The following is a 286657-nucleotide window of genomic DNA, read 5'->3' on the forward strand; positions in this document are numbered from 1 at the left end:
GAGCGCCCCAAACCCCCACGTTTTGGGACCGCGTTTTGTCGTTCAAAGCAGCTCAAGCAGATGGGGAGGGCTGTGCCCGGCCGTGGGACACCCCCGGGGGTCCCCAAGCCCCGCGGCCAGGACGTTTGGTGGCCCGACCTTGGCTGGTTGCAGAAGGATTTATAAAACGCCATTTCTAGTTGCCGCCGGTGCCAGCCTTAAAAGGAGGGGAACGGCATCGCTGCCTTGGTGCACAGGCCCGGCATTCCAAAATGGGAGCGAAACGGCCTTTGGCTTTGCCAGAGTTGGCAGAAAGGGTGTGAAACTAAATACCAGCATATGAAAACGTGTACCTCGAGCGTACCGGTGTACAAAAATGCCACCATTGTAAGGTGTCTAGGTGGAGCTGGAGCACTGCTGTCACCAGAGCTTTGAACTCCCTTGCTAAAAAATGCAAAAAATAGCATTCTCTTTATTTGGCTGAAGATCTGTGGGGCACAGAAAGTCACGTCTGCTGTGCTCGCTATAATGTAATTATTTAAGTGTATGTGTAGGCTAACCTGCAATAACTCTCCATGTTCTCATCAAAATGAAATCTGACTTTGAAATGTAATTTTCATCTCCCTCATTGGCAGGAGGGAAACTGCGTTCCCTATCACAGACTTCCCATCACATGGGACTATACAAGCACTGTTAGTGTGGCTACACGTGAAAGGCTGTGCATTATTTTGGAGCCATTCTGATACTCACAGTGTTAAAGTGAGCCAGCAATATTATTTACAGGTCACAGCATTTCAGTGGTAAATCCAGCCAATACCACTCTGGGGAGCTAATGTTAATCAGCTGATGTTGCTGGAACAACCTCAGAAAAAAATGATAGCTGGGCTTTAGATTGTGATCCTTTAAAAGCACCTCTGTTCCTGAAATTGCTGTATTCTGTGTAAAGAAAGAGTGGCCGTGTACTTCCACCTGTGAGCTTGGCAGTTTTGCAGCAAAATACTTTGAAAATGCAATTGGTTTGGATCGCAGGTACATAAAACCCTCTTGCGAAGCAAGGAAACACTTTGATAAAATGCCAAAATGCCAGAGCTTTCACACAGATCAGAGTTTACCGCTTCTGTTAGCGCAGCAGCATACATACTTTTAGTTAAATATTAAAAGCAACCAATAAGTAGTTGGCCACAGTCTTTCCATGAACAATTTCTTCATTTCCAAATGTGGCTGGTAAACTATTTGATGCTTCTACTCGAGCTGCAGTTCAAAATGTCATTGAATTGCTGAAGCATGCAACAGCATCTTGCTTGTTTCACAAAACAATAACACAGGTCAGTAGACCTGTCCCTCAGGTGCAATTCTTTATTTGCTCTAGCTGATTGCTGTTTTGCTGAATTGCAAACCCTTCCAGAGCTCTGGTGGGGGACAAAATAGTGGCTGTGCCCAGGCTCAGCTCAAGTCCCTGAGCACAGGGCAGTCAGCAGAGCATCAGGGCAATCCCCAAATTAACCCCTGTGATTTACCAGGCGCATGATGAAGGTGTGTGGCACAGGGTCTGGAGAGAGCTGAATGCTCCAGGGGAACAAGGCAAACTGCACTTACCGTGTCTGTTCCACAGCTTGCTAATGGAAGAGATTTGTTACCAGTACTAGTTCCCAAATCCTATTTTATTTTTTTACTAAAGTGGCTACAGGACATTTTCTGCTGTTAAAATAAATGCTATTGTGTGCTCCTACTATATGAACTGGGCACTTGGGCTCTTTGGAGGGAGGGAAATAAGGTTGAAGGGTATGTTCCCACAATAAAATATCAGGTTTTTATCATTAGGTGAAAGGCCACTTGTGCAAATCCTCTGGACCTTCAACTGTGAAATAGCATACAAGTCTAATACTTTGTATTTAGTTAAAAAAGAAAAGGAAGAGTGCTGGGATTTGGCCCGTGAAGATCAATTTAGAACACTGGAGGGATGAGTTTGGCACAAAGAGATGATAGTTCATCATGGGTAAGTAAAGAGATATTTGTGATATTTGCTGGGCTTTTTCCTTCTTTATTAGACCTACGGGAGTTGTTCAGTGGCTGTCAAAAGCATTGTTTATACTAAGTCTTGGGAAGCTATGTCTTGTCTGGCAATACAGGATCATAAAATGTAAAGAGTTAGATTAATGGACGTCTATATTTAAAAAAAATCAACAACTAGTTGTTTTCTTTCTTTCTGAAGATATTTCTTTCTTAGATGAATGTATCAGAGTTGCCTTTACTTCTGGCTGGCTTGTAATACCAAGTATTTCCAATTCCTGTAAACGTTTAAAACTGTTATGGATTTGATAGCGGTTTGACAACAGTGTTATTTATGTTGATCTAATTTACTTTTGGGGGACTGTCATAGACTGGTGTGTGAAGAATTACGATTTAAAAATTGATAGAATTCAAGCGTTGTTAAGGAGGGTAAATAAATGTCCGTTCACGAAATTTGCCAAAGCCTGTAGTAAGTGGTGGAAATCCTCAAACTTAACGCTGGTGTGACACTTTACTTTGAAGGGTTCTCATTGCCTGCAGGGTGTCCTCTATATTGTAGCCACATTTCTCCTTCACAGTGACTTCAGCACAGCTTTGGCTAGATGGGTGCGAGTCAAAAGCAGGCAGCCTCTCAGGTTTTGTTTAAGAGAATAGCTGTACCTCTGGGGAAGCTGCAGTAACGATGACCATATAGCGAAACGTGGGAGATGCAAATGCAGGGAATGGGCGATGCCTCCTGGGGATCTTATAGGTGGGCAGCTACCACCTGAAATAGTAGATTTAGAGATGAGATAGAAGTGTCTGAAGGTATGGTTATACAAGACGGTTGGGTGAGATGCTGGTGTGCTGAGGGTGGCAGGAGACGTGGGTCCGGCAGCGCCTTCCTCACCCACAGAGGTGGAGGATGCTCGGGGCTCACACCCTGTTTTCACAGCTGGCACAGCTGGGGGGACCGGGGAGGGTGAGGTTAAGAGGCTGCTAACAAAGTGACTGCTTCAGACGGACTGCTTTGTGGCTTCATGGTAACTAAATGAATTCTTTAGATGGTCTGCGCTGTGGTTTCATAAAATCTGGAGGCTCCGGATGGTTCCAGAGGAGGAGGTTGGTAAAATCGGGCCCCGGTACCCACGGCTTGGCCAGGCTGTGACCGGCGTGACGGCTTCTCTGCGTGCTGCAGCCGTGGTGACCACCGTGAGTCACTGCCTGCACGGGGCTGAGGCACCCGATGTGGTTAAATACATCTATATGGGATTAGGGGGATAAGAAAAGCTCTCATACATATAGCACGCTAATGAGCCTCTGCTTTACTCTTGTATTTAATTGGAAAACCAGTCTAGCATGTACATAACACCTCCCAAAATGAGCTACCGATACTGAAGAAGCACAAGGGGAGAATCCATTTAACTTCTGGCTGGATGACATGTATCTCAATTTGTTAAGGATTAGTGACTTTTGGCAACAATCAGCAGTGGGCTTGGTTGTTTCCAGAAGCCTTACTGCAGGGGGTTGCATATACTACCTTGGAGGAGAAAAATTTCCTTCTGTAGTAAACTCAGTTCTAGACTCCCTACTGAAGTAAGGGAAGAAATAACAGAGGCAAGAGAGAATGAGCCTCTTGATGGAAGTTATAACCAGCAAGGGTTTATGGTGAAGTTACCTTTATAGGCTGATAGACCATTTGATAATGTGCCTTATAAAGTGGTATTGAAGAGACAGTTCTGCACGGATTTATAGAAAGGATGAAGGACTATTAAAGGAGGTCAGTAATATTTCTTCACTATGATGTCAAAGGGGTGAGGTTAAGTCAAATCACCTGTAATATAATTAAGGATGTGGAAGGGAAAGATAATTACGCTATCAGATGACACAGCTCGGTGGGGATCCCACAAACCCAACGCGAGCTTGTGAGTCAGGCAGGGGAGAAGCGATACGGACGGACAGGGCAGGGAGCTGACGATCTGCTCTGAAAAACCCCAGCCGTGCCTGCCGGCCATCAGCTGCGGGCACAACCAGTCCTTGGGAAAGAGAAACCTGGCCCGAGTGGTGCAGGGGCAAGCAGGAGGTTAGATACCGGTGTGTGCAGTATCGGCAGCCGAGGAAGCTCGGGAATTTCGGGCTGTGCACCCCTGCGACCCGTGCGCCGGGAGGGGAAAGCCTTCCTCCGGAGAGCGGCTGCGCGGCACCCGGACCGTGCCGTCGGCATCGCAGGCACCGCGATACCGGTGAACTTCAGAGTTTAGGGGGAGCCTCGCCCAAAAGATAAGTGAGAGAGAGAAACGAGGAACATTTCCAGGAGTTAATATTTAATTTGGCTGAGCCGGTATGGGCAGGAATGTGATATTGCTCTGAAAGAACAGGGAGGTTGTGAAAAGCAGGAGAGGAGTTATGCTGGCTGTTTGCCAGGCAGCGGGATGGTAACGGGTAGAATTGAAAAAGAAAATTAAATAAAGCACTAGCCCTGAAAATCTTCAGAAAAGGTCCGTGGTGGTATATTGCACAGTGGAAGGATGGCCTGGAGGAAGGAGAGCAGTGTCATCGGCAGGGACCTGCTGGCGTAAAGCTGCACAAAGCTCCGGGAAACCTGTTGGGAAGTGACAGCACATGCTTCCTTTTATCAAAAGGGGATAAACTTTTTTCATTCCTAAAAATCTATGACTGCTATATTAGGCATCTGCATTTGTCTCATGTGAACAAGTCTTAAGTGGCTGCATTGTCAAGGAGTCTGTCCTTTGAGAGGTTGGCATTGGCAGAGTTGTTGCAGTAACAAACTCATATTCCTCAGGAAATAATAAACACTTCAGTCTGGTGAGCCACTCCTTAAAGTCCTTGGGATCTAGGAGAAATGAAATTAGTTTTGAATCTTAGGGGGGGGGAAATGGCATGTTGAAGGGCTGTAGCGTACTCAGACTGAAGAACTTCGTTATTCCCATGGCATGGAATGAGATTTTGAAAGTAATGACAAACAGCAAAGCTGTTAGTGACAATTAACTCTGTCATAGGTCTTATACCAGTATTTGATACTGAAGAAAAGAAAAGGTATTGCAGTAAACAGAAGGTCAGGATAAGGGATGAACCGGTAACCTTGCCGGTCAGTAACTTGGCATTAATGGAGCACTGTATATTGCTCCTGATAGGAAATGAGAATGTTTCTGGTTCCAGATTCACAAATCAAGTCAATTAGAAGGCAAAATAAAGATATTCTCCTGTATTAAGACTGAAATGCATGGGAGCATGGCTGGCTTGCCTATTTTAAATGCCATGCTTATGCTGGCATGTGTCCAGGGAGCAAAGTAGTCTTGAGTATAAACAGACTGTAAGAATCAGCTGTTTGGAGGATTTGTCAGCCTGTTCTCCAAAGCACTTGCAGGCTCACTTTTAAAACTATTCTTTTGTTTGGATACATTCAGTAAAAAAAAAAAAAAAGCAGCACAAAGGCCTTTAATAGCTATCAGTATTGTTTGGGATTTAATTTCTGAAAGGAAAAAATGCAAAATACAGAAGCCAAATAAGTATCAGTCATTTTACCTGGTGTACTGCCCATCTTCTATATTCAGGAATTACAGGTTTTACATCCTTGCTCCTGCTCCTCCTTATGGCTGGACTCTATCTTAAAGGTCTCTTCCAACCTAAATGATTCTACGATTATATATCAGGTGGAGCTCAGGGAAATGGAGGTGCTCCCACTGCTGCCCATCGACACCAGAGCCCACGTGCTCATGGTGTAACTCATGGCCAGCGCACGTCTGCGCTTGACTTATGCAATTTCTCATGGAAAATTGGAAAGTTGCCTAAACAACACAAAAAGGTACAAGAGAGTCTTTTGCAGCCCCAGTCTATTATCACAAATTACACTGGGTTTTAATATAAAAATATTAGGATCCTGCTACTAGTTCCCATATCATGGAAGAGACCTTTGTTTCCAATACGGATCTGTTCGATGTGATACACAGCAGGAAGGCAAAGCTGTTATCTCCAAACACTGGGAGGAAAATGAGGAGAGAGGATACTTTATCTCCTAACTAGGGAAAGGAGAGATTGTCCATATGTTTCCCACGTTTCCTCTGATTCAGATAACACTTTACAATTTAGTCAAAGTGTCCTCATTCTTTTCAAACAAAACAGAATGCTCCTGCCCCTGAAAACTTTTAAAATCATTATTTTTCAAAATAGACCCAAAGACCTGACCAAAACTCAGAAAAATAATGAAAGGTGTCTGGCCAGACAAATGTCAGCTGTAGTAAGAAAGTATTAAATCTACTGATGTATTCGAAACAGAAAATCCTTCAATACAGAAAAAGAAAACAGCACCATAGGATCAGTTCTGTTCTGATGGAAACGGCCTGCATTTCTCCTTTTTCACTGGGGAAAAAAAGTAGAACTCGGGAAGTTCCAAACAGATTTTTATCTATTTTTTCCCCTTGGTTTTATATTTTACTAGATCATCATTTGAACATGTAACTTCAGCTTAATATATTAGCTTCCTCTTTTTTTTTTCCCTGTTGTCAATCATCATCATTCCTATCCCACAGATAAAAAAACAGATTTAATTGCACAGCTTTTGTACACAGCGTGGTGTCAGGGATCCTCTCCTCCTCTCCCTCCCTTGCTATTGCGTCTTGTCAGCGCACGTGCTTTCCAGACGGCTTCAGCTGCTCCTTATCTGAGCAGATAAAGCATGGGTCACTCTTATTTCATCCTTAATGGGGGCAAGCAATTTTTTCCCGTATTTAAAGACGGTCTTTTCTCTCACCTGCCCGATGGCATCGGCAGGCTGGTGTGTCCCTTGCGCATTCTGGATGACCCCGCAGCGTCTGTGCCCTAAGCGGCACTGCTCCTCGTTTCGGGTCCGAGGTGCCAGGACCGGGTCTGTCTGTAGGGAAACAGGAGCTGGGGAGCACTGGGGTTCCCTGGGAGCCGCTTCTGCGGGCACTGACTCCGGGGTGGCACCGAGCCCATCCCGCAGGACCACGGAGCGGGGCAGCCTCCCGGCCCTGGGATGGCACACCCGCCCCCGGCCAACCCAGAGGGGCTTCTGGGCTTTGGTAAGGGCTCCCAGCTTGGTAAAAAAATTTAGAACAGAAATTGAATCCCACGTTGGTGCTCCCCAAAGGGAGCTGGCTTTAAAGTCTCCCAGGTGGGGATGAGCAGCGTCAGCTCCTGGCACCACTAAAATTTGGAGAAGACACGCGATGCAGGTTATCACTCGGATTTCCAGCAATGTCCAGGTCTGCCCCATCTCTTTTGGAAGTGAAACATTTAACTGTCTCCTTAATTTTTAGTGACTGCTGTATGAAAATCATATTAGAAATCTCATTTTTACAGTAGAAAGTATTTTAATCATGATCCTATTTTCTTTTTCTAGAAAGAGACTAATTTGGGCATTTTGCGGTTCCCAGGTGTACTCCAAATTTTGTTCCCGTTGGCAAAAGGTTTATGAAAGCTTTACCATCTCGTCAAAAGCACAGGAACGGGTGTCATAAAATGCAAGGGGTCTCTAGGGCAATGGAAGCATTAGTTTTAATGTCATAGCCCTTCTCTGCCAACGTTGTGAAAGGAGAAAGGAAGAAATGAAAATGGAAATTAGCCTGCTGCCGTTAACAGAGAGTAACATGTACAAAACCAGAGTGAAGTTTGTTTTCAAAGGACATTAGCACAAATACAGCTTGTATTGTGGGGTCGGGATCACATAGTGTATAAACATTTTTGTGCTGAGCAATCCTGTTTTTTTTAACTCTGTGATGGAAATATCAGTGATGGAAATGCCACTTGGTGAGATGTATGCTGGTGCGGCTGTATGCCAGAATACCAGTAAGAGAGAGAACTTTGTATAGTTTGTTTCTGCTCAGCCCCACTGTTGCGGTTTAACCCCAGCCAGAAACTAAGCACCACGCAGCCGCTCGCTCACTTCCCCCCCCGACACCCAGTGGGTTGGGGGAGAGAATCAGGGAAAAAGTAAAACTCGTGGGTTGAGATAAGAACAGTTTAATAGAACGGAAAGGAAGAAAATAATAATGATAACAATAACAATAATAAAGTTACAATAATAATAAAAGGATTGGAATATACAAACCAAGTGATGCACAATGCAGTTGCTCACCACTTGCTGACCGATGCCCAGTCAGTTCCCGAGCAGCAATTCCCCCCAGCCCCACTCCCCCCAGTTTATATACTGGGCATGACTTAACATGGTATGGAATATCCCTTTGGCCAGCTGGGGTCAGCTGTCCTGGCTGTCCCCCCTCCCAACTTCTCAGGCCCCTCCAGCCTTCTTGCTGGCTGGGCATGAGAAGCTGAAAAATCCTTGACTTAGTACAAACGCTACTTAGCAACAACTGAAACCATCAGAGTGTTGTCAACATTCTTCTCATCCTAAAGCCAAAACATAGCACTATAGCAGCTACTAGAAAGAAAATTAACTCTCTCCCAGCCGAAACCAGGATACCCACATATGCCATTACTGAAGCAGACACAGTGGGTGCCCAGCTCATTTATCAAAGAGCGAGCCAGCTTGGGAAGATGTTGGCCAGTTTTATAAACTCCCTCACAATAGAGCCCTGATATTTTTAGGGGGTTATATATAGCACAAAGGGCTGCATGACTTCCTCGTTCCTTTTAGCCAAGAAATTTGCAGAGCTCTCACTGAAGTTGGGAGGTTTATAAATGTGGTTTGTGACAGCAGAGGTTGGCGCGACTTTGTGAGTCCCCAGGAACGGAGCGGCTCTAGGGAAGTGCCAGGCTATAGGTTGGCTGTGCAAAGGTTGCTTTTCCCTGTTGGCATTACTAACCATTTTCAATGGGGTTTACAAAGACTTTTTTTTTTTTCTGTGTCAGTGGGACTTCTGTGCAGAGCTACCTGAGGCTTTTAAAAACTGGCTGCATCCCCGCTGACTTTAGCACAGTTTCCCTGGAGAATTACTTTGTTTTAGCTCTCGTTACTTCTCGGCTACGCTGTTCTCTTTCAGGTCCTGTTCCGTTGAATAGTGAATGTCCTAATTGGGAAATAGCGTATCTGCGAGTGATATGCAAGTGTATGTGCCAGTTACAGCCTTCCTAACATACGAATGCTATGAAGTACATAGATGGTATTTCTTACATTTCTGCTTCTTGCTCAAATGTTTTTTTTAACAGAGAACAGGTATTAAGGAGAGTTATTTCCACCCAAAAAAGCAGAAGTTCTCTGTAAAAAAAACCCTCGTTGTAAACTTGCAGCCTTTCAGCCTTATAGAGGATATTTGGGTTCTGAAGAACAGTTTGCTTTATGAATTTTTCATCTGTTCTACTGCCACTATAATTTGCATAATTATGAAATCGTATTATTGACTCAAAAAATGAAGTAATGTAGGGCTGTTTACAACCCACGAGCAGTCATACACCATGGTTTTGCCAGCAGTTACCGCAACAGCTGTTGAACTGGACATTTGTTTGACTCTTTGCCTCCGCAGACAGCAGTGGGTGGTAATGTTGGGACTGGCTCGCCGGGAGGCTGGAGAGCAGCTTACCGCTCCCCTGCACCCGCTGCCAGCACCGAGAGGCTCGGCAGAGCTCCTCTTCCTCAGCCAGGCTTTTCTTTCAGGCTTTGACCCGAGACCTGCCGGTCTCCCAGCTTCTCAGTAAATCTTCAGGTCGTGTTTGCCCACTTGTCCAACACCCAGATTCTCTTTTGATGTGGCATCCCAAATAGAATTATAAATACAATAACGATCTGTAACAACAAACAATACCGGACCCCCCCAAAATCACAATACGTGTTCAGCCGTGTAATGGCAGTGTCGGTTTATGGCTCTCCGTGGCGCTGGGGGGTGAGGCGCTCCCCCAGAAGGATGGCTGTGGGAGGGAAGGAGCCGAAGCTCACCCAGGGGGTGTTATCCCAAATCGCTTCCCCCGTCCCGCGCAGCCCGCAGCACCGCGTGCTCCATGCAAGGGGTTCTTTGGAGCTTTGTCACATGAATTACTAACAGAACATCTCGGCGCATTTACGTTCTCAAACCAAAAGCCCGAGTCACGGCAAACCCCCGGAGCGCCGGGCGCGGGGACGCAGCGGTGGCTTTGCCTCTGCCGCGCGGCACGAGCCCTGGGCACGGACGTCTGCCCTCGGGACGGCACGCGTGGGCCCGGCACAGCCCCGGGAGCAGACGCACTCACGGTCCTCTCTGAAGGTCCTTCCTCCGCAGGGTCAGCAATTGCTAATGACATTTGCAGGGAAAGAAAGCATTTTGCTGGGCTCTTCCGCTTTTGCATACTGTTTTGCTCTCTGGCATCGTGTTCCCGTGTTTGCGATACAGGCATCTCCACAGCAACAAGTCACACGCAGGGCTATGACTTCAGCCGGGGAACATGCAGAAAGCGCTGATGAGCTGTCAAGCAGCAAAGGCGTTGTTCCAGCACGGGTGCAAGAGGCAGACGGCGACGCTGCGCTTGGGCTCTGGCTGTCCTCCTCCTGGTGAGCCCCCGCTGGAGGTAATTGAGGCTCAAGAGAGAAGAAAACCCTTCCGAAGGAACTCGTTATTTTCATATCTGCAGAATAAGGCCTAAGAAAGACCTCAGGCTTTGGACAACTCTTTAGGAGTAATAATAATAAGAAAGGAAAAAAGCTAGGCAGAAAGCCTTGTCATCTGACCTACCACCATAAATCTCTGTAAGCAGTCTGCTGTTGATGACACTTCAGCTCCATGCAAAAGAAACACAGCAAAGCAAATAACAGTCTGAGCAAAAATGTGCCAACAAGTTCATCTTTAATCAGTAATTAACAAACAGTTTTACTCATTCATCAGAGTGTGAAGACTTCCCCAGCTGCGTATCTGACACTGCAGGGAAAATGTACTGGCCCTGTTCTAAACATTTTATAAGCCCATGTATTAGTATCACATTAAAGTGAATTACCTGAAGAGCCAAGAAGAGGTGATGTTTGCTAACACGCTATGCCCAGCAGTGCAAGAACTGGATGACAAATGAGAAAATCCCTTTGTCGTCTTAGCTGTGATTTTTCAGACCAGAACAGGACCCCTTTCCAGGGATGCCTCCGTGCCAAGGGAGACCTCGAGGGCATGTTGGACTCCTGTGCAGGCAGCTGACACCCATGGAAAACGTTATCTGTTATATCTCTGTGGCTGCAATTTCTGGGTACCTTTCACCCTCATTGGAGGTTCTACTCTGACCAGGCTGCTGAACCTCTGAAAAGCCCTGACGACTGACCAGTGTGCCTGTGCTTTGCCTGGAAAAAGGCTTCTGGATGGGAAAAGTGGAGCTCCCTCATGCATGGTATCCATATCCTCGCAAAAATGCACCAAATTCTACACTAGGAATAGGTATTTCTTAGAAGACTGTTCCAAGATCTTAGTAAAATCAAATCAGCTCATTTTCATTCTGCAGTTTATGTGTATTTTTTTATTTATTAGCAATTGAAATCAAGACTCAAGATTTGGATCTTTGCAACATGCTGGATGTGGCTTTACATTTGAACTCTCCATTGGGGAAAGATTGCTGATTACCAAAAGGGAAGAAGTACTTTTTGCTGGAGAAGGTAAGTCCATTTTTCCTACTCTGTTTACTATGTTAATTACATCAGTTGATTAAACTAACGATGCAAACCCCAGAAGCGAAAGATTTTACGCTTGCAACTGACGAAAATAAGGTTTGCCCTGTGCCTCGCAGGGCATGCGGTAACACGGAACGTGCTCTTATGCTACATCGTCCTGGTAGATTTGGGGTAGCTGCGATGCTTTTGAAGAGATAAGAAAAACAAGATTTTAAATGGGATAGTTCTTTGATTAAAAAGCCTTACGTTGCTGAAAAATTGCATAAGCCCATTCAGGCGCACCAGGCCATTTTCAACTCTCTCAGTTGCTTACCTGTGTCTGGTGGCTCAAGAACAGCAGTAACACTTATGAGGCTTTTATCTTGTGGGAAGCACTTTGCCGGTTGAATATACGTCCCGAGATTGCACACACGCCGCCTTCTAGCGTTGGCCTGAAGCACCCCTGCCTTCGCAGGGTGCCGGTGTACGTGGTGCGGGCACCGGCACCCGCGCCTGCGGGCACCCGCCGCGTGCCGGCAGAGCTCGCCGCTTTGCCGCGCGCGTTGCGAACCCTCGCCCCGCGACGAGGCGCGGCGGGTAGCGCTGCCGCGTGAAAAGCAGCACGCGATGGCCGGCAGCACCCCGAAGGGCAGGGAGGCTGGCGCGCCACGAGTCGCTTCTTTCTAACCGAGATGTGCCATTAGAGGAGCCCAGTGGGTCAGAATATAGAAATCGTTTATCTCCTCGGGGATACCGCGTGCAGGACAGACGGCGTTTCTCCCCATGGCTCCTTAGCGGTGCCTTCTCTCTCCCTGGCTCCCCCTGCCAGCCCTGTTCCCGCGCTTGTCTTCAACAGCTTGAATGTTTTACACCAGTAATTTTCAATTATAAAATATAACCTACACAGTGTAGATTTCCTTAATCTTTTTCATTGTAAAACCTAGGAACACATGTGAAGTTTGTGGGCTTAGACTTCAACCCCCCAAACAAGCAGTAGCTGTGTAAATACGTCATTTAAAAATCCGCTGCTTAGTAGATGTCTGTAGTATGAGTTCCCTTAAATAGTTAATGCATTTTAATGTACTACATATGAAAGAGCAATTAACACTTAAAGACTAAACGTGTTCCTCGCCGCAGTTGCTGCAGATTAAAGCCTTGCACGTGATAACGGCAGTATCTGATCTCACCCAGTGGCATGCCTCACCTTAAACAATCCTAACACAATTTAACAGCGTCCATACCAGGGGTTTTGCCAACCTAGTTAAATCACTTTCTAACAGAACAAGAGCTGTCTTTGTGGGCGGGTGTCCGTGTCCTGCCCTGCCCCGGCCAGGAGAAGAGCCTGACAGCGTCTGGGTGCAGCGCGGGACGACGTCGCTCCTGACACACACCCGTGAACCACAGCTGCCCTGCAAAACACCTCTCTGTGAGTCATTAACAAACATTTCCCAGGGTTGGCTGCGTGAAGGTGTGTTTTGTTAATAGCTGTTGTTTGGGCTTTAACGTGGAAAAAGCCTGGTTTGTAAATCGCGTCCTAATTTGCAGGTATAAAGGTGACACATGCTGTTGTATAAGGTGCCAAAGTATCAAACCTGGAGCATCCTGCTGCCTGAAAGACAGCTCTTGGTGCTTCATCCTGTAGGAATTAGTAGTTAAGTCCCTCCACCTGCAAAACAGATGTAAGCATAGTACAGTAAATATTTTGTGCTAAACGTTCAACCTGTTTCTGTTATTTCCCAGCAACGGATCCTCGAGAGGTGCTGTCTGCAATGCTCTGCTCTTTGAAAGAGTCAAGCCAGCAACAAGAGCTTAAAATCCTTCAGACAAGGGGGACCTTGGGGGCTGCTGCCGAGGGAGAGGCGTGAGGGTCAGCGCTGCCCCACGGCGAGAAGCCTTCCCTCCAGCCGGCCTGCGGTGCAGAAGGCTGGCAGCGGTTACAAAAGGGAGCCCAGACACGGGTGCGACTTCTCCTGTCCCCGGCGTGCGGGGCTGGCAAGGGGCAATTGCTCCGCACCGCTCCTGCCTGTCCCTGCCGCCTTCTGCCTCCTCGCCTCGGGCTTCAGCGGTGCCCGTGTAAATGGCCGGGTCTGGAGAGACTCCGTTCCACTAAGGGCAGCTCCTGCAGCCACCTCGGCGAGGAAGCCGCGCAGATGAAGATGCGTCCTCCCCGGTCCCTGGCGCAGCCGCCTCTGCTGCCGGCGCTGCGCCGTGCTGGGGCCGAGCAGCGGGGCTGTGCACCGCTCTGCCAGCGCGCGGGCTCTGGGTTGGCAGGGACGTGCCACGAGAGGGGCGAGTAACTCTCGCGCAGCTCTTCTGTTAACGCACGCGACATCCCGTAGGGCGAGGTGGTGAACCCTTGTGCACCAAAGCACGACAGTAGTAGAGGGGTGGAAAGAAATCACGAGAAATCCTGTCCGTCATTACTGCTAGTGTTGGCTGCGGCATCCCTCTGCCGCGGTTTCCAGGCTGCTTTTCGCTGCAGGCTGCACCTCCAGCGCACCCTGGAAGCACTTCTTGGGAAAACAGGCGGCTTTGCGAGCCCAGGTCTCACGCACCCACGCCCTGCCGGCGCGCAGCCCTCCGGTACCGCGTGCGGAAAGGGGCTTAAACAAGCCGAGAGGAAGCCAGACAGCGTTTCCGCTGCAGCGGTGCCCGCGCTGCTGCTCCCCAGCTGCCACCCACGCAGCCCTCCCGCCCGCTGCAATCCCCACCGCGGGCAGCCGGCCCCTGCCGAGGCGCTGCCGCGGCCTGGGAGCCGCTCTGCCGATTTACGAAGGCCGGCGGTGAGCGGCGAAGCTGCGGGGGATGATGCGTTTCCCTCCCTGGGTTGAGCAAGGGACGTTTCTAGCAAGATCCGCAGCGCGCGGCGAGCTCTCGCTCGGCGGGACTTTGGGCGGAAGGGATGTTGCTCGTGCGGGAAGCCTGGAGATGGCAGTGGCGGCAGCAGAAATAACAAAAATGGGTCTAAACACCTCTGGTCGGTGAAGCCGGCCGTGCTGCGGGCGCTGCCAGCCCTGTGCCGCCGGCGGCAGCGGCGGTGCCGGCCGGGCGGCCGTTATCTGCGGCTCGCAGCAGGAAGGGAGCCCCGGGGACACCGCCCCAACCATCGCCCCCTTTCCAGGGACCGCGGCGATGGCCTTGTCGGGTGGGCCGAGCCCGTCACCCCCCCCCCGCCAGATGCCAATGGGCAGATTAACGGGTCGCAGCGGAGACGTCCTCAACCGGTGCGTTTCAAAACACGCCTTTGTGCCCGAGACGCAAGCTTCCCCGGCAGTGAGCCATGCTGCGACTCAAGATGTGGCCACGATGCAAAAGTACTTCCCCTTGCGTCTCTTTTTTTTATTAGCCTGAAACTAATTTTTGCTTCTTTAAGGAAATAAATATATATGCAAACCACAGTCTGTTGCCGTGGTTACTGCTGTATGCTACTGCAAATAGCTTATTTCACATCCTTAGCCCTATAGGGTTTGGGAAGCGTGATTCTTCTGGCCTTTCACCGTTTCCCCCCTCGCTAGGCCACCATCCCGCTGTTGCAAAAAAAGCATGTTGTAATAACCCCTGCGTGCTGCCGGAGGAGGCGGTGGCTGCGCTGCCAGAGCGCTGCAGCACGCTCCGACGCACCCCGCGCCAGAGACCCCCCAGGTAAGAATTGTGCTTTTTACCCCACTTTGTGGCCCTTGCCGGCCCCGTGCAAATTTGCAACAGAATAGCGTACAGTTGTTTAGTGGGTTACTGTAAGTTGTTCAGAAAGCTAAACTGTTTTATTACATCTGCATTTCATTGCGCCTACTTTGGCATATAGGTCTTGCGATCTTGAGATAAGTTAGGGAAGATTCAAATAACGTGTTAAAGAAATGAGCGCTAAATGTAAGATGCTGTTATGCAAAGTTTAAGTAACAAAACCCTGCAGTTCTGAAGCGTATTAGAAGTAGCAGTCGGATTTCAAAGCAGAGCCTTCGTGGCGCTTGCCGGGGGCACAGCGGGACCCCCCTGGTGTGGAGCTCCTCCGGGACGCTGAGCGAGCACCGACCCGCTCCCAGGAACACGCGGGACAAACCCGGCGCGGGAGCTGGGCCCCGCAGCGCCGGCGGGTCCTTCTTTCTCTTTTCTCCTGGTTTTACTATCATTTTGTCAGTTAATCTCCTGTGCTGCTTACTCCGCTGGAAAAGTTGAGAGAAAGATTTTCACGTGCTTGCAAGAGCCCCATGGGTTGGCTGAACAGTTTGTTCTGTGCTGTTGGTGGAGCGGAGACAGGGCTGGATGCCTGCGCCGAGGCACCACCGCCATAGCTGTGCCGCGATTTGGGTGCGTTTCTCAACGGGGGCCGAGCGCGGCTCCCCCCGCACGGGGGTCCCCCCCCAGCCCTGGGCGAGGCGGGTGGGTGCCCGTCCCCGGAGCATCGCTCCCCGGCCCCGCTCCGGCTCCCCGGGAGCCGTTGGTAAAGCCCACAAGAAATTAAAATGACATTACTCCGCTGAGAGTGAGCCCTCAGCTTCCTGCCGCGACAGACGCTGCTGACGGCGAACGTCCCGCCGGTTTTCTGTGATTAAACGCGGTGTTGGGTCGCAGGCAGGGCCCGCCTGGAGCGAGCACCCGTGCTGCTCCCCGTAGAGGTTAGAGTGGACCCCGGCACTGCCGGCTGGGCTCCAGCACAAACTGAAGAGCAATAAGGAAATCATCTTACAGAAAGCGCAAAAGACGTAGCATATATAATAATTATTTGCTGCGAAATTAGCCGTGTGGATTTTGCTCATTTATGTGCTTGTAGACTAGTAGAGATTTTAAGTATTTTATCACTTCTAACAAAAATATTATCACTTAATAGTTGCAGGAGGCTTTAAAATAAAAGGACAATGCAGCGGAAGAGCCAAGTCTGAAATTTGTATGTTATCTTTACTAAAATGCACATGCAAATAATATGATTAAAACAGGAAAAAAAATATTTTAGCACTGTAGTGTGAAAGTGATGGCCTCCATGTTGCTGTGAAGCAGAAGCGGAAGTTCGTTACCGCAGAAGTTGCACCGTGCTAGAAGAGATGTAACGATTGCTTTCTTTATCGGGAAGACTGAACTTTAATGTCAGACCTTTTTGGGGAACTTGAATTTTGTGAGTGCTGAACAAATAAGAGCATAATGAAGCAAATAGCTTCTCCAGGATCGTAATTGTGTTTAGTCTGTGTTTGAACTAACTTGCATATCTGCCTTTAATAAAGGCCAGGAAAAAAGGAAAAGTAGAGTACAAGGGTTTTTTGGTGACTTTTGTATTGCAGCTATTTAGTACGATAAAATGAAGCCACAAGCCATACTTCAAGCTAGATGGATTTGCACTGTGATTTCTACTTATCTGTTTAAGGCAGGGGTACAGCAGCACCCCGTACCCCTTGCGGGCAGGAGTTCTGCGGTCGGTCTGCAGCGAAGAGCAGCCCGGTGCTGCTGCCGTCAGCGTGCGGATCTCTTAATGCAGTTACCATTTAAGTGCTCTGTTACTGCACAGACTAAGGAGAGAAGCTTTGCTTTCGGGTGCACAGCTGAAGTGCCTGTGCAGCTGGGCTCTTAACTGACTTTCTTTTGTGCTGTGTCTTTAGCAAAAGATTCCCGTTTGATTTGCGATCTTACTCAAGCAGGAGTTGGGGTTTGAAGTGAAGTGCTGGTGCAAGTTGAGCTGGAGGCTTTGGTCCTCACCGGCTGCGTGCACATGGGTTTGTGCACCTCCAGTCATCTATGCCTGACCGCCTATAGGCACCGGGCCCCTATAGGGACCCTGAGGCTGCGGGGGGGGGCAGCAGGCTGCCAGGGTGGCTGCTTTGATGGAGTAACGATTGAAAGATGGTTGCTGAGTTGGTGCTTAAAGTAGCCGTGGTTCCTGCGTCACAGGTTACCTTCCCCTGTCCATACTGAATGTCTGAAGAAACCAGTCTCTGAAGGAGGGCTAGAAATGATCTATAAGGCATCCATAATACAAGTTTCTTAATTCTGCAGGCTTATGTCATCTCTCAGAGTATTTATCACATTTGTAGTGACAAAGAGAAAATTTAAATATATTTTCACTTTATGTCCCTAATGCCATGCCTGTTACAGCATGCCCTATCGCTCAGTCTTCCCTTCAAACTTTTACCTTCAGATCACTTTGAAGTAGGACCTGAAGTGGGAAGTGCTTTTATTCTGCCTGAGGCGCAGTTGTGAAGAGGATGCCAAGAGCCATCCTCACGTAGGGCAGCCAGGACACGTTGGTGTCCCACCGCTGTGCTTGCGGGGCTTCTGCCAGCCTCGGCTGGGTCATCGCTGGCCCTGCAGCCTTCCTCGCCGGGGTTTCGGAGGGAAGGGCAAGCAACCGTTGCACAATTTTCAGAGGTCAGGCTCTTGCTTCACTTGAGCCAGGCCTGCATTAGCTCAGCCAAGAGAGTTCCTCTTTTTTGCTCCAGTTGTAATAACACATAGTGACTCTAAAACATAAAAAGTCTCTCAAAATACTTTCTCTGTACACAACAGGTCTCTCTTTTCCCTTGTCTCCTAATTTATGTCTTTTTGTTTGAATGACATAAGAAGCTAAGTGTACAATGACATATTTCCTTATCCTCCTCTGCTGGAAGATAATTAGTCCATTGTCTTGATTGGTATCCCAGATGGTGATCATTATCATTATCGGATGATAATCTGGGAGACCCCTGGATCTGAGACTTCCTTACACTTTCCTCTTTACCATGCCCTGCCCGGACATCTTGTTACTGCAGAGCTTGCGCTTGGCGTATGTGCTCTAGGGTTTAATCCCCTGTAACCTACATAAACCTACGTGAAACAGAATACATTCACCTTATAGGATATAGTGAGAAATGACATCACAGGCGCACAGGGCATAAACCCCAACGATAAGGCAAACCGGAGCTGTACCGTGTCAGAGCAGGGATGTGTTTGAGCGGGGTTCCCAGCAGGACCAGCACCAGAACCGCCGGGCAGTGGCCGCTCTCCGGCAGGGCTGGGACCGGAGGCTGGCAGGGCTGCTGCCGTCGCGGGCAGCAAGTACCAAACCCAGCAGGCAGATCGCCGCGTGCTGTCACATGAAAATGGACTCAACGGGAAAATGAAACTAAAAAAGTCGAATTACCAGCACAACCAAATAATGGCTGTGGAGCTGGGCCCTTTAGACCGGGGGTGGAGGGGGCTGGGTAGGGAGCTGCCATTCCAGCTGTGCAGCTGTGAGCATCTCGTGCCCACGTCCCCGCTCTGCTGCCGCTGCCGAGGCAGGACAAGGAGGCACAGTTTAGACACCGGTTATTTTTTAAAGCTAGCTCTGGGTATAGAAAAGATCATTTGTGCGGACACTGGTCTACTGAAGTTATTTAAGAGAAATCTGGGCAGTGAGGAGTTTGTACAGAAAACTTTGTGACCAGAACAACTGCTTTGAAAATGCCCAGCGTACTGATGTAAGCGTACAGAGAGGAAACAGCCTCACGTATTTCTTTGTGATAGAACAGAAACAGGAAGAGCAACAATGATCCATTACAATATTCCTTCCCAGAGACTATCAAGGCGTGTGCAAGCAATGCTGAAGTTATCCGAGTGGTACATCTGTACCACTGCTGCTTTGTAGAATGACAGGCAAACTCATGTAAGTCAGGCAAATACAAAAATAAGATGGGATACCAATTGTCATGAATTTTTTACTGATCTGGATTAACCTTCTTTGAAACACAAGTGTAAATTCATGGCATTTTTTCCTGAAAGAAAAATGAGTGTTTCTTTACAACCTTTCAGTCTCCAGCTCCTATAAAAAGGCCAAAAAAGATAAACAGCAAATACCAGAAAGCTCTCCCAGTCAGTGGCGTGCCTTCACTTCCTCAGGCACTCAGTGCTCCAGGATGCTCCCCGAGGCTGCTCCGTCCGGGCAGCTCCCGAGGAGGGATGCTCAGGGCATCCCGTGTCTCTCCACGGGCTCAGAAGTGCTGTGCAGTCTGTTGCAGGGTGTGATTAGAGCACACAAAAAGAAAAGTCAATTATATTAATGCTAGGCTGTATAACAGAACAAAAAGCCTTAAGATGGAAACAGCTGGAGTTCTTGAGCAGGTAATATTATTTGTCTCCCAAGGTAAAGTGAGGAATTATTCATTAAAACTGAAAAGCACTTTATCACCTCATTTCACAAAACAACTCTTTGCTTGGTTCAGCCCCCAGTACGGATCAGGGAAAAAGGCAAATTTAAAGGCAAATTTCTTCTAGTCTCCAAGCCTAATAAATTTCAAAGCAAACAGCAAAGTGGTTTGGCTTATTCCGTTACAGATTGAAGGATGTGGCGGATGTAATTCTGAGTGATCATTTGAAATTTCAGGAGTCAGCAGAAGCTCAGTATCTATAAATGAATAAAAGTAGCATGCAATTGCAGTGGAGATGCCACTTTAGTTCTGATTTTTTTCATTTGTAAGGTAAAAAATAAACGTATTCTGGAACAACTGGGTATGAGTAACAAGTGATGCTCAGAATTATAAACACACATTACAAGATTTGGGGGAAAAGACAAGCACGAGAGGGAGAAGATGGAAAGACAAAGTTCTAGCATAACTACAACCCCCAGTGTCTTTGGTAGAAGAAATAAAGTTGGAACAAGGTGTCTGTGTTGATAGAGATGTTTAACACAAGCAAGTTACACTCCTGATACTGGCGATAAACCCTTTGTGTTCCTCCTTGTCTTCTCTGATGTCGATGTGCCTTGTAGTTTCCTTGTAGTCTGCTATTCATGTTGACTGGGGATGAACACCAGCCTTGCAGGTTAAAAAACACGTGGCGTGAGAGCCCCAGTCTGCGGAAACAGAGAGAGGCTGAAACTAAACCATGTCTGAAAATGGGAGCCTGCTCGGGGGGAGGGAGACGGTGTGTTTATTTTCCAGCAGCAGGGCACCCCTGCACGACCGCTGCTTGTCACAGCATCCAGCCCCGAGTGCTGCTGGAGCCACCGTGTGCTTCCAGGTGAGAGAACCCCGGTCAGTAGTAACGAATAGAAGGGATCGGAATTCAGAATAAAGTCACCAAGGAGCACAAGGTGTAAAGGACAGAGGCGTTTGGGGTGTCTGGTGTTTCCACGCAAAAGGAGGTGAGCAGGGAGAGAGATGTGGGGCATGGGCCATCCCAAGCAGCACGTGCACCAGAGCATTAAATGAGCCCCTTCGGTGAAGTGTCCGTGCTGGACTGCGGCACTGGCCTGAGGTGTTAGGGAGCTGGAAGGAAGATCAGACCGGATTTGAAAACTTAACCACGGAAAAGCCTTCTATAGTTTTTTGTGTTTTAATTTCTGAAGCGGGTGGTACCCAGCTCCTTGCAGCGGCCCTGAACCCCTTCCCTCGCCGCACATGCCCCCGCGCTGCAGTCCTTGCCGGTGAAGGACCAATGCATGACAACCACGGGACTTCAGAAAAAATTGCCTCCTTGTAGACATGATGATGATGTCTTTTTGGCATGGTGCAGATTATGCTGGCAGCAGAACTTGTTTATAGGATTCACACTCTTTCTCTCCATGAACACTCATTTATTTGATGGCTCTTAATTTTCACAACCCAAGTGAGGAGAAAGCTCTATGGAGGTGGAGCTGTGAGCATTTGACACGTCCATTTTATAATGCTTTCCAAACCTAAGAGCGGTTAAAGCCTCTGTGGAAGGTGGTTGTGGTAACCGTCATCCCTGCGGAGAGGCGGGAGCGCAGCGCTGGCGGCCAGCGGCCGTGGGCAGCCGCGCTGGTCATCCGGCAACCTGCCGCCGAGAGACCTGCACGCCGGGGGCCGGGCGTCAGCCTGGGCTTCGGCACCCGTGGGAGCTGCTCGGGCAGAGCCTGCGCCGAGGGGAAGAAGGGATTTCCTTGTCTTGACTAATTGGCCTACCGTTACATTTAGTAACAGGGACCAGGGAGGAACAGAAACTGTTGGAGGGCACACCATAAGGTAACAGTTCTCTGAATTGTTCCCTATGGAAGAAAACAGAAATTGAAATTAAAAGTTTAAGGGAAAAGAGAGTAACTGAGGGGTTTTTTTGAAAATGTATGTGTATATGCATTGAAATATACTCAGCCTTATCAATAAACAGTTGCTTCATATGATCTAATACGTGGGAAAAAATACTAAGCGAAAGGTCTCCTGGAATCAGTGCAAATATTTGTAGGGTTTGGGTGTGAGTTTGGCTAAGACACGACTGCTGCCTTGATATCACAAGACAAAGTCAGAGAAACCTGCCACTGATTTTATTAAAATGGTAAAATATAGAGAACTGAAAAACACAGTTTTCAAAGGCACGGGACTCTTTTATGGCAAAAGCCAAAAAAAAAAAAAAAAAGACTTAACAATGTAAGAGGTATATTGTGAGCCTCAGGGATGGAACAGACTGCACACTGTAAAAGAGAAGTATAGATCAAAAAGAGTAAACCTCGGCAGGGTCAGAGGAAGAAAGAGCTAGAAGAGGGACCACAAAAGGTCACTTAATCCATTCCCTCGCCCCAGGCAGGATGGAGTGTACCTAAATCACTCCTCGAGACGAGCGTCTCACCTTGATTTAGTACCCTTGTCAGTCCTTTTTTTTCCCCTCTAAGTCCAGCCTGACTCTCTCTCCCTGCAGTTTAATGCCATCTTCTTGTCCTCGCCACCATAAATACAGAGACAAGATTGTTCCCTGCTCTTTATAGTGTCCTTAAATCTTGGAAGATCACTGCCGTGCTTCCTCCAGTCGTGGCATCGGCAGGGTGTTTCCAGTTCTTTCCATTGTTTTGTCCCCACTGCCGCCCCTGGAGCTCCGGTCCTGCTTCCCGCGGCCCGGTGGGCTGACACCGGTGGGCCCGGACCCTGCGTGTCCCCCAGCACCCCCCCGCCGGCAGCCTGCCTGCCTCCCTGCGTATTTAGGTGTACGTCCTTCTCTTTTTCTGTCCCTTAGGTTAGTGCCAAGTCAGTTTGCCGAGATCCCTTCCGGCGCGGCCCTCGAGGCGAGCGTCCCGCGAGCGACGCGTCGATGTTGCGTCTGACCGCTCGCCGTTACCGCAGCTCCTCTTCCCACGCCGCTCCCCTCGGTGTCGCCGGCGTGGCGGTGCCGACGCCTGCCCGCGCGACGCTCGGCAGAGCAGAACCGGGGCCGCGCGGGCGCGACCGCGCCGTCGGCAACGCGCTTTCTTTGCCAAGAAAGGGCGGGAAAGGGGACGGGAGCGCGGCCTTTTTTGCCTGCTCTGGGAAGAAGATCAGCACTACGGCCTCACGAGGGGAAAAGCGTTTTGGGGGGGCGGGGGGCTGTCTGGAAAAACCAGTACGGTAATGGGGAAGGCAGCCTGAGCCCGCTGGCGGCGACGGCCCCGCGGCGCAGGCCGGGCTGTTTTGCAGGAGACGTTTTCCACTCGCTTCCCTCCCTCCCTCCCCCCGCTCTGCCTATTTTTTTTTTTTTTTTTTCTTCTTTCCTCCGAAACCGGAGGCGGCGGCGGGGCCGGGCACGTGTGCTGGGGCTCGGGCACCGTGACTCATGAGGCGCCGGGCCGCTCCGCCGCGGGGAGGATGAAGGAGGCGAGTCCCCGGGGAAGGGCAGCCTACGACGCCTCCGCTCTTCACCTTTTCCTGGGTTCTGCGGCGCCCGGATCCCGGAGGCTGCGCCCGGCTTAGGTAAGCGCGACCGGGCCGGGGCTGGGCCCGGCCTCCCCGCGGGGCCGTGGCCGGGGCCCGGTCTCCTCCCGGGGCCCGGGGCTGCCGGCAGGGCCGCGGCCGGGGCGCGCTTCCGGGCGGGGCGGGGGCGGCGGCGGAAGCCGGGGCCGGCGCGGGGAGCCCGGGCCGCCGCCGCCGCCGCCTCCCTCTCCCTCTCCCTCCTCCCTCCCTCCCTCTCTCCGCCCGCCCCGCCGGCGGCGCTGTCAGCATGCGCCCCTGACTGGGCCGGGCCGCCGCGGCCGCCACCGCCGTCCCCGGGCAGGGCCGCCGTCCGCCCGCCCGCTCCGCGAGCATGCCCCTGAGGTGAGTGCCGCCGGCGGCTGCAGGTGCCCGGGGGGGGGCCGCTACCCCGGCCCGGCCCGGTGCGTGGCTGCGGCGGGGCCCGCGGGCGGCGGCCTGCCAGGGGCGGCGGCCCGCCAGGGGCGGCGGCTCCGCTCGGCTCGGCGCGGCGCGGCGCGGCGCGGGGGGCGAGAGGCCGTGCTCCGCCGGCGGGGGGGTCCGGGAGCGGCGGCCCGCGCCTGCCCGGGCGTCCCTTGCTGGGGGAGGCCGGCCGTGGGAGCCGGCCACGCGTGACTCCTCCCGGGAGGCGGGAGCCCTTGCCGGCCGTGCGGGGCAGGTGCGGGGCCGAGCGGCCTCTCCCCGGGGGGGAGGGAGAGCCCCGGGGGGCGGCAGGGCCGGGGGTGTCCGCGGGAGAAGGCGGCGGGCTGCCCCCCCCCGGGGTGGGCCGGCCTCCTGGAAACGCGGGTGCTCCAAAGCAGCACCGTGGTTTAGGTTGGATTTTTAAAGACGACGGTAACTTCGAAGGGACGTCGCCCGTCTGGGTGCGCGCACGTGGCGGTGTCGGGGAAAAATCCCGCCTTGATAAGGCGCTCGCTGTGCTGCCCGCATCTTTGGGAGCTTCTGGATTAACCGGGTGGAAATAGAGCGTTGGGGCTTGGGGTGGGTTTTTTTAGAGAGAGTTCTTGAATTCAGAACTTTGTTTTGCATCTAGTTGCTGCAAACAAACCAGTTTGTTAAGATGTTAGTATAGCGGGAGAGAAAGACGCAGGGATGTTGTCTGTGTGAAATAGTTATTTTAGAAGAATACATGATTATTTCTTTTAGAAAGAAATTATTTCTTTTGGTGATTTTTTTTGAGGGGGGAACTATGCTGCAAAACGTGGCAGCAGCAGCTGGACACAGGTGACAAAGAAGCAGAGAGAGTGAAACTGAGCAGGTTTAACAAAGGGATGTAATGGACAGGAGAGAGCTATGTACATAATGAATAATAACGTTGAATAAATAACTGGACTATATCTTCTTTAGCACTACGGAGAAGAGGTTCTAATGGAACAACAACATGTTCCAAAGTGACAAGAAAGTAATTTGCATAATGAGTAATTAACCGATGGTACTTATTACTGCAGGGGAAGTTTGAGGGTGAGAGTCTGAGGTTGGGCAGTTGGAAGCTGGGATAGATCGCAGGTGCCCGCTGGGGCTGTCTGCTTGTGTTTGGTACTGACCCTTGCCAGACCTGCTGACATAAAACAGTATTACGACAATTTCAAGTAGATAAAAGAGAAATAAATTAAAGGCTTGGCATCCCCAGTTTCACTGAAAAGGGTGACAGGACTGCTGTCTGTGGAAGGTTGGGACGTACCAGTGCAGAAACCCGAGGTGTCAGGAGTCTCTCTGCTTGCAGGGCGGTGCTGGGAGCGCTGTCCCTGGGTTTTCTAGGGAGCGGAGCACCCCGACAGTCCGTCTGGAGGGGACAGGGACGCTGGGCGCGCGCTGAGCTGAGCTCTGCAGTTGCAGCATGTGCTTTTGCAATTTAAATTTTGCAAGGCCTGTGTCACTGCTTTCCTCAGCTCCTGTCGGATCAGGTGTAGGCTAGGAGGTTGTAAAATGGAATTGGACTTCCCTGGATTTAAAGGCTGGGCTTCTGAGCTACAAAACTTCTTCAGGCTTAGTTGAAACAAAAGGTGATTAAATAGAAAAGCGATGGCGATGACTAAACATTCAAAGTTTCATAACCAGTTAGTCTTCAGACTTGAGAATATTTTGAAAACTTATTACTCTGTAGGCTGTATGTATGAATTAACAGTAATTGTGGAGCCTGCCTAGTTTTAGGTGACACGTATAAGTACAGGATTGTGCAGTTGTTATTTACTCGGGCTACTGAGGAAAGATACACAGGCAACAGATTTCTTAGTCTGATACACGAGGAAGAAGTTGACAGGGCGTATTTATTGTCTCATTTCCTCAAAACCATCATTAGATTAAATTCATTTTGAATGGCAGGCAAGGGTCTGAGTCCAAGGATGCTTTGTTGTACTACGAGGCAGTTGAATCGGTGGGCAAAATTGGGGCATTATGCGAGCAATTTGTAATTCACTGGTGTCAGCAAGCAGTGCCAAAACTGTCCTGTGAGAACTCCCCTCAGCTGCAGCAGAGGGTATGGTTTCCATACATCCACCACACAGTGCTGGCGTTCCCTGCGGTGGGAACAGCCTGGCTTTGTGATTTCTTTTCATTTACCCACAAAATCCTCCTTTATGCTCGTTGTCTTAGAAGTGTTGTGAAGCACCGCTGTGCCACGTGCCGCCTAGGCACGAGCTTCGTGTTTTTCTGGGCTGAAAGCTGTATTGCAAACACGGGAAATCGCCAGTTCAGATGTATCTGACAGCTGCCTACAGCTCGGACCCTCCTAGGCAGATGCCTGACTCGCGTTCTTTACCCTCGTGACAGAAGACATTAGAGTTTTAGATCTGGTAGATTAACAAGGTAATGGATAGTACCTATCTTCAGGAGTATCAACAAAACAGTTTAATTAGTGGAAGCAGAGAACTTTAATTTAAAATTTCTCTGGTATATTATTATCTAATTGCAGAAGTAATCAGAATTGTAATGCAGCATAGCCTTTACTGAAAGGTTTTTCTGTAGGCAGTCAGGGCCAAGAGGTTACTCTTCTGCTGACTCGCTGCTGTCACGGTGCGGTGTTGTGGGGGCTTTCAGCCCAGTTCATCCTGGTGAGACTGAGGAGATCACGAAAGCATAATCCTAAGCAAGATGCTGGAACAGGGGTTTGGTAGGGTGCCGTGCAGGATCCTGGATTACCTCTCCATCCCAGCAGCCGCAGCACGGACGCCTCGGAAAAGCTGGGTGTGTGGGTAAGGCTCTGTGCTGGGCTGTGGTCAGCGAGGGGCGTGCAGCCCTCTGCTGCTGCCTGGGGGGGGGCACGTAAAAATTTCAGGGTTTTTTGCTGATTTTTCTTTAGACTGGAAGTGCTCTTAGTTCGTTCTGCTTTGGGAGGTTCAACAATATAATCAGAAGTAAATTGGTGTGAATCAAGCCGCTTCAAACCTTAAATGTAGACGTTCATTTTCCATTTTGGAGAAAGGTTAATTTTGTTTTGCGTTACTCCACCTCTTGAATTCTACTACTTTGTTGCTTTACTAAGTCTCAGATGCTGTTCATCATTGTCTAGTATTATTAGGTAACAGTTACTGAGTTTATCTATATTCCGCTTCCTATAGCGAGGCCAAGGATTGAATAAACTAACATTTTTAGACACCTCCGTGACAAATACCACACACTGACAAGCATTTGAAAGTAGCAGGTGCTGCTGTTGCTTTCTTTTAAAACCTGTTTTGCATGGAGGTTTCTGGTGCTTGTCCAGTTTGCATGTCTCAGGAGCACCGAAGGTGCTACTTTCCAAAATTTCATAAGCAGGGAAGATACTATTGAAAAGAATCTGTAATGTCATTCACTGCAGTCTGTCCTCCAAGCGGTTTTGAGCGGACTGGTAAACGTACTGTCCTGTGGCCTTTGCAGGGTGTCCCAGCTGCATCGCTTTGCATCCCAGCGTCTGGTGTGAATCTGACTTCCCTGAACTTAGAGCCCATGTATATTGGAAACCTGGAGAATAAATCTGAAGTACAGGAGATGGTGATGCATCACACCAAACAGCTGAAACAAACATTAAATAGTCAAAAGGGTGTTGCTCCACAGGGCCATTATTTTGGTTGCCCAGAGGAGGCAGACTGTTAAAGCTGCATGGTTTTTACAGTACTGTCCAGAACGGCTTATGTGGCCACAGTAAAGGTTCTTGTATGTGTGGTGTAGATGAAGATCTCGTGGCCAGTTCGGATTAAAATAATACACTTTCCTCTCTGTTTTTATTTCCTTTAAGTACTGCTTTTATTCTGCTGCTTCAGATTGAATGCAGAGGTGGTAAGGACACAGGAATGCCTGTAATTAGAAGGATGAGCCTTAGCACCTCTTGATGCCCAGAATAGGGAGGGCGTGATTGCTACTTAGGAGCTGCATGTATAAACTGCGAAAGTAGTTTTTCTAACAGCGCTAACCCCGAGGAAGTCACACGTGTTGGATTATAAAAGACGCCTTGCAGTAACTATGCATTACTTTCAAAGGCTTAATATGTGTTTTCCTTTGCCTTGTGCACATTTTAAATGCAAATGCTATGAAGAGATGATTTTGCTGTTAACAAAGACCAGCTCATTAAAACAAAACAAAAAAAGTTCTGTTCCCTTTTGTTGTCATATTTTTATGATTTTTGTCCATGACGAGGATGACTTCTGTAACTATGAATATTTATCAAAAAATTGCTGCAACTAACTCTTGTCCAGAAGGAATTTTACTGTGGCTGTATTTTTCTATATTTTTATGACTGTTTTCCAGTATGAACAAGGAAGGACACTCATATCAGTGGTCAGGTGTTGCCTGAAATAAGCTGGTTTTGTGCTGTGGTTCATTTGTAAGCGGTGGCAGAATAACCCTGCACACAAATGTGCAGGTGCTGCCAGAGGGCTCAGAGATCTGCCGGAGTGCGAGCAAAGCTTGTGTGTGTAGATCCAGCATTTTGGCTAATGTGCTTTATACACCTAACAGCTGTCAGGTGTGGAATGGGGCTGGGTGTGATCGCTTCCCTAGGGACTCCTATGTGCAAATCTGTCCTGCTATTTCCAGCCCAGTGGAGGGGTGGCAGGGGGACCCGAGGCAGGCAGAGGCTCCAGGGCTTTCCTTTGCCTGCATACGTGGTGGTCTCCACTATTTGTGTTCCTTGGGGATTAGAGCAGTTGCCTATGATTATTTTATTTTATTTTATTTTATTAACAATTATATATTGTAAACTTAGTTTCCCAAGTAATGCAGTAAAGTAAACAACATTTCCTTCCTACTACCCCATAATTATTTACTGGAAGGGTAAACACGTGAATAGTTTTTTCTTGCTATCCTCGGTGACATTTGGAAACTGTTCTGCCGTGAATATGTGCAATTGTAATTCCCATTAGTGTCAATGAGAGTTCACAGCAATTAACAAGGAAAGAGAAGGGACTGTTAAAACTGTGGCACAGTTGTGATGAAACTTGAATACATCCCAAGATAAAAAAATACACATTTAATATAAAGAGCTGAGAGGTGAAGGTTTTGCATGTGGCATTTTAAAATGGAGCGTGGTGCCTGGTAAGGATGTTCAAGCAAGCAGTCGATGTCCCCCCTTCCCATTCTACCTTCAGCAGTTTGTGTAGGGTGATCGTCTTAGTCATTGCTTTGCTTGGAGAATAAAGCCAGTGACAAATGTTGTTCTACGCTGTTATGCACATTCAGAACCAGCACAGTAAATTTTCCTGCTCTGAAGCTGATGTGAAATTTCTTCCATAGCTTCAGTGGAAGCAACAGGAGAGCAGCATCAGCAGGGCTGAGCTGGTGCAGGTCGACACATGGGATGCTGCCTGCGCCCATCTGGCTCTTTGGTGACTGTGTGAGGGTTTGATGGATGCTGGCCTCAGGATGAAATCCAGCTATGTATCAGGAGAATTGCTTTTCCTCTGGGATCAATTTTTTGTTGTTTAAACATTTACTTGCTGTCAGCTACTACCCTGTGAAATAGTCCATGTTTCAAATTATGTGCATATACTGCATTGTTATAAAAGACTGTTTTTATCCAAAATATCTTGATTTTAGGTAGCTGGGAAAACTCACTTTTACTCTGCTGTAGAGAAAAAAAAGTCAAAGTTTGCAATAGATATAATCTGTCCTCACTGAAGTCTAACTTAAGTTCTCACTAAATGCAGCTTGAATTTTTAATGGGATAATTGCTATTTGGTATTAATTAGAAATATCAGCAGCAGTTTATAAGGTAAAAGTATAGTTCTGTCACTAGGTTGCTAAATAGTGGGCTGCAAGTTTATTTTCATTTGAATCTACAGATCGCACAGGAAAACTGAGGAAGCCAGGACTGAGTAAACCACAATTGGCTGTGAGTTTTGTGTAGCCAGATTATCATTTCCGTAAGCCAAGTATATAATCAGCATTAACCCAGCGTGGGGACACGGGCAGTGCTACTGCACAGCCCCCCATGTCCGTGTGTCCTTCTGCAGCCCCGCTACCTCCCAGAGCTGCCAGTCGCTGCTGGTGAGAAGTCTCGGAGAGAAACAACTTCCAGCCCTTATTTGAGCACTGTCAGAAAGCGTGCAGCTGCCGGTGTTGCTCTTAGGACCTTCTGCTTTTGGCAAATATGCCAAATACTCGTTTTCACAGAAAAATATTTTGGGACGTAAATATGCACGCTGTATATCGGTGGCTGAATTGGAATTAATTTCTGCACAATAAAAAGAAAATAAGTACTAGACAGGTTAAAATATGTCTAATTGTTTGACAGCTTGAAAACTGAGCTCTCACATAGCCCTCCATTGCTAGCCCAGCTGTACTGGACTCATTTTATCAATTCTTTCTTGGAATTTACAGGTGGCAGTTTAAACTTCTGTATAGAGTCCAGCTTTTCCTATTGGAAGCATACCTTACTGTCTGCCCTGAGGGAGAATGCTGCTGTAAAAGGAATTTTTTTTTCCCTTACGTACTTGTCAGTAACATTACATTCAGAGTTAGTTCTTACAGAAGTGCGTCAGTCTTGCTTGCAGTGGCACAGAAAAAAATTAACAGAGCATGCACTGAATTTTCCCCTTATCTCAGTATACCACATTTTATGTATCTTGTAGTGAGATGTTTTGTTTCTACGGTTTCAGACTTCGTGTTTCAGAAGATTAATAGACTTAGCAGCTCTGTTTGCTAAGCTTAGCGATGATAACAATGTAATAAGTCATGAGACGGTCACAGATCATCTGGCAAGGCAAAATATGCCTTGGGCTTGAACTTGGAGCAGGTATTACTCGGAGAGAAAAGTAAAATGTCGAAAGCATTATAAATAATTTGTCCTGGCTTTGGTGGCTCTAAGTCCAGGTTTGCCTGAAGACCCTGCTCAGGAAGCTCAGTTGATGGCATCTGCCTTCGCCCCTTCTACGTACCCACAGATGAGAGACAGCGTTTTTAAAGTACACGTATGGTAATTCATGCAGCAAGTGCAGAGCACAGGATGGTTCCTCTGGCTGCGCTCGGCCGCAGGTGCCCCTGGTGCGGGATGGAGGAGCGGAGAGCAGCGCGGTGCTGGACCCCAGGCTCCTGCCGCCCTTGCTGCCCGTGCCGCGTGGAGCGGCTCCGCACATTCCTGCGGCGCTGCTGGCTCCTGCGCAAGTGAGTCCGACTGCGAGCGGTGAGTAAGGACTTGGGAACCCAGAGCATGCTTGGGCTCTGGGCCCAATCCTGCTTCCAGAGAAGTTAATGGGAGTTTTTCCTTCTAAAAAAGGGAGAGCGATCAGTGCTGCTCAGCTGGGTCCCGCGAGGCCCTCGGCGCTCCTCTCCCGGGAGTCCTTTAAGCCCGAGCTCCCCGCTTTGCACGGGGAGGGGTGGTCCGTGGGTGCGCGGCCGAAGCCCACCGCGGGTCAGCCTGCAGCGGGGCGCGCGGGACGGGGGTGTGCTCCCGAGACCGCTTCAGCTCTGGCGTTGCAGTGACGTTGCCTCCGCTGCAGTGACACCTACACAGCGTTCGAGGAGATAAGCTCTTCTTATAAATTTAAGTAAATTGCTGTAGGAGGAAGTGAAGTTTGCTGCGTTAATTGGGTCTAGATATACCCGAGGTCTCGAGCCTTTAAACTGCGCTCCCCGCGGGCACCGTGGAGGAGCGTGCAGGCTCCCGGAGCTCGCTGAACCAGGCAGATGTGTCAGGTTTTCCGAGCAGGTTGCCAAGCTGAAGGCAGCAGTAATTAGGCCTGGATTCACCGTAGAAAAGACATGTCTCTGTGCGCGCAGGCGCCTGAGAGCCGGTGCTCCAACATCTGCCGAGTTTGCTCGCGGAGGTGCGGGTGGGATGGCGGCTGCTCTGGGGCTGGCTGTGCAGAACCACCCGCCCTTCCTCCTCCTCGCCGATCCCTGGGGGTCGGTGCTTGCCATCCCAACCGACACTGGCTATTTCGGTGTTGCTTTTGCCATCTGGTTTCCATGGAAGAAAGCTCCTGTCAACTGCACATGCTGATAAACACAGCATGATTTACTTCTGAGAAATAAACTCTAGTATTTTTTTCTGTGACTCTCTGAAGCTTGGAAAAAAAAAATATCCAAACAAAAAAATACTTCTTCCAGTGCTTGCAAGACTTTATTAGTGCCTGGGCAGCATTCTTGACTTTGTATGATCACTTTTGGTTTCCAGCGAAATCCTTTCCATATGTAATTTTTTACGGGAATCCTTCAGTGCTCAATGCATGGGCAAAACTGAAACTGACTTTCAGACTTCTTTCACAAGCAGTGAAAAATCAAAGGTAGTGAGTCCCTGATACTGATAATGTAACTATGTGCTTTTCAGCTTTTTGATGTGTAACAGTTAAAAGTGTTCTTCTGGGAGTGCAGCCACTTGCTGCTATGACTTAGCTTTGCAAACCACTTAGAAGAAAGTCCCTGGGAAAATATCTTGGATTTTACTGAGCTCCTGTATTTATGTGCAAATATATTCCATAAATAAATCTTTCATGATGTGATTTTTTCTGAAAAGTAGACACAGCTCTGTTCAATTCTTCTAGTTCAATACAGCTAATGGTGGCAACTGAAATATAAGTATTTGAACTGCTTTCACTCACTTTTCTGCATGACTGATAAAATTTTTGCTTTGGGTTTGTTTGGTTTGTTTTCTACAAGTTCTAAGCATTCTGTCTTTAATCACCATTTTTATAAAAATTGCTTTTTCTTAAATCTTTTCAGAACCTATTTTCCAAATATTCCATGTTTTTTGTATAAGACTAGAATTTTAAACTTTCATATTTGGTATTGTCCTGGTTTCGGCTGGGATAGAGCTAATTTTCTTTCTAGTAGCTGCTATAGTGCTATGTTTTGGCTTTAGGATGAGAATAATGTTGACAACACTCTGATGGTTTCAGTTGTAGCTAAGTAGTGTTTGTACTAAGTCAAGGATTTTTCAGCTTCTCGTGCCCAGCCAGCAAGAAGGCTGGAGGGGCCCGAGAAGTTGGGAGGGGGGACAGCCGGGACAGCTGACCCAAACTGGCCAAGGAATGTTCCATACCATGTGACATCATGCCCAGTATATAAACTGGGGGGAGTTGGCCCAGGGGCATTGCTGCTCAGGAGCTAACTGGGCATCGGTCAGCGAGTGGTGAGCAACTGCATTGTGCATCACTTCGTTTGTATATTCTAATCCTTTTATTATTATTGTAACTTTATTATTGTTATTATTATTTTCTTCCTTTCTGTCCTATTAAACTATTCATATCTCAACCAGTGAATTTTACTTTTTTTTTTTTTTTTTTTTCTCCAATTCCCCCATCCCACTGGGTGGGGGGAAGCGAGTGAGCGGCTGTGTGATGCTTAGTTACTGGCTGTGGTTAAACCACGACAAGTATTTTTAAATGGCTTTTAGAGGTAAGGATGAGAATACAAGTAAAACAAGCTTCTTCCAAAATTTCTTCCCTGTGTTGTTCAATTTGGGTAGCTTGCACAGGTACATTAATGAAAAAGTGGACACATCGAGGAGAGTTCAAGTAGAGGATAGAGAGCAATCTTCCATGTGATAAGTACTACGGGAAAGCAGGTAGACAGTGATGATAAATATTTTGGGTATTATGCAAGCTTCTATACTTGCCGCACAGTGCTGCGAGCATTAATTAGAATAGTGCTGTGGGGCTTGCAGGGGTCGGTGCGGGATCACTGGGGGTTCTCGTCCCTGAAGGTTGAGGAATGGCTCAGCTGTTGTGCTTGTGCGAGCTCCCCGAGCACGTGGGCTCGTGCCCTCGCCGTCTGCTTGGCAGGGGACCTCTGCTTCGGCTCTTCTCTAGGAAGAAAGTAGACAAGGAGCTGCAGAACTAGTGCTCGACATGTGAGTGGCACCGTTAGATGGGCTCAAGCACTTCTTTGTGTTGGGTTTTCACATAGCGTCATTCTTCAAGCTGTTATTTTGGGTTCTTTAAAAAAATAAGAAAGTTTAAAGTAACTCTAATAGCAGGGGTATAACCTGAGTGCTTTCGATACCTTTAAAAAATTGTCTAAAATTTTTGGTCCGCATCTGTGGTCCTTTGACATGTTAACATTGGTATTTTTATTCTGTTGTAGTAGGCATTTGGGGGAAAGTGATTCATTTTTACGCTGCATGAATATATAGAGGCCATTTCTTCTGCAAGAAGAATTAATGGGAATTTGAAGGTTATGTGTTCTGTGATTTGGCACTGGTTGAGCATAGAAAAGCTTGCCTACAGACTGAGCAAAAAGGACACAGCTCACTTCTTGCTCAAAAAGGAGACTGTGCTGGAGATCAGAGGGTGAGCCCTGTGTGCGGGGCTCTCCTAGAGCGGTGGGAAAGGCCGCTCCCTCGGCCTGACCGAAGCAGAACGGGCTGAGAGAGCGAGTCACAGGCAGGTGGTGTTGGTCCAAGAGTGATCCAGCAACTGTTACAACGTGAGACCACAGGGAATAGGAGGATGCAAGAGGATAACGAAGGGTCCGCATTCATTCTTCCTCAGAGACGTTCCTTGATTATTCTGTGGAAGATGGGAGCTCAGAAATAATTCAGATAGGTCAGCCGTGGAACAGCCATAAATAAAAACTTAGCAAGGTAGTGGGTTATGACCTGATCCATAACCCAGAAACAAAAATTATTCAAGATCTGACTGACCAAGCTGGAAACCCCCTGTAGCTGCCATTTGTGATGATGCAGAAGGAGGTGCTGCTGTGCTGGCTGCACCTTCTGCGCCAGGCTGCTGCTTGCTCTTTTTCTTTTTTTTAAAATACAAATTTATTAAGCTCAGATGGTAACAGCCTGTGGGTGATCTCATGTGCCCTTGTGTGTTACACCAACAGTGTCTCTGAAGCCGTTTTTGCTTGGTGGCCCCAGGAACGCCCCAGGACCCCGTGCCGGCAGCGGCTGGGGTTTCTGCTGCCGCGCTGTCTGCAGGGCTGCAGGCACGACAGCGTTGCAGCTCCTTCCCGTACGAGCACAGACCTTCTGGAAGGGCCTTCTGGGTGATGAGGTAACCAGAAACCTCTTTTTCATCCTCCCGTAAGTTCATCTTTATTACCCACAGCAAAAGGCTAAAAGCAAGCGAAAAGTTGTATGCAAGCATGTACTTAAGCAGCGTGACACCAGCTGGGTCATCTAGACATCGGGAAATCCATGAGCAAAATGAGTGTTAGCAAAATTCATCAGCAAACCCAGCTCTTGAGCAAGGAGGGGAGGAAAGCTAGCCTTAAACCCGGTGTGCGGTGCACACACTGGGAGGGCGTCCCCGTTAACTGCATCGCTGCCGTCTCGCAGACTGGGAACCGCCTTGCTCAGAAGTCCCTTCGTACTTCACCTCCGTCAGTCGTGGTGGTTCTTCTGGGTGAGATTTTGTGCAGAAGAAACTGTTCCAAACGGGCCATTAGTGGGTTGTTTTTCGTGATTATTGTTAGCTATGTAAATATCATGATTCAAGATGAACAAGGATAACAAATTATAGCAAATACTGATTAAAAAATGGTCTCAAAGACATTTTCACTTCTTTCCTAAAATAAAGCATAGTCATTCAGGTTTTGTTCCTTCTTTTTAATACTGGTGACTAATTTGGAGCTTTTCCCTGACACCTGAAGTCACATGTATTTATTTAGCTTGGGTGAGATTGTTCACGATGCAAAATTAATTGCATCAGTAGGTGTTTCTGTGCTGCTGAGCACTGTATGTGTAGTGATCTCCGTGAAGTCAAGGAAAGCGTCTCCTAAACTTGATTAGTTTTGCTGTATACTGAAGAATCATTTTGCTCTTATGTTAGTGTATAACAGTTATCTTGGGATACCTTGGATGGTGACAGAGTGTAGAGAGTTAAAAACCCCATTCTCTACAATTTCGATTCTTTCATAAATAACAAAAAGAAATTATTTTAGATTCATTGTATTTTCTGATAAGCAGTACAAGTTTTTATTATGCTGGAAGGATATGACTGATAAATATAAATTAAATGTAAGGCCAGAATGTATTAAACCAGAAAATACTCTATTTTGGATTTGAGATTCTTTGAGAAACAGAAGGCTTTGAACTGAAACGCAGTTGGCTTTATCTCCTATCTTGCAGCAGATGCTGGAGTAGTTTTCCAGCGCCGTCGTTGCCTTGTGATTCATGCTAACATTAACAGGAGTCAGGCAGTTACACCCGCGCACTAAGCTGGCATTGCCTTGCTGCTCTGGGTGTCCCCGGCACGGCAGTGCTGCGATTGTTGGAGACTGGGGTGATTTCGGAGGCGTGGGTCCCCCGGCCCTTTCTCGGAGGTGCTGTGCGGGGTGCTGCCCGGCCGTGCCGCGGTGCCGGCACGACGGTTGGCGCTGTCCGCAGCTCTCCTTCAGTCCCTGCCGCATCAGCGATCCCATCTTCACCCGTTCCCCTGTAATTTTCTCATTCTTGGAGAGAAGCATGTGATTGTCACAGCGTTGCCACAGCTCACCATTACCGAGCTGAAGTGACCAGGCCATCAAAACCTGAGTTCTAATTTTCTGTCGAAAGCGGAACTCTGTATAACGTCTTCCTCATTATCTGTACTCATGTCCCTTTTTGTTTGCCCTCAAGTCAGATGCAAGATGAAGCAATCCACGTAACTATAACTTCTGATTTGCCTCGCTAGGAGCATGCCCGTTTATGCAGCAGGCAGGCAGGGGTAAGGTGCCCCACGCTGAATTTTGCCGAAGACGCCCCAGTCCTCCCCGGCAGGTCCTGCTGCGGCGGTGCATCTCTCTGCAGGGTGAGCAGGGGTCCGTGGCGGTCCGGGGGAGTGGGACGGCGGGGTGTGACCCGAGTGGGGTGACATGCCGGCTCGGAGCAGGTGACATGAATGGCCTTTGCCGTTTCTGGTAATTTAAGTTCAGATTTAATCTCCCCGATTAATTTGACGTGTGCAAGGATGTGGTGGCTGTATCCGGGCTCCTAGTTCATAATTATTGACATAACAAAACGATTGTCATGTGAACAGGCAAGGACTTTGAAATCTGGAGTTTGGTGGCAGGGGCAAATGTGGAAGGGGGTGCCTGGACTGGGGCAGGTTAGTGAAGCTAAGCAGAGGAGCTTGCTGGCTGGAGCAAATGCTGTTAGTAAGAAATCAATAATAATGTTAGTACTGACCATGTATATGCCATAATCCATCAGGTGCTCACCAGAGTGGTCTCTCAGGACTCATTTTACCCACTGCTGGGATCCATTTCTGGGGAAGGAAAAAGCCACCCTTTGCAATCAGGGCCACGTGGCAGCTGCTTTAGGAAGGGAAGTGAAAAATGATACAGCTGATGGTAAAAACTGGGAGCCCTTCTAGAGGTAGCATGTAGATTTAATTTAGAACCTTAGCAGTAATGAGGTGCTGGTATTTTTTCACTTGCTATACAGTAGAGATTAAGGCACCCAACCTGCAAGAAGCTAGGCTGGGTGTCCGCTGCATCTCTTGTGAGTGAGAGCTCCTCCGGGTCACTTCTCCCTGAAACCTTCGGCATCAGCTGAATTTGATGTTGGACGGAAGCAGTTGCTTCCCTTGCTGAGTCATGGGCATCGCTTTTTTTGTAGTAGTTGTTATCACAGATGATGCTAATAATCATGTTTCGTATATATATAACATTTTATATGTATATATACAGACACATAGGGTTAGAAATCACCTGCCAATATGGGAGTGTTTTTCAGTGATGTGTAGCTATCTTTTTTGCGACCGTTACAAGTACCTCCCAGTTTTGAATCTCAGTTGTGGGACTCATCCTGAGGTTTGCCATGTGGCTGTGTTCTCAAGGAAAGCACCCAAAACCTGCCGCATGTGCGGCGGACTTTGTTAACGTTTGGCTGCATAATCGACAGGCACCTCCAGCCTGCTCCCACTGAAACAAGCAGGAGAAGTAACAGGAATTATAGTCACGTGTGCGTGATGCAGGAGAGAGTAGGAAACATTTTGCAGGTGAAATGTGCCTTTCTGGTGGCAGGGGACAGTGTGGGGCGAACGATTCGGAGTGACTGACCGGCCGGGTCAGCCCAGCTCACACACCCTGTGCTGCCCCAGATGAGCCGCTAGGTTTGCAAGAGGCTGATGCTGGTGTGATGCCGTTGACGTCGGTCATCTCGCTCCTCTCCGGCATCGCTTGGCTTATGTACTTTTGCAGTTAATCAGGCAAAATGTCTTTAATGTGCAAGGGTCTGATTAATAAATAGCTCTGTACTTTTTAGAAGGGTGCATGGTTGTTTAGTTATGGCCTCTGAAATGTCTTTGTATAGAAACTCAGTATTTAAAATGAATAGTCATTAGAACAAGCACGTAAGACTGATTTTAATAAAGGAGCTTCTGGTTATTTCAATTCAGTTTGTTTTCTTTTTTAGAAGAATTACTTCTCGGAGTTTTAAGTTAAATCACTAGATTACTGTTATTTTTAAAGATAAACAACAACTTTTTAGACTTGCATGGGAAATGTCACTTCTTTTACGGTTGAAACTCCCCTATGTCAGGATAATACAGAACTTCCTATTCCTAAAATATATTCTGTAATTGTTACAGTAAAGGAATTACAGTATGGATATATTTTTACTACCAGAAACAGTATCTGCAACTTCGGTGGTGTGGATGGATATGTTTATGCTTTGTAATACATAAATCAACAGCAAAATGGATTAAATGCAGGGTAGTCCTTCCTGCCATTTTCTGTCTCTGGCTTGCAAGTAGAAAGAGCAGAGTAATAGCTAGTATACACATTTCCTAGTCTAGAGACAGACACTGACCTTTCCCTATCTTAGTTTATAAATACCCATCCATCTAGTGCTGTCAGATAATGTGAAGTCTGCATGTCTCTGAAGTCCCAAATTTTGTAAAGAAATTGATATATACCACAGGTTATAAAAAAAGAAAAAATTCAGCAGGCATATTTCTTGACTTTGCAGGTTTTTTAAATTACAGTAATAGCGGTTAATTCATAACAGTCTACTCTTTAAAGGAAAGAAGGTTTATGGAATTTGCCATATAACTTTCTGACTTGAAAATAGCGTTACTCTAATTAATCTAAAGTAAGAAAGGATTGGGCTATGGGATTTGTACGTCCGTGCCATTAAGCTGTTGCTAGGAATTGGTTCACAGTTTGATTAGGGACGTAACTCTTGGAGAACTGATTTCAAGGAAATAACCTTATTTCTGCAGTAATGTGTGTGCAATTGGGGGCGCTCACTTTATGACATGTTGCCTCTTTTTTTGTTATTTATCCAGTTTTCCTGAACGGAGTACACTTGGATGTGTTAAATTCAGGTGTAATGTCACAGTTAGGTGTTTCTGCTAAAACGGTTTCAGAAACTGTGAAATATACTCTAGATAAAAACACATCTGATGAGGATCTGCCTAAGAAGCCCACTGAAGTCAGTGGGAGGTTGCACTGCCTTCCTAAGCAACTCTGTCAGAGCTAAAACAGTACAGAAATAACCTTTAAAACACTACTGCTAGTACTACTACTACTACTAAAACTATGTATATTATGCAAAATATCTGGGTCATAGAAATAGTGTTGGCAGTTTTTTTACAAATCCAGTGTGGGACTTGCTTAGTAGTTTGATGCTAATATGTGCTTGTAGTTTTACCAAGCTCTGTTTATGTCACAAATTGCTGGGCTGTGGGGGGCTGTGAAGGACGTCTCCAATGGCACAGTATCCGAGCTGGCTATTCTGTGCTGCTGCCTTTGCACTCTGCTTTTTCTTGATATATGTGAAAGTACAAAATTGAGAGAGGGGTCTTTTTGCTTTTACGTGTTGTCGTATGGGTGTAGTGAGTACAGTTCCTACAGAGCTAGAGTACAAGACCAATTTGGTTTGTTCAGCAGTAGTTGACTAAAGAATATTTTTCTTTAACCAATCCTTCAGTTATGTGGCCAAGATGTTAATTAGCTCATTGTTTCTGCTTAATTTTGTGATGGCACTATAATTATATCCCTCAGTTGTGCCATGAAGTAATTGCTGTAGCTTTTCCAAATTTTATGTTGAGATGTGTTATTGGTAAACTTCGAATTTGGCAGAGGTGTTTTGAAAATACTGTAAGGCAGTCAGTAATTCTTTTGTTTCTTTATTTAAAAGCCAGCCATTTGGCAATTTCAAGCTTTGAGACTGTACTGTCAATGTAAATAGAATATTGATTTTATTCCATTTCCTATCTCATTAGAGTCATTGTCATGAGGATGGATTCATGTTGTGTAATTATCTGTTCTTGCTGACAGTTCTCATGTCATTGAGACTGGTGTTTCCAGCTTCCACTTTCTCCGAGCATAAAAATAGCATTCTTCACTGCCATGTTCTTCTTTAGTGTCATAGCTTTTTGCCTGTCCAGCTTTATACATCTTTCTTTCTGAGAGTCATGTGTGAATTGAGATAGAGAAAACAGGAACGTCCAGCAAACCCGGTTACAGGAAGAGTGAAAACAATGGCTCCTTGGGAACAGTTCCCGGTGCAGTTGTTCAGATACCTTATTTTTGTGTCAAAGACTGTAACGAGGAGGAAAAACGTATCATTTACTTGGCTGTACAACATTTACTTTATAGCAGTAACGGGAAGTAATAAAAATTGAACATACTTAATCAGCACTGAGAAACCATCATCACATGGTCCTTTCTGTGTTAGTTTTACTTTCTTGGGCATTTTCAGATAACCTTTCAATTGATTTGTGAAGCTGTTTCTTAATCATTTTCATTGACCCAGCTCAGCAGACAACTAAGTCATCTCTCTTACCCTCTTAAGGAATGACTTCTCAGTGTTATTTCTCTCTTTTGTCTTTTCTGAGAATCACTTTTTAATTTGCTTTTCGGTCTTTTCAGCTTCATTTTCCTTGTATTCTCAATAATCAGTGAAGGCAAGGCTATGCTTTGTCCAAACCAGTGTTGCAGCAGTCCCACGACAAGTAGCAAATACTTTCAAATTTCAAAAGGTGAACTTCAAATACCAGCTGTGGATTAAGAACAGCCTTTAGTACTGAATGGCCTACTAGTGGAGTCTGGAAACTGTCAGCCCCCAAATAAATTTTAATTGAATTTAAAAAAGAAAAATAATAAAAATCAACTCAACCCCTTTCCTGTCCTGTCACGAGGCTTCCTCCCTCTGGATTTCTTGCAGCCTTTCCCAGCTTATCAGAGACAGCCCAAAGAGAGACATCACACACATCTGCTGGGTTTTTTTGCAGATAGTATCCTTTAGTATTTGAGGCTTATTGGGGACTCTTTATTGACTTAGAATATCATGAGAGAATTTCAAAGCGAGGGGAAAATAGTTTATGCAGGTAAAATAATTATAATTCTATGCTAATATCTTCCTTTATTTAGTGGAGATATTGAAGATATGCCTCTGGTCTGGAGTCAGTCTTTATTTTTGCTAGAAGGCTATTTTTAAAGCTGACATTTCTGTCTATGTTTTCGGGTAGATAACAAATTCTGACAAAACAATTTTTCTTCAGGTAACTGTAGAGACAAAATATACATCTAGCATTTCTTCACATTCAGAAGATTTACCTCGGAGGCAGCACAGCTCCTTGGAGTATTACTTTTCTTTTTGTAGCTGGCAGACTGAAGAATGAAGGGTGAAATTCAGCCTCGTTTAATGCAGTTACAGATATGTCACTGACCTCAACAGGAGCAGGATTTTGCTGCGCGTAAGTGGCTAGCCCGACTCCAAAATTATAAAGCTAGGAATAAAGCATAGCTTCCTGAGTTTTACCAGGAAGATTACTCCTTTCACTACATGTGAGCACAAAAGATACTTTTCATCTGTTTTCATTTTGTATGTTGCCTTCATGCTGTCTTTCTTTCCTCGTTAGGGGTGACTGCTCTTGTAATGAGAGTGAAATTAAATATCTTGTTTTGAAAATGTGGCCTTTAACTTGCTTTGGCTTTAGCATGTAAAATATATCAATTGCTGCTCTAACTCGTCTTGGTGTTTGGAAAAATCAATGCTTGGTATGGATTGTATACCAAACTGACTAACAAGAGAAAATCCCTGCTTAGAGCTGTTTCACAGCTTTGTTGTAGAGCTCTTAGTGCCTGCGTTGGCATCACCCTCTCCTGAGGGTCTCACGAGGAATAAATGTTCATAACAAAATAACACTCGAAAGTCATTGTTTTGTGCTGTGCAAGAGTGATGGTGGGAGGAAGCAGATACATCTATTAGCTCTGTCTGTGGAGGACAGAGTTGCAGTACACCTTGGCTGGAGGCCGGGTGATGTGTTTTAGGCTTCCGAAAGCTCTCTGACGTGAAGGGCAGTCCCGCAGGAGGCGGCTGGGGATGCCTGGAGCCCGTCCCACCGGGGCGCCCGGTTGGGCCCGCGGGCAGGCGGCATCGTCAGGTCCCGGCATGCTGTTCCGCACTTTGAAATCTCGTGGTGCTAACCCGTCGTGGCTGGGTAGCCTGGCGCAGGTGGGAGAACCAAACTCGTTTGCCTGAGCACTTGTTGGGGAACGAGTTTCCAAGCCCCAAGTCTCTGCTGTATCCCCAAGTGCTGATCAGTAGTGACTGCTGACACAGGATGACTTTGACTTTGGAGTTTTTTAGGCAGTTCAAGCAAATGAGTATCTGTGTTTACCAAGACGACACCTGGCTGTTAACTTGTGCTTGCAAGTAATTATGCACGGTTGTTTGTCTCCTGCTAGCAGGGATTAAAAATGTGGGCATGATTAGAAGCGTCCTTCCTGGCAAGGAAACCACGGTGCCTGTTATAATCTTGTTAGCTGTATTAGGTGTGCTTTACTTCTCCTGGAGTTTGTTCTTCTAGTCACTCAGTCCCTGGAAAAAGGTGCTTCGTAGATTTTCGCCGTGTACTGGGTTGCATCCGCGCTGACCAGCATCACTTCCCAAGATGCGTTTCTGATGGTGGTGTCAGTGAGGCTGCTTTGGGGGTGGTGGGAGACACGAAGGTTACGGAGCAGTGTCTTTAGAAGGACAGGGATGGGAACAGCCTTCCCCCCGAACGTGGGCGGGATGCTGCTGGGGGTTGCGGTGCTGGCAGAAGTCCCACGGTCCGTGTTGCCCGCGGGCTCCAGTAGGCGCTGCCGTGGGTGCCCCTCTGCTCCGTGCTCCAGGCTGCTCTTTTGAGATCTCCGTCCGGGCTGGGACAAGAGTTATTTATTTATAGATACTATATTTATTGTAGCGTTATATTTACGTGTGGCATTGGGCTTCTGTGGCAAAGCTGGGCAAGGGAAACTCGTCTCGAAGAAGCACCCGCTCCACCTTGGCATCTGAGGGGAAAAGGTTTACCTCTCGTTTCTAGATGTGAAACGCCTGGGTGTTTGGTTGGTTTTTTTTTAAGTCGTGATGTTTATCACGAAGGCGGTAGTTCACCTGCAGCCTGTTAACGGGAGGGGACAGACGGCGCGCCGAGCGATCCGTCTCTTCGGGAAGGGGCAGCCGCACACGGGCAGGCCCGTTACTTCCCGAGTTTTTCGGTGAGCACGGGCGCGGGGCAGCGTGCGGTGACCCCGACACGACGGCTGGCGAGGGACTGGGGTTCGGCGGGGCCGAGCGGGTCCCGTCCCGTCCCGCCAACGGGCGCCGTGCCGGCTCCGTCCCTCGGCAAGCACCGACGCCCGCCGGAGCGGAGCGGAGCGGAGGGGTCGCGCCGGCCGTGGGGCTGCCCGGCCCCGGCCGGTAGCCGCGGCACCTCGGAGGGGGCTCCGGTGAGGGGAGCCCGTCCCTGCGGGCCGCGGCGTGGGGGGGGGGGGGGGCTCGGCGGGGCGGGGCGGCGGCGGCGCGGGCGGGTCAGCGGACGGTACCATTCCCCGCGCCGCGCGTGGGCGCTGCTGCGGCGGCGCCGCCGCCGATCGCCGGCCGCCGCCGCCATGGTCCGTCCCCCTCGCTGCATGTCGGGTAGCGCCCGGGCCCACACGCTCGTCCTCCGGCGGCCGGGCGAGCCCCGTCGGGCGGGCGCGCTCGGCGCCCGGGGCAGCGCAGCCAGCGTCTGACAGGCGCGACCTTTCATAAGACGGCCCCCGCCATTGGCTTCCTGCCCGGGAATATCGCTGCAACGCTATCTGCGATTGGCTCGCTCCCGATCATGCCTGGCTCCGCACGGGGAAGCGGCCCCTCTCCTCGCAGCCCGGCGGCGGCTGGCGTGAGTGCCCTGCGCGGGGCGGCGGCGGCTCCGCGGGACACCCCCGAATGCCGCCCGCTGAACTGTAACGTGTCTCTTCTCTCTACAGGTTGGTACTAAGAAGTGCCTTTCCTGACGTCTCTGCTGCTTGGGACCGCTTCTAGAGCAGCCGCTGCTTTTTGCCTTGCTTGCTGCCAGCTAGACTGCGACGACAGCGCATCCGCCCGCCACCTCTAGCCAGACACCCCCGCTGCCACCCAAAACCGAGAGAAAGGCGCTGTCGGGCCTTGCCGTAGGCTGCTTTACTGTAAAAATAAAAGTTTGCTGAGAAGGTCAGATATCTTCTGCCCGAAAATCGAGGAGAGGAGGAGGAGGAGGAGGAAAAAAAATAAAAAATCCAGTCTCGATCGTTGCTCTAAACTGCTGCATCTGTCTATGCCAAACTAATCGATACCGATTGCACCACCAAACCCCGCTGCAAATTCAGCTGCGTGGAGAGATTACCTTTCAGACAACCTTACTGAAAGCGGCTTGGAAATCCCGTGTCAGAGGGTCTGCCACGTTTTCATGCTTGCATTGTGGGCTCCGGTTGGCACCCAGGATGGGTTACTGAGCGCACGAGGCTAGTCCCGGGCCACACTTTTTAACGTTCACCTTGCTGGTTAATCCTAGCGTTTCTCTGAGTACGAAACCTCTGTCGATTAACAGTGTCGCACTGTGAACTCCCGGTGGCACATCTTTTCCTTGAGATTGCGGCCACCCGCTTTTACACGTACTTTTAAAATAGGGAGCGGGGGAAAAAAAAAAGTATTCTGGAGGTGGCGCTTTCATCATTTCCAGTTTATCAGTTCAGCTACTCGTTTGTCCGTTTTATTGGAAATTTTAACTACCTGTAAAATCTAAAGATGGCTGTTAGTGTCACACCGATTCGGGACACAAAATGGCTAACGCTGGAAGTGTGTAGGGAGTTCCAAAGGGGGACTTGCTCACGACCAGACACGGAATGTAAATTTGCACACCCATCGAAAAGCTGCCAAGTTGAAAACGGACGCGTAATCGCCTGCTTTGATTCATTGAAAGTGAGTAAATATTATATTATTTTCAAGGATATACGGTTAACGAAAGAACCAGTTGTAGCCAGAGAAACCCTGCAGCCTGAAAGGGAGCATTCGCTGGCTGCCAGCAGTGGGATGTTTTGCTGCTTTTATTTTATTGATGCTTGTTGATTTGTTTTGCTGTTTTCCTCAGGGGAAGGATAGCAGGAATGAAGGGAAAACACGCCTGGCAGGGCTCAAGTCCTCCGATGTGGCTACGGTGATTGGTTCTTTGCCTCCAAATTATTCCCTGCCTGTAGCTGGCATAAAGGGCACTTCACGTAGAAAGAGCAAAGTCACTGTAAGGATTCTTTGTTTTTAATAGCACAAACCACGTAAGCAATATGAGGATTTGTTTCCATCTCGTAACTACCAGCGAGTGGTTGGTGTCTCTGGACAGCTGATGGTGAATCTTAGAGGAGTGTTTTCCTCCCTAGGTTATTTGGGTGTCTGTGAGCACCCTGCTTGTATTTCTGTGTTTGGGACTGCTGTGGTTGTCCTGTCTTTTTCACAAATGCACTTGCTTAAGGCAATGACAACGCTTAGCAGAAGGCAAGGTGCCTCTAGACATGCAAGCAGGGCTGTAGCAGAGAGGGTACAGCCTCACTGTGATTTTTAGGAGGCATATCCGAGTTAGGCACTGTAAATGTATGGCTGCTGTTTTACTGTAGCTGTAGTTTTAGTAATAGGTGTTAAACGTGTGGAACCCAGTGCCTTCCCTTCACTTTTTGTGAATTAAATAATCTTAATGTTTAAAATACCCCACAAAGAGAGCAGAATTAATTCAGTAGAGTCATAAAAAAAAAAATCAAAAGTTGGGATACAGAAATATGCCTGTCACATTTTCTGCAGTGTAATTTTTGTCTTCTTGGGACCAAATCCCGGGAAGTGGAGCAGAGCCCGAGTGCGTGGAGTTGGCTCATGGCAGAGACGTGCTCTGGGGAGGGAGTTGTAGCTGTAACCAGCTACTGCAGGTTGCTTGTGCAGCCAGGCCCCGATTGCAGTGGGAGCTGGGCAGGAAGTGGGTTTATAGCGGTTTTATATAAATTCTGCAACGTTCCTGAGTTTAAAAATGTGTCTTGTCTCAGGTCAGGGTAGAGGGTGAACCTTTAAAAAGCTCATGGGTCCAAAATACCCAGACCCACCACCCCCAGCCCTGTTTTAACTTACGGCAATGGGAATGTTTTTGTTTCTGTGTTGTTCAAATTTATTTGAAAATTATAGTGATTAAAATGCTTGGGGGAGGCGGGGGGGAAACTAGTTTTAAAAGGTAGAAATAAAATGTTTCTAAGCATTAAAAAAGTGTCGGAGTTAGGAGCGGTGCCAGGGGCCCCCAGCGCCGATGGGGAGTCCCGGTCCTGAAGCATCGCCCTGGGCGGAGGATCGGCCCAGCGCCTCTGCCCGCCGCGGCAACGAGCCCGCCCAGCGCTTCCTCTTCGCGGTGAGGCATGGCGTAGCGCGGCGAGGCATGGCGCGGGCCAGGACGCTGCGCCGCGGGCGCTGCTGGGGCCGCCCCGCCGGTGTGTCGTCGTCGTTGTGAGGCTGCGCGGCCTGACGTGGCGGGGACGGCAGCACGCCTGCCGGAAACGCGGGCCTGGCCTCGGAGACGTGAACCTGCCTCTGTGTGAGAGCGAAGGCGTAGTGCTGGTAAAACAGTACTGGCGGTATCGCCCGGGTTGATTTCCCACCGAACTGCCGTTGGGTCGCGTGGCGTGCTGCGGTCGCAGCGGCTTTACCCCGCCGGCCTTGCGCTTTTCAGAGCGAGGATCCGTCCGGAAAGGTTGGAACAAGACGCCAGAGTCAATTGGTCGTGAATCTCCGTCGCTATGGGTGGCATCACCTGGGTTCACATCATCAGAGTTCGACGTCCGTGGTCGTTGGAAGTGCCTTAAAACCTCGGTGCTGGACGAGGAGGCCAGCGGCGCTGGAGCCGGAGCGGCAGCGTGGGCTTGTGTCTGGATGAGAGGCGAAGCGCGGGCTGGCCAGCCGTCCCCATCCCTGGTGGCATGGCTGGCTCTTCTGTTGCCATCAGCAGGGCCCTTCCGTTTCCTTTTGTAATGAAGGAGATAATTATCACCTTCCTAAAGAGCTGCAAGGTCCGTGGGTAATAACTGTAGGGAACGTTGCAGCATTATTACATTGCTTCAAAATACAACAGAGTGGAACAGAGTCTTCTGCTGCCCATGTAAAGTCAACGCAGTAGCCAAGTTGTAAGCTGGGAAGGAATCTGCTGCTTAAAAATACACAGCTTACCAGATGTGTTTACTTGTGTTGACGCTAAAAGGTTTACTTGTGGCTGAGGTGCTGTGTGCTGGAGAGGCTCGGGGGGATCCGGCGGACCCCCTCGCTGCAGCGGGGGGAGCGGGGCCGGGTTGCGTTGCTGCCGCCGCCGGAGCCAGGAATGCTGCTCGCTGCGGAAGCGCGGTACTGCAACGTGGGCCTTACGCGGCCGTTTGTCAGCGGGCTCCTGAGCTCGTTTTGGTTTTTTTTTTCTTCTTTTTTTTAGTTAAATAGCTTGTGTAATATATGAAAATACCTTTGGTAAAGAGAAAATGGGATATATCCCTCCAGTGAATTCCCCGTTCAATCCACAGAGCAGAAAAGCAGTTGCTCAGTTTTGGTTTTGTTTCAGATCTTTGTCAATTTTTGTGTGGGCTAAGCTAAACAAGTTACTTTGTTATGGTTTCTGCAATAGGACAAACTTTAGGTGTTCTGCAAAAACAATTTAGGGACATGTAATACCAGATTTGTCTAGACCCTCTAAGGTCAGTTAATAGTTTACCAAAGAAAGGAGGAAAAAAAAAGATTTTTGGTTAGGACATTCAAAAGTAATTTTTAATATTTCAGTAACTCAGTGTGGATGTAATGTCCTTGCTCTTTGCTAAAATAGCAGTACACCTAAAAATTGACCTTATTATTAAATTAGTTGATTTCTTATAAATGTATGTAACAGTATTAACCAAACAGCTATTCTTGCATTGTCTCTTGGACATAAGACAGATGTTTAGTCACTGAGTTTTTCTTTACAAACTATGAATGCGTCTTTCACTCACAGTGCTCCCAAGAATTAGTGTCTCTTAGAAGAAATGCTGTATATTAGCTGACATCAGGCAGGTGTGCGTTAGTGCTGCAGAGAGCTGCAGCCCCTGATAGGAATACTTGCTCATGAGCTGGAGATGGCCGGTGTGCTCTGCTATATTTAGAACATAAACAGGCAAAGCAAATACTTTCTGAGGGGACCCCGTGAAATGGCAGTACCCTTCAGCTCTGCCCGGCCAGACTTTGGCCTCCGTCCCAGGTGTCCTCTGCGGGTGTTGAGCAGGGACGGAGTGCACGGAGCACACAGCCAGCCGCAAGCAAATACAGCTCATCTGGTCTGCTCGTAGGAGGTAAAAATAGATTTCAGAAGTGGAACTTTCAGCTTGTCAGCTTGGGTAAAATACTTTTTTTTTTTTTTTTTTTTTTTTTCCCCTTTTCCTTCTTTCTTTCTCTCTCTCCTCCCTGTGAAATGAAAGCAAAAAGTGTGTATGTAGGTCTGGAGCAAAAAAAGAGAGGGGCATCTACTCCCAAGAATCTCTCCTCCAGGTTGCGTTGCCACCCGCGGATACCGTCGTCGGCATTTGCAGGGGCTGTTTGTGGAACCGTGGCACTGCAGCGTTGATCTCTGGACACGTGTCATTTGTTGGGAAACATGTCCTGTGTGCGCACCTTGCGGGTTCTTTCTTAATTCTGGATTGGTAACAAACAGCAGTTGTTACACGTTAATTAGGAGCATGGGGAAGAAAAAGGAAGATGCATACATTTCTGTGACCTCAGCGAGGTAGTGCAAGGAAGAGGTCAGGACTGTGTCAATCAGAGCAGGATTTTATCATCCTGCTGTTGAATACCCTGCTTCATAATTAGTCCTAATGAAATCTGCAAGGCTGTCCTTAGGGTGGTGCATTAATCAAGATAAATGCATGTGGGATAATCTAGCCCTTAGATATTAGGAAGATAATTTTAAAACAGGAATGATTATGTAGTATATTCAAATTGTGCGCTTGAGTGGCTGAGTCAGCTCCAGCTCTGGTTCTGCGTTGTTTAAATGCCGTAGGATTTTTTTCCTAAATTTGGATGCCTAAAAGCCTCTTAAACTGTCTACAGCAAAAATAAGCTCTGGAGTTCCTAAATCGGGAAACCAGTTTGCAACAGAAATTACATTTTTAGCATAATTTTAAAACATTTTTCTTCATTTTTTTTTTGCTTGGAAAAATATGCCTAAGTAGAGTTCGTTTTTGAAATCACGTTAGCTTCATCAGATGTTCCGATAGATGAGTCATCTGACGTTTCCTGAAAACTGAGATAAAGATGTCTTAACAATGGGGAGTTGGATGTCAAATGCAAATCTTGTGGGAGGCTGCAGATGCGCTGAGGACACCCCGTCAGCCTGCCTGCAGCTTGTCTGTGCGCGCCGCATCCTTTGGCTGCTACATGGTCTTTCCTAGCTGCGTATTTTTGAAAGTATAAAACCAATGAGGATGAAAGTGGGGAAAGGGTGATGAGGACCCAGACTGTCTTTTCTGTACTGCTGCCTGGCTGTGGTCAGCGTTGCTGTTAGTCGGCACTTCACTGCAGTCAGTGGGCTTTCTACGGGCTGTGAGCTGTTGTGATCCAAAACATGCTGGTTCTAACTGATCTGAACTTCACATGATTTCAGTGGACTTGGTGAACACCGCAGGATTTGGTCTGAATCACAGTTTATCCCTTTGGAGCTAATGTTCACTACAGGCACTGCAACTTTCAAATACATTTTTTGCTCTCTTAAGTTATGCTCCTCCTAAGGCGGCTACTTCATGCTCGAGTTGGATGTCCCAATGAAGTGTAAAAGCTTTTCCCTACTCTTCCTTCAACAGCTGAAAAGTTTTGAACTTTCATATTTCTCTGCTTTTTTGAAATTCTAAGAAAAACCTAGAGACTAAAAGTTCAGGTCTTTTCACTGATGATGTCTGCGTTTGCAGCTCTGGTGCCTTGTGTCTAAGATCCACCAATACATAGTATGTTAGTATTTTATCTTCTGTTGTAGAAGTACTTTTTTTTTAAAAAAAAAAAGGAAACTCCTGAACTCGGTAAAGTGACATGCCACTTTTTATCAAGAAGCCTTAAAAATATATAAATGCATTATTATTGTTACAGATGAACTTGGTGAGCACCTTATTTCTACCACCTCAGAGATATAATTGTTAATTGTTCAAATCTCTCTACTTTGTCACTGCTTCAAAAAATAATGATTTTTGATTTGTCATTCCCCTCTGTGTTATACTTACCTAAGGGTGTAGAATAAGGACCTTACTTATTTTAACACAAAGAAAAGAAAATCATGGTAAGCGTATTTCACTGATAATGTGAGAGTGGCAGATTATTGGCTCTGTCTCTCCTTTAATTAAGGCAGAAGAAAAAAATCCAGAAACATAGTTACAGACCACTTTAGCAGGTGACTCTTCAGTAATTTTAACTTTGTGGTATATGGGCTCACTCGAGTGTGAGGCAAAAACAGCATTCAGGGTGCTCAGGGGCTGGGAGGCAGATGGACACACAGCTGATTCCAAGGAAACTGGTAAAGCAGTAACCCTTGGAAAAAAATGAAAATAAACAATGTTCAAATTCCTAAGATCTGATTTGTCATTTTTCTCCTCTTCAGCCTGTGCATCTGCCAGTAGGCTGAGCTCCAGAAGGGGAAGCAAAGGCAAAGTGGCAAATACATTGGGAAAATGGTGCAATTGTTAGGCTGAGTGGCAAATAGTCCATTAAAAACCCAAACAATCAAACCCATGCGTGTTCCTCTGTGGGAATATAAATGGCATTTTGAAGTCTTATCAGATATTCAGACAAGAAGGTTATGGCTCACTATAGTGTTTAGAGTTCATATTACAGTTTCAGCTCTACATCTGCAGGAAGAAATTTAAAAAACCCCTAAAATATTGCATTGCAGCATTTGCACTGTCATTTTTTTAGAGGCTGTACATAATAGAAACCAGCGTGGGTTTCTGTTACATACAGTCAGGAACTCTGCTGGGTACAGTCAAAATCAGTAAAATTCTGACCTAATTTTCAGGGAAAACTTAGAGAGGCATAAAATAAGAAAACCTCATGTCAAGAATATTCAGTCATTTGTCCCAAGTCTTCAGATGAGTGGTCAGAAGCAGCCTGTGAGGCCTTTCTCCTTCCCGGGATGACCCCAAGTCTCTGTTTTTCTAAATACAGATGCCTTGTTGCCAAGATTCACTCTTAAATTTGTTGGAAGCAACAGATTACATTCAAGAGTGAACAATCCCATCTGGTTTTTGAGTTTGGAGAAGAATTAATGTTTCTTTGTTGGGACTGCATAGCCTTGTTAACCCAACTGGATACCGTTTAGGAAATACTGCCCTGGTGCGGCTTAGAAGTCTGTGCTTCACATTGGGAATAACTCCTGTGTTGGAGCTGTGTCTAATGTCTGAGAATGAGACCTCTTCTCTAGGAGACTGCCCAAAGCTGAGGCAAGTCTGCAGCCCTCGGACCAATTCAGTCAGATTCAGAAAACCCTGTTAAGAGGAAAAAACAGCTTTGTTTTGGGGATGGTTAGTAATGGACACCTCTTTAATCGTCCCTCAGTTTTCTTGTGCTTCTTTCTGTGTCCTGTTGTTTTTTACTGTGGATTGGTGATGGGTGCATGGGGCCAGGCTCGTGGAGAGCCGAGTCCCTGCTCTCCCCGTTTTGCAGCGGCGGTTCTTGCCCTGGGAACCAGCTCCCGGCACCGTCCTGCCGTTGGTCAGGGTCCGGACTCAGGAGGGGGGCAGCAGGGCCCCGTGCTCAGGCACAGGCTTGTGGTAGAGAAGGGCTCAGTGAAGAGCAATTAAAACATATTCCTGTGTATCTTATGTCTTTCCTTTGCTTGGTGTCACTTTCAAAGGGAACAAAAGGGAGAAAGCAGAGTCCGATGCCGGCTGGAGCATCTTCAAGGCGGGAGCGCTGCTTGCAGCATCAGGTCAGCTCTCCCGTTTTGAGGACCAGGATCCCAGACAATGCGCAATTTCAGCAACACTAATTGCTTGATTTTGTCCACCGATTGCCTCGCTGTGTGTTTCCTCCCACTAGGCTTGTGTTACAATGCTTCTGGGAAATAAGAGGGAGATCTTTCTAGTCTTCAAAGGATCTGAAGCCACCTCACTGAGACTCTGTCTTGCTGGCTGTGGTAATTGGCCTGCTTGCTGGCAGCCTTAATCGTGAGGGACTGGACTTGTACAGGTGAACCTGCCTGCGAGCAGCACAGTGGCAGCTGGTCCCTGCTCTCCTGGCTGTGTGAGCCTCACGTGATGGCTGGGGGATCCAGGCTTTTAGTTTCTTTGTCCAGGGCTGCACAGCAGCACTTAAATTAGTCCCTGTATAAGATAACAGAAGAGATGCTTTTATTCTGGTCCAGAGTTCTGTCTTTTTCCTTCATTTGCACGGGGCCAGTAGAAGGATTACTGCTATTGAAATAAGATTTAAGTAAACACTGAATTGTCAGGTACTGAAACACTGATTATGCAAATAGGAAAACCTTTTTTGGGGCTCATGTTTTAATTTATTGAAATACTTATGACTTATCCCCTTCATTAGGGAATGTCTAATTAACTGATACAGAACACCTGTTGAGGTAGTTGGAAGCAACTCCAACATTTTGATCAAATAGAGGAAAATATTAACATCTGATGAAGTGGATTTTTAAAGAAGAGTAATAAATCCAGCTACTTCATCTGCAGGGTGTAGTGATGTTGGAGTGCTTCTCACCAGCAATGGCAAGCTGTGGGACGCAGCAGCCTCGCGAACTCCTGCTGCATTAGTAGCAGCAACGTAGGAGACTTCAAAGGACCGCTGCTTTACGTGATCCACCAGAAGCTGTTCTGGAAACTGGTCGTGTAGCCAGGCAATGCTGGTTTGAGCTCTGGGAGCACCAGCACATCTCTGGCGGGAGCTGCCCCTGCGCCGCCCCTGCAGGGTGAGGGTCTGGTAGGGTCGCGGGTCCCCCGGGTGTCTGTGCGCCCAGCCTGGAGCCGAGATCTGCTCCATTGCAGAGAAACGGAGCTGCGTTTCATGGGCACTGCCTCGAGAGGTGGTGTCCCTGCTTCGGAGTGAGTAGAGGCATTCCTGGACGTAGCAGATACCTTGGTGTCATAAACAGGATCTGTTTCCTCAGGTTGCATTTATTTTATATCCCAGTCACTGCATAAACTTCCCAGTTGATGAAAGTGCTAAGCTCAGCACCTTTTGCATCCCAGTGCACTCTGATTGCCAGCTCTCAACCCTGGAGATCCTGAAAAGTTCTCTTGCTTTTCAGAAATGGGATGCTGGGAGCAGTAGTGCTGCTCCGATGGGAAAATGCTGATACTTTAGAAGTTTGCTCAAAGGCTGCTGAAGAGCGGTGGTGCTTTAGCAGGAGGGTTTGAAGGGGCCGGCTAGGGTAGCGGGTTTGGATCCAGCTTGCATCTCGAGAGCACTTCAAGTCCTGTCAAGTTCCTGGAAAGACTCTCTTCGGCTCCAGATTCCTCTGGACCATTCCTAACTTGGCAAAATAGTACAGAGAGTTAGCAAAAAAGGAAGAGAGTACTGTTTGAAGAAAGGAGCAGTTTTTTGAGGAAACAAAGCTGTTTACTTTTTGTCGGCCTGATTTCACTGAATTTGAATGGGGTAGTTTCCAGGCTTAAATACAAACATAAATAGTTGTGAGATTGAGATGTAAATTTGAAAATAGGAATGGCAAAGTATGGAAATTGTCCTTCATGTGCGTGCATGCTGTTCATCCAAGCGTCCTTACGTGCCGAAGGGGCCTGAAGTGGCCAGCATAGAGAGGTTGCTGTGGGGACACGGGAGGTGGGTGGCTCTGAGGCCATCTCCGTTGGGGGAGATGCCTGTGGGACCAGTAGGAGCAAACGCTCTGTTGAACCTGAGATGGAACGTGGCAGTTCATGGCTGGGGCAGATTGTGGGCAAGAGTCAGCTCAGGTACAAGGGGGTCTGCAGTGTACCTGGGGAGCAGGATTGTTTGTTTGTGGACACGCTGAAAAAAACCACAATCCAGGAGCAGCCACACAAACCCAGGGTAGCTGCAGGTATAGTAGGTAACCACCACTACTAAAGGTAGGTAAAGGTCATTGTTTTCTGCTCTGCTTAAGTCTTTCCCATCTCCTGGTCACGGATTGAGTTGCTGTCCAAGGGAAGTACCCACCTGCTGAACTTCAGGAACAGCAGAAGCCCTGTGGCATTTTAGCCCCTAGCGATATTAATGCTTCTTCAATTTCCAGCTTTTCCAGTGTTTTTTTCCCTTTCCCTGTCCTTTCTTTAGATGTGCATTCTTTTAAAAAAAGTCCTGTCTTGAAACCATAAATACAAGCTGATCATAAACATTACTACGTGAAGATTGCAAGACGATACAAGAGGGAATTTTAACAAATTTGACCTGTCCGTGCCTTATACGTGCTGGAGAGAAATCCAAAGAATAACCATGTGTAAAACTGTGCAAGTGAGCAAGCAGAGTTCCATGATGAATTTGTAACAGTGGTTAGACTCTACGAGCACAGACTGATAATCCATTGCAGAAGTGAATTTCTTTATCCTGATGGATTCAGTCTAAAATCCTGTGCGATTTTGGTGCTAGTCTTTGATCCTGGGCAAGGGAGAGGCTGCACGGGTTTTCTCTTTCCATCCTTGACTAGCCCATGGAGAGGTTTCCACTTCACAGGAGCCTGGCAGATTTTTAGCTGCGTGTAGTAGTTAACATAGCAGTGTCAAGAACAGTGCACATTTCTTCTTCATTTCTTAAGATAGGAGCAAGAGTACGCATGTTTTAACTGAAATCTTTCGAAAATTCTGCCCTTCAAGCATAATTCAGCTGTCAGTGTGCAGCAGTTTTGAGCTGGGAGCGCGTTGTACAGCTAGAGACAGGGCAAGCTGAAGCTGGACTGGCTGCTGGCTCTTTGGTGACTTCCCATTTTTTACAGTGGAATTGGGGTTTAGAGCCAGCTTTTCATGGTAAATTGTGCCTGTAATTCAACTTTCTGGTGGTAGGGCATTTTCAAAAGGTCATTTGCATTAACATATCCTTGCTTGTCCAGTACCCTGGTAAAATCTTCCTGCAGTGAACTGAGTTAAGAGGCAGCTTGGATTTATGCAGTGATTGTAACTGAATAAAAATACAGGCAAGTTAGGAAAAACCCTGATTGGGCAAACTGAATGATTAAAGATTTCACACCCAAACTAGATGCTCCTCAGAGGAAACAGAAGAGTCAGTTCTTTTTATTTATTAGGTTGTTATTTATTCTTGTTGTTTATTGAACATTGAGGCTGCACCAGGTGGTTTATGGAGCAGAGCAAGATGCTTCCCTTGCACAAGGCATGGAGGTAATGGATGGATGGATACATGTGGATATATATTTATTTCAAAGTAAAGTACCTTAAAATGCAAAGTTCTTTTTGATAGTGGAGTTTGAGGAATTGTTTCATAGCAAAAAAAAGAAATTTGTGATTGAAATATTTCCAGTTGATGCTGGGGGGGGCTTGTGGTGAGCTTTGTCAGTCAGAGTAGTTTCTTACTTGCCCAAGCATTTGTTACACAGAAGTGAATGTGCATGGAGCTGCAAACTGGCAAAATGTACTTGCAGCAAAAGGGTGAGCACACTGTAACCTGAACTAAGTATTTTAATCTTTTTCTGTGTCTGGGCTGAACAGGAGGGAAAAGGGGATTTTTAGAACAGTAGTACCATGCAGCTTCAGTTAAAACTGGCTTTTTTAGAAATTATTATAAACACTCGAGAGCATGAGTTAAAAGAGTCTCCAGCCTGTAAAGTCAACTCAGCTTTTCATTGCATTGAAAGTAAAACTATCTCCACTTTCCTAATGGTACTAGCAAAGGTAGTATCAATATAGGATTGGACAATAGTTTAAAATATTGCTGGAAAAAGTGTTTAGAAATACTTAAATGTTTTTTTGCCCCCAGTAACTTACTTGTAACAACATTTGCAAGTTTTATTTTGTGCTTAGAAAACATTCTTCTTGTTAATTTCATTAATGTGCAAACAGAGCAGTGAACACACAGGTGTCATTTCTGTGCTCTCAGCTGTGAAAGTGTGGAATATATGGAGCAGTGTTTGTGCTGAGGGGAGATAAATTTGCAAGGAAGCTTACTGAACTCTTTAGGAAGAATAAACCTAAAGGCGTATAAAAATGTGATAATGTTGGTGAGAAATTCACTTTTCTGCATGCAATGTTAAATAAGCCTAATGGCAACAAATCAACTAAAGTATGTGTTAAATATAAGGAAACTGATGTGCTAAGCAAGGACCATTTTCAAAACATAGAAGAAGGTATTACTCAAAGGCTGAAATGAAGCCGGAGGGGGAGAGTGAGACAGAAGCGCAGCCGGTGCGACCCAGCGGCAGGATCTGTCAGCTGGCGTGCAGTGAAATAAACCCTCTGTATTATGGCCTCTGGACTTGGACTTGGCCCCTGATGTGGCCGCCAGCTGGACCCGTGCTTCCAGAGGTGGCCAGCGATTGCCTTGCTCTCAGGAGCAGTTGTGGCAGACCTCAGTCAGCCCATGTAAACGGATTTAAAAAAGATTTAAATGGCAACCCAGTAAGGTGCAGCACACTAAACTGGCCATTTACTAACACAGTGAGAGAACCTATCTGAAGCATCATGAGTAAAACTGAAAGAAGACAATTAGAAACACATGTAATCATATAATATTTTTTTTTTACATCAGCCATTTTCCTAGTGCCTGGAGTGAGAGAAGAATGGGTGCTACACATAAGTTGGAAAATAATACCAGCCATATAAATAGCCTTCATAATTTTTCAGAAATATCTAGATACGTACATGAGGGAGAAGGGTGCAGTGATTACGTATAACCCAAAATTTAAATGCCTGCACAGTGTGATGCAGCTGACTCTTGTTTGTGGTACAGCTACTTGTATCATTAAAATAAATGAATTGGCAAAGGTACGAATACCATTGTGAGAAGGCAGAAATACCAGCTTTTTGGCAACTGTATTCAGTTTATTAGATCATGGCTACTGTGTTTAAAGCTTTCCTGGAACATTACTTTCCTAAAGCCTGGAAATTGACTGCAATAAGCTTAAATTGTACACAGAGTCAAAGCCTGGTTTATATACTCTGCCTTCTTCAGAGGTCTTAGAGTGATTTCTGTTATCTTGCAATCACTTAGCTGCCCTCTTCAGTTAAATTTCAGTGGAGCAGGACCTTGCAGGCCTCTGCTCAGAGGTGAGTTAGAGTTCAGCCGGTTGGAGATGCTCGTAGCAGCTGGAGCGTGAGCTGTGGGTTCCTTGTCAGAGCCGACAACTGCCTTTTCCTATAGTTGGTACCACTAAAAGGCATAATTAAAGTAGCTGTAAATGATTAAGGTTTTTTATGTGCCTGGTTACTTTGAATAGAGATGAGTGTTCCAAAGTGCAAGTTGTATGCAGTGTTGCTCATTTTACTTTTTAAAAAAAGTTTTGAATCATGCAGATAATTAATGCAAATGACAATTTCAAAAATGCAGAAAAAACTGACTCGGGAATTGTTTCTCATTTGGTTTTAAAACCTCCTTGAAGTGCTGAGGTTTTATTTTGCTTGGTTTCTTTTTTAATTATCCACTGCAGGTATAAGTTTATATGGCTTCTTTATCTCGAAGTAAACAGCTCTTCGTAAGGAGAGGTGCCAGTTGTACTGGTTAAGGTCCAGAATACCAGAATTTCTGGCTGCTTGTTGTATATCACATTTCCTATTTGAACTACGGATGGCTTGATTTTATACTTAGGGGAAAAAAAAAAACCAGAAGGGAGAAATAGAAAGAAACTTAACTCAAATATCTTATACCAAAATGATCTGGAGCACACATATCATGAAGTGGTTGATCATAATTAACATTCATTTAACTATCATCATGTTAGTGACCCCACTTAGGACCTGGTCAGGAGCGTGGGTGGCAGGGTGGTTCATTTGTCCTTGTCACACAGGTTTGTTAGGGCAGTGCCACTCAGGTCGTGGGCTCTGTGTGCGCTTGGCACAGCACCATCATCCTGCAGGCGCTGAGCGAGCAGGGTACGTACCTGCTGGAGTGCCCTGGAGCCTGTGTTTGTTCAACTCTCTGGGGTAGCTCACCGGTTAAGTGTTTTTCAAGTACGTGATTGTAGACAGGATGGGAGCCATGAATATTTAGATGAACAGAATGTGTTACAAGTGGTTTCTTTAAAGTACTTCTTGAAATCAGAAGGGTTTTTTTAATCTCATTCTATTTGGTATATAAGAAACTCAACCAATTTTCCTAGGTCTGTCTGTTTTCATTTGCTTTAGCACATTAAAGGCATTTTTGCAGGAAGTTCTGTGAGGAGGGGGTTGGTTGGCTTGTTTTATTCAAGGCTGGAAGAACAAAGACGTTTGGGTGCTAAAATTTTTATGTAAATGGCCTTATCATAGCCAGCTGAGGAACTGGTACATTGCTAATGCCATTTTGCCTCATTTTTCACAGTAGATTTAGCCATAAGTGAAAGCAGATAGCGTCCACATGTGTTGGGTTTTGGAGGAGAGCTGGGGGATGGGAGGAGGAGCCGCTGTGGGGCTGAATGGGTCAGTGGAGCGGGCTGCACGCTGGTCCCTCACCCTTCTTTGTGCCCGTATTTTCGCTTCACGTCTTGGAGGGGAAAACCCGTTCGGACGGAGAGCTGCAGCTACCCGGACGGCTGCTGGCTCTGCCTGGTGGCAAGGGGTGGGTTGGACGTTCTCCGCCGGGCAGGGTGCTGGTCGGTGCTGGGCAGCCCCTGGTAATGGCAGGATGGGTCCCGCTGCCCCCCAAGGCGCCTTCGTCTCTGGGTTTTGTCTCGGCGGGGGCAGGAGCGTGGCGATCGCTAAACCCCGCTCCACGGCTCGGCCCCCGCCACGGCTGGGCTGCTGCAGAAACCGGGGCCCGGCTGCCGCGATGGTTGGCCCTGGGTGCGGGAGCCCGGCTGCGGCCGTGGGCAGGAACCGCGGGAGGCACGACCGCCTCTGCCGCGCCAGCCGCCTCACCGAAACCGCAGGCAGGCACCGGCGCGGCCGGGGGAGCGTCGCCTCCTCCGCGCTGGCCTACCCCTGCGCCGTGGTCGATCATGGCGCCCTTAGCTTCACAGCTTCACCCCCGTCTGGCGAGCGTGGCACAGGGCGGCTGCCTGCGGGCCGTGGTCCACACAGGAGAGCGGTCCCCGTGCTGCCGGGCTCCTCTCGGCCGCCGCACCGTGGCTGAGGCCCTGAGCGGAGAACGGGCCGCGGTGGCCGGGCTCAGCCGGCCCGCCTCGCCTCGGGGCTGAGCCCCGTCCCGGGGAAGGCGCTCGTAGGTGGCGTGGCTCAGGCCCTCGGCGAGAGGGCCTGATCAGTGCGCGCAGAAAGGGAGATCTTCAGAGGGAAGGAAGAAATAAAAGCAGTCAGAGGGGAAGAGGAGGCGATGACCACAGGCGTTCTCCAGTTTACGGAAATAATATGTGTAAGGAGATGATTAAATCTCTAACTAGAAAAGAAGACAAAGCAGAAGAAAGACAGATGTTAAAAGGAGAGACGGAAGACCGGAAAAAGGCATGAGCTTGCAGGAGGTCAGATGCTGTTATACCACCTGCGAGATACCGACGGAGAAAGGACTCGGTTTTAAAAGCGTGAGCAGACAGAAGGGGAAGAGAAAGAAAGTATAAAATGCAAGAGGCAGCGAGAACTAAACTGTTCGGGCAATGCGTTGGTTGGATGTAGCATACAGAAAGGCTCTTAAATTCCTTGAGAAAATGTGTTCATTCTCAGTTTCTGCCAGCTCTTTGCAAGACAGTTTTCTGTACCTAGTTCCAAGTGTGGCTACTGGTGTCATTTTAAATATATCTGAAGAGGAGACTAATACTTGTTGATGGATTTTTTTTTTAATATGGAGGAAAGTGCACCTAATTTTGCCTTGTTGGAAATTTTTAACATTTGACTTAAGCTGAGGCTGCCTCTTAACGTTTCAGGCCATTAGCTGAAGATACTTCTAATGTCTGTAACATGAAAATATTTTCACACCGTGTTTGTCACACGTTTGTTGTTTAGATGTTTCTGGTGATTTTAGATGTGTAAGTATCTAAGTGGTTAGACACTGAAAAAGTAGCTACAGTGGAAGTTTGAAGTTACTTGTAAAGCTTTCAACTAAGTGTTTTACTCTGTGCTCTACATACATGTGTATATACACATTGTATACTACGTGTATATATATGCTCAGTATGTACTATATATTATATAGCTCAGTATATACTGTATATTGTATATATGTCTGTATGTATGTGAACATCACAGATTAATGACAGAAAATAACACAAAGCAAGGTTCACTGAAGTCAGGTGAGAGACAGGAGGTGTAAATTTTTAGAGCTGTGTTGCTTTTGGGGTTTGTCGGGGCTGATCACTGTTGCAGGTTGCGAGGTGTGGGGAGCTAGCACAGCTCTCAGGAGATGCTCGGTTTCCATTTCCCCAGGGTGGCCACGCATGCCCCAGTGCTCCCAGTGCCACTGGGGCTGAGCTGCAAGGTGCCTCCCGGCCCTGCATACACAACATGGCTCTCTTATAATTTGTGTGCTAGCTTTATATCCAGGCAAGCGCTGCTTCAAATGTACTTGAAAGGATCATGAAATATAAGCAGATCTGTTATCATAATTGCTCTGAGGTTCCAGTGATGGGTTTGGATTCTGATGAAAGCGTTTGGCACCCAGGCACGGAGAGGCGTTGTCATTAGTTAATTAGCAGTGAGCAGACAGGCTTGTGGTACTTGGGAGTGGGTGCATGTGTGCACACACATCAGCAATAGTTATTTGTAATACCTGTGTTGTACATTAGCATAATGTAGATAGCAAGAAGTATTCCAACTGTTCATATGATTTACTGATCACAGCACATTGCTTTCTCTGGCTTTATATCTATCTATATCATGTATAGGTTTTTAAGTCGGGCTGTTTTTAAAAACTCTTTTGTACTTGCTTTCTTTTCGGTGTCGGTTGACGAGCATGCAGGAAACCAAAAGAGAACTCCCACCAGAACATGTGGGTGAAAGGCAGGGGAAGTACTCTCGTTATGTTTAACAGAAGCGGGGCTTTGGGGTAAGGATGGAGTTTTGTTCCCTCTAAAGACAAGAGGGAAACACCAAGTGGCCTGAGTAGGGTTAGACACCCGGTGACTCTATGGTTTTTTTCAGTGGTAAAGCTTAAAGACTTTGTAAAGTAGAGGAAATGCAACAGATGAACTATTTAATTTTTTTTTCTAAAACACCTGTCTTTAGATTGACAAAAGCTGTAAATAAAACTTTTACGGCAAAGTATTTGAAACATAACATTTTAGGAGAAGGAAAAGATTCACAAAAGCTAAGGCTTAGTCAGTGTTTTCCTTTCACCCCCCACTGTAAGACATCCCCTGCTTCTTTGAGTTGAGGCTGGGGAGAAGGCAGTGTCTCCGATAGGCTGGGACTGGGCTTGATGAGCACGGCTTGCCGGCAGCTCAGCAGAGATTTTGGCAGGATCGGCAGGTCCCCAAGACAGTCTCATTCCTGTGTCTGCGGCATTTGGAAAGCTGGTGGAAAGCTGATGGGGAGAAGAGTTTTTGCCCACTCCAGCCCTGCACAGCTGGGGTAGGTGCAGCACACTGCCGCATTCCCTTGTGCTTCCCCTCCGGAGCTGCTGACGCGGTCACTGCGCGTGGTGAGCAGGATGGGCCCGTGGTGGTCCGCAGCCGCACGGCGTGTCCGGGTGCTCCGGGGGTGTGAGTCGTGTCCCTGCGGTGAGGGCGGCCCACTGTAATTCGGAGTCAAACTCTGCTGGGGGTGACGCCGGGTGCTTAGGTCAGCACCCCAGTACAGCTCTCCCACTGGGTGGCTGTTTGGTGCTGGAGGTCTGCTGGACCAACAGACAAGTCTGCTGAAATAGCACTGAACTGACAACTGCATTATGGGTGGAAAACGCAGAGGTAGCGAGCCCCCTGCACTCCAGGTAAATCAGGGTAGTACTCAGACCAGCTTTTTGATCTCCCTGCTGTAAGGCCAGTCTCACCTTGCAGTCTGTCTCATGTACCTCCTGTTATTCACAGGGGGGAAAAAGACCCTGAAAGTAATTTGATTTTGATTTCTCTCTATGTTCTTCTCCCTTATTAACTGCACTAGTTTGAAAAATAGCTGAGCTTGGCATTAATCTATTTTATTTCACATGACAGTTTTTAAAAATGAAACTTTATGATGTAAATTACACTGTCAAAATTACTTTCTCGGTTTTACACTTTCTCTACCACTGATTCCAGAAGGGCTCTGGAGCTGAAACGTCCCTTTCCTGTCTGACTTTTTTCTGTCTCTGTGTGTCTGTGTTCTGGTAAAGTTACCGTTGGTTGTGGTGGGTTTCCTTGGTTTGTGCGTATGGACAGGTATTACTGCTGCATGTATTTTTGCAGTACATTGGTGGTTTGGTCTTAATAACTTTTGGAAAAGCAATATTTTCCTGATTTCGTTCCCCGCATACATTGCTTGAGACCGGAGAGAACTGCCATCAGTGTTTCGGAAGGTGCGACAGTGACACCTTTCTGACACCCAGCAGCCACCTCACGGTGTGAGCTGGCCGTGACGCTGTAGGGTGTTTCTGCTAAGATTTAGCAGGAGTGCACAACCCTTGGCCTCCAAAATGCTGCGTGACATGTTGCTGCTCGGTGTGGTGTTGGGCAGGCGGGCACATACTGGGACTCTTGCTGGGGACCGTAAATGGGGATTTCCCAGGGGGAGGGAGGTTGGCAGTTTGGGATGACAGGGAGTTGTTATCATCGTGATACACTCTTTGACCCTGCCTGTAGCAAGGAGATAAAGTGGCCATGGATCACTGGAGCAGCATGGTTAGACACCAGCAATTTTGTCCCATGTCTCTTGAATTCTTGGTCTTTCTATAGATTATTCCAGCAATTGCAGCAACTGGTGCCAGGTGGCTCCTCCAAGTTTTTTTTCAGGCTGCTGTGTTTTGTGTATTGACTTTGATTTTGTGTGTAAAAAGGAGCCTTCAGCAGCTGGAAAGGCCTTTTGTGAATTAAGAAACTTTGCTTTGTGCTTATACAAATTGAAAATTGCAGTTGCTAAAAATACACCCATATTTAATTTTTAAAATTTGGAAAGCATTGCTGGACTTTATTGTTGTCTGGAGTACAGCAAAAGGTCGCTTGTCCAGCACCATCCATAGTTGCTTCATTCTTTTCTCTCTGTTGTATTTAAATGACAAGTAGTTAAATATAACTAAGTGACTACTTAAGTTCTGTTTTGATCACCTGACAAATTACTCAGTTCAGCTTCTGCTCCTTAACTTGCTTTAAAAAATGTCAGCCCTCAGGAGCTGAGAAAGGCGGGGATTTCCAGTGGCGGTGGTATTGCTATGTCACTTCGAGTGCTCTGATGGTTGGGAGGTGCTTTACCTGCTGGAAGCTGGGACCTGTATTTCCAGGGAAAAACAGTGCTGAGCACTTGGTGGAGGACAGGGCCTCCCCTTAAAAATTCTTTTTAAGGGCCTGCCTAATACAAGTTCAGATACTGTTGTTAGGGCCGAGTCCAGGAGTGCATGAAGGCATCAGCAGTTAGGGTGCTCCTTTCTCTCTGATCTCGTTGTCGTTACTGTGAAGCCCAAGGGGGAGAAGGAGGAGGAGGGTGGTGAATGGTGTGGCACAGCCTGGAACAGCAGTGGGAGCAACCGTGGGCAGCAATGCCAGTTCTCCCTCCAGCCTTTTTCCTCCTTTCTTTTTGCCTCGGCTTCTGGTCCCATCTCTCCCTCTCCCTCCTCTTCTCTATCCTCCTGTTTCTGTGACAGGAGCAAACAGGTTCCAGCCCTCATTCTTGGAGTGGGAAAATTAATTTTACCAGCACTGTTGAGAAGCCTGATATTAAGAGGCTTCATCCGTGTGGAGGAAGAGGAGAGAGGTGTGGGCCGGTGAAGCCACGTCTTGTCCTTCCACCCTTGGAGGTGCTGCGGTGGAGCAGGATGTGCGTGCTGGGGCAGCGCAGGGGACAGCACCGGGAGCAGTACATCTCCGGATCCCATGAAATACTTTGCTGGGGCTTTTAGGGCTTGGCAGCAGTGGTGGGCAAAGCTTTCAGCTTGAACTTGTTTTATTGTAGGGAGGTTATAGTGTAGAAAGTTCTCATCTGCTATTTTCTTGCCACTTCTTGCTTGGTTTACTACTTCCAGAGTCAATCTGGTCTCACTTGAAAAAAAAAAAGGTTGGGAAAAAGAGGGGAATTTGATGGTGTTTTTATTGCCTTTTAATACTCAGAAATGAGTTGTTTCCTCCCTCATAGATCTATGTGAAATACATTAAAGGAGAATTTAGGTTCTTGAAGAGCAAACACCTGTAACGCAGCTCTCCAGCCCAGCCCCGAGGCCAATGCTCTCATCTCTGTGACTTTGATTCTGCCTCACACATGCTGAACTTAGGGAAGAAGTGCTTCTCAAATGAGATCATGGTATGCTGGTCTTCCTTCTGAATGTTACTTTTTGTTTCATCAGTTCAGTTGGCTCCCACACATGGAAAATTTTTAATTTCCCACCAGCTATGTGGCTGAACACTTCAAGCGAGAGCATTCAAGTCTTCAGGTCATAGGCATGTTTTTGAGCTCATACACACTACAGATAATATCTGCAGAGGTTGTATTTTCCTTTTCTCAGTGTATATGGGAAAGGTAGTGGAACTGTTGAATGTCTTGTAACGAACTTAAACTGCCATTAGTACAAATGCCACTTCCTACAGAAAGACTGCTTCTGTAAAACAAATACTCGCCCCCCCCCCCCCCCCCCCCCGCTTTTTACCATGGCATTCGGGTTTTTGTACCTTCCTCCTGGTGGCTGGGACGCCCAGCCTGGCCCTGGGGTCAGCCAACTGCTGCAGCCCGGGCGCTGAAGGGACCTGGGAACTGAACTTCCATGCAGAGGAAAGCTGCTGCTTCTGTCTACACAGTTTGTTTTTGTGACAGGACATTTCAATTGTCAGTGCCCATGTTAAAATAAACAAAGGGAATTCTGACCACAAGGCAGTGTTTTGGCATATTTCGTGATTATTTAACTTTAGAAAAATAAATCCTGCCATCTGTGTTTCCCATTAATTCTTGTCCACTGACCTTCTCGGTTCAACAATTCAAGCAAAATTGTAAGGGCAGATTAGTCTTCACTTCTTTATTCCTTCAGAGCCCAGATGCTCTGTCAGACCTTACAGATGCTGAAAAACAGTTTCTGCTGTTCATATGTACTTTCTGCTCCTCTAATGTCATTGTCACATATGTCATAAGCTTTTCTGAGCTGTCGTTACCTTTTATCACCCCAGTACGTGACTTCGACAGAGTTCAGCTTTTCAAGGCTTTGATACCGAATGTTCACCCTGCAGCCATGTTTCTGAGCACACATGGGCTTTTACCTGGGTCCTTTCCAACAAGAACAAGACGTGTATCTCAAAATCGTGCCGGGGCTGCCGGCAGGTGCCAATGCCAGCGAGCAGCCTCCCCTCGGGAACAGGTCGGGGATGCGGGGATGTGCCGGCAGCTGAGGGGGACGGAGAGGCACCGTCCCCCGCTGCGCCGAGAGCTCCCAGCCTGCTCCGCAGCAGTGCTGCGGTGTGTGGTCTGTGTGTTACCAGCTTTGTCTGGGGCCGTACGGAGCCCCAACTCCTCCAGTGCGAGAACTGTCGGACTTGTTCTAACAGCACGGATCTATGCTAGGTATGTATGTATTTGCTGTAACAAGGAGTTGCATTTTTTAAAGTAAAGCCTATACAGGGGCTTTAATAGAGAGCTCCTGAGAGCAAGTGATGTTTTCTTGTAGCCTTAATTATATTTGCACTGCACTGGTATGGACAGCATAGATACTATCTTTATTTGCACACTGTGACTTACAATGGATCTTTTGTTCTGTCGTTTTATTGTCAGATTGTTTTATGTAGAAAGTGAGCAAGGCCAAACCTCTGGTGTAAAAGCTAAAAGGGATACAAAGTGTGTGATTACAGCAGCGCTGCTTGTTAGATATGGCTTAATTAGTGCATACATCCGTCCCGCAGCTTTGTTTTTGTAAAATATTGATCTACAATATCAGTGTTATGAGGCCTGGAAAGCACTTAGTGCAGGAAATTATTCCTAAGCTGTATGAAAAAAAAATATCTGTGACTGATACAGGGCCTGTTGAGTCCAGCTTTGCTGCCAGGTCAGCAGCGTCCTGCTGTTCCCCTCTGTTTCAGGCTTTGCAGTACAGAGTTCTCTAAGCAATATATTCTTTATCGGTATGGGTTGAAACTTTCAATTTTCGTTAGCGTTTCTGTGTCCCAGTGTTAATGGTTATTGGATCATGTCACAGCGTGTCCGTGGCAGAGCTGGATGCTGACCTGCGGGCACGATGGCTGGACACTGGACTGAGCCCATACCTCCAGTGTTGTTTCGTTATTGCGTGGCGAAGGCAAGCCGCAGCTGGACACCACAAATTAGAAATTAATCAAAACTTTACTTGTGGCATTGGTTGACCTCCTCCGGAGCCATGCAGTTGTTTATTTGGTTAGGAAGCTTTTATTGTGCCTTAGCACACACCTGCTAGGTAAAACAAACCCGATGTATCAGCCTTTATTTGCTCATGACACTTTTCCTTTGCTACCCTTGCTTGCTTAAATTTGTTCTTTGTTAAAGACTTTTAACTCTCCCTTCACATCCTGATATCAAATATATCAACTGATTCTCTTTTTTTGCCACTGAAATCTGAATTACTTACAGACAGACCTTCACTGTAGTGATTTTTAAACCATAAACTTGGTTAAGTTTTTTTTATTTCTCTGCTGCTGAATGGTTTGTTCGTTACATCCTTTTCTTTCCCTCATTTGCCTAAGCAGTAAAAAACTTTATTAATCAAGCTTGTCTTCGGTTTGGCATGGTTTGGTTGTTTTCTTTATCTAGCCTCTAATTATTTTAAATTTGTCTTTCTCTCTTGCTATGCATGCCCCTCCAGATGTTGTAGTAAAATTTTGGATTTGTGTTTTTCTAATATAGTCCCTTTACTAACATCCAGTGCCATTATCCCTCCATCAGTGAGCCGTGCAGACCGTATTTTAAGGGTAACAAGTACTTTTCAATGTGGAAGATTGCCATCAGGGAAATCTAATCTTCTTTTCAACTTTTCTCCCCACTTCTGAGGCTTCTGCAAAGTACCCTTACAGTCTGAATACCGTATTGCTTGAGAGCCATTGTTTGGAGAAATGTGCTAGTTTTATGCACCAGCAAAACGTGCTCCAGCGTTACACTTTGGTGTGAGATGGTCCGTGGTCTGCCCGCCTGGGTCCTTTCCTCAGCTGTGGTTCACAGAGTCCCACGCAGCCACTGGTCGTCTCCAGCGCTGTTTCTGTGGCGGTTCCTAATGGGAGCAAGCGATCACTGTGAAAGGTGGTGGGTGTCCTGTCCTGCATCGGTCCTACTTGACTCACCTCCTGAAGCTCTTCTGCAGTAGGTTTGAATGATAATGGTGATTGTTCAAAATTAAATATATCCTTAAATTCTAACTGCTGTATTTCAGCCCTCTTTGGCCTCCCCTACTGTTTTCTTATCTGCCCCCAAGCTGAGCAGTCATGGTGCTCTCCACGCTTAGGAAGGCGGCGGAAAAGCCGGGGATGTGGTTTAACTAGGTCAGAGTTTAACTTCAGTCATTAGCACAAGTCATTAGCTGGAGGCGCCTGGGGATGAGAGGAGCCCGTGCAGCAGATCCTGCTGTATTCGCGAAGGGTTTGCTGTAGCGGGGCTGCCCGGCACCCCGCGGGGACACCCAGGCAGGACAGCCCTCCTCCTCCGGCCGGTCCGGCGCCTGCGGCAGCGCGTGTCCGTTGCCCGCGCCTGCCTGTCCTGCGAGCTGAGCTCCGCTCCCCGGGCCCTCCCAGCCCAGCCGCTCCGGCCTGACGCTCAGGTCCCCTCCCGCCCCTCTCTCATAGGCTTTGCTTTTTTTGTCCAGAAGTGACTAAGCTTCCTGTTATTCCACTCTGTCAGTTTTTCCCCAATACTGGTGTTGTGTTGAGCAATATTTACTTGCCAGCAGCTTCCTCTGCCGCAGTCCCGCTCCGGCTCCGTTGTGTTCCAACATAACTTTCACCAGCCACGCTTTGCTATTAGCAGCCCTTATGGATGTTCACATTTGCTCAGTTGGACATGTATCCACCAAAACCAGTATTTATAGAGAGATGTCAACCCCAGAAGAGCTTTAACTGGTTATTCCAAGAATGCACTGTGAACCAACGTTCGGTCTGCAGAAGGGGAAGTTGCACTTTGGTTCTTCCTTTAAGCAACAGTATGGGTGCAGCCAGGGTGGGCATCAGTGAGTTGTCCTCAGCTATCCTGAGCTGGTCAATGCTGCTCGTGTGTATGAAGGAATTGTTTCTGCCTTACTGGAAACTGTGGGCACGTTTTGATTCAGAAGGGCTTTCCTCCAGATGATTGGAAATGAAACGTTTCTTCTCCGGCAGGAGCAGCTCGGGCAAAGTCTTTCCTTCTGGAGCTCCAAGGGCAGTGTGGAGGCACTGGCTGGTGCCGGGTGGAGGATGGCTCTCCCGGGGTACCCGGCACAGCTGGCAGGGTGGGCAGTGGCTAGTGGCTGAAGGTGTTTCTCGTAGACCCCCCGGGTACGAGGACCTCTCCCAGCCCCACAGGGCAGCCCTCTGCACCAAGGTGGGATGGCCGGGCTGAAGAGGGATGTCCCCGATCCGGCGTCCTGCGGGGGTCACACGCCCGGCCCCCGCTGCGTGCCTTTGCCGGCACCAGCGGCAGCAAACCGCCACGGATACCCAGAGCTGCTAGTGTAAAAATAACACATGAGGAGGAATAAACAAGTTATTTTTGTGTATTAGGGGTGGCCCTGCGTAACTGACTCAGGGCCTCGCCTTGTTCTGCCACCGAGGGCTTACTCAGACATCCTGAGCATTTAGAAACAACTTGAGGCGTTTCCCCTGTTTTTCAGAAGGCGGGATGGGGGCCAGTGGGACGTGGGGGGGTGTCGGTGCCCCATGAGGGGCCACTGGCTACCAGGGGATGCGGCTGTGTCTCAGAGGAGCAGGCATCCAAGTGCCAGGTCCGGAGGTCCGGCAGCAAGACAGGGTCGTTGTGCCAGAGCCGCTGCCAGTTCTGGTGGTGTTTGTGCCTGGGGTACCGTTAATTACACTGGCATTTCAACAAACTGTGAGGAATACAAAGCACTCGGCCTTTCTGAAAATCAGCTGATCTATAAAAAAACCTGGAATTTATACCTAAATTCTTTAACTAGTAGTATTTGAAAGGCTGCTGGCACAGTTAAATGGAAGGAAAAGAACTTGTTTTGCAAAGCTGGTGCAGCTGACTGCAACCTCCCCTGCCTGCTCTCCAGCTCTGCTGCAGGATGCTGCGGTGGTGCGTTCTCTTCGGACAAGTTTAAAATTTTGCCTTCCTTCAGAGAAACATTTTCTGAAAGTTAATAGGGATAAAGCTGGTAGAAAATGAGTAGTGCCCAGCAGAAATTGGGCATGAAAAATAACACAGAATGGAAAATAGTTTCTTTTATGTAGAATTAAAACACTCATCACCCACAGACTACAGCAGGCCTGGCTGCGCGGTGGAGAGTATCTCCCCCTTTTTTTTTCCTTTCTGACAGCACTACACTACTGTAAAAAGTATTAATTTTAATTGTTTTAATTTGGATGTGCTGAATTCTGTCAATTACTAAATTATATGGAACAGTACCTATTCCCAGTTAGGCTCCATGGGTTTTATGGTGATGAGCAATGACCACATAACAAAGCACTCCTCATTTCTATAGGCTTTTCCCCATCTGCTTCTGGAGGTTTTCTCCTACAAGAGCAGGCAAGGCTTTAAGTGTGCCCTAAGTGCTTGTATTAGAGCCTGTGTTTTAGATTTAATGTTGTCCCTATTTTACTTGCACAGATACATCATTTGCACTGGACGTGCTCTCTCCGTGGCTGGGGAAGAGCACTGCTGGGTGCCGTGCTGGTTGCCAAGCCGTCTGCGGCATGGGCTGGTGCAGGTGGCTGGTTTGGCCAAAGGGCCACTTGAGCAGCCGTTAGGTGTGCGTGGAAGGAAGACACCTCTTTTTTGACTATAAAAGGCATCTGCAAGTCCTCGTTGTTTATTTGCAACCATATAAATAGCTGCCCATGTGTACCTGGTGGTGCGAGTGCTTTGGCTAGCGTTTGGCAGGGGGCTGCTCCGAAGCGCCTGCCCTGGCTTGGCTCCCGCTGCTGCCCCGTGGCTGCCCGCCGGCGCTGACTCGGCGTTCTCTGCAGCTCCTGGTATTGCAGACACTGCGACATGAATTATGGGTGTCTTCTGGATCTTTACCAGAGCAAGAGGAAGCCGCCTGCTCTCTCTTGAAGGTAAGAAACAGGGGGAACAAGTGGATATTAATGAGCGGAGAGGATTTAATGAGTGCTGGCCTGGGGAAAGTTTAAAGGAAGATGGGGCAGCATGGGGAATTTGGTTGGGCTGTGGCCGTAGCCACCGTCAGGAGACATGGTACCACGTCTGCAGTGAGCTGTTACAGAGACTTCTGCCTGCGCTCTGCCTGCAGTCCATGTTCAGTGCCTCGGGACCAGCAGTGCGACCTTCCCTCCTGCCACAGCCCCCTCAAGTGCTGCTGTCGTGGTGTGGGCAGAGCCTGACCCTCTGGGCTTTCCCGTCCTCTTCTTCACCTTAAAAAGCCTTTTGTTCTCCTCTTCTTCAGTCCTCCTCCACCCCTCTCCTCTCCTTTCCACTCACTTGCCATGTGCTGGTGTGCTCTCTGCAGTGCTTCTTCCTCATGCTCTTTTGTCTTACCTAAGTAAATTGTTTCTATTTTCTTTTTTATTCCCTGCCCTTTTTTTTGGTACTGGCATTAATTTTGACAGTTCTCTGGAGCTTTGCTTACCTGTCCCGGGGGCATCTTTTTCTGTCACCAGCTATTCCTGTCACGTTTCGTAGAGCTGGCCTCCAGGTCTCTTAAACACTCAACGTACTGCGTCTCCCTTGCATTTCAGTACCTGCTGCCTGACAAATTTCATGTGTGATCTCTCTTTTCCACCAAATCCTCCACGCTTCAAACACCTCCTTTCCTGCCACACTGAGTAGCCAGCAAGGAGAGCGAGAAGGAATTGTGAAGAGCAACAGAAAGTATCCCCTGTCTTACCCTGTGGCAGATGGGTAATTTATTTATTTATTTTTAATCTGTGAAGTGTACACAAGAGTTATGTGCCAGATAGCCAGCCCTTCCCCTGTTTGCTTCTGAAGTGCATTTACTGTTCCTTTACATAAAACTCATTATGATTTCTAGTAGTCAGTCTAACGCTAGGAGAAAGATTTCACTATTTGGTGGAATATAAAGTTCAGGTAGCGTGTTTACATGCACCTCCACGTGCAAAAAAAAGGCGCCAAAGCAAGCAGTTTTACTTACATTATAATTGTGATGCAATAGGGAGGAAAAAGAGAAGAGCAGTGTTTGTTCTGTCTTGCGCATTTAAGGAAAAATGCAGGTCTAGTTTTCTGTCAGCCTAATCTTTATGTTTTAATGATCGTTCTTTGATTTTCAGTTAAAAAAAGACAGAATTAAGCTTTGAAAGAAAAATTTCAAGGGGACAGGGGTATTTAATTGCCAGCCGACAGAAGTCAGGAGAAGGGTGTGGGATGTGGCAGTGCCCTGTGGGTGGTGGCACACCAGGTTGCAGGAGCTCTTGCTGATCTGTGGGTGCTCTTAGGCTTGAGGTCCGTGTGTTGTCCTTGCTCATAGGTGCATGCTGCCGGGTTTGTTAATTCCTGTTGAACTACTGATTAAGTCTTGCAAAATTTCATTGCCACTGATAACTTGTTAGGTGTAGTAATGTCAAGCTACGGGAAGCTTTGTAGTTGTCTAATTGCAGCATGAACAGCATGGTGAGACATGGTGAGGAGCTGTATTTCACGCTGACCCTTGGACAGCTGGCCTTGTCCTGTGCTGGTGCATGATTGCACATTAATTACTGCTTTGTTTACTGTACTTTTGCTTACAGCAGCTTCTGACAGCTCCAGCTCCATCAGTGCAATAAATAATAATGAGATGCTGACACTTCTTGGCTTGGTTGGATATGCAGACCAACTGTTCGCTCTGGATTCTTCTTGTGCCCATCCCAGGGATACAGTTAAATTAAATACCTGTTTTGTCACGGTATGTGTACCTGCTACTGCAGGTATATTTCTGTGGGCTCCGGCAATCCATGCCCACCGGGCAGTGGGGCGGTGGTGATGCCCGGTGTCCTCCAGAGATGGTGGCGGGACCGTGTGCCATGGGGGCTGTTGCGGTGCCGGAACACGTGCCTGTCTCAGGGCTCGGCCAGCAGGTGTGCATCAGCCTGGCTGTGAGCCGCTGCTCACAATGCTTATTTTTGTCATCGGTCTTAGGAAGACTAAGTTGACTGCAGGGGGGTTGTTGGTGGTTTTTTAAAGATGCATTTTGCTGGAAATCACTGTCTTGTCAAAAGCTGAAGCCATTGGCTTCACTGGGTTCCCTGTTGTGGAAAACAGATAGAATTTTTTCTTAAAAATTGTTAAAGATTTCCTGATTATTTTTTGTTTTTTCAGATCAGAAAATCTTCAGCTTTTATTAGTTTCTAAAGTCTTGTTGGACAGGGGAAGTATTTTCTGCTTTACTCGAGTACATTTGTGGTTTTGTCCTTTCGGTCGCAGCAATGATGCTGGCTAGAAGAGGGACGTCCTCTGGCCTGACGTTTCTTATTACTGGAAGCTTTAAGTGTTTTTCCCTTTCTATGTACTGTGAAGTTTTCCTTTTCTCTTTTGTGTCTCTTTTTACACAACCCCATAAGGTCAGTCTCCGTTGTGCCATTTCATTGCCCTGTGCTGACTTGCTGGACTCTGCCTTGTGCCTGGTGCTGGGATTAGCTGGACCTTTGGCAGCCGGGCACAGACGAAAGGCGCATCCTTCCTCCCGCGGCAGAGGATGCCCTGAGCAGCAGCCACCAGCAGGTCCTGAGCGGTGTGGCACAGCAGCATCTCAGCATCGCCTGGCCCCAGGGAGCAGCGAGCCAGGCTGGCACCGCTGGGGTTTGCAAGGCTGGGCAGCGCTCGGTTCGTTCTCCATGTGCCTACCGTGGTTGTGGCAACCATGACCAAAGGCAAACCTCCACTCTTAAAGGGTGAGTCACCCCCTGACCGGTGCAGCGGGTCAGCTTGGCTTTGCACGTGGGACCTCACGCTGTTACTCTAAGGGTCGCAATGTCCAGTTTTTGCCCGCTGTGATGGATGTTAGCGATCCATCAGCCCTGGCACCCTCACATACCTCAGTGCTGAAGCCCTTGTGGACACTACATCTCAGGGCTTAAAGTTTTGTGGTGTGGTGACATCAGACTGAACTGGTTTTGAAATCCAGTGCAGTTAGGGGTAAATGTGAACCGTGCCTCCCGCATAGGCCTTTCTTGTGTGGCTGTGTGTGTGTTACTTCAGTCTCTCTCTCTTTTTTTTTTTTTTTTCTTATGAGTAGGCTGAATGGCCTTAATTCAATTACTGTATAAGCAAACTGTACAAAAAGGGCCAGAAGTTTTAAGTTTTCGGTGTTGCCAAAGGCAGAACTTGGCGTCAGCTGCCAAAGGCAGCCTGTCCTCTGTGGTCACACACCTCTGCCCGAGCGGCACCCGCACAGGTGTCCCTGCAGCTGTAAAAATGCTATTATTTGCTGTTATGCCTGAGAGAATCTCCGTCACTGTCCCCTGACATCTTGCTCCCTTCCCCTTCATGGCTACTGCTCTTCGTTTATTTTGGCAGTACTGGGTGTGTACAGTAATTAAGTAGAAAGGTTTGGATGCTGTTGAAGCAATATGTTTCCATCTAAGAAAGTTTACTGTATTGCAAAATGTCTCGGGGGGGGGGGGGGGGGGTGTTAGGGACCAGAGAGCTGTTTGCATTCCTGAAAATCAGGTCACTTCGTGCCTCCTTTCAGCAATTTGCAATGGACGGCCGTGCCGTGCAGTTAGTGGGTTTTCCTAGCAAGTGAAATGTGCTGGGTTTGTTTTCTCTGGTTTGACTAAAAATGCCAGCCAGCTCTTACAGAACTGCACAGAGAAGCAGAGCATGTTGCTCAGCAGAGATTTCAGTGTGACATGACTGAAAGAGATTCAAGGTAATTTCTCACGCTGGTAATTCAAAATTGTTATCCTTTGCAAACTTTTGGAAAAAAGATTTTAGTGCTGAGAAAGTAGCTATTCACTTTTCCAGGTAAAAATAGCAGTTGCTTCCCATAGTGCCCCTAATCCACTCTTTGTTACTCGTGTAAAGATTCGTTAGACCCCCCAGGCTTGGTGTTCGCCTGGTGAAGATTCACTTTCTGCTTTTCATAATCAAACCAAAGTGGCGTCTCAGAGCAGAGGTTGGTGGATGCATTTGAAATAATTTCCCTGGGCTTTGGTATTGATTCGCAGAACAGTTCCCATTTGACTACTTGACCTTGGCTTCAGGGAGATGTTTTATCTGAAAATAATTTTCTTATTTGTAAGGAGTACCTCAAGTCCTGGCAAATTTCACATTCTGTATTTTCCCCAGAAACCGGTCCTCTCCCCCTAAACCGATTGTATCAGCAGAGAAAAGGCATCATTTAGCTCTTGCTGTTGGTGCGTGCTCAGGCATCTCCTTTGTCTGCCTGCTCACAGGAGAACCGCTGGTCCTCCCAGCTGAGACCTCATCTGCCTTTTAGTGGTGGAAATGACCATTTAGGTGTTTAAAATTTGGAGTACAAATTTTCAGAATTTGACTGAAACATAAGGTAATCTTTCAACACAGCTTTGAGGTACCAAATTCGGCTGAAATTAGCCCACAGCCAGCATAGTCCCTTCCAAAGGAGGGAGACCATACAGATAAGTCTTGCCAAATATTGAGTATCTCCTGCAGGGCACCAAAAGCCTGCAGCTTCCAGTGATTTTGGTTAATGTTTGGGGCTGGTAGCATCCCCGGAGGGGAGCTGACCTTGCCCAGTGCTCCTTTGATTAATCCCAAGTCAGTGGGGTCTTTCCTGTCACAAAAGAGGTGTTAGAGCAGGTCCTCTGTGAGCTGGCTCTGTTTTGGGGTAAGAAGCACAGTTCTGGTACTTCCAGCTTCTAATTAACCCTTTGGCGGATCCATTCACCTCTGACTTTGCAGGTTTGAAGCAGAGGGTATGCAGCGACGAGACAGCCTGTGCTGCGGTAGGGTAGCTCTGCTGCAGAAGCGGACCTGAACAGGTACCTCTTCTGTTTGGATTTGCTTGGGGAAAGAATCTGGTTGAGAGAAAGGCTTTGCCAGGAGAAGCAGTCAAAAGCACAGGACGGCGCGGCAGGGACACCCGAACGGGGCAGGGTGCGTGGAGCGTGGCTGACGGCGGCCGCCGGTGTGCCGAGATGCCCAGCGCAGGCACGGGACCCGTGGGGTGGGGTGGGTGGGTGGGAGAGCAGCAGCACTGTCCGCTGTACCTGGGGTGCTGGAAATGCTGCTGGGGGGTCTCACTGTCAGAAAGCAAATAGTGGGGTTCTTTGTTTGGATGCTGTGGCCACACAAAATAGAAACTCAGAAAGCTTTGTTTGACTTGTGCTCGGTTAAATTGCAGTGTCAAATGCTATTTTGAAATGAAGTTTGATAATTTTCCATATTTCAATCAGAATTTGTCATTTAACTTTACTTGAATAAAATAGTATTTTACCAGTTATTTTTCCCACAGATGTTGTTAGGCTATTTTTAGTAAAATTTAGAAATAGTTTCAGTCAATCCAAAGTCATTGTTTTTCAATCCATAAACTATTTACCTGACAAATTCATTCCAATTGTACTTAAAATAATGTGTCGAGATACTGTATTTGTTAAGAACAAGGAAAAACACTACAAAAGGGATAGCAAGGTCTAAAACCTCCATTTGCAAAGCAAGAAAATAGGTAAATGTGTAAATGTTATGTAAACCCCATCAATAAAAAACCCCAAACATGTCAAGGTGTTGACATTTTCAGGTTACGATTCCAGCAGTGATTTCCAGTGTCGGTAGTGTGGGGCTGCAGTTTTCACCAATGCTTTTAAATCAACCTCTCTTCAATAAAAATCCAGACAAAAAATAATGACAGCAATTGACCTTCAGATTGCTACAGGAGGGCCGTCGGTGTACTGTTGGAAAGTAGAGAACAATTTATTGATATGACGTTAATTTTTTTGTTACTCAGCAATGACCTTAACTATAAATGCGAGCAGAGGCTGCGTGGCGTTGGCAGACTGCGCGGCCACTGACGTCTCGCCCGGCACGGCAGAGCATTGCAGTCTGCGTCCTCGTTTCACCTGGGGCTTCATCCCGCAACAGCCAAGTTATTAATTAGGCTGGAGGCAGATGAGAGACCTCCCAAGTTTCACGACCTGCATAATACAATATGCTGATTTGCTTAAAACCTAACCCTGCGAGGGACCCAGCATGAGTAGATTTCAGGAGAGATTAAACACCACCACTGCAAAAATAGACTAGCAAAACTAATGTGCATCGTAGCGGGTAATACTGCATGAAAGTTTGTAGGAATCACTTCTCTTGAAGGAGTAAATACAGAATGAGCTTTCAGAATAAGTCTGATGGTTGTAGGATGTAACAGAAGAGGTTTATAGCAGTGAAGATTTCAGGCATCCAAACAAAACTGTTGAGATTATTTCAATACAGGAGAGTGAGGCTGGGGAACGTCCTTTTTGTCACTGTTTGACTGTCTGGGACTGGATCCCTTTGCAGTGTCTTCATGGTGATACGCTGAACAGCTGCATTCAGGATTTCCTTTTCTGAACGCACCTCCACATTGTGTGTTGTCTGAGTATTGCGGCAGCCTGTTACCAGCTCTTGGTTTTATCTTTGTTTTTAAATTCGTCCCACAGGTCTGCAGTGCTCTGCCATTTTTGTGCCTTGAAAAACAGGGATACGTTTCATCAGTGGTGGTGAGGTGTAATGCGGGCAGGTCCAGATGCCGCTCTATTGCTGAGGATTCACCAGCTTCTGCTGCTTCCCCCATTATGTAAAGGACTGCCTTTGGATTACTATTATTAAAAAAAAATGGGCACTTTGCAGAAGCAGTGGAAGTGCAGGCAGGCACAGCTGTGAGTGCAGCTACAGTGTTGTGGAAAGCTGTTGGAGCAGCATGCTGGAAATGAGATGCAGAGCTTAAACAGGGAAATTAATCACATGTATAATTAGAGTGAAATTTTCTGAAAATATTTTATATCTTTTTTTATTTAAAGGATATTTTTGGTTTTGCAGTGGGTATATTGTGAATTGGCTATGAAATCACTCCTGTTTAGAAAGAAGCATGGCAGTTTGCAGCTGTAGTCTGTTAGCGTTGCTCACGTCTCAGACACCGTAATTGCAATGCAATGGTGTACGATCACTATAAAGCCTTGTCAGAGCCTAAAGGAGGGGAAAGTGTGCTTCCCCTTCTAAAGCAAACAATGTAGTATGAAGAGGAGAGACGTTCCCCTCTCCCTCCTGGTCCTTTTTCTGGAGCTTACCCCAGACCCCTGCGCACATCTTGGCCCTTCACCCTCTGGCCGCATCCAGCTGCAGGCTGGGAGGGATGCTGGTCCCGTCGGCGTGTCGGAAGGGCCGGGAGCCCTGTCTGAGCGGGGTGGGTGGGGGGATGCCAGGCTGGGGATGCGCTGCGGCCACTGGTGTTAGTGGGAGCTAAACGGCAGCCTTCGGGAGCGCCGGGGCTGGGGGTCCCTCCTGCAGCGGGTGCCCCCCGCGGGGCTCGGTCCCCGGGCTCTGGGCAGAAGGATCGGCGCAGCGGTGGTGCCTTGCCTGCTCTCGTGCCACTTGTTTGCTTTGCCTGTTCTGTATGTTCCAGGTCAAATTTATTACGAAGATGCTGTAGCAGTGCTTTGTGTCGTGCCTGTGCAATTTAGGGAAGAGCTTTATAAATTGAGCGTCAGACTGGCATCGCTCCTGCCACAGAGGCACGGCTGGCAAGCGAGCTGTGTTTGGCCTCAACTTGCTCTCTGTTTGCAGATGTAAGCAACAGGTGATGGCAATTTCTCTCTCTTGAAATCACAAAAGCAAGATTTTATTTTTAAACTATAGCAATTCAGGTTTAAATATAGCACCTATAATGGAGAATTCTCCTGCATATTTACACTTGGGTGAGGACACTAATTATCCAATTTAGATCACCATGCCAACCACCTCCCCTTTTCACCAGGTAGAAGAGACTTAAAATGCCAGTGCACTGCAAAACCAAATGAAAATAGTTACATCTGGGTTTGGGGTTTTTTTGTATTTTACATGTGGATATATCTGCCTTAAAAGTTACATTTGGTATCTAAGACGACAACTGTGCTTTAGTCAGCAGGACAGTAAAGAGCGTGTGGGCAGGCGCTGGAGGCAGGGCAGAGCAAATGCCCCAGGCAGCAGCGACAGAGCCAGGGCTGACATGGTGGGAACACCCCTGCAGACAGCTGGGGCAGGTTTCTGAACAATTTTAAAATACATCAACTATGTAAAAAGTATATGATAACATACCTGGTGTCATCCTTCTTGTGGTATTCCCTTTTTAGATTTGCCATAAAAAACATTGACCTGTTTCAGTAGCTCTGCTGAACAAGGGCCATGCCCTTCTTGTTTGTTCCCCCAGTTTGGATGCAGCATTTGACAACTTGCCTATTTTCTGTCATACCACACCAAAACAAATTGGAAGCCTGAAAATTTTATTAAATATTAATTATGCTGCAGTGCATCCATTAAACAGTTGCAGTGGAACCTGATGGCTCTTCAACTTACTGCTTATTTTAATCATTGACTTGGAGCTACAGAGATGCTAAGCGCAGAGGCTGGACGGCAAAGGGACTGATTTTCAGACCGAGTCATTTACAGGGAGATTACACACTGTGAACAGAAATGTTGATAAAAGTAATCCTTGGTACCTGCAGCTGGCGAGGCTTTGTACAGCACTGCTTTGTTCACAGCCTCTTGCTGGTTGCCACTGTGTGAAGCTATAATGATAAATAGATTAAATCTTGCGTGTGTTTTACTTGATCTTGACATAAAGTCATTCATTTTACTCTTAAAATGTTAGTTATTATATGCTTGAGTAAGGATCGTACGGATTACTAGAGATTGCTCTAACAGGATTTTATGGCTTTAGGAGTTTAGAGAGAGCAGTTTCTGAAGTCCTTGCTAGAAATGTCTTGTGGTTTCTAATACTGTCATTATCCACTTGCAACCCCTGGGAGATAACTGACTCTTGGGGGTGGCATTTGGTTTTCCTGTATAGGCCCAGAAAAATGCAATTTCCTCTTGTCCTGCAGTACAGCACTGGTTGGGGTCAGGTGGAGGGTTAGTTGGGAAGAAATCCAGTGTTCCTCTATCTCAGTCTGCAGTTTGTGTGACTTGGGCATGGCGATGGTGTAAATGTAAATATAAATATTGATAAATTGATACATACAATGTGTCTATACAGACACGTGGATATACAAATATTTGTAATAATATGAGTATCAATCCCAAATTGTATGAAAGGATTAGAAACATTTATATTTCTGTAAGCCGTTGATGCATTTGCCAATGGCTGTTACGAAGCAAAGATTCGGGGTGGTTTGATAGTCTCCAGCAGCCACCTTACCCCCAGGTTACAGACTGACTTGAGCTGGACAGACGCTTTGGTGATGCCACTGCGGGTGCTGCGCAGGAGGAGGAGGGTGCAAAGCAAAGTGGCGCAGGCGCGAACGTCCCCATCCGCATCCCTGTCCCCATCCCCGTCCCCATGCCGCTGTTCCTGGAGCTGGGGATCATTCTGCACTTCCCCTTGTTTCTCCTTGTCTGCTCCTGCTCGGGGTTGTGGGGTTTGAATTGCCAGTGATGACGGGGTGAGGGCTTGGCCATGCCGGAGCAGAAGGTGCGTCCATCCCACGCCGCTGGCTGGGGGAGAGGCAAGGGCGAATCTCGAGGGTGTCCGCTGCCTCAGTCCCCGTGTGTGGGCTGGCAGGAGTGCTGAGCTCTCCCAGCAAAGCCTGGGGCAGCTCCCGGCAGACTGCAGAAACAGCGAGGCGGGTTTCGCCACTATGCTGTTTTCTTTCCTTCTGGTTTCGTGCTGGGAGTCTGCTTGCTCTGTTTTCTTTTTTCTTTCTTTTTTTTTAAGCCTGTTGAACTTCATGGCAATACGACGGCTCCTCTGTGTTTCTTCCCGTACAAGTGCCATTAGAAGCGTAAGCCAAAGTGATAAATTAGAGGGTTTGAGACTTTTCTCTACAAGATACACATACAAAAGACGTCATTAAGTGGTCACTTGGTGTGTTTTATTGCTACACTGGATATGAAAAGATGCACAAAGATAATTAAAGAGTATAAACTTGTAGCCGAATCAATTTAATTATTATAACCAAGATCACACCATGCCAAAAAAGTGAGACAAAGCGTCTTAGCAAATTCAAATGAGTCAGATTTCTCCTTTTGTAAAGGCACAGTAGGTGCCTGCAGGAGGCAGGGATCGCTGGTGCCATCGGGGCAGCGAAGCAGCGGGGTGCAGCCCGAGCAGGGACATGGGGGCTGCCGCCAGCGGGGCACCCGGCTGCGTCCCTAGCCCCCCGGCAGCACTGGCACTGCTGCAGTGGGGGCCGCTGGCTCCTGCTAGGTCCTGTCTCTGTCTGTGAGGCTGAGTTGGGAAATACTTGTTTTGTACCTATTCTGGTAGTGCAAATTTTGGCAAAGAGCTCCCAAAGTGACCAGGAATAACTGAAAAAGGCCTCTTACTGTTATTTTTTTCCTCCTTTCTGCAATAGCAGCCATCAAATCGTAGAAAGAAATACATGATAAAGAAATAAATCAGTGAAAGGTACTTGGAAATAATTCTGCTCAGCCACTGATGACTTAATTTAGCTGAATGAATCACGATAATGCATTGCAATAGCTGCAGCACAGCATATACATTACAGCTGGGCTTATCAGAGATGGATTAAAGTTGTCCTCTGGACCAGCAGACGTGATGAAGTGTGAAGCTGGAAGGAGACAGTCTCTGCTTTGGCTGCAGAGGCTCCTGCAGAGCCAGGTGCCTGCACCGGAGGGTGAACCCTTGGGAGGATGGAGAGGATGCAGGGGGAGGCAGGACAGCTCTGGGTTAAGGTCTTAGAGAAATAGCAGTCTTAAACCAAGCTTGAAACAGCTCTGAACCAATGCTAAAGTCTTTTCCAGAGCATGGCAGAGCTTTGATTGTTATTCCTGGAAGCAGGACTTAACCAAATATACTCAATGTATCTGCTAAACATTTACAGTGCTTTAAAAGCAGAAATTATTCACTTGCTTTCTTTTACAGGACCTCTAATAAGTTTAATAAATAAGTTTATAGTCAGAAATGAAATAGCTGCACTTACTTGCACCAGGTTGGCTGAGGCACTGTCCAGAGCCAGGTGGGGATGGGGTGATCCCTGGGGTGCTCAGGAGCCAGCCCAGAGCTGCCAGGAAAACTCCTGCTCTGCGGGGACTTTAACACCAAAGCCCACTGGTGAGTGGAGGAAGGTAAAGACCAGTGAAAGCAAAATTATACTGAGTTCTTGTTGACACTGTGAGTTGGCTGGTTTGGGGCTTTGCAGAGGAGACTGGTTGAAACACAAGCAAGGAAAAGCGTTGGCGCCGATGGCACGGTGTGCATGCCGTCGCTGCGCTGGTGTCACCGCTGGCTGTGAGGTCCCTTTGCTCTCGTGACGTTGTCACGCTCCCCACTACAAATCCGCTCCCCGAGGGCTGAATAAATGCATGTTTCAGCTACCTAATGAAACCCAGGGCGTTTTTTTGTTGTTGTTAAAAATACTTTCTGCTTTCTTTGCTAACACTTGGCAGCTATTGCAGTCCAGCAGAAAGCCTTACGGGGAGACAAATTCAAGCTGAATTGAAGGTTCTGGAAAGTTATTCAGATGATTTATTTTATTGTTGCTATTCATTAAAAATGTGTTCTCCATGAGAATTTTATTAATATCAGTGCTGACAGAAATCTGTGCTTGGTGACGTGGGGCAGTGCGGGGCCGTACCGGGCTGGGGATGCTGGGTGGCTGCGCGCTGTAAGCTCCTCTCGGCGTGCATGCGTGCAGCCTGGGGCATGGCCCCTCTCCTGGTGTCGCTTGGTGCCATGGCCATGCGGTGAACACTCAGTGCCATGCTCCTCAGCTTCGGTGTTTTAAAACGGGGATATTCAGCTGTGACTGGCCGGTGCGTTTATGTGAAATCCTTGTTTAATAGAAATTCAGCAGTTGTTGTCAATATTTATTCTCATCTGCTGCTGTTTAATCAACCCCTATCGTGTTTTCTGCTGCTTTCCCTCTGCCAGCAGGGACTCTGCTGCGGGTGTCTGGCTGCCGGTCTCTGCATGGCCGTACCGGCTCAGCACCGTGCCGTCGCCAGGCTGCCATCGGACCAAGGCACTCACACCCTGCAGCTGCAGGAGGGGTTTACCTCGACCACCATGGCTCTGTACTTGGTTTGTAGGTTGGTTTCTACCTTACTTAGAAGTTTTCTTCAATTATTTTGAGGCTAGTATTATAAAGGTGGGGCCAGTGGCAGCCTGCTCCCTTCTGCGGCCGCTGGAAGCAGGAGGTGGGACTGGTGGGGAGGTGAAATTGGGCTGTCACTCAGCAGGACATTTAGGGATGGTTTTCCAGACCAGCGAAGTGTGGTAGGGCAGATCAAAGCATGGCGGTGATAATTGGGGAAACAGATGAGGTCTGAAGGGCAGCTTGAGCTGCTAATGAGGGGAGAGGCATGAAGTGCCGCATCCATCACTGTCGGCCTCTGCGCCTGCAGTTCTCTGACACTCCGCATGTTGCCGGGCCACTTGCTGTACTCCAGGACAAACTGTGTATTTCACGGGGGGGTGTTTGTCTCTCCCAGTTTTCCATGTGTTTGTTGTAGGCAGCTGCACTGGCATGCTTGCTCATGGGCTAGCCCGACCATGATGGTGCCAGGAACGTAGTTATTGTATGTGGAAAGAAGAACCTGCTGGGTTTCGCCCTGCTGTGGTGTATTTTCATTTTATGCATGGAAACCCCTTATAAAAACAGAAATACACAGATGCTTTTCATCTTTTTTACTCGGGCACAAAGCATTGATTATCCTGTCTCAGCATTTGCTCTTCTGCTGGTGCTCTGGAGCTGGTAGGCTTTCCTCTGGTGTGCCAGTGCTGCAGAGGAACCAGCAAAGGAATGCACTGCTTGAATGGCTCCAAAACCAACAAGATGCAGCAACGTCCCTCTCTATCCCCTCAGAGTGAAATCACCGTGGTGCAGGAGGTGTGAACCACCGAGGCTGTGGGCAGATCTGGTTTTGACACGCTGAATCAGACTTCAGGCTGGAGCCCTGAGTCCCCCCGTCCCTCCGCTGTCAGGAAAGTCGGAAAGTCGCCAGTTTGAAGTCGAGAGCGGTGTGTGCCAAGGGCCAGCCCTGTCAGGGCCTGCACGTGGATCAGGGGCACTGGTGACCAGGCCAACTGCCTGGATTTTAGTGAGCTTTGGAACAGCCTAATTTAAAAAACAGAATATTTCTTTTTAAGGATAGATCCTCAGGATGGTTTGCCAAAGTATAAAATCAAGTATTTTCATCCCAGGATGGATAACTGTACTTCTTGTTTAAAAGGCTGTTTGCCCACTGGGATGGAGTGTTGCTAACAGGTGTGATTTATGCCTCCCGTGGTAATCTGGTCCCCAATTAAGGGTTGTGTCACACAGTTAGGTGCTCGCACCACTGGTGTGAGCAGCTAATGACAAAGCACACCTCGTTACTGTTCAGTGAGCGGCGGGTTTGTCTGGCTCAGCCTCTGGAGGAACCTCAGGGACATGGCTGGTGAAGGATATCCATACCCTCTTGTACGCCTCTTGGGGAGCAAAAAACAAGCTCCCCACGCATCTGGAGTGTGCAGTTTTGGACAAAAGAAAATGATCACAGCTGTTTCCCCCTGGAAAAAAGCTGAATTCATTTTCACCTTTCACCTTAAGTGGAAAAACTGTGTTTGCAGAGGATGCAAGAACCAGCTCATGTGCTGCCGTCGGTGTGCCCGTGCCACAGCCCAGCCCTGGAGGGGGCTGAGGGGCCTTCACGGGGCCAGTGCCCTCACCTCCTTCCTCTGAAGACGTGCATTTGCCACCGGCAGGCATTCTGGTTGCACATGAAAATTATTTGGGAGTATCCAAGCCCGCGCCATCTCCTCAGCAGGCTGTCGGGCTGTGAGCCCGGCTGCGGTGGGGAGGTGCCACAAGGTCTGCCTTCACCAGCACGGATGGACAATCTGCCTGAGGGTTCGTTAGCAAGCGTTGCTCCCAGCCGGTGGGTTTGGCGGTCAAGCAGCAGCAGGTTATGGTGTCGGACCAGCTCTGGGGAGAAGCACCCATGGTCCCACAGCGACAGGGGGCCATCGGCCATGCACCGGAGCGGCCGAGGCGCTGGCAGAGGAGCTGAGGTGCAGCGACTGCTCCTCCGGTGTGTGTTGGGCTGGGTCTCGAAACAGGCTGTGCATCAACGTTGTGTAGTGCCTCAGCGATTGTGGTCCTGCCTCTGGATCGCTGCCTGGCTTCAGAGTCGTAAGTGTAGCCATTGACTCACCGGGACTGCAGTTTGTATGCCTCAAGTCAGTAAAACGGATCCAGTAACCCTTTTCGTTTAATATTTTAAAAGTTTATCTAAATGTATGCTTGGCAGGCCAGCTACTACAACAAAGCACGTGCAAACAGTTTATTTTTAAAAAGCAAACCACAGCTTATGCGTAGTTAAATGTTTTCCTGTAAAACATGTGGGCATCAGTATAAATAGTTTTACCATTTACAGGCAATATTCAGATTTTACATAACAGCCGTCTTCCTGCTTGGATTTTAACGCGCCGAGCTCTCTGCTGTCGGAAGGAATTTACACTCCCTAAAAGAGGGAGGTGTTTGCGTGTTTGTTTTGGATCAAAAATACTTAATCTGTTACAGCTGCACTGTTCAGCGTGGCTGCTGGTTTGCCAGCTCTGGTTTGTGCGGATGCGAGTAGGTTGGTACCCGCAGCACGGCGGGACCAGCGGTGCCGGTGCGGAGGTGCCAGCGATAGGCAGAGCCCCCCGGCCAAGAGGAGGCGGCAGCGGAGCATCCTCTGCTGCGGCTGTTGTCATTCAGTATCGTGGTGCGTTCGGAATACCCAAAGTGATTGGTTTAATTATGTCAGTCATTAATAACTGTTAAATAGTATGGGACGGTAAATGTTCATGCGGTACACTTGGGATGTGCAGTGCTCATAGGAGTGTCTGCTGGCCACAAGAAGCCTTTTCTTTTGCTTTTAGGAGGTAGCCTGTTAAATATTAGAGGGTTATATGTCTGATCTTGAAAAGCGGGACTTGGTAACTCTAACGGCACAGAAATGCTTTGTTGAGTCTGTCGTAACGTTGCAGGTGGTTAAAGGCCATGGTAGCGGCCAAAGGCCGTCAGCAGAGATTACAGCCTGCTTCTGGCCGACACTTTTATGTTTAAAAGCCAGGTTCATTGCATCCTGCGGTGTGGAGGTTGTCTCATTGATTTAATGGTAGCGACGATAGCAGCAATGCTGCATGCAGGATCACATATTTAACCATTATTTCACAAAACCACCTGAGGAAAAAGGTTTGCTCAAAACCCGGAGCAACTCCACAGGGCTGGTGTTTCTTTCATTTCAGTTTTATTTTGGAATAAGCAAGAGCAGAGTTTGGGCTGCAGTTAGTGTTTCCCTGCGGCACTGGAGGGTTGTTTTTACCTGTTGCACACAAGGTGCCCCACGAACACCTCCATCAAGGCGGTCCAGCACCGGCTGCGGGCCATGCGCCCCGGGGCAGAGGCGGCTCCTCGCACCCATCCTGCCCGCCCGCAGCCAGCTGTCATGGGCACCTCGCTTCTTTCTCCTGCATCTCAAACCCTGTTGCTAAGCAACAATTTTTAATTGGAGAATTAATTTGGCTTCAGGACATCCTGAGCAGCAATGTATGCTGAAAATTTCAATTGAAAGGCTGTAGTTCCGCTGTGTTTGTAGGTGACAGTCCCCTTTTTTAAAAATTTTGTTAGATAAGGGGGCGAGGGGAGGCGGCTGCTCTCCCAGCGGGGCGGCACTGCAGGGATGCAAGTGATTGTCTCGGCTCTGAAGCAAGTGGCCAGCCTGTGGTCGGGGCGAGCAAGCTGCCCAGCATCCGCGGCCGGTGGTGTCCCCGCCACGCCGCACAGGGATCCACGCTCCTCCTCGTGCCGCGCCAGTGGGACGTTGTGGCTCTGCCTGCAGCGATGGGGCCAGCGCCAGGACCTCGGGGAAAGAGCACGGGGTTTATTCCAGGGACGCTGGGGGAAGAGCCAGGGTTCGTGCCAGTAATGTCTCCACAGGCAGCGAGTGGCACCTTGGTTCTCTTGGTTCTCCTCTGCCCCTGCACTTCTGTGGTGATATTTTGATGGTATGGTGTTGGTGGATTGATGAAAAACAAGAAGCTTTCCCATTCGCTTTTGTGAGCGGTAGTCCTTGTATAAACATGCGCAGAGTGGTGTAGCAAGTGCTTGGTAACTGGGGTTGTGCTACCGCAGTGGTATAAAAATAGCATAAATAAACAGACCCAGCAGGCTGGCGCAGCTTAGTTTTAAGACTTTCCCAGACTAACTGCATTTATGAAACTTGTCGGTGCAGATGTGTTTAATTCAGATACGTGGAGGGTGGTCAGTGTTACCTAACTCCAGCAGCATAGAGGAAAAACTCTGTATGCTGTGGAGTAAGGCAGCTTGCTCTGGTTGAAGTAAGGGGTCAGTGCCATACAGGGGACATGCAGAGTGAATGGCACACACCAGCTTGCTGAGTCTCTTTGTTTTTTCTGGTTTTATATTGCTGCAGAAGGATAGCGTTAAGGAACGATGGCAGGATCACGGTGCTCAGTATGCACTCTCCACTGTTTACCAAAATGATGGTATTAAACTGTGATCTTTATTTAGTCTCTGTCCCTTCAAAATTCTTTGTATTTCTACTTTGGCTGTGCCCAATCTGATGTTTGCTAATCCTCCCAAATCAACTCTTCTGCAAAGGGTGCCCCCTCTCCAAAACTGCAGGCATCCCAGCACTATCGGTCTGTCTAATCACTGGTAACATTACAAATAGAAATGCAAACACCACGTCACCTCTCTGCCGCTCTCCCCTGTCATGCGGGTTTGGTTGCAACCGCACTGTGCCGAGCGGTGTCCCCCCGTGGCTGCACGCACCCTGTCACAGTCCAGAACCTGTCTGGATGCTAGGGGGAATACTGACGACAGTTACACATTATGTTACTGCAAATAGCATCCCTGTGGAAATAACCAAACGCAGGGAAAGCCCTGCTTTGGGAACCTCAGCCTGAGATTCAGGGGGATACTGGAGGTGGATGCGGTGGGCTCCCTGGGGCTCCTTGTGGGAGAGGAGAATTCATGTTGGGCATTGCATTGGGTGATGGCACCGCAGGTGCCAGGCCACAGCGGGGTGGTCTGGGTGCTCCCTGCCTTCCTGTACCCTGCCAGGATTCGGTGTGGAAAACCTCCCGTTGCCTGCACGCAGGGTTTCTGAGGACAGGGCGTCCTGGCTTTGGCAGTGCCCCTGTGTGGGGGCTGCTCTGGGATCCTGCAGGTCCCTCGTGCAGGTGGGGTCCTGACGGGTTGTGCCCGGCGGAGTAATGACCTTGCGAGAGCAGTTTGCTAATTAGACCTTATTTATTGCATCACCAGGCTGTGCTTTCCAAGAAAGTTGTAGGCTGGAGCCAAGTCCACCAGGGTGATGATTTAGCTGTTCTTCCTTTGCATGACAGATTAGACTGTTTCTAAAGACAGGTATTGGAAAGTAATTGTTTTGAATCTGAATTGGTTTAAAGTTTATGTGAGTACTGAAAGCCATGGATGTTTGCAAGTTCTTAAAACAGCTTTGAAAGCCTAATAGCAACTGCTCAAAGTCAGGGGCCTGCTTCTCAGACCTTGGTGCAGATACTTGCACAAAGCACATGCACTTTGGCCTGACTGTGCATGAGATTGGGGGTTCTCACACACCATACCGGAGCGGAGGTAGAAACCCGCAGCTGCATGCCAGAGATGCCAGGGTCACTGGTGCAGAAGTTGGACCCAATGCCACCCTGAGGTCTTCTTTGCAGATTGCATGGTTGGACAAAGGCAACTTGGGTGCCCTTAATTTGTAAACCCACAAAGGTGGGTGTCAGCAGTGAGGTTGCTGCTGTGATCTCTGCTGCTGCAGTGGGTGAGGGGAAGGCTCGCATCTGGCCTTTGAAAGACTGTTTGCAGGGCATGGAGGATTTTGCCCAAAGCCGTGGGCTGTGCCAGGGCTGTGGGTGAGCATCAGGGCTGTGGCAGCACTGCGCTATGTGCCTCAGCGCTGCCGGTGGGTCACGCTTCTCTGCTGGGCAGCGGAGCAGTTGCACAGAGGGCTCTGCAGCACGCTAAGCTCAAATTATCTTCTTGTTAATTAGTTATTGACTTCTGCTGATATTTCCATTAAATATTCCCTCAAGGAAAAAGTAAAAGTTGTTAGTACCCATATTGCCTAAGCTGTAACTGCAGCAAATGAAGGAGTTTGCAATCTCAGAAGTGAATCCCAAGAATACCTTTTCATTATTAAACATGCAATCAGGGTGTTTTCTGGAAGGGAATTATTTTCAGAGAGCAAGAATTTCCAATGTATTTCTAACATTTAGTTTGGGATCTGAAAAGCAGGACGTGCTGCACTTCACAGAAACATGGTGGTGTAGAGAAGAACATGGTAGTGACCTCACAGAAATGGACTCATTTTTTGCTCATCTCTGTGAAGGTCTTAAATATCTAGGTTTAACATCAACATTTGTCAGATGATCCAGGTCTTGTAGAAATCCTTACACTGTATTTTCAGAATGCAGAATTTGGGGGGTGATTTTTCCAAGACAGGGTTGACTATAGTTTCTTTTTTGTCTGAGTTTTCCATGTTTTCTTTTCCACAATTCTGCAAATATTCACATGAAATGCCTCCTGCTTTGTGGGGAATAAAACCAAATTGCATAGCTGGGAGATGCTTCTGGCAGTCTGTGGGAGGGCGCTCAGGGGACAGGTACGTGTCCCTGCTCCCCTGAAGGCAATGGGAAGAAAAACACCTGACCTGACTCTTGATCGCCAGACCTTGATTAACCCGGCACTGCACCTCAATGAGGCATTACAGGAGACTGGACACCACTGGGGTCAGGCACACGCGTCCAGGCTGCGTCCAGGGAATCTTGATCCCGCCACCAGAGCGGACTGCTCTTTACAGCGGTTTTGAGCAATGAAAGTGAAATGTACAGAATAGGAGATAAATTTGTATATTAAAAACTAAGACAAAAATGTAGAGCTAGCGTAAGTTTAGAAGATTTACTTCTGTAACAAGAGCAGAAGCAAATGTGTACTTGCTGCTGTATTTCAAGTAAGACTTTAAAAGTTTGTGTAGTAGCTGCTGTTCACTAAAAAGGTTATACTTCTTCCTGGTATCTTACCAATAATTTAAATGGAAATCTGCATGTCTAGAATGTGTCTGCCCCAATAAATAATTATTCTTCGGCAAGAGAATTTGAAAAATAAAGTAAGAAAAACACATTTCCCTGTGTTTGGGAAGTGGTAACATAACACAGAAAGGTTCCTCTGCCTTCACTCCCTGCTTTCCATGTCGCAGTGGTTTCCCAAATACAAAGGCAAGTGCTGTTGTCTGGCACTGAGAGAAGGCAGGCCGCATGCTGGGAGGCAGCACTACTCATTTCCACCTGTCTAGGGAAATAAATAGAAAACTCAAAGAAAACAGGCATTTTCTGTCAACAAATGAATAAAAAAGTAAATATTTTCCTACACACACATTTTATTAATTCATATTTCCAACTAAAATCTCATCAGCACAATAATCTGACTAGCAGTTTTTATAAAAGGCGGTAATCTTCAGGAAAAAAAATCTAGATTTCAGGGTTTGGTGTGTAGCTCAAAAAACCCCCCTGAGATTAGCAATAACCAATTTTTTAGAGGTATTCAGTGCTCTGTGTGTTTGGGGGATTACTTTTTATTTCTTAGGCAGCTGTGCAAGGGTCAAAAAGCCGTATTTGGTGGCTTCTGTGTAGCATCCCAGTGTCCCTGGTCATTCAGGATCGCCCACCCCTGCGCCGGCTCCTCGTGCAGCATGGCAGCTCCCATTCTTCTGCAGTTGCCATCTTTGCAGCTGCTCCCTGTTTGGCTTTTTTCACTTACCCGGCTGCCGCGGTTTTGGCCAGGATGCAAACCCAGCTTCCCCGGAGCATTGGCGGGTGCCGATGCCGTCTGGCAGCGCTGGCGCAGGCAGCGGTGTGTGCTGAGTGCTTGCGAAGCCAGTGACAAGTCTGCTAGAGCCCTCGGAGCGTGGGGCCTGCCTGTGAGCGGCAGGGAGCGAGTGGCAGACGAGTACCTCTGGGCATTTTTGGGGTGGAGGTGTAGTGTGTCCCCACGGCCGGGCCCTGCTGCCTGCATTGGGGCATAGGAGCTGCACCAGCTCAGCATCACACACCGGCGTGAGAAGGGCTCTCGGAGATGCTGCTAGGAGGAGGAGTGGTGCAGAAGGTAACGTGCAGGTAGATCACCTTGCAAACAAATGTCTTTTCTTGGCACTGCCCTTGCAAGCCCTCACCGCTTCGTGACGTTTGCACAGCGTTCAGATTAGGCACATATTCAGAGGTGAGCCTGATCCAGCAGGCAGTGAGGGCAGACGGACGGGCAGAGCCCCCGGGGTGATGCTGGACCTGCAGCCCTCCGGCTCCATCCCTCCTGCCTCCCCAAACGGTGATGAGGAGGTGGCCGGGTCCCCCCCCCCAGCTCAGCGTGTGCTTGCCGTGCGCTCAGCTCAGCGAACTGTAAAAACACGGGCACGGGAAGCGTTGAAGAGCGAGGCAGGAGGCGTTACCGCAGAGAATGGCACCCTCGCCCCCCTGCTCCCTTGGGGCGGCTAATGCCAGACCCAAGCCTAGAATTGGGGGGGGGTGCAGGGGCGGCACCTCCCAGGGCCCACACAGGTCCCTGGGTGGGTGAGTGCCACCCACTCCTCGTCCCCATCCCAATCCCCCGCTTTCACCGAGGCTAGACAGCTTAAAATACTGCAGACATCACGCTGCCCTAATGTAATGACAGTCAGGCTGGCTGTTTAGTTCGGCCTGGGCTCTCTGCCTGAACGTTGTTGATACGATAGCTGGAGAAAAACATCACGTGAGAGTGGCCCGCGCGTCCTCCCGCTCCGGCATTCCCGCTGGGAGGACGCGGGGCCGAGCTCGCCCTCGCCCTCCTCGCCCCGCGGGGCCTGTCGGCAAGCAGGGCGCGCGCAAAGGCCGACGGCGGCGCGCGGGGCCGCGTTCCGGCAGCGACGCCGCCGTCGGGAGCGCGGTGCCGATGGGTGCTGGCCCGTGACAGCGGGGCTGCTTAGCGGGGGCACGTGCAGGGAGAGCGCTGGCGCTGCCCTGCGCGGCTGGCAGGCGAGGCCGCGGCAGGGCCACGAAGCTCGGCTCGCTCGGACCGGTGGGCCTCGGGCACCGCAGCGGGTCCGCGTCCGCGCCTGCCTCCCGCCGCACCGGCCTGGCCTCTTCTCCTCGCGGCTGCTGGCTGGGAGCCACCGCTCCGGCCATCAGCTGCGGCGTGAGCGAGAGCCGGCTTTCTTGCGGCAGGAGTCCTGGGCGCAGAAGTAAACGCGGCCTGTCGGCAACGGGGTTTTGCCCAAATATCACAGCGCCGCATGGGTGTTCCCCCCCGCTTTGTGTCACGCTGTGCGCCCTGAGTTTCCCTGCTGGCTCTGCCCGTGGCGGAGGCCTTGTCCCGCTTGTCTGGAGGGACCAGAGATCTGCGGTGGGCCTCTGCTGAACAGCATGCCTGAGGAGCCTCAGGAGCATTTTTAATAATTTTTAGTCCAGCAGGATTCTGGTAAAACCCTAACAGTGTGCTGGTACGGCATTTCAGGATGCTGCCAGCACGCTCAACTGCCATTTCTCTGAATTTACTTGCTTACAGTAATCATTTTTTTGTGATTGAAAAAACAGCAAAGGGTTCAGGAAAGATTCAGAGATTAAAATCCGCCTGAAACTCTGTTGACCGAAGTTACCAGAATCTAGTGAGATACTAATTAAGAAACTACTTGCTCGCAGTATAAAGGAGGTGAATGCAGTCCGTGTTCTCGATCGAGATTTTTGACAGTGGTTTTCAGCCTGTGTTTTCCGACTCCTGGGTGCTCTGTGGACCATTTCTAAAGGTCCATGGAATAAAAGAAAGACAAGAAACCCTGTTCCCAAACAGAGAAGTCTGCGTTTCTTATGGAAAATTTGCTAAGATCTGAAAATGTAAAAAGATTGAAGGTTAAACACCGCAGTAGTCTCCAAAACAACATGCAAACAAGAAAGGTGTAAACTTTTTGATAGTAGCTAATGATCACTAAGCATAAGCATATTTTACCTGAGGACATGGTATATTCTTGTAGTCTTTACCTCAAGAGTAAATTGTCTTCCTTAAAGATCAGCTGCTAAGTGAATAGAAATTATGGCCTTGATGGGGAAACAATGGAGGGGGCTCCTTGTTTCCAAGGAGCCAGAGGATGTTGCATTAGATCACTGAAATGGTTTCTTCTGGCCTTAAAGCATTTGAGTCTATGAAGTACATTAAGCGGTCATGATGTCCAACACGTATTGCCAGACTTCAGATCCAGTCTGGAGAGGTGTGGAGCAGCCTAAACCCCACCACTGAAATAAGGACATTGAGTTTAATCTGCCTTTCAGAATCAGGTTTGCTAATTGCTCCTGTCTGATTCCAGCAACACATGTTGTAGTTTCATGTTACTCATTTAGCAGTAATTAAGTCTGATTTTTACACTGTGCTAATGTAAGATATCATCTTCTAGGCAGCTAGTAAATGTGCAATTTTGCCCCGTGTTACTTAGTGGTAGCAACAATTAACACAGGTTTTAGTATCAAGAGAAAAGTTGACATAAATAAAGCTGTTCCAAAGTGCCTGCCTTTTACCTACCATTTCATATAATTGTGAAATGCTTGGGGGTGCTGACATGATGTTGGTTTATTTGTGCAAAATGGCTTAAATCCCGAACTGTGTTGTCAGTAAGGCATTAAAGGAGAGAACTGAGGGTCGTTTTGTCCGAAAGCTCCCCCCCAGGCTGAAAGCCTGCTTTCCCCCCAGCGAAGGCGTGCTGTGCGGACAAGCCGGGTGGCAGATGTCGTTCGTTCCGGCTGGCCTGCCCCAGGCTGCGCTGGCCCCTGCGCAGGTCTGGCCGCTGCTCCGGGCTGTCAGGTGCTGGCTTTGGTCCCCACGGACACGGGTGGGTGCAGCCCTGCCGACAGCGCCCTGCGGTGCCAGAGGTGTCCCGGGAGCTCCCACGGGTGGAACAGCAACCAGCAGATGCACATATGCACACACACATACAAAAACACGGTTACAATTAGTAGCACAGTGACTAAAATTCACGCTCCATAAACACCGAGTCCTGTTGCCACCATCAGTTCGTCTTTCCTACTTATGAATTGGTAATGTTTGTTACTGAACTATCCTAATCCTTATTTGCAGTAGGAAACTCCATTCCCCTGTAAAAATATTTTCTCAGGCTGCACATGCCTGTCTTATCTGTAGTATAGTTGTTGTGCTTTTAGCTCCTGTGCATTATCTGGCCCCTATCTTGATTGCTTTCCAACATTTGGAGCTGCGTTATTAGGGAGATTTTCTTGCAAGTGACTTCAGTGGTCCTTTCTGTGCGTCAGCTCTGCCGAGGACAGCCCGTGGCACCCCGCGGTCCAAGGAGCAAACGCCCGCAGAAGCCCCGTCACGGGGCTGTGTAAGGGGAAGGCAAAGGCCCCACGCGAAAGGGCTTGCGGGACCCCCCCGACACTTGCCACGAAGGAGAGGGCTGACGTCTGCAGCCCCGCGGCCCAGGGCCAGCAAGGCGGCAGCGAGCACGGCACGGCCGAGCGCAGGGGCTTCTGTTCGCCTGCGCCTTCCCGCTGTGACTGGCAGCAGTCGCTCAGCTCCTCTGCGTTGTCTCTGGGATTGTGTAATGGAAAATGCATTTCATTCAAGGAAATACGCTCCGGGATTATGAACGGGTGCTGGGAAAGATGAACTTTCTTTGCCGTTCGTTACAGTAGTGGTGTGCATATATGTGGGGCTTTCTGTAATCTTGGTGTATAGCCTAAAGATATCCACAAAACTTCAGGTATTTTTCTTTGTATCAGGTATATCTTCCTATGCAAGGATCACTCAGATGTCAGTTGAATAACTATGAAAATGAGTTTCAGAGCTTCGGACTGCTAGCAGGAGCGATGAGTTGGGAGGGGGGCAGCAGCAAACCATTTATCCCAGCCTTAAGGGGAGGCAAAAATCATCGTACAAATTAGATTTCTGGCAGATCTTATAACAGGAATACATTTTAACTTTCTGAGCAAAACTGCTGTATAAGGTCAAACTATATTGAATTAATTTGTTTCCTGATAAAAATGGTTTCTTACTTAAATTAAGGCTGTCTTTTGCCTTGTCATTGTTCCTGTTTGGATTTATTTCAAAGATGAATGAGTAAAGGAAAAAAAATGTAATTTAAGGAATCTGTTTTTTTCCAGAAAAGGATTCAGTTCTCCTTTTCTTTTTTATTTTATCGTTGTCATCCCTTTAGTGAAAGTATGGGCTCCAGTGTTACAATTTTAAAGAACAGTTAGCGTGTAAAGCTTCCATATTAATGAATTTACATTTTCTGAAGTCTCATGGCACGCGAGATCACAGCTCACATGAGAAGCCATGAGAAGAGGGGATTCCCTTCCGCAGGAGAGGGTGTCTCTTCCCTGACCTCCCTGTGCCGCACACCATGCCTGAGCGGCCGCGCAGCAGTGCCCTTCGCTCTGGCTGTGCCTTTCATTTTAGAGGTTTTTACAATGGAGCCACAGCTGGGGGGACTTGGGGCTAGTTTTCAGAAGTCACCTTCATGCCCAGCTCCCTGTACCCCAGCTGCCCCCCTCCCAGCTGGTACCTCGCAGGTGGGGGCACCCAGAGCAAGAGACCCCATTGAGAATTCACCAAGCAGGGGTGTCTTATGTGCGAAGCTGGTTTACTTGGTAACAAGGAGGTACAGTAGGGTTTGGATGTACATTGTACATCGAATTATTTTTTATTATTTCTTGATGTCAATGGTTGTCAAATTGATGAATGTCCTCTCATCCAAATAAAATCAGTGCATGAAATTTGTTGTTTACCACATCTGAATTTAATGGAAAATTTAGAAACAAGTCAATTCTGATTTTCTTGTTTGGTTTACACAATTGCAACAAAAATGCGTCATATGTAAGAGGTCCTCATCAAAGATGCTGTATTGCAGGTCTAGTGAAAGCGCAGAGCTGGTGCTGTTTTCCTGGTAATAATGCTACTTTGACCAAGCATCTTGCTGTGTGCTCAGGGCTCCTTGTGCCCCTGCACAGCAGAAAGAGAAGCGAGCCTTGAACGTTGTCAGAGTAGCACGTGAGCTTTTGTAGGCTGGCTGCTGCAGCGGGACCACGTTTCTTTTGCTGGGTTTCTTTTGCTGGGTTTCTGGCTCCGCAGCCGCCTGCTTCCTGGGGGCAGGTCTGTGGGGAGGGGAGAGCCGTTCCGAGTCCCCATGGGCATAGCTTTCACTGAGCAAAAATGTGCTCATAGAAGATGGGCATGCTGTACTTTCAAAATAACTGATGTTTGCTCGCCTTCAGCAACTTCTAAAAGAAACTATTTTTTAGAGTTGTACTGCAGAAATACATAATTTAGAAAAGTAAAGCAAGCAGTGGATACTAGAACTGTCAAGTTGCTCTGGTCAGTATGTGATAGCCTAGAGAAGTAGCCGAGGGTGTTCCTCCTAGGTCTGTAGCATCTGTTGTGTTTGTTTTAGCCGATGACATAAGGAGCAAAGATAGGCCTATAGCTTCTAAGCCAATTGTGTCAATTCTCTTCTTCAGGGTCGATGTTCAAGGGAAAACTGCAAATATCTTCACCCACCACCACACTTAAAAACGCAGCTGGAGATAAATGGACGCAATAACCTGATTCAGCAGAAGAACATGGCCATGCTGGCCCAGCAGATGCAGCTTGCCAATGCCATGATGCCTGGTGCTCCGTTGCAGCCTGTGGTATGTGCGCTTTTTGGCTTCGATCAATGAGTACAGTGAGTTGTAGTAGAAGTCAGTTAGCAGGTGTGCTTACATGCCTGTAAAATCCCACAAACGTCAGTAACTGGTGCAGAAATCAAATACAATGAAATGCTGGTCTGTATGTCTTTGTACTGCTTAATTCTCCCTTGCCTGCAGTAATACTGTTAATTTAATTAATTTTGTTAATCTTTTGCTAATTTAATTCATTTTTGCAACTTCTTTCTTAAAATTAAGAAAGTAAGCGATCCGCATGGGATTTTCGTAAATAGACGTTACCTTTGCAATTTCACATGCTCTAGGAAATTCCTGGGTTTGAGAAGATTCCCACTGGATGTTTTCCATTCACTCAGGGGAACCTTCTCAGGAAATTACTTGCTGGAATTGGACTTTGATTTTTACAGCATACTGTCAGGCAGAGCAGAAAGCTTGCCCGAAGTGATGTATGGTGCATGTCAGTCTGACCTGCTCGATCTACAACTCAGGGTTGGCAGGAAGAAGTAGTACAGATAATCATACTTTCTACAAAAAGCCAAGGGGTGAGGGAAGGCGAATCTACCAGAAATCTCTCATCTGGTCCCAGTAAAATGTGATCATATATTACATCATATCTGTTCCTCTTATACCTTAGGAAGTAAGCGCAGTGCAGTGTTCCACAAAGTTGAATGCCGTGGCTGAGATTCTGGCTCTGCAGTAATACCTCGTTTCAGCGAATGTAAAGATGATTGGCATCAATCCGCCATGCACATACGCATTTGGGAGCTGAACACCCTGTGCCAGATCCCTCTCTAATGCAATCCAGAGAGGTCATTTGAGCTAACCTATGGATAAATTTGGCCCAGAACCCTTTTGATATAAATTTCTAGCTCAGACATTAGAGGGTACTGATTAATGTATGAGCGAGACTAGCGCTGATTAATGTATGAGCAAGGCTGGTATCTTCTACATAAAAATGCAAACAATGCTCCCCTGACTGAAGCTCTCTCTTTCAATGAGTAAAATGGCAGCAAAGGGAAAAATAAGTTGAAAAATATATATGAAATCAATATATCTGCATGAGCACTTCTCTGACTGTTCTTTCATTCCTTTCTTGCTGGCAAAGGTAGAATTTAGGGAGTTTCATTTACCTCTAGATACCCTCTGTTAGGAAACCTATATTCACTCTTTTAGATGAGTTCTTCAACTTTTATTTCAAAAGACATAGTGACAATTAATGCTCCTCAAAATATAGCTAAATCCTCAGGAAAAATCATCTCAGCAGAAAGGACTTTCATACTTATGCCAAATGGTTATTTGGCCCCACGTTTTGTGGGTCTACAGAATACCAGTAAATATTTTGTAGCTTCTTATTTGATTCAGTTAATGTAACTCTTTCACAGAGCTTTATGCCTCGGCTGTTTCAAGGAAGAGTGTATGTGGGGGAGAAAAGCAGAAGGTGGTGTGGTACAATTGTCACAGCAAATTGACTTTAGTACCTGTTAGCACAGCGTGAGAAGAGATCACATTTTGTTTTCTCTCTTTTGATTGGCTTTTCTTTAGATAAAATTGTCTGTGTCACCTAGGCAAGGAGATGAGCTGAGGCAGCGTCAGCGCACAGACAGCAAATGCTGTGGCACCGCAGTCCTTCAGGGGATGCCCTGACGCTGCACTGTGCAGCCTGCTCCTTACTCCCGTCTTGCAGGGCTGCCTGTGGGCTGGTGCCCGCTGCTGATGGCTTTCAGATCAGAAACAAAATTAAGTGTCTGTACAGCCAGGCAGCTCAAAAGCAGGCTGTGCTTTACGTGCTTTAACTCCAGAACAACCTCCAAATGATTTTTCAATTTCAGCAGCTCAAAACAGACGTGTGCACATGCCACAATTTTATTTTTATTTCCTGATTTGAGTACAGTGATGCAGCATTAGTGCCAGCAAATTCGTATTTGGGACTATGAGAAAGCTTAAGTCAAAATGCAGCCAACAGTAAGAACCATTGCTTAAAATATTTTTTCTCTGTTAACCTGTTTGTTTGTTTGTTTCATGAATTGTAACCAAATATGGCTGTGTCTGGTTTATACAAAGCAGTGTGTAGGCACGTACCAACGTTTGGGTAAACATGAAAAAAAACCCTAATGTAGTCCTTTGGAATAACATTCCTTTTTAATATAAAGAGAGACTAGTGTGAGGATTAAACCAAGTTTAAATTCTCCTTTATGCTACATTCACACTGTCCCTAATGAGCAAAATTTAAATCAGTGTATTTTGAAGTACAGCGCAAACCTTCTACCCATGCCTGTGTAATTTCTGTGTACATCGCTTGAGTTCAAACATTACAGACTGTGTATTTTCAGAATTCAGTCTCATTCAATATGAGGATTCATAGCAAGGCGCATTGGCTGTCCCAGCAATAGTGTTTCCAAATGGATGTCATCCTACTAATTTGGCCTTAAATTACTTTATTTTTTAGCACAGTTGAAACAGAAGTTACTTCAGGGTGTTCTAACAAGTGATTTATATCATCCTGTCTAATGATGCTTCAGGCAGGTTTTTTTTGTTTTACAAAAATCTATACCCTATACTTTAATAAAAGTAAGTGAACTAACAATGAGAGACTCTAATTTTGTAAGCAAAGCAGTAGGATCCTTTCACTCATATTTCTGTTTGATAAATGTTTTAATTATCGTAGTTGCAAGTAATGTCTGTGGCCTTTTCCCATCTTTCCTTTTTAGTTCACTCTTTTATCTGTCTTTAGCTGGCACTTGAGGGAGGGGATTTCAGACGGTGAGTGGGGATTGCGTGTCCTGCTGACTGCAGGCGCTGAGGTCCTGAGGAAGAGCTCTGCCTGCTCAGATCGGTTCTGCCCCCTTCCTTGTAAACTGGTTTAGGGGGAGTCGGACTCAGCTAGACTACGGCTTTGGTCCTAGCACATCAGTTGGTACTAGCGCATCAGTTTGGTACAAGCACATCAGTGGGTGATGCTGTGCTGCTTCACAATAGCAATGTCAGACCCTGGATTTGCCTTTTCCAGTGTGGAAGAGTGTGAAAAATGCTAAATAGAAGCAGGAGGATGCAGATGTGAGACCAGAAGAGCGGAGATGGACCGCGAAGGTGGCTGGAGATGCTGGGGCCGTTCCTTGCCTCCAGAGGCACGTGGGGCAGACCTGAACCGCGGGGCTGGTAGTCAGGCATGAGCTTCTGCAGAGTGCCGGCGCTCCAGAGGCGATCTGCTGCACACTGCAGGTGTGAATCTGCAGCAGAACAAGGTCCCAGACCTTCTGCAGGTGTGTTTGTAATTCGCGAGCGGCTGTAGGTTGTCAGTGTTTCTCTCTGTGTATGTGGTACGCTCCTGGGCTTTCCTTGGCATGGTAGGTGCTCAGTAGGTGACTGTTAAAGATGCGTTAAATGAGTCCAGCTCCTTCCCTGTGGGCAGATGGTCCTTCAGGGCTGGCGAGCTGGAGCGCTGGCAGAAAGCCGTCTGTCTGTCTGTCTGGGGAGGAGCTGTGGCTCGGCTCCCCTGCACTGCAGAGGCCGATTTCCAAAGGTGCCCCTGCGTCTCCTTCCTAATCGATAGACCCCGCTAGCGAGCAGTACCTCTGAAAGGCAGACCCGTGGAGATCAGACCTGCTGGTGAGGTTCACACTGGATGTGCACAGGCATTTTTAGAGCAGAATTATTCAGAAGAGATGATGTGGATTATGGGGCATCTGGCAGCACAGAGCTGCATCCAAGGCTGTGTCCTCCTTCACCTCTGTTCTCTCTGCTGATCTACAGGAGCTGCTTTTTTCTTTTTTTAGCTGTTTTGCACAGTGCACAGCGTAATAGCGCCCAAACTGCAAGGCCAGTAAGTAGTTGCACGGTTTGGTCACAGTGATAGAGAAGTACTACCTCTGCTTCTAGAGATGGGGAAGTGAAAGCTCACTGGAAAACAAGTGAACAGTAAACAGCAGAGATGAGCCCAGCAGCTCGGACTGACCTGGAGCTCCCCCCATGTCTCTCCTCTCCTGCCTGGCATCGAGGTCCCAGCTCTGACCAGTTTGCAGTTACAGGCAGGGCCGTGCTTGGGGTGACCCTCAGGGCAGAGTCCCGCTCCTCCCCGTCCCACAGCCGCCCGAGCCATGGGTCAGTGCTGGGGCGGCTGGGACGGTCCCTGGGAGATCCAGTTTGTGCCGCGTGTCCTCTGAGGCCACTGTATCGCCAGAAAGTTTATCTGGGTGCAGGAGTGTTTGGGTGGCTTTGTGCCCTGGTAGACTCCTGCTACCGAGAAGTGGTTGTGTGCTGCCCAGGTTTCACCACTTCACGGTCTCTTTCTGCCGGCAACAGCAGTCTGGGCTAATACGACTGTGGGACAGGTTTTTATCTCCTAATTTACATGTGTACAGCACATTGCAAAATACCTGCGAGTTCCAGAATAATATGAAGTGGCTCTGATAAAATACGCTATTATTTCACAGTGGTCTAAAGGCCACAGGATATTTATATTAGTATAAAATTATCTCTAAATGAGGTAGTCTTTTATTTGCTGTGCAGTGGGTATATTGGGCTGAAATCAAACATTGATATCTCTTAAGTTACACACTAACAGGCTGGTTCGTAGTTTTATTTTTAATGTTCATAATTACATAGCTGATAACACAGTAATTAAAAGTGCAGTTAATTAACAGTGTGTTTAGAGTAATACTTTATTTCCTGTAAAATTTGCCTGTTTGTTTTTCCTTCACATGGATGAAGAACCATTAATGAAGAGACATTAAAGAAATTATTCCCATTTACGCAACTTTCAGTCTTTTTTCTTCAGTAATCTCTGCATGTGTTTTTGTCCAGTGTTTCAAATGGACTTGTTCCTTGCTTCCAAACGGTTCAGTCATTTCCTCAGGAATACAAAAACATGTGGTGTTATATGCTGTCTGGCTTAAACAGATATGAAACAGAGAAAAAGAGTTGCATTAACCCTGTGCTTGTTTTTCCCTCTAAGAATTAGTTTGGAAGAAAAGTCTAAATGCCTTGAGTAACTACTTTATTTAGATACTAAAGATAAACACTCCAGACTAGATTTTATTTGGCAATTACACTGGTAGCGTGGTGCCTTTGCATTACGTGGGGCAGAAGAGTTGTTTAATCTTTACTGCAGTGTAACAGCTCCGCATTTGGTCTTACAGCATTATTTGGTCTTCTACATCCAATTATCTTCACAACATGTGAGAGCCTGCAAGGGCGTCTGACTCTTTTTTTATCAAGCAAACAAACAAAACCCCCAGTATCTGCATGTTCTCTCTTTCTCTGGCTTAATGTTTTAGGCTAAATAAAGCGTATCCTTGATGCAGTGTATTTCTTTCTGAATATCTGTGTGGACAGCCTGTTTAATTTTGTAAAAATAAATGATTATGGTTGTCTGGTCTTGTTCCTGTATTAAACCTCTGAAATTTCTGAACCAGTGCTGGCTGTCATCAGGGTCAGAAATGTATTTATCTGCATCTGAAGTTGAGTGTGGTGTGTTGGAGCTCTCGCGCAGATGCCTTTTTCCCCAAGAGTAGATGTTTGTACATGTTTTGGATGTGTCCCTCCAAGAGCCTCAGACTTTCTCCTGTGGCCGTGAGGAGTGCTCGTGTATGTTGGCATTGCTCAAGTGCAGATCAAATGAGAGTTTGCTCCAAGAGCTGCCATGTGCTGTAATCACACAGGGGAAGCTTGAGCAGGAGAACCCACAGAGGCTGGCAGGGGATGCCTGCCCTCGTGGACTCACTCGTGTGCGACATTTGCACGGGTGTTCTTCATGTTCTACAAACACCACAAATGCTTCTTTCCCATTAGTAACAGAAATTCACTGCCATCGTTCTGAAGATGATAGCCAAAACCTCACTATGCTGATGGCATGGCAAGTATAAATATTTAAAGTGTCTTTCTTCTTCTTTTCTCTGATTGCAGCCGATGTTTTCTGTTGCACCGAGCTTAGCCACCAACGCATCAGCCGCCTTCAATCCCTACCTGGGGCCCGTCTCCCCAGGCCTGGTCCCAGCAGAGATCCTGCCCACCGCCCCGATGCTGGTGACAGGGAACCCCGGTGTCCCGGTTCCTGCCGCTGCCGCTGCTGCTGCCCAAAAGCTAATGAGGACAGACAGGCTGGAGGTAGGAGCTGATATGTGTAACTTAGTCTCACAAGTTGTATCATTTATTATGTCTCCTAGATATGAAATATTTTTCTTGTGAAAGAAAATAATGCAGGTTTCACTTCAGCTGATAATGTCGTATCTTTGTGATGGGTAAGGACGGGGAGTTACTGAGTGATCATACAGTAAGTTAATGCCTGTGGTTCTGCTTCTGACCCTCCATTGCACAAAGAAATGGAAATATTGAGCCCTTTTAGGAGAGCCGATGGCAGCAACAAGAGAGCCTCGAAACTGTGTTAGTGTGTGCCCAGAAGGTGTTAATGTGGGGGGTGCACGGCCATGGGTACTGGAGCACCAGGGGTGGGTGTAAGGGCAGAGCTTCAGCTGTCTCAGTAAAAGATGACTTTCAGCCTCAATTACTTTTGCTCTGGACAGATGGTGCCGGCGCTCCCCCGCCGGCCTCCCGCACGCGGCTTATCATCCTTGCTACAAACCTGACAAGTGTTAATGCTCTCTCGCTGGTACTCTCCTTGCCCTGAATCTTTCTTATCTGAAAGGCCCGACGGTGTTTTCACCACCTTATCGGCACTGCGGCAGCACGGGTGGCGAGCCGGCAGCCTGCCGCCAGCTGCCACGCGCTTGGGGTGTGCCAGCGAGCGCAGCCGGCGAGCGCAGCCCTGGTCAGGTCTGGGGGTTAAAAGGCACCGATGGGAGAGGCTGAGCAGGCGGGGTGATCCGCCGTCACCCTGTTGGTCTGTCGGGCACGGCAGTGTGTTAGGGAATGCACCGCTTTGCGAGGGGTGGGCTCTCCCTGTAGCATGGCTGCGGGTGTTCTCCCTCTCCGGTGCCGTGCAGCAGCCAGCGGCAGCTTTGGTCAGCGGCGGAGAGAGCCGAGCTGTGACCTGTCCGTCCTCCCAGCTCTGCCCTCAGCCCGTTCCCCGTGCTCAGCACCAGCGTTCCTGTAGCGTCAGTGCAGTGGCAGGTCTCAGAGATCCTGGTACTGCGACATCTCCTCTGTGTGGGGAGGGTGTGAAGGCTTGGGGCTGCGGGGGGTGGATGGGTTGTTTTGCTCTTGGATGTGGTCCCTGAACTGAGGGGGCATGATGGGAGGAGCGAGAAGGAGGTCTATTTTAAAATGCTGCCAGTTGTAATTGTAATGCTTTTCTTTCTGCCCATGCATCTGCATTAACAGGGATTAATTATCCTTACAAGGAGAATTAATTCCTTTTTCTTAGTTGCATCTCTGACTGACAAGCTGCTGCTCAGAAGGCTGCGAGCTGGGAGGATTGTGGAGGGTCATCTGACAGCTAGTGTTTCCCGCTGCTGCTGTCACTATTCTGAGAGCTCACGTCACCACAGGTTCCCCTTCTGCGGGATCACATCAATTCCCTTTTTAGAGATGTTTTCTCTGAGGAAAGCGTTCCCCAAAGCACGGTCAGGTTACAGGAGATGCAGCCACACCGAGCTGAGAGCTGGCGCATGGGTGGCTGTTTGGAATCACCAAGGGATGTTTTTCCTTTGAGGACTCTGTTTTATGATGGATTAAAACCAAATCCAGAGATGGATTAAAACCAAAATGCAATTAGATAAACTCATAAATAAATCACACTAAATTTGGAAATCAGTACCGAGAGGAGGATGCCGATGGCGGGGAGCCCTTTGGGTCACAGCACCAAGGTCAGCTGCTGTGTTTGATTCTGCTTCCACCCATGTAGAGGCCATGGCGCTGGTCGCTGGTGTTGGGGACATGTGGGCTCAAAAGCTTTCTGTTCGTAAGGAGGAGCGGGACGTACCCAAAGTCCCCGAGCACCAGCTCTGCCCACGGCCGGGGAAGCACATATGTCTGTGGGAGCCCGAGAGGGGCTGTGCAGGGGCACCTCTTCGTGTGGTGCCTCTGGGGCAGAGCTTGTGCTGGCCGGCAGACTGTGACCAAAGCACACAGGGAGCTAATGGAATTTGGGACTTCAGCATGCAGGATTTGGTCCTCCGGATGCTTGCGTTCTCTTTATATTGCTATTTAGAGAAGTGATACACTGCTGAGCCAAACTCCTCTGCACAAGAGGGAGTTGTGAGAGTGTTAGTCTCACAAAACACCCAGGGGCACAGTCTGCAGTAAAACCCATTTTTATCAATTAGGAAAAGCCAGCAAAAACATCTGAAGTCAGTAGAACTTTAAAAAAGAGTGAGTGATTTTGCTTTGAACTTGTATGGAAAGGAAGCTGATGGCCAAGTTGGAAACGCCTGAAATTAAGTGCTGAGACTTAGAGGAGTGCCTCTTTTGTCACCTTTCCTGGTGAAATGGTACTGTGCAGGGATTCCTCTGGAAGCAGACATTGTTTGCCGCAGGGAACGCTGGTGGTGCAAGAGCCAGCCGGGTCCCTGCGCGCTGGCTGAGCTGCCGCGGGACAGCACCCCGCACCGGCGAGAGCCCCCGGCAGCACCAGCCCTCCCGTGGGCTCAGCTCGCAGCCAGAACGCAGTCGAGCAGGGCGCTTTCTTCTCAGCCACATTCCCCCGTTGACTAGCGTCCCAGCTCATCGGCACCCAGCAGCCTTCTCTGCTGTAATTGCTTTTATCTCAGTGGGCTCTGCTCTTGGGAGATGTCCTTGTCCTTGGAGGCGGGCTGTCCCAGCCCTGCCTTCCTAACAGGGCCCTTCCCTTGGCTCTGCTCTAACCATTGCACCATGTAGATCACTTGAAAAAAATCCAGCTTCTTCTACCCTTTAAGCTGTTTAAGTTTTGCTTTTTATTTTGACTGGGATCAAGAGCACATCCAGGTTGACCCACTGACTCTGCAATTACACTCGGGGCTGCTGTCTTACAAAATTAGTATCTGTTGCGAGGAGGGGCTGTCTTTTCCTCCTCCTTTTTTCCCTTCAGCAAATGCAGTTTAAATAGTGAAATATGTAAGGGAGAAGATAAATTGCTAGTGCTTTCCAGTGTATTGGTTGTTTAACCTGGAGTATCTAAATTTAGTATAGAAATACCAAATAAGCACATCATTTTTATGAACAGCAGAATATTTTAATGTACTTTATAGATTACAGAAATGTAGAACCGATTTGAAAGATTTTGCATGGTCTGGTCGGTACCTCTCAGAGAAGACAGCGTGTGTCTACCTGCTCTTTAAGTGAGCTTATTGCTGTCAGTATTGTCATTTGTTATGACATGATAAGAGAGCTTTATAAGGCTTAGCTTGCTCTCCCTTGGAATGAACTGTCCTTGAGAAAAATAACTACTATGATGTTAGCATCTAATCTTGGAATATGATTTGTTCTGCTTAGAATTTTGAATACTTATTTTCAAGACTGATGTGCTCTGGCATTAATTAAGTTAGCACACGTGTTCTGGGATACTGAATCAGACTGTCCACAGCTAAAAGCTCTCGTTACATATACCTGGGATTTTAAGGAAAGCGGGCAGACAACGCAAGTCTGTCAGGCAGTGTGCCTGTTCTCCTGAATTAATATAAATATTCATAAGATAAGGTCAGTGACTGTTACTAGTAGTAGGATTGATTTCATACATATTTGGACCGTGTCGCCTGTACAGATAGCATGCAGATGTTTGGGTGTCCAGTGCGTTCAGCCACTCCTGTAAGGAATCTGGATCTCAGGGTGGAAATTTCATGGGTTGAAGCTTTTGCTACAGCTTTCCTCACGCTCCTCTCCTGCCAGAAATACCTTGAATGAAAGTGTGGTTCTTCCAGTAAACTAGAAGAGAAGCAAGAAGGACAGGGAAGTGAGAGAGAAAGGAATTGCCTAACTGTTTTATTTAAATTGCATGTGTTTCAGTTTGAATGCCATCATTTTCTATTAGAAGTATTCGAGAGTCAAGAATGACCACAACCAAGCTGCTGTTCCCTGCTTGCTTCATATATACCATTTTTTGCCAGAAAGCAGCAGCTTAGAAGTTCTTGGAGATTTTCAGATCTTGGGTAATCAGGAAATCTGACCTAGTGGTGCTGTTTATTTAAACGTTCAGAATGCACTAGATAACAATATGCCCATTTTGATAAATTCTCTTCAGTGCAGAGAAGGAGACGGGAGGTGTGACTTGCTCATGGGAGGGCAGGGATCTCAGCTCTGCTGCCCATCTCCCTCCAGCCAAACCTCTGCCCAGCTTTTGGGTGAGCAGCATGGGACCTCTACTGTAGCTGTACCAGGGTGGGCAACTTGAATCCCAGCAGAGTGATCAAAATAAACTCAGCCCAAAGTTAGAACAAGTTAAGTGAATTACAAGGAATTAGTAATATTGCAGCACTAACTCAGAATTTTTGCGGAAAGGCTAGAGACATACAGGTGCCTCTTTTATTTATGTTTCATAAAATACTGAGTTGAAAATTGTGATACTAATTACAGGGCTATTAATAAATAACTAAATCCAGATCTGAAAGACCAGACAATGTATCATGCTTCTGTGCCTCTCTTTACTCAAGCAGATGAGTGATACATTGCTGCATGCCCGTGGCAAAAAATTACACCATTTTCAATGCTTGCTTTTAAATAAGCAAGAATTTGAAACATTCTTGGTTACCATCACAGTGGTTGAAAAGCCATGGCTGGTCACACTGATTAAGAGGACTAGCAGTATTATGGTTTGTGTCTGACTGCTGTAAACCATCGTTCAGAGATCTGTTAAGGAGCCCTGAGAGGGAGCCATTCATTGCCTTATCTCAGCTACTGCATGACAGCTCTGTGAAAATTTGCTCCGGACATGCCAAAGATTATCCCCCTAACTATTTCAGTTTTCTGTTCGTCCTTCTTTGGTTTTTAACTATGATAAAATTAGCTTATCTATGGATGCATTTTCTTTCTCTCTCTGTGTATATAGATACTGTTATATATATACACTTATATAGGAGTTTGTATATACCATCTTTATGTTAATAATGGAGTAGTTCTTGCTTATATGTGGAGTGGTTTTGAGACCTCGGTTTTGTGGATCAGCAATACAAGACAAAGAGTGAAGACAGTCAAATGACATTAGTTGCATCCTTTTCTTTATCTTCAGAGGAAAAGACTTCAGTTTACTCCTAGACTGCAAACAAATAATCAAAGGAAATTACCCATTTTTGTCTGTTTGGGAGGCCTGTGTTTGGGTAGAAGACGCTACCTGGTTCATGACCCAGAAGGTATTCCTAGATGAAAAAGAGCAAGCCGTAATGCAGGCGGTGGGGCTGACCAACTCAGCACAGCTCTCTTGGAGAAGCAGTGACATGCCAGCTCCCTTTGGTGTATGCTTGAGGGTGAGTGGGGAGAGAGACCAGGGGTCTCGTGTGAGCAGGGATGGTGCTAGCTCAGAACATAAACCAGAAGACAGCTTTTGTTTTTTGATGGCTTAAACAGGTGCCACCTCCTTCCCCGGTCGCTCCCTGTGTTGTGCTAGCTGGCAGAGTGGTCTGCATCACTGCATGGGGACTAGACCAGGGAAGGGATCCGGCTGCAGAATTACCTGGAAGGCAAGCGGTTATTTTCCAGCTGAGGAATTTTCCCAATCTGTTTCATGTCTGCTGCAGAAACAGTTCTGCAAGCACCAAGCTGCGAGCAGTAGGGTCACGGGGATGAACAAGAGCAATGGAGGTGCCTGAAGTGGCTCATTTGGCTCTGCTGCAAATATACATCCAGAGTCTTTGTCACCGCATGGAAAAAGACTATAGATAGGGTCATGCTGGAATGACCCTGGACAAACGGGTGTTTCCTGTGAAACAGGGTTCACAAATGGCATAGCTCTTGCCCTTTGGGGATGTCATTTCATAAGTCTTAGATGATGGGCAGCTGGTACTTGAAGCAGCACAGGGGTTAAAAGGCAGCTAGAGCACTAGCATGGATGGAAACCAAATAACAACCAAATTTGGTTTGTTGCAGGGATCAGAGCCAAGGTCCTTGAGGAAATACTGATGATCCAAGCTCATGGGCACCCACCTTTAAAAGGAAATTCCATCTACTAAAGTGGTTTTATTTTTATACAAGCTTGGTTCCTTTTGTCCCTTTCTGTTTCCTATAGCCTGTGGAAAACTAAAATGACAAACACATTTTTGTTTGCAGTTTGCGAAGAGCTGACCGTGAAAAGAACACACGTCATTTTTTTAAATACAGGGTTTGCAAGGTGTGTGAAGAGGGAGCCGATGTTTGCCGTACTGGTGATGAAGTTAGTGTCTGCACCGCCGGTGGGGCTGGAGGTCCGGGAGGGGTCTGTGCCGGCTCAGACCTGGGCTGGAGCCCACGTACCAGCAGCGAGGATGCTGCAGGGGGATGCCCCTCAGCCAGGCGGGTTTCTTTGTGCAATTTCTGATTCCTTCAGCTTTGTTCGGCTGCTGTTGCACGGCAGCGGCGTGACAGCGGGACCAACAACCGCTCCGGCTGCAGCCTCCGCTCTTTCCCAACACGTCCCACCTTCCGCTGATCCGCAGGGCGATGCCGCGCAGCCCGGGAGAGGCAGCCCCCGCCACTGCGGGTTTTGGGTTGCCCTCTCGTGGCAGACGCCTGGATCGTGGGAGCCGGTGCGGTGCTGTACACCCCACGGGTGCAGCTCGCTCCCTGGCATGGACGTGAAGCACCCATCCGGTGGGGCTGCGCGGGGGCAGCCACACAGTCATCCTCCCGGCACCGCTGGCCAGTCACCTTAATTAGTGCATCGAGTGTTGCTCACTCGGGCACAGGCAGATCACGACCACGTCCAAGCAGCGCGGTGCTCGGGGTGATCTCTGAGAGCTAGCCACGGCATGTTTCTTCAGAAAACAGAAAAAGTCCTGTGGGCAGCTAAGCAGGAGCCAAAATAAAACCTGCTGTGTGCTTGGCTCTTGATCCTGGCGGGGTTTGGTGCTCTTTGACACCAGGAGTGGCCGTAGCGAAGCCAGGTCCCTGCTGCCTGGGAGCCGAGCCCACCGTCCCAGCACCGCTGTGCTCCACCTGGGGCTGGGCACCCGTCCTCGCGGCGCTCTCGCAGACTTTCAGAAATCCCCACTGCGCTCCGAGCCGTGCCCGCAGCACCCGTCACCCAAATTAAGCGACTTTCTTTTCCTGGTGTCACAGGTATGTCGAGAGTACCAGCGTGGCAACTGCAACAGGGGAGAGAACGACTGCCGGTTCGCTCACCCCGCCGACAGCGCGATGATCGACACCAATGACAACACAGTCACCGTCTGCATGGATTACATCAAAGGGAGATGCTCACGGGAAAAGTGCAAATATTTTCACCCTCCCGCACACCTGCAAGCCAAGATCAAGGCTGCCCAGTACCAGGTTAACCAAGCTGCAGCTGCCCAGGCAGCAGCGACTGCAGCTGCCATGGTGAGTTTGGAAAACACCTCTGGAATAGAAGTATGTTGACGAGAGACAATAATTGACGTGTTAGCTGTTCTTGCTGGAGGGGGGTGCGTGTGCGTGTGCTCGGGGATCCCAGTCACTACACAGTGCAATGAGCTTTCTCAGCATGTGGTGCCAGATCTGCTCTGAAGTAGTTTCAGACCGTTGAGGTGTTTCACTAATTTTGCCTGCTGATGTACAGAGTATCTGTATGTACATATATGTGTGCATACATGTGTGCGTGTCTGTACGTGTGTGTGCATATATGTATATATAGTTTATTGTATGTTTGTGTGTGGGTAGATGTGTATCTATCTAGTTGCACAGATAGATAAACCCGTATTTCAGTTACCGTAAGTCCGTATTTGTAGAGACTTGGTTCGAAGTCGATCCGACTGTGTTAACGCTACCCGTAGCCCACCTCCCCCGTCCCCCTGCCGAGGGCTGTCGGCAGCTCTCGCAGGGCACTAGAGCAAACCTCGTAGTTGTAGCAGCCAGATCTGGAACTGCTCAGGAACTGGCTTCCTGGCGAGGAGAGGACAGCCCCCCGAGGGGGGCTGCGATGCCATATTGTCCCGTCTGTGCCGAGCCCTGTGGGGGTGTGGGAAGAGGAGCACAGCGGGCACGCCGGGGCGCGGCGGCCAGGAGGAGCGGGAGCGGCAGCGCCGGCGGTGCGAGGCGGTAGCCGCGGGCTCCCGGAGGCGCTCCGCCGCCGGCCGGCACGGGTGGTGAGCCGGTGGCCGGTTGCGGGGAGCCCGGTTTCCGCGCCGGCGTAGCCTCCCCCGGGCCTGCCCTCGGGGGGGGGGGGGCCGGGGTGGGAGGCGGCCCGCGGTCGCCGCCCTGCCTGCCCTGCCCCGCCCTGCCCTGCCCGCGCGGGGGCCGCCCGCCGGCCCCCTGTGCATGCCTAGTCTTGTTACCGTTGTACACGGCATCCGGTGATTTGTTTTTATTTGTTTTTTCTCACCTACCCAAATGCACTGCTGCCCCCATGATGCACCTCTGCTTGCTGTTTATGTTAATGCGCTTGACCCCACTGGCCATTGCCATCATGTGCTCGCTGCCTGCTAATTAAGACTCAGTCGGCTGTCAAATCACTGAAGCGACCCCTCGAGGCAACCTTTGACCTGGTACTATGACCTTTCACCTTTTAGCTTGGCATGTAGCTGTATCGTAGAGTCGAGTTTGGGGTTAATGTGTAGACACGGAATATCCCGGTTCCCCCTTCCCCATCCCCGGCAAGGGGCGCGGGGGCTGCCGGGCTGGGCTGGGCCAGGCTCCGGAGCAGGACCCCGCCGCCCTCGCGCCCCGCCGGCCCCCTCCCCTCCCATCCCTTCCCATCCCTTCCACTCCCATCCCTTCCACTCCCATCCCTTCCCATCCCTTCCACTCCCATCCCTTCCCATCCCTTCCCATCCCATCCCCTCCCATCCCCTTCCCTCCCATCCCCTCCCCTCCCTCCCTTCCCTTCCCTTCCCTCCCCTCCCGTCCCCTCCCCAAGGGTGCCGTGCGGGCGGCCGCGGCGCAGGGCCGGCCGCGGGCGCAGGGTGCGTTGGCATGGCTTCGCGGCGCTGCGGCGCGGAGGTGGCCCGGGGGTGCCGGCATGCGGCGCGCGCTCTGCATGCCCGGGCAGGCGCTGGGGCCCGGGGAGTGGGTTGGCGCCAGCGGCCCTGCCATCCGCTCCGGACGGTGACTATTAACATTGCTTCTACGTGTTGATCCTCATGGAGCTAGCAGTGCTGCTTCCCCCTACCCCGATAGCCTCGCTCCTGATCGAAACCCTGAAGCTTTACAGTAGCGTAATATTTACGCCGGTTCCTATAACGTACGGCTCCGACACGTTACCTGTGCCGCTGTAATGGTAGGCTAAAGTAGTGCTCCCTTGTAAAGCTTTTACCTCGCCTTTTATTTGGTAGTTAAGTCTGCTATGCTGCTTGCTTGCTCATGGATAAACATGGTGCTGCCTGGTTTTTTTGCCCTCTACTGATTTTTCTTTTTTCCTTTCTCTCTTTCCTTTTCTTCTCCCTCCCTCCCGTCCTCCTCCACACCTCACCCCACCCCCCCACCCCCCCACCCCCCCACCCCTTTTTTTTTTTTTTTTCTTTTTTTTACTGGACTTTATTTTTATACCCATCCACCATTCAGGGAATTCCTCAAGCTGTACTTCCCCCATTACCAAAGAGGCCTGCGCTTGAAAAAACCAATGGTGCCACCGCAGTCTTTAACACTGGTATTTTCCAATACCAGCAAGCTCTTGCCAACATGCAGTTACAGCAGCATACAGCCTTTCTCCCACCAGGTAAGTGCTTCTCGTTTGCCTTTTTCTGGGGAGGGAGAAGGGGGAATTCTGGAAGGCGTACACTAGGAAATAACCGTTTGTTCCTGGCAGCGAATGCATAGAGGTATTTGCGCGGCGGCCGCTGGTGCCGGGGCGGCTGCTGCCAGGCGCAGGCAGCCTCTCTCCAGCCTGCGGCGCTGCGATCCTGGCGAGCCGCGGGCAGAGGAGGTGCTGGCTGCAGGAAGGCTGGCTTCTCTCTGCTTCTCTCGGAAGCTGGGTGGGTGTTTTCCAGTCTAATATAAAAACCAGCGTCACGCTCTGTCATCCCAAATCAGAATTTGAAATCTTCTCTCTCGTTCCTCTCTCCCTCGATTAACTTCTCTTTGTTACACATCTCTTAAGCTATTGTATTTGTTTCTCTTTGCTGTAAGACCCCTTTGCCTTCATGTGCTTAGCAACAGTTGTTCTGAGCCACACACTTGGAGGTTTTGATTTTAATTACAGTGCAGCGATCATAAAAGGCACAGGCAGGCAGTCTCGCAGATAGGCTAGTCATGAACCTACACAAGAAATCAAGGTTCAGGCCTCTACCGCTAAAGCCTCAGGGCTGATTTTGGACTAAGCAGAACAAAGGTGCCCTGTTCTTATTCAAGAGTGATCGAATCTACACTTGTCCTAGTGTATGTAATTGCTGAAGAATTGATGTCTGTACTATTTACATAAGCAGAAATCCCTTCAGAGGACAAGTGATGGGGCTTAAAGTTGGAATATATGTTTTGGTTCTGCAAACAGCACTTCATGAATAATTACATATGTAGTATGTCATGTGAATTCATGCCTATATTAACACAGCTGAGTTAGTTTTTACATATGAACCCACATTGAAACAGTACTATCATTCTAGGAGGTATGGAGAGGATGTTGGATAGATCTGTGCTCAAAAAATTGGAAGGAGTCTGTAAGGACAGCCCTTCGTAATGCAGACTAGTTGAGGGGAGGGGAGAAAACACAGCTATTCAATCTTTAAAAAAAAAAAAAAAATAAGGATTTTATCCTAAACATTTTTGGCAAGTATGTTCCCAGGAATTCGGTATAATGCCTTTTACCATTCTTTCTTGATCTGGCATACAACCAGCATGTGTAATTTAAATGGCACAAAAATCAGTTGCTTGATTTAGTACATTTTAATAACTTATTTAGATTCCAAGAATGCACTGCAACCACTGAAATATATTAGCAAAAGCTTGTTGCAAAGCTTGTTGGAGTCAATAGAAAGACTGACTGAGTAAGCTTTAGATCAAATCTCTAGCCCACATACTACATTTCATATAAAAATGCTTATACAATCACAGTCCTTCCTGTAGATATTAAACAATTTAAAAGGTTTGTTTTGGCAAAGCATAACTGATGTAGTTAGTAAACCATGCAATTTTCCAGCTTCCATTAAATCAGCAAGGGGCTGGATGATTTCTGACAGTACTCGAGCTGCTTTGAATCGTGCCCTGTGAACTTCGGAGCTGGGGTTATGGTTTGTGTGCATCAGGCCTCATTTGCACTACATCATTGACCAGGATCTTACACAACCTACCTCAGCTCTTCCTCTAGCAATCTATACTGAAACCTACAGGAGTCTGTGCAGTGGTTCTTGGTGCTTTATTTGACCTTTCTTGACCACTGAAGTTTAGTATATGTTAAACAAGAGAAGTAGAGGATTTTTTAGCATGAGCTACTATAAATTCTCTGTTTATATTTTTCAGATAGCAGCAGCTTGAGCTTTCCAGTAACCCAGTACTTTTTCGAAAGTTTGAAAATTTTATTTGCCACCTTGCCCTTTTTAGTTTTCCCCACTTAATTTTAAGTAGCATCAGTCCAGTTTGTGCACAGTCCCCTGGATATAGAGTTTCTCCATCAGTGCCTAAGAACTGATGGGAGAGCACAGAGTGTGGGTGCCCTCAGCTCCACTGCCATGGAGCAGAGGCAGGTTAATTCAGTGGGGCCTGAATTAAAATGAAATTTTTCAAGTTCAGACACCCAAAGTGTAATTACTCATATGTGTTCTTAGTTGCTTCAGCTGCAATGTATGAAAATGCAGCAGGTCTGGAGGGCAGGACACTCGCAGAACCTACAGGGTGTCAGTGTGTACCCCTCTGGAGGATCTTGGCAGGACCCTCCTCTGCAGGACACTTCACTCTTGATATTTGAGCCTTGAGAGTTTTCCACTCATGTTCCAGACAAACCCAGATACCTCTTCTAAATCGTAAGGTGTAATTCTGGCTGCCTGTATGCAAGGGCATGTGAAAGCAAATAAAGGGATCGTCCATGCCAGGGGATGGGCACTGGCACTCCAGCACACCTCGAATGATTAAATGCTCTTAGGTACTCATCTCACTGCTCTCAAATAAAGCTCCCTCTTTGCATGGCTCCCCTCTTGAGGTCTCCCAGAAACCTTGGCTGGTGGAAGATGTCCACAGACTGAGAGGGGAGTCTAAAAGGCGTTGCAAGAAAGACCTGGGAACACTTGTGGTGTTGGCTAGTTGAAATAAGTGGAGTTAGTCTTCCAAATGAGGAGGCTCTACACGACTTAATAGGTGTTCACAGCTTGTTCTGGTACGTTGGTCCTGGCTGACGACTCTTGACGCCTTAGCAGACACGCGGGCGAATATTTTGCTGAGGGGCTGTGAACTTGCAGAGCACCGGTTAGTTGGCGTGCACTGCTACTGCACATGCTGTTTGTCCTGCAGTAACTGTGAGCTGGCTGGGGGTATGTTTGTATGTGCAGATAGAGAGCTCCTGTGTGCAACTAGATGAAATTCCTGCCCTGGTGCTTGTTACCATCCTGTGCCTCAGCTCACTGTCTCCTCAGTTGTGCGTATACAGCTCTTCCCGGCCTGTGCGAGTCAACCGGCTGCCCAGAGGGTAGCTGAGAAGTGTAATCCTCCAGAAGAAAGGGGTCAGGTTTACAGGGTACTCCCAGGAGCTGTTGCCCTAATGCACCTGCAAGAGGCAGAATTGCAGCAGGGCAGCTGAACCATGTAGCCAGCCGTGGAAAGACTTCAGCCACCTCTGCTGTTAAGTTAACGCATTGCATATTTATTTAGTTACTGCAGCTTCAACACCAGAGAACTTACTTGTTCGTGGTTGGGACTCAGTCAGTGCACAGGTGCTTTCCTAAAGCGGTGTCTGTGTAAGCACACTGCTCTCCTCCAAAACGTTAGGGAGGGAAAAATCAGGCACAACTGTTCACCTCAGCAGGACTGCTTATGCTGTCTGTGGTGATATTTTTAATTAGGATTTAGTAGATTGGACAGAATAAATAGACTGAGGGGAATAATATAAGGGAGGCATCAAAAAAAATGCTTAAAACACCAGTAAACCTAGAATATTTATAAAACTAGCTTTATTCCACTGCAGAACTAATCTGGTTGTGAAGTTATGATCAGTTAACTGAACACATCCTTGAATTAAAATTCTGCCTTGTGCTGAAAAGCTAGGGAACATTTGAAACTCCACATTTATTATTCATGCATTCTCATTAGTCAGTCAAAGCTTCTGAAGTCAAGATGGATGTTAAGGTCATAGCAAAAATGATTTTTATTACTGGTAAGAGGGTCATACAGCATTACGTCTTCATATTTGCAAGTTATTGCACCCTAGCTAGTATTTTCATTTCTGCCTTATGTTCATTTGCTTCAATTCCCTTTCAAAACTGTGTGCACTGGTTATAATGTTAATGATGATAACTCAGATTAAATTTTGAGCTGCAAAGCTTTACAGTGATAATTCAGAGTCATCATGAATATCTAACTCGTCTTTAGCATGTAGACATAATTATGCATGGAATGATGTAATATTCCAGATCTAATGAAGTATGTACAACCTTATAAATAGGGCACTTCTGCACAGAGACAAGAACTCAAAGGTTCTTCTCTGTAGCCTCATTAACACCGTAGAGATGTCATAAGAGGGGCCGAGAAAGCAGTTTTACTTACTGTTTGTACTTTATAGGCAAATTTTGCTCCATTTTTTAATCTTGCAAGTGGTCCCATTGGCTTCAGCCGTGATTTGTACATGGGGAAGTCGGGAAAGCTACCCTTCTTTTAACCTTTCCTTATGAATATTTTCAGTCTCTTCCACGACACAGAAATAGAAGAGTAATTAGGAAGCATGATTATGCCCTTTTCCTTGTAGCCTCACAGATAGAGTGATGACAGTGAATAACCTTGTCCCCAGCAGTAATTATACTGACTGACTTTTTCCCCTGCTTAGTTAAATGCTCTTGAGATTGTGCAAGCCACTACAATGCTTGGCACCAGCTAAAACAATTTCCTGTCCCCCCGTTACGGTCACGTAATGTCAAGGAAGCAGCATTGCCGTGGCTCCTGCTGGCAGTCTTCTAGAATATGTTTCTATTTCCACTGCAACCTCTGTTCCCAGATTTCAGAGTTTATTTCAGTTTTTGCTGTGTCAAGCATAATTAGCAGTTTTAATAAATGTTATTTGTTAAATAAAAAAGTAAATTGTTTATTAAAAATGGATATTCTGAAATATCAGAACATATTTATCTATCATATTGGAAGCAAAAATAGAAGATTCTGAGTTCAGTCTGGTGGAAAGCATTTTGCTATGTAAACAGAATCAACCAACGTAACGATATTTAAAAAATGATGCCATCATGTTCTTAAAAACACCATACTGCTGTTGGCTCTCTAGTTACAGGGCGGAATTCACCAGGTGCTGTCGCTTTAATTGTTTTTATGTAGCCTGAAGAGAGCTGCAGGTTGTGAGCCCAGACACCAGCAGCTTAAAATACGTCCTATAATGTAGAAAAAAATGCTGAACGAGTATTCTTAGGTGCTGCCATGAGCTGCGTAGGAGACTTTAGCTATTCAGTCCCTCCTCTGACCTGCGTAGTAAGCAAACAGACCAGAGGACGGTCAGGGTCACTTCCACTTCACTGGCAGCTCACAGGGGTCGTGCAGCTATGACAAAAGTACGGCACGCCAAATTCACCTGGTTTTTGCCTGTATATTACCTAAATACTGGCGCAGCCAGATTGTGGCTAATGGAACAGTACAGATCAAGTCATCACTCTGCGAGGAATCTTCGCTCCAGCCCGTCCGAGAAGGACCCCAGCCGAAAAGGCAGCCCTAGCGGGAGGGGCGAGCCTCGCTCCCCTCCTCTGGCCGTGTGTCTTCCCTGGACAGAACACGGCATTCGCTGCGCTTCCCGAGCAGCCGCGGGGAGGGGGCACAGCAGTGCCAGTCCCCTGCTCCAGCTAGTCCCAGTGTCCTAGCAGGGGTGGACCTCGGGTCCCTGTAGGCAGGTGCAGGTTGAAAAGTATTTCTTTTAATCTGAGGAAACCAGGGTTAAGACCATTACAAAGCTTGCGTCAAAAGGCAAAAAGATTTAAGACTACAAGAGTTTTAAAATAAAGCTAAAGAAACTTTTCCTAGCCATGCTGATACTCCATGGTCCTACAAAGGCAAACACGCTATACCAGCACACAGTTCGATCAGCTCTTTCCCCTTCACTGAACACTAGTTCTAATGGATCACTGTGCTATTGTATGGTTTGATTGTGCTGACAGTTACATGCCACTGTTCCCATAATAACAATTTTTCTTCTTTGTTCAAATGAAATTTCTAATTACACGTGTGATGGGTTGTTTTAATTCTTTTCCCTTTCCAAATCCACCTTCCTGTTGCAATGCATGATGGGCAGGCTCAATATTGTGCATGACACCCGCTACAAGTGTTGGTAGGTGCCAGCTTTGTTTCTTGATTATCTTAAACCTGTGGTGCAGCTCACGGACCCTCAAAATCCACTGCTAGATTTTAACTTATAGCTCTCGTGCCAATCCATCTCCCTTAGCCTCCTGCACTAACACCTGTCAATTAAATGCAATTGTTTTATTTAATTGACATGGACACATAGATGTTATTAATTTTGTATAGCAGTTTTTTGAATTGCACATTGTTCCTTGGTGGATTTTGATTGGACTATGAGTTCCAGTGTTTAGAAACTTTCTTGTGTTAAATAAAGACTGTATCTTACTATAGCCACATAGACGTATACTGTCCTTCAACAAGATTAATTTTTGTTTGCAGTAAATATTTGGGTTGAATTTTTAAAAGACAAAAATTTGTAAATATAAGGGCATTTAAAAATTCTTCTGTTGATTTTTGTATTAAAATGGTTAAGCTTGTTTGTGTCTATTTTCTTGATTTGATGGTAACAAGCATTTTCCCCTTTTTTTCTCTTTCATTTCCCTCCCCTCTTTCTCCCTGGAATGTTGTCCTGCTTTGCACTGTGATTGCATGTCACGCGCTGGCAATGATGTCTCGGGCTTTTTGCTGTGATAAATACCATGCTCAATTATCCTACCACATGTCGCTCTGCTTCCCATACTGCTACACTCTTCTGTATGTTTGCTTATATGATTTTCCTTCCGAAAGTTCCCATGGTGCACGGTGCTACGCCAGCCACTGTGTCTGCAGCAACAACATCTGCCACAAGTGTTCCCTTCGCTGCAACAGCCACAGCCAACCAGGTTTGCTAATTTACAGCTTTGTTCCTTACAGACAACTTGAAATTGGTGCTTTTAATGAGCATGGGGGTTTTGATTTTACCTCTTGTTGGCCTACACATTCTCTCTAAGATCTGCAGCACAGCTTAATAAGCCTTTATCCATGCTCAAAAGGTGCTGCAGTTCCATTTCTGATGCTAAAAATAATTGATAATAGAGTTTCTGACTCAGTCTTAACATTTATGGGCCATGCTGCTTCTGCTCTCAGAGATGTAAAGAGAAAGGGATAATACACGAAACCCATTATTTATTTCTATTTCTGTGAAGCTGATAGTTCCTTTTAGTGCAGAACTCCAGTGAAAGCCAGTAAAACCTTTGTGCGGAGGGGTTGCAGGATCACAATTTTAACAGTCTGAATTTAGCAGTCTGAACATGTTCTGACTCTCCTCTTCCAAGAGCAAAACAAAAACGTCTGAGCATGGGCCACACAGAAACTTCTTTTAAACCTTTGTTTCAGCTTGTGATTCTGCTTGGAAATGGCCAATTACTTGTTGCAGTAGGCAGACTTCAGTTAAGAAAATGTCCATTAGAGTCTGGTTTTATTTCTAAATAGCTACCCCAATTGTTGCCATGTTTAGATGTATTTCAGGAATAAAAGAATAATGGTTTACTAAATAAGTGATTAAAAGTCCTCCCAGAAAAGCCAGGAATGATGCTCTAAAGATGAGTACCAGGGGCCAGAGGAGCTGCAGTCCCCACACGTACCAGCTGCAGCTGCACTTGAGAACAGAACGTGGCCTGTTGTTTTTATCTAGCTGGGTTGTCAAAAATGCGGATTTCTGTAGTAGGTCTGGCTGAAAGTGCAACAATGAAAACTTTTTAAAGACCCTCTCATTCGTCTTATAAAAACAAATTTTTTTTTGAGATTTACTAGGAAGTTAGAATTGCCAATGTCATGAACCATCAGTTCTGGTCTAATATGCAGGTATTACTCTCGACTCAGTGGGAGTCACACGTGTGCCTTTTAGAAGAGGGAACTAAACATCTTTTTCAGTATTTTGCAGGTGTGGTTCTGTATGTGTAATTAATTCTGGAGATAAATGCCAGTTTTTAAGGCAGGCTCACCCGACATACTCAGCTCCCTAAGTCATTTGAGCTAACTCCTGAAACAGTTTGAAAATCCCATCCTAAAGTTGTCAGGTTTGCAGCTGCAGCTGGACGGTGAGCAGCAAGACCTGTGCCCGTGCCCTGCTGCACATGCCCCTCTGTGCTTGGGGAGGATGGCACCGGCTCCTGCCGAGCCGGGAGCGCTGGGGCTCGCCGCACGGTGCTGGGCGCTGCTCTGCTGCCGCGGGCACCAGGTGCCGCAGGCTGTTGCAGGATTAAGTGCAGAGCCTGGTTTCAAGCCTTCCCACCTTTGCCTGTTGAGCCACTACCATTTGTACTACGCCCAGCTGTACGTTCTTTGTTAACCTGTCCGCTTACTGATCTCTCAAAAATAGTACTCCAAAAATTATACTGTTGCAGTGGTGTCCACATCCTGAGTCTCAAAAGGGGCCTGGATATTTTACAATTCCAAAAAATACTCAAGTTAGTCTGCTCAGCAGGTAGCACTTTCTGCTCTTGCGAAATGTTTACTGAATGACCATGTCACTCACAGATTTAAACTAGCATAAGAATTACTTTGTATTTTGAAAAGCTAGTTTATAGGTAGGACTACCTGTGCATACATGTCACCTAAGCAAGCAACCACCTGTATGCCCGAAGTATCTTAATATTGTAATTTATTGCACCATGCAGTTAATTTAAATGTGTCTCTATATTGTCCGTAAGTCCAGAGAGTTGTGAGAACAAGCCAAGCCACAGAAAAACGTAATTGTTTTTTAAAATCATCTCTGTCTAAATAACCATGCACTTTCCCAAATAGATTACAGGGAAACTTTCTGTTGTAGAATCTGATCATTTCATGCATATCCTCCCTGGAGCCTCATAACACACTTAGTACAGTACTGCAGCCAAACCTCAATATATACATATATAACAAATATATGTATATACTATGTGAGCAATGCTGAAATTATTTAATGCCACACGATGCGATGTGCATGCATGCCAAAAGTCTTAAGATCTGGCCCTTCATCTTCATTGACTGGTGTTGAAGGTCCTTGGTATGTTCCGACAGCACTATCCCTGATGCTTCTACACAGTTGGGTGCAACAGCCTGTCCTGCAGCAGTAGAAAAAAATGGTATGAGAAGCTTCATTATGCTTGAAGCACGTTTCTGTACGAGTTGGCAATGTTGTAGAGTTGTGTGAAGTTGCTAGGGGAGGAGAGGGCACGAGGGGTGGAAAAACCGACACCGAGACCTCTAAACGATTTAGTTAAGAAGAAACCTCCCCACTCCCCTTCTTGTGCGGATTAACAGACCAGCCTTAGTATCCATCAGGAAAAAGAGTCTTTCCAAATGCGACAGCCGTTTGCGATCGCACAGACCCATTTTGTGTCCTGTGCCCCAGCACGTTTCCCTGTACGCGGGCGCATCCGTTTGCTCCCTCCCGCCCGACTGCTGGTCCTGTCTGTACCGCAGGGCGCCTGGCGGTTCCTCCAGCCCTGCGTGCCCTAGTGCTGTCCTTCCCCAGGGACTGGCCCGCGAGGTCTCTTCGGGCTCGCTCCCGTGGACTTCAGCCTGTGCCCCGCACACAGAGGGCTGCACGGCTGGGACCCCAGGGTGGGATGCAGAATAGAAGTTTGTTATTCGTACCACTGGTAATCTACCCTGCTTTTAATACTTTTTTTTTAAATGGGAAACTGAGTTGATGGGGCACTTCAAGAGAAGCCACGTACTGAATTCTGTTTATGCAGACAAACATTTTGAGAATTGTTTCACTGCTTTGGGGAGTCTTAGCTTTTCGGCTGATCCACCGTGATGCCCGCAGTGGCCGTAGGAAGAGCAGGCAGCTCTTCTCAACAGTGGATTTTCACCGGCTGTGAAAATCAACCTCAGGGCATCTTAGGTTTGGCATTCAAAACCCAAGACAGTGAAAGCAGTGAACACTTCACAAAATCAGACTGAAACAAGGTCACCGTAGAGTTTATCATTTTAAATGATACACTGAAAGCACAGAATTTTGTGTAGGCCAACAAAAAGGGCGATTGTCAATTACTGCACTGCATGACTTTTGTAGATTTTAACTTCTCTTATTTCCTAAACAACCAATAATACTTATTTATATTTGTCAAGTAGTACTTAACACAATGTTTTCCAGTTTTAAGTTGCTGTTCAGTAGACTTTAACTTATAGTTACAATATAAAATCCACCAACTCACAGCTGATCCTCACTTTTCCAAACTTATGTTCTGTAGCAAAATGCTGTGTCTCTGGGTTGGCTCATTGCACATGTTATTCATTGTTTAAATTTTTTACCTGTAGATACCCATAATATCTGCCGAACATCTGACTAGCCACAAGTATGTTACACAGATGTAGACATTTTGTCATCAAACAGTAAGTTCCCGATGTGTTGTTGCTTGCATTTTTCTTACCTTTATGTGTGCATAATTTGTCTTTTGCAGGGACAGAATGTTTTTATTTTACTTCTAAGAAAATTAATAAGATACGGGGAAGGGGAAGAGGCTCTGAACTCCACTGACACTCTCTTCTCTGCGTGGAGATCCCATAGTTAGCAGTGACCACATTAGCTAGTGTGTTGGACCAGATGTCGGTGTTAGTTTGTACACATCCATATAGCAAAATCAGAGAGTCTAAAATTAGAGTTTTAAGTTTTGTTTATAAAGGATGATGGCTCCAGCACTGATGTGAGCCGAGGGCCAGGCCTAGGGGAGTGATGGTTACGTTAAGTTGTCTTTAGAAAGAACAGATTTTAAATCTCCAAATTTGGAAAGCCAGAATCTCTTAAAATACAGGTTTAGTCATCTGCCTAGCTGAAGCCTGATTTCTCTTGAATGCAGGTTGTCAGACTACGATGCGTTATGTACAGTATTTTCCTGGCATGGGTGGTATGGCAAGGAGAGGTCCCACAGTGCAGGCACAGTTCATACCTGCATTGTGTTGGTGTGAACAGCGATTGCAGATAGTGTATGTCAGCTTTTCATACTGTAACCTTTATCCTGCACAGCTTGAAATCTAGGTTTGCGTGCCTAAGCTTGAGAGACGTTTTTTCCCCTGTATCTTCCCATGAGTAAACTGTAGTTTCCCGTCTGTCACTAAATTGCCTGTTGTCATCAAGACCACCCGCAGCACATCACCTCCCCTAGGATAGCTTGTGATTTGTATTACCTTTCTCTCCCTTGCGCTCCATTTCTGCTGTGTTTTTTTATTGAATGGCTTGGCCATAATGGAATTATTACTTAGGGTGAGGATTAACGGATTTGCCACAGTGGGTTTATAATAATATTCCTTTAAGCTGAGCGTAAACATTGTTAAACCGCTTGAGTGACTCAGGTGGGACGCCTCTTATCTGCAGCCTAAACTTGGTACCGGGCTTCCCTCTGGACTCAGCTGGGACTGGGGTGTCCCCGTTTCAGAAACCGTCCCGAGGTGGAGGAGGAGGAATCACTCTCTAGATGTGTCTCTCATGCGATAGGCAACAGAGACCAGAGAAATAGCTGCACTAGATGGGCAGTGAAGTAAGAAAAATTACCTTGGGAATATAGGGCCCAGATCCCTAAGGATGTTTAGGTGCCTGTCAAGCGCTGGTTGGGCTCCCAGGTTTTACAGGGGCAGCAGCAGCAGCAGGGCTTGGGAAGAGAGAGGGGCCCGGGGCTGCCGGGCAGCGCTCCCGCAGCACTTTGTGGGAGCTGCCTCCCAGGGGCTGGGCGCTGGGAAACCGTCCCCCCGATTCCGCTCCCACGGCTGGGACCTCAGGAGCAGCGGGAGGCCGGTGTGTCGTGCGCTTTTTTCACCGCGGGATTTGGGTGTAAAGTGAAGCTCTGCTGCGAGGAGTTACCGAAGGGAAATCGCACAGGGGTTTGGGCGCAAGCTTCCCTGATGCTCGGTGGCAGACTTTCCCATTGCAAATGTAAAGCTTGGGCTGATGTGGTGCTAACGAAAAGTTATGACTCTGTTGAAAATGCTTTCTCTTCCTTCTTCTCTAGATCATAACTAAAGAGAAAAGGACAGTGTGTTTGGGTTGAGAAGAGGACGAGCTCATTAGCCATAATGTATATACCGTCAAGCAACACTCGGAAACTCCCTCAGCAGTAAGACATCCACACATTGCATGTTAACGAGATGAAACAAGAACTTGGAAATCCACTGCACACTGTTGCCTATATACTTTGTACATTTAATTGATATTTGTGCTGAGGTGATCTTATTGTCTAAAAACTACAACATTGTCTATCTTTTCTAGCACAGAAGTATGCATATGGATTTGAATATGCATATGTAGTCTATTTCCTACATAATCATGTATGTCACCTTGAAAAGACAGACGATGATGTAACCATAAATCTATTATGTATTGGTACGTCTGTAGACCAAGATATAATTTTTTAAAGTAAGTTTATTTCTTTCAAGGTTTACAAATAACAAAGGTGCACCTTGTATTTAAAATTGCCATTATAGATGAGAGCGTGCATGCACAGTAATTTTTGTTTAAGAGTAATATTTTTAATGTAATAGATTGTAAGAAGTGGTAAGAGAGGTATCTGACAGAGATGAATGTGCCAAGCAAAACCACAACTGTGTATATTTTAAAGCACATCAATGGCTTTAAGTACCATGTTGTTAAGGATTCTCATGAAGTGCCATAGACTGTACATCCGATTAGAGTATTATTTCTGCAGTGTTATTTTCAGAACCACGTTTTCACTTACTTTACTAGTACTAATCAGTCAAAGGGCACCATTCTTTTTCAAACCAAAGCTGTCTCAGAAATGGCCAACTATTCCTTACAGTAACAGTAGACAGCACAAGAAAGATACTCTAGCCGTACAAATTAACCCATACTGGACATATATATAAACTATTTTAAGGCATTGTAGTGTAATATTTATGCATATTTTACTGTATAACATGATATACAAAAGGGAAAAGCCATTTCTGAGACACAGTAACAAACGTTTGAGGAACTTCTTTTGCTTCTATTTATAGCCTCTGTTGAAAGTCAAAAGGACTATAAATGTTTTGCAGAGTTGGGTTTCACTTTTACTTCATCAAAGTCACGCTTTACATGGTGACTCTAAACAAAGACAGAAGAAGCACTGACATCAGATGCATGACAAACCAAAATATGAAAAAATGGAGATGTTAATTAGCATAGAAATTGGGTGGGTTAAATACTTGGGTGAGTTTTATATGTGATTTTTTTGTTCAGATTAACTGCTTATAGCCTTAGAAAGCCTTTACAAAATAAAAACAAAAAAAATAGATGTGCATTCAAGTTTTAAGAATGGATTCATCCAAAGGAATTCCTTTTTGTGGTTTGGATGTTGCAGCTAGTAAAGGATATTTTTGCTCTGTTCAGCAAAGTGCTGAAGTGGGGGCCAGGTCACTGGTAGCGTAGCGTGGAGTGGAAGAAGCGCGAGTTCGGTTGTAGAACTCTCCATACTTCCAAGTTTACTGCGAGTTTTTATGCTTGAGAGAGATGCTTTATAGTATAAGAATGATGTGTTGATTTTACTGATTGTACTGTACATCTATTAAAGCCTTAGATTATTACATTACGGGTTAAAACCCATACCAATGTAATTTCAATCGTGTTAAGAAAGTATAGGTGACTTCACATGTTATTGTAGTTACTTAACATTATAGAATATTACTTATTTTTTTCTTGTTAAAAGTGTAGTTTTTATTTCTTACATTTATTAGATTGTTTTCATTTTCTATTACCAGTTGAATACCATTTCAGTTTATAGAATTTTGTTTTATTAGAGTTTACTGATGACTTTTTCAAAATACAAAAAAAAAGTAGTTTTCTTCATAACATACTCAGTTTTGAATTTACATGTAGTGTCATATGAGTATTCGTATTATTGTTAACTAAATGATTTATATTTTACTGATTTAATATTACAATGTAAGAATGTCAGTCATTGTTAGTTCTTGTCTAGTTTTCATTAAAAGAACAAAGATCTTTTATATGGATATCTTATAATTATATAATCATTGCTAAGTAAGAAGTTAAGTTGTTGCTATCGCAACAATCCTGGCAGACAATTGAGTAATATTTTGATGATTTATTTTGTTTGTAATTAGTTATTATGAGAAAATCTAGTTCCTAGATATTAGAATAAAATTTATTTTCTACTGTATCCATTTCAAATGTTAAAATATTGTTTAAATATTTTTTGAAATCCCTGAATATCAGGCCTTGTTATAAATAAGCTGCATAATCAATAGATCAAGGGACTTTTTGTTGATAATCCAAATACTCAAAGTTTACGTAACAAGAATTATAGCGTGTGTGTGCAAACTCTTGAGGGTTGATTATGCTGCAGTTTAGCATGTGGGAACGTATAGAGAGAAGGTTGACTTTTTGCACTTCTGTATATAGTCAAAAAAGAGAGAAACCTGTATAATAGTAAGATCTTATTTTGAATAAAAATGTCTATAATTACAAGGAGTTTTGTTAAGGCTAATAAAATGACAGGCTGAACAAAATTGCTTGCAAAAGTGGCACAGAGTTAGCACTCCATACCCCTTCAAAAAAGTTGCTTTGCTTTATGTGGACAGCTTGTAGTTTGCCAGGATTTTTTCAGCTGGAAAGATATGCCATCCTTCCAAGATCTCATGACTGACAAAAGCTCCACTGGTTCAAATCTGCCTGAAAATCATTAATAAAAAAAAAAAAAGAAAAAAAAAAAAGAAAAAAAAGCAGGTACTTCAAACCATCAAGGTGAAATCATGGATCAAATATTCCGTACATTATTCAAAAACTACTGCATGTTTAAAGTATCAAAAAATATATTAAAGATATATGCTATTCAAACCAGTTTCTGACAATTTCAGTGGTTTATTGTTCACAAAAAAGATTCTTCAAAACAAATACTGACTTTCACAAAAGAGTTAAATCATGAACAGGCAAACCAAACAGCACACCGTAGCTGTAGTTGTTATGTGATTATTTTTTATCGCTGTAGTGGTCCTGTTCTTTTAGCAGGTGAAAAAAAAAACCCTGGGAAATTTTACCGTTTTAATGGAAACCATTCAGGAAACCTTGTCATTATATATGCCAAAGCTGGAAAGAGAAAGTGATTAGGCCATTACTGTATCTGATCTCTCCAGTACTCACACTGAATGATTAATGAAGTTGCACTTACTTGCAACCCCGCAACTTTCATCTGCTGAAAGGACAGATGTGCTTGGTTTTACTATTATGTAATCACAGACTTACTTTTTGCTTGTAGTTGCTCCAAATTATGTACTCTGTCCTGGGCTGCAATTTGTTTTTATGCTTATTTTATTATTACTGCTATAGTTGACCTTGCTGTATGGAAAAAATAAAGTGAAATTGCCCTAATAAAAGTTCTCTTTCTTAATTACGTTTTTTTATGTCAGGTTAAAAATCGCACCGCTTTCTTTTGTACACGCTTTTCATTTTATCTGCGCATTTGTTTTACTGAAGGGATGTAATTTATTTGTGGGGAAAAAAAATCTCTATGCTGGTCTCGGGGGTTTTTTCTTCAACAGTGCACAGTAAGTTAGGTATACAGGATATATATTAAGAATGCTAAGCACACGTGACATTATTGTTAAATCCAGAGGATAAATGTAAAGTACCAGGGTACCACTGATCCAGACCAAGCCGTTATTACCCTCAGGGAGAAGAAGGGGACCCTCCACATCTGCCCCCGTGTCAGTGCCCGCAGCGGGGGTGCAGCGAGGCGGTGGCTGACGTTAGAGGGAGCCCCGTTTCCACGCATCGCTCTTCCTTGATTAGTCTCCCACAAATCACTCTGAGAATCAAAATTGTTGACCAAAAAAATCACAGGCTTCATTCGGAAAAGGAAACGCATCAGAACGCTTGTTTTCCACGAGGATTTCAGGTGTCTCCTTGTTTATTAGCACGGCCTGAGAGACCTCGCAGAAGAGCTGGTGTTTCGAAGGCCGGTTTTATTTACCTCGTTTCTCAGCTCAGCACATCAGGATGCCTCATTCCTGTCGGCTGAACACCCGGCTCATTTGCACTGTGTTTGCGTCGATACCTGCGATGACACTGGCACTTTAATTTAGCTGCTAGGTGAAAAAATAGCATGTCAGGCAGCACCAAGGTTCTAAATTAGCAAAAAGAACACGACTTTCTTTTCCTCTCCAGCCAATGAAGGCGGCCACGGAGGTTCCTGTGGTTAATCAGACGGCTCCGAGAGCTGCTGTCGTTAGTGCTCCCGCCACCGAGGTCTGGCACTGCCCTGGGTGCCAGCCCCACGGGGGGTCACTGTCACGCAGGACCCTCCGCCGCAGCCGGGTCAGGTCTGTCCCCTTGCACCCGGGCAGTGCCGGGGGGTCTCGGGCCGCAGCCGCTGGAAAGCGGGTACCGAGCTGCAGCTCAGCCTGCGGCGGGGCCGAGAGAAATAAAACCGCTCGGATGCTGCGGAGAGCCACGAGAAGGAGCTCCTGCCAAAGCGGCGTCGGCGCCTGCGGCTCGGGAAGCCGGTGGCCGTGGCAGCTCGCCGGCCGGGGCCGGGATGGTGGCAACGGCAGAGCAATTAATAATAACTGTGTTAAAACCAAGATGAAAGAACCCTGTCCGAAGGGATCCCTGTGTGTCTGCAGCTGAGATGCTTTCTGAAATGAGGGAAGGATTCTCGGCCCTTGGGGACGGAGGAGCAGGAACCTCCTTCAGCAACCTGGGTCTGGGCCCCTGGGGACCGCGGCCGAGCCTTTCCCTGAGCTCCCCTTCCCTCCCCAGCCCGGCGGGAGCCCTGCGGGGGGGTCAGCGCCGCAGGGAGACCCACCGGGACGCTGCCTGGCGCAGCTCGGGAGAACCAGTCACTGTCCTGCCTCTTGCTCGGCGGAGTTAGCGAGGGAGTTTTAATTGCCTTTGTGTGATTTGTGAGAACAGGGAATGGCATCCCAAAGAAGGAGAGAGAGTAATTCTGAGGGTCTTTTTCCATCCAGGTGCTAGTTGTAATAAAAAAAAAGCCCATTCCCTGCCCAAATGGAGCCGATCACGCCACTTTCTGTGGTCCCGGCAGCGGCATCGCACGATGCCTCGGTGCCTCGTGCCGGCTGCCAGCGCAGCCTTGGCGTCGGGGAGAGGTGCCGGGTCCGGCACGGTTCTGCCCACCGGCAGCGCCCGGGGACACGCAGCGAGACGCGGGGGCCGGGGAGAGCAGCACCGTGCCGGGCTGTGGGCCTGAGCGACCCGTCACCGGCATCGGCTCCTGCAGCCCCAGAGCTGCTGGGAAAGCGGGTCTGGGGAATTGCACAGGTGCCGGGGGTGGGTGTGGGTGGGCGTGATGGAGCTCAGCTGGGGGTAACGGGCTGGAGGCAGCAGGGCTGCAGGGAGCCGTGGCTGCAGGAGGGAGCTGGGAGCTTCTGGATGTGCAGGTAGGAGCTGGTGGGTTGGGGTCCCTGGGTGAGGTCTCCGGGAAACGGCTGATCCGCAGCCTCAGGAGGGCACCGGCACTGGGGGAGACCCTCCCCTCGTTTCTGGGTAATGGCACAGAGCAGCGGTGGGGGCCACGGTGCCGGAGGATTCCCCTTGGGGTTATCCCTCCGTCGTGGCCGTGAGAGTGAGTGGTGAAAGTACAAGGTGGTAATGGGTCCTTGATGCTGCTTTTAGGAGGGGGACGGACCCCCCCGCAGCTGACCTGGCCGAGGTGGTGGGACCCTTCCGTGGGGGACCTGCCCGCGGCGCGGGTGCACCCCTCTCAAGGCGTTTATCGCTGTGCGGCGCGGTCGGGCGTTGGAAAGGCACGGCTGAAGGGCCCCAAAGCAGCCGACGTGCAGCTGCTTTAACTGGTGTTTCTCGGTGCGTGCTGCTGGCTGGTGGTGCCGGGGATGCCCGGGGTGGGGGGTGGTTGGTGGGAGCGAGGGTACCCGGTGGTGCTTTGTGGTGCTTCTGCAAAGGCTCCGTCTTGGTGAAGGAGCTGTGCCGTGTGCCGGAGGGGTGCCGCGGCATTTGCGGTGGGATGCCCTGCGCTGGGGGCCCATCGCCTGCAGCCCCCGGGGCTGGGGGTGGCGAGGGAGGGGGAAAAGTCTCCCTTTTTTATATAGGAACTCCAGGAGCAAACTGAAAGGTGAGAAGTCAGTGCGCTGGGTGTTTCATGGGAGGTGGTGGAGACGTTGGAAAGTGCGTTATCCCTGTGCTAATAAACCACAGGAGGAAATGAATCACAGCGATATTTCGGGAATGCACCGCAAATAAACGTGCAGTTACTCCGAAGCACCCCGAAAGCGCTCCGAGGCTGCAGCCAAACAGCGCTCATCGCATACGCGTTCTCGGTACCTAAGAATAGCCAGTTTGGAGTCTTTTACCCATCACAGGAATTTAGCAAGCTTGTCATGGCATATATTGGCAATTACCTGGCACCAATAGGGAAACATTCAATTAAATAGTGGCAAGAGAAGTGACACAATTATGGGATGGGAAAGACAGTCTATGCTCTTCTGCAAACAGCATGTGGCATGGCGCGGCATGTTCAGCCCCCCTTGGGGCGAGGGGAGCAGGGTCCCTCGCTGGCAGGCACCCTGTGAGGGGTGGGATGGGGGTGCCGTGGGCACGGTGCGGACCCTTGGCTTTGGGGGTGGAGAGAGCAGAACCGCTTCGACTGTTCTCACGTGCCCTCAGCTACAAGGTGCTGGGGCGGTGGGAGGCACTGGCAGCACTTCCCGAGGATGGGGGATGTATCTGAGCGCTCGGGAGAGAGAGCCCACCCCGTCCCCTGGGCTGGGGGAATGGGAATGAAACCGCAGGGCTGAGTGTGGGTGCCTGAGCCGTAGGGTGCTGGTGAGATGCCCAGATGGATTTGGCCAGGAAGGAGGCGGGATGCTCGTGCTGGAGAGCAGCATCTGTGCCGGAGAAAACATCCAGTTATAAGGGAAATGTTTTTTTCAGTGCTGTTATTAATCCCAAGCCTTACTCGCCTGCATGTGCTGGTTGTCCAGCCCTGGCTGTACACGGAGCGTGCGGTATTTGGGGCTATCCATAGCCCCGGGAGCAGCTTTGCAGCTGGGCTGGCGCAGCCGGGGCTGCCTCCTGGCCATGGCACTCTGCAGGGGCATTGCAAAACGCTGTTTAAGGAAAGCAAAACAAATGCTTCTGTAGAGCAGTGTTGCTAATTGCCTTTTCCACCCACGTCTTGTTTTTCTCTTCTCAGTGAATACTTCTGGTCCAGGAAAAGGTCAGCAGTGGAAGTTGCTGCTTCCTACCTTGCTCTCAAGTACGGCTGACTTTTAAAAGTCCTAAACCACACTTTATGCAAAACGAACCCTATCTTCTTGTTAGCACTAGTAGGGTGCAGTGTCATGGGGGAAGTTCCTGTGGTGACCTCTGCTGAGTGGGTAAGGGTCAGCCAAGCAGCTTGTCTTGGTTAGGCTAAAAACAGACATCTGTGTCCTGCCGATAGCGGCTCGCCACGGGTCAGGCACCACGTCTTGCCATCAGCGTGCAGAAGAGCTTCTCCCGCTGCTCGCTTGAGCACGGAGTCTATCTGGGTGTTTGTGTGCACATTCGGCAAATCCAGGTGGGTCTGCTCAGCATCGTGCCTTCGTGCAGTGTTGGGGCACAGAGCCCGGGCAGCTTTGGAGGGACATTTTTGTCCCTTCCCTCCTCTTCCTGCACCCGCCGCTTGCCAAACAACCGGGATCAGCAGTGCCTGCCCTCGCCGTCGGCACGCTTGGCTTTGCCGTCCTGCGGCGGAGCTGCTCCGGCGCCGGCTGGCTGTTTCAGCAGAGGCACGTTTAACGCTGGGTGAGTTTGGGGGCTGGCTCCGCACCGAGCAGCGGCAGCGATGCTGCAGCCCGGGACTGGGTGCTCCCCGGGCACACGCACACAGGACCCGCTGCGGTGGAAGCGTGGGGTGTGCTGAAATCCCGAACGAGAAGCATGAAGAAGAGCCTGGCTCGGCACCGAGCTCTCAGCGCGCGCTCGTTGGCGGTGGATAAAAACCAGCGTTGGGCACTGAGAGCCGCTGCGCTTTGGGTCTGTAGGATGCACTACGTCTCGTTTCACGGGGTATTTTTCTGCAGCCAGTCAGAAAGTGTGGCAACAGCCTGCGTGGGGTGTGCGCATCCAGCCGGGGGCTGTGGGTTTGTCTTTTTTTCCCCCTGTCCCAGTCACCCCCGCGCTGTCCCCCCCTCCCCATGCAGCACCATCACCCGTGGTGGGCAGGAGCTGGGGCCGAGTGCTGGGTTTGGATGATTCCAGCGATGCTCGGGGGCATTTGGGCAAGGGGGACCCCCAGCCAGGGCTGACCAGCCTCTGGGCTGGAAATAGGTCCGAGCTCTGGCAGCACGGTGAGCCTGGGCGAGTGACAGGCGGCCGCCCACCCGTGCCTCGTCCCCGCCGTTGGCTGCGCGCTCGGCACCGCTGGCCTCGTGTGCTTGTGCCGCAGCGCACGGGGCCGGTCGCCGCTTCTCACGCCGCTTCTCTGCGACTGTACCGCGCGTCCCGCAGCAAAACCGATCTGGTGGTGAAATAATGCCTGTGTTTAAAATGCCGTCTTCGTAATCAGTACGCGTGCACGTGCCAAATGGATCAGTCTCTCTCTGGTGTCTGGCTGGGTACGCCGCTGTGCTGCCGGGGAAGGTGGGCAGCTCCCCGGCCGGGCTGGAGGAGCAGCCGGTGAACAGCAGCCGGCGCAGCGCCCGGTGCGTTCCTCGCGGTGCCAGCGACCGAACGTGGGGTTTGGGATGGCGGGGATGCAGGAGACCCCGACGCCTCATGGTGAAGGGGTCTGTGATTGTGGTTACAAGGCCTGTGGCATTGGCAGCCGTAAGCAAAGGGGGGGAAATATATCCAGTGTGTGATTTTACCCAGCCTCTGACAGCTGCTGCTGGCTCCAGCTCCTTCCTCTGCTCGTGATTTCTAGTGCAAAGAGGAAAATGATTTGAAAAGATCGTTACTGCATGAAACCCAGCTCTGAACATCTGTGCTGAATGGAAAATTTCATCCTAAAATAGACACACAGATACAGAGTGAAAAGGAGCAACTTATGGAAGAGAGCTTGCAGGAATTAACAAGAACCTAACCTGCCCTATAAAATTGCTCTGGGGGTATCTGAGCAGCTATCAGCATTCCTTCCTAACTTCACTGCCCGCTGCGTTGCTGTATTAATTTCTCCCAATAGCAGGTATTAGTCACTTTAACTGGGTCCATTCTCTAAAACAGCTCCATCCTGTTTGGAGGACATGGTGTCTCTGAAGTGTGGTGCTAGGGTTGGGTCTGCGTTGCCCTTTTATGTGTTTTATCTGTAACACAAAATCAGTAACGTACGCCTGCAGCAGCGCAGAAATGTACGCCTGAACATAACCTACCTCTTCAGTTGGTGCTTGGTTTTATGAGTTGCTATAATGGAGTTTCAATTTAGTCTGCAATTAAATTATCTCTGATCGTCTTTTCACGCAGCTCGGAGCAGCCCGTTCCAAGAGCCCCGTGCTCTCGGCACGGCCGTAGTTCAGCGGCACTCTGTAGGGGTGCACAGGCCGGCGTCTGCTCGCCTTTAGTCTTGAGATAAGAAACAGAATAAAAGGTGATGGCGGCCGAAGACGCTGGCTCGGCGGCTGATGGAGGCTGTGTGCCGGCGCAGGGGGGTGAGGGCGGTGGGGCGGGTGACGATGCCCGTGTCGGTGCCAGCCCGGCAGTGCCCGCCGGGGCTGCCATGGCAGCCAGGGCTGCCCAGAGCCGCCAGCCAGCCTGACCCGGTGAAGGATTCCCCGAGCGGTGCTGTTTGGGGAGAAAAGGCAGGATTCACCCCGTGACCCCAGGGCTGAGAGCTGCCCTTCCCCTACTTCATAGGGAGCAGAGGGAAATAAAGCACTGTCTGGTTGAGAGGGGGTTTTTTTGTTCTTTAATCGCATGTTGTCCATAATGTAAAGCTTTATCTTGTCCTCTTGCCCCAGAAGCAGGGCTGGCTGATGCTGGGAGGCACGCTGTCACCGGGAAGCTCTTCAGCCCTCCTGCTCAGCCACCACCTGGAAACCCCCGGAGTCGCAGCTAACACCCGGTGTATTTTGTAGGGAATCGCTTTGATCGTCACTATTTTTAAAGAAAATTCTGGAGCGCGGCTTGAGCGTGGCAACTTAAACTGCTTGGAGAAGGGCCAGGGTTAGGAGGTAGTTTATCACTTGAGTAGGTCGGGGAGAGTAAGTGCGTACGTTAGGGACCTTACCAAAACCAGCTGAAAAGATGTTTGTCGTCTTGTACCTACAGCGTGCTTGAGAAGGGTGGGCAGCTCTTACCGGCTGTGAACGGAGAAAATCTCAAAGTCTGGCTCTTGTGCTGAGGGATCGCGTGCTTCCCAGCGCAAGGAGCACGAGCCCTTCCATAGCTGACCTCTAACTTCCCAGCTTCCCACTCCCTCCTGGCCTCCATTTTTTTTCCCAGCCTCCCACCCCTTTTAGCCTCTTTTTTTTCCCACACTCCCACCCCTGCTTAGTGTCCACTTGTTTCCCAACCTCCCACCCCCTCTTGGCCTCCCTTTTTCTCCTGGCCTCTCACTCCCTTTTGACCCCCAATCTTTTTCCCGGCCTCCCACCCCCTTTTCCCAGTCTATCACCCCCTTTTGGCCTCCAACCCCTTTTTCCTGGCCTCCCACACCCTTCTGCCCTTTCAGCCTGCCACACTTTTGCTGCCTTGACTTTTTTTTTTCCCCAGTCTCGACTACTGATTTTTATTTATTTGTTGTGTGGCCTTCCCTTGTTTCTGCTGTCTCAGCTTTTCCCCTCTCAGCTGAGCCCCTGACAGTCTCCAGGAAACTGTTCTGAACTGTCCCACGTCTTGAACGCCAGACACAGCAAAAAAAAAAGCAAAAAAAAACCCCCATTGGCAGGATTTGGGTCGGACGTGCTGCTTTCCGCATCCCAGAGGAGCCGGGCGCGGCGCCCGCCGTGCCGGTGCTGCCCTGGAGCTGCTGCGGTATCGGGTGGTGGTGGAGGAACCAAAGGGCAATCCGTCTTCCTCCCGGAGCCGCTCAACTTGGCTCCGCAGAAGAGCAGCAGCAGCGTCCCGCTGGTAATCCAGTTGCCTCTCCCGGGGCAGGCAGCACGTCCCCTGGGACTCCTGCCCAGCAGCATCCCTGCTGCGTGATATGCTTCTTATTTACATCCTCGAGAAAATTAGAACGCAGAATTCATTTAGCGGGATTTTTCTTTTGCATTACCAAGCCTTCAGTGCCCGCCTGGGGCACCGGTCAGTAACCGCAGCTGCCCCCCGGGGCTCTGGCAGCGCTGGGGCTGGGTGTCCCCGAGCCGTGGGGACCGGGGCGTGCAGGCAGGACGGGCTGGGGTGCTGGGCAGGACACGGGCAGGAAAGCGGGATCCCTGGGTCGCACGCTGGATCTGAGAGGTGCTGCTCACGTAGAGCAGAGGTACCAAGCGATGGATTGTGCCCCTCGTTCCTCCTGTGCACTGGCATGGCGCATGGCTGATCTTAAGATAAAATCGCGAGGGCGTTCGTTTTCCAGACCCAGAGAGACGGGAGGAGCTGGTGTGTCGGTGGGGCCGGGCGCCTGGCAGCGAGCCCACCTTGTGCACCGGCAGCCTTCCCTTCGCTGCCACGGCAGCCCCCCCGTGCCGCCGGTGTAGGAATGGGGTGCTGCCGTGCTGGGGGGAGCCGTGACCCGCGAAGAGCTGCCTAAGCAGAAGTACCGTCCGGGAACAGCCTTAAACATTGCAAAGAAACGGGGGCACGCGCTGATCTGCCTTGGCTACGCGGGCTTGCCCGGGATGCTACAGCGAGTACTTGCCACCTGGGCTGCTACCCGTGTCTTGGGCTCGGCGAGGTTCTGTGTCCAGCGCTGCCTCAGTAATTGAACTTTAATACGCTATGTGTTCAAGTTTACTTAGATTATTTTTCTCTGGAGGAACCTCATATCACTAGGTGTTGGTAAACACGGACGTTGGCCTGTTGTCTGAGGCAGGCTTCTGCATACCCACGCTCGGTAACAAACCTATTAATGACAGTAACAAAACGACCACTGTGAGCTTAAGGCAGAACCAGCTCCATCATTGCTGGAACGGCTCAGGAAAACGCTGGGGTGTTTCAATTCTTGTTAGCCCCATAGCCACAGCCACCCGCGATGGTCCCCTTCCCCGGCGGTGGCCGTGTCCCTCGGGCAGGCTGTGTCTCGGGGACCGCGTGGTGAGGATGCTGCCGGCTGGGGCAGTGCCACGGCTCTCCGGCCCCCGGCACCGGGTGCCAAAACGAGCCCAGCCCCCTTGGAAATCTCTGCCCTCGGAGTTCAGCCCAGGGCAGAGCCTGGTGTGCAAACGCTCTGCCAGCAAAGCGAGGGCTTGGGTTACCCCCCCAGGTTGTTACCGACTGCCTTCAGGTACGCCAGTCGAACAGAGCGCTCGCTGCCGGAGAGCAAACATGCCAGGTTTGCCGCTTTCTGACTCACCAGTAAGTAAATTGGGCAATCTTCTGTTTCCCAACCTGTTTTCTTTCTCGGGAACTCAGTCTTCACTTCGCTTTCAGGACAGCAAAGACCTAATCCAGCTGCTAGTTCACACATGCATCTCTCTCCCTGCTCAACAGATGCCGGCAAAACCCCTCATTTTTCGTGAGAAGGAAGATGGAGCTGTGCCCGGTGCCCCGGCAGCGGCGTGCCCACCCGCTGAACCTCGCAGGGCTGTGACCCGCTCCCCTGCCGTCCCTTCCCGCAGCCTGAGCCCTGTCCCGGGGTCCTGCCGACCCCAAATCGCTCCCAGGGCGAACGCTGCACCTGGGGGCTGAGACCCCCCCCGTGAGCTGGGGGCTGCTGCGGGGCCGAGCGCTGCCCCGCTCCCACGGGAACAGGACGGGACAGGACAGGATTGGACCCGTGTCCCGAGATGCCCCAACACGCAGGCGCAGGGCGACGTTCCACGGGCAGCGCCCAGCATCAGAAACTGCCAGAACCTCACTCTGTTTTTCACATGCCTCTTCCGTGTCATTTCATATTCAGCGCTAAAATGTAGGCCTCGCCACTTCCCAATTTATTTTCTGGCATTTTACATTTCCCCCTGCTTCAGTAACTCGCAGTGCTCCCCTTCCCCGGTGCCTCACAGCCCTGCTCCTGGAGGGGGGTACCCGCAGCCTGTTCTGCCAGGCAGATCGGCATCCCTCCAGCCTGCTGCCGGATGGATGGATGGATGGATGGCAGGAGAAGGGACACGCTTCCAATCCTTCCCCCTATTTTTTTTCTCCTTTTTTTTTTTCTTCTCCCCTTCCTAATCCCAGGCAACGGTTTGTAATGCTGCAGTTTGAAGATACCCGCTTGTGACAGATGAGCAACATTTTCTTGTACTTTATTTGTAAATTCTTTCCCACTAGAGTGATTATTAGTAATTATATGAACCAAACTGCTACTTAAGTCTCTTGCTTTCCACGTGGCATCAGTTCAGGCTACTACAGGGCAGAAATCATTGAAGAATTTGGCACCCTATTTCGAGCATGCTGTGACAGTCCTCTCGGGCAAACAGAATTTCGTATTAATTTTTTAATCCCTCATGTCCTACCCTTCTGAGCTGAAGACTCATTCTGGGAAGAAATCTGCTAAATCCGGCACGTGACTTTCTCGCAGCACCGCTTGCGCTGTAGTGTTGAACGGGAACAGGAAGAAATGTGTCAACAACTTCGTGTCTCTTCTTGTCTGGGGAGCGGCATCCCTTGCCAAGTCGGTGATGCCTTTCGGCGAGGCGCGCCGCCTGCCAACCGCATCCCCGCGCCGCGGGCGCGAGCACCCCTGGGGTGCCGCTCGGAGCCCTGCGGACCCCCGGTCCTCGCCCACGGCCGCGGACCAGAGGTGCGGGACGGGGACGTCTCCGGCTGGCAGGAGCCGCGGTTCGCCTCCCCGCGCTGCCGCCGTGCGTCGAGGGGGAGGCTGAGTCATCCCCTCGTTTTGTGTTTTGTTTTTTTTTTTAATAGTCCGGAGGAGGCCCAGCTGTCTCCCCGCCGGGCGCGGAGCGTCTGTGCCGCACGGTTTCAGCCTCCGTGCGAGCGCGGTGGCTTCCCACTTCATCCTTAATGTCATTGTTCCCGGGGAACGGCGTGTGCTGGCAGCGTACCGTCCCGTCCGCGGGTCACTCGCTGTCGCCGCATATGTCGGAATTGGCTTAACTGGGGCTAAAACAGGGCTGCGTTCACACCTTCTCTCTGGAAACAAGGAGGAGACGCGCGTTAAAACCGTGCTGGAGCTTGCGTTTCGCCCGATGTGTTTGTGGCAGTCGAGGCGCGTTGCCTTCACGCGTCTCTCTTCTTCCCGGACTTGATCCAATGGTTGGATCGAGGTGGTTTTGGTAAGGGGAGCGCGTCCTCCTGCCAAACCGGAGCCGCCGGCAGCCCCCCAGCTCTGCTTTGGGCAAAGCTCACGTGCTGAAACGCAGCGTGTTGAACCCGTGGCCGCAGGGCAGCTGCTGGCTTCTGTTGTCCGTGTGTAAATTGCAGCAACAGGAATTCGGGTGCAGCCCTGGTGCGGGATGGAGCTGGCGGGGCACTCATGCCCAGACCCCCTGTGCATGGCGCTGTGCACCCAGACCCCCACTGTAGCGGGGACGAGTGGTGCTGGACTGGGTCCCACGGGCACTGCAGTCTGTAACACCTGAGCTCCTCCGTGGGCACGGCGTTTTGGTGCTTGTTTCTCCAGATGGGTTCTGGTCTTGGAATGTTTGAGCAGGGTAAAAAAAAAAAAAAGTTTTTAAAAATATCAGAAAATGAATGTATGCTCCTGAGTTTCAGTAGTGGATGGGGGATAGCCATGGTGTTATACAATTCATTAAAAATATTATACTGATGGGCAATGCACTGTAATTAAAAAAAAAAAAAAGATCGTTTGCAAATCATGCGGGGATTTGTTTTAATTAAGTGCCGCCTTGTCAGACCCACGCTGGGTTACAGAGGCTGCGAGAGCCCAGTTTCTCTCTTAATTAGCTGATTAGCTTCCCTGGCCAGAGGAGGCTGGCTGGCGCAGGCCGCCGGCCATGTGGGGGGGGTGACTTACATTGGCCATAGTTTGGATTTTTGCAGGGGGAGGAGTACAGAATCTTGATTTACTGCGACTGCCGACAAATGAGGAAGTTACCATTACAAAAAAAAAAACAACAAACAAACCAACCGCCCCAAAGGAAAGCCCAGCCCCAGGCAGCTGCTCTTCCCGAGCTGCCCCAGCCGGGCTGTCCCTGGGGGGGACAGGGGACCCTGGGGCAGGGGGGGTCCCTGTGCGGGCGATGGGGCAGCACCCAGTGCCCCGTGTGCCCACCGGCGGGGCCACACGGAGCTGCATGACGGGTACCTGGAGTTCCTTAGAGCCGCATTCCTGCAGCGTGTTAAACCGATGCAGAAATCACCGCCATAACGTAAAAATACGGGATGCCTTTGTCGGAGGGGGAGAAGGGACCTCCTGACCCACGGTGCTGGAGATTTGTCATGCTTAGTGGACGTTCCCACTCAAGCACAGGGACGGTCCCTCCGCCAGGACAGCTCGGACTTACTGACTGGGGTTTTTTCCACACCTGGGCTGAATCCCAGGTTTGCCATCACTTGCCAGGGATTGCGGCTAGAAGGGGAGGAAACGCAATGGGAGGGGAAAAAAATCTTTGTAACCCGCTCTGCAAAACTGCACGGATCTTTTTTTAAAAAGAAAAAATAAATTGAAAATTTTCAAAGGCCCTTTTAAAAACAGGGTTAAAGAAGGAAAACTTTGGAGATCAGAATTACAGTGTAGAACTAAGCTTTAGTGAGGAAAAGTTTCATTTCCTGTTAGTTTTGTTCATGGGTTTATGTTAGTTTTATGAAGTTGTATGGTGTAATTTATCTAGTCTTTCCTATATATGGGAACATTTCAGAGTAAAATGTTGTTAACAGCTTGAAATGCTGCCATGCTCTAGCATTTTTTTGTTTTAACACTATTCAATGTGAAAAAATTAATATTTTGACTCAAAATACTGAATAGCAACTATGAATGTTAAAAATTCGCAGCTCATTTCAAAATCTGTCAAAACTTCCCAGTGAACAGAAATACCAATTTATTTATTTTTTTGGACCAGCTCTAATCTTGACAGTGAACTGTGGTGGGTCTCTGCAGCAGAACTGTCAGTGACCAGCAAAAGGTTTTCCAGGGCAGAGCCCCGCACTGTCCCATGTATGTTTCAAAGCCCTTTCCAAGAGGAAAAATGCCTTCAGTTTTCTGTGTGGGGAAGGACTTTCAGGTGTGGCTCACTTTCAATATTTGGCTTTCCAATAGATGTCTGATTGTCTTCGGAGGTAGCGGACACCGGTCAGCACCACCAAAGCCGCTGCTGGAAAATCACAGCATTTGGTGTCTCTGAGAAGTGGTGGCTTATTTCAGTAGCTCCCTGGTTTTCCATGGCTGAAAACTATTCCCAGAACTGTGGGAAGTGGCAAACTTTAAAAACTTCAAATGCGTGACCTTCCAGTGGGCGTTAGCCCAGCTCGCGAGGGGAGCTTCCCGGGGAGCCTGCTCTGCCTCCACGCTCGGGCGGCTTCGCTTGTCTGCCGGCTCCGATTATACAGCTGAGCGCGGGTCTGGTTTCCTTCTTCAGTGCACCAGAGGAATCTGTGCAGTATTCCAGTAATTTTTAAAAAGTCATTAATTATTAAGCAGGCATGTATCTGGGGTCAGTGAGATAACTTAGCCTAAGAGATATAACTCTGTTTGCAAAGCTGTTTGTGCGGAACAGCTGTTTCTGCAGAGCAGCCTATTGTGCAGGGAAGAAAATTTATAACTAAAACAGTTATAAAATGTCAACAAAGGCTCTGGTATAAATAGCCAAAAGTTCAGATAAAATAGGAGCCGTTGAGGGCCACTTTTCTCAGCCTTTGAAAACCAACTGGGAGTTTTCGACAGTAAAAATTGTTCGACCTGCCAGTGAAGCCCCGGGTGATCCCAGCCCCTGGAGTCCCGCTGGACTGGACGCGCTTGGGGCAGGAGCCCCCTGGCCCCCAAGCTCTGCCCTCCCGTGGGGCACCGCATCCCCCGAGCCCCAGCCAGGGGCCAGGAGCTGCACGGAGCGGGGCGGCTGGTCCCATCCCATCCCATCCCATCCCATTCCGCGGAGCAGGAGCAGAGCCCAGCCAGCCACCCCGCGTGCCCTCGCTCCGGCCGGCTAGCGAGGCATCCCGGCATCCCGGGCGAGGAGAGCAGCAGCTGCTCCCTGCATCTTCTGGTCTTGTTATCGTCTGCTGGCACTTAAACCCCTAATAGCTTGTGCAAAATTAGCTTTACTGGGAAAGCGTGTGTACTTTAGCTCTTCGCTCCTAATGCATCAATTAAGCTCCGCATTATCTGGGAAAGGCAGGGGGAGGCGAGGGCAATGCCTGCAGAAGCCAGGCTGCAGGCAGGAGAAGGGAAAACTGCCTTCCAGTACCCAGGACCGTGGGAAACCCTCGCCCCGGTGTCCCCCTGCCCCTGCTCCCTCTCGGCCGGCCGGTCATGCTACGTCTTCCTTTGGCTTTGCTGGGGCAAGCTGGGGGGACAGCAGCCGTGCCCCGGGGGTCGGCACCGGCCCCCCTCAGCCCACCCACTGGCATGGGGCTCGGGGGGCCCTGGCCCACTGCACAACAGCAGCTTCCAGAGGAAAAAACAAAAAGGCACGAAGGGAATTAGCTTAGAAATGTGCTTCCAGACTGTGGGAACCACAAATTATACAACTCGAGTGACGTTTCTCACGTCACTGCAAGGACGGACGTTTGCAGGTGTGGTTGCCAGTTGTGTGAGGAGTGCAATCCTTTTTTTATTGTTTAAATAATAAAAACTATGTGCTTTAAAAAACAAAACCAAACAAACCACAACCCTAAACGGATGTCATTAAAATCCTTCACCTGGGATAACAGGGAGATCAAAGAACAGAAAAACACAAAGGCTCTGGCTTTGCTTTACCTCCTTGCTTGGCTTGTCCCTCTGACTTCGGACTGCTGGGAGGGAGCTGTCTCTTCTATGGTAAGAACTGGTGGGTTTTCCACTGGCTGTGATTACAGGTCGGATTGCACTCATATGCATAACGCAATGCAGTTTCCAGCATTAATTATGCATCGTCAGAACTGGCACATTTAGCAGAGAAGTGGTCGGGATCCTGGAGGTGCTAAGGAGAGCGATGCGAGGGGAGATGCAGAAGGGCTTCTCGGGTGGCCTGAACAGCAAGTCGAGTCCGTTTGCCTCACTGTTTGAACACTGTATTTGTGTCTGAAAATTAGCTCGTTAACCAGGTTGAAAACCCGCTGTGATGCTGCTGCTCCAGCCAGGTTGAGAGCAGACCCCTGGCACGGGACTCTCGCCGTGTGCCGTTCGCCGAGGCAGCGGGTGGCCCGGGAAGAGGCTGGCGTTGGGCTGCTCTGCTCCTCTACCGGGGCACAAACGGGGCTGGAAGCGTTGGCCTTTGGATACCGTCTTGGGCAAGAGGGGTGGTTGGGGTCTAATTACACCCGGGCTCACGGAAAGCTCGTTTGCGGTGGGCAGCACGCTGCGGTGCTCCTGTGCCAGGATCAGGCTCCACTCTGCTTCAGCGAGAGGTAAATCGGTGACGGGGGCCTCCTGCTGTCAGATGCACACTTCGAGCAACCGCACGCTTGAGTATGGGCTGCTTACCAGCGTGATGCACTGCTGAGGGTTTATTTTGATCCCCTGTTGAAGGTCTCCACTAATTTCGGGGGAGGTTTTCCCAAGGGGGTTTTGTTTGGTGCCAGCTTGAACAGAAAACAGATGCCGTAGAGGGGCCGGGGTCCCTGGAGGACACCCTGCCTGCCCTCCTTCAGTGCTCTTCCATCGCAAAGAGGAGAAAATAACCGTGAAGCAGTTGTGGTCAGGCTCCGCCAGCAGCAGCAGACACCCGATAGAGTCAAATCTGTTTCCTGCCTGCTGCGACCCGTGGCAGCCCGGCCGGCTCCGGATGCTCCTGCGGCTGGAGGAGCGGAGGGGGTTTCTCTCGGTCCCGAAATGACTCGGCAGAGCTGTGCACCGCAGCCCTCGTCCCGCCGCTCCCTCCTCCCGGCCCCCCCTGCGTGAGCGGCAAGGGCACTGACACCCCAGCGTGGTCCCCAGGGAGAAAAAACAAAGAATTTGGCTACACGCGCTGAAGACAGCCAAGGATGATTTGAACGAGCTGACAATGCTGTTTCCTTGTTCTCAAACGGGACTTCTGAGGGGTTTTTTCCTCCTCTGCTTCTTTTTGACTCTTCCTTATTGCTCCCGTTTGAGGAGCGGTGAGCATTGCCCTCTGTCTGTGGCCGGGGAGCCCACCTCCCCCCGCACCGCGTGGGCGGTAGGTGCAAAAACCCACCGCTGAATCCCAGTCTGTGTTTGCAGCCCTTAACTCTTGGGTCATAAATAGTAACTGCTGAATGTTCAAGTTCTATTATCCCTCTACGATAGATTTAGCTCTTTTACAGCCATTTGCATTTCTAGATTTCCAAGTGTTTTACCAAAGTGTTTTACCAGGGTGGTTAATTCTGATTATCGTTGCTTGCTTACTAGGAAGCTGGAGCAGGGGCAAGTGAAGGGACTTGTTATTCCCTGTCGGAGCGAGTTACAGCTAGAGGAAAACGCCGGGCTCCCCTTCGGCAGCCTCCTGCCCTGCCACTAGCAATCCTGCCTCCACTTTTCTATTAGAAAAGCCCTGCATGGCCAACCACACTGGAATTAATTCTTCTTTTAAATGAATCATGCTAAAAAATTCACAACGCAGGAGTGGAAGGATTATTTTTCAGAAGAAGCCTTGCCTGCAGGAGGCACGGATCCTGGCAAAGTAAACCTCGACCCTCCCCGCTTCCTGCAGCAGGCGGAACCCATGAATAAGGAAAAACTGCCCTCCTCCTAAAAAGCCCCCTCGGCTCCCACCCCGCGTGGGGCTGGCGGTGCCCCTGCCACGGCTGGGAGAGGCTCTGCTGGGGCTGCAGCCCAGTGCTCAGCGGGGAGAGTGGCCGTGCTTCCATGCGGATGTGATCCCGATGGGAAGGGCCAGGCCAGCAAAACTCATCTTGGGGTTTTTTTTTTATTGCCCATCAGAGCATAAGTGGGCCTGAGAGGAAGATTCACCCGCCCGCCAGCCCCCGCTGCCCCCTCCACCCGCATCCCTCGCTGCCCTCGGTCCCTGCCCGTCCCTGCGCCCGGCTGCTTTCCCTCAATGAAACTGCTCCTGGTCACCCGCCGCTTTGTGGGCAGCGACCTCCCTTCCACCAGGACCGGCCGTTCTGCACCAGGGCCGCCCCACGGAGCAGCTGGTGAGCCTGCGGTACCCGGCACAGGGGGATGCTGGTATCAGCCACCCACCCAGCATCCCATCTGCGGGGTCTCCATCACCCTAAAGCCACAGCCTGCTCCTCACCTGCGAGCTGCCCCAGCCGGGGGCTCTCATGGGACCCCAGCCCCGTCCCCGTCCGTCCCCCGGCACCGCGCTTGCCCCGCATCAGCCCCCGGCTGGGCAGCGAGCCCCGGCAGGGCTGCGCGGCAGGCCCAGAAGTGAGCAATATACGTACCAGCCGGAGCGCCTAATTGCTCCGGTTTAATGGCTTTTTAACTTAATCATCCCTCCAGACGGAGGGAGTGAAGGGAAGCACCACTTGACAGCGCTTCTGAGACGCTCCAGCAGCAAAGCGCAGAGCAGCTCCATGCCGGCGGGCACTGGGAGGGATGGACGGGTGGGCGTTCTGCTGTGAATCTATAGGTGACTCACAACGGCAATGCACGCGTGGAAGGCTGTCCGGTTCCTTCCTTTATGTAATGCTCAGCATTTTCTCTGCACCTTGGTATCCAGAACAGCTATTTGCTACCTAATGCACCTTGCCACAGCAAGTAGTGACACACCGGGGAGTTAGCAGAGGAATTCCAACAGCATTATCTTAGTGACCGTGTTGCTGCATTTCTTTGCTGCTTTGCAAAAATTGGGGCAGCTAAAAGGCAGACTTGCTAAGTGTTGGCTGGCTTTTCTGGGGTTGTAGCCCTTCTACAACACATCGCCAAGGGAAAATGTGAACTGTTAGATTTAAATACAACTTTTTCCTAACGTGCCCTAGTAAAGAACACAGGCTCCTAATCAATTTTTCTTTTGAGTTGAGTCTTCAAATGGTTTCTCCAATCAAGTATGTTATCTTTCAGGAAAAAAAAACCAAACAACAAAACCACCTCCAGAAATCCTGTTGCCTAAGGGGTGAAGAGAAACATGTAGTGGTTTGTTTTCATAGGAAAATCAGTCTTTGTTCAGAGAATGAATCAAACATGCAGGGACTTTGACTTGGATGAGTTAACCGGGCGTTTAGCAATACAGTTTTATAACATGTGCGTGATTTCTAATGAACTGCGTGACAAGAAGTGGCCAAAACTGCGATTGGCAACAGCAGGGCTGTGTTTGGTTAGGAAGGTCTGCTTCAGTATTTGGCATGGTCCAGCCCACAACCAGAAACTCGCTCACTTATTGCAAGAGCTTACATACGACCTGAAAATATGTACGTTTGTGCAGTAAATAACATCATCTGCTTGGAAAAAAAGTCTGCATTTACCTCGGGAGATATTCCCATCGGTATTTAATGGGGAAGTGTTGTACGGATACGTATGAATTGGGTCACACCGCACCCAACTCTGAAACTCGTACGAAAGGCTTTTTGTTTGGTGGGCTGACTTCTGAAGCCCCTGTTCGGCCGGTGCCTACGTGCTGCTACTTACCGCCGCGGCGGGTCCTACCTGCTGTATTTATGGTCCAGCTGGGGGGGGTCTGGCACGACCAGTGCCGGCGGGCAGAGCGACGGGCGCTGGGGTGGCTCTGGGTGCGTTTCTCGGTCTGGGCTCAAGCTGCTGCAGAGTTAGTCACCCTATTTCTTGGCTGGTTTTCTTTGCTTTGAAAAGCACCTTCCACGCAAGGCTCTTGCCACGTTTGCGGTCCCTTCTGTGCTCATCCAGACCCTGGAGGTCCGTCTTCTCCCTTACTGAGGGCGGTTGCTCACGGGCCCCCGGGGATGCTGCTCCTCTTCCTCCCTGCCCTGGCTGCCCTATGGAGAGCCCACGCATCGCACTCTCAGCTGGGTGGGTACCTCCAGGGATACCAGAAAGGCTGAAAAATTAGCTTTTTCTTGGCAGTAACGCTGCGGGGAGGAAGGGAGGTGAGATGGACTCCCAACTGGAAAATGCCTTTTCTGCCCTCCTCTGTTGAAAACCATCCTACTGTGAATGTAATACTTTTTCCGCAGCTCTAGGAAATACAATAATAGGTTGCACATTCAAACCAGCTGCTCGTTTATTTTTTTCAACTGCCTCTGAAAAATGCTTGTAATTAGGAAAAATGTATAACAAGAAGTACAAACAAATCAAAGTCTGTCATTAGCCAGGAAGAGTTGGCTCTCTGCCCTAGCTATGGTTTTATTAAATTAGAATAATGAAGCAGAAGCTATACAAAGAAAAACAAGTGCTTTGGAAAGGTCTGAAAATATACAGCCATTAGTTTAGAAAACACATTTTCAAATTTAAACGTGAAGCTGTAAACATGTTAGCTTGTGCTGTTCTAATACCTCCTTCTGTAAGGCTGCATGAACCTTAAAGAAATACCCTTTAAAAGGGAAATGGGAGGAAATCTTCTGTAATACTTTAAATTTCAACTGTGGAGCTGGCAGAACCAGTCCCAGAGCAGATCCCCACGGACTCGGAGGCGGCTCCGGGGTGTCCCCGTCGGCAGCGGTGCCAGCAGAGCTTTGGCAGTGGCCAGCTGGTTTGAAGGGCAGTGGCGAGGCTGCGCCAGGTGGGACTCGAGGATGGTGGTGGCATTATGGATTTGCCTCGTCTCCTTTGGGAGACGTAATCCCGCCCCCCCGAAATGCTGTCATGCACAAGGGGTGTCGTGGAGCGATGTGCACTGGAGCAGCTGGGACACGGGATGAGGAGAGGAAGGACAGCCTGGGGCGAGGGGACAGTCCCCAGGGCATCTGCACCATGTCACGCTGTCGTGGTTTAACCCCCGCCAGCAACTCAGCACCACGCAGCAGCTCACTCACTTCCCCCCACCCAGTGGGATGGGGGAGACAATTGGGGAGAAAAAAGTAAAATTCATGGGTTGAGATAAAGACAGTTTAACAGGACAGAAAGGAAGAAAATAATGATGATAATATTTTTGTCATTTTATTATTATTAATAAAAGAATTGGAATATACAAAACAAGTGATGCACAATGCAATTGCTCACCACTTGCCAACCAATGCCCAGTTAGTTCCCGAGCAGCGATCCCCCCCAGACCAACTCCTCCCAGTTTATATACTGGGCATGATGTCACACAGTATGGAATACCCCTTTGGCCAGTTGGGGTCAGCTGTCCTGGCTGTGTCCCCTCCCAACTTCTGGTGCCCCTCCAGCCTTCTTGCTGGCTGGGCATGAGAAGCTCAAAAATCCTTGACTTGGTGCAAACACTACTTAGCTACAACTGAAACCATTGGTGTGTTACAACATTATTCTCATCCTAAAGCCAAAACATAACACTATACCAGCTACTAGAAAGAAAATTAACTCTATCCCAGACGAAACCAGGACACACACTTATGGTCAGAGCTTCAGGATGGAAACACAGCTCCATAGGTTTGATTTCTGCAGGAAAGTTGTTTTCCTGGCTCTGGTGCAGGCCAGGCTCGGAAGCGGTAGCCTGCAGATCTTCCCGTTCATTGCCTTCCTCCGTGCCTGCTTCACACAACGTCTGGACGCACACAGAAGTGTTGAAGACCTCTGTGGCCCGAGGGACAAAACGTGGGCAGGCCGCTGCAAAGGACCTGCTTTCTTGCAAGCACTAGAATAAGCCAGTTTCGATGCATTTCACTGCTTCAAAGTTCCTTTTTTCCCATCCATTTCTTTTAATAACTGCCATATGGTAGTTTGTTGCTTTCAAAACCAAAACAAAAATGACCTTGCCAATATGAGCAGAAAAATACTTTCAAAAGTCTTCACCTGTGTGCTTCCTAATGTGTAGTTGGGAGCTGGGAAAATAAGTCTTGCCCTTAATGCTCTTCGAACGGAGGTGCAGCGGGGCCGCGGCCGGGACAGGCTGTGGGGCAGGATGGGCAGGACTTACCGGTCCTGCTGCAGGGTCCAGGGCAAAGCTGGTGGCCCTGTGCAGACCCCACAAGTGGCGCTTCCCACCATTAGATCCAGCTGACAGCCAGAGGCAGACGTGGGGCTCGTCAGCTTTCAGCGGCATTGGCACTGGGGTGGTGATCTCGTCCCTGCGCACCCAGACGGGGCAGCCGTCCCCAAGCCCGCGGGCTCGGCGGTGGGAGGAAAACCGCGGCACAGCTGCCGCGGTGCGTCTGGTTCGAGAGGTAGTTTTTAATCGTAATTATTTCTGGTTTATTTAAGCCATGATTTCTGAAGCTGCAGCCCATGGAACACAAACAGATGTTATTTGGTCAGAGTGGGTTTGCAACGCGGTGCCGTCACCTCGTGTGCGTGCGGATATTTACCTGCAGGTCGCAGCCCTGCTCCCTCCCATCGAGAGTAAGGACCCTTTGAGAGTCAGTAACTTGGCTGGCAGCTTACTCCAGCTGGTAACTTTAATGAGCACGATCACTCCTGGCAGTGTTGAAGTAGAACACCAAAAATAACTTGTTCTGGAGTTTGAGCCCAAACTGAGCATACAAATCTGTACTCTGGGCCCCACCATCTAAATGTATTGTGTAAAACATGTCCACTTGTTTGTGGACTACAGGTAACACTGATCACATACTCTTTGGTCCGTCTTCCCTGGGAAAACCTCTCTGTGAACAAGAGCAGGTTTTGATTACAAACTTTTCAACTCCTTGTCCACAACTTTTTGTAAACAAGCCGCTAGCGCAGAGCCGAGGGCTTTGCTGCCCACCGCAGCTGGGCGAGCCCCTCCGGGCTCTGCCATGCTCCCTGCAAAATCTGCTCGGCCCTTTCCCCCGTCCGCCTTTCCCAGTGCCCGCCGCCGTTCCTGGCTCCGGTAATTGGGAAAGGTGCCCTGGCCCACTGGGTGCTCTGCCCGGAGCATGGAGCATCGCCGGCCCTGTGCAGCCCCTTGCCCCCGGCTCCGCACTGCTCCTCGCTCCCCAACGGAGCAAAAACTGCACCTAGCAGGGATCTGCCTGCAGACAGCACTGCTGGAGACAGCTCTCTGAAGGAATGTTTATTTATTGCTTCAGCACCAGCCACAAAACCCCTAAACCGGGATAATTGAATATTCATTTTGTGTGAATTCTATTAATTCTGCGTTTCGTGTTCTGAAGAGCAAAATAATTGCCGTAATTTCATTTCAAAACCTAAAGTAAATAACCATGAGCCTGTCATTTTTCTGCGTGTTTTCACTGGAAGGAAATTCATCTGCCTGCCTGCTTTCATTATGAAATGATCAGTGGGGCCGCTAGAAGAACGGCATATTTATTTTTACATTTCTCTGCAAAAGCCTATTTAGTCTAAGTGGCACAGTTAACATTGCCAGTGATTTCTTTGTCCTGATTTTAAACAGCCTTTTAAAACCCAGCATTAATTTAAACAAGATAATATAAATTAAATTATGTGGTTTGGTGCAGTTCAGTGCTCCTCCCCTTCACAGGCTCTGCCTTTTTTCAAGCCACCCCTAAGTAGATGTACTTTAATATTAACCAGTGCTAAAAAAAAAATTATTTTAAAAAATCAGGTTTCATCCTCTAGAGAAAAGCACAGAAAGGAGATGAAGTTTCAAGTGTAGATCTGGGACCTGGCATGCAGGATGCCTGCAGCAGCGGGGCAGGGGCTCTGGGGAGTGCTGGTGAAAGAGCCGTGTGCTGGGGGGTCAGCCCTCCCCTCGGGTGGCCGCTTGGGTAAAGCAGCCGGTTGACGCGAATCCCGGCTGGAAAAGGCACCTGCCGGACGGTTTCCCCGCTCCTGAAGGGGTGTGCGTGGCGTGGCCCCGTGGCCGTCGCCCGTCCTCCCGTGGGGCCGATAGCTCGGCGGGGGCTTGGCAGGGAAGAGCTGCCTGCGGGAGAGGTGTAAAAAAGTAGTTTTTACGCTTTCCGTGTGTCTCACGGGAGATGTGGAGGAAGTCTCCGTATCTGGCCTTTTCTCTCGCCCCCCTTATCGTCTCATCAGTGTTTACCAGATGCACTATTTTCTCATGAAAGAGAAACTCCCGTTTTCAAAACTGGGGTCATTTGGTATCTGTGTCATTTACGTGCTAATTCCTTTGGCTGGGGACCTGCAGATGGTGTTTGCGCCTCAGAACGGAGGGGTGAAGGGAGCAGCGACACCGGTTTGTACCTCTGCTCTTGCATGCTCGGGCTGAAGGTCGGCAGCACGAAGGGCAACCCGAGGCATCCGCGGTCCTGCTGAGCCCTCCCCGCCTGCGGACCCCGTGCTGGGTGCAGGACGGCAGTGCCTGTGCCAGGGGATGCCGCATCACGCTTATTTATTACTTACTAATTAACCCATCAGGTCTTCGCATGTTGTATTTCATCAAGTACTAAAGCTTAAACTGCCCCAACCTCGAGGAGCAGCAGTATCTTTCTGCCACGTTGTAATTTATCCTCTTTCTGCCGAGGAGCGCGGTAACACCGTCACCCACCCGCTGTCCCGTTGTACCCCCCCCGGGGCAGGCAGACCCTCTTCGTAGAGATGCCACAAAATTTGCTTTTGCCACAGCACGCAGGAAGTTTCGCTGACAAACCCTTCAATCTGCTCACAGGTACAAGCTACCGCATTACTGACAAATCACATTTGCAGCTCTAACTCACGGCTCCTGCCCGCGGGACGTGCCGGGGGGGTCGGGCACACCGGCACCCTCCTGCCGCTCGTCTGCCCCGCCGCAGCGGCACCCGCCCCGCCTGCAGGGGGGGAATGTTGGAGCCTTAAAATAACTGACCCAGATAACTCAGACAGCGAGGCAGCAACCCCAGCAAAGACGCGGCACGTCTCCTTTTCGGTGCCTGCAAACCGATGGGTTTATCCCACCTTGCTCTCTGGCTGTCTCCCAAGGCTCAGGGGCCCCTGCAGGGAAGTATTTTGGGGAGCACGCCGAGAGCTCCGGGGCTGCTTCCTGTAAGCAGCGACCTACTTCTGCCCCGTGAGATTGCAGACTGATTTAGAGCTGAACTCTGACATCCTGGGTTTGGGGTTTTTTTAAATTTGGAGAGTTTGAGGAAGGGCTGGGGAGCTCACGCAGCTGCACGAGCTGCTGCTCCGCCGAGCAAGCGCCCCGCGCCGGTGCATGCCAGGGCATGCTGCCACCGCGAGCAGGGACGCGGCGCGTCCCCTCCCTGGTTTTGCCGGGCTGCCATGCACGAGGCCCCGCAGAGAGCGCCAGGTTGGCCGGGACCGGGACCAGCCGTGGTGTTGGGCAGGGCAGGGGAGCAGGCATGCCCTCCCCGTGACGCGCAGCCTCCCCTCCTGCCCTCGTCTCCCTCCCGTGTTTGCTAAAACAGCGGGACCCCAGCGGGTCCCGTGGCAGTCGGTCGGGCTGGTGGCAAGAAACCTCCTGAGCCAAATCCCGCGGTGCAACAGCCCGGAGACACCAGCAAACGCTTCTGGGCTGCAAAAATGGCACAAGCTCATGGGCCCCTCCAGCGTAAACCAATGATGTTCTTTAAGGGGAACTGAATTTGGTCAAAGAAATTCCCGGACTCTTTGTGGGGAGTCGTTACTCCGGGACGGGACAACATCGCCGGCAGAAGCCCCGCAAACGTGGCGCTTTTCACCGCCGGGTCCCGTGGCTGCCGGGGAGGCGGCAGCTGCCTCCACCACCGGCGAGAGCCGGCGCAGCGGTGTCACCAGAACCGCCGCAGCTCCCGGCTGCAACGCCTCTTCCCTGCGGCCGACTTCGGCATCAGCCCGGCGTCCCGAGGTGTGTGCCGGCTGCGAGGGAGGGGAGTCACCCCCGCCCAGCGAGCCAGTCCTTCTTGTCAGGCTACTTAGCCTGGACTAATGTGCTGGGCAGGAAAGCTGATGCCGTTCCAGCCGCTTGCTGCCGAGCCGGCTGTGAGCAGCTCACGGGGCTGGCACGAGGGGCCTCTTCCCAACGAAGCCCTCTCCTGCCGGACCCGACGGCAGGAGCCTCCTGCAAAGCGCTTGGGATGCTCCCGGTGCAGCAGAAGGCCACCGCCGCAGACGTGTCTGCAGGGCCGGCCCGTCACCTGGGGGGGGTTGGTGTGTGACCCCCCACCCGCACCCTTGCCAAATACTGGGGCAGTCTCAGGGGGTCGGGGCTGTTGGTGCTGGAGGACCCTGCAAACCGCTGCGGTTCTGGAGCAGGCTGCCGGACACCTGCTCCCCGGTTTTTTCTAGAAATGGGTCCAGTAATTAGACCCGTCGGTTTACATAGAATTAGTCCTGTTCATTTAACCACCAAATTACGACTTCAGAGATTCAATCTCATTATTTGGCCAGTAGGCTTGGCAGGATCATCCCTCTTCTCTCATTAGTTTACAAAAGTACTAAGCCTTTGCCCTGGCTGCTATTTTCTCCACTGCAGCCGGGACCGAGGGGAATTGGCAGGGTTCCTGCGGCAGCCGCCTTAGCCAAACAGATGAAGCCTCATTAGCACCTGTACCAGGGAGGTATTTATTTCCATTAAGACAGCACGGAGGGTGCCTTCATGCCGGGCACAGCAGAAACACAGCAGGAGGCGAAGTCCTGTTCCCCTTTCCTCGAGAGCTCCCTTAGCACCTACTTAAACTGTCTGCCAAAATCAGACTGAGATGCAAACGAGCTCGTCCGTGGCTCTGCCTTCCCCTCTCGGCAGCCAGTGCTGGCACCCCAGCAAGCCCGGGGGTGCCTGCAGTCCCTGGGGACGGGGCTGGGACGAGGCAGCCCACCAGCATCTCTGGGACCGTCATGGGAACGGCTGGGAAAGGGCTGCTGGGGCGAGCCTTCGCTCCGGATCTGGTTGCCGGCGTGCTGCCCTGCACAGCACGGGTGAAACCAGTGGTACAGATGGGCTTGAAAACCCAGCTCTTCACTGGGACCTTTACGCCCAGAAGGCGGTTCGCTGGTATCCTGCCACCAGAAAACACCGGCCCCGTAAGTCTCCAGGGGTTGGTTTTAATATGCTGGAGAAAGCAGGCACAGTCTTTACGTTCCTCCCACGCTCACACAGATCTGGGCTGAGCAGAGCCAACGCTCCTCACTGGGACACGCAAAGGAGGAAATGTTGAACCCACGTGTTGAACCCAAATGCTGAGGCGGCGCAGCCAGCCCCGGGGCAGGCAGGGGTACAGGCAGGCTGCCTTGCTGCTGGGGCTCGCAGCAGCGAATTTACACCTTCTGGCTTTTTTAGGAAGCTGTTCCCTGGGGTTGCTGCTGCAGAGGTGTCACTCCCTGCTCCTCCTGCCTGTCCCCATTTTTTTTGCTAAATTAGAACTTAATTCCTGTATAACCTGTCCATCAGTTTTCTAGCCAGCACAGGACAAAAAAATCCTGATCTATAGTTTGCAGCAAGCTGTTAGGCACGGAGGAAGCAGTCTGGCAAGGAAAAACCCAGGTGCAGGGTAATGGCTGGGCAGAGCTGTGCCTGGACGTGGCTCAGGGTCGGTGACACATTTGTAGGATAAGCCTCTACTTGGTTGTAAATCTTTGCACCGGGACTACGCAAAGCTACTACAAACGTCGCTGTTTTAATCAGTGGACCTCTCTCTGTCTCCTACTGTCATTTCTTCATTCTGAGTGACTCAGACTGAAGGAATTTTTTCCCTTTGTCTCCTTGTCCTTTCTCACGTAGAGATAAGCGGAAAACCCGCCAGTGGCAACTCCCAAGCTCTCATAGAAAGGGAATGATCACCAGACATATCTCACTGGTGTTTCCTCTTCCAGACATTGGGTTTTCAGTAAATCACTCTCCCTGTGGCTGTGCAGTAGTAATAGGATAGCACGGAAAATGGCACTCCAAGTCTGAAGCAATTTGTATTTACAGCTTACAGTCACGTCCCTGTTGTTTCCTGTAAAACCGCACAGAGTCATAGGGAACCTTCCCTTTCCTTAACATTTACAACTGTGTGGTGATGCCGTTTCTTAAAGGTCAGGGGTACAGAGAGGAAAAGGTCGGCAGCTCTGTGCAGGTTGGGGTGCCTAAGCCATGCCAGCGAGGCTCTGAAAGCAGGTAGAGCCCATCCCTGCCCTTTCCCCAGCGAGGGCACGGGCAGCTGGATGAGTCCTCCTCAGAGCAGAAATGGCCTGAGCAGGCAGCGGCAGGGAGAGGGTGCGGGGCGGATTGCCGGGAAGGGTGCTGGGGTGATCCCGGGTCCCCAGCAAGGGTCCCCACGGAGCCACAGCTCCGGCGATGCTTCCCCTCTCCCCTCTCTCGAGGAGAGTGCAGAAAGAAGCTAAAGCAGATTATGGTAAAATAACTATCAGTGCGGACAAAATAGCAGAACACAAACGACAGACGTTGTAAGAACAATTGAAAAGCATTTAATAAGATGCATCTTGAAATAGAGTTATGTTTCATTAGTTGAAGAATTAGATAAACCACTACTGGCAATAGCAGAGGTTGCACTGAAGGCTGCTCCGGGAAGTCAGGGCAGGGATCCGCACCAGCCTGAGTTACCTGGTTTGCTGTAACAGGCAGAGCGGCAAATTCCGCGTTGGTGCAATTCCAGGAGTGAATTAGATTTAGGTCACTCGGCTGAATATCACGCTGGCTATCTCAGTACTTTACAAAAGGAATCTTTAAGGAACTGTTAAAGGAACTTCTAAGAAACAATTTTTGCAAAGTGGCAGTTGGTTACCTGGGATTACAGGGGATCCATTACGTGGGATCCACCACGGCTGCAACACCAGTGCTTCCCAGCAAGCTCTGCACGATGGTGCTGGTCCTGTGCATGAAGGACAAGCTTCTCTTAAGAAAACCCATATTAAATACCAGTATGTTTTGGTATTCGTCCTTGTTTGAGACATCTCCACAGCGCTGGCAGTGCAGCTTTTCTACCTTCCCCCATTTATAATTGCTCTTGATTTTACTTATATTAGAAATCAGAGTGGCAAATAGAAACCCACAGAGGACTTTTTGCCTTTCTACACACAAGTTTGCTGTGGTTTTAAGTCAGTGCTGATCTTGTCCCCCATTAAATACAAGACATTAAAATCAATCATTAATAGCTTTAAAAGGTTTGTACAACCACCACCACACTCACTCATGTTTGAACATTAACCGAGGTATTTTTCCTTAACAGTGGGTTCTTTTAGATAAATTCTAGAGATTATAAAAAGATTATCTATGCCAGTGATTTTTTTTTCCAGGACATTTTTAGACTAGGCTTCTGAAATAAGCTCCTGAAGCTCCAATTTTAAAAGCCAAAAGTTAATCCTTTAAGAGCTGAATAAACAATCATTAAAGGGATGGAAAGCATTAGCGTGGAGCAAGCAGAGGCTGAAAGGCAGGAGGGAAAGATGTGCCCACGGCGGGCAGCAGCCACTGGCCTTGCCTGGGCGCGGGGAGCGGAGGGTCCTGCTGCCGTAACGGGGAGCAGAGGGTCCCACTGTCGAAGTGGGCAGGCACGGCCCCACGGCACAGCCCCGCGGGCACTGCCAGCTGTCAGCGGGTGCAGCCTGCCCAGGGCGAGCTGGTTGGATTTCTAGGCAAAAAAGTGCCAAATACAAAAAGAGGGGAAGAGCATAAAATTCAGCTGAGGGGAAGGAGGGTCTATTCGGTTTGCCTGAACCCTTTCAGGGCAGCGCCCGTGGTTTGGATGGCTCCACGCCTCGTTTGTCTCTGTGTGGGGTTTGCCTGGGAAAGAGTCAACAGCAGCCGGGCAGCGGAGGCATCGCTCGGTACCCCCCCGGCAGGCATCTGGAAGGAATTAATGTGCAAAATGATTGCACGTAACGGTACAAAAACAGAAAAGTGACTTCTTTTGTATGAAACAGGAGTCAAAATCAAGGACGTAAGGAATGGAAGCTCAAATAAATCAGATATAATGAGACACCTGATGCCAGCGTGATTCGCTGAAAATGAGGTTCTGATGGGGATGAGCCATTTGCAGGGACAACAGTCACAGGTGACCTGTAACACTGCAGGGACGGATGCAGTCTGTAATGGCACTGTACAGAGTTGTCCGAACATTCACAGCTGGTCTGAAACAGGTACTCGATTCCCTGAGGGAAAATGGAAACTGGTCTGGTTTAGCCAGGACTATCTCACCAACACTGCGCTGCAGTCTGCTCCTTGAGTGCCTTTCTGTCTTCTGTCCACATGCACACATCCCCTGCGGTATGTGCTAACTTTGCTTTACAATATCTCAGAATAGATTTATATTTATGGGTTTTATGGTTTTTCTACATTCAACATGCCTATCATATTTGTTTGATAATGACTCGGGTACAAACCAGGTGAGTCTATTTGTATTTGCAATTTAAATAAAGGAGGTGGGGATGTGGGAATGGGAAGGTCCCTGCAGCAGTGGCACTTCCCACTGGGACTGAAGTGCTTCAGCTTTTGCAGATTAAACTGAAGCCGTTGCTTCAGCAACTGCACATTGAATTAGAAATGGCCTTCATAATGATTGCCAGGGTATTTGTTTCCACTAAGAGCTAAGCTGGCATTATCTTCGTACTACATGATTAGCTTTTCATTCAGCTTTTTTATTTCAGATACTGACGTATCTCTTTGTTTATTCCTTAGCATCATCTCCTTCCTAATTGTCAATGGGAGCTGTCGCATATTACTTTGAGTTGTCAAATGCACATGGAAGTTTTGCTGAGAGCCAATAGATGCCTGGCTGCTCTGAGACGCGCCCAGGAAAACGTTCAACTTGCTCACTTTCAGCCCAGTGGCAGGACAGAAACCAGCCGAGAGCATCCTGGTAATGGGAGACGGCTGCGACCCACGCAGCAGCTCCCAGGGAGGAACAGCTCTGGGAGGAAGGAGGCCAGAGCGGCTGGGAGAGAAAAAGAGCTGCAGGATAATGAGAAAGGGAACAATAGCTGGAGGCGGAATGAAAGGGTCTGGCCGCGGAGGCATCGGTGCAGAAGTATTGCTCAGGGTGCTCCTACCCCCATCAGCTTCAAACCCGTCAGAAGAGAGTCCGAAAAAAAGGGACTTCTAATGGTTAGTTTGAACTCCTGTCACTGCTTTGTCATTACCATATTTTCAGATATTCCCAAAATAAAATAAAATAGAGTATTGGCATCAGCGCAGATAAAAATCCAGGATTCATTATGCGGCAGCACTGAACTGAATAATTTAGCTTCCGTTTCCATGACTGGTATTTTCAAGGCCCTTCCTTCTCCAAATTAAATCCTTCAGGCAGAAATGTGAGGGAGGGCAGTTTGCAAAAAGGCCAGCTGATGGGAGGAAGGGACTGGCAGGGCTGGTGCCGCAGGCAGGGCTGGTGCCGCGGGCAGGGCAGGCAGGGCGGGGGGGCACCACCACCGCCCAGGGCCACTTGGGTTTCATCACCGGCAGCGAGACTTGGGCAAGAGTTGCACCTTACTTATTTTTGTTGTAAAACCAGTGCCAAAGGAGATCCTTAGGAGCCATTAGAAAACCCATTGACCGGTCATTACTGGTAGCTTTGGACCCTCGAATTCAAGAACCACTAAAATATGGCCAGACTTTAACACGGCCCACAGTTAAACAGAGCCTGTGCCATTAGCAGGGGCCTGGTGAATGACATCGAGTTACACTAACAGCCTTTGAAAATGCAATTCTAGAGTTTGGGTTTCAATACGTCAGCCTTCGACGGCATAACCACCGCTGTACAGCAAAGCGAAAGGGTACGTGGACGTTTATTTTTGTCTACGTGGAAATAACAATCCAACCGAATTCGGAGGTTCTGCGTTTTCCAGTGAACTCATGGGCATTAGTTGCATTCAGAGCAAGGCAGTCGCTACGGCTCCTGGAGGAGCAGCCCAGCCGGGAGAGGCCGGTGAGCGTTCGGACAAGCCCAGCACAGCCGCTCGCTGCGGGGCCAGTGCTCGCCCCCGGGCACCGCCAGCACCGGCACGCGCCCTCCGGCACAGCAAACCCAGCAGCTCCCATCGGACACGACGCGGCTGGTGAGAGCCTCTGGCACGGGTGCCCTGCGCCGCAGCGGGAGAGATGCCGCTGTATGGAAAATGATGAGTCACGCGCTTCAGCTCCATCGGGATAATAGCATGGGGTGAGAGTTCTGCAGGAAATATAACACCATGCGTGGGTATATGGCATGTTTCCCCTTTTATCTAGATCAGCTCATGTAGAACTGATCGGGAAAGAAGATGTGGGTACAGAATGAAGAAAAACGGAAGGATAAAAGCTCAGAAGGGCTTCAGGAAGTGGTTCTTGCTAACAGCAGAAAGAGGTCACCTCGACAACTTTTAAATTGTGGTTGTTGCTGCCTCCAGTCCGTAGAAAAGCAATATGCTAGGCGTTCACCTATTATTACATTACTGTTCTCTGATTTCTTAATCTTAGCTTTTAAAAAATTGTTCCAGATCAGTTTTAACATCTTCTTACCAGTGTTTCATACACAGTAGGAAAGCTTAGCACCTGAAAACATTGTCTGATTTTAGCTTTCCTGTATTTTTGGTGTTGACAAGATTTATTTTAACCAAAGAGATGACCTGATCAAATACTGTATTACAATGTCAAGAAACAATTTTTGTCTACATTTAAACATGTTTAAAGATGTTAAAAGTGAAATTTAATTGAAAATCCAACATTATCATATTTTCTAATATCTGCTAAACGTTAGCAGATGATGTTTACCATTGATATGATTTGACGGTGACGCAATTGCAGGTATTTTCTGAATAATATTTGACTTCCTCTGCTCCAGAACTGGACGCTGCCTCCAGCTGTGCCCGCAGCAGGACTGCTCTCTCAGCAGGCTAGTGAGCACTGGGAAGTGCATCCCTGCAAACTGGGATGAAGCCGGGGTCCAGGGGCGCGCTCGGGGCCGGTGCCGTGTGTCTGTGCAAAGTGGCTGAGATCCGATTCCCGCGAGAACATCTGCTGAGCGCCCTTCGCACATCTGGAGCTGGCCAGGTTAGCAGCCCTTGCCACCCTGCCCCAGCCAGGGGACGCAGGGCCACCTCTTTCAAGTCCCTGCCTTGCGTGGAGCCCGGGATTCATCCCTCCCGACGCCTGCACTGCAATCCCGGCAGAGGCTGTGGGCATGCAGCGAGGCAGGGCCAGCTCCTGCACATCTGGGGCCAGGTCCTGAACGCTGCGGGTCCCTGCGCATCGTTATGGCTCGGGGTCATTACCGGGACATCTCCTTACGCAGACGGTAACTCGTTGTCAGCACCAATCACCCGGCAGCGCGAGCGCGTTTTCCAGCAAACGCACCGTTTGCCTTGGCCACGGTCAGAGATGCCCTTGAAGAGACAGCACCGATGCCCAGGGAGCGTGGGTTTGCTGCAGCCAAACCGGAGAAAGCCGAGGGCTTTGCTCCGACCTCTGCAGCCTGAAGAACGTGCCCGCTATGCTGATTACCAAATGCTCGCTGTTGGTAGGGGTGCCTAACCGTACCCGTAAGCTATGCGTATCTGCAGGAGGCAAGACAGAGCTGAAACCTGCCCGGGAGGTGAGGAGTGAGGACATATGCAAAACTCCCAGCTTCTGAAGAGCTGTTCTGAGAAAACGTGGCTCTCACGCCCATCTCCATCACGTCAGACTGGGATCACTGACAAGGAGTGCAGAGTTAACAGCGCTCTTGAAACCACCCGAAAACTCCCTGCAGTAGCAGGGCTGTGTGCGAGTGGTGCTGTGCAGCTCCCCCGAGCACGGGCTCCCTCCGCTCCATCCGACTCCCGCTTCCTCACGGCCCTCGCTGGGCTGGGAAAACCCTACTGCTTTCCCCACTGCAAGCTTTTGTCCAGATAATGGAGAAAAAGACAGAGGGAGAGAGCTGGCTAAAGAAACCCCAGCCAACCCATTTTGCAGACCTACACAACTGGACATTTACTCGCAAGCTAGCTCCAGTGAAAATCAGAGTTAGGTCTCGAAACAGCATTAGGGCGAGACGCGGTGGTGCTGCCGGGGGGCTCGGCTGTACGGGAAAATTCAGCTTTGCTGCAGGGGCAGCATGGATCTGGGGTTACGAAAGGCTTTGGGGGAGCAAGAGGAGCCAGGCAGGGCTGGAAGGGGGCACCAGGCACCCGTGGGGCCCCGCTGCCACCCCCCATGGCTTCCCTGCTGGGTGGCCACATGGGGACACATCCCTGCAAACAGGGAAGCCTGTCCCTGTACCCCACCGAGATACGCTCGTAGAATGCTTCGGTTATAGCACCTCAGAGGGAATGCTGTGTTCATTTCCCTCGATGCATTAGGTAGCAAGTACTTAATTGAAATACTTAATTTTGTCTCCCTTGGTATGCGATCTTCACTGTTTCCTGCCTGTTTGGGTTCTTGGCCGTTTGAGGAAACTGTGTAATGTGAGTATTAACGCACTATTAAACCTTCTCAGTAGAATTGTCTTTCTTGGCTGGTAGCTGAACAAAAGATCTTTTCTACTGAGAATAGTAATTTCAATTTAAAATGGCAATATAGGAAGAAGGCAAGATGCTCCCTGCTGTAATTAGAACAAATTTTCTAGTATTCTGCGTTATCTTTAGACTCTGGAAGTGTAGTTGCTCTACTAGGATTAATAAGTCACCTGCATTAACTCTATTTATTGCTGTGTTGTATCACAGGGGCATCACAGTGGCAGCGCTGATCAGAAACTATTTGCATATTCTGAAATACAGAAGGCACTCTGAAACAGCAGGTTTGTTATTCTTTTTGGTTTATAATATTAATAAAGGCAAAGAGGGAGAAGAAAAGACGTATAGTATTCATCCCTGTGGGAATATGTGACAGTCACGTCGGATGCTTACCAGGGCCTTACGGACTGAGCAGTCTGAATTCCCATGCTAGCCACCCACCACAGTACCCACTATTGATTCTAAAATTATAATCTTTTGCATGCACAATACTGTGCCATTTCTGTCTCCCAAAGTTCACACCCTGTTGGGACTCTGTCGCTCCTTGGGGCTTACGTTACGCTGCGTGCAGATCTATTTAATTAGCCCATGAACAGATTTTGTTTTCAAGACAGCAAAATGTCAGCTCAGACATTAAAAACGCACGCGGGGCGGGGGAGAGAGCCGCTTCCCCTGCCTTAGCAGCAGGCACCGGGGGTATCTCCTTGAGGGCTGTAGCACAGCGGGATTTTGTCACCCCTAAAGAGCGGGTTGACCGTTCTCCAAGAACGGCAGTAAGGACAGCAGCGTCGGATCTGCAGGGACGGCAGGCACAGGAGGGCAAAGCAGTGGCGAAGCAGAGACTTCGCTGGCAGAAACACCAGCGGCGCGTTGGGCACGTATTCTGCTGGCAGTTTTTGTGAGCGGGCTGGGAACCCAGTTAAGACTTGCTCTCGACCAGCAGCGCATGTCCTATCTGCAACAGACACGTCTAATGATTCTTATCAGCCCTCGAACTGTCATTTCCCAGGCTTGTTTTCGGAGGAAAGGCAAACAGAGGCAGCCGAGGCTTGCAGCGGTGAGCAGGTCCCACGCCGTGCCGGGCTCACTGCGGTGCTGCCAGGGCTGCCGTGCCGGGGTCGGGGTCCCCTGCCCCCCTCGCCCCCCTCCCCAGGTTCCCAGGACACACGCGCTCCTTTCGGCAGCCGAGCAGTAGGATCCCCGGGGCTGGTGCTGAACTGCGGACCAGAAACCCACCCTGTCAGCCCTTCGCGAGGGGGAAAAGGGAATATTGGGCATCTCTTGTGGGAGATTTGACATGCTCTCCTGGTTTTCTTTACTGTCACGGACTTTTTCGTCTTGCACATCACTTCCTCGCCAGCGTTCAGCCTTCCGCCTCAGCTGCTAAGGGCAGCAAGTTCTTGCAGGAAGGTGACAGAAATTGCTTATTGTGCAAAAGCAACTTCCCACGTACCTGTCTGCTCACCCTCACGTTTCCCAAACAGATGTACTCACAAGTCGAGGCCAAACCTGGGCATTTTCAGCATGTGAAGCTAAGGCTGGAAGGAAACAAAAACTGGGGTAAATAGCCACTGCTAAGAGTCTGTCTACTATGTATTTTTTTAAGTATTTTTAAGTAGACAAGGACGAGCTCTGCTTTTTTGTACAAGTAAGTGTTTGCTCGAATCCTTTAAACCAGAATTTCCTCAGTTCTCACCTATATGTGCAGGTGGCCGCTGGAAGTCCAGTCGAGGGACTTCCTACAGCTTCAAAGGTGTAGTATTTTAAATACTGCAGGCAGTAGTATTTTAAAATAAAATAAATTTGTATTTCAGGCTCACTGTGGAAAGTCTGCAGCTGTATAAGGAGTGCTGGGAAGAGATGCTGTCTTCTGTGACAAATGAAAAAGGAAGATACGAAACTGCAGAGACTGGAGAAGGAAAATACAGTGTGATAAAGCATTATTCGACCTAACGCATTTCCTAACGAGAAGGGCAATGAAGCTCACCAGAAGCCAATAGGAAGGTCACGAGCCAATTCAGGTAAAATGTGAAATAGGCATTTTTGCAGCAGAAAGATGTCCTGCAGCGGGGAGTCGAGAGCAGCTCCCCCTCCGAGTTCTGTCCTCACCCACCCCTGCCAGCAGCACTCCCGAGTGAGACGAGGAGTGCCTTATACACATGTGTGTTTATATCTATCTACCTATATTTACCCTCACTATGAGCAGGCATTGCGATGATCATTTATGGGGGTCCTCTCTACCAGCCTCTCAGTCTGCACCTGGTTTGGGCCTGTTGTTCATACCAGCACACTTTGAAATATTGAAATCTGCATCCAAATCTTCCTGATAAGCAAAACCAACAGGTAGAAACAGCTGGATTTATGTCCAGACCGTTCCCTTTGCACACACCCACACACTGCGATAGTTCAGCGGTAATTGAACTGACTGGGAATTTCCATTTGCTCTCAAGCATGCTTTCTTTTCTCATTAGGGATATATCATCCGTTTGAGTTAAATCAGCTGTTAACAGAACAAAACATTCAGTTTAGTGGAAATCAGTGGTATGAAATCCCAGATTTTGCAGAAAGTGCATTAAGAGGCAAAGCTGGAAGGAATTCAGTTTCAGCTACACCAGAGAGAAACCTATTCAGCTACGAGGCATATGCTAGAGCTATGGAGGAAAAGGTGCTAATGCGACATGCTTTGTGGTTGTGGTCCAAACTAAGAACAGATCAGTGATACCAGCAGGAAGACACTAATTTGCTGGCTGTCTACGAAGGCATGTAACAGTATGGGTGCTAAAAAATATGCCTCGTTCTTTACTCAAGTAAGTGCTTGGACCTTGCGCAGCTGAAGCACTGCAGTCAGAATGTGCAAACTGTTAAAACCAGTATGTGAGATTTCCATTTCCAGTACTGGCAGGCTCAGAAGGGCGGTGCTGAGACGCGGGCTGCCGATGAAGCAGCGGGGATGTAGCTGCTTATACAGCACCGGCTGCACGGGTCTGGCTGCAGCGGGCAGGCAGTTTCCTTGGCAGGTCCAAAGTGCCACTAAAGCCGGTGAGGAGCGAGGGTCCCGGCCATCCGCACGCCTCTGCCCTCCATCAGCAGCGCCCGGCTGAGCCCAGGTTGGAGCAAGAGGGGAAAAGTGGTGTAGGCAGAGACAGGAGGTGAGGTTTGCTAGGCTAGGCAAAGGATGAAATACGGAGCAGCCACAGCAACTGGGGTATAAAAAAGGAAGAGGAGAGCCTGGACGAAGTGGGGTATGTGAGGCAGGAGTAAAAAGGGAGCAAGAGTGCCAGTGATTTAGAGAACATGCATTAAAAAGGGAAAAGGCTCTTTTCTACTCTTGTGAGGCAAGGTGAGTATGGTTCTGGAAAGATGCTGCTGTTTGCGGCATGGGGTAGCACCTGATCTTCTAATGGTGGAGGTGCTTCCCCAGGAGAAGCCGGGATCCGATGCGTGAGCGTGACGTTACGCCCTCGAGGGTACCGTCAGAAACTGCTGGGGCAGGGAGGACGCTTGATGCTGGTAATCAGTGCCAGCAACACGGTCACAACGGGTGTCTGCTTCGGGTGCCCGCCCTTCCAAAAAGCCATTGAAAAATGAGATGACACTCAGAAAAACGTTACAGGGATGAGTCAGGTATCTTGGAAAATCCTGCCCTGGCACAGAAGGCTAAATAAATCGAAGTGTCTCAGACCAGATTATAAATCTGAGCTTGGAGTCTTTAGTAAGGGATCAACAGCGCTGCAGCTGAAGGATGTGAAGCATGGATTTGGTACGGATTCACTTCTGCCTTCAGATATTTATGCATTTGTGTTCATCCTTGACTACGCGTACTGGCCCCGCAGGAACGTTACACCAGAGGAGGAATCCCTCTCTCTGCCGCCACAGCTTCATGCCGGATCAGCTGTTGTCTGTCTCTCCTGTCCCGGCGAACGTCACGTCGGCGTGAACGCTGCCACGGGTGCCTGGGCAAACCCCGCACACGGCGGGGTCCCCGTGGCCCAACCCCGTGCCCGGCGTTGCTGCCGGCGCCTCAGCCTGTCTCGGGCACGAGCACAAATCCTAAGAAGTGCCTCCTTCCCCGGGCGGCTGTGGGCTCCCGGAATTACTGCTCCGACCTTTCGTCTCCACGGTTTGGATTTACGGCGCTGCTTAGGTAACCGAGGCAAACAGGCGGTAGTTCATAGTGCATATTTACTGATGCTATCTAACGCTGCTCTGGTATGACTCAAAATTTGCTCAAGACAGGGAATTCAAGGAAGCTGCCAAGAGAAGCTATGTGTTAGCAATGGGACTGAGAGAATCACTAATGAAATAACAATTACAAAGGGAAAGATAAACTAAAAGGCTTCTCCTACGCTAATAGCATCGCTTTGTACTTTTTGTTATTTTTTTTACACAATAATCCAAGTCGTTTATTGGAATAAACTCTGGTTTTGGCCATGCAGCTGATTCTCCGAGGACCAAGATGGCTTTTTCATAAACCAGCATGGTGGGCTTGATATTATTATACTGTATTCACCGTACGTCTGGTTTGTGGGTTGAGTGTTTTCTCTTGTGGGAACACCGAGGCTAAGGATTAATTTTTGCTGGCACTTTAAAATCCTAGAGGGCACCACTGAACAATTTTGTAAACTGGGTTTGCTTTACAAACACAGATTTTACAGGTGTTGCTGTTCTTGTCTCATTTTTCGCTTTCCTTTCTCTTCGCATTCAATTTGTATTAAAATGAAAAAGAATCTTCAAAGTAGTAAATATGAGGGTAGTGGACGAGTACAAAAAGAAAAAAACCCCACTAATATACAAGAAGAGAAGGTCTCCATATTTACAAAATTTAAGCCGCGGCTTCAAAGTCATAGTCTGTGTAACTTGCCCCCAAAGAGATGCCAGGCTGGCAACTCCATCTGCATCCACTTGCATATTCCTACAGGGATACAATATGCAGCTGATTTCCCAATTAAGCTTTCCCAACAAAGTAGTTTTATAATTTAGACAGACTCAAAAGTTTGAAAAATGAATGCATATTCATGAAGTACTAATAATCCTCCGTCTAGAACACAGCTTTTAGCTGAGAGCAGATATGACTAGCTCATGTATCACTCACCACACATCTTAACTAAAATGTGAACAAGGAAGAAATGGCTGAAACCAGCAGATTGTGTTTTGCTAAGACAATAAATAATAATCGTGTTCTGACTCAAGCGCCAAATGTATAGCGCTTAATTAGAGGTCAGTAGAGCATATTTCTGCTCAGCTGTTCCATTTACAGCAATTAACATGTTCGCGTAGCTTGAACTGGGTGGCAGAGCAGATTTCAAAGGGCTGAGCGAAAGCAGGATCGGGGAGGTGGCGTTGGGCCGCTCGCGGCAGCAGCAGCAGCGCAGGAGCAGCACGCCCGGCCCCGACGGTGCTGGCGGCCTCCGGGGAAGGTGGCGGACGGAGGGCGCTCAGCCCAGGCGCGGCGGCGTCCTCCTCCTCCTCCTCCTCCGCCGCTGCCGCCGAGGCCTGGCGAGGACCCTGCCCTCCTCCGCCCCGGCCAGCGCGGGGCCGTCACACTTGCCCGCGCTTCGCCGGCGTCGTGCCCCCCGCAGCCCCCCGGGACGAGGCGACGCCTCACCACCCCGCCCCACCGCACCCCACCCCACGCCACGCCACGCCACGCCACGCCGTCGAGGGCGGGCGGCCGTGCCTGCTGCCGCTGGCCTCGCCCGCTGCGCCGCGCCCGCCGCGCCGTGTGGGCCCGCCGGCCTGCTCCGCTACTGCCTCTGCCCCCCCGGGCCCCCTGTCTCGGTGCGCCGGCTGACCCGGGCGGGGGGCCCGAGGGAGGCGGGAGCGGCCCGCAGCCAGGGCTGTGCCGGGAGGGAAGGGGGCGTGGCGGGGGCTCCCCCAGCGCCCGCAGCCCCCTGCCCGCCCGCCATGTGCCGCGGGCGGGGAGCGGCGGGCGCCGCCCGCCTGCGAGGGCGGTGCGGAGGGCGGGCGGCGCGCCCCTGGGCCGAGTCGGCGCCTCGTCCCTCCCGCCCGCTCGCCCTCCCTCCCGCAGTCCGCCCGGGGCCGGCGCGCTGCCTCCCGCGGCAGAGGGGGCTGCGGCGGCGGCGGTGCCGCCATGGAGGGGCGCCCCGCGCCTCAGGCGCCGTAGAGCCCGGCCGCCCTGCCCTGCCCTGCCCTGCCCTGCCCGGCGATGGGAGCCGGCTCGGCCGGGGCAGCTGCGGGCGGGACGCCGCCCCCCGCCGGGCGGACGCTGCCGGCGGCGAGGAGAGGCGAGCGCGGGCTGAGGAGGGCGCCGAGGGAGGCAGGTGGGGGCGGCCCCGGCGGCTCCTCGGAGCCGGGCTGGGGCGCGGCGGCGGCGGCCGGGGGCGACGCGGGGAGCGGGCGGAGGCGGCCGGGGGGAGCCGGGCGGGCTGAGGCGACCCGGGGCGGGGAGGGAGCCGGGCGGGCGGAGGTGGGCTGAGGCGAGGCGGGCGGGACGCGGCGGGCTGTGGGACGAGGCCGGCGGCCGGGGCGCGGCGGTGCTCGCCTGAGGAGCGCGGGGGGAGCGGCCGGCCCCGCTCCCGCTGCCCCTTCGCGGCGCTCGCCCTCTCTCTCCGTCGCCTTCTCCCCGCTCTCGCCCCCGCTCCGCCTGCCCGGCCGGGAGCGGGGCCCGCCGGCGGCTGGCAGCCCCCCGCCCCCCCGCCGGGGTGTCCGCGACACTGGGGGGGGACGGTCCGCGCCCCACGCTAGACCGACCTGCGCGGGTGGGAGAAGGCTGAGCCGCTTGGAAGCCCGCTGAAGGAAAGCCGGGCAGGTCCCACCTTCCAGCCAGGGTTTCTTTGCTCTTTTCTTTTTCTTTTTAGATGCGCTGCTGTTCCCGTAGAGACTCTGTTGCTTCCCCTCAGACCTATGTGACTCGGGTGGAAGGATCATGACCGAAGTCCTCTTCTCTGCTGCTTTGAATGGAACTGAACCCAACCTATTATCCAGCAGCGGCTGGTCTGCGGGAAACGCCACCACCAAGTGTTCCCTGACCAAAACCGGCTTCCAGTTCTATTACCTGCCCACCGTCTACATTCTGGTCTTCATCACTGGGTTTTTGGGCAACAGCGTGGCCATCTGGATGTTTGTCTTCCACATGAGGCCTTGGAGCGGCATCTCGGTTTACATGTTCAACTTGGCCCTGGCCGATTTCTTGTACGTCTTGACTCTGCCCGCCCTCATCTTTTACTACTTCAATAAAACAGACTGGATCTTCGGCGATATCATGTGCAAGCTGCAGAGGTTCATCTTCCACGTGAACCTGTACGGCAGCATTTTGTTTCTAACGTGCATAAGTGTGCACAGGTACACGGGAGTGGTGCACCCCTTGAAGTCGCTGGGGAGGCTGAAGAAGAAGAACGCGGTGTACGTCAGCACCCTGGTCTGGGTCATTGTGGTGGCCGTGATTTCTCCCATACTCTTCTACTCGGGAACGGGGATAAGGAGAAATAAAACCACGACGTGCTACGACACGACGGCTGATGATTACCTGAGAAGTTACTTCATTTACAGCATGTGCACCACCGTGCTGATGTTCTGCATCCCATTCATACTGATTCTTGGTTGCTATGGGCTCATCGTGAAAGCTTTGATTTACAAAGATTTGGACAATTCTCCTCTCAGGAGAAAGTCGATTTACCTGGTTATTATTGTGTTGACGGTCTTTGCTGTGTCTTACCTTCCCTTCCACGTGATGAAGACCTTAAATCTAAGAGCCAGAGTGGATTTTCAGACTCCACAAATGTGTGCCTTCAACGATAAGGTTTATGCCACTTACCAAGTGACGAGGGGTCTGGCCAGCCTCAACAGCTGCGTCGACCCCATTCTTTATTTCCTGGCAGGCGATACCTTCCGAAGGCGGCTTTCCAGGGCGACCAGGAAATCGTCCAGAAGAAGTGAACACAACGTGCAGTCCAAAAGCGAGGAAATGACTCTCAATATTTTATCAGACTACAAACAGAACGGAGATACCAGTTTGTGAACAAATGCGAAAGATTTCGGAACAGTTTGAAAAAATCCTCCGCTTTGAGACAGTAGGATACTGTAGTGCTACAAGTGTGTGAGGAAAATCTACCAGTCTCTCAAATTCGCTTTAGGTAAAGCCTCATTTTCTGATCTTAGAAAAAGCCTAACAAAGTCAGTGGAAGATTTTTAATGGAAAATAACGTGTCAAAATTCAGCTTTCCTTCTCCTTACAATATTCTCATTTCTTTCTGACTTGTGTCAGATAAAGTAAAATGAAGTAAATCCCCTGAAGGAAGAAAGCGATCCGAGTGCTTCTGTTTTAATGACTTAGTCTCCCACGTTCAAAAATGTTCTCAATCAGCCTCTCTTTAAAAATAGGAAATAAAAATAAGAGCGAGCAGTATCTTCTCGTCTGAGGCTCAGTCCACATGCCTAGCCTTTCGCTCACTTGCCGTTGTAAACAAGTATTTAAATCAAAGTCACGATGCAGTTATCTCACCTTTGCAGTTTTATTACTTCTTCTTCTACTTCTAGTGTTGATAATTATTTGGTAGTTCGGTAGCATTTATGATTCAGTCTTCTTTGAGTGCCGGTGTTTTACAAAAGGTAGGCTTACTGATGTGTGCATGATTATGCTTTCAGATTACGATGGTTGTTCATGAAAAATCTGGACCCCCTTTAAAGGCAAATTGGCTTCCAGGTGAACTGACACCTCAGCCCCTGGCAGACAGATAAGCAGGTCGCTCTAGGAGCTGGTGCAAGCAGGCGCCTGCTTTGCACGTGCACGTAGCGGTGCGTTTCGTGAACAGATGTCGGCGGGCGATCGCGTGCGGAGGCGATTTGGTTCTGAGCGGCCGGCGGTCCGATCCTGCCTTCCGTGCTGAGGAGGACCGGCGCGTCGCCAGCCGGAGGAGCGGCGGGACGGGGCTGAGCACGGACTGGGCTCGCCTGGGGAGTGCCTGCGCCAGCTCTGCGGAGCTGGGGGCGAGACGCCCGTCCCAAAGGCTGACCCACATCGCGCCGCGGCGCGAACGCCTGACTGCCGGCGTTGGGAGCCTTGCTGGAGTTCTTTACGGGTAAAACGTGAGACGTGTGTGTGCTGGAAATAACTGTACCTTTCAGACAAGTAAAACTACAGTTGCTCGAGTTACCTGCGTTTTCGTTTGGTATGAAAATGTTTCTGTTCCTGGCAACCTTTAGAGGCAACCTAAGAGTTGTTTCCCAAGAAAATAATCGTTACGATGGATAATATAAATGGATTATATATTATATATACATATAAAAAATAATTGGGGGGAATTAATTTTTTTGTACTGTGACAAATAAATTACTGTATTAACGAGATGTTGCGATATACTACAGACTAAATCCGGCCCTTTATTATATATCTTCTCCAAATGTGGAACAGGTCATACAAAATTAGCCAAACTGCAATATTGTGTAACACAAGAGCTAGTGATGAGAGCACAGACGAAATCTCACATGAGCAGTCTTACTCATTTCTCATATTTTTAAGAAATGTATTTGAAAATATTGTGTGCTAAAAATGGTATGAAAGCATGCTCTAAATTATAAATTTAGTGTACAAAATTAAGTTCTATGTAATCCTAAGGGTGATTTTAACAAATCTTCATTCCTCCAGTCTTCATAGTAAAAGTAAAATATTTATATTTTACTTACTAATTTCCAGTGATTGGTAACAACAAGAATAGCTCTAGTTATTTTTTGACAACATTGTAAAGCAGCTTCTGTTCACACGTACAGCTTCTTAATCTGCCAAGTCCCTATTTATTGAACTTATTTATTAGAAAGCTAAATGTAAAGTACGTAAAGTGTGGTTCTCCGTGTTCATATTCAGAATTGGGCATTAATGGAAAATTTAACAGCATGTTTCAATCACTGTAATACTGTGTCTTCTAACAGAATATCTTTGTAATAAACTCAGTTCCACCCTGACTATTCACTGTTGATATGTAACCTAGTGATAAATTAAACTACTCATTTATAGCCTAGAGATAAATTAAACTACTGCTTAGGAAGCATAGCTTCTTAAGGCAATATTAAGATCTCATTTAGCCCTATAAGATGAAAAATGTAGAGGTAGTGAAGAAATCCCAACCAAGGGTCAATTGCTAATTAATCCCTACTGACAAAAGACTGTGGAACAGCACAGCCTATTTATATCACCGGAGAATGAGCCTGATTCACAATAAATGACTTCTCCTATTATGTGATTATTTGAGACTTCATTCAGCTGAGGCGTGTCTTGTTTGGAATGGCAGAGGAGTTAAATGGAGAGAGTGCATAAAAATAGGATATTCTCTGAATCTGCTTCTCTAGGTTTAAAATCGTGTTCATTTCCCAGCGTTTCGTGGTCTATTTCTCTCTTCTCTTTCAGTTAGGAAATAAAATGTTCCACTAATTCATGTCTGAAAAAAGATCCTAAACAGACATAGCAGAATGTAAAACCGCACACCCAGGTTGGTCCTTATGTAGTTACTTACAGTCTTTTTGCAATATGTCTCTTTAATATGGCAAAGTTGGCTGACTATTACAGTGTGTATGAAATCCAAGCGCAACAGAATTCTGCGGGCCCAGCTATAGCAGGCTGGGCAAGCTGCAGGAGAGACCCACGGTCTGGATAGACGCCCTGCCAGGGAGACCCACCTTCTGGAGCTCAGGACAGCCGTGCCTCTCTTGTATTGTCTTCCCTGCAGTCCTCTGGGTCTCGGACACCTGCCGTGGTTTTATGCTTTCCTCGTGAACCCGTTGAAAGCTCTCTCTGTTTCATCTTGCTTTGCTGAAGAGAACTCTGCAGTTGGCCAGATGATTCACCCAGTTCATTTCTGAGGTCTGTTCTGATACTTTATTTAGTGAAGATCACTTTTACCGATGATCAGCCGTGGCAGGCAACTGCACTCGGCATCTTCACCTCACAGAAGCGTACAGGAGCCTCCCACCGAACACTGAGAAGGATCGTTAAATGCATTTTACACACAGTTTATTTTCCATCTTTCAGATCCTATGGCCTGCAGAGCTAACACCTCACACCGCCTCCTGCTCCGATGTGACACCCTGCTGTACGAGATGTCACAGCCTCCTCTGAATCCAGCTGGCACTTGGAGCCGAGCCTCACCATCTCATGTAAAGTTCCTGCTCTTTTTGTAAGCGTTGCTGTATTTGACACGGGATAGTCACAACCTCTGCGAAGTCACACCAAATTCCCATCTCCTCCCACACGATTACTTTTTACCTGCAACGTGACGGAATCGTGTCTGTTGGGCCACCCCGTCAGAGAGGAGGCTGGTCAGACGGGGGATTGGACACCACCGGGACAAAAACCAGGCAGATCTTCTGCAGGCAGTGTGATGGCTCGAGCCATTAGCTCCTGGGGATCTTGGCAAGTCTTGTCAAATATTTGCCTTTTGGCACTTACCCTTATTATAATACGGAGGACAATTGGTCCACCACCGTTAGAGGCCCAAGGTGATTTCTGTGTTTATCTATAAACCTCTGTGATGGGAATGGTCGAAGAAGCCATTCCCTAAGCCACTCGACGGGAGTTTCTGATCTATCCGATATGCGAAGAGAAGGCACTCTCAGCTACAGCCTTTGGGCTGTTAATTAATAATCAATGCTGACGATGGGTTGGGTTTACTAGGAGCTAGATTCAGCACATTGTCTCACTACAGGAAGACCACCTAAAACTTCCATCTTCCCTTGTTGTGCTGTAGTAGCCTTCAGCTAGCAAATGAGATTAAATGTTCTATGATTTCACAGTCATGCTTTTAACCTATTTTTCCTCTGGGTATATTTGGGAATCTTTTAATAACTACAAATCATTCACTGAAGACACCAAAAGGTTTGAAGTAAATAGTTATTTAGAGCTTAAGTTTTGCCAAAGCATTCTACAATGCTCCACGCTGAAACAAATTATTATTCATTAGCTATATTTTGCTTCCTCCCGCTCACAGGGTTACTTTTTTTTCTCGTTTATGCCCATTAACTCTTACATATGGTAATCTTTAACAGAAAATGAAATCGTTATGAAACCTGCGCATGATCTGCTGTCAGTTTGTACATTCTTGTAACGCAGCACCACGGATTTTTTTGTTTTAATCCAGTTCATATGACACCAAGTTAACAAAATAATGATGAGACATAGGGAACCAGAAGTATCTTGCCTGACCCTGTTCTCAGCAGGAGATTGGACTCGATGCCCCGGTAAGCTGCCTCCCAGCCCGAATTCCCCTGCGATCCCGCGGCAGTTGGCTGTGGGAAGCTGGAGGGCCATTTCGGTGGCTGACGGCCCGCCGCAGAGCATCCCGCTGTCTTCCTGGCCGTGCCCAAGGACAGAAGCTTAAGATCTGTTTCCATAGTGTGGTCCCATAGGCTAAACCCTTGAGGCCATGCTGCATGAGCCCAAAGAGGGGTCGTGCCGAGTTTTCCTGAGCCTGGCATCCCCTTTCTGGATGAGGCAGGACAGGGTGGGGGGGACAGCGGGACACAAGGCTCCGGGCGCGTTGGGTGCCTCTGGCGCAGGTGCCCAGCCGAGCTGCAGGAGCCGCGGCTGCTCCGGCTGCGGGGCTGAGTCCGTCTGGAGCCCGCTGAGCCCAGCGTGCTGGTTCCGCTAGCGCTGGTCCCGCCGGGAGCTGGGCAGAACGCGGTATGGAAAGGGGCTCTTCTTCCCCGCTGCCACACACAGGCAGTCCCACCTGGAAAGGCAGGGCTGTAGCAGGTAAACGCGCTGGCCCCGGGGGTGCCAGGAGACAAAAAAACTGCTAATTGCCTTTCTGGGGTTTGGGTTTTTTTTTCCTTGTTACTAGTTCTTGTCTTCAGATTGGTCCAGAACAAAAACATTAATGAGGAGTGGTTTGTCTTAACACAGGTATTGCTTACTTCTGTGATAAGCTCATTATTTTTCAAGTCTATACATTCGTACTTGTTACCTGCCATGGTTAGTCTTCACTTCTGGTAACATTTTTGAAGGAAGCTATAGGCCTGAAGTTGAATTTCAGTATGAAAAATGTGTTCCAAGCTCCTGAGCAGCTGTGCTCAACATCTGCCGGTTGCAAACTGGGGGTGGTGCAAGCGCTGGGACCAGTAGAGCTGCGGGGGGGGGGTGAAACGCTGACCCTCGGGTGGACGTTGGTTTAGACAACACTAAAAGCCCTTAACTTTAAAAAAACCCACAGCAACTATAGCTGCTTGAATAGGACTCTTTCACCTTGCTTACATTTGCTGTATTATTTCTAACTTCAGGTGCTTTGCACTGAATCAGAATCTACTACAGAATAGTATTTCCAGAGCCTAACTGTATTGGCACAGTAATTTCAGATACTTTGAAGACATACGACTTGTGAATTAAAACCACTACTTATTTTGTGGCTGTGAATTACAGTGTGTTTCAAGGATATACGTGAAAATGTTTATTTTTCTATTGTACTGTGATTTTAATATTGTTGAGTAGGTTTAATTTTTGTGTAAATACTAGTGAAATTTGACTGCAATGTCTGCAGAGACAGTGCTACTTGGTATTTAAGCTCAGGTTATGTAACTGCTTTAATTAAATAGTAGTAAAAAAAATCCCCTTATTTGTCTATAATTTTAATGAATAAAAAGATTTTGTTTTTTAATAAAGCACGAGGTTGTTTGCATGTACATTTACTGTTAGGCATGGCTTTTGAAGTCGTAACTATTTTTAGTGGCAGCAGAACTGCAGCCACAGAGTTACTGGCACTGTACCTAGCAACCTCACTTTGAAACCGCTCCAATAAAATTATGAAACCCTTTTTCTGCCTTTTGTATTATTGCAATTAATTCATGTTTCCAGGTGATTCTTCAGGCAGCGCTATGTACTTAAAAACAGATAATAAAAGCTTTGCAAGATACATAAAGTTTAAAACCTTGCGAAGAACCAGGTGGATCAACTGAGAATCCAAAGAAGTGAGTAAATGAATGATGCTTCGTCTTGTAGGATTTGAGGGGACAGCATGTCCGCCGGTGCTGGTGAATGACTCTCTCGTAACAGAGACAGAGGTAATATGTGTGTGCGGTTCTGCGGGCAGAGGGCTGACCCAGCACCCCCCCCACCCGCTCCAAGCATCTCTCCCATTTCTAGCATTTGGCCGGAGAAGAACCTGCTCCCAGTCCCTCTCCCTTTTCCTCTGCAGCTCCCGCTCGGCCTCGGGTATTTCTTCCTCCAGTTACTGTCCAGCACTGTCCAGTTACTGTCCACTGTAATCTGACAGCCTGGAGTGCATCGCCCGGTCTGGGCAGACCAAAAGCTCAATCTGTCTGTACAGAAACTTCCTTTTTTCCTCTTCGGCGATGGCTGCTGCCTGTTGATTTTGGTGCAGAGTGCAGAGTGACTCTTCCTTCCCAAACGGCTTAACATTTAAAACCCAACTAAAATATTTGACCCCCCATTTTATCCATCCCTTGCCTGACAATATAGGTATTTCAGATTTTATGTTGACCTCTATTTTCATGCCATCGACGTGTTTCACTGCCTGCAGCCACCCTGACTTCACACAGCGCAGAGTTTCGTTCTGCTCCCCCCTTTATTCACACGGGACAGCCGCGGTGCCTGGAGGCAGCCCCGCTCCGGGGGCCTTGGCCTGGGGATGCTGCTGGGATTGCTCCGAAGGGCCGGGGGTGCAGTCGCATCCTGGCTTCCCGCAGCAGCACAGTTGCTTTGGGGGACAATTCCTGACGACTTCTTGCTGTTCCAGTAACTGCATGAGGCAAAAACCCCAGCGCACGGACCAAGGACCCAGACCCTCAGCTGGCGCTGCAAGGGTCTCTGCTGTTGAAGAATTTTTGATCCTGCAAACTGAAGGTACGGTTGTGGGGCACTGACAGCGATGCTGAGGTGCAAACTGCAGGTACATGGGGTATAAAAGATTGATATTTCATTTATTTCACCTGCTTTAAGATTTATTTACCTCTTTTTTTCCCCTCATTCTTCGTTTATCTTTGCACTTCAGGAAAATGTTTTAGCTTTGCTGTAGTATCCCTTCAATTGTAATGATATTTTCTTGTCAGTAAATGGATTCCATCTTCAACAAATAGTGCTATTTCATGCCTTTCTGAAGTGCCCTTTCCCATCCAACACCCTCTAAGACCCGATGGCCTCCTCTACCCTCAGCACAGAAACCTTTAAATACTCACAAGTAACTCAGGTCTAGAAGCACTGGGGTTTGTAAAGCTCTGCTCTTGCTGATTATATTTAACATAAACAGCAACATACAGGATGTAAACACCATATTTTAATACTCAAACTGATTGTGCATTTATTTCTGGCTTCCTTTAGCCGTGGCCTAAGCGTGCAAATGCAGTTTGCTGTCACCCTGGCAGATGTGAGGCAGCTCGTGAACATAGGGAATATTTGTTTATAAACTTTTTTTTAAAATTATCCTACAGCATTAGAAAATAGAAGACAAGCCTGTGGCGATAGGCAACGGGCTGAATAGATAAATAATTAAATAAATGGGGGTTTTCAAACTGTGCAGCTCAGGTTTCTGCTGCCAGCATCAGGCTCCTGCCCTGATGGGAGCGGGAGGGAGATGCCGGGAATGCCGCTGTACGGTTGGGGCTGAATGCAGGCGGGCTGGGCTGGGAGCAGGTCAATGCCGGGAGGCTACCGGGAGAAGTGCCACATTCCCGTGGGGTTTACCCTAAATCATTGCCAGCAGCGAGGTGGGCAGCCGGTGCACAGCCCCGCCGGACTCGGTGGGGTCCCATCCCTGCTGCCGGTGCAGGCAGCCCCGCAGCTGCATCCCTGCCCCGCAGCCGTGCCTGCAGCCCCGCGGGGCTTAAACCTGACCGAGGGTTAGGTGTGAGAGATGCAGAGTTTTTGGTGCCGCTGAGGCTGAACCAACTGTAGTCTGCTGGCAGAAATATAAATACCCAGAGACTTCACGAGTTACATGGCAGCTGAGTGTGGGTGTCACAAATGCTAGCAGTGCCTCTACGTGAGGTACCGAGAGGACAGTGAAGTGCTGGGTGTATTTATAGCCCCCGGGGCGCGCACACCAGCACAGTGGTCCTTGGGGACCGGCGTCGCCCCTCTGCCAGGTGGCAGTGACCCACCGCCCTCCCCAGCCCCGCGGTGGGAGCAGGGTGCCGAGGTGACCACCCTTCTGCCAGCTCGCCCGCTTGCTCCTGGCCAGCAGCCGGGCTGCACGAACGGCTCAGCATACTGGCAGGACAGGAGCAGACATACGCCGGACTTCCCAGCTGAGGATCAGGCAGCGAGTCCCACGGGAAAACCCGTTACCAAGGTCCTGAGCGGCTGCGCCTCTGCCTGTGCGTGCCCCCCCCCGGGCTGCTGCCGGCCCGTGGGAGCATCCTTGTGTCCCTGAGTGACCACTGGAAGATCCACTCATTTAAAGTGCTCAGAACACCATTTACCCTTCCTGGCATTCCCATATAGCTAAGGAACAGCAGAGCTATTTATGTAAATAATTCATAAAAGTCTTCTCCATTCAGTTTCTGGCTCTTCCGTGCAGCAGCCGCCCTGCACGCTCCTCCCGCAGACTGCGGCAGCAACCCAGGGACAGACGGAAATCCGTCAGCAAGAGCCCTGCCGCTCTCGTGGACCTTACCCGGCAGGGCGAGTGCCTCAGCTCTGCTTTAGTGATGTTAAGAACCAAAGCCAGGTCCCTAATACATGATACTGGCCCTTGACGGGGCCACTTCCACGCTTGCACTGTGTGAAAGAACGTGATGGCCGTGAGCGCACCGTGACACAGGGACCGGGGCATCCCTCCCACTCAAGGCCAGACACCCAGGACACGGTCACGCTGGCAGCACGTGCTCCCCAACAGAGATTTCTCTGTGAAAGCGGGGTTGGTTGGTCAAAAATGCGTTTCCTTCCACTGCGAATAACGGCCTTTTGTAGGAAACTGATTTTTCTCCAAGACGGTCGCTGAGAAATGACCCAGCTATGGAGTTAACTGCCAGCTCAGCGGAGTTCGGGTGAGAGGTGGGCTGTAGAGCAGCTAGCGTCAGCTCTAGGGCATCATGAGCCAGCATTTGGGTTATCGTAGTGCCGCGGCCACACCTTGATACCAGGCCACCCAAAGAGCCAGAAGGGACTGGCAGAGGCGGGGAAGGGACGATCCTGCACGCAGCTGAGCATCCCGAAACGATGCGCTGGAGGCTTGGGGCACAGCCCTGGCACCTACGGAGGAGGGCTTGCTTGCTTGGTCTCTCTGGGACCCAGCTGGGAGAAGCTCTTGGGGGTTATACGCAGTTTTCGTACCACATATTATGCTATTATTAATTTCAGAATTAAGGAGTACTTATAAGAACCCATATAAGTTTAATCCTTTGCAGACTACTTGCATGGTAGAATTTGAATATGCTCAGTGTAAACAACTAAGTTCAGTTTTACATGGAAAACAAATAAACTTTGCATTGTAGAGGAGAAATTATTTATTTGTTTGGTATTACTGGGCCTTTTTTATGGTAAATTTGTTGAACGACACTGCCTTTACGAGAGCCTGCTGCTCCTTCCCTAAAGGCTCCTCTGACCGTGCCACGAGCGAGCAGTGTCAGCACTGACCCTGGTGACCAGGAACAATTCCAGCACGGCCGAACCCCTCCTGTGCTGAACCGGGACAGGGGTCCGGGCCCGCCGTGGGTGCCACAGTTGCTGGAGCCGACGACATTGGGCTCAGCCAAACTGAAGTCCATCTCTCCCCCTTTGAAGGTTGTGCCTGACATTGCGATGTGCACATCTGCATTAAAGGGAAGAACCTGCGGTTCTGTCGTGGCTGCTTTTCCTGGGCACAGGCTCGCTCTGCACGGCCCCACTGGCACCAGCTGCCCTTCGGCTGGCTCTTCCCTTGGCCAAAAATGTGTCAGGTGTCCCCAGCATGGCCAGAAGCTCCTTCTGCACCACAGACCCTGGGGACTTGCTTCACTTGCCACACTGAGAAACTTCTTTTCTGCTCCGAGAAAGCGTCAGCAGCAGAGAGAAACGCCTCCTGAACAGCAGGTGCCTTCAGAACCATAGATGGATGCAAAATGAAGTCATACAGATTCTGTCTCAGCGTATGGACAGACCAGTACATCCCATGTAACCAGTAAGAGCAGTACGTCGTGTGGATTTTGTTCCTGCTCCAGGAGAGCTGTGAATTAGTGGCGCTGCCCCACAGCACATCCCAGGGGACACACGCAGCTTCGGCAGGAAACCTGGGACCAGCACAGGCAGACATTATAAAATCCCAGTTAAAAATAGTAAGCCACTTTTTGCTCTAGGGAGGGGACTGTACCTATGAATTTTAGTTTACGAAGTCAAGCATAATTTCTGCAAAAAGAAATCACAAATGATCAGCCCCTTCAGATAATTCCAGAGGTGCTCACCAGCCACCAGCAGCCGGAGGAGCCGGCCGAGCCCACGGGACGAGGAGACGGTGGGGCTGGACGACGGCGCTGCGAAGAGCCCACGTTGTGCTGACAAGGGGCAGGAGCCAGGACAGAGCTGGGCATGCAATCATGTAATTATTTATTTCCACCAGCAACTCTCATTTCCCTGTTTTCTACTATATTCATTCCCTAACTGGCAATGTCCTCTACCACGTACCTCCACGGCAGATGCTCAGGGCGGCAGTGCCGGCCAGGGACCACCGGCTGGAGCCCGGCTGCTGAACCAGCCCATCCCCACCCCTGTCCCCATCCCGTCCCCATCCCTGTCCCCATCCCGTCCCCATTCCTTCCCCATCCCATCCCCATCCCAGCCACAGGCTCCGTATAGGGCCCCAGGACCTGGCCGTGCGCTGCTGAGGATGGGTTTTGCCTCTCCCTGCTCCCCTCAGCCGCAGTTAGGCAAACAGAACATGAAAAATGGCCTTGCAGGGTTTTTGTAGCAATTACCAACGCGACGACAACAACCAGGCCAGATAAAAGCAGCGCGCCCAGGCTTTGCCTGGGCTTTCTTTTGAGCTGCAGCTTTCATCTGCCTCAGCAATGTGTCAGGACACGTTTGGCACAAATAAAAAAGTAAGTTGTTGTTTAACATTCTTGTGTATTACTGAGTGGTGGCAGTGATGCTTCCTGTAAAACATATCTGCGAGCGTGGCAAAGCTGTTTGATATTACAGCCTTATTTAAAACAGCATTTAGATAGTAAAAGCAGTCATTTCCCTCCATCCCCACACACCAGCTACCCATTAAAATTCCTTCTCATGCTCTTGCACAAAGACTAATTTTGGCAAGAGACTGACTTGCCCTAGATTTTTAAAAGACTACTTGTTTTAAAACAAAGTCCTTCGGGGAAGGGAGAGAGCCAGGAGAAGGTCTGCTTCCTCTCCCTGCCCGCCCCAGTCCCGTGATGGCCCCGACACCCCTCAGCCCATCACCCCTGGCCCAGGCGGGTGCAGCAGCATCTTCCCCCCCCATGGAGGGGGCTCCCGGCCCCGCGGAGGGGTGCTGGAGGGGAGCGGGAGCTTGGGGCACCGAGCAGGAGGAGCCAGGGGAAGATTGAAAAGCTGCTGTTCGCCTTGACATTTATACGCTAAAAATAAAGTTTCCGAAGTTAAATGGTTTTAAAAAAAATTATGCCGATATTCAGATATTACTTAAGGGACTCAATTCAGAGTAAAAGCTCTGGTTTTATAAGCTGGCTTTCACTACCATCAGAATAGCTTTTCACCAAAATGATCTTTTATTTCAAAGCTGTTTCCTCGCCTTCAGACACTGGGCAAAATGTCACTTCACAGTGATAACTGAGCACAGCAAAAATCAGAAGAAAAACGACCTCCAGGTGTCCAATGTAACACCACAGAAAATAGGTACAGAGAGACCCATGGAGGCAAATTAACAACTAAACCCTCACTTCAAGCAGATGGAGAAGGCTGACTTGACTGTTTGGATGTGATTCAATGAAAATGTTCTCTTGCCTTCCCTTTCTGCATGGGGAATAAATCTGCAAAGAAAAACATTTCTCTTTGCTGTTTGCTGGCAGGACTAGTATCATACCAGTGATATCTAGCATTGCTACAGCCAGCTTCATATGCGTTTCTTAGTAAGTACACTGAAAATCTTCTTTGCTGGCTCCGGGATCATCAACAGGTTGCTAAAACGGAGAGGTTAAATACCAGTGAATACCAGTGAAGACCAATCCCCAGTAAAGGGCTGTATAAGCACTTGCCTTTAATGGACGTACGTAAGCAAGCAGACCTGAATTTTTGGCTAGCAGCTCTCTGCAGCACTCCCACCCCAGGCCACGGTGCCCTGCAAGGGACGGCTCCACAGCGGGATGCTGCCTGTAAAACCTCCGCAGGCGCGGAGGACACGGGACGGAGCCCAGCGCGGCCGCAGCACCCACCTCCCCACTCCCAGCAAATTCACCCCGTCACCCCATGCCGGGCTCGGACAGCGAGAAGGGGCCAGGGCCGGTACCCACACTGTCACCCGTGGGCCGGATCCGCGGCTGCTGACGCCAGCGGAGAGGCTCCACGTTGGGTTTGCAGCCCCGGCACACTGCCCCGAACCTTCTCCAGCGGGTTTGGTCAGCGGCTCTGCTCGTTTAAGCTCTCCTGCAACTGATACTGGAAGGGATGACTCAGCCCTAAGTATAGTTATCTGCACCCAAAATAGAGCGGAGCCCTGCCTGCAGCTCGCCCGGCTCACGGGGTGCGTGTCAGCCCGCTGACGGCTCCTCGCTCGGCCGGAGCTGAAGGTGCGATGCGGAGCGGCAGCTCGCAGGCAGCGCGGGCTTTTCACCTGCTTCGGAGCAATCAGCAGCCATCCCAGAGGGGATTTTGAAGTAAACCTTCGGAAATTAATTCGCTTTCCTTCCCAGAATTGCATGGCTACTTTGTATTTCTATAGAAACAAAAGCTTTCAGTTGCTGTTTTTCTTAATCAATTTATCCTAACCAGAGAGCTTATGAATAGGATCAATTTACACTGCATCTAAAAATACACTATCAACTACATACGTACATATCTAAGGGGGGAAGTGTGTATAACTACGTGCATGTGTACCTAAAATGCTAAGATCCAATTGTAATTTATACTATTTTTTTCCACTTTAAATGACACATTTGAAATTGCTTACTGCAGTACTCAGCCTCGCAGGGAGAGAAGTTGTACAGCTTCTGTCTGAGATGTTTTCTACTACCCTCGTTTTACAGGGGCTGAAGAAACAGGTACTCCCAGCGTGTTCCCCCAAAGCCCCCTGCACTGCCTGGGGCTCGGAGCCACAGCCCTGGGAATTCATGCTGGCCGAGAACATACGGCAGTGAATGCAGCCCCATCGGCAGAACAGCCCCCTTCCCCAAAGGTCTGGTATCCCAGTGACCAACTTGCTTTAATATGGCCCTTGCTGCAGTTACCGTAAGCGTTTTAGGATTTCAAAGTTAGAAATTCCTGATACTTTGCTGTAAAGGGTGGGGAGGCAGGAAACGTGATGCACTGGCAATGGACAAATGGTGCTTTGGTAATTTGCCCCTGTGCCCATAAGAGTCGGGAGCAGATCTAGAAGCACTGGTAAGTTCACACCGGTGGGAAATCTCCAGGAGGGAGCAGAGGAGCCGGGGCCACTCAGCCCCATCGCCCTTTTCGTCAGCATCCAACGCCAAGAAGATGAGGGGCTGTGTTCTGGGCTCTGCTTCGCCTCTTAGACTGAACTGTTTAAAATATCAAACAAAAGAATTTGCCTCTTGGGCTAAGACAAACTTGAATTAAATTGTGACAGGGTCTACCCCAGCAAACCCCAGAAATAATTTGCAGGCTGCGAGACGCTCCTGCGTCTCCTCGGTGCGACCCTGCTGCCAGCAGGAGAGGCGCTGGCTGTGCTGCTGCCTCGCCTTCCCCCACCGCCGCGGTACGCCTAATGGCAGCTAGTGAATACAAACCTTCGGCTTAATTACTGCATTATGACTAACCTCGCTGTCATCACTACCTGTAATTAAATGCCAGATTTAATATTTGAAGCTAAGCAGGTGACATGGCAGGAACAGAGGCTGCCCGGAGCAGCCTTGCTGGGGCGCGGTATTTCCCAGCCCCATTTCGGAGCCAGGGCGCTTTCAGCAGCAGCCGCCAGCCCCGCTCCTCCTGCACCACCGACACGCAGGTGGGACGGGCTGAGCCCACGGGGCAGCCGAGGGGGCTCGGGCAGGCTGCGGCCCCCGGCCCGCTGCCCCGGGGTGCTCTGCGTCGGGCTGATGGGGGGAAGAGCCCCAGCCTGATGCTGGGGGGCAAAAGGACTTAGGAAGTAGAAGTCAGGTGGCTTTAGCCGAAACGAGAACAGCAGATTCATTTTACCATGGCAAAGTGCAGTGAATTACTAATTTTCTACAGGTTTTTCTCTACCTTCTGAGATAGATACCCTCATCTTGCTCCGTGTTGCCAAAGCAGCAGCTCCTCCATTTGCCCATGTCGGTGCCTCTCGAGGTAGATGTGCTGCACCTCACCTGCCGCAGCACAAGATACCGAGGGGCCCAGGGACACTGGGGCTGAATCAGGCTGTGCACCCCCAAAATCCACCGGGATGCCTGGACTGAACCAGGCTGTGCACCCCCAGAAATCCCTGGGATCTGGGCTGTGCACCCCCAGGATGCTGGGGCTGAACTGGTCTGTGCACCCCCAGAAATCCCCCAGGATGCTGGGGCTGAACTGGTCTGTGCACCCCCAGAAATTCCGCAGGACACCAGGGCTGAACCGGGCTGTGCACCCCCAGAAATCCCCAGGTGGGAGCTGCAGCAGCACGCCCACCGGGCTGGTGCTCCTCAAGAAGCTTTTGCTCTTTTCCTAGTAATACTTTTAAGGGTATAAATATGCATATGAGATCACTCAAAATGAGTCATTTTTCAGTGTCATCTAGTTATTAGTTATATTATATGATATTTGCCAGCTCATATTGTAAACAGTTACTTTATATAACATATGGAGAAGTGTGTCAGGCTGCCAGTGGTTTTCAAGATCTCTGCTTTGAAAACGATTTGAGTGTGATGCTCGTTTTCATCGACTCCAAACCTGTAAAGTTGTTAACACGTTTTATCCAGTAAAATGAGGTGTAATGCAGGTGCAGGTGTCATGAAAACTTTTGAACTATGCTCTCTGTGTGAAGGAGATAATTTCCCCGATGCCTAATGCCCTTGCTAGCACTGATACTGTGATTTGAAGAAAAGTCAGCAACAACGAAAGAAATAAAAGGTCCCTGTAACACTATTCAGTTTTATGCAGGAAGCATGCGTCAGGGCTGGCACCGCTTCCCTTCCCATAGATCTGCTTGGACTCTCTCTTGCAAACTATCGGCTGATGCTGAAGACTCCTGCTCTCCTTGCAGGCTACAATTTGTCATTTGCAGACTTTAATGTAAAAATATGTAGGCGCAATCTGGAGATGTGCAGTTCCAGGTACTGAGCAAGGAGGGTCACTCCAAACCACTTAGGCAGGGTCACCGGCGACAGATTCCCCACTGCCACGCACCGTGCGCCGTCACGCACAGGCAGCAGAGAGCAACTTAAATCTCTACAACGCAAGGCAGGAGAGCAGCGTTTTGGCTCCACTTTGAGCAAGGACGTGGGGTTTGTGGCGCGCAGCTGAACGTAACAGTCACCGTCTGTCACTGCCTGGGAGCAGGCAGGCAGAGCCACCAGCCCCGCTCCCACCGCCGCGATGCCCGTGGGCGCTGCAGGACGGAGCAGGTCCGGGCTCCCGGCCCCGGAGTTCAAACACGGGACCCCTCCACCGCCTTCACGCCCCTCAGACCGGCGTTTGCCAAGCCAGCCCCTCTGCCATCTGGTTTTGTTCTGCGGCTGCTCAGACCGGCCTCAGCAGCAGCGCGGAGGCACAGCCCCGATCCCGGCTCACTCCCACGGCCGGGCTCGGCGGGGACCAAACCCGGCACAGACGCTCTGGCTGCCGAAACACGCGGCGCTGCCTGGGTTCGGCAATTCCCGGGTCGGAGCGGGATGGCGAGGGCCGTGGCACAAACCCTGCGCCCGCATCCCTGGGCGTACGGCTCTCGCAAGCGGCTGTGCTCGCCAGCTGCTTTTAGCCAGCACCAGTTCGTCCTTACCCCCGCGGAGGAGAAGGCAGCCTTGTTTTAGGAGAGAGCTGTGCTGCCTGACGAGACTTCGTCCCCTGTTGTGCTCGCGCTGGCAGAGGAGGTCGGCCAGCCCAGGGCTCAGCTTTCCTCCCAGCCACGGCACGCTGGGCCCTGCCAGCAGGGAAGGTGGAAAAGGGGAAAAGGGAAAAGGTGGAAAGAGGTGGCAGCTCAGTCTCTGCTGGCTCAGAGGCAGTGACACACACAGTGCCCACAGCGTGACGGTGCTACCACCCACCCAGCGGCTGTCCCGGCCGGCAGCTGTGGGGACAGGACTTGTCCCCCATCACCGTCACGGAGCCCCCTGAGCCCAGCCAAAGCACCCACCCTCGAAAAAAGGAGAAGTTGCACAGGAGAGGCTCTAGGGGCGGCACGGACACCGCAAGTGTTCAAATGGGCTTTGCTGTGGCTGGCAAGGGGCCTTTCTGGCTTGGAAAAGGGACAGACCACAGCTTTTATTTCCCCTCAGACTTCCGGGCTATTTTAAAATAAAAGCGGTCCTGCCCCAGCCCAGTGCAAGTCAGTGCTGTAATTGCTCAATCACCAGGAAAGTTGGGATGCTGGGAGACAAGCGGCACGCGCTCTGACGAGCTGCTTTCAGCCCTTTCCTGGTGACTTGATGTCTCGTGGCTTGCAGGGAGAGATGTACGCTATTATTTCAACTTTGTTTTGACTGATAATGAGAGGGAAGGGGGTGCTGGAGGCTGCTAGCATTGTTTGATTTAAGTAACTTCAGGAGAACTTCTCAGTGCTTGTCTTTGCTCAGGTAACAACCCATGCTGCTTCATTAACCATCCCCGAGCACCTGGCATGTCAGGAGCTGGTTATTCGGGAAGTGGTGCAGGCAGGCAGGCAGCCGGCAGCGACACCTCCCGAGAGGTGCCGAGGCTCCGGCATTTTTCCTCTGCTGGATGCCCTGAGCCCGGCTGGTTACTCACTGCCTCTCCTAAGCAATTGCCGAAGTGAGTGTGTCAATCTCTCTGGTCACCACTGGATCTGAGCCTCGGTGCCTTTAGCATCCGCTTCTCCCCCCAGCCCTCCCCCAGGCTAGGGGAACGCTGTCCCCAGGAGAGAAGGGGACGAGGAGCGATGGGGATGCCCCAAACCTTGTGGACAGTCTGTGGAGCAGCAAAGTACTGAGTCAAAAGCCCTAACCACCACATCAGCTCTCTCAGCCGGGCTGCAACTATAAAAGCCACTTAACTGGGATATAAACTTTCTCCAACAAATCTAATACATTTGTTTCAGTGCCAAGTGACCATTAAATGAACATAGTCCAAAAACCACATTAGCAGGTCCTAATCAGCGAGTCCCAGGGATGTCGAGGGCAGCTGGAGAGAAGGGGTGCGGGCTCCAGCCCAGCCTGCTTGAGCTGCATCCTCGCCAGCTCAAGTATGCAAGCTGGTGGTAGACGGTCCAGGTTCATCATGTGGGAGCAGGGGCTCAGTCTCACAACCAACAACTTCAAAACGATGACACAAGGCCTGATTTGGCCAGGCAACACTGGCAGTGGTCCTGAAGGCCGGGGTGCTGGCACAGCCCTCGACCCCCAGCACCCTCAGGAGAAGCAGTGATGCTCAAGGCAGCGTCAACAGACAACTCCTGCCACTGCGTAAGGTGACTGATGCTGTGGACAAATCCTTTCACAGCTTCTGGAATATAGGCAGAGAGAGGAGCTGAGGATGAGAAGCGAGGGCAGCCAGCGTGCCCCAGGAGAGCCGGCAGAGGAGCAGCCCCGTGCCCGGCTGGCATCCAGCGCTGCGGTCCAGCCCCTTCCCCTCCCCACCGCTTCTGCTCCCAGCATGGTTCACCTTAGCCATAAACTCTCCATAGAGATTTCAAATCGGTGATAATATGTGCTGAAGCGTATTCCCAGCTGGCAGCGTGACGGAGGAGCTGCATTATCTTTCCTGGCTGCACTTTCAGCTTAGGCAGCGAAGCGTGAACTGGTGGACGCCCCCCCCACCACCAGCGCTCCCCAGTTTCCCAGCCTCCCTTCAAAACATCTTCCCAAACCCCGCTGCTGCCACCGCTCCAGAGCTATATTTAGCTGCTGGCTGTCGTGCTCTCTCTTAATTGTCTGGTTAAAACATTCAGTAAGATTTCAGAGCTAGGTTTAAAAAATTTGGTTAATGCCTTTTGCACGGCCGTTTGTTAGAAATGCCCAGCAGCGGTGGCAGGAGGCTGACACACACGTGCCCTGATCTGTCCTCGAATAGCACCCAGCACTTTCATCCCCCCTGGCTGCCGGCGGGCCAGGGGCTGCAGTTCCCCAGGCTGGCAGGGGAAAAAGCAAAAATTGTGACCTTTCTTAGTGGGCTTAGTACCGGGTGGAAGAGCTCTACGTGGCTGAAAACCGACCTGGACAGTCCGTGAATCAAAGCTGCTTTGTACGAGATACTGATGAGGTAGAGAAAGCTTGTGCAGGTGGAAGCCAGAGCTCCCTCTGCAGCTCCAAGACATGACATTTCTCGCGTACCAACCTGTGGTTTCCACCCCCATCACGGTGCTCCAGCAGAACCAGGCACCCCAGGGACCCCACTGTAGGGTCGCGGAGCTGTAGCCATGCCCAGCTTGTCTTCAGCCACCCCCAGCCCCCCCCTGTGCTGTCCCACCGGCGAAGCGCAGACCTGGCTCCCATCTCCCGGCGATGACGGTAGCGGCATCCCTGGCTTCGGAGTGCCAATTTCCCTAAGGAACCCACCCGTGTCGCCGTGGGTGAGGTTGGGGCGAGCTGGCAGCAGGACCCCCGCTGCCCCGGGCACGGCATTGCCCCCCCAGCAGGATCTGCAGAGGAGCCCAGCGACGCAGCCAGGAGGTCATTGCGCCGGTGCCCCGACAGCAGCCAGCCGCACACGGATAATGATTAATTGCTGAGCAAATGTCCTTTGCGCTTTTAGCGTTTAGCGCTAACCTGGTACCCGGTGAGCATTGAGCAAAGCCAGAAACGCACGGAAAATGGATTTCCCTGTAAAACACAAAGGTACGGCCGTCCCACCAGCATGGTCGTGGACTCTAAGGCTCATATTTGGAAAGGGTACATAAATACTGATATAAGTGTGAGCTCCATTTCAAAGCCATTTAAAAGGCTACAGATTAGATAAAACTAAAGGTATTTCTTTAACAAGGACTTAACTGAAGCAGAGACAATTAAGTGCAATCCATTTCATTTCCAACTACTTAATTAGAAACAGGACACTGTAGGAAATTATCATACCACATCATTTCAGTAAAAACCTTTTCAATAAAAAGATTAAACATGCCTATAATGTGTGAAGATATGAGCAGGTTATAATTACTATTGACCTCACCTCATCAGCAGTATTTAATTGATGTCAGGGTCTTTGCCTGCTTGTTCAAGTTAATCAGCATCCTTGGTCCTCCAAAGACCACATTTGCAAACCTCCTAAGGAAGCAGAAATATTTCTGGGTTTTTTTTTTTCTCTCTTTTCTTCAACACGTTTCTCTGAAATGCTGGCATCTCTGGCTCTGCCAGGGGCACTCACTGCCTGTGTTTTTAAAATAAAACACTAAAATAGCTGCTCAGAGCCACCTCCTGCCACTTGTGTTTCCCAGCCACTTGCAGCATGTTCATTTTTTCTCGAAATGCAATTTTACACTTTCGGGAGTGAGCTGCTCCTGAGTGGGCTGCAGGTGTCACACGGGGTTTTTTTCCAGAACCGCACATGCCGACCTGGGCAGATGCTTCTCCTCGCCTGGGCTGGGATGCCCGAGGTGGGACGGTCCCTGGTCCTGAGTGCCGGGTCCCGGACCCGCGCAGCCCCCGGCCCCCATCGCGCCCTACCGCTGCAGCGTGCCCCACCAGGCAAAGGGCTGGCGGCCAACCTCGCACTTTTATAGATATACACATATCGAAGGTTTATAAATACACCGGGAGCCGGGTATGCATATGCATGGGCTGCAGCAGCACGCCGAACGGGAGGTGGGTTGGCTCCCGCGGGCTGTTCTGCTCCATTGCAGGCATACATATTTATATAGAGATTTATTTTTTTAATATCAGATATTTTTTTTAACCTGCTGGCCACCGAGGAGCTGAATGCCCTATATAATGGGTGTTAAAAGCAAATCAGCATGCAGACTTTTAAAAGAGCGATGCTACAGTTGAAGAGACGGGGATTTATGCTGTGCTCAAGTGCAGTGAGTTTGAAGCATACAAAGCATATTAAAGCTCCTGTCCAGACTCCAGCATGGAATAATCCCAAGCAAACTTTTCTTAAATGAAACAGATTATCTGATTATATCAAAATCAAACAGAACCAGGACCAGGAAACTTCCCCTTTGGCACTGCCATACATTTACCATAAAATCTGTTACGGAAAAAAAACCCCAAACCCTAGCAATGAAACATTTCTCTTGGCCTTAAGCATCAAGCTCAGCTCTGATTAAATCCCCAGATGCCTCGGGCTTCCCACGTCCGTCCTGGCTGCATCAGGTCCCTGGGTATCCTCATCCAGGGAGTGTCCAGCAGAGATCAGGATGGAAGATGTGTCCCTTCACATCTCCTTCTCCCTCCCCTTCCACCCTGCAGATGCACAGAAAGCAGATTTGGAGACAGGGCACCCCTGGCTAATCCAACAGTGAGGTCAGGATTGCAAGGTTTTTTAAAATTACAAAGCAACTTTTCCACTGCGCCTTTCATTGTGTTAAGCTGATTAGTACCATTTAAAAAGAAAAAAAAAAGTAGCTTAATTCTATATTTTAGCAAAGCTTCTTTACCAAATGCATTCAGGAGAAAAATACCCCTTTTCAGAGGACCTGAAACTATTAGGAGAGATTTGCTGCAGGAGGCTGTCCTCTGCCCAGCTCCTTACAGTCATCTATGTGTCCTGGGTTTCGTTTAGCTTTTTGTTTGTTAAATGCTCAGGAAAAATATGTCATAGCTGTAATGGGCTGAAGCAAGGAAATGTCAAACAAGTTCTGTGTCACCTTTGCCAGACACAAACCCACTGTTGGTTTAGGCAAGTCCCACTTAGCATAACTAAAGCTTTTTGAATCTCTCCTGCTTAGAAAACCTCCTGACTTTTGCCAACCTCCAGTCGGACCCCGTGAGAAGCCGTATCTCTGCCAGAAAGCCTCGTGTGCTGGAATTAAACCTTGCCGGGTGTCAGACTCCATCTGCCGTGAGCAGCCCCCTGCGCTCGCCGGGACCGACCGGGTGCTGGCAGCTCCCCGGCTCTTCCCAAGCACCCCCAGTTCAGACCTCTGCCGCAACTTAACGAAGCAAATCATTAGAGGCTTACATTATTTCCTAGGGGGAAGCATTTGATTATAACCCCCAATATTTGAATCAGCACTGCAGCCTCCCGGTGGGGCTCGGCGAGCCCTCGATGGACCATCACCGCCATTTACCGGCACACAGCTGGGCAGCACCTCCGTGAGCGGTGAGCTGTGCCCGGTGCATCGCACCGAAACTCCAGCAGGAAATAAAACCCCGCTGCGGGACACCATTTATTCTATATTTGCATTTGAACAAGCTGTGCTTTCAGCCAAGGGCTACAAGAGCTAAAAATAAGTAAAGAAACAACTGTTAGAGATGGATTATTCCACCAGTGTCAGAGCACCGAGCGTGGCTGGGAGCACTGGGAAGGCTGGGAGCGCTGGGAGCACTGGGAAGGCTGGGAGGGCTGGGAGCACTGGGAAGGCTGGGAGCGCTGGGAGCGGCAGCGGTGCTGTTGGGAGCAGAGCAGCACCTGCCCGGTTCTGCCGGCAGCAGGGAGCGGTTCAGCCCTGGACCGGACCCCACGGCATCTGCCAGGCGAGCGACCCGTGTCGGTGCGGGCAGCCCCGGCAGTGACTGGTGCCAGCCGTGAAGAGGACGGTCAGCCTGGCCGAGCAGTCACGGAACAAGCCCCCGTGTCAGGTCCCTGCTGTTCAGCAGCGGCCCTCGAGCCTGGGCAGCTGCTCCCGCTGCCGATCCCTTCGAAGCAGCCTGTTATCACCACTCCCTTCGGCCTTCCCGTCTCTTCCCAACTCCGCTTCTCCCAGCATTTCTTCCCAAGCCGGCTTTTCCACGCTCCTTGTCACTCTCACTTCGCGCCCCGGACTCTCGGCAGCGGGATCGTATCTCCCGGGGCGCAGCGCCCACGGCCGCGCCTCGGGCTCCGGCTGCACTTCAGCTAACATTTATTATTGCCTGGTAGACGCGGAAAAATGTTATCCGAGGGATACCACACTCCCACGGCTGCTTTTCTTGCAATAACACCGCATTTCTGGCTCCCGTTCAGCCCCCGCGCTGCGGCAGCCTCAGCCCCCTCCTGCCGGGCTGCTGCCAGCCGGGGCTTGGGCTTCCGTGCCGGAGCCGCGCTCGGCCGTGCCGAGCCTCGCCGATGGCGAAGGCTGGATCTGCCGTTTGCCCACCGCCTACACGGCCATAGCCGGGGTCTGCGGCACAGGGGCACGGTGACCCCCTGCCGCCTGCCCTGCCTGCAGCCCGGGCTGCACCATCCCCTTCCAGCTCCTGAAGAAGGGGCACATGGGGGCAAAAACATCACCTTAAACCACTTTTATGCTCCACCAGTTTGGCTGTCCGGGGCTGATCCCATTTAATTCTCCGGGTGCGGGGAGTGAGCACGGGGGGACAGGCTGCTACCGATGTCCCCACAGCGCCGAGCAGGATCAGACCTGAGCTGTGGCCCCTGGCCTGGATGGAGGGGACCCTGCGCAGAGGCTGGCCTCAGGGGGCAGAAAGCGGTTTTCTTGTAATTAAAAAAAAAAAAATCAAGCTGTGCATGCTGTGACCAAAAAGAGGAGCAAATTCTCCCCTACCACGCCGGTGGGGCTGGACGTGGTTTGTGTTGGGCTGCAACGCGCTGCTGGAGTCTGACTGTGCCGGGGCAGGGGACATTTTTTCATTTCAGACATCATTTACAGCAGGCTGCAGCAATTCCAAAGTCAGCAGGCTTTCCAAAGTAAATGAGGGAAAAAACTGCTGTTGATTTAGAAAGTTGTTTTGTGCTTAGAGCCAGAAAGTGGCTGTTTTCTGCCAATTACGCTTTTATCACAAGCCTGCCATTGGTTTCGGCACTCTGTGAATTGGAGACATGCTTGAGGCCCAGGTGCATCACGACATCCCGACAGGGCGGTGCTCCCCGCTGTTTGCAGGGATGTACCAGGGACTGAGCCTTCTCCTGACACGTCTGGCCCTCTGAAGTTTGGAGGATGGCTACCAACTGCCTCAAATATGGCCAGGGAATGGTGCCTGCCCACCTACCCCGGCCCCTGGCAGGGAGCATGCCAGCCCTCTGGCCATGCTGGCCCATCTTCAGCTCATTGGACCCACAGGAGAATTTGCCATAGGGTGCTGGGCTGTGCAGGAAGCTGGATGGAGAGGAGCCTGGGACACGGCACCAGCAGTTTCCCAAGGGATACTTTTCTTTTCCATAGGGCTAGAGTAAAACCGCACATGGAAAAGTCAAACGTGATTAGCTGGGATTGTACCCTGAAGGTACGGATAGAAAGCTAGCGGTGAAAGCCTTCATCCTTCAGGAACTGGGATTCCTAAGTCTTCATACATGAAGTTATGTCCAAAAAGGGGAGTTTCAGATTAAATGTCCCTGTTAGTGCAGTCCTGGAGCTTAGATGCCCCCTCGCCACCCCAGGGCCAGGTCACGTTCCCCAGGGGCTGAGCGGCACGAGGTGAACGTTCCCAGTTTTGGGGACAAGGGCTTTCTCTGCCGTTCCCAAATGGGGAACTTTCCGCCAACCCTATGGAAGCAGAGTGAGGTACTCTTTCTCTGTTTGAGAAGGCAATTACTGCCGCGTGCCCCTTTTAATCACAGCAGCGCTGCGCAAGACCTCCAAAGCGCTGTGCCCTTTCCGAAGGATGCTCTCCTCGCACGGCGAGTCGGCAGAGCCCAGCACGGGGGAGCAGCAAGAGAAGGGCTTTCCCGCAGGGCTGCAGGCACCGGCTTCCACGGCAGCAGAGGGGAGAAAGCCTCGGGTGTGTTGGGGATAACGCGATCTGACCAGAAAGGGAAGGGGCAGAAAAGGTGTGTCTGAGCGACAGGGGAGTGCCAAAATTAAAAGCACTTATATATTCCTCGCATAGTGAGAGCGTAACCCTGCCATCACACAAGACATGCTGAACACCGCAATTCGGGACTGGAGCAAAACAAGGTGGGTGTAAAGAGGCTAAGAAAGAAGTCGTGATGTTTTGGTAAAATGTAAATTAGAGCTCTAGCAGCATGCTCAGCAAACGGTGATCCGGATGCAAAAGCAAATATGTTAGGATGGAAGCAGGGTAAATGAAACCATCTTCTAATAACCCCAGCAGTTTAAAGGAGGAGTGCTCTGGCATTACGGTCTGTTTAAATGTGTCAGTAACAAGAAGTCACATTAAAACATGAAGTGTTTTATTTTTGGAAAGATGATGTGTTTCTCCTCTTGAGCTTAACCATGTCCTAATCCCACTAAGAGAATGATGGTCTTATAATGTGAGCTCCTAAATAATGTATCACAGGTCAATTTAGAAATACACTAGAAAGCCTCGTTTAGCGCTGAAGGTTTTTTATTCCCTTTAGGTATGGTAATGCATTAGTTGGATCCCAGCTTCTTAGGTACTGCAAGTGTCTGGGTGTCTCTGCCCACCACACACAAGCTACTTGGCACCAGCTGGGTTTGTTGTTTGTAACGGGCCCGTGTCTTGCAAAGCTTGCTGATCTATCTCTTTGCAATGTGTGATTTGTGAGAACAACATGTATTTTGCAAGTGCCACTTGTACTCTCGTACTTCACAGAAATATCAGGAGCAGGTCAGGTACCATGCTGGGCATTTAAGGAAGCATTATCTCTTCACCAAAGGATGGACAGGGAATGACAACATCTTTCACTGGTATATAGAACTGGTCTCATCCTGACCCTGATTTTAGCTGTGTTTAGCAAAGCATCTACTTGTTTATTCTCCTAGATCCACTGTACTTAGATATCACAGGTTTAGGTATTGTGGTACTGGAGAGCTGGATGCAATCCCCAAGACAAGCTACTTCATTAAAGTGCCTTTGAACGGGGCAGTGCAGGTAGGGATGTTGAAAGCCCCTAACAAAACTCTTTCCAGAGGTAATTGTTGTGAAACCTGTTTTAAGAGATTCATCCCCATTATGGAAACCACAAACACACACAGTGCCCGTGAGCAAGTTCTCACTGGACTTGACTGTTTCCCCTCCCTGAGCATCCATCCCCGAGACGCCTCGTGTTTTCCCCCCAGCTGCCCACATCCACTTGCACAACTCCAAGGGACAGGGGCCGGGCAGAGCTGCCTCGGAGGGGCGAGGAGGGTCTGAAGGACAGGACACTTCAGAGGTGAGTTTGTCACCACCGGCTAACAGTCCCCATCCTCGGTTGCCGGACACCATCGTGTTCATGCTGGGCAGAGCAGCCCGGCTCCTGCAGACCCAGGGTTAGCCAAGCACCGGCATGGATATTCAGCCACATGTATGAAACGCAAGAAGGGGACAATTGCAAATAATAATCTGCTTTTCTGCAAAGCAGCCTTTCTCTTCCTCCACAGATCCACCAGAGGACAGACCCCGGAGCCGCAGGCATCTCCATGGTTACTGCTCGGCGCAGGGTGCGCAGGCAGCACCCAAACCTCGGCTGGGCGCAGGGAGCCGGGCAGGAGACGGAGGGAGGATGCAGGAGGTCGGGGTTACATTTGGCAACGGGCTGCCACACAGAGCGCCTTCAGGGCCAGCGCTGGGCAGAGACGCAGTCTCAGCACCCGGGAAGGCTCAGCACAAGCCGGGATGTGCGAGGGCAGAGGTGGCTTTGGCGCTGGCGTTGCACTGGTCCACAGTGATGGGTAACGCACCCAACGCTGCCCTGCCCCGTGGCGACCCACGGCCACGACCCTCTGGTACGCTCAGGTGCTGTTAGCCATACCTGCAGGCTCATTTATGCCTATTTTTAAGTTGGTGATATTGTCTCTGCACTGGCTAAATATGTCTTATACCGTGTGGTGAGTAACGTTTGGCAAAGAGCCACGGTAAAGCAGCATGTGGCCAGGCTTTGAGAAAGCTGCCAACGTGGTGCGGTGGGGTGGAAGAAGATGAGATAAAGAACACCGAACACCCAAACTGTTGCTTGTCACATCCTAGAAGGACATGTGACAGAAAGGACAGTGCTCACGGGTAAGCCGGCAACGCGGTGCAGCGGTGATGGGGGAGATGAGCTCGGCCCCCCGCGCAGGAGCAGGTCTGGAGGGATGCCCGTCTCCACGTGGGCAGCGTGTGGGCCATGCAGGGAGATGCTGGTGCAGGCAGGTCCACGAGACCCTTTGCATTTGCAAGGAGGTCCCAGGTCCCAGGTCTGGGGGTTCGGCGATGTGCTGCCAGCTGCGTGGCGCTGACCCCGCCAGCTGCTGTGTCCCCGTGGTCCTGCGCGCCCCACAGGAGCCGAGCCGTCCTGCCCAGCCCTGCCTGCACCCTGCCCGCACCCTGCCCGCACCCTGCCCGCTCCGCTGCCCCTCGCCCCAGCCCCACTCCCCCAGGAGATGCTGTCCAGGCGGCCGGCGGGCACCGCACTGGGTCCCACCGGATCCCCCATGGGAGCCGCAGCCGCACCGTGCTGCTCGCACAAATTAATCCAGCTCGACAGACAATTAATGTACTCCCCCAGCACTGATTACGCAGAGCCCTCCACCTCCCACCACCGAAGCCGAAACCCACTCTGGAGGGCAGTCGGCAGCCCCACACAGGGGTAGGGCAGGGACGGGTGCCTGCAGGCGCGGGCGCAGCAGCTCCTCAGGCCCCTTTATATTTCCAAAAGCCCAGGCTGCGCCAGGAGGAGCTGAGTGATTTGGTCTGTTCTTGGGCTGAAATGTCACCCTCCCTCACACCGAGCAAACATCAGCAGGCGCCTTGCGTTACAGGCCCCATGCACGCAGGTTTATTTAAGAAGCCTTAAAGAACACATTTTCTAAAAGACTTTAGGAAATAGATGAAGGCTGAGCTAAAGACCCGCTTGGAAACAACTGAACAGAAATGAGCTGACGTATTATACCACTGCAACTAATTGGAAACCAGTCTGGAAGCAAAGGGGCTGTGCTTGGGTTTTTGTTTTCCTTTTACAAGAAAGACATTTTATTCTCGGTGCCTTTATCCCAAACTCCCTCCCGGTGATTCTTGATTAATAAAACCGCAAGCAGAGGACTGGGCTGTGACTAGTCACCGCTCCGATCCTAAAGCTGTCACCGCCCGTGGGAAGTGACAGGCTGACCTGTGCCCAGCCACCAGCCCCCCTTTTGTACCTGTGCGGGGCAACGACCACAGCGGCGCTCAGCTGCCGCCCCGGGACGCAGCATCCGTCGGCTTTCTCCCTCTGCTCCCTCCCAGCCCGGGAGGTGACATCCCAGGGCTGGCTGGTGACCGCAGCTCCGCAGATGTCCCCTGCCAGCGAGGAAAGGACGTGACGCAGGACCTGCCAATTGTCAAATTAGCGTTACTTGAGACCGCGGTGGCAGTTGCAGCACAGGGCCGAGAATAAATGGACACTAGGATCTCTGCCCTTCCGAGAGAGGGCTGGTTTTCGTTTTCCTCTCTGTGTAGCCAGGAAACCCTGGCAGAAAAACCCTGCAGGGGTAAGATTGCAGGCCACGATGCCCGCAGTGTCAGATCCATCACCAGGGCAAAGTTTCACTTGTCACTTCGTCCACAGAGCAGTGAGCTCCATCAGCCTTGCAGTCCTTTTGGTCATTGTAGCAATGAAGGGGAGTAGGAGACACAAAAAAGGGCTCTTCCCCTTGCTAGCTTTCTGACATTTATTACAAAATTTTCAGCATGAAAGTGCTAAATGGCACTGGCTTGATAGCATTAAGAAAAAAAACCCCCAAACTTCTTAAGTTCCTCGTTTGCCTTTGGAGAGACGGTCCCCCCGGCCCCCCCGGACTGTGCCAGGCCGGCGGTAGCAGCAGATGGCGCCAGCGGCGTCTGGTTTTTCCCTCCCAGCCAAAAAAAAACCCAAAAAACAAAAAACGGAGAGAAACCGCGGGGAGAGACAGAAGCGAGGGGCCGGGGGGGGGGCTGGGGCTGCAGGGACCCTGCTGGGGTCCGGGGGCTGGGGGGGTTGTGAAGCCTTTTCACCTCCTCGGGTCTCACTGCGAGAAAGGTTTTTCCGCCCATCGCTCAGTACGTCGAGGATGCGTTGCAGGTTCAAAGACGCGTTTTCTGACACCTCCGCGGCCAAGGCCGTGATTCAGAGGGTCCTGTGCGAGACCGAGCAGGGCTGACCCAAGCCACACGCCTCCGTGCAGGGTGTGAGCTGTTGCATGGCTTATCTCTACAATAAATAGCATATGACACCAAGTTCCGTAATTTTCAGTAAGTGCTTAGTTCCTTTTTCCTACGCCATCGCCGGTATTCTGGTTTGCATCTCACAGGCTCTACTTGCTGCAGACTTACAATCTACATTCAAAGAATCCCAACCCAGAAGAAATCACTGTGATTTTCCAATATGACCTTCTCCACACTGTAAACCGCAGCGCTCCCCCAGCCGCATTCCTGCCTGCTTGCAGCATCTCACGTAGGAAAAAACTACCTTGTTTCAGAAAAACCTACTAGGGGTAGGAGGCTCCTTCTAGTTTTCAGGAAACTGTTCCCAGCTGTGGTTATCCGGGCTCTTCACATCTGCCGTTACAGAGCTTCAACCTGCAGTCACCGGATCTTAAAACATGTCTGCCTGCTAGGCTAGAGAGACCTAAAACTAGCACACTTTTGTTCTCTTTATAAGTGTTCATAAGCTGTAATCAAATTACTGTAATTATCTTTCTGTTACACTAAACAGATTAAGCTCTTTAGTTCAAAGAGGGTTGAATATTGTTTAAAACCGGACCTTCATCTTTGATTCACCAACTTCCAGCTCTGAATGAAGAGCAGCAGCTGGTTTTGTGGGGTCTCGTTGTTCTCATTTTTAAATATAACTGAATCTACAAACAATTTCACACCCAACCTAAACCTGAGAAAGGCAGAAATGTATAAAATAAACACAAATACACGCATGGAGTTGCAGTGCTGAAAATATTCAGCAGGCTACACGTAGGCTGTTAGTGCTGACCTGCCAGAGAGCATCCTGCCAGTCACCCACATCATCGAGAGTCCATTCAACCGGTATCGCTGAATAGAACGCAGCTTCTTCCACTGTGCACTGTTGCCTTGGAGATATTTTACATACAACAGTAGGTATGAGGTTTCCTTTGTGCCCAGGTTGGTGGTTAAAAGCAGTGCATTTTTCTTCACGTGTTGCCATTTGCAGCATTTTGACCCCTTGAGGATGCCTGTCCTGGCCAGCACAGCAGCCAGGCTCTGTGCCAGCATCCATCCATCCCGCCCAGTGCCACGCTGCCCATCCTGCTCTGCCCCGCTCCGCAGGTGCTGGCGGCTGGGGAGAGGAGTATGGGAGAAATGGTGATGTGGGAAGGGTATGAGAAAACAAGGTACAGGTCACATCATGTGTGATTTTTAGCCCAACACCTCTCTTCAGCTGTTCTGTGGTGCTTTTGGGTAGGAAACAGAAATGATTTGCGATGAAGCATGCAGTTATAATTATTGCTCATCAAGGTGAACACAGGCATGTTGCTCGTCATATTGAGCCTTTTGGGGACCCAGAGGAGAAGGTGCTATTGAGTTTGAACTGCCACAGGAGCAGAGACTCAGCAGATGCTGTGCCTGGAGCCGGCTGTGCACGTAGCCACACTCGGGCCGGGAGTTTGGGAATGTCAGCGCAGCAGTAGCCGTGAAGCACCAGCACTATTTCCTTTTCCAGGCAGAGCAGAGCAGACCCCAGCTCTCCTGCCCCTCACGGAGCAGCTCCCAGCTGAGCGAGGCTGTGCCGCTGCTGCCTTCCACCATGTGCCCGTGGCACTCGCCGCTCCGACCCTCCAGCTGCCCTCTGCTCCCGGGGTCCCGCTCCCTCCATGCCGCTCCATGCTGGTGGCACGCATCCGTCCTCCTGGCATGCTCCGGGGACAAGGAGGGAGTCTGAGCCTCAGACCTGCTCAGCAACAGGCCTGCTCCCTCCCGCATCCGCACCACCCGATGCCATAGCACGGTCCCACCGCACTGCCCCGCAGCCCTGCCCGCAGTCCTGCCTGTTTGGGCCGCTCCTTGAGGGGGATGTGAACCCTCACTTCTCTTTGGGTGGAAAAGAAGTTTTCATTGGGGTCTCCCACGTCCTGGGTGGCAGCTCCAATCTCCGGGCTAGCACGGAAAGGGGCAGCAGCTGCTCCCACTGCGCCAAAGAGCAAAGTGCGAGCACGTGTCAGTGATTTTGAGGGGGGAAAAAGGGAGAGAAGACAGTGCCAGCCGGTGAGGGTGGGCAGCTGGTGCCGACCTCGGCTGAGCCCTTCTCTGCGTGCTGACTGCTCCAGCCCTGCTCGAGGGAGCTGCCTGTGCCGGGCTCGCAACGCAATGTTCCCCGCTCTGCTCCACCAAGGCCACGCGGCCGAGGTTTTCCCTGGCTCCAGCCCTGCAGGGACCTGTATTTTTTGGAGTTCCTGCTCTCTGTGGCTGTTTGCACTGTACAGGACACCCTAGCCAAACTTTACTCCCATTCAAATGACAAGCCCCCCCTTAATGCCCAGCAACTCCAAACGTTAGGTTTAAAACAGATGAGTGCAGCAGTCAGGCAGATATTTATTGGTTTGAGAAGCAGGGAGGGAGAGTCAGACCTGGAGGCCAGTGCTTGCAAACGCCCCCCGGCCAGTGACTCTCACTGACATGTGTGGAAGAGGAGGATGAAGAGGGATTGCTCTTCCTCTCCAGCCCAGGCTTCAAGCTGGTCTCTGCTGGCGAACAGCATGCTCAGGGCTTAGCTGGGTGCAGGTCACAGTGCTCCCCGGGCCAGCAAACATGATGTGAACACAGCTGCAGGCAGCGAGATGGAGTGTTGAACTTCAACACTGGATATACAATTATTACGGGATTTGTGTTTTGTGGCTACATGGGATTTGTGCCGCTGGGTGAAGAAGCTGGGCAGTGCTGCACTCTGCCTCCAGCAAAGTCTGCGGCCGGTTCTGCTCTCATACCAACTGAAAATCCTCTCTCCTATACTTATGTAAATCCTCCAACTAACAGCTCAGGTAAAAAAATACAGCATTTATTCATGTACCTGGTGGCTGTGACCAACAGCTAGACCTGCGAGGAAAGAGGTTCCAGTTCACGAGGGGTTCGGAGATAGGGTTGCAGGCTTGCCTGGTGTGAGGGTGATAAAGAAGAAGAATTGCTTTTAAAGCTAGTCATTGCTCACTTACTTCAGAAAGAATTTTGGTCCCACACCACAATTTACACCAAATCCTTACCTGTTATTGGGTTAAAAACAAAACAGCGGCAGACATATCAATAAAGTGGCATTAGGCCATAATCTCCAGTGCTTAAAACACTCCCAGGACTCCGTATTTGCAATTTGGGGTAACTCAGTGAAAGCCAGTGGAGGCATGCATGAAAAGCAGTGGGAGTGCTCCTGTGAATGAGACAAAGCTCTGTGTGTGTCACATCCTCACGTGAGCGTTCACTTGCATGACGGAAAGGGGAGCCTCTCCTAAATCCCCTTGTCAGCTCCATGATCTGCAACTGTGTCCGTCCCTTTGCTTTGGCTACTCTCAACCGTGATCTTGCCTTAGTGGTTGGAAACTTTCAAGTACATAAATGCGACACTTATGAAGGTAAACAGATGAGGGCTCACCTCTGGATGTTCTCCAGTTTGAATGTTCAACATATTTTTTTTGTTTGACAGACTGCTTACATACCCCCAACCAGAAGGCTAAACCTGTTTGTTAATCTGACTCTTTTTGTCACCTTGTTTGGCGAAGAGAACTGTTTTCAAAATAGACAAGACTGTAAACAGGAGTAGCAAACAGTGCTTGAAACCTCCCGATGGGTTGCTGAGCCTCAATGTTCCCATTGTTCTAGCCTGCGAGGAAGCAGCGGCTGGAATTACGGCTGCATGTGTCAGACGGGACCTTCCCAGCTTCAAACCCTCCGGGCTGGGGGAGACTTTTGTTTGCAGATGTAAAACCTCAGCCTGCATTTGGCCTTCCTGCTCCCTTCACTAGATAACCCTGTTTAGGGCAATTTGCTTAACTTTGTTCTGAGCGGTCAGCAGTCCTGTCTGCTAAGGAGGGATCCTGAGGGGATTAGTGTTAGCACAGAGGCTTTGCAACAGACCTTCAAACACAATACACAGATGGAGCTTAGCCTGACACTAACAAACCACTAAAATGACCCGTACATTTGAATAAAATGTTTATAAGATTTTAAGTATTCTCATACCTTTAATACCCTGCATGAGTGATCCTCATTTCCAGGGCACTGTGAAGAAACAAGCCAAAAGGCCTTTGGGAGGGAAGGACAGGGCTGGCTCACCCACCGCACGGCAAGCAGCAGCAGCTCCTCAATCCACCTCGGAAATCTTTCTCCTTCTGTGCCAGCCCGTGTCCAGAAGAAAAAGGCTGAAAACACAGGGGAAACCACCGTAAATTCCCATGACTGTCTGATGGGGGTAAAGGATTATTTAAGATTTCAAGGAATATTGACACTTTTTTATTAAGATGGTGCCAGGAATTTTAAATTGTCTTCTGCACAGACTGTCAGCTGCCCTCTCGAGACACTGACTTGATTTCAGCTGAAATCACTGTATCCAGTTGTATACGGACTTGCTGTGCAGCCCCTTAAGTGTTTGTGACCGAACAGAGGCTGATCAGCACAGAATTTGCCCCCATGCAAGAAAACCAAAGTAAAGCTGGGCTGGATTTGTAAGCCATTCACTGAAGTTAATGAGAGTCTTTTTCCAGTAAAATAAAATTTAGCTCCACGTGATTGAGCAATCCCAGAAATGCAAAGACGGTACAAAACCAAACTCTTGTCAAGGGTAGATTGCTAATGTGCTTATTGCAGTGCTAATGCTAGAAATATGAAATTAAGTACGGTCTGTGGTTGTATCTATATTTCTGGCTTATTCCCATAGCCAAATCAAAGTCTGAAATTTATTGTCACCCAGCCCTTCGCAGGCTGAGGTTAAAGTAACTGCGCTGACTCTAGTTCATGCAGCTTACATGAATCAGGCTCTGCAAGCATCGGTCATCAGGCAACCCCCTTCTTCGTCCCTTGGACATGTGAAGTGTGTAAGTTTGTTTTCTGGAAACCTTCCTTCACCTTCGCTCTTCTCTGGCGGTAGGTATTTGAGCTGGAAGGTCTCCAAACAATTTAAATAATTGCTTTTCTAATTATCTTCCCCATGGGAGATGAGGGATGCTGGCTAGGGACAGTGCCCCACTTTAAGCATGATCACTGCTTGGGGAAGGTGACAAAAATAACCTGCCCTTCTCTCCCGAGCACTCCCACCAGAAGAGACCTGTTACCTGCAGGGCCAGGGGACATTTCAGTCTGAGTCTTCTGCTGGGACGAGCAGTCACAGAAAAGCCATCATGTAAACAGCTGATGGGTCTGGTTTTTTCCTATATACCATCAGCTATAAGCCTTGCTTAAGCACAAAGCTTGGCACGCAGATACTATAATGGCAGAGAAAAAAAGACAAAGAGCAGTTCAGTTAGGCTGGAGGTGTTTCAAACACTGTGTTTCCCCCGGGATTCAGAGCAGCTCAGTACTGGTGGCCTCTTGCCATATCACCCCATCAGCTCCCTGTGGAACCGCACCATGCCCCAGTGCCTGCGCAAGCACCAAACTCACACATCTCTGACTCCTTATCCCAAAAGCATTAACTCAAAGGTGCTTAAATAGACACTTAATGATGAAATTTCAGTACATTTAGACTGGCTCAGTCAGTGCACTCTCATTTTTTATCCCGTAGACATGTCTACATGAATTTAGCACCACATTAAAATATGAGCTTTCAGATTTCTCAACATCTGTCACAATTATTTATTAAGCGTGAGATCCAGCACCATGCCGAGGACCACGTTCAGCCCACAGTGACTGATTAAGCTCCCTGTGCCTGACTCCCACTCGCTTCATTCTCTGCCTTGATAATGTGAAAATGCTGCCACACTGAGATCAGTGGAGCAGCAGGTTTTATTAATACCCAAAGAACTTTTATAAATGGTAGCTGTTAATTAGTTTTAAGAGCCTTGCTTATTTTTTTGTGTGACTTAATCCACAAACAGCACGTGGAGAGCTAAAAATGCTCATTTGTCTCCAGGCGAAATGTGGCTAAGTTGTAAGAAAAGCTGGTTGGTACTGCTCTGCTAGCACTTGCTAATGCCTCCTCCTGACAGCCTCCCTCCTCCGTGCGAAGAAGGAGCTGAACCGAGCCAAAGACCTTCATTCTCTGAGAACTGTTTGCACCACAGCAGTTCTACGGCTCCGGCTTCGCATAGATATCTACACGTAGCAGGTCAGTGAAAATTGGGTTTCTTTGCTTTTCCCTCCCCTGGAAGGGGTGGCTTTGTTGTTCAAAGGTGAGTTTCACCTTTGATAGGTCAATTTTCAGATAGGTTTCTTCTCGCTGATACAGACACTGATGTCTGCTCTTCTCCCAGGTGGGAAAGCGGGGCTGCATCCCTGCATCCCACTCCTGGGCAGCAGTGGGGCTCCCCAGCCCTCGTCTGGCGCCTGGGGCTCCATCACTCAGGGACCACACACCACAGACACCCCCTCCCCACGTCACCGGTGGTTAAATGCTCAGATCCATGCCCTGCAGATGAATTTACAGGGCTGGGTACTTCGGGGTGCTGGTTCCCCAAGCACCACGACAGCATCTTCGACAGCAGGGCTCAGGTACCGCTGAGATTCGTGGTCGTTCTGCTGCCGCTGCTCCCAGCCTTCGCCCGCCCCAGGGAGAGGACTGCGCTCTCCCAGCTGTGCCGCGTCACTGGTTTTTCTGTGCGATATTTGCACCATCCCGGAGCCGAAATCTCACCGAGTCTAGACTTGATGTTTTGCCCTTCATCAAACCCCAGGCATTTACAAGCCCATGAAAACTGTAGAGAAAAAAAAGGTTTTAAAGGGAATTAAGTCTAGATGAAATGTAAATAACAAGTCAGGAATGAACTTCCATACATAAAGAGTCAGAAATGTTGAGAAGGACAAGCCCCACATCGCTGTTAAACCAAAGCTGCACCTGAGGTGAAAGGCCAGAGCTTTTATCCACTTAGTTACCAAGCCTCTGGTTTGAAGCACAAGTATAAACCCATCTGCTCAGCAGGCAGCACGCAAGAATCGAATCAATTAGCGCCATGTTACGTGACTTTGGCACCAATATGCATTTGGAGGAAATCATCTGCATTTATTACTTGCTTAAGAAAATAATACTACCTCTAGCTTGTTTTCCTAATAATTATTTTTTCAGTTTGCTTCTGTAATAATTAATCAAAGCACTGCCTTCTTAATGAAGTGCAAAAAAGTCCCACCCATTTATCTATCCTAGAGCAGCAAAATGGCATTTGCTGTCTTAAGCAGGAAATGAGCAATTAAAAGGCAACAGGAGGTTATTTTTTATTTCCCTCTCTCCTCTAGAATAATAAGCATATCAGAGTGCATTTGCTGCGTGTGTTGATTACTTGGACAATTTGAGGCAAATACTCCTTAAACACAATGGCAATAGATGTGTCCATTACAATTTGAAAAATTCCATTAGCTTTTCAAAATAACTAGGTTTATATCTCTTCCAGAGCACAGTGTAAGCAAAAACCTTTTAAACTAATCAATAAGAAGAAAAATAAATTAATTTTCCCAGACCGCTTCAACATGAAAGGGTGCAACAGTGCAAATACATACAATTGATCATTTAGCTAGGCTAAAGCTAACAGTTGTTAATACACAGTGTTCATCGTATTAATTCCAATCTATTCAAGATTCCTGTCAAAAACACTAAGTGGAAAAGACTAAAATCATTTGGCTTGTAAAGGACTTTGGCACAATGGAGGTTGTCTGCAATAAAAATAACAAGCACTTGGCAGTGCCTTTTGAAGGATGCGTGCATAATTCAGGGAGTAAACATCAAGAAAAAAGACACAGCCCAAAGAGTAGTTTTCTGCTGCATCAGTGTTATCTTGCCTTACACATGTTTGGGGGTTCGTAGAGCTCTCTCGCACCAAGGGCCATCCCTGCCACCGCTTTCAGTGAAGCCGAGACACGGGCAGGCGTGCCTGTGCCAAGTGGTCCTGACCCTTGGGGTCCCACGGAGCATCCTGGGGTGGGGCCATCCCATGGGCATCCCTTCCCCATGGCCACAGCCTGAGCCAGGAGGCAAGAAATGCCCAGGGCAAACGTGGTGGAGATTGAGAGCCACCAACCGTTACTGGATAACCGAAACTGGAGTGTGGCCAGACAGAATAAATACATCTCAATGTACAGGCACGTAAGGCTTGACTGCGTATGGGCTTCAGTGAAATCAGACTGACAGCGCTGTGTTTGCACTGTAACAGCATAACGGGACTCTGCTCTGACCAGGATCTACAGACACCCCCATATTTCAACCCTCAGGTGAAGACTTTAGCTGTCATAGGGCAGGGGAGCACCCACTGGGCTGCTGAGGGGCTGTTGTAATTAATCCTTGCCAGGCTGCCCCTCCGCCAGCGTGCTCTGAGTCTGAATTTTGCAAACAACCGGTCTCACATCCCTCTGTGCCCACTGCTCCCCAAAGCGTCCTCAAACACCTGAGCGAACAGGACTTTCAGAGACTTCGGACAGTGCAAGCCTGTGCAAGAGGCATGGCCGCTGGACCGCGGACTTACCTTGGGATCTTTAAGGCCTGCCCAGCCCACAGAGTGAAAAGGAGCAGGAGAGAGAAAGAGATCAAAGTCTGAGGAAGAAAGAGTGCATGTACACTAATGGACTTGGCTTTGCCCTTGAAAAGCCCAACTTTATTGCGAATCAATACTGAAAAAATAATATATGCACAAATTCCGAATGGAAAAGTGAGGTTTTACTGAAGTAGCTTACTCCTATGTCATCAAATACAAATACCTAGGTTCATCCCTGTTAACTTTTTGCACCCCCAGAGAGCAATTCCATCTGAGATGTCATTCATCTCGCCGGAGCTCCATCTGCCTGAAGCTCATTCTTTCTTGCCATCGGTTGAGTAGCGAGGGACTCTGGCAATCTGGCTTCTAACGTAAGCGTCTTCCCTAAGTGTGTAAAAGGGATGAATCTGGGTGTAAATTCATGTCTGCAGAGTTGTGCACCCACAGACTCATATTTATGTTGCCTGTGGCCAGATTTGACCTAGCTCCAGTGAGCAAGCGGAGCAGCCACGTGGCTGTGCTTGTGCCACGCTGAGAAAGGGGCATAGTTTTGGTGCAACACCTCTGATGCAAATAGCTTGGCTTCTGGATTGGATGCACCCTACCAGCCTAGAGCACAGCCAGAGTAAGCTTGGGTCTGTCTTCACAGACAGTTAGCGAAGATGAATCCTTCAGTTCTCCCGCGGTGATGGATGGCATGCTGAGGGTGGGTTGTAGTTCCTTTGGTCATCCTCCGCTGCTGCCTGTTCATCATTTGATGGCTGGTTGCTACCTAACATAGTGCATGTAACTCTCTAAGCACATATGGAATAATGCTCCACACATACAGACTAGGTTTATCTAGGCACCTTTTCTTCCCATTCAGTGTACGTGTTTTATGTATACTACATATATACTACTTCTATACTATGTTATATACTACAGCCACCTACAACATCAACGGAAATGCAGAGAGACCTGTATCAGATCCACAGCCCACACAAATACCTACCTTGCATCGGCCCAGCAATATCCTGGTATACCCCATGTGGCAGGGAAGGTTTCCCTGTCCCGGATCCCGTGCCACGGCTTTTGGCACGCCGTGGCACCAGCTCACAAGGCAGCAGCCGCGCAGCGCGGGGGCTGAGCTGCCTCCCCTCCGCCGTGCGTTCCTCCCGCTCTCCCAGCGTGGCTCCGACGTGCCCTGCTAACTAAGCTGCAGAAAGCGTTTTTGCGAGATAAACGGGGATGCTTGCACGGACAGGCCAGCTGTGCTCTTGAGCAAAGTGTTGAGCAAGTCCAGCTGGAGAGGGGCAGCCAGAGCCCTGGAGCCAGCGCTTCGCCCCCCGCCTGTCTGCACAGCACAGGCTGCGGTAGGGTAGGTCAGATGGAGATCTGCGCTCATTTTCTAACCGCGCATCTTAGGTCAGCCTTTTATTCACTTTAGCAAGGAATAGAATTTAAGGCGATTAGACTGCATAATTTATGCTATCGGAAAGCATTAACATAAGCACTAACAACTAATATATTCACAATCTTCAATAGATCATTGGTAAGAACTATATGAATAAAATTACAGCTTTGCACAGAGCAAGTGATTTTATCTGCGTTTGTTCTAATTGCTGGGCCTTGAACATAAACAGTTGAAAGGCATCCATATCCTGTTTTACCAGTAGTGAAACAATATTCAAATGTCAGTCCAAGCATTAATTAATAGATGTTCATGGTATGTAACAAATCGAACTACTTTTCAGCTAGATTTTGGGCACCAGTTCTGTTGTTTCTGCTTTGGCTACAGTAGCTGAAAATCTCTCTCTCTCTCGTGTCCCTAACCAAAACAATTAGCCTGCTCTTCGCTCAGCCTGAACTGCAGCCGTGCTTAATGATGAGGAGGGAGGGGAGAAAAGCCTGTCAAACAGGATTATTCACGAAAAAAATAGCTAAGTGGATTTAAAATTGCAACCTGTCACTGCCTTCTGCAAGTCATTTAGGAAGAGCTGGAAACTAGCATAACGATTTTATCAGGAACAGAAAACCTAGGAAAGAAGGAAAAAGGGGACTTGTGGGAGGAGATAGACGGACCTGGCTGTGGGCAGAAGTGGTGGTGGTGTGTTCGGGTCACAGCAGTCCTGACGAATGGGGGGGATGAGGATGATGCCGGTAATTCCCAGAAACAGAATAGCAAAAGACATAGAGAATACAGATTTTTATATGTATTTTTAATATGGAATATATATATTCTATTAAGTATAGAATTATATGTAATATGTATTCCATATAGAAATATACAATCTATAATGCATTTATAATACATATTTAATAACTGTATCTGTAAATATATAATACCCTACTATATATTTTTATATACATATATATGCACATATATACAACTTCCTTAAACTCAGTTGTTCCTAGGATTGTTCCTATGACAGCAGAAATAATGATGCTTCATTCCTCTTTGCCTCCTTCCTTTCCACCCCAAAGACCACTTGCAGGCAGGTTTAGGAGATTTCAGGAATCTCATGAAATAACTAACTGAAGATAAATACAATTTAATTCTCCAGTGTTCAGCTCCTTCCATAGCCTCTTAAAATCCAAAAACCTCTTGTAGCTGCCCCAGGAAGAGAAGGCAGTTTGTGGGTCAGGAATTTTGCCCCCATCCAAGGCTGTGTCTAGAAGAACTTCAGTGAGTGCTGTCCCTCTCCCGTACTGGGGAGATGGCATTCCGTAACTACTGATGGCATTCTCCAACTACTGTGAGTCCTAGACACTAATTTAAAATAAGTCAGAATATTTTTAAAATCCTTAGGGTGTCTTAAAATATGCATGATGGGGAAAAAATAATGCTAGGGCAGAAAGAATATGGACATATTGGCGGTTACGTGCTGGACAGGAAAATAAAGTGAGGACTCCTGTTGTTTCCAAAGATGACATGAAAATGGTGACTAACTGCGAAGACCCATGTCTTACATTCTCCTTCCATAAACTCTTCAAAAGAAAGACATTGTGACAACACCGATGCTCTTACAAAATACAGGTAGAATATCTTTATCCTGGCCAATGCGGATATGAACTTCTATCTTCTGAAATTTACAAGCTTCAGGCAATTTGAAAGCTTTCCCTCTTGGCCATATCAAGGCTTTCTTGCCCTAAATGAGAAGAAAAAGATGCTGTCCTTCCATATCAAAAGTAATAAAAATCCTATTAGAAAATGGGAATGACTATACCTACTGTTCAGAGACAGAAGATGTGAAAATCTCTTAGCATGGTGAAGATACTCCTAGATTAGAATTAAAGAACAGTATGGACAAGCTCTACAAAACCACAGTTCAAGCATGACACAGGTCTCATAGCTAGACTGTGGATGGATAAAATTTCAAAGTCTTTAATCACAAATCAGCATGACTCAGGCTGATTTGTAAGGCAGGGCAGATGCAGGATGCTCCTGCACGGTCTGGTAACTCACCATTCAGCAGAGATGTGTCCCCTCTTCCATGTCTAAAGAGCAGGTTTCGGTAGCTCCAGGCACTGCTGGCCAGGGCAGGAATCCCCATGGGGCTCCTGCTGGGCTAGAGGCACTGCAGGAGCAAAAAAGTTCTCTTCCTCCTCTGTGCAGTCACTTAAAAGGTTCTGTTTATTTAATGGTGTGACCCAGCAATGAGAACATGAACTGGGAACATGAGCAAACCCAATGATTAAATGCCAATGCTTATTAGACTGTGTTCTTCTACACCCTGCATGGAGATCTGCAGGAGAAAGCCCGGATCTCTCCACCGAAGCCCACTGACATAAACAGGGTTTAGCCACATATATCAGATTACAGGATACGGGTCCTGAATGAGTCTTGAACCAATGATCTAATCCCATTACCAATCCTGTGAGTCATTCAGCTCCACCAGGAGCATTTAAAGTATTTTGTATTTAATAAAAACACACAGGAAAGGCATAGTGTGTTTGTAATACACTCTCATTACCTCTGCAGATGTACTGATAGCAGAAAGAAGTCTTACAAGTCTCAGACCTCTCTTGCTTAAACTGGAGTTATAAGAAAAGCACAGACAGCTTAAGCTGTTGGTCTTCCACTAGACTGGGTTCTAACTTTGAATTCCCTCCAGGCAAATTTGTGCTGAGAGTTGAGGTTTCACTCAAGCAGTAGTATCTGACCAGACTTCCTCGTAGCTTTGAGAGATCTACAGGGGATCTGCCCCAAAGAAGCATAAAACAGGAAAGCAAAAGAGAAGATACATTCTTCAGGAAATAACTAGCACCAGGAGTTCTCGGGTCTGGTTTTACAGCTCTCTGAGTGAAATCTCATGGATTTTGTCCAAAAGAATGGATGAGGAGAGCCCATTCTGTTACTCTGTGTACTGCAGTAATTTCTTCCTCGAGCTCAAACTGTCATCTGATGAGGAAACATCCAGAGCGTTGCAACCAAGTCTCTTGAGATACTCAGTACAGAGAAAAAAAAGGCAATTTAAGAAGTATTTCGTTATTTGAGTGGATACTAACAGTATTTCATAAAATAACAGCAGAAAGAAACTTTCTGCTCTTAGAAATTTCTGGATGAATCTGTTTTAGACACTATTAGGCAATTATTTTACCACAATCACCTGTTTTTTCACTGGTAATGGCTGTGCTAAGGCTATGCTCCGTAACGGCCCTCCACAGCCATTTTCCTGCCTCTTCCCTTGACAGGCATTTCGAAGATACTTTTGTTCTGCGGCTGAAGTTCCAGCTCTATTCAGGCTGCTGCCCGCGCTGTGCCGTTGGTGCTGACAGCAGACCTGAGCGTTGCCCTCCGTTCTGTAAGGGGTGTCGGGGCAGCGCAAGGCAGAGACACCCCAGCTCGTCCCAGCCGGCAGCAGCACAGCGTTTTGCTGGCCACACTACCCGGCTTGCTGTGTCCTGCACAGAGGCACGATGCTGCTGGGACAGTATTCCCTCCAAACTCAAGCCTGCCTAGAGCTCATTCAAGTATTTTACACAGCACCGTGCAAACTCACTTCTTGCTAGTCTCAGCCATTTATCTGCTTTTATTCTGCATGTGCAAAGAGAGCAGTATTAGGCCCTAACAACTCGTCAAAAGTAGGAAAGAAAAACAAAACCAGAAGCTATAAGCATTGTTACACTTTGAACGTCAGAAAAAATTACTGTCAGCAGTTTGAATGTGGTAGGACCGTGCAAGCACCAATGTACCTATCACATCTCCCCGTGCCTTCGTTCTGAACAAGGCTGGCTGTGCTCAGGGCAGGGCAGGACCAGCTCTTGTTTCACTATTAGACTGAAAGTGGTCACTTTGACTTTTTGTTTTGTACTGCGAGCTAAGTGGACAGTGTGTCCTCTGTCCTCTGAAACGGTTCCTTTGTCATTAACCAAATTCAAATGTATGCCTCGGCTGCTCTCTTAAATTCTCATCCATGAACTATGAAGCAGCAGTGGTTATCTGCTGAATTAAGCAGTTCAACTAAAAGAATTACATATATTGTTTCCAGTCAATGGACACTATGAATAGATTTTATGTAAAATTACTGGGAATGCATAAGCCATTTTGCCAAATGTTATGGAATTTCTTATCCCAAACCCTGCGTGAAATGTAATTTATGTTCAGATACTGACAACTGAATCATACTCGGCATTTATATAGTGCTTTACATATGCAAACTACCATAAAACATTAATTAAGCAATAGATTTCCTAATGCTGAAAAAGTACACTTACACCAGGCTCGGTGTGTTAAATGTTTAAATACTGTCAATGCTTAAATACTATTTACAGAATTTCATTGTACTATGAGTTCAGTTATTGGCATAGCTGCAACATTCAATGGCTTTTTACATATGGTAAGTAGGAGTAGGAACGGTGGTTTGGTCTTTATCTGCACTAAACTTTACTGTGAAATTTTACTTTTGCTACCAATATGTTATTTTAAAAATGAAGTAACTGTAGTAAGAACACAGCCTGTCTATTTGCACACTTGTGGTACATCTACAATAAAGAGATAACACTACCATTTATTGGGGGTTTTTTAATGTTCCAAATGAGTTTTACTCCTTTTTCACAATCTTTTCTTTCATATTTGTAGACGTGCAAAGGCAAGCTTTGAGAAACCCTCTTCACCCTCAAACCGCCACCCACAATCCCCAGGTAATGACCATGTTGTTTGTGCTACTGCTACCTCCTGACTAAGAGGCAAATCAGCCGATTGTGGGCTGCGTGTGGGCTCCGAGGCTTACAAGAGTAAGTGTGGGGGCTTGACCCTGGCTGGATGCCAGATGCCCACCAAAGCCACTCTGTCACTCCCCTCCTCAGCTGGGCAGGGGAGAGAAAATATAACAAAAGGCTCGTGGCTCAAGATAAGAACAGGGAGAAATCACTCAGCAATTACCATCATGGGCAAAACAGACTCGACTTGGGGAAAATTAGTTTAATTTGTTACCAATGAAATCAGAGTAGGATAATGAGAAACAAAACCAAATCTTAAAACACCTTCCCCCCACCCTTCCCTTCTTCCCAGGCACAGCTTCACTCCCGAATTCTCTATCCCTCCCCCCCCGGCCAGCAGCAAAGGGGAATGGGGAATGGAGGTTACAATCAGTTCATCACACATTGTCTCTGCCACTTCATCCTCTTCAGGGGCAGGACTCCTCACAGTCTTCCCCTGCTCCAGCGTGGGGTCCCTCCCACGGGAGACAGTCCTACACAAACTGCTCCAGTGTGGATCCCTCCCATGGGCTGCAGTCCCTCAGACACAGCCTGCTCCAGTGTGGGTCCCCCGTGGGGTCACAAGTCCTGCCAGAAAACCTGCTCCAACGTGGGCTCCTCTCTCCACGGGGCCACAGGTCCTGCCAGGAGCCTGCTCCAGCACAGGCTTCCCACAGGGTCACAGCCTCCTTCAGGCATCCCCCTGCTCCAGCGTGGGGTCCTCCCCGGGCTGTAGGTGGAGATCTGCTCCACCGTGGACCTCCCTCGCCTGCAGGAGGACAGCCTGCCTCACCGTGGTCTTCACCATGGGCTGCAGGGGAATCTCTGCTCTGGCGCCTGAAGCATCTCCCCCCCTCCTTCTGCACTGACCTGGGGGTCTCTCACATATTCTCACTCCTCTCCCAGCTGCAGTTTCTGTGCCCCAGCAACTTTTTTTTCCCTTCTTAAATCTGTTCTCCCAGAGGCACTACCACCATCGCTGATGGGCTCGACCTCGGCCAGCGGCAGGTCCATCTTGGAGCCGGCTGGCATTGGCTCCATGGGACATGGGGGAACCTTCCAGCAGCTTCTCACAGAAGCCACCCCTGTAGCCCCCCCCACTAAAACCTTGCCATGCAAACCCAGTACAGTAAGTTAAATCAAGTGTAACTGCTCTTCAGGTGAAGGTTCGGTATACTATTAACTGAGGGTCACTTCAGCTGACTCTTTAATATAGACAGGACTTTGATATGTAACATGAATTTCTTTGCAGTGAAAAAGACATACTTTGGCATTTAGCTATAGAGTGACAGCTAATCTTTTCTAAATGAAACTTTAAGAGCCTGTTGCCTCCAGGGGAACTCTTAAGAACTCATACCAGGGTGCTTTAAAAGGCTGCTGCCTGTGACTGCCCACCAGAGCCCTCTCCCTTCCTCTGGCAGCAGCGGTAGATGCTTGTGAGCTGTGCAGCCCAGCACGTACTGAGAACAGGGGCAGCAGCTTCTCAGAGCAGAACAGGGTGATGATACGCTGCAGGTGGCCAGGTGCCCCATCATGAATCCCCAGGGCATGTGTTTGAGCACCATGCGTTCAATATACTGCAAAAGAAGACCAAGAGTTCTGGAATTCGCTGCATACAGCACTGTAGGTGGGTACGGTATGCATGTGTGCCCACACCCGCACACAGATATACGCATTTGCAAAAGCATGCTTCTGTCCTGAGAACCCTACAGTCTAAACTGGATTTAATGGGGTGAAGATGGACACACAATGAGACAGGGAAGTGTAAAGACAATGGTTCTCCTAAGACAAGACAAGGTCTATATAATGTTGTAAATGTACTGTGTAAATGATAGTGGGGCTTTAGCCATATTATCTATGCCATGGCTTAGGAATACCATTACAATAAGCATTCACTTGATCTCTGTAACCAAAATCTTAGCAGATGTCATAGCTCAAAGGATCAGACATAAATTTGTTTTCACCCATGAAGCTGAGGATCACCAGTATTTCACACTTTCACTCTTCATCTTTGTGTTGTCTTTAATTTTGCTTACAAAAACATCTGCATTGAAAATGCAGCATTTATTTTCATCCATTTCTTTGTACAGCTTTTATTGTCACATCAGTGAAAAAAGCATTTGGATCCAGAGGCAGCTTCAGAGCGTGCAGCTTTTCCCTCTCCAGGAACTATGATTAATTCCCTCAAAATATTCCCTTACTGGTATAGCCTAAGTACAGTCCATACCATTAAAAGACTTAAATGACCTTTGTCCCTATAGTCATCAGAAGATCAAGGAATTTGAGACCGTTACCTAATTTTTACAGCCATAATCCTACTTCTCTTTTAAAATGTCTTACATGAGTCGACATTGCCTTCAAACAAGTCCCCTCACATTCTGAGCCTCCATCCTTCTCTTAACGTGGAACAGGAAAGCACAGACTCCCCGGTAATGCTGTCTTACAGCACCAGTAAATTTCACTGTGTGACTTTTCAAGTCCCTCATGTATTATAACTACGACTATGAAATAGTCCAAATGGTTATATTTACTATGTAACAGTTAAGTTCATAATATCCTGGATATTTCTTGTTGTAGTCTCTGCTCTTTTTCAAGTGAAGCAAAACCCAGGGTGTATTTTCTGTAGAGCACATTCATTGGCAAAAATAGATGATACTTTTGATTCCATGTGCAGCTCTCCCCTTCTAACGCAGCTTGTTTTTCTGAGATCGCAAGTTTTTAGGTATTTGGTTTAAAAAAAAAAAAGAGAGAGAGGGAAGTTAATTACATATAATTATAGCGTCTATAAGGTTTCTACAGATGATGGGAATAAATGGCTGTGTTATTTATAAAAGAAGAGAATTAGCTTTTAACAAATTTGTCATTTGGATAGCATTTTTTTAGTCATTCAGATCAGTGATGTTTGTCGCTAAAACAGCAAATGTACTTTTGTCTTCCCTGGCAGTGTCTGCTCTCTACAGACATGCAAGTGGCAAAGAAGATGCAAGGAATTTGCCCCAACTTCTGCCGTTCTCCACAAATCCAGCTAAAAGCAAAGCCAGGTCTTTGCATCGAGAGAGCACAGGGCTGTGCGGAGGCAACAGTGCCTGTGGTATTAACCACGGAGTACGGCCAAGCGCGGGGGGAAGCACCCACCTTCTCCTCACGCCATGCAGCATGGCTTGCGTGCTGCTGATGCTTGCAGCTGCAACTCTTTCCCTCTGCACAGTGCCTCTTGTAGGATGATCTGATTTTGCAACAGCGTCTAATAAGCTCTTTTATCAGTGCTAGTGGTAAGCAGACTTTGTTTAAACGCAATCAGTTTATCAATAGATGTCGATCTTTTCATGACTGAGCTTGATAACTACATGCTGAGAACCAAGGCAGATCTCCATACAAATGTAAGGCTATCCAAAGCCATGGGGCACATGTTTATCAGTGTGCTGAGATATTCTCCCCATGTTCGTTACTGCCGAAGCAGCTAACCACATTGCTGTGGTGGTTCCCAATCCCTACAGCTCCAAGCTGTATCTTCCTCCTGAGACGGGATGCCAGGTTTGGGGCTCAGTGATCTTACACAGTATGGCAGGCAGCCACTTTGTGCTGTTCAAGTTGTGCAGTTTTCTTGTTGTTACTGGTTAATTCTGTTTATTGGTCAGGAAAATCCTAACTAGCTAGCCTGAGTCAGCACCACACCTTATAAAATGTCCCAGGTATTACGTGCTCTCCCCTTCCCTCCGCTCCCTGGAGTCCCCAAAACAGCTTTCAGTCCTACCCAGGAGGCATGACTCATGCTTTCGGGGTGGTATTTATAGGTACTGACATTGCAGGTACTGACATTGCTGCACTCACACCAGGTATGAATCTGGCAGAGAGCAAATACGACTCACACTTGCTAAACACGGGTAACCGCGCTCCTTGAAAGCCTCTGCCCTTCTGCTGTCAAGCCTTACCAAGTCAGCCAGCTGGGCGAGCCGTGCCAGGAGCAGCCGGATCAGCCCCTTCCCCAAACGCCGGTGCCTCACGCCGGCCGGAGGGAAATGCCCAGACCAGCCACACGCAGAATAAGGATTGCAGACACTTCTGCTTCCAGTTAACCGAGAGTGAAACTAAATGGGATTTTTTTTTTTTTTCCCCTTATTTGACAGCCTGCCATGGCAGTCCTTCCTGGGTGAGGTCTTTTCATATGAGAGCCTTTAATCAGGAAGACTAAAAGGAGCTTTAAAATCATTGTTTTAAGCAATGACAGTGCAGAATGAGTTCATGATGCAGAGAACTGGCACATTCCCTCCAGATCCTGGCAATCACGAGATCCTGAACCCTCCTGCAAACGCTTCTCCAGGCTGTGCAGACCCCAAACTGTTCTTGCTTTACGTGCTACACAATAGAGTGCTGGACGGTTTAGTTTAAAAAAAAATCAACAACAAAAGACTATTTTTAACTGATTTATCACTGCAGCCATGAATGTCCCACAGAGTTTACTTTCCTGTTCTCACGAATGTGTTTGTTTACATTTGCAGAAGGATTAAATCTGATGTAAACTATGAAATATGTTGTTTACTGTATGAAGACAGATACCAAGGCACTAGTTAACAGTGAAATCAAAACCGACTCTTACTTATGTATTTGCATTCGTCAGTCACCTCAGTGTCAGCATACCTGGCCAAACACTACATTAAACAGTCTGTGAAAGCATCTAGAAGATAATAACCTGTGAAGAAACTTCTTTTGTGAATCCAGACATGACCAAACCACAGTGTACACAGTTTCCATTTTTGTCCGAAGAAGTAGCTATACATTAAAAGTGGGAGCTAGTGGATCTGATGTATTTTTGACTGCAGAAAAGCTTTTCCCACATCCTCTGTTTCCAGTAAGAAAACAATGTTGATATATTATTGTATTGTATTCAGAGTAGTTCTCAATAGTCTGCCATAAAGATGGAAGACATATCAAAAGATTTGTAAAGCAGTTTGTGTTAATGTGTAATTTTGTGTTTGTATTAATGCCTTGAACACCAGAAGTCCAAATGCAAAATTTGCCGATGTTATCAAGTTGGTTGCCAGCACTCTGGAGAACAGAATTGGAATTCTAAGTGATTTTGATAAATTGGATAACTGACAAAAATTTGTGCCTTGTACGCCATCTTTAACAGTGTATCTAGTTTTAAGTTTTACTTTACCATTACACGAAAAGAGTCTGCTCATAGGGTGAAGTACCCTGCAGGCTTCACTAGTAGGGTAAAACCAAGCATAAAACCCTGAAGTACAGACGAGAACTGAAACTCTCTGACCATATTGACATTTTGTTTTGCTAACAGCGTTAAAATGCCACATCTGTTTCATTGATACTAAGAGATCCTTCGAGTTCACCTCTTCCTGAGCAATCAAGAACTGGCCAAAATTAACAGATGCATTAGTAGGATTAATTGGAACAGAACCCAGGACCAGATACCTTGTCTGCTGTTTGCAAGTGGGACAAACAAGTAGAATTCAATTCTGTCCTGGGAAATATGCTTCTTGTAAATAAAGCAACTTGTGTTTTTTTCCCATTTACTGTGGATCAGCTCCTGGTACCACGTTACTCTACTTTCATTCAGACATGATTCCCCCATAAGTCACAATCCACTTGGCAAAGAACTGGGGGATCCGTCTCTGTGACCCTACTGCAGGTCCCTCACCCTTGTTAAGTGATGGATTACAGACAGAATCAATTAATGTTTGAAGTAATTTTTCATCTGGTCTTTCCAGTATATTTTTCTCACGTGAGCGGACTAATTTGGGATGTGTTGTACTGGTGCACTTCGAGCAGTACAGGACCACCAATGGAGGCAGCCACACTGACAAAGTGCCACTGGTACTCCTAGGGTTATCTTCTTACTGGGACTACTTATGACAAAACGAAGCATACTGAAATAGAAATACATCTACATTCAGTGAGCGATAGTATTTTATATTTATTGCTGCAGATATGGACTGTGGTATGCAGAAAGGCCTACAGAAAACTCTGAGCAGTGGGTTTCCCGGCTGTGGCAAGGATCCTGCCGGCCAAGAGCCGGCCAGGGGATGAAGCCCTAAGGCAGCAGTCAGTGTCCTGGCGGGGCGTGATGAGAGCCAGCCATCAAACAAATTCCCCAAGGGCTTGTGGTCACATCAGCATTCCTGACTGCCCTGGCTGACAATATCGAACATGGCTTACAGATCAAGTAGTATCAACATCATTTTGTCTTATCTGTTCATTCTCATGAGGTCATCTGTCAATACAACAGAGGTTGTTTGTGCCGTGACTTGGCCTGGAGTCAAGCTGGGTGGGGTTATCTGCAGAGGCCAGGTGTTGCAAGAGTCAGTTTGCTCCCATGTTCACGTTAATCTGGCCCAGCTGCCGAAGGCCTGAAAGATGAAACAGTATTTTGGCTGGTGACACAATCAGCGGCCAGCCACAATGATCCCTCCAACCTTGACCAGCCAGAAACAACTAAGCTATAAGCAGCAGCCCTTTTAAAACAATCAGAAAACTTCGCATTTTGTTAAAGTAGAGGACTTCAAGAGATTTGAAGGCTATTGAGGCTGCAAATAACTTACATCAGTCTGAGCCTAGCATGGGTCTTAGTTTTCTCTCGGAAAACCGTTATCTCCTTTGTTACGCATTTACCCCCAAATTACTTCAAAATACTCACATACAAGCCTACACACATATAAAGAATAACAATCAATATTTATTCATTTATTGAAGACTCGATTGTCTTCAATTACTCAAGATGGAGCAAAAGAACTCTGCTGGTTACATCAGAAGTGTATACGCCATATAAAAACAGCCTAAGTTTCAGAGCTGAAATGACATGATCCTTTCTAAAATCTCATCTTATATATTCTTCTCAGATGACTGAAGAGTGAGATTATACAACTGGCACTAAAATGGTTTTCACTGACCTGCCATGTGGCCATCATCAAGGCTGCCAAATCTGGCACAGTTGTTTCATAAACTGCCATTGCCCATATGGCCACATAGCTTGCAGAGATTTGCTGACCTTGCAGTCTGCCTGTGTATTACAAAATAAAGCTCAATTGAGCAGGCAGTTCCTCTTGTCTATTTTAATTTCTTCTCTCTTGCAGTCTTAAGGACTCAATCAGGGTGAGGCTGAGGGATCCATGGCTTGCCTGCCTACGTGAGACCTAGAGATGCTCAGCTTCCTGGAGGGCCACACTGTAAATATTTTAAGAGTTTGGACCAAATGCCTAGAAATGGGGGCATTTTTGTGAGCTTCTGCAAGTCTAGTAATATCATAATTCCTGAAAAAGTCATGTGGGGATAGATTCAGATAGCGAGCAAACATGCTTGTGTGGCAACTTTCTCTTGCACAGCTCTTACCACAAATACAAGACCAAAAGCAGGCAAAATGCCTTGATGGTTATTCTGTATGTTTATTTGGTTTTAAAGCTTTGACTGTGCATCAATTGCTGTGTGATCCTTTTTAAACCTGGAGACACAAACTGCACCTTGGCAATGGCTGTAAAAGACATCAGAGAAATGCTATTTTAAGTCTCCTTCGGTATTAACCCGTTTTGCTCAGAAGCCTAAAGGATAAAATATGGTAACACAGGACAGCGAACAATGAGTCAGTCAGCAAACCTGCATAGATCTGTCAGGTAAGATGTGAATTTATACAGACGTTCCTGGAGGTTGAATAAGTGAAGTTTTTCCATAACTCAACTTGGTTTGTTGCAATCAATGTTCCTAACTTGGCATCTCTCCTTTGTAGTCAATGTAAACGTTCACAGCACATAGTATCGAGTGGCAAAAAAGGAGACTTTGGGTCTAAATATATTCACTTTGCAAACACCTACTGTGATTTAAGGCTCAGCTTCCTCCATTCCTCTTACAACTGAATCTACACTAGAGGCTACAAGAAAGTTGGCAAAAAAAGGAAGCTGTGGACAACCTCCTTGTGGTTCAGTGCAAAGTCAGCTCTCTCAGCTTTAACTGACAAAGGGCTTTTGGGCTAACCTGGCTCGCCCTGCACTGAAGTGGCCTAGGGAGCCGTCATACAGTATGTGATGCAGGGCAAACTGTGGATGTAGAAATTTTCAGCTGGGGATGATAAAGCCATCAGGTGCTCCATCCGAATCCAGTAGCAGATATATTGTCCGCACTGTTTTTAAAATTTAGTTAAGAGAAATAATGTCAGGAAAGGGAAAGAGTTTACCTTGACAGACACATCACGATAATTTGAACTAGAAGCAAGCAAGCACTAGCAGGTATTAATTTCTTACTTGCTATTAGGGTTCAGCTATTAATTTCTTACTTGCTATTAGGGTTCATCAAATTGTACCACAAAACACTGTTTAACAGACAGATATTTTGATTAAATAACATTCTAGGGGGAAATTCCATGCTGTCCATTGAAAACTACAAACACCCCTAAAAATTAAAACCTTTCATATGTTTTCACTACATTTAAATCACTTTTTCTTGTTAATTAATGGAATAAGTATTTTTATTTCTCTTGTTCTGGTACACAAGGGAAACAGGTTCTCTTGTCTCTCCCATCTACAGGCCCCTTCCTCACACCAGTTCCACATCATCTACATAACGGCTATAGACTCACTGGTTTGTTGGATTCACCTATCACTCCATAATGTTCATGGGAATTAGAGACAATGAAAAAGGAATGGAATACAACTCAGGTTTTCTCTAGGAGATTTCCTTCCATAGATGTACTTTCATTTTTTTTAAATGAGAATGTGTTTCTCTCATTATTAGTTAGGGAAAAATCCCCAGACCGTAATAACTACCAATACTTACAACCACAATTTTACACCAGCAATCTGAGACCAAAGGCAGACTGTTAATGCGATTCCTCAACATGGAAGAAAAGACCATAACCTGGTAACCTGCAAACACCACTTTCTGCTTCTTTAGGACTTCTGGAAATCTCCCATCTCACTTACGAAATATGATAAGATCACAGTTGAAAGTATTCATTCCTCGCTGCCATTTGACAGAAGACTGTCAAGCAAAGCTCTTTGCTCCTGGTCAGGAGATGGAAGAATTAAACAATGAAAACTCTCCAAATTATAACTTTTTGCTGTATCTGAACGCTACTGCCAGCAGAGGTAATACTGCAATGTGATTTAATGCCATGGGTCAATGAAGAAAATGCATTTTTCTACAAAAGGGCTTTTGCTGCAGACAGGAAGTTTGTTTTTTGAATTAGTCACCAGTTTCACTTCATGCCGGTTATACCATTGTCTTTAACACACAATAGCACTGTTTCCATGCAAGTGCTATCAAGATTACATTTATGGTTCCAAAAGCTGTTTTGCTACACCTACACACAACTTGACTGCTGCACATAGTATCAGATAAGTGCTCTCTCTTTGTTTTGTATGCTTACCTAAAATCCTAATCTTCACCACCTTTTATGTAAACTGCTACTGTGGTAAATTGAAGGGGGTTGATAACTAATAAAGAACATAGAAATAGACCTGAGCTTTGACAATTATGCATATTTTGACTATAAACATCACATCTATGAGTAGGATATAAACACGCCATTGAACACATTCTTTATAAAGAAAAATAAAGTGACATTATTACAGCAATTCAAGTGAGATGATATGTAATAAGTTCTGGCAGCACAGGCTATTTTTTCAAAAGTGATAAGATCTCTGGCAAGACTTTTGATGGAAATAATGAACTTTTTCTTCTGTGTATGTGTCACTTTTTTTTATTTATTTACACCCACCAGCAGCTGCTATTATTTCTTGAAAAATGAAACTTGGCTATCCTGCATTTGAGAATCTTTTTTCAGAGGGAAGTCACAGTGGGGCTACATTTCCCAAAGACACACACACTAGACTTGCTAATACAGACAGGCAGGAAAAGGATGACTCTGCATAAATCAGTTCCTACTCAGGAAGTAGCTGGCAAAAGGGAGACAGTTCAGCTGGTTGAGTCAGGGGAGAAACCAGCTCGTACTACTACAAACATATCCAATTACAGCATTAAGCAGTACCTTTGGCCTGAGTCACTTAGCAATTTGTCTTATCAGTTTCTTCCTGATTATCTGGGTGTTCAGCAGATGGAACAGTTTCACTTATAATAAAACTGGTCTACCCATGGAATTACCCTAATTGACTATCTCATTTAACTCCATATGTAGACATTTTGATTCTACAATAAGAATACCTAATACCATTGGATTAAGATAAACAGACATTAGGCAGCCTTGTTTCAGGTATGCATTCACATACAGAATTATCACAAATAACTCAAGGTGCAGACAAGTTAATTATTATATTTAAAAACTGTTGGAATGCCAGATTATTTCTGACAAAGAATTTTGAAAGGTCTTTTCTCTCTTAAATATGAATCTTCCATAACGTAGAAAGTAGGAAAACAAACACACTTTTAGAAACAACCACATAACCTGGACACAAAAACATCCAGCTTTTTGCACAGCTTTCTGGGGAGAGAAAGAGAACAGAATACTTTATTATAGCAGTATATGTCATTACCTTGTGATCAGTATTTAGGGTTACTGGTATGGCAAAAAGGAAGGATGAAGTAGGAGAATTAAAGATAGGAGGACACAGATCTTCAACCCACTGTTGCCAGGGTGTGGACAGATTTTCACTGTTATTCTTAAAATGAGTTTATATCAACCATGTAAATCTTGCTGATTTTTAGTTAAAACTTGCCAGCAAATTTTTAGGGCTAAGGACTGAGTCTCTCTCTTGCACAGTACTGAATGCACCACCACTATTCAACAGCAGCAACCCAAATGAAATAAGAAAAACTAAGTTATTGTTTCAGAATGAGAGAGAGACACTGAATGTCAGTACCAATATCATTAGACACTATTGTGACAAATGTAACCAAAACCACTCTTAGCTACTATTAAAGGGGAGAAGAGGTTTTATTGATCAAATATCCACACAAAATATTAAAAATACTGTTGTTTATCAAGTAGTTATTAAAACCTGCAAATCCTTTAACATGCAAATACTTCCAATTTTTGTGCTCAGAAGGTCATCTTCTTCTTCCTCAACCCGCACCAAAGGAAACCCAAACCAACCCAAATCATCCTGCTGGTGAATCCAAAATAAAGACTTCTTTGTATACCACTGAATTAAAAACGAATCCAGGCCCAGAAATCTTGCTCAATTTCATATATTCAAAATGATAAACTTTGAAAATTTTCTCTAGATTTGTCCAATGCCAGAAAACACTTAGTGCAATTCTGTACTTTGAACTCTTTGAGATTATTTCATCTTCTCAGTTTCCCTCAGTAATTATTCTCCCTTCACCTTAAGGTTTACTGCTAATATTAATGTCACATACTAACAGTTTGGGAGTGACAGAACAGCACCTCTTCCCCAAATGATTCTGAATCTTCTCAGTTTAACTGTTTTATATTGGATTATGAACCAGTTAAGTCATTAAAACTCAAGTGAATTGTAACGTATCACTATTACATCCAGGCAACATTTCAGGTATTAGGAGGTGAAATGTCTGTGTGCAGCATTCTTAGACCGCGACTTCCCTCAGGATTTTCACAGCAGCAGTGCTAAATTAAGACATTCTTGGACCCTTCAGCTCTGCTGAAAACGAGAATCCATTCACCATTCAGCTCTTTGCATTTGGCCCCAGTGGCCCACGAGCAGTTAAGCAGAACCCACAACAGAAGGGTCTATTCTCATCACAGATCAGCTGATTGTTATAGGGCCCGTTTACACCGTGGACCGAAAACCTGCTGCTGTACATACAAATGTCACACAGGACATACCTTGCAACTCAGCCCACTTCTCACATCCATTTTCTTTTCCACAGGTACAGCACAGTTTTTCGATAAATACTCATCCTAAATAAGCTCAGTGGTACTTAATCAGATCTCAGGAGGCTATATATCCCTTTGCTAACACTGACCTTGGCTGGGAGTAAATCCCATAGCTGTAAGTGGTTTGGCTATGCCTCTTTACAGAAGGAGTACCAGCGGAGCTGGTTAGAAAGTCCCTTTAGTAACACCGGAACATCTTTACCTATTTTTATAGCACTAAACCTTGCTGTCATCAGACATTGACAAACTTTCATGGTACTGAAATTTTGGATATCATATGTGTTACTGACGTAAAAACTATGCTTAAGTTTAGTCTTTGCCTATAATAAGTGAAATACATTTAAAAAAAATAAACAACTCACACTGCTTTATAGCTCTACAATGCTGATACTTGTACGGACAAAAGTAAATATAACAGATGAAGCTAATGACTTGGTCTTTCTAAAAGATGTAAAGAAATCACCTTAGCTTGTATGAGTAGTTTTACTGAACAAGCAGGGTTACTCAACACAGTAAAAGCTAGTTATATATGTAAATATTGTATGGTAAACTGCTTAGTAACCAAATTTATGCTTTTCAGCTGATTCTTATTTTGACATTTTTAAGATAGTATCGAATCATCTTGAAATGGGTTTTAAAACATGCTTGATCATTTTGAAAATCAAATTAATACAGTCAAGTGATAATTATAATTTGCCTAGATTCTGCTGCATTGTAATGCTTTCATGTTGCCCCAAGAGAGCTTGTTCAGGACAATTTTAATTTATTCCTGAGAGAGTCTAAACCACGGTACCAATCATGAAGTACAACAACCCAATATAATGTGTGCTTCATAATTCAAAAATGATGTGCTGAATACTCTTGTGATTTATTTAACATAAATGTCTACACCCTCAGCCGAGAATTTTCAACCTTTTCAACTCGCAGATCCCCTTAGCGGTCTGTAGCCACACACAGAAAATTTATTTCTAACAAAACCAGACTTGCTTCTTTTAGTTACTTCCCACAGACTCCTTGCTATTATTTCACAGACTCCAAATTTCTAAAAGTAGTACTGCAGACTAATTACCTGGAGCTGGCTGGTAACAAGAGAGATTAAATTAATATATATGTAGTAGAGGACTGGGACTTGAGAAATAATATTCCATATTTAAACTCAACAGTGTAGAGATCATTAGTTATTTTGAACACGACACATTTCCTTCTTCAGATATAGCAGCAATTAATAGCATAGCGTAGAATGAAATAAAAGGAATTTTATTTTGTCACTGAAAAAAACCCCACACTGCAATTCAACAGTGAATTGGGATTAAATAGGCTGGATTCAAACCAACATTACAATTCTCCGATCTTTGTAAAATCAGCTCTTACCATGTTAGGGGAAAGTGCAATGTAAGTAATTTACATGTGGGTTTGCTACAGAGGTGATGAAGGTAAGCAAATCCACATTGTGCCCAAAACCTTAGAGTAGCGTAAGCAAAGTGCCTCAGCAGAACAAGAAAGTAAAATATTTTTGCACTGATACTGTAGCCTTTCAACCAATTTTATTTATAGCTGTTTTTAAAGATAACTCTGCAAGCATTTGCTGGCTGGTGACTGGTTTTGGCTGGCTTACATAAAGGTGGGAGTGCGCTGTCAGCGGGTGATGTGCTAGCTCTGCCTCTGGAGTACTTCTAGAAGGGGGAATGAGAGGAACGGCAAACTGAGATACAGGAAGAGGTGGGGAAAGGACTTAAAAGCCTCATACCGAGCTCAGTTATTTTGTTTCCAAACCCAACATCTATGCCTGTCTATGCATGAGTCGAGCAGTCATTGAGACGCAAAGCGTTCATGGAACAGGAGGTTATAAGTACTTGTAGGGGTCTTTTTCACTTTTTCAAAGAACTGTAGTACTGCTCTGGAAAAAAAGAGGCCCTACAGGTTTGTCACAAGTTAAGAGTTAATGTGGTTAGCAGGCAGAGTCTAGAACAGAGATAAGGCCAAAGCCCAGCCCTCAGGATTCAATGCAAGATAAAATATCTGATCAATCTCCAGACTGACTTGTACATCACCTTGAACTAGCTCAGGATCAGCCTGCAGCTGACAAATTCTACAGGTGAGTGAGAAGACTGTGCACCTGGGAAAAACCAGGTGGAGGCCTGGCAGATCAGCATCCCACCTGGGGACTCCCAACTAACAGGTACAGGGCACGACTACACCTACAAACTGAATACAGAGACTGCCAGGTTTCAGAGAACATGATATATTTAAGAAAGTTGTTTAAGCTGTTGCCCGCTCCAAAGCAGGGTTGGTGGAATGCAACTTTTACATTCATCTGGAGAGGCTTCATTTGCAAAGACTCACTCAAGCAATAGCAGAGGGGTTTAGTTTAAGCTCCTGAAGACAGGAGATCACCAGAACCGTGGTACTTGCCAGAGGATCAGCGGAAACGCAGTACTCACCAGAGGACCAGGGGGATGCGGTACAGCTAGGTCCAGCAGAGTGAATCCCCACCGTGAATTCTGGAAAAATAATTTAAGTGGAATTTAATGTCTGTGAAAACTGTCAGTAACAACAGAGTGCTGCTTACAAAACTTATTTCAAACCCTTTTGTCTTTGTCTACCATGGCCTGTTTCCTCAAGTACTGTGTTTAAATTAGGTTTGTAAACAAGAAGGTAGAAAGGACCTACGTGCCACAACTACTTGGATAAATACTAAGAACAGCAAAGAATTGGGTAGGATATAAAAGCAAAGACCGGAGGGTGCCAAAACAAGTAATGATATTTTCTTGAAAGGAATGTCTGATTGATAGAAAGTCCAAGGAATGACTTCGACAAACACCGGCAAATAGCCAGCCCCCGTGAGTCAACCTCACATGGGCTAAACGCTGCTGTTTGCGGGCCACAAAGTGCAAACAGCATCAACATCTGACAATCGCCACACCTTCAGCCTGACAGATCAGGCGATCCCGGCTGCAGATGGAGGGTGAGAACACGGAAGGTGGGGTGTCCTGGAAGGGGCTCCTCAGGAGCCACTGATGGACAGAGCTGCCACGGCCAAGGTCTCCCATCTCCAGGGGTGGGAGGCAGACAGGCCAGCCAGCTCCAGCCGCCTCTCCCGAGCAGCCCCGAGGGGGCGAGGGAGCCCTTCCCCACCGGGAACGGTGTATCCCCCGGCAGGGAGCTGGTACCTTCAGGCTCCAGAGCCAGCCGGGCCGAGAACCGCTGGGGAGAGCCAAGGGGGCTGCTCGGGGACCCCAGCGCCCGCCAGGCCCTCCCGCGCGGGGCGAGAGGACGCTGCCGGCAGCCCCTCCGTGGCAGGGGGGACCCGGCCTCGGCAGCGGCTCCCCTCCCGCTGCCTCCGCGGGGACCGAAGCGCCACCGAGCACCGAGCACCTCCCGGCAGCCTCCCTCGGGGAGCGGGGGGGGGGTCCCGCAGCTGCCCGGGCACAGGTCCCGGGCGCCCGCTGCGAGGAGCGCCTCGTCCCCTTGGCGAGGGCCGATAGGGCGGGAGGGCCCGCGGTGAGGAGATAACGGGACCGCGCCCTCCGCCGATACGGGGGCAGGGGCACCTGGGGCTGCCGGTCCCGCCGCCCTTCTCCCATTGCCGTACACGGGACCGCCGCCGCTCGGCGAGCCGGGGGCAGCGCGGTTCCCACCCGCGCCGGGTGAGCCCGCCCCGCTCCTGAGGGGACCCCGCCATTCCCTCCCTGAGGAGACCGGCGGAGGGGACAGACGCCGCGCACCGAGTCCGCCCCGCTCTTGCCGGGCGGCGGTGGCGGCGGCGGGGGGGCCTGACGAGCGGGGCGGGGCGCTGCGCGCGCGGCTGCCCGCCGCCGGCAAGCCAATAAGGGCGGGCGGCGGCGGCGGGCCGGAGCCAATGGGCCGGGGCGGGCCGCGGGGCGCCATGGGCCGCGGCAGCGCTGTCCCGCCGCGGGGCCGGTAGCGCAGTGTGTCGTGTGTCCCCCCCCCCCTCCTCCTCTTCTTCTTTCTCCTCCTCTTCCTCCTCCTCCTCTTCCTCCTCTTCCTCCTCGCCGCCGCGGAGGGCCCGGCGCCCGCCCGCCGGGCCGCGGCGCTGCCCGGCGACGGGGCTGGCCCGGCGCGGCTCCGTGAGGCGCGGCTCCGTGAGGTGCGGCCGCCCCTTCCCCGCCCCGGCGGGCTCCGCGCGGCGCCAGTGAGCGCCCGGCGGGGCGTGCGCGCCCCTCCTTCCCTCCCTCCTTCCCCCCTTCCCTCCTTCCCTCCCTCCCTCTCTCTCTCCGCCCGCCGTGAGGGCGGGAGGGAAGCGGCAGCCCCGAGCGGGAGGCGAGGGAGGCGGCGCGCCGGGAGCCATGCGGGAGTACAAGGTGGTGGTGCTGGGCTCGGGCGGCGTGGGCAAGTCCGCCCTCACCGTCCAGTTCGTGACGGGCTCCTTCATCGAGAAGTATGACCCCACCATCGAGGACTTCTACCGCAAGGAGATCGAGGTGGACTCCTCGCCGTCGGTGCTGGAGATCCTGGACACGGCGGGCACCGAGCAGTTCGCCTCCATGCGGGACCTCTACATCAAGAACGGGCAGGGCTTCATCCTGGTCTACAGCCTGGTGAACCAGCAGAGCTTCCAGGACATCAAGCCCATGCGGGACCAGATCATCCGGGTGAAGAGGTACGAAAGGGTGCCCATGATCCTGGTGGGCAACAAGGTGGACCTGGAGGGCGAGCGGGAGGTCTCCTTCGGGGAGGGCAAAGCCCTGGCCGAGGAGTGGAGCTGCCCCTTCATGGAGACCTCGGCCAAAAACAAAGCCTCGGTGGACGAGCTCTTCGCGGAGATCGTCAGGCAGATGAACTACGCCTCGCAGCCCAACGGGGACGAGCAGTGCTGCTCCTCCTGCGCCATCCTCTGAGGGCGGCGGCGGGCCGGGGCTGTCTGCGGGGACACGGCGGTGGCGGCCGGCGGGAGAGGCGGCGGGAGCGACTCGGCGCCCCGGCCGGTGCAAGCCGCGGGGCGGGCGCGCTGCCCCCGGCAGCCGCCGAAAACAGACACACACACACACACACAGAGAGGAGAAAAAAAAAAAAAAAAAAAAAAAAATCGAAAAAAAAAAAAATCGTGTTGGAAATGTGGCTTTTTTCGGCATGTACGTTTCGTCCAGTCTTGGTCGTTGCATATTTCCTGTCAGTGTCTGCCGCGGGCTGCCGCCCTGCGCCGGCAGCGGGCACGGGGGAGGAAGGCTTCGGCGAGGAGCGGTCCCTGCCCGCCTGGAAGAGCGGGGCGCAGGCGGGAACACACACACACACACACACCACACACCCCCCCGCCCCGCCGGGACAGGCGTGAGGAGAAACCGCGGCCCCCGTGAGGAGCCCCCCCCCCCCGCGGCCACGCGTGGAGCGCCCCGCCGCCCGCCCCCAGGATCTCTATGCAAAGTTGGGTGGTTGTGCCGGGGCGTCCAGCCTGGAGAATTGCACATCTTGAACTGGGACTTTTAACTTAAAACACTGATGCCAATACAGTGTGGGGTGCCAGAAAGTGTCTGCTGATGAATATCCGTGAAATAATTTTCTATTTTGTTTACCTGCTGTATCGGATGGGAGTTTGCAGGAGAGTGGTAGCGTGTTGGGGTTTTCCTGTTTTTTGTTTCGTTTGTTTTTTTTTTTTAAATCAGCTGTGAAAATGTTACAAATCTGCACAATTTTTTGGGTGTGCGTGTGTGTGTGATTTCGTTTCTATTTTAATTTTTCTTCGGCGGGTGGGAGCGGTGGTGTTTTTGTTCCGAGGGTTTTTCTTTTGGGGTTGGCAATAACTGATTTTGATGACTAGCTCTCTAAAGTGCAAAGACTTCCTATATGTGATGCAGGGCCAACAGCAACCCTGTGTCTGTAGAGTGCCTTCAAAACTCAGCTGTTCCAGCCGGTGCCAACCTGTGAAAGCTCCACAGAATCCCATTATCTACTACTCCAAAAACTACTTAACAGTTTCCTTGCAGTAATCGTACCGAACAAGCCAGGACAAAAGGGCCTATTGTTAGTGGAATTTATTTCTTATTTCCATCTGAGCCTTTTAACTGTTATTTCCATGTCTTGCAAGTTCGGGCTTCATTTACTTCAAATTTACAAGAATTTAGCCTCTTGGGATTTTGGCGGGGGGGGGCAGGGGCTTGCTTTTTTTTTTTGCCTTTTTTTTTTGCACCCCCCTTTTTTTTTTTTGCCCCCCCCCTTTGGTTTTGTTGTGGGGTGTACCTCCAGCCAGCAAAGAAGGAAATCTTATCGTTGTGATGTACCAAGAGAATTCTAACAACTGTCATTTTAATTCTAGACATGCATTTAAGAGATGTCTATCCATTTTAAGAATTTTAATACAAATGCTGTTTTTTAGAAAACAACTTTGTGCGCTTTTATGTATTACATGAAACACTAACTTTCACATAGGCTGTTAATCCTGATTTATATCTTAATAGAAGTGAAAGGCGGGGAGGGGGCTCGATTTAGCTAAGGACAATGTTTAAAAAAAAAAAAAGGACAAACCACAAGATTGCTATTTTGCCTAATATTTAGTCATTTTTAATACAGTTTTTCATTTGTGTTTAGGTCCTGACCCTATGTGATGCCAGCATGTGAGTGGAACGCTGTATTCAGTAGGCAGCTTTAGGAAGGTAGTGTGGCTTTAATGCAAAAGGACTTGTAAGATTAGGTCCTTATTCCTTACTGGGAACAGCATGGTTTATTGGGGTAAAATTCTAAAGGTTGATTATTTATAAAATTTAAGCTTTTAATCTCATTGCATTGTAACTCTTTAAATTATACATCAGACCAGTATTTCTTTTCTGGTTTGCAGAGGGGTTGGGCTGGGAGGAGAGGTTTACCTTCTGTCATTTGGAAGATATAAGGAGTTTGTTTACCTCTATTATCTTCCTCTCTTAGCACCTTCTTTAAGGATTAGCACACAAAACCTGCAAGTCTTTTTTTTTCTTTTTTTTTTTTCCTTCTCTTCCCCCCCCCCCATCCCAAGAAGACTTGAAATTATCTTACAACATGAAAGCAAAAGTTGAGCAATGATGTGTAAAGGGGTTTTTAATCAGGCCAACTGAAAACTAACTGCCATGACTCCTACCGTGAGTCTGATAATTTCTTTTATTTAAAGTAGGAAAACTTTCTGCTTCAGCACTGGAAGTGTTTAGTATTAGTTTAATTCTATGTATTGAAATCCCAGTGATTGAAATGAAAATTATAATCTTGTATTTTAGTTGAAAATTGGATGCTTATTTTAGCAACATCCAGTATGTACTGAAACTTTGGAAAAGATTGTATACTTAAGTATTGAACATATCTCCTCTCCTGAGCTCACATGTATCCTTCAAAACAGCAAGGACCTGCTCTGATACAATCAGTCAGGTTGTATCAGTCAGACTGATACAATCACAGTTAAAAACAAAGAGGGTTGGAGAAGGCAACCCTAGTGATGGTCCCTCAACGTCTGCTTGGGGCCTTTGTATAACAGACAAATTGATCCAGCCCCCCCGTTTTTAAGTGAAAACTGAAAACCTCTTTGCAGGTTATCTTCCATAAATTTCTAAAAATTAATTAGAAGCCAGCTCATTGAGGACTTCCGTATTAGAAGTAAGGGCTTCTTGTAACAAAAATACTGCATTGAAAACTAAGAAAGCTTGACCACCGCCATGTTTGCAGTTTAAAAAACTTCATGTCTGAAGTTTTAAAAAAAAAAAAATGCCATAAATTTACATCTTGACTATTGCTATGGTTCAGTTTTGCCTTAACATTCAATGGGACTATACAGTTTTTAGCACCCAACAGGCCTTGCTCTAGATCAGTGTATTGAAAGCAACTTGTTCCGCTTAATAAAAGCAGGTATTTATTATGTTCTCCCCAACAGATAGCAGATTCTTCATGTTTTCTAGTGCCTCCTGTTTCCTTACTGCCAGTGTTGTGATTAAGGAATGATGCAAAAATGGGTGTTTGTAGCACACAGCGGCACATAAAGTCCAGTTTTTCTCAGCCTAGCAGAGCAGCTGAAAGCAGCCTAATAAGTTCTGGATTATGCTGGGCTTTCTTGTAGATATATTCTGGTTCTTGCCGAAAAGGTGTGTTCGTTAAACAGTGAAGCGTTTAAGAAACCATGGCATGGGTCTAATCAAAGTTTTGAATGTATTTAGATGTTCAATGTTCTCTATGACTTGGTGAGGACAGTACAAAAAGTAGAACTCAGTAGTCTGATCTTCCAAATAATCTGAAGTGTTTTGGTGCTTGTTACACATAGGCCTTGTCTATAAAGTAGGAAAAAGTCATACTGCTTTAACTTGACTGAATAATGAAAGCTATATTAGCTTCTACACTTGAGGAAAATGTTGTATCAATATAAAGGTACTCTTTTATTCCTTTTCCCTGTGGGAATATGTTATACCCGTGTCAATACAAAGGTGGTATATAGCTCTTTTCACAGTGAGAATTACAAATATTTAATTGATTTGGAAGAAAAATTAAGTTCCCGGCCAAAATACTTCCTGACAATGCAGAAATTGTGTAAACAAGGCCTTACTTTAAGGCTGGTCTTATGGCCACATATTTTGCTGTACATAATGATTGTATTTTTAAAAATCCAAGCTTGTTCTATTGCAAGAAAGCGTGTTGTTGAAATCCTAGTCTCTGTGATTGTAACCGTGCAGTATTCTCGACCTCATTTTCAATACAAGTGTGGTTCTTCTCAACATGATGCTCAGGCTTTATTGATGCTTATGTTTCTGGAGATGATGTTGAATTCTGTGGCTATGGGATTCCTGACGGTTATGCTTCTCTCAAAAGAATGTATGGCAAGTTTTTTGCAAAGGGCATTTTAAATAAAGGGCAGCTGGCTCTTTATGACTTCTTCATTTGGATACTCATTGTGTGCAGGTGTTGTTAAGTATCACGTTTCTCCAAGGAGTGACAAAATGCAGAAACTTTCATGTTATTTAAGAATTTTGTATGAAAAGGAGTGGCATGTATGTTCTTCTCCCTTTGAAATTAATGGACAACTCCCGTGACCATAAATGGAGAATGGTTGGAGCTCTCCTGCTGCTAGAAGCTCTCTTACCCACCAGGTTTGTATAGTAGGCAACCCAGACACTCTTCTTTATGGACCTTCACTGTATCTTTGGGAACTACTGTTTGGAGTGCCCATTCATGTTCGGGTGAGATTTGAGACTTGATGTAGAAGCAAATGTGTACGAGCTGTGTTCAAAGGTGAAGTAGTTTTAAATAATGATCTTTGTAGCTTATAGCCTGCTCCTAAAGTGTTTATAGCCTCATGCAAAATGTATATGTCAAAAAGATTCTCCTTCCTGTCATATTATTATAGCATGGTGTTCTAGAACCTCATTTTTGTAGGACTCCAACATCTGACCAACTTCTAAAACTTTTTATTTGGGGCTGGCAATCTTTGGTAAACGTGTACATAGCAGATGAGAGTGATTCAATAGCAGATTTTTAGTTCAAACAACTAAAGATATTCAAGTGAGTTACAGTGATGAGAAATGGAGTGGAAGTGCGTTGCTGGGGCTGGGTGTGCTGGGTTTGGGGTTTTTTGTTTTTTCTGTTTTTTAATTTGAGTAGACTAAGGGTTTGTTAGTCTGTAATTGACAACCTTACTGTATTTCCCAAGTAAGAGTCATTGTGTGTGTGTATTCTGACTTCATTGGGGTTGCAGTCAGAATTCTTGCCCCTACCACAGATGATCTCAACCTCTGTGATCTCAATTCTGCATTTAGTCAGTATCATGCTGAAGAAAACGCCCAGTGAAACCTGACCTGGTCGACCGATAATGGCTAGAGCAGAAAGATTTACATGCAGAAAGCTTAAGAACAGCCATTAATATTTCCCTATAGCTATTTTAAATTTTTTGAAGTGTATGACTGCTCTAATACACATCAGGTGCTGCTTTGATACTGCTGATGCTAGAGCATAGTGATTCAGTAGATGACTTATTATGCATAAAACAAATACTAAATGTGTCTGTAATATCTAACAAGGTCTTAGATCCTATATACAACACTGTAAAATTAGAAGTCAGTTAACCAGAACTTGTAAGTTGTTCAAATAAGTCTTAAAATATTGGAAGCAGCTGTTCTGTAATGACTTAATTTTATTTTGGCAGTCTCTGGGTCTTTTGGAGGTTTGGGCAAAGAGGACACTTTGATAAGAATCCATAGCTTTGTTTTAGTAATCCTCGACAGAGAGATATTTTTTAGGAAAACGGTGTCTGACATGTAACTTCAGCTTTAATGATTTAAAAACTATTTATTTCTACAAAGTTCTTTAAGGGAACATTATAAAAAGGTGTAGTTAATAGATCTGATGTCCAGGTAACAAACAGATCCCAGATGTTTCTTTTCTGCTTGATTGACTGATTATGATTGTACAAGAAATGCTGCAGCAACTAGACTGATCAGAATGACATCGCTAAATTTTTCGCCTCTTGATGTGGTCTTGTTATCCTGCTGTATTATGATGCTAGGATGAAATTGGATGTTTGCGGTTGGTTTTGAGGATGGTTGTAAATGGAGTTCTGGGTGAAAAACTGATCTGAAATGGAAGGGGTTTGGGGGGGGGGTTGTTTGTTTGTTTCCTTTGAATTAGGTATTGAAAAAGGTACAGGTCAGCATTCGTATTGGTATTCCCTTACCAGTTTATGGGCATATTCATCTAATGCTTTGTTTCTGCAGTGTCACTACTGTTATCCCAATTTAAACAATTGGGATGAATACTTAAAAATTCAAGTTCTTTTCTTAGAGGTAGAATTGAAGGTAAGGCAGTAAGCACTGAGCTACAGTTGGATGTGTGCATCTGCTCTGTTATTAGTAGGCAAGATATTCAGCTGTGGAGCCCAATGTGGGTATCTGAAAATAAGTTTTGTTTAGCTGTTAGAAGTGATCCACCCAAAAGTGTTCATGAGAAACATGACTATTGATACCCTTGTGATAGCATTTGTTCTGAGGGTTGAGAACAGATGCAAGAATTAGATGCATTTACTGTTGAATTAACTTGAGTTGTATCATTTCCTTGCCTTGCCTAGAGATGATAGAACTGGTAGTGTTCCTTCCAGCCATGGTGTCAACAGTCCAGAGGTGGGGAAGCATTACGCTTTCCTGATGGGAGAGATCATTTAAGTTCCTTACCATCTTGCTGCCTCTAAATAGTTTACTGCATCTGTGTCAGAGTTAGAAATGAAAAGGAAGGAGCAAGGTGTTTCTGCCTTGGATTGCTGTCTAGCTCAGAGAGGTGTCTGGCTTAGCCCTCTATCAAAGCCATGCCCTACTTCTGGTTTCCAGCTTCAGCAGTGATTCAGTATGTTTCCAGCAAACATTTAAAGCTTTCTACACCTCAGTTTCTCCAACTCTGTATTTTGTTGAAATGTTGACTTCAGTGCAGATGAACTGATTTTGCATGAGCATTTGACTCTGGAATTGCAGCACCAAATGAAATAAAGGAAGAAGATTGAGAGAGAGAGATTGAGGACACAAGAAAGTATGCCAAAGGGTGCTGTCACTAAAAGAGTACGTGACTTCTTCCTCTAAGACGGACCTAAATACTGGAAGCAAGTTTTTGAATGTTAAGTGTCTAGCAGAAGTCTTCGTTTAACTAAGCCTTATGCTTAAATTAGAGGATACTTAAAAGCCCTTTGCATTGGAGGTATGGTACTTGAATGATTTCACAGAATTATCTTTGTAATTTTTCACCGACCCTGGTTTGTTTAAATATTCTAAGATTTATTTATTATTGTGATAGTTATCACTAGATAGAGGATGTGTTTAAGTATGATTTAATATTTATATTAACTTAGTACTATAAATATCTCCATGTTGTAGGGATTGATAGACATGGTAGGCATGAAGTGAAGGTCTGTTTACTTACTGAAGGCTTATGGGAGGTAAAGAATGAAAAGATCCAGGCTTCTGTTTTGAAAAATTACAATGATGCAAATATGAATGTGTAATGTAACTTTTTGAATTTACAGGTGACTTCTTGTTTCTCAGACTAGACAGTCTTTTAGACGGGAGACGATTACCCCTTCTCTTCGCTGCTGCATGACAAGCTGTGCCATTCCATTTTTTTTGCCTATAGTGAAAAATACATGTGATCCTTCTGCTGCCATGGGTGTTTGTCAGACATGGGCTGCCTTCATGACTCTGTTGCTCACTTGGAGCTCTGGCATTCTTCCTCTTGTAGGCTGCGTGGGGGAGGAGAGAGCCCAGATGATGCAGTGATAATGAAGTGATTGCTTATCAAAACACTGGTTTTGATATCTATCAAATCTATCTATTTGAACACTATCAAACCACTGGGATGGTAAGCTGGCTCAGGTCTAAACATTTGAGAGGGTGTATCCATTGTTGGAGTTATACTTGAAACTGAGCGTCCATACAATACATGCAACTCCTTGCTCTTCAGTGTTACGTGTTCGTTATAGGTTTGTTTGGGGAATGCAGAAACAAAAAACTGTTTCCTGCAAGGTGAATGGAGACCTTACAGCATACTCCTATGGCTAACGTATAGCAGTGGTGTCCAGCACGCTCAGAGGAAAATAGTTTGGCATTTTGAGGAAGAAGTATGTGTGTGCATTGTATCCACTCTTGCTTGTCCAGAAAGGTGGTTTGAAAGATAAATCTTCTGCAGATATCCTGAAAATAATTTCCTTATGTGCATAAAATAGATATAATTTCCTTATGTGCATAAAATAGATATAATTTCCATATGTGCATAAAATAGATATAATTTCCTTATGTGCATAAAATAGATATATTTTAGAGGTCAAAACAGTGAATCTTTTTGTGTTTCTTAGGAAACATATAATGTGACTTCTGTTGAAGTTCCTTTACTGAATCATAGTTTCTTCCCCTTGCTCACCAACCCTAATACAGCGATGAGGTCTGGTGCTTTAGACTCTTGTGAGTGATGAGAAATTGAATGCACATTCAGTATTTTCTACATCTGTAATAAAAGTAAGTTTGGGGCGTTATTGTACATATACGTCCATGACATTCAGTGTATTGTACATATATGTCCATGACAGTCACTGCATTTTTTATGAGAAAGATCTAAGTGATCAAGAAGTAGCAGCATAGGGCTAGTAAAATACTGGCTAGGTAGGACAGGAATCTGCGATGGAGGACTGTGGTTTGGGTTTGTGGTGCGAGGCTGGAAGCAGGATACATGTTGCCAGGTTTACTAAATGCCAGATGTGATTTGTGTGGAAGAGTAGGAAACTGAACGTCTTGGTGGGGGCAGGGGGAGTTTGGGAGAAGATGGGTTGAATTTTTCTGTTTCAGGTATAAATACCGTTCTGTGCATGTATGTTGTGGATATTCCCTGCCCCATGGTGCTAAGCAGATTCGAAAGCACACAGGAAGTTTGCACAATGAGTGTGTCATTCACCAAGGATGATTTTGATGATGTAAGTTTATACCGAGTTTCATAGCTTCCCTACACCACTAATCACCAAAATCTCTTTTAAACAGTGTGGAACTTTATAATGATGATGGTTACAATGTGACTCAAGATAGTTAGGAGCCATATGTATTTAAGGATGAGATTAGTGATAAGCTCATTCCTTGAATGAACTACAGTAATATTACGTACCTCAATTTAGTATTGGGAGTTTGCTGCCAAGTTTACTTGATGATTAACAAAGTTGAGATGAAAGCATGCTAATGAAGTACTTGAGTAATTAAGTTTCTAATGTTTGAGATCTTGATTTCTCTCCTTTTCAGAATATTCTGCCACGTTCCAGATTGGCTATTTTCTGCTGTGTTTCTTATTTCAAATATTATGTTTGCTTTAGTGTGGGGTTTGCTTTCTCTTTTGTTGTTGGATCTTTTGTTTTTTCCTTCAATTAAAAGAAAGATATAGGAGATTCACACTTGAATTACTGTATAGCACAAGCTGCCTAGATTCTAGAAACACGTGCCATGCACTCCATGTATTTTTGCAATGAAAACAAGTTTAAGGGGAACACTTATGTTTAAGGTATTTCCAAGGCCTGGACACTCAGCAGAGAAACAGCTTGAGAAAGCTTATTTACCAAAGAACTAGGTCAGCCTGGGAGTGAATTAGAGTGTTAACAGATACTTAGATATTTATTCACTTACAGTACTACTATACTTCAACCGCTGTAGTGAAAGTTACAGATTTCTGAGCATAAATATTTATGCATACAAAGTTGTATATGGTATCCACAATTTGGGAAACATCCACATTTTTCTACTCTGAGCATAGAAAATCAGGAATTGGGTGCCTACACTCACTGAATATTGGACCAGTAGGGTAGAAACTTAGGTACATATTTATTTAGCCAGTTGTAAGCACCTAAAAAAGAGTTTTCTTGCTTCTTTTCAGGCATTCTTGACCTGACACAATTTAATTTTCAGCATTGCTAAACCAGAAAATCACTGTGGTTATTAAATGTGTGCAGCCTTTTACCAGATGTAGGGATAGCAACCTGTCAAACTTGTCTGAATTGTTTGTGGTCAGTGCTGTCTGAATAAAATTTCTAGTTTATGTCTTACCTCTGTATTTCTTGTGATAAGGAAGCCAAACCTGGCTAGACAGAAATACTCTGAGTTCAAGGATAGATGTTCTTGGATTCTTTACAAACTTTATGATAGACTGGAATTGCTAAATGTGCACCTGGTCGCAGCTTGTTTCAGGTGTTTGTAAGACACTGACTTCCTTTATCGTCACTCAGGGTTTTTCAGCACTTAGAGTAGTTAACAGAAATTAATTGATGGGTAACTGGAGTTCTTTTGGCAAGCGTGTTTGTGCATGCTAATACAAAGACATAAGCTGTATTATTCCAGGATGTAAACAAACTCTAAACAAATGTGTTGGGTATCCTAATTACCTGCAATAGGATTTTTAATATAACTTCATGACTGAAATTGTCTTTGTGTACTGACTTACACTATTATGAATCTGAACTTGACTTGTTCTCTGATTCTAAAAATATATGTATGCTGAATTCCCTGTTCTTTTGTAACCCCATTGAAATCAGAGCATTATTTAAGCAAATGAGAGCAGAAATTAACCCCAGTCTGCATTTTAAATATTTCACATGGACCTAGTAGTGTGATCTTTGTCCTTTTTAAAGTTGTAATTTCATTTTTAAAAAAAGCCTTCCCCTTTGCCATTAGTTGGATCTTCAGGTGTCTAAAATGTAAACTACTACTATTTTTTTTTTCTTCTATGGGTGTTTCTTATCTTGAAGTGATACTGGGTTTATGTGAATTGTGAATGCCATCTTGAAATGGCAATAGGTCTATATAATTTTTTTTTCATTTTATACAGTTGTTTCCTCCCATTCTGTCAGAAGTTATAATATGTTATATTTTAGTATTGGTAAGGTTTGTTTGTACTCATAATTCACAGCCATTAGATGACCTTTTATCTTTGTACTGTTATCTAATCGATCTGATAGAATCACAGAATTGTTTAGGTTGGAAAAGACCTTTAAGATCATTGAGCCCAACCGTTTACCTGGCCCTGCCAGGTCCACCACCAAACCATGTCCCTAAGCGCCACATCTACATGTCTTTTAAATCGCTCCAGGGATGGTGACTCCACAACTTCCCTGGGCAGCCTGTTCCAGTGCTTGACAGCCCTTTTGGTGAAGAAGTTTTTCCTGATGTCCAGTCTAAACCTCCCCTGGCTCACTGGAGGCTGTTTCCTCTCGTCCTATTGTTGCTTGTTACTTGGGGGAAGAGAGGAACCCCCACCTCAATACAACCTCCCTGCAGGTAGTTGTAGGGGGCAATAAGGTCTCCTGGTGTGCAGGAGAGCACAGATACTGCGCGCTGGCTGACTGGGATGCTGGGACGCTTACAGTGTAAAACTCTCCTAGATCTAGTTTGCATTTAACAGCGTTTTTGTTGTGAAAATGACAGAAGAACACTTTTCCCTATGCTGCCCAAGGGATGTGGAGACAGGCTTACAGACACAGTGGTTTATTTGCATGGCTGATGGCATACATTGACTGTAACAGTAAAAGTTCCTTTTGGTGACAGTTTGAAGAAGAAGAAAAAGAAAAGAAAAAAGAGAGGGGGGGGAAAGAAACGCAGAGACAAGATGGAAAACTTGCGCTAGTGGCCAGCCAGGAAGAGAAGCACCCTGGGTTCTTTTCAGGTACGGGTCCTGCTCTGGGTGTGCTCTTCCATGCAAAAAGCAGTGTCCTGTGATGCTGTTTCCATGTGGCTATATGGTTTTCCAGGACCCGCTCCGGCTCCCTGCAGGTTGTTCCTGTTTCTGATGCTCCCAGTGCTGGTCGGAGCATGCCTTGGTCAGGTGCAGGGGTTATCTACTGGCTGGGTGTTGAGCTTGGTGCGCGCTGGTTATCTGGTGATGCGAGTTGGCTGTGTAAAACCATACCTATCTACTGGGTAGTTACTCTGCAGTAATTCACCAGGCACCTGAGAGAGCAGCAATGTCTGTTGCCTTAATCTTTTAAAGCTGAATTGGTTGCACTGCAAGGCCTTTTGGTGCCCCGTGGGATGAGCAGCGTTGCAGCTGGAGCAGTCCTGGTGAACATCCATGATGTCTCAAAGCAAGTATTGAGGTTATGTCCTATGTGCTCTTCTCTGCAGCTGCTCTATGCTGTATCAAAAGAGCATAAGTTAGATGAAGCCATTACTTTTTTTTTAATTCTACAGCTGATGCCAGGAGCTACATAAGCCCCTGAACTATGTCAGAACTGGAGGGAGAACAAAGTTGCCCTGAGTTTGCCTTTCCCTCCTGCCCTTCTGCCTTTTCTGCGTTCAGAAACAGATGAACTTTGTGAGCCTTGGAGTCTGTGGGTCACTGCAGAGGTGTATGGTCCACATATATCAAAACATATGTATTCTAAAATTTAAAAGAATTGCAGTTCTGTACTTCAGGAGGCAAGACTTCTGTGTTGCTTTGGCATAAGTACTACACTGTACTGTAGAAACTTTGAAAAGAGAAGTAAGTATTAGTTCCTTTGGGTGGCCCCACCCTCCACTCTTTGAAGAAAAATGGAAATATTTCTCACTCAGATCCAAAGGTTAGATGTAAAACATATGATTTGAGTAGGCTTGAAATTGAATCAATTTGAAGCTGTTATAATTTTTATTCACTTGAAACTGGGTCAATTTCAAATCAATCTCTTTGAAAGATTAAACACACTTACTTCAAAAAGGGCCTTTGTGATGATCCATCACAGTGCTCATCAAATTAACAAAAAGGGTTGATCCAGCAGAGTATAGGAAAAGGGAATATTTCATTCCTGCATTACGGCATTATAAGAGGGTGCACACTCAGTTGTGGCTCCAGCTTTCATTCAAGGATAGGTATTATTTTTAAGTATAATAACTATCCTTATGGAAAAAGAAAATATTTTTTTTTAAACCCTCAGGAAAGGTTCAATCTAAAAAATAGTGATTGCAGGACTCTGGGAGGATTATGATAATTTAGTTCAATTACCATTGCAAAACAGGTTATACATCTCTGTGCTTCACCATCTTGTGGAAAACTCTTACATACAAAATGTAGCGTAATCACATTTTGATTTATGCAAACTCTCTCTAGAAGACAGTATGCCAGTATTCTTGTTTTGCTGCCTGTAAGGCCGCAGTAATTGTTAGGAAGTTTGTTTCCCTTGCCTGGTGGGGCTGAAATAAGCTCTGACTGATGGGACGGTGCTCCTGCCTGCTGGTGCAGCTTTGTGGGGCCGTAATTACGCCTTACGGAACAGAACAGCTCCATTGGCAGGCACTGGGGTGTCCCCCTCCAGAAAACCTGTAGTCTGGTGATTGGAGCTCTTCCCTGGGAAGGTGATCGTCATCTCATGGGACTCTTGTCTCTCCAGCAGGCATTCCGCACAGTCAGCTTCACACAGGCATCAGTTCAGCTTGTTTCCAGCAGCAACTTGCGAGTCTGAAGAGCAAAGACTGATGGAGCCTCACCCTGGTCGCAGCGCCAGCATCCCACCTTGCCCTGTTAGTGGGGTCTCATGAGAGAAGCTGTGCTCGTTTGTCTTTTTGGTGGATGATTGTGCCTGTTCCCTTTGTAGCTGTAGAAGAAAAAGTTTGAAGATCTCAGCACACTTCACTGTTCTCGGCTTCCTCACCTCTTCGCTTGTACACATGCATACTTCTACTTCCTCCCATTCTACCCCAATAGAAAAAAAAGTGGTTAAACTCATATGTGGGGGTGCTAAGAAGGAAGCACATGTTATCATGTCTGAATTTGGAGCGGGTGAACGCTCTGTTCAGCTGCAGCCACCCTCAGTTCCCCCACTGCACACCTCACAAAGATCGGTGGCTGCAGAAGTGATTATTCTGCATTGCCCAATGCCTCCAGCACCTGAGGGCAGAGTGTCATCTTCTTCTTGGCATAATGGCAAATGCAGTGAATGCTGCAGCACTAAATGACTAGCTTAAGAGGTTTACAGAAAGGTTATAAATAATTTAAATTTCCAATCATGGGTTATTCCAGTCACTGTTAATTTCACTGGGTGTAGAACAAGCGACACGTGACAGAAGCTCTGCCTTGATTTGAAAAAATAATCTAGCTGATGAATTGAAATGTGCTCACATGGAGCATGGAGTGGGACATACAGTCTTTGAGCTCTGTGCAATAGTAATGGAACTTCCAGTCTCTCATTTTAAGAAATTAACACTGATTAATGTTCAGAGTTTAAGCATTCTGACTAAAAGCAGTCAGCACATGACTGACTTCCCTTTATCTGTTAAAAGGTTTATATTTATTGACTTATTTGGAACATAATGCTAAAGAAATTTGTAGATTTATTGTTTACGAGCTACTGATTTCTACTATTGATCGACTGGGCATCTTGAATACATGCATCTTCTGTGGTTTTTTAGGCATGTCTGTGGTAGCAGAAGTGGTGCTATGGCTCCGTACTTGGGTTTCATTTCTTTGTGCGAGCAGGTTTCCCAGAAGGCGATACCATTTGGCTGTGTGTTCATCAGGTCCCACATCTTAGTGGGAGGTGTCTGTGTCTTCATACAGTGGTGCTGTTTGTAAAAGCGTGATAAAATGACGGTGTTGGAGATGCTGGTAGTTAATGGTTCTTTGTATGAGACTTTACGGACAGCAAATCCAAGCTCCCCAGCAAGCTGGTGATGTGGGAAGTGCCTGATGGAGCCCAAGTCTCTCGCTTTCCTCCTAGCTATGCACTGGGATCACATGGCGTTTTACAAAATATAAAACTACCGATGTGCCTGTGGGAGGACATGGACATCGTGTGGCCCTGGGTGACTAAATGATGCTCAGAGTGACCTCGGAAAGGCCACGCTGGGGGTTTCTGGTCTGCACTGCAGCCGCCTGCTCCGCACTGGGACCCCGGAGTTGCGTACAGGCAGAGTCAGCGAGCGTGTGGAAGGGGGTTACGGGAGCAGCTGCTTTCTGAAGGTTTGCAGCTGCTTAATTCAGGCTTGGGAGCTAGAGTAATTGGCTTCGGAAAAGAAAATCATTGTGTATATTATATCCTTTTTCTCAGCCATACTAATTTCCTAATATGTTTTAGGAGTTGGCATATAAGTTTCTCCATAATAGGGTAAACCAGAACTGGCTGGCATTTCAAAGCCTGTTTGTGGAAAAACTGAGAGTAAACACACTTCTTTTTTTTTTTTTTTTTTTTTTAAACTTAGATCACCATCTACTGCAAGTTGTATTTGAATTGACAAATTCCAGGTTTGATTCCTAAAAGGCACTAAGTGTGTTAACTCCTGCCATTAGCTCATTGCCCTCCAAGTCAGCCACGTCTATTGGCAAATAGTCCTGGGTACGGGCGAATATATTCAAGAGGGTGGTACTTGATGCTTTCTCAGCTGAAAAGTGCCAGGCAGTGACTTAGTCTATGTCGATTAACAAGGTTTGTCTTGTTGCCAGTGCTCATTTTTATTATCCACACTTTCCTTTTGGGAATACTCTAAATAAATGGAATCAGTGCTTCTGCCTAACGTGTGTGGCAGTGAGGATTTGAGATTTTTTTTCAGCATCATAAAGATTTGAAAGGGACTAACACTTTTTTAAAAACAAGATTTCATGATATTGTTCTCAAAGACAGTGAACGTGAAGTCAAAAGCCTTCTACATAGGTTATACAATCAGCTAGTTACAAAGTACGTGAATTGAATTCCTTTTTACCATTTGTCATTTGCCCTATTTTTATGAGTGTAGCTGATACTTGCTGTTGGATGTCTACTGTTACATTCTTAGATGTTTCATTAACACAAATAAGTCATACTTTAAGGGAAAAAACCACCTCCTCTTAGCTTTAATTTCTTAAATTAGCTCTTCACAATAACTGCTGTTGACTTGGGTGTTCATTGATAAGTACATGTATGAAGTTGTTTTTCTGATGTAATAAAAGTGCTAATTCGTTTTCCATGTCTGCTCTTGACAGACATGGCCTTTTAGCTCTGCTGGTGCAGGCTAACCCCTCTGTGCCGGGGAAGGCACGTAGCTCCCTGCTCGGGGGAAAAAAAACAGTGGAGCAGGTAATGGGGAGAGGAGGGCAATATAGAAAAAGGGAGTAGAAGCTGTTGTGTCAAAACCAGGGTGTGGTATGAAACTTCAGGTTTGGTTTGGGTTTTTTTGTTTTGTTTTTTTTTTTACACTTAGTTTCCACACAATGGAGTGGGAAATATTTTGTGCTCAGGAAGTGCCTGGAATTTCAGTTGGAAATTTCAGGTACAATATTTTTATATTTCATGCCATGCAAGCAGAAATAGTATGTGTGTTGCTCCCCTGGTGAACCAAATATTAGTAAAAATATACTTATATTCTTTTGAAATCATTATTTACTACACTGAATATGCTTATTTATTTCAAAGTGTTTTCATTCCATGCCTGATCAAAATCAAAACGTTCCCTGGAGAAATTTAGCATTACTTGCCAGCTTGTGCCTCCCCCGTGGTGGCCCACCAGGTTGTGGGGCTGGTGGCATGCATGACCTGTGCTGGGGCTGGCCCAGGGCTGCTGTGTTCGCCTGCCGCAGGGCTGCCCACCTCCGTCTGCTGGTGACAGGGGGCTCGACCGCAGGGAATTTCGTTTGCTGAACTGGAAAGAAACCGTCTTTTTCCAATAGGAAAATAATGCATGGAATCTTTCTCCACCTACTTGTAAAATCAGTTTTGTGGGTTTCTGGATGGATGGTGAAAGCTTTCTGTGCAATATTTGGGTGCTGACTTTGAGTGCTACAAATAAGATGCTCATGCTTAGATCATAATTTGATTTTTGATGGAACTGGAGTTGATCTATTGATGTATTGATGGGAAACCAGTGGAGGGATTCCCTCAAACTTGAAAGAAATTCCTATTTATGGTTTATTCCTGGTGTTTACTTTGATCATTTGTATTTGACCATAGTTTACTTTTGTCAAGCATACTTGTTCTGGGATTAAGGCCAGGACAGAAATTCAAGGAAATGAAGATACTGGCATAAACCAGCCCTTTCTGCTCTCCTCCAACATTTGGTGATTTAATTAAAGAGACTGGCAGAATCTCAGACCACTATACTGCATTAAAGAAAGCACAAGCTTCAGTACAAGAATTTCACCATGTCTCCAGGGCACCTTTTACTGGCTTCAGATCTCCTAACAACTCTTTCTGTCCTATGTTTCCTTTTTTTAATAGTAATGATGACAATAATCTCACTTTGTCAGAATTAGTCTTAGCATCATTTTGAAGGCCTTTAAATCTTCCCTGTCGAATTTGGTAAAGATCCTCATTTGCCGTTTTCTTTCTACTCTAGGTGAAGGTTCCCTAAGGAATGTAAAAAATCCTCCACATCTCTACCCTTACAAAGTGGAAAGGGTCGGCACCCTCTCTGCTGGTTGTGTGGAGCCTTTTTGTCTGTATCGGGGTAGATGGCAAACATTTTCAAGGCACCTTTTTCAAGAAGAGTGTGAAACAAGCAAAAAAAAATCTAAGCTCCTGTCACACCTTCTAGTGTCTAACTGGCTCTAAAATCCTGGCTGGAGCCTGGCAGTTTCCCCAAGGATTTACCTCCAAGCTCTCCCTTTCGCGGGCGCATCTGCGGGAGTAACATGCCCAGCAGTCATGTGTAATCAGCCAATTTTTATCTCTTCACAGGGTTTTCAAGTGTTACTGTATAGCTCAATATTTCAGATATTTAAAAATATTTTGTATGTATTTTGTGTGTATCAGTATCTTCAAACAATGTTATGTAGTGTAATTATTTAGTGGTAATTAGGATTATTTTGTATAGGGTTTTTTGTCCTCTTCTGAATTATCACCTAACTGCACTGTCCCACGCTTCTATACCAATAGTATAGAAATCTCCAGCTTGGTAAATAAGCGCTAGGCTTTCTGTCATGCAGTACAATCCTCTGATACCCCAATTCAGGGAATGGTTTTCTCTCTGCATAGAATTTGCGGTTTCTGAAACGGATGGTTTCTTTCACACACGGCTGGGCAGGCAATTTATGTGCTGATCACCATAGAAACCTGCAGATACATCACTTGGTCAAACCGTTTCCATGTTGTATCAGTGAGCTGGCGTTGGAAAATGCAAATAAGGGGCGTGAGAGAGGATTGGTGAAAACGTTGCCTTTTTTCTTTTTTTTTACCAACGCTAATCTTTATTCTAAGCTGCCCATATTCTTTTTTTACCTCAAACTCAGGCTCTTTCCTTAGTAATCTTTTTTGTCAAGTTGCACCAGCTTTTCTGAGAGGTTGCTGCTGTGTCTGCTGCCTGCCCGGGATGAGGCTTTTGTTGTAAACCTCCTTCAAGCCACATAGCGGTTTGGTCTTTCTCAGGTCCGTTCAGACCTCCAGGGCAGCAGGGTCTTTCCCGGTACCTTGAAGTGTCCTAGATCCACCAGCTCCTCTCCTGTGTGGTGGGGCTGGTGAATTTTTATAGCTTATCTTATTCATGAATTGGCTGCATAGGATTGCAGGTCATTTTGTTACTGAACAATAATTTTTTTTTAATGTCATGCTGTTGACAGTTAAAGCAATGAATGATTCTCAGGAATATTGAAAAGGGGGTTGATTTTCTTAAAAAATGAAAAGGCAAGGAAGGGCTGATTTACACTTGCATGGAGTGGATAAATAGTCAAAGTGTTTGCGATTACAGCTGGCCTGAAAATTAACACTGAGAATTTTTTAATTGCAGCTGACCTTGGATGCTCTGTGCTTCCCACGGCAGCAGGAGTTATGTTAAATTCGAGATGTGAGCGTGACTGTTCAAGACAGGAGGAGGCTGACAGCAATAAAATGCTGCTTCTGTAGGAAAACAACAGAAAGGTACAAGAGTGAGGAGAAGGAGGTTTGGTCTAGAGTACAGAAATACCAAAAGATGAGGCAGTCCTCCAGCAGTTTTTAATCAGGCACACACAAAACTAACAACCAAACAAAAAAGAAGAGGAGAGTCTGTGATTCTGCCAGGTTCCTGGGCTGAACCACAGCATGGCCCAGGATATCACATTTACACCAGCTCAGGATCTTGCCTCCCCGGACAGACTAAAGTCAGGTTTGGGTCCACAAAGATTTCACTTTGCTTTTGGGCATCCTGGTATTCAAAGTACTGACCTCAGTGCAGGGCTGCTGAAGCTGTGGCCCTCTCCCAGGGTGAGCAGCAAGCTTCTGCAGTCCCAACCTTGCTTAGTTCTTTGCCTTTTGGGCACCTGTTTGTCATAATCGTCACTCCTCTTTTTGAGGCTTTCCCCCTAATTATAAAGGTGCTGAACTGCTTGGAGCTAACTATAATCTCTTGAAAAAAGTGTAGAGAAAGGAAATGGTAGTTTACCAGAAAATGGTGATTGCTTATGTAAATGGGTAAGTACAGAGTGAGGGCAGTGTGCCCGGTAAGAGAGGATGGGTGGAGGTGAGAGAATCCAATTATAACGTATTATGGGTATTTCAGAGGGCTTAATAATTCACTTTTCTTTCCGTAATATTGCCAATCACGTTCAACTGTAAAAACTGGAATCACTTTTCATACAGCATTTCAAATGATTGGGACCAATTTAGTCTCTTTTATGATTACCACAGTGTGGTGTGAAAGGAGGATTCCTAATCTGGCTACTGGGACTCACGTTTCATTCAAAACCAAAAACCTGCGCAGCTGATGGGAGCAGTTTACGTGCGGGAATAACTGGAATGTTTTGCAAATACTAGATCTAATGGACAGTTTTAGCATAACCACAGAAGACCTGGTGTAAGAAAGGTTCTTCTTTTAACTTGTCTTATGAATGCAGGGGTGAAAAAAAGGACCAAAGCTGTTCCGCAATCTAAGCCAAATATACTGAGCAGTTTGCATGGGTTGGGGGAGGACACGGGAAAAGATCAAAAGCATTTTGTTTCATATTTTCAAAACCAAGTTTCATCTAGGAAGTGCTAAAAATATTTTGCTTTAAGACATCTTATTTCAATTTAAAAATGGATCAAAATTAAATGTGAAGGTGCTAGAACAAAAATCAAAATACTTCTTATTTTTATTTAAAGCACCGTTATTTTTTTTTTTTATTGGCTGAGCAACCTTAGATCGGAACTGTTTCTCCTTTTGTGTAGTTTGAATTGTTATGTTATTTTTTGGGTTTAGCTACCAGTAGAGAAGAAGGTGGTTTCTTCCAACACAATGTTGTGATCATTTTAGGATATCTGAGTCCTTTCCCATAAATTCAATAATAGCAAAGTTTTTAATGATATTTTTTTTTCTGGTTTGCGTAACATGCTGTTGTTTTTCCCTCCTTGTTCACTAAATGACAATCCAGACTTTAAGTTTGATGTCACTTGTCAGATGCTGTCATTCAGAACTGGGTGTGTGAGTACTTCGATCTCATTTCCACGATAAGATTTATTTCCACAGTGAGGGAAGAGTAGTTTTCCTTTCTGTGCATTTGATTTTTAGAGATGTATATGCATGGTGTCTGAATGTTTGACATTATAATCACTTTTTCATCTATCAAATACAAAGTCAAAATTAAAATCATGCTTAATGCATCTTATCAAACCCATGTTTTTCTTGGTTTTGAGATGAACTGCTGCAATATAGTATTTTTTTTAGTTGACCATGATCTGATTTTGGAACTAACTTGAGTTGGTATACGTATTGGGTTTGTGTGGCAATGTTTTGGTAGCAGGGGGGCTATGGGGGTGGCTTCTGTGAGAAGCTGCTAGAAGCTTCCCCTGTGTCCAACAGAGCCCGTGCCAGCCGGCTCCAAGACAGACCCACCACTGGCCAAGGCCGAGCCCATCAGTGACAGTGGTAGCACCTCTGGGAGAACGTATTTAAGAAGGGGGAAAAAAACTTGCTCAATTGCAGCAATGTGAGAATATGTGAGAGAAACAGCCCTGCAGACCCCCAGGTCAGTGCAGAAGGAGGGGGGGAGATGCTCCAGGTGCTGGAGCAGAGATTCCCCTGCAGCCCATGGTGAAGACCATGGTGAGGCAGGCTGTCCTCCTGCAGGCCAGGGAGGTCCACGGGGGAGCAGATCTCCACCTGCAGCCCGGGGAGGACCCCACGCTGGAGCAGGGGGATGCCTGAAGGAGGCTGTGACCCTGTGGGAAGCCCGCGCTGGAGCAGGCTCCTGGCAGGACCTGTGGCCCCGTGGAGAGAGGAGCCCACGTTGGAGCAGGTTTTCTGGCAGGACTTGTGACCCCACGGGGGACCCACACTGGAGCAGGCTGTGTCTGAGGGACTGCAGCCCATGGGAGGGATCCACACTGGAGCAGTTTGTGTAGGACTGTCTCCCGTGGGAGGGACCCCACGCTGGAGCAGGGGAAGACTGTGAGGAGTCCTGCCCCTGAAGAGGATGAAGTGGCAGAGACAATGTGTGATGAACTGATCGTAACCCCCATTCCCCATTCCCCTTTGCTGCTGGCGGGGGGGTGGGTAGAGAATTCGGGAGTGAAGCTGTGCCTGGGAAGAAGGGAGGGGTGAGGGGAAGGTGTTTTTAAGATTTGGTTTTGTTTCTCATTACCCTACTCTGGTTTGATTGGCAATAAATTAAACTAATTTTCCCCAAGTCAAATCTGTTTTGCCTGTGACAGTAATTAGTGAGTGATCTCTCCCTGTCCTTATCTTGACCCATGAGCCTTTCATTATATTTCCTCTCCCCTGCCCAGCTGAGGAGGGGAGTGATAGAGTTGCTTTGGTGGGCACCCGGTATCCAGCCAAGGTCAAGCCCCCACACTATAACAGGGGCCTGCTCTGGGGCCATTTAAGTCACATAGTGACTTTCCTCAGCATGAGGCATGAATATGATTTATTATTTCTGCTGGTGACAGTCTGTCTTTGATAGAAAACAGGAAGGAGTTTGATTTTATAGAAGACATTTACTGGGTGGATGAAGGTTTGCATATTATGAATGTTTACAGGTTCTTTGTTCAGATTGCACCCATACAATATATACTATATTCTGGTGACTTGGCAGTCACCTAGGAGCTACACATAATAAATCAGAAATTGCTGCTTTATATGCATAACTAGGTATATACGCACTCTATTGAGAGTGCTATGCAGCAGAGATTTGATTTACATGCAGCTCCTATCAGATGATGCTAGGTGATCAAGGCTATGGTAACTAACCAAGTCAAAAAGACCAATTTAGCTTTTTTTGTCTCACTAGGTTTTGCATTTGGATTTTTATCAGAAGTGCCATATTTCTAAAAGTTTTCTTTGCTACTTGTTTCATGGTGTTCCTCTTCTGTTGCTTAACTTATTTTAGGCAGAACACCCTCAACCTAAAGCTGGAAGGTCATATTCTGAGCTAATCTGAACGTGTCTGGTACGTCAGCAGACGTATACTGGTTTCCAGCTGTGGTCTGACTCCTAAGAGACAGACTGGTTTCTGGTCTAATACTGTTGAAGTTGGGTTAAGGTTTTGCTTAAGTTTACTCTAAAAATAATGTGGTGTAGCTGCAGTTCTGTTATGTTTGCTTATAGGAAAGCTGAGGCAGCCATGGCATTTTCTGGGAATGCTGCGAAGGCGTGCATCACCACGGTAATTTGTTCCAAAACAGGACACTCCTATTAATTTATTTCACATGTCTTCCAAATCATGAATGATCAAAATATTGCAAGATAAGTATTTTTGTCATCATCAGCCCTCTCCTCCTTTTCTTTTTTATTTTTATTTGACTTAAAGCCTAAAATTTTAGACTTGGGTTTAGGATTCGATATGTAAATCCCAGTCTTTCAGCAATGAGGAGAGACAGCTGTTAATGTCTTCCAGAGAGCAGTATAAAATTGTTTTCAATGTTTTTAATCAGACTGGCAGATTACTAAGCTTGAATTATTTAAGACAATACTCACTTAAGAATACAGGACACAGTAGAAATGCAAGCTGCATGTGCTGAAATGGCTGATGAGCTTTTGATTTTAAAGTAGCAACTTTTGTCAGGGATCCTGTGTCATGGTCTTTGAGTCCTCTAGTGCTTATATTAGTTTTTACACTGGTGCTTGACCATTTTTGTTCTCTTCAGGAGAACCAGAAAGTACATCACCAAATGTGACAGTAGGAAATGGAGAAGGGCTTCTCTGATGCCCTGATACCTCCTTGTCCATTGGCACCCATGCAGAGCGAAGGAAGAGGCAATGTTACTCCATTGTCTGTCCTTGATTTGCAGCTCCCTACGCTCCAGCTCCTGCTGCAGATAACTTACCAGCAATAGGGACACATTGGGAGAGAGAGTCAGACCATCTTATGTATTTCTGCAGACTAGCAGCAACTTGGAAGCAGAGCCTAATTTTAGTGCTGGGCCTCCCACTCGGTGGCATCTCTGGACAAAGCATCTGCTGCAACATTTTCTCGTTTTCCTGGAATGTATGTCACAGGCAGTTACAAATTTTTACCCCTTTCTGTCTCTCTATTTCACAAGCTTTTAGCCATGATATCTTTTTCCCTTTTAAAAATTCAGGTAGACAGCAACTGTCTGCAATTCACTGAACTTGAGCTTGTTGGGGAATTTGGCACTTTTGAACAGCATCAGCTCTACTTTCTTGGAGATTGTTGAACTTAACCTTCGTAAAACTTAACCATGAGGACTGCCATATGGTGGGCTTTGCATTGTGAGAGTTTCACCAAGTTCTGTGTGCTGCCAGCTGTCCAGAGCCACGTTTGGGCTGGCAGATGGGCAAGGACCAAGGGCAGCTCTTCTTCTAAAAGCAGTCCCTGCAACTGAAATAGCTGTTGCATCCTTCCACACGCAACGACCAAGTGTGTGGTGGTGGGATGCCTTCCTAGTGGGGCTGATGCAGGTGTAGAACAGACAGGGAGCTTGACGATGTAAAAAGGAGACATATGCCACTTCTATCTGTGCAGATACCAGTGTGACTGACAACTGGCATAAGGCTAAAAAGACACAAGAAACTGAGGATATGAAATTGAAGTAAAATATTGTTATTCCCTCTAATAAAAAAGATGATGTGAGTAGACTCTGGTTTTGATAGAACTCAGAATAATTCCTGCGGTCCTCTGAGCAGTTCATCTGCCAATGGAAGACTTGTGTCTTGGGTAGGAACAGAGAAAACATCCTCTAGTTTTCAGTTATTGGAAGGCCTTAGGCTTCCTAACACAGTAACTTCTGTACATGTTTCCCACAGTTTCATCCTACTGGCTGTAGAAATAATTTCCCATTAAAATTGTTTGTGAAGCATTGCAGAAAATTCTTCACACCACTCCTCTGCAGGGATCAGCGCAGCGGCACTGGGTCTGCCTGCAAACGTAATAGTACAGAAAAGACTTTCTGCTTAGCTGGATCACTGAATGTGCTGCGGGACGTCTTACTCCTAGGTCAGTCCCAGAAGTTACAGTGTATGCTGCCTCTAGTGCAAATAAATCTTACATGGTTGATGACAGTTAGGCAGTTCCTAAGTGGCCATCAATGTCAGAAAATGAAGTGACGTTGGGCTGTTGCATCCTATTGCTGCTGCACGTCCCCCCGGCAAGCTGCCTGGCACCATGTGCTAGCCGCTGCTGCTGGCCAAGGGCAGGCGTCTGGTGGCACCAGGGGAGCCAGCCATGTCTTGTGTCCCCAGTCCTCCCCCAGCTCTGCCTTTCCAGAAGGATGTCACAGCATTGGCTGCATGATGCAGAGCCAGGACGAGGGCAAGCTGGCAGCAAAGCATCACTCCTCATAATTTACTGATACGCCGCTGGCATGGTTCATACTGTTTCAGCTGCTAGTTAGGCTGGACCAGGGTAAATGGGGAAAAAAAAAAGCTGGCTTGCGTTACCTTCCTCTCTGACTGCTTCAGATATTCAAGTGGCGTTGCTGTTGTTCTGGCTGATTGTGTCTTTGTCAGTGTCTGTCAGTTGTTGGGAGTTTGGAGTATGCCTAAACGTGGCAACTCCGAGAGATTTGGTTTTTGGATTATGTAGCAAATCAGCCTCAGAAAAAAAAGTTGTTATAGGAAAAAGATGTGACTTTTCAGTCTGCCTCTAAATACTAATAGCAGTGGAGCAAATAGCCAAGAAAAATATACCCTCATATCTTGTTTACTTTTGCCTGTAATACTCCTGCTGAGCTAAAGAATTTCGAATCGGTCTTTATAGTCCTGAATCGGTCTCATCAGGGATTTGAATAAAAATAGATCCTAAATGATACCATTGTAAAGCAAAGAGAAATTTTAAAGAGTGGGAATGAAAACGTTGCCAATTTGCTCTGCATGCAGAACCTCTTGTTTCCTTTGCTGCCAACAGCCCCAGTGGGTTAAAGAGCATCAAGCTGTATTTAATGATTCAATTCAGTCTCATGGCCTAGAACTGTGTACTCTGCCATACAATGCAGCCAGAGGGGTTTTTTGTTGTGTGGGGGTTGTTTTAGGGTAGGGTTTTTTTTTTTATTACTGGCAGAAAGAACAAACACTTTCTAGCCACTTTGTGTAAATGCTGCTCTGCTTAGCAGGGTGCGAAGGAAGGTGGCTGTGAATAAAGGCCCCTGACAAGTCAGCCCTATTTGAACTGGGTCTGTCAATAGGAAATACCCAAACATGATCGCTTAACCAGCACATGGAGAAATGGCTCCTGGGGATGGTTTGCATTTTGTAATTTGAAAAAATGCGACAGTGATCAAGATTCTTTCTTCATAGTTACTGTTAACTATGTTAAAGAAGTTTGCTTGCTAGAGGTAATGCTGTGCAGGGGGTTTGTTGCTGCCTTTTTGTTTATCTTTGTAATAGAACAAATAGTTAAAAGAGTACAAAGTTAAAAGAGTGGATCTGGGTTCTTTTCAGGGACAACCCCCCCCCCCCCCCGCTTCAGGGGGACCAGATGTTGTCTTAAGATCTATCATTTGCCATGTCAGCTTTACTGTTTCAAGCTTTCAATATGTTGTAACATTCAGACAACAGTTCTGTGGTTTCAGAGGTTGGTTATTCTTTGCAAATAACTAAATAAATAAATAATGGGCTTCAAGGGTCCAAACAAGATTTGTGTAAATCTGGGCCTCTTTCCCTTCCTTAAGGTCAAGGTAAAGACCAGAATTAGATAAATGTTATGAAAAGGAGAAACCTGGGTGGTTTTCCTATCATGTGTTGTCTCATGTTTTGACTTCCACCCAAGGTAGCTTTTCAGAGATTCTGTGAAATGGTTGTTATATGAGAAACTCTAAATTTAGTTGCAGAATGCTTGTTTCAGCTTTCTCGGTGCTGAGTGAGCTGCCCTTGCCTGGGGTGTGTGACTTGGCTGGGGAGTGCAGGAAGGAAGGGTGGATCTGCTGGAGGTTTCCTGTCTTGCCGCGAGTACTGATGCACACTGCTGTTCTTGCGCTTCGCTTGCTGCTACAGCAGTGTCAGAAATGGGGCCCTGAGATCAAGGCAAGAACGATGGTTTCGTGTCACGTTAAGCGCATTGCCATCAGTAAAGAGCAAGGCTTGTCTCTTCCAGAAGAAGAGCTGCTTTCTCAAAACAGGAGTGATGGAAAGGAGACCACTGAAAGTTTACTTTGGCTTCCCTTCTAATTTATTGCTAAAAGTACAATGAATGAACAACCTGTCCGACTGGACTCTGTCGGATTTCCTTCTCTCCTGCTGTAGGACTGCTATCTACTGATTGTTTTGCCTGTCTGATGCTCTGCATCCAGCATAGCCTATGTTTGTAGGGTCTGGGCTTACACGTGTTATTTTCAGGTTTACATGTGTGTTATGAGCTGCTGCATGGAACAAAGTGCGGAGGCAACCATAGAAGTACCAGAGAAGCATTTTATGCATGTCCAGTGTTAAAGGTTATCCTTACAACTTTACCATGTGCAAATAGTCAGAAAGGTCATGCTTAAACCCAGCTAAAGTTCAAGCTGGCCAGCTGCCCCAAGTGCGCTCGGTGCTGCTTGTAGGGATGTGCTGGGGAGGTGTAGCTATGTCCCCGCAGCTATTGAGTGTGCACCTAGTACTCTTGAGCCCAGATGGGCTAGAAGGGTAGGCAGGGTCACATAAAGCGAGAGCAGTTGCCCACAGGGAGAGAGGACATGCACCCTCTGCACCAGGATTCCTGCCAGTTACACTGTGCTACTGACTTCTTACCAGTGACTGCATCAGACAGTTCAGCTTCCTATACTGCTTTTAACTTTTGTTATTGAATTCATACACAGCTGAGGTAATTGTGCTGGCACAGCATCTGGATAAATAAGGTCTGTATCACATCTGTAATGTCAACGGTTGAGTTAAAGCAGCCTTTTGGTTGCCCTAATATACTCTGGGTCTAAACGACTACTCACTGTTGAAAATACAGAAAGAAGTGATGCATTGCCGCAATTTTCTGATCACCTCCTTGTTCTTTACTCTTCTGCCTTCCTCCAGCTCTGCCCATTTTTTCTGTTTCACCAGCTGTAGCAAGGGAGAGTGCAGTAGGGCTCCGGGCACCATGCTTACACCTCCTGTAGATCCTGCCTGGACACATGCTGCTGGTGTCAGAGGGACAGAGGTGGCTGCATCACACTGATGAGCCTTGTCCCCGATGACTGGACATGTTCACACATTTAATTCCTCCTTTTCAAGAAAAACACTTAAGTATTGTCTTTGTGGAGTTCCTTACCTTGCTGCTGCAAGCTCTGTCTCTCCTGTCAGCAGCTGCATTAGGAGCAACTGTAGACTTTTTAATCCTGTTTGTAATATGCCTAGTCAGTGCAGGAAGGGTATTTTGCCTGAGTTGCATGGTGTCTGCTAGATCACTGAGGTGTGTGCTGAGCATGTCACTGGCTTGAAAATGTGGCTGGATTGAATGTCCAGGGACCTTGTGTTTAAGTATGTATACATTGCGTTTATTGTATGCGCTATAAATATTTTTTTTCCTATATAAATATATAAAAGTGCACTAAATGTACTGCATATGTTCTCAAAGAAAGACCATTGTTTGCATGAAATGGGTTGTTCTGGTAGCAAATAGGATTGTTGATTTTAAAGATTGTATTATTCATGGGGGTTTTCTTTTGTGGGAGTGAGAGAGTGAGGCTGGTTTGGGAATATTTCCATTTCTGTTTTTCTAAGTTAATTTGTATATATGCAGACAAAGGGGAATTCTGTTAATTTTGTGTGCTTTTTTTTGGTTTGCCTGATAAAATCTGGCTGTTGACAGACTTAGTTACGTAGTGCTGCTCTTGTGAACTACATGAAACTGGCTTTCTATCATCTGAAAACTTACCTCTGGCTGACAACAAGTTCTGGGGAAGGATATGCGCTCATACAAGTGAGAAAGTGAGCTGCCATGAGCAAAACTTAATGTTAGGGGCAGTACTTACTGGTGTGCAACTGTTATCTGAGCAATGAATGAACCATGTAGGAGCATCTGGTTACCACTGTCAGCAACTGAAGAAATAGCCTGGTCATGTGTTCCTTCTTTTCTTTTCTTGAAGGAATGAGGTGGAAAAATGCAGTTGCTATTCAGACAAGTATGTATTATGTTACTATAACCATGGCGTTCAGCATTTACTCTTTAGTATGGAATACAAAATCCCCTAAATCCATTCAAAGCAGAGAAATACAGAGATCGCATGTGATAAATGTTTGAAGTTCACACTATATTGCATCAAATGTGGCTTACTCTTGCACTGGTATCAATCTTGGGTATGCAACAGCCATATTCAGCTGGACGAATTTAATACAGATGAAATTGCAGTAAAATATCTGACTTGGACACATGAGTCAGCAGTGATTCACCCTGACACAATGTGCTGAGGAGGAAGTTGGGTTAAATAGGGGTGAAGAAGGGCAAAAATCACTGTAAGGCTAATGCTGAGCTGTAAATTTGTCAGACTGAATGACGATTTTATTTCCCAATTTTGGATTCTTTATGCTACCTTTCAGGGATGCCTCTGAATTCATGCTTCGAATGGATTTGCACAGATGTCTTTCGGTCGCCTGAGAAGAAAAAGTAGTTAGGTGCGTAAATATGGGATTCAGTATTGGAAGGGATCGTGGCTCAGCCTGTGAATTGGTAAGGGCTAGAGAGCAGTTTCTGGTCTGAGGGATGCAGGTACTGATGTCCAGCTCTAGACAGATTTGAAAGTGTGACCAGATACTCGGTAGGCTGCACAGCGGTGTGCTCTGCCGCTTGCTTTCCTTTGGGGGTGTCCGTGTGGTAATGCAGATCTGCTCCAGGTTTAGCTGCTCGGGTGAACCCAGCACCTTCTCTGCCCTGGTGCTGCACAGCTCCTGGAGGCGAGCACCTTCTGTCATCTCCCAGCTGAGCTGCTTTTATGAGCACTCCTCATCTCCCCGTCAAAGCACAGCTCTGCGGTGGCAGTGAGCACGGCCATGGGGTCTCATGGGGGGAGAAGGGCAGTAACATCTTCTCCGGACAGCTATTTGCAGGCTGCAGGAGTGCATGTCCATCCTGATGGAGAAACCCGCCTGCAGAGCTTAGCAATGATGGATTATTGTTAAGGAAAGTGAGAGCTACACCCTGTAGGGATAAAGTACTTGTATACCTCTGTAGCTGCACTTACTGAAAACTTGCATCTGTGGAGCTATTAGGGTTAAGAAAAAGAATGATATTACAAAATCAGTGAGATGGTTGCTTCCTTGCAGTTGCACGGTGAGGGTCTTCTAGAGCAGCTGAACTGGGACAATCAGTTTTCTGGTGGTTAGCGTTTCTGACTGATACCGCTTTGATAAAATGATTCTCATTTGGTTTAAATGCTGACTTGTCTTTACTCCCCACATCAAATCACTGAAATCATATGAGAATCACATGCTGGAGCTGCAGAGGAAGACCACATCACTGTTAATTTGCATGACCTTTAAAGCTGCCTTTGAATTCTGTCTGCGGACGGTCGCATCTTGCAGCCGCTGGAGACCCGCTCTCCTCCTCACTGTTCTGACTCTCTTTAACCCAGTAAAACTGCACAACAGTCTTGAAAGTCCATTTGCTTAACTCAACTTGACTGAAATTGAAAAGAGTTACCAGCAGGTTAGTTCCCAAATGGGAGCGGACTAAATCTGGCACCCAGGACAGGGAGTGCGGAGCTGGCTGGTGGGAGTGATGGGGAGAGGTGCTATGGCTGGGAATTTTCACCCTGTGAGCCCAGCAGGAGCAGATCAGCTTTCTGACTTGAAGTATTTTCAGAGGCCATAGGTGTTATCAAATAGAGGAAAACACCGAGACAGATGAGCTTTCCATTCAGCATCATTATCTTCCTGGTGTAATCTGGCCCTGAGGGTTTTGGGCTTCTCACTGGGTCTGGCCATTCAAGTTCTCTACCAGCCTCCAGATGTGGTGTCCCTGAGGTTGCCATGAGCTTGTTATGGTTTCTGTTGATCTTGGTCGGGACCTAAAGGTGAATTTCTAGATATTCTCATGGTATTTGTGCTCTTTATCTACTTGCAATATACAAGAAAATATTCAATGGTCACTTTTTATTTTGCAGTTTTAAAATCAATACGATAGAATTCAACTTCCTCCATGTTTTCCTTGAGATAACTTTTTTTGATGCCCCTGCTATTTTTTTGTCTACTACTAGAGATCTTTTGGGTTAAATAAATTATTAAAAATATATCTGTCAGAATCAATTCCTGGAGGCATGATTTGGTTTGGGGGATCTGAAGAAAGGTCTTGAATCCAAAAGCTTGTCCGAATGTTCCCCCTTAACTTCAACTTTCCCTACCTTTGTCACAGACAGGACAATCCCACAGGCCACCCAGTCCAGTAATTTTTTTTTTTCCCTAAATATTATTTTTTTAATTTTCTTTTTGCAGCTGGCTAGTGGAAGATGAAGATGGGATAGCGCTCCTGCTGACAGTCTATATTGAAAAGGATTTGGTAGGGTAGAGCTAAGGAGTCAAAACTGCCTCTACAAAGGTGCTACACCTTTCCCTCTTACCTGGCAATTACATCTGAAGACTAAATGAATCGGATGTCCTCTGCTCTGTGGGCCAATAGTCAAACAACCGTAGCGCTTTGTCGGCCAGCCCCTGGTGGTTTGCTGTCGGGACCGCGGCTGGGAAAGCTGCAGCACGGGGTGCCCCTGCCACGCTGCGGCTCTGCGGGGTGAGCTTCGCTGTCTCCTGCGGCTCCACGTTTAAGGGTTCCTGCACTCTGCCACCGTGGGGGAACTGTACGCTCCACCCCAGCGGACCTGGATGGCTCCAAGTAATTAGCTTGTATCTTCGCTAATTGTTTCTATTCTCTCTGTTTCTGATGTGATCCTAAGGAGTGGGGAGCACCTGTTATTCTCAGGCCCAGTTAATTGCTTCTGGCGATCTCTGTTTGATAGCTCTAGGTTTACTGGCTTTCCTCCAAGCTTGCTTGACTAACACTACTGATCAGAACAGTATGTGGAGCTACGGTGTGTACTCAAGCATTTTCAGATCTCATTTAATTTCTGAGGCTTAACAGGATTTGTCAGGCCAAGTCATTTTCAGCAAGATGAGTGACAATCACGAAGGATATAGAGAAGGGCTCATTAGAGCAGCAAATTCAGAATTATGCATAAAGAAGCAGTAACTGGTCCCACGAAATTCCCTCAGCACTTTGACACCAAATAGCTCTCCTAATTGAATGTTGGAAAAGAGCATTTTTTACTCGTCTTTCCAAGCAGAAAATGATCAAATGCCCACCAACCAGGGCTGGGCAATTATTTTCCAGACCCCACTGCCATCTAATGCAAAAGTACTCTCCAAGTGCAAGGACAGAGTGCAGATTTCTCCAGCAGCCTTTGCCCCTTATGTAGGCTGTATGTTGTATTTGTATGTTGTGTTTGTATTTTTCTCAACTTGAGTGAAGACTTTGAAAGCTGTTATTGAAAATGAGACAAAGGAATTATGATGATGCTCCTAGCTCTTTGAAGTACACATCAGCACGCAAACCATGGCAAAACTTTAGACACACGGTCTTACAAAGCTTAAAGTACTCACCCTGTATCCAATAGGCTGTTTGGCTGGGATTTATCTTCATCTGCAGCTGGAGGTGAGCAGGTTATATCTATGTCAGGATCCTTCTTACACTTGGCTTTAATAGAAAAAATCTTCAAGATTATTGTTTTACACACTGATTTTTATATATTGTGCAGAGCTATTTCCCAAATCCATGAGATGATATAAATAGAAGGTATATTTTGTATTGCCCAAATCATTATATTGCCTCATTCTTACTGTTACACAACCTACAGCTCTCTTCCTAGTGAATGAAAAACCTTTTTATTAAAGGCCAAGTACCATCTGCACTGTCTCTAATCAGATGGACAGCCCCCACTCCTAGGAAGTCTGTGAATGTATGCTTTGGGTCACTACATTTTCTGCGGAAACAGAAAAAGAATTTGCCTCTGTTGATACAGGTGGGAGTTTTTCTGACTTCCATAATTTTGGCATTTTGGTTAAATACTATAAAATACTCATATTTTGCAGAGGTGAAAGAGCTCAAACGCTGAAATTTTTTGGAAAAGCTCCTGTGTGAAGCCAAGATGTTGTAGGTACAATGGTGAGGGGCAGCGCTGCTGCTGTTGTGTTCAGCGACCCACACACTGGCTCCCTGGTGAGGATGAGTTCAGAAGAGAGAGAACTGCAGTTCCTGGATGTGAGTTGTAATTCTTCACGCTCTTCTAATGGATTGCTTGGCATTCATCTGTACTACAACAAATTTATAGTTAAAAAAAATTTTTGAAACTAAGAGTCTTTAATTTCTGTTCTGAGAATGAAATCTTTTTCTACTGATGAAACAGAAAGCAAGGAAAAGGATCATTTAGACTTCTTCACATTTATTTCTTGGAAGGGTTTTCTAAGAATAAGGATCATGATTTATCATCTCCCTGATTCAAAAATAAAGGCAGGCATTGTGTATTAAATAGGAGAATACACAATCTTTAGTCCCTTTTTTATTATTCTACAAACTGTTTTAATAAAGCTGGTGAAGAGGGAAATACATGAGGCAGACAATTCAATTTTATGTATATTGACTAAAGACGAGTAATGGCTGGAGATCCACCAAGCCAGCCTGGGGACAGGGACAGAAGGGTTAATAAATGCTGTGGTGTTATGACCTGATAGAGGCAGAGTCAAATCTCCGCTGATGAATTCTAGTAATGATACATGGCCTATAATTACCAAGCAATGCAAATAACGAGCGCAGAACAGCAATAATGAACAGAGGAGTTTGGAGGAATAATTTAGATTACAGCTCTGAAAATATGCGAGTCCCTTAAATTCCAGCTGCTTGGCTGTCCGGCTTGTGCAGTTCTGTACCCTGGAATGAGGCAGTTTTAAATGGACTCCTCTTCATTTATAGCTGTGGTTTTGATCTGTTCTATATAGATAGAGGTCTGTAAATGAAACAAGATGGTAGTTCTCAATCCAGAAAGAAGCTTAAGTTGCGATATGGTGTTGGTTTTGTTGTGGTTGAACTGCTCAAAACCGCTGCATGAGCTGTGTCCCCCCGTGTGTGACATGCACAGTGCAGGTGAGCTGCAATCTGGATGTTTTTGCAAATAGTTGACCCTGCGTATCAATTTCGGTGTAGAAATGGCATGGATTTAATGCTGGTGAACAGCATGTGCCTGCCAGTAACGATAAAGGAGGCGAGTTGTCTGCAGGGCAGGCTCCTTTAATTTGCATCTTATTTTCAGTCTAAATTTCCCGGGCAGGAGAGCTTGCGGTGTGCCCAGTGGGTCCCTCGCCGGCCCCCTGCACCGGCCAGTGAAGGCAGCCTGTGAACAGAGTTCCCGGCTTTTTTGTGTTGCTGTTCTCACAGGAAGGAGCTGGGGAAGAGCACAGAGCTGCCATACTGCAAACTCATCACAGAGATCGGGTGATATTTATAGAAATATTTTTTGTGGAGGAAGATTGATGGAGAGAAGAAAAAAGCCTATCTGCCGACACTGCGACATTCCTTGAATTTACATTTATTTCCCCAAGCTGATTTGGAGAGAAGAAACAGTATACAGTTTTTAAAAAGGAACAAATGCATTTTGACACATCTAATTTAATGTTTTAAATTTTTTTATTTTTAAATCAGACTGGTTTGCTTGGCTTGTAGCACTTCTAATTTTTCATAATTTTCAACAAATTAAAACTAATATTAGAATAGGAAGAATACCATCTGTCACTTCATATTCCTTACAATTAGATTTGTGGTTCATTTTGGTTGAAGCACACCCCCCCCCGAGCTTTATTTGTCAGCTTCTTTCATAAGCTAGAGACGTGCCTATGAAAGGTGTACTTATGTATGAGACTGTCAGGTCTTTGATATCAATTTGACTGCAGTTTGTTGATTCAGAGAGTTAATAAATAGCTCAAAATTATTCTACAAAAGATCTTCATGACATGTCATTAGCTGAACCAAGAAGAAAGGTGGGAAATGTAGTGCCACTATTATGGTTTAAAAGGCTAAAACTAAGAAATACTAACAATAATACTAATTTTTGATGAAGCACAGTTCCTTTGTCTGAAATACTTATTTTTGTGTTGCTTGTTTTCAAAAAAACTTCATCTTTAACAACATGATAAATATTTGTTAGGAGTTGGGTGAGCTGGATCATTTCCCAGTGCATTTGAAAATGAGAGATTCATTTTGTATCCTTGAAACTTCCTCTGAAGATTTGAACTCTTTATGTAGGTCCCCTCAATACCTTTTCTTTTAAGTAGATCTTTTGTTCCTGTTATACTGCTGCAAAAATACATCTTCCCACAAGTTCACAAATAACATGGTCTGTCTGAAATGCTGCTGCTTTTTTCATTTGGGGAAAACTGCTAATTAATCTGAATGTGCTTGTCCCAGCTATAAATACGTGCTTGCCGATATACACTGTCAATGGTAAGTCGTTTAGATGACATAAATTGGTTTCATGTCATTTCACATCATGCAATGTGGCACCTGAAGTGCTAGGACGCCAGCTGCTCTCTGGAGATAGGAAGGACATATGCATTTCTAATTTTTATTTCATTTTTTTTTAGATGTAGAAAACCGGGTAAAATAGCTTTACAATTCAATACCATTTTCCTCTTTGTTCCAGTGTTGCAGGGCAGCATTGCTGGGTTTTGTTTTTTGTTTTTGTTCAAGGGAGCATAGGAAGCCAATGACTGCTTGCTAATTAGAGACCCCATTTGGCTGCATGTTTTGTTTTATTAGACTGTTTGGAGAATGTAATTAGCTATCAAGCCAGAATAAAGCTGTATATCTCCAGCCATACTTAATCAAAAAATGTGCCTTGGTTGTTATTCAGTGTTTGGTTTTAATCTGAGGTTATCTACCTATTGCAATTTGAGTATCTGCGGTGTCGTCCCCCCCCGATTTTATTTTTTTTTTTTAAATCTCAGTTTGTTCTTTTAACAGGCACACTTCAAATATTCTGTAAGAACCAAGGGTGACCGGGGCAGCTTCGATGGCATTCTCAGGTGCTTTTATACTGGGTGTAGGGTTTTCAAAGTTCTCCTCATCAAAGTTAATGGAAGCAGAATTGGAGAAAGCTGTGTCCCTTGAACCATCCTTTCTGCCTTTTATTTCCAGTCATATTAATCAGGAATCTCATAAATGTGACAGTACTCTGAAAAAGTCCTGGAGAACTGACAATCTGTGACAATTGTATTTATGGATCTTACCAGACCAACACAAGGAATTCTGTCTTTGCAGAACAATTCTAGAAATACACATAAAACAACGGAGACATTTGCTATTGCATTTCACTGCCCTGACTCTCCTTGAAGTGTACAGCTATACCGGACAACAACAAACTGGGGATGGGGTGGAAATGTTGATTTCTTCCTTTTTTGCTGTGTCATCTGCTTCCCAAACAAATCACCATCTTCTTGTTTGTGGCTGCAGAGTCTGTAAAGCCACACGGAAACCTGCTTTGGTTTTAACACAGCATTTTGTATGGCACAGCATATTTTGCCAGGTTCTAGCTGTAGTCGCAGTAGTTGCTCTCAGAGCAGACGTGATGTTCACAGTGCCCGCGTTCGCTTCCGAAGTTGCTGGCAGCCAGGCAGCAACAGGGGAGAGAAAGAAAACATGAGTTCTCGTTTCTGCGGCCCTAGTTTTCATTTGATGGCTGCTGTTTATCTTTGCCTTCTCTAATCAGCGTGCTTTCTGGCAGCCTTATTTTTAATGTTATATAAACCAGACATCTTTCTGCTGGTGGAAATAAAACGAATGTACCCTCAGTATACTCATGCGACAGCAAGAAACAAATGTGAAATTTGTTGCTGGCTACAGCAAGATCAGGTCCCAGCACCACACTAATGAATTTTGTTGAAGAAAACATAGCTGAAAGATTAATTTTCCAGGTTTATGTAAAGAATATTTCATTGAAAGCTACCTTTCCGGTATTAGATAAAATACAGGATGTTAAATAAACAACGAGTTCTTTACTGTTTTTACAGTCAAAATTGTGTTTTGTGTGTGGTAGGACAGCCTATTAGTTATGCATTGTGTATGCACACAAAGATGGAAATCTGCTGCAAGCCGCTGAAAAGAATGGCAGCTTGATGTTTCAATGTGGTAGGATAATTTATGTTATACGGCTTGATTATAATCAGTTCCCTAGACAGAAAATAACTTTCCTGAAAAGCCTTACTCTATTCTAGTGTCTCCCAGTATCTCTGAGAAAACACATTTCATCTCTGTGTATTGTATCCATTACTCCATGGATATCCCATTTGGAATTTCTCGGGCATTACATGTAAAACACCCCTACAGCTGAGACTCATCCACACTGATGCTGGAAAACTGAGGGACTCTGGTGACTAAAGATTACTCCGAGACCACCTGCGACTCTGCAACCACAGTCAATAGTCATCTGTTTTTATAAGAAAGTTATTATGACAATAATATTAGTGGAGTTGTTCAGCCAGGTGCTCTCACGCAGCCCCCCCTTGTTGGGAACATTGCTGGTTTGGTTGCTGAGCCCCCCTCCATGGCTGTATATAACCCTTCTCTATAAACCAGTGAGGCTGCTCTCCAGAATCAGTTTGGGTCTTGCTGTGAATGCTGCTGACTTCCAGAGCTTCGTCCTACAACACAGAGAAGGCATTTAGCAGTCAGGAGGGTCTCCAGGCAGAAGGCAGACGTCCTGCCCGTTCGTGCTGACTCAGCGCTGCCTCCAGCCCCGGCAGCTTATCCCCCGCACCGTCCCTCCTCTCGGGCTTTTCTGAAACAGCAGTCACATTCTCTGTGGTTTTTCACCTTACTTCACGGGGCTAACCAGGCTCTCGGTTCTTACGATCATCCTAGTCACTTCTTTGTGGATCTGTTCCCGTTTGAATCCTGTTTTCCAAGGAAAAGCTGTAAGTGCGGTACACTGTGCTCCCAGCGATGCTTTCCTTCTGTCTTGCCCCACATCACTTGTATTTCTCTCTCTACCGCGAGCACCTGCCTGATGGAGGCAGCAGATGCAATTGCAGGGTGTTTCCTTGAGCACTGGTGTTCAACATTCATGCTGGGACTGAACGCTGCCCTCAGGTCTTTTCCTTCCGTGGTCATAATTTACAGTATCGCCTTCACCCCAAGCTTCCAGAAAAAAAAAAATTGTTTAAGAAAACAAACAAACATGAAACACTTTGTCCAAGACCTGCTATTTTACATGCCAATTCTGCTGGCATTCTGAAGAGGAGGTGTGTGCTTCTGGACCTTTACTTCTAGCCTAAATGTGATGATTTTTGTTGCCTTTGTTCCTGTGTTCAGGATGAGAACCTCCTTGAGTAATTGCTGTCAGTTTTGAGACAAATTGTGATATCCTGTAATTTCTCTTCCATCCACCCAGCACCGTGGCTGCCTTTCCTTCTTTCTTCTAATATTTGTTAAACTTAAGAACCTTCTACTGTTTTGTTCTTTGCAAGTGTAACTCTGCTTGTTTTTTGGCATTGTCTGTATCCTTTCACTTCGCAATACCTCCAGCACTTATATTGTTATTCTTCATAGCTCTCTCCTTTCTCCTAAGTATGTCTTCATGCTGGCCCCTCGGTCAGTCAGTCAGGCTCTGGAGCCCTCTTCAGCAGCTCTCCCCTCCCCAAGCTCCCCTTTTTGGAAGAAAATTAGAAAGCATTTTTTGCATCTTAGACTAGAATATAAAAAATGTGGAGTTTCCTCCACATGTAACTCCCTTACCTGCTGAGTTCACTCACTACTCCCTTTAACTTCTCAAAAATTTTACCTTATGAAATATTTAATTACAGGCATGTGTTTGCTTATTTGTTTTAACTTAACTTTTCATTTAAATGCACAATCTGCTCATGATCAGGATTAATACTACTTTTTTCCTTGTGATTATGTTTCTATAGATGACTCCTTTTCTTAGTATCCACCTGCAATTCCCAAGTTTTCTGTACAGCATCTTCATCTACTCCCCTGTCACATCTTAATTCTTTTATCTTTTATTTTCTAGACGCATTTTTAATCATCTGATTTTCTCTCCTGTGAGCTCTGTCAGAGCTCATTTCACACAAAAATAGCTTCTGTTAGGTATCCTTTCATGGCTAATGCAAGTCCCACAGATTCTGCATTCGTTGGCTGTGTTTTCTCCTCCATTTATGGAGCTATATTGCATCCCTGCTTTAGTAAATATCGTGATTTCTTCCCATGGTTTGCTATTTTTACATCGAAAAGAAGACAGGATAAATGTCCAGCAAACTCTTCTGTTACTGCTAATTCTTCCTCCAACTTCTCTAATTCCTGGACTTCTGCCTAGCTCAGCCTTCCCTCGCTGTCCCCCCGCCTTTGGCTGCGCAGTCCACCGGCAGTGTTGGAAGGCTGGAAGCCTCCCCCGCACCCTCTGTCTCACTCCCAGCCTAGCCCCGAGCAGGATCTGCAAGCTGCGAGCTCCAGCAGACCACAGATGCTATAAATTGCCACTGAGCAATCCACCAAGCAACACAGCCCCAATCAAATTCCCTTACCGGCCTCCCTCTGCTGTGGTCAAGGATTTCCCCGTAAGAGCAAGTTCTTGCCAACCCTTCCCTTGGTTGCAGTGGCAGAAGCAACATGCGACGCTGCAGGCGAAGGCTCTGGTACGGGCAGGTTTGCTGCAGACCTGTTGTGCCCGACATCATTTTTCCATACACAAATGGTGATGTTTCCGGTATACTTCAGACACAAACAGGAAAACCTTCCTTCCGGACATGGTAAATAACATTACCTCATCTTCTGATACTATTCTTTACAACAGTGTTTTATTATAATGGGATGTTGGACACAATACCAAGAGGTTAAGGACCTTGATCCAAGATGTGGGAGCCCTGGAGAACTGGGAGGAGTATCCACACCATCACTGCGCTGCGAGGTAGGAATCTGGCTAGGGAACTCCGAGGCCGTGAGTAAGACGCATCAGGCCCTGCAGAGAAAGCTGATCCTTTTTAAAGGAATGACAGCAGAGAATTAATGTTCTCCACCTTGTGGATCTACAGAATCCCCCTCATGATATTATTTTGAAAATGTCTAGGTTTTGGCAGTTTTAATAACTTAATTTTCTTAATCCTTATAGAGTTCCCCTAAGGAGATTGCAAGGTTCCTTGTAGTCATGTAAATGAAAAATACTTTTTTAAATACATAAATTTAATTCTTTATCATTAGGCTGTGTGTCAGCTCAGGAACCAATCTGACAAGACGTTAAAAATGCTAAGTGCCTAATGAAATGGAAATATTTGCTATGTTTTGGAGGTTATACAGGCCTTAGTGACCTAATCTTGAAGGCCTTAGTGTCTGTTTATTGTACTTGGGTTGCTGATTCTCATGCCTCGATCAACCAGATCCTTTCAAGCGGATCTATTCCCCATTCTTACAAGTTTCAATAGGATGACCTTGCCTAAACTGCCTTCAGAAATTAGGTACTGAACAATTCACTAAATGGGTTTGCATCACTTGCACAGGCCGTTAAAAGGGTAGGTGTCAAGTGCTTCTGACGGTAAAGACGGCACCGTGTTGGTGAGCATTTCCTCAGCTCTGGGTCCAGCTCCGCGCTGACGCCTTGCTCCTCCTCACGGGTGGAGAAGCACATGCCAAACCTCTCCCTGTGCCAGGGTTTCCCTGAAAGGTGAACCAAGCTGACTAATGGCACATTTAGGCGATTTCCAATAGGTTTTCATTGCCAAATGGGAATTCCACTTCACCACTAAACCCTATAGAATAGAATTAGTAGTATTTATCTCTGAGATTTTACTGCTGGCTGACAGTCCGCTCTTTCCCAAGGCAGGACAAGACGCCGTGGCCATGGCTAGTGTCAGTGCATGTGTTTGCACAGCACCCTCAGATCCTGCAGAAATTTTCACGTGTTCTGCTGCCTGGGTCATCTGGGTTTTGAAGGCAAAATTTGAAGGAAAAAGAAGTTGAAGGTCAGAAGTGGAAGTGACTGTGCCTCAGTCCATGTGTTAACAGCCTTTTTGTTAAGCTGCTCCTGAATTCCACGCTGCATTATCTACCAGTTGTGCAAGTGACAGTTCAATACACAGACTTTGAAAAGCCAAGATAGAACCAGGTATACTGAGGTATGCGTAGCCTGTACCCCTAATAAACAAACCTTTTAAATAAACATTTTTGTCTACTGCCTCTATAGCATATCCCTCATAAATATATTTATAGTCCCCACTGAACCTCAAGGAAAGGACCAGAAGCACTAAACCTGAATCTGTGATTTCTCCCTGTTTTAGCCCAGTTTGGAGGTGAAAAGCCAGCACCACCTTCTCATCTTGCTGAGACCTGTTACAAAGAAACCCCATTTAGCTCTCAACAAGCCTCTCCATGGCAACTAAGAATGCTCGGTGGTACTTAAAGCTCGATCAAGGTTGTATCAAATGCCTACAATTTTATGTCAGTAGGTAAATCCAAAGCCTCTGATTATCAGAAGCGATAATGGCATACAGAACACTATAAACCAGACAGCACGCTGTTAAGATCCTGCAGGCATTGAGAGTGCCATGTCCTGCAAAGACATCTCTTAGTCACGGATGAAGTGACCTGCCCACGTTCCTGCACAACGCCAGGACACGAGGAAGTGGCGAGGGCAGTTCTGGGGTCTGGTTCTCATCTTCTCCCGGCAATGTGCTTAAAGAAATACCTTGATGGATTTATGGCAATATATCAAATTCTTGAGCTGTGACTCAGTGAGAGGAGATGTTTCCAGAGTAGTTGGACTACTTTTTAAAGTTGCATGCAGCGCAAGTTAAATAAGGTAAGTTAAATAGCAAATATGTGCTCGTCAAGTATCATGATTTAATTATAAATATGTTTTATTGAAAATGTATTTAAATCCTATGCAACGTCTCAAGTCTATGGAAAATAGTCTGGCATTTTCAGCTTGCCTTCCACGCCTGCTTAACACAAACCATCTCTGCACCAATTTGACATGCATCCCTTTAAACCGACGCCAGTGGGGGTCCCTATCAAATGGGACCCGCTCCTAGGCATGGCTGTCACCGAGCAGGTTCATGCTGAGCCGGGATGGGTGAGCGGGATCTCCTGGTGCAGCGAGGAGCTTCCTTCTGCTGTCACGGCCCTTCGCGAGATCTGCCGTGGGCTTCTGTGGGAGAGGGGCTAAACCCAAATGGGTTTGATCAGATGTAGCCAAGCTGAAGAAGCAGGAATTTCTGGGGAGCGGAGCTGGCAGCCTTCTGTGGTGTCACAGGAGCAGCTCTGTCCTGGCTGCGCTGGCGAGAGCAAAGGAGGAGAGAAGGGTTATGGGGGGGGCGGGGGGGGAGGATTGGGGAGGTATTTTTGTGAATTTGGTGGTAGAGGCCCATATGCCAAACTACTTACTGTAAAATCCTAGCTCCCATGAAATCAATAACACAATTGCTCCTGTTGATTTCTGTAGAACCAGGATTTTAACTCTTTGTTTTGCCTGAAGGAAATAATGACCTTTGATGCAGCCTAGATGAATGTTTATAACTAAACTTTAATTTTATCAAGTATTTCTTGACAAAACACTTCACAGTATACGCGTTAAGCTTTTCATCACCTGAACCTTACACTTTACCTCCAGAGGTAAAACATGATGGCTTCAGAGGATCTTCAGGAGGCATGGTGGTGTGACAGGACAAAATGTCAGAAAATTAATCTCTTGGCGGATTAGCCTTGATGATTTTCACAACTAATATTTTAAAGCCTGGCAGTAGACTGAATCTTACTTTGGATATGTGTCTAATTTAAAAGAATGCTTTCTAGATTTTGCTTTTCTAACATTACCACATGTAGACGCGGTTGCAGTGCCGGGGAGGGACACAGGTAGGCATGCTCGTACATCCACTCCTACACAAGTTTCTTTTTGTGACATCTCTTCAGTGACATTAATGGACTGCACTGTGCTGCTACAGATCAACTGCCTTCAGTTGCCTGTAAAATAACCATAAACAATTGGAAGAACAAAAGGGGAACAAACGAGGTACAAAGCAGCAATCAGCAAGCACAGGCTGCCTCATTGGTTTTTTTTAGTTTTAATTGTTGCTCAAAGCAAAAGTTGTGGTGTTGAAAATTGAGACCTCAGCAGTCTTGCAGCTGAATGTAGCAAGAAAGATTTTATTTTAAGAAAGGCATGTTTAATTGTTTCTAAAATGTTTTAAAAGTTATAAAAGTCTCTAGACAATAATGCTATTCCAAAATGCACTACGAATGCCAAAAAAAAGCCCAGTGAGGTTGGTTTACTATGCTTAAAGCTTTATGGAAAAATCTTTCACTTGCAACTTAATAAAAACCAAGCATATCTTAATAAAAAATGGGTACATAAGGCAGAAGGGTGTACTAGTTTGCTAATATTCTATCTCACTGTATAACAAAGCACATCTTCCTTTATACAAATTCCTGCTTCAGTGTAACAGGGAACTGTTGGAGAGCAACACAAGAGAATAACACATATACAGAGGGCTATTTTGTATTAGAAATAACAGTTTAAGAAAACTTATTATCCCTTTTACAACATTAAAAATGAAAATATTTGTAGCACTTCTCATTTTCAAATTAAAATGTATTTTTTGTTAAAGAGCATTTTAATAGAGATTTTGTCTGTTTGGAATAAAAAAAATTAAGCCCCAATATTTCTAGTAGGCCATTTCCAACATTTGAAATGAAACAAGATTTTTTTTCCCCATTGAAAAGTGGTGTTTAGGCAGCATTAGACTTATCTAAAATACCTTACACTTCCTGTGAAGTCTCAGAACTGTAGTCACATTTTTTTCATAATTCATAGGTTATTAAAAAACATTCCAAAGAAGAAGATTTCCATTACTGATTCTCATAAAGCTAAAATTTCTATTCCTGTCATAAAAATTTTGAATTATAATTAGGACAAAAGTGTGGTGAATTTTTTTTTGTAGTATCATTTAATTTAAATGGTGTTGACTTAAAATCCTGCTGAGAAAGATTCTAATTGTTATGGCTCTTTATAATATAAACAATCCTTAAGTATGTGTGTAAGAGACAGGGGTTTTACGTAAGTTGTGGTTGCTTCTGGAGCGCTTGTTCGTTTACATGTAAAGGAAAATTCTATCAAGTTTATTGTAAATACTATTGTAACTAATTTTAATATTACTGGAAATAATACTTGTTGAATGAAACTTTGGTTTATGACTGTGCTTTCTTCAGACATAAAGAAAATCAGTATGAACAAAAGTCTTAAATTTCTTTTATGATGACATGTATAGTTGATTTATGTGTAATTCACCATGAAATACTGGCTCATGGTTCAAATTAAGTTTAAAATTATTTAGGACTAAGAATAGTTTAAGAAATAAAGAAGTTTCTTGAAACTAAAGAACCTAGTAGTCATAGATAAAACAATGTACAAAGCAGAGAAAATGCATTGGGAATCAATTGCAAATCAAATTATTTAAATAAAACATCATTCTTAGCAGCTCAAAATTGTTGGCTTAGAAGAGTATTGAATCCATACTTTCTCCAAAGCTGGACTTCTGCCAAAATCAGTTTAGATGCACGTGTGCAAGTGAAGGTTGGGCCAGATGATATGCAGAGGTCCCTTCTGACCTTGACTTTTCTATGATTCCAAATTCTCGTGGCTAAAACCAGGAATTGCATCTCTCAGGACTTTTTTTGTGATGATTACTGTCTGGAACCAAAGGTTGCATGTAGTGAAATGCTGCATAAAGATTAAGAAGCTGAGGGTGACCTGCCGTAAAACAAACACACAAACCAACAAACCTAACCCCCACATCTTGCAAGACATCAGTCACTTGTCCTTGTAAATCGTTATTGTGATTTTAGCATGGGACACTGGCATAGCCTCAGCCCTTGTCTTGTATGGCTGACCAGGGGTTTAAAGAAGAGCAGGAAAAATATTTTTTGGTTTTGTTTTTTTTTATTTTAAAGCTGCATTGGAGCCAGATCTCTCTGCTTAACATATGCTGCATCAAGACCCTGGACACATGGATTTGAGCATTCAGCTGGCATCTTGCTTGCCAGTCACCCACCTGCCTGTGAGAACACTGAGAGACTGTGGAGCGGCTGGTAAATATGATTGCTTTTTTAGACCTGACATTAAGAAGCATTTCTTTACTGAGAGGGTGGTCAAACACTGGACAGGCTTCCTTGAGAGGTGGTCGATGCCCAAAGCCTGTCAGTGCTTAAGAGGCATTTCGATAATGCCCTTAGAAACACACTTTAACTTTTGGTCATCCCTGAAGTGGACTAGATGATCGTTGTAGGTTCCTTCCAACTGAAATACTCTATTCTATTCTATTCTATTCTTCCTTCTCTTAAGTGATACCTACCCAAGTTAAGGGGGATGTGTTTTTGTTTAATTCCATCACTGAATACTACTTTCCAACATGTACATGAGCTTGTGATCCTGCATGCTTTGCAGCCTTTCTCCTGACTTCAGTGGTATGACTGTCAAATGAGTATGTGAAGCAACTACAGCAGATGGGTCCAGGCTGTGAAAATATGGACTCATGATTTGAGCACTGGTAGCAGGACATGGAGCACCATGCTCATTCTTCTACTGGTCATTACTTGTTATAAGTGATAAAAATTAAAATTCTCATCTGTGTATCCTCAGCCTGAAAAATTACTCTTGTATGAAACAACATTCAAGGACTACTACGCCATTTCCCAATGTAGTAGTAAATGTATATGTGCTTAAAGTCATATCAGTACTGATTAAGCATATCAGCAAAATTATTTTCTTTGCCTCTTGAAAGTTTCATGGAAGAATCACTAAGGTAGTCTTGCCTTGCAAAACAAAAAGTAGGCAAAAACGTATTTTACGCAGACCTTCAGGGGTCAAAATATTTTATTTTTCTATTTGAGACTGGTATAATTAAGAAGTGAAAGCATTTATAATTCTAGTGCTCATAAGGCAGGATTTACTAGCAGCTGGGACTATAAATTTAAAAGAAAGTTAATGTTACACAGGCCTAGTTTTAATAGATGTAATACAGGGATGTAATAAAATAATGTTGGGAACCCTTTGTGTTGCTAGTGATAATAGTGAGAGTTGCACAGAGCTTTAAAAAGGGACAACTTAACGTAAATCTTCTTTGGCCTGTAGGAATGTCTCAGACTTGTAAAAACAAAATAGCATTCCAGTCAATAGAGAACACCTCAGCTACTGTAAATTGTTAGAAAACATTGCTCTCCTGGAAGAAATGCCTGAAATGCATGAAATGCTATTCACACCTATGGTTATGGCAAAAATAAAGATGGCTTATTGGGAAGAATGCGTAGTAGACTAAAACCGTGTTTAAGTCAAGAACAGAAAAAAGAAAGGCATTTGTTTTATGCATAGGGTTTATTAGGTGTTATATTAAACTTAGGCAGACTGTCATGCTACTCTAAACATCCCAGAAAGGGCTGAAGATAAAACTTGAGGACTGATGCAGAGTATTTGGAAGGCTAAATATGGTTGAAATAAAGGATAAAATTCCTAAAAATTATTTCAGTGTATAAAAGCCTGCACCAGACAGCTTCATTCTACTAAAATTGCTAGTGAAGACGGCTAGGCGATAGTCAAAGATTTTAGCTATGGACATACTGAATCAGCCTGCTGGCCTACACGTTTGACCTCCGACTAATTCTCAAGCAATTGCCCTGGCTAATTCTTCCTTTTCCATTCTTTGTCTCCTTTCAGGGTGCTCCGTGGGGTTGAACAAGGGCGGCAGAGGCTGCGTGGGTAAGAGGTGGAAGCAGCCAGTGCTGCAGCACGCTGAACCCCCTTCCCTGCGGGGCAGGCAGTCCGCCCTCCAGCTGGCTTGTGCTCTACCAACACCTAAGGATGCCCTGGAGCACAGAGTATGCAATAACTGAACGCCTTCACTGACCGATAAATAAACTCAGGAAGGCAGCTGATCTAATAATACATGTTAAACACCATGAAAAGTGGAAGAGGAACTGTGAGTAAGTTTAAAATCAACAATTCCTTGGGAAGTACCATGACAGGATCTGCTACAGTTGTTTCCCTTGATCAAATATATAGTAAGTGGTTAGTATAGCTGATGGTAACAGCTCAGCAGTAGAGAGACGCAAACATTGTACCTCTTTTTCCTCCAGTCTGTTTGAAATTTCAAATGAAATGTGAATTCCTTAAGATGAGAATCTACTGTACTTTCATCTGTGCCTGACTCCCATGCCTTTTAGTGTGAGTCTATTCAAAGCAAAAATTGTATGAAACAACCTCGGAGAATCTGACTCTGGATAGATTATTTTATGCGAACAGTTTGTTCAACAAAAAAGTTGGGTTTGGATTAAGTTGAATTAACTAAAGAATTTGGCTGAGAAATATTTTTAAAAACTAACATTTAATTTCAGTGGTTTCCAATTATGCATTTTGATATTTTCTTTCAGAGACCGAGCTGAATTTAATAAAAAAGATTAAACAGTAAAACATTCATTTGGTAGAAATGGAAGTTTTTTTCCTGTTTTCCTGATGAAACTAAAAGGGTTTATTGTGGAGTTTTCTTTGCCTCTAAATATTTTCTCCCCATACCTGTGTTGGAACATACAGAACAGGAACATAGGTATCACATGAGGATGGTTGTCATTCCTGCCTATGAGCAACCACACTTGCTAAGAGTAGGGATTTTGAGAGTGTGTATGCATGCGTGTGTTATTTAATCTCCTTTTTTATTACTTTATTTTGCAGTACTTTGCAAGTCAGGAAAGAAAAGGTAAGGCATAATCAGCAGACAGAATCTAGCTGGTTCTTTGGAGGAAGTAGAGAAGCCACAATAGAGAAGGGCACAAAACCAAAATAATTTTGCAGCTGCATTTGGATGCACTGAAAGAAGAGAGATGGTGTGGCCAAGATTTACATAGGAAGAGAGTTGCAGGGAATGAGGCAAAAACTTAACGCAGTGTGGATCATTTTGGCAATAAAGTTTAGGAGGAAAAATTTTTGAGAGATGATGTTAAAGAATAAGGGTGGGAATTAGCTAATGCCTGGTTGTAAAAAGAAATGGAGAAAGTGGAGTCATAGCTGATTAAGAGGTTACAAGCTCAGGTCAGGAAAAGGACAGCGGGTGTTAACTGAGAGTCAGCGAGGGTGGGAGAGCAGGAGATGAGCAAAGACAAAGTAGTGGACTGGGGGTCAGCCTGAGGAGCAATGGGATTTGGGGTCGCAGCTGAATGGAGAACGAGTAATTTGAAGAAGGAAGTAGAAAAGAAGATTAAGATATAAATCTGGATCCTTCAGGGATCTGAGCAAGAAGTAAAACAAAGAGAAGTCAATTCAAGGAAGTGCAGAAATGTGGGAGGCACAGAAACACATAGCGGGGCAGTGTGCAACTGCTCCAGCAACAGAGCGAGCCACAAAAGCCTAACAGAAATGCATTAAAAAATTGTATTTCCTTAATTTTATTTCATATTAAATGGAGAAAGGATTCTCAAGATTTTTCAGTTTCATTTTACAATTTTTTTTTATTTTTTTTTTTTGTCCAGGTAAATATCCTAAAAGCATAGACAACAGGATTCTGAAAATGCACTTAAGAGCTTTTGCTTTGTGGAAGTTACCTGTTTAACTGTGTGTTGAATGAGACCAAGTTAGGAGGAAGGTGATTTCTTCTCAGGCTTGTTCTGCACAAATTTCTTATGCATACCAACCCTGCACAAGTCTATGCTAGTATATAAAATATTTGGATCACTGATATTAATGTCACTGGTAATGGTAAGTATAGAGAAAGCTGTTCTAACGTCTTTGTAGAATTCAGCCGTAAGCATGAGGTGGTATATGTAGCTGTGCTGCAAGTTCCTGAGACAGGTAGGAAGGAAGAATGCAAAAAGTTACCCACCAAAAGCTTAAATTGTGTACTGTGTACTTTCTAACAGAGCTTCAATTAAAGTAACAGGAGATTAAAATGAAAGCACAAGCTCGATCATTAAATTTAATTCATCATACATTTGTTTTAACTTTTGAAAAACTGTGATTTTAATTTTTTTTTTTCAGATAAATACCAATGGTAGATAGGAAGGGGAAGTAGCTACCAGAAACTTCCAGTGGTTAGCAGAAAGAAGTGTGTGTGGGTTTAAGTACAAATATCTATAAAATTCATCAGGGATAAGTCTATATCGGTGGTGTTTTTTAATCCATAAGGCACATTAGGTTATTAGACTGCTAACAGTACTTACAGAAAACTAGGCTACAAGTAAACAACTACGCTAGGTAATAGAAAAAGAAGATTCCCTACTATGTTGGTTAATTATTCCCCCAAAAGTCATGCATTAAAAAGTGTCTGTGATATCTTCAAGTTTCTTTTCAATATCAGAGTTGTCCCCGTATGTAAGATCAGCTGTCCTGCCACTTGCCTCCTAGTGAACCTAGGAGTGGTTCCTTCAAAGTTAGGAGTTTGACTCTTTTGAAGTCAGCATAAAATGAAGAATAACTGAAAACACTTTCTGCAGCTTGAGGTTTAAGTTCATATTGCTGTTATGTTTATTTGTTTAATGTCAAAAAGTACAAACAATTATGGTCCCAGCTTTAAAGAGCACAGTGTTTAAGGGCCTGATTCTGTAGACATGCATGCATCTGTTTTATTATTGGTTCTATTGAGTTAAGCCCTGATCCTATGTGTTAACACAGCTTTTGCAACAGTTTCATGTATATTTATCTTTGGGTCAAGCAATTACTGTTAGAAGTAATGCAGGTGACAGCTAGGTTATTTACAATTATATAGCGCACTGGTTGATTTTAAAGCTATGCCTTGATGCTCCATGTAATCTGTATACCCAGTAAATAGGTTTTCTTCAGATTTCTTTATGGCAAGACTGATCAAAGGCTGAGGCATGTCTGTGTTTTGTTTTGAGATCTCACATCACAGACAATGGGCTTCAATTGACAATACAGGTTATTGTGATAGCCTTTAGGCATGATGCCACTAATGATGTCCAAGCACAGTAACTACTGAAAGCAAATTCTGGAACATCGCTGTGGGTAAGTAGATTAAGGAAATAGAGATTGGAGGAAGTTGTTACTGTAACGGTCCGTGATATCCAAAACATTTGTTTTAGTGCAATTAAGATAAGCTAGCAGCAATAAACTTAATGATCCTGTGGTGATCTAATGAGGAAAAGTGTGAGAAGACCTGACTAATAAAAAATGGAAATTGCATGTTTTGTGAAGAGCAGTTACCACTTCCAGATTGTGCATGCTCTAATTTTCTGTATATTTATTAGCAGAATGCATTAATAGACTGCCACTATAAAATGCTGTAGTTTATTTCTCTTGTAACCTTTATCTTTGTGGAAGAAGGCTCCAGTTTTCAGTCTGGGGCAGGACCCACTCTCATTTTCCATCATCCTCTTTGCTACAGACAGACCAATTTATAAGCAGATTCCTACCTATGAAACAGAAGGTAGCTACAAAAATCTACACCCCCCTTTAATCCTAAATATATTCATTACCAATTTATCAGCATGTTGCAGTTTGTATGCAGTGTTGGTTCCCATTCAAGGTGTATGTGTGGTACTTAAGACAGCTAGACTGTAATTTGTGTTTACACAAGAAAATTGACCTGAGCAATTGCTGTGGCATAATTTAATTGCAAGATCAGTGCCGTGATAACCTCTTCCCTCTCTAAGCAGGCTTCCTGTGCTTGAGGAAAAGTTATCACTTTTGTGTAATTAATGAAAGTTAACTATCTACCAATGTAAGTATATCAGAATAAATACGTGTAGATGACATAGCTGGGTTTGTCAGATTTACTAGTCTAGAGGAGGGAAGCTTTAAAAACCAGAGGAAAATCCAAATAGATTTTTACCAGATATACATGGTATTGTGAATTGAAGTGGATTAATGACCTTTATTCAGATGGATTTTGTGATTATGCTGTTACAGCACCTTGTGTGACACTGGCCAGGGCTTGCTTGCTCTGACTGGGTATCACACGATTCAGAGACACAGGTGAACAGCTGGTCTGTCCTTGGCAATACTTCATGCTCTCTGATAACATTTTTAATTCAGTCAGAAACTTGTACGCGGCCTGGCGTTTCATTTCGCAGGCGAACACCGACGGAACCACTCCGAAGGAATCGCCCCCCCGCCCGCCAAAACCTGCCACAGCGCCGGCGCGCGGCAGCACTTGTGGCGAGGGGAGGGAGGACACGAGAATACCGGGCTCCGATTGGCCCGGGTTCCCGCGGCGCCTGCCGATTGGTGCGCGCTGCCGCCTTTCTGGAAGGTTCGGCGGAGGTCGGCAGCGCCGGCGCTGAGGGGAGCGCGGGCGGCGGCGGGCGAGGGGCCGGTTTAGGCGGGGATGGAGGCAGGGTACGGCGGCATGAGTTAACCGCCCGCTCTTCTGGGCCAGACCTGCGTCCGCAGCCTTGTCCTCGCTGTGAAGAGCGTCGTTGTGGGCAGTTACAAGAGCCTGGCTCGAGCGCGGCTGCCCGGCTCCTCTCCTCTCCTCATCCACAGGCACCTTCGTTTTCGGGCTGTGTGCTGCTTAAGAACAACGACAAAAGCACCCCAGAGCCAACGGATGGATTTTTTTGCCACTGAATTGTCACAACGAGTAGATGAGCTGTGAAGGCTCTTACTTTCGTTCAGGTAATGAAAATTCTGGTTGTCCCTTATGTAGTTGTGAATACCTCTGTTGGCTTCTTTATACTGAGGGGTTATCCCCTGTCCTGCAGCACACTGAAAATTGGTATTTCAGTGACGGCTTAAAATGTGTGGGGTTTTGTATCAAAATAACTAACGGATTGACGGCTATTCTGTAGGACTATGTTCATACTTTGTTCATTAATCTCCATTTTTGTAATTTAAATTCCTGTCAACTATAGGAGAACGATGGTGTAATTATTTTGTGTAAGTTACACGGTTTATAGATAGCATTACGAGCTAGCGTTCCTCTCATAAGTCTCATTTGACTTAGAACAGCAGTCCCTGCTAGTTACAACTCACGATAAGAGAATTCGGGACCTTAGTATGAAATTTAGGTCCAGCTTTCCGTGAAGTACAGGAGTTGTGGTATTTGCACCAGGGAAATGAGTGGGAACGTAACCTAGGCTGCTTCTTTCATATCTTGAGATGGTTGAGGTGATGCAAGCATACTTATCCAGATAAAGAGCAGGTAAAGATGTTCTCATCCTCAGCTGCTTCACATACCCTTCTACAGGTGGTTAGTCTGTCTAAAAGATCAGTGGGCTTCAGCTGGTATTACTGTTCGCTGAATCTGCAGCAGAGAGAATCGGCCAAATATTGCTATGTCTATCCTGTTAAAATAATTTTGCTTTAAGTTATATTATCAAAACTGCCTTCGGAGCAGGAGCATGGTGATGAACCTCACTGGGCTGTTGTTACCTGTTGAAGTGCTGCTGCTGTTTGCTAGGTAACAGGCTTTTGGTTACCAGATACCACTGGAGAAATAGATCGCTTTTAGAAAAGACTCCTCATATGAAGAAAGGCTTCTGGATGCCAGTTCCCTCCCTGGTCTGTGTGTTTGCTTATTTTTGCATGTTGGCCTACTCAAGAATGTATATTTATCTGTCATTCAAAATAATTCTGTAACTAAGGCAATTTTAACTGTCTTCCTTTTGGAGAAAAAAATGTTAAACACATCAACAGCAAAAGTAACATGAAGGGATCAGTCTTTCTTGCTCATGATTTCTAATTCGATTGGAAAGTAGGAACTCTAGGAAATAGCTGATTCTTCCTAGTAACTGGGAGAAATTTGGACTTTTTAGGGTCAGGTGCAGATGTTTGCATGGCTCTGCCTTTTTTCCTAGGTTGTGCCTGCAGGTAGTCTGGTAGGTGTACAGTTGTGTCATGCAGTACTTCAGTCCAACTCCTGTCCCTGGATGTACCAGTTTGGTGCAACTTTTCCTTCTATTTTTCTTCTTTTCTGTTCTTTGCATTTTTTACATTAATCTGAGGTATTCTCAAAGCAATATGTGAAATTAGGCTATTACAGTGAATTAACGGTGAATCTTAAAGAAAATATTGGAAGCATTTCTGGGAGACTTTCTTTTAATATCAGAACTTTCCATGGAAATGGGAGTTATGTTTACTCAGCCAGGAGACCCAAAAAAGTACTATGTGATCTTGCATCAAAACAATAATTCTAAATGTCTTGAAAGGAAGATAATAAATGGCCTGGGAGCAACATTAATCCTAAGCAGAAGAAATACTTGTGAGTTACTTGCTGTAAGAATTCAGAATAAATGGAATGAAGAGGCTGTGTCTGTTTAAATCCTTTGCTAGGAATTGTTTGCTTCCATCTACAACAGAATGTGCCTGCAGAACTGCATGGTGCTTACATAGTGTGAATATAAGCATTTTGGAAAAGAGGTTAGTTACCAGCAATTAACACTGTGTTGTTTATCTTTGTGCATTTTGCTCGCAGCTTTAACAAGCAGATATAGACAGACAATGTAAAAATGTGCATTCTGCTTACCAACTAGAAGTCCTTAGAGCTATTATTGCTTTATTGTTCCTATGCAGAGTCTTTGCTTCGATTTCTCCAGTCTGCTGTACCAAAGAATAACAGTATTGTAATAATGCAAAAGACCTTGCAGGACTTGAAAGCTAACTAACTAATTATAATTCCGTTGGAAATCATACTATATTTACAATATCATACTACATATTTACTGCTACATTTTGAGTGCAATACTTGATGATTTTTGAAATCTATTTATTTAAATTTCATCAAATGATAGTTGTGGACACAGAAAATTTACACACTGTACACCTCTAATTAGAGTTCCAAAGCTAACTGCACTGTCAACCCCACCACAATTTATGTATTTCCCCTTCTGCAGTCTAGTTTTTTACTGAGTGGCTTTCCACCATAGAAAAATAACTAAGTTTAAGGAGTGTATGAAAAAAAGCAAACTCCAAATATGGTACAGTAAGTTGCAGAGACATATTAACTTCTCTATAAGGTTGTTAACTCTTTGACAGTTGTCTTAAGGAGTTTTTGTAAATGAGCTCTTTTCACAGAATTGTTGTTGGGGATAAAACTGAGACTCGGATCAGGCTTTGTATTTGCTGAAGTTAGGCTGCTGGGGAGAAGTCAGAGCTCGGTGCAGCATGCCATTCTTCTTCTGCTGGTAGCTTGCTCTAGTAGCTCACAGTTGCAGAATGGAAAGCACTAGTATTATTTATGCAAGTGAACTTGCCAGTCATGAGGACAGCTGAATTGTTTGATCATGGTTTATGCTGTATACTCTTCCCATGTTTCTCAAGTATTAGGCACTGAAAAGAGGAGAAACGGACATTAAGTTGAAGGTGAAGGAAGATAAGTTCTTGTTCTGGAGAGGTGTTTTTTTTGTTGTTTATTTTTTTTATAAAGTTGTTATGCACTAGCACAGTGCTGTAGTGTTTGTGCTGCAGGAAACTATTGAAACTTAAAAGAGAAACTTCTTAATAATTGCTTGGGAACATGAAAAAACACAACTAATATAAAACCATTCAATGAATGTAACACCTGTGCTTTTTGTCAGCCATTTTAAGTGCTTAATTCTTCACATTTGTGTAGACCTTCTGGAACAAAGTATAAAAGCTGTGCCGAATCATGATCTGTTAAATTCATACCATTATTCTCTTTAATATCATTTACTTAATTGAATAAAATTATCCCCTTCCCAAAATCTTACCTACTTAGAAAGGAATAAAATTACAGAATGTTTAAGCATGGGTTCTAAAGTACATAGTAAAGATTTTATTCCTTAAGTATTAATGCCTGAATACAATCTGAATATTTTTCTGTGAAGGCTTTAATTGCAAGCTGATAACAGTGAGTCTTTTGTGGCAACAATCATTCATTGGATCATGATCAAAAAGCAAAGGAATAGAATTATGAAGAAGAGAGACCCAACTCTCTCTCCTTGCTCACGTTCCCTCTGCTGCTTTCAGGGTAATTATGACGTGTGTCTGCATTCCAGAAGTTAGGGAAAAAGAAAATGGGGGAGGGAAGTTAAGCCCTTTGGTAGTTTTGACTCAAAAGAAATGTGTTCTTATTCATAGAGAGATAGATCTGTCCCCGTTACTATTCAGAAACCAAACAATAACTGTGCTCAGCAGCGCTGGAATGAACTGTGGCCTAGTGAACGCAGTACCAAATCTGTACAGAGGGATGTTGGGGATCATGTGTGTCTCAGTGGATAGACCCTACTCATTCCTTGGATAAGCTTGAAGATTTGCTTCTTTGCATGAACAACATATACTTTGACCATAAGAACATTTGGAAAGCAGGTCATGTTATTGTGGTCCCAGTGGACTGAGGGAGGGAAGCCCGCATGCTTTGCAGACAAACCCACTGGCACTATTCACCATGCATATGTCAGACCGGTATTAGTATTTTGCTGAGCTAGTCATGCTGGTTAGTTGTTTCAGTTTTGTGATTGTGGCTGAGTAAACAAAATATATGCTGAAATAACTTAAAGGTGCCCATAGCTACCCAAAGACTTGACTTGCAAATCCCACCAGTGATTTACAGAACGAGTGACTTAAATCTCATCTTCTTGTTGAGGCTTGTAAACCATGAGGGATAATCTGATCTGTTATTCCAGTTCAGTGGTGAGATATTAAAAAAACAGTTGTTTAGGCTGACAGCTTTATAAATGGCTGCGGGAATTGTTAAACTGATTCTTCCGGCTCTGTGCTGGTAGAAATTAATACTGTTACTAAATGCTACTGGATGTCTTGTAGCCTTGTGAATGCAATTATGGACAGTTTTTTAATCACGCAAATTTTGCACATTCTTGTAGGTAAAGTTTTTTTCTAAACTTACTTTATTCTATTCTTAAGCCTGTTTTAACTATCCTTGATCTGATCTATCATTATCCAGACTTGGAATTTCTTTTAAGCAGCATTACACACCTGAGCATGAGTTAGAAAGAGTGGGCAATGGACCTTTTGCTTGAAGCTGGGGAATCCCTACAGGAGGTGCTAGCCTTGGTCAGTAAGGAATTGGATGTTTTGCTCATTTATACCAGAGCCCTCAGGCTGGCAGACACTGAACACCCTTTCATCCTTCTGACTTCAAAGTACTGCTCAGAACTTTGCAGAAACAGGCTTTTAGTTAAATCTGTAATGGAAACAAATCTATGAGACTGACCTACCTCATATTTTCAAAGTATCTTGTATGTAACCTTATAGCAAATGAATATGTTATTTTCAGGTAGAGCATGGTCTCATACATAATTATTGTAGCTCTTTTTAGCTATGTATAAATGCACCTTCCTGGAATTCCATTTGGGAGATGAATTAAACACTAGCTTATCTCCTGTTACCTATATTTTAAAAATATTCAAGGCTTTCAGAGAATTGGAAATTAATTATTTCATTATAAAGTTGGCCTTAGCATTTTTGATGTGGCCTACAGTTTTCATCCTCTTTATCCAGATGAGCTAAGAATATTGTGATCAAAGAGCTAAAACTTGAGTTGGCCTAGAGGATGTGGTATGGAATGATAATATAAATACACTTGTGAGATTCCTAAAAATTCACATGTGCACACACATAGGTGGGTGAAATCCTCATTTCTTTGTGTTCTATTGTAACCACTGATGTTCGGGTGGTACAGCTGCCTCGTTGACAAAGGATTTTCAGAGTTAAAAGCATGATCTACTTTAGTCTGGGTTAAAAATCCTTTCAATAAAACTTTTCCTATGATAGACTGGTAACCTCTGATTATGAGGCATTATGTCAGGGTGTTTGACCTGGTGCTGGGTCTGGCTGGGATGGAGAGTCTATATGGTGCTATGTTTTGGATTTGTGACTAAAACAGTGTCACCCATCACAGACCTTCACACTTAGGACAAGTGAGACTCACATGAGGGCTAATGTTCCCAGTAATGTGCTGCTAGGAGCAGTTGTCTGAATATTCCAGGCTGGAATATTCTGGTGGAAATACAGTATTTCTATACAAGTTGGTAGAAATGTAAGACAGCATTGTTGCATGAGGTTGAGAGCGAGCTGTCTGAGGATCTGGGTTTTGTGGCTCACAGTGAGCAAGCCCCTGTTGGTTTTCATGTATGAGATTCCTGGACAATATGTAATATAGGAAAATCGCAGTTAGAAATAGTCAGTGTTGATTTTGAAGATGTAAGGAAAGGAAGTAGCTAAAAATGCCGTAGGACTTAGGTTCTTTAAACACCCTGTAAAGTAACTTGGGAATTTGCAGAATTTCAGCTGCCTAATATGGATACTAGTTAACTCTAGCCATACACTGATGTAGCTGAAATCGGTGGCTATTTAATGGCAAAAATCAGCTGCAGCCAGTTTTGAGGTCTAGCAAAATATCCCAAAATACCTGAAGCAGATAGTTAAAAAAACAACAACAGAAAAACCCAACCTACTTTTAGTGCATGCTTGATAGCCTGCCATTTGTTTGAGTTTTTTTGCCAGCCAGATTATTTTTGTCATGTGGGCTGTAGGTTAGCCCCTGTTAAAAGCTGAGTTGTTTGTGGGGCTAACAAGTTGCATTAGTTGATTTAAGGTACCTAAAGAGCTGTAGAGCATTTCAAGGTGAGTGTTTAACAGAAGTGTCCTACCCTTTTTGTACACCACTATGCCCAGGGGCAAAAAAGCAGATGTGACCTGTGGGAAGTCAAGAAGGAGAAAAGAGAAACTGGGATCTATTAATTACAGGAAAATAGGAAAAGCATACATCTCGCTGAGAAGCCAGGAAGCAAATATACACATGTATGTTGTTTCTGCTGAATTTTCTTGGCATTCCCAATTCATGAGAAGTTCTGAAAAAAGTTGGTTTGAATCCAGTTCAGACTCAGCTCCTCTTGAGAAAAAATGCTGCTCTTCTGCCAGATCTTTGACCAGAATCATATCAGGAGTTAAGAGAGGAAAGTTCATTCTGGTGATAGTTTGATCAGTATTATCATCACTAAATTGGCTGATTTTTAAAGCCATGTTAGGCAGGGTGTCTAGTGACAGCACCATATCCTGGACAGAGATTTTTGCTCTGGAAGGGAATGTTTGCTCCTTTATTTTAAAACCAGTTGCTTCTCAAAACGTGAATCTGTGTCTTCCAGGGATTGTAATGTTCTATGTAGCAAAACATAAAGCTTTTGTTGTTTTTTTTTTTTTGTTGTGTTGTTTGGTTTTTTTTTGCCAGAGGTGGTATTTTTCTTTGGAGGCTTTGCAAATCTTGGCGTGACTGTTACCTCTGAAAGATGAAGATGTTTTGCGGGGGTTGCTAAGGTGATTTTGTGGGATGGAAATGCACTGGTAATTTGCTGTGAAGTTGTTTACAGGAGGATATGAGTGAAATTTCAGCACCCACAGCAAGGCAAATGCCCATGTCTGGTATTATTTCAGAAAGGTTTTGGTAGAGAAGAAAGTAGCTGTACAAATGCACTATTTGCAGCCCCTCCAAGGATGATAAAATACAATCTAGATGTCTGTAGGGTACAGGGTATAAACTTTTTAATGTCATTTCGCCTTTTCATCATTTTAACTGGAATGTGAAACATTTTAATTTTTCCTCTTTTTGCTTTGTGATTTTTATTATTATTTTTTTAAGATTTCTATATGTAAATGGTTTGGCAAGTGTTTATTGGGAATATTTAGTGTTCAAAAGTTGATATTTACACTGAGTCATCATGAATAGCTTTAAAGCTCTGAACAAGCTCTACTACTCCTATGCAGCTTTCCTCCCAGGAAAACAAGAAAGCACTACCAGTCTTTGCTGGGGTAGAAGTTCCTTCCTGACTCCAAATATCAGGGCTGCTTTATCCCTAGGGTAATTCCATGTGGGGTACCGGCATGTGCTCAACATCCTGCCTTTTCCTGTGGCCGCTCTGTCATATTTTAGAAGGAATTAAAGTTATGCATCATGGTGAAAAGTTTTGAAGAACAAATAGTCTTAAAATTTAGAGCTAATGTAATATAGATCCCAGAACTGTAAATTACAAAGGGGTACTTTGGCAGTGACAGTCTGTTTGCCACTGTGACATCTAGCTTTTAACTTGATTCTTCATTTCCTCCTTTAAAATTATTATTTAGGGATGAATTGGCAGCAGATGATTATAGTATGGTTCTTCAGTTTGGTTTTCTGACCTGACAGAAGGATACAGTTTACTTACCTATGTAGATCTGTTGACTTCACCTGTACTTTACAACAAATGGCTAGAGAATTGTGGATTAATTTTTTTTCACTTATTTGAGGACAAACTTACATTGTCTTTGAGTCTGCCCCTCCCTGCAAAAAAAAAAACCCAAACCAACCAAACCAACTTTAACATAGTTTAACATCACAAGGCCATTGGCTAGTTCACCAGCTGGGCCTGATGTCAGTGTATCCCACCACTGACTTTTGGTGAGCTTTAGACCTGATGTGGTTGGTTGGCTATAGGTGTGCTGCTGAGAAGAAACCCCAGTGGATGCATGCTGCTGAGAACATACTTTTTTTCCCTTATGCGCTTGCGTATGCTGAGGGGTGACTGAATGTATCTTGGTTTGCAGGCCTGCGGTCTGACTGACAGCTCATTAAAGTTAATGGGACTGGTCAGTTTAATAGGACTCTCAGTCTGGCTTCTCATCAATATTTATGAACGTACATACTTTTTTTGTAACTTAGTGTTGGCTTTTATTAACCAAGAAGACCTGACTCCAAGTAAAAATATTCAAAATAAACAACATAAAATATTCACTACCTTCTGCACAGTAAGTCTGAGCTATCTGAAAACCTGTCAGAATTCACAGACTGCCTGAATCTTTTGAGTCTACCCTGAATTCATTTGTCAAATTTACTCTTATCTACAGTCTCTCTAATTAAAATACATTTCCAAATCTTCTGAATTCTTCTTTTCTGTTTCCTTTCATATTCTCTTGGTTTGTCTTGCTATATTACTCTTACTTTTTATGCAGCTTTGAAAGACGAAAGCATTCTCAAGTTTAGGCCTTGATGTTCCAGACATCAGATTGATTTCCTCCCAGTATTCTGGGCACAGTGGGGATATTCGGAGTTTTAATAAAGAGGTGAAGAAAGGGAAATAATAACTTATGACTTTTCTGATAAGAAATGCAGATGCTGTGCTTTTGCAGGTACGACGCTAATAAGCTGTTTTACTGTGTGCTCGTCCAGGGTGAAACAGTAATATCCATCTGTTAGTATCTTTTCGTGCAAGTCCTTAACAATATGACATGCAAAGAGGGCAACGTAGAATTTTACAGCTTCTTCAGTTTCTTTATGATTACTAAGACTTCGTTTTTGTTTTTCCAAGCAGAAGCAGCTTTTGTTTTTTGTTTGTTTTTTTTTGCTAATGTAAATATAAAAAGCATCAAATCTTTCATTCTTTGAGTTTCTCTATATGTTGTAGGACAACGTAGGGTGAAAGGAAAGCTTCTTTAGACTTGCAGTGGCAGTTGAACTATAGAGCTAAAAGGAATGGCATTGTAAAATGAATGGCATTTGCAGTAAATAGTAAAATTCTGATTTCTTCGCTGGAACGTAAGCCCTCCCAAGAGAAGTTTCTTCCAAATTTTAGTCATTTGAATTAAATAAAATACAAAAATTCAAATGTTACTTGGAAAGTTACATTTGTATTCTGCAGAGAGCTTGTACTAGCTTTCTGCATACATGCAAGAGTCATTCTGAAGGTAATTTAGCTTTATTTCTCACATAGTAACTAAAAAAACCCAGCGATTATCTCCATCTGTTTTCTC

General features: G+C 47.2%; 3 protein-coding genes and 2 long non-coding RNA genes across 27 annotated transcripts; all 5 read left to right on the top strand.

Moving 5' to 3' along the window:
- The first annotated feature begins 14919 nt into the window (after positions 1–14919).
- MBNL1 (muscleblind like splicing regulator 1) lies at positions 14920–125258 on the top strand. Of its 22 annotated transcripts, none has more exons than XM_075031208.1 (12): positions 15125–15145; positions 43696–44665; positions 44835–44981; positions 95660–95830; positions 101747–101947; positions 108962–109219; positions 110308–110361; positions 111377–111530; positions 117231–117266; positions 117965–118059; positions 121466–121540; positions 123151–125258. In XM_075031208.1, the coding sequence occupies exons 2-11, from the start codon at positions 44492–44494 to the stop codon at positions 121520–121522; spliced, it is 1347 nt and encodes a 448-aa protein (XP_074887309.1). In that variant the 5' UTR covers positions 15125–15145; positions 43696–44491; the 3' UTR covers positions 121523–121540; positions 123151–125258. The 22 variants fall into 22 exon arrangements, with proteins under 22 accessions (XP_074887323.1, XP_074887309.1, XP_074887308.1 ...); XM_075031207.1 differs by lacking the exon at positions 15125–15145 and adding an exon at positions 22386–23115; XM_075031206.1 differs by lacking the exon at positions 15125–15145 and adding an exon at positions 23319–23457.
- Positions 125259–130596: 5338 nt separating this feature from the next.
- Positions 130597–164973, top strand: LOC142032536 (uncharacterized). The gene is made up of 4 exons (XR_012650879.1): positions 130597–130686; positions 155723–156148; positions 159718–159791; positions 161322–164973. It is a non-coding gene; the product is annotated as an uncharacterized LOC142032536 (long non-coding RNA).
- A 535-nt stretch (positions 164974–165508) lies between these two features.
- On the top strand, positions 165509–173253 carry P2RY1 (purinergic receptor P2Y1). Of its 2 annotated transcripts, XR_012650878.1 has the most exons (3): positions 165509–165788; positions 166326–167600; positions 168112–173253. XR_012650878.1 is itself a non-coding variant. In XM_075031229.1 (2 exons), the coding sequence occupies exon 2, from the start codon at positions 166394–166396 to the stop codon at positions 167483–167485; it is 1092 nt and encodes a 363-aa protein (XP_074887330.1). In that variant the 5' UTR covers positions 165509–165788; positions 166326–166393; the 3' UTR covers positions 167486–173253. The 2 variants fall into 2 exon arrangements, 1 of the variants encoding a protein (XP_074887330.1); XM_075031229.1 differs by having other exon boundaries at positions 166326–173253.
- A 6801-nt stretch (positions 173254–180054) lies between these two features.
- Positions 180055–182623, top strand: LOC142033290 (uncharacterized). The gene is made up of 3 exons (XR_012651140.1): positions 180055–180246; positions 180616–180764; positions 181784–182623. It is a non-coding gene; the product is annotated as an uncharacterized LOC142033290 (long non-coding RNA).
- Positions 182624–226248: 43625 nt separating this feature from the next.
- Positions 226249–232059, top strand: RAP2B (RAP2B, member of RAS oncogene family). The gene has a single exon (XM_075031230.1). It carries the CDS (start codon positions 226542–226544, stop codon positions 227091–227093), a length of 552 nt encoding a protein of 183 aa, XP_074887331.1. The 5' UTR covers positions 226249–226541; the 3' UTR covers positions 227094–232059.
- Positions 232060–286657: the final 54598 nt, after the last annotated feature.

The sequence above is a fragment of the Buteo buteo genome, chromosome 7 (assembly GCF_964188355.1).
Source record: "Buteo buteo chromosome 7, bButBut1.hap1.1, whole genome shotgun sequence".
Lineage (NCBI taxonomy): Eukaryota > Metazoa > Chordata > Aves > Accipitriformes > Accipitridae > Buteo > Buteo buteo.

Excerpts from the sequence above, each read along its gene's own strand:
- MBNL1 (XM_075031208.1), top strand. The coding sequence starts at position 44,492 with ATGGCTGTTAGTGTCACACCGATTCGGGACACAAAATGGCTAACGCTG. Across the intron at positions 101,948-108,961 it reads TGAGGACAGACAGGCTGGAG|GTATGTCGAGAGTACCAGCG; the intron begins GTAGGAGCTGAT and ends CTGGTGTCACAG. Across the intron at positions 109,220-110,307 it reads CAGCGACTGCAGCTGCCATG|ACTCAGTCGGCTGTCAAATC; the intron begins GTGAGTTTGGAA and ends CTGCTAATTAAG.
- P2RY1 (XM_075031229.1), top strand. The coding sequence starts at position 166,394 with ATGACCGAAGTCCTCTTCTCTGCTGCTTTGAATGGAACTGAACCCAAC.
- RAP2B (XM_075031230.1), top strand. The coding sequence starts at position 226,542 with ATGCGGGAGTACAAGGTGGTGGTGCTGGGCTCGGGCGGCGTGGGCAAG.